Raw genomic sequence first — 288,358 nt, forward strand, 5'->3', positions numbered from 1 at the left:
GTATATATTTGAAAAGGAAAATGTATGTATCTTGATCAATGTGGTTTATGGTGTGAAAAATAAAAAATTTAAAAAAAAGAGACAGCCCTCTGCAACCTTGTGCTTGGTCTAACAGACTTCTGAGCCCCAGGCATGAGGCAGGAGGGAAGGGATCAACTTTGCCCACACGGAGCTGCAAAGCCATCCTAGTTGTGGTCTACGGCGGATGCCATCTCACTGGCTCTACATAAAGCCCTGGAAAACCTTGACAGAAAAGACGCATAACATCAGGATACTCTTTATCGACTACAGTTTGGCATTCAAACCTCACCATCCCCTCAAAACTAATCAGCAAACTCCAAGACCCGGGACTCAAGACCCCACTGCGCAATTGGGTCCTAGATTTTCTTGCCTCCAGACCACAAAAAAATGAGGATTGGTAAGAACATCTCCTCCACAATCTCCATCAGTTCCAGAGCACCACAGGGCCATGTTCTTAGCCCCCAGTTCTACTCACTTTACACCTAAGAATGTGTGGTTCAGTACGACAACAACACCGTCCACAAATTCACTGACAATACCACAGTAGTGGGCTACATAATAAAAGGCAGAGTCTGCATACAGGAGGGAGATTGGAAACTTGGTGGAATGGTGCAGCGACAACAACCTCACACTCAATGTCACCAAAACCAAGGAGCTGATTGTTGACTTCAGGAAGGGAAAGCCAGAGGTATACACAGTCTAGTGATCCTTGGTTGGAGTGGGGGGGGGGGGGGGGGGGGGCGTTGTCAGAAGTGGAGAGGGCGAGCAAATTTAAGTTCTTGTAAGTCACTATCTCAGAGGATCTTTCCTGGACCCAACAGACTAATGGCATCGTGAAGAAAGCACGTCAGCGCCTCTAATTCCTCAGGAGTTTTTGGAGGTTTGGCCTGACATCAGAAATGCTGACAAATTTCTACAGATGTATGGTGGAAAGTTTGCTGCCAAACTTGTAATAAAAATGACACAAATGACATTGTGGGTATCCCCACACCTCAAGGTTCAAGAAGGCAGCTCACTCCCACCTTCTCAAGGATAATTAGGGATGGGCAACTAAATGCTGGCTCAAAACCCACACCTCTTAAAGAGTCAAAAAAGTATGTGCACTAATACATACTTCCTGTACGTACGCAAACATAAAACAATCCATACATGTGGCGACAGAGGGTGGTAAACTACGCCAGCACCATCATGGGCAACAGTCTTCACTCCATTCAGGACATCTTTAAGCGGTAATGCCTCAAGAAAACAGCCGCTATCATGAAGGACCCTCAGCCCCCAGGTCATTCCCTTTTCTCAATGGAGACTGAAGACTCACAGTCAATGTCATTGGGGATTGTGACCCAGCAATTGAGGAGGGACAGGGGTATGGATCTGACTCACTCACTCCAACCTAAAGTAATCTGAAATTTTGGAAGAAGGTCTTCCAATGCAGAGTATGAGAGGATAGTGGATACCATCTCACTGGCCCTGGAACACCTAGACAGGAAAGATGTATATACACATCAGGATGCTCTGTATCGATTGCAGTTCAGCATTTAACACCATCATCTCCTCAGAACTGATCAGAAAACTCCCCTCAGCCATCAGATTTCTGATTGGACACTACCTCACTTTTTTCTCTCTTTGCATTAATTATTTATTTTTAAACATTGTATTTACGGAGCCGTAATTTATTGCAATTTTGCACCTGTAACGCACAATACTGCTGTCACAAAACAACAAATTTCATGGCATGTTCATGACAATAAACCTGACTCTGATTCTTTTTGATACAAATATCATCCATACATACACATGGTCTATATCTACACAACTATATCACCTTTACACACTGCACTGGCCACACTCCTACTGCAGGGGGCAACCACTGTACCTGCAGGTAGGCAACCTGGGAGGCTGGCCTGCTGTCAATCACTGGCCTGTATAAAGACTCGAGCCGACCCCTTTGGGAGCAGACAGGCACGAGGAGACAGGAGGGAACAGAGACCTACTGTGTGCGTTTAAGCTGATTAAAACCTGTTGTACAGTCTGTGGACTTTGTGTTTCAATTCTTCGCACAGCAGTGCTCACAACATACAAGATCTCTAGAGATAGATATGTACACCAAATCTATACATACAAGCATTTATTACCGACGTATACAGCCACCACACAAAACCTATGTGGAGAAATGCACCAGCTATGCATCTAGAGGTTTGCTTGGACCGTGCATCTTGGCGCCTCACAGTTTGGCGGGCAGCAGCCTCCTTTGAAGAAGACCGCAGAGCCCACCTCACTGACAAAAGGCAAAGGAGGAAAAACCCAACACCCAACCCCAACCAACCAATTTTCCCTTGCAACCGCTGCAATCGTGTCTGCCTGTCCCGCATCGGACTGGTCAGCCACAAACGAGCCTGCAGCTGACGTGGACTTTTTACCCCCTCCATAAATCTTCGTCCGCGAAGCCAAGCCAAAGGAAACTCAGATCCAACCTGAATCTGATCCTGGCCCTGTCCTTGTAATGTTTGGATACCTGGCCCAACCCGCATTCAAGACATCAGTCAAGCATTGGATAGCCAGCATCTTAGCAGGAGGATATCTCAAAGAACTATCTTGGAGGATATTTCCTGGACCCAACACACTAATGTCCTTGAGAATAAAGCACATCAATCCCTCTACTTCCTCAGGAGTTTGTGGAGGTTTGGCATAGCATCAGAACCTCTGGCAAATTTCTACAGATGTGCGCGCTGATCGGCTGCATCACAGTCTGGTATGGGGACATCATTACCCCCAAACATAAAGGCCTCCAAAAGGTAGTGGACACAGCCCAGGACATCACACAGGGAATGCTGCCATCAGAGAGCAGCAGCAATCATTGCACCTCCCAGCAGATGCTCTCTGCTACCATCAGGAAAGGGGTATAGGACTTGCACCACCAGGTTCAGGAACAGCTGCTACCACTCCACCATCAGACTCCTCAATGACAAACTCAATCAGGGGCTCGTTTAAGAACTTTGCACTTTATTGTTTGTTTGTTTTGTCCTCTCTGTATCGCACAGTCAGTTAGTTTACATTTATTTGTTTACATGTGCCCATTGTGTATAATTTTTCTTTGCACTAGTCAGTGGTAATTCTGCCTCACGTCACTGATGTCACGTAAATCTAAAATCTCTCAGCTTGGCAGCTTTCACCAGGCTACACCGTGCTAGGTGCCCCAGAACTGATCTACGTGGCTCAGCCCCCATGTGACTAAATGATCTAACACAAGGCTTCAATTTTCTTTAGCAATGGTCCCAGTGTGTGCCACAGCTTATTGGGTGGTTCTGAAACTTCAGGGATATTTCCCTGCAAACTGTTGGAGAAATATCTTCCCTTTCAGATCCCCTATCACTCGTTCTCCCATCAATCAGAACCAGCTGTAAACACCTCCTTATCTCACATCCTTTCCCCTTTATTACAAAGCATTGGAAGTGTAATTACTGCTCTAAACTGATAGGAAACACTGGTAATTGATTTTTAAAAAGTGCCCAATGCCTCTCATACATCCGAGGCACAAATTACTCCAACAGCTTAAAGAGAAGACTGAAGCGGGAAAAGCTACTGGCCACCATTATGTAGGAGCTCTTTCGGGAGAGTCCTGGCCGGCTGCATCACAGTGTGGTATGGTTGCTGCAGAGAAATGGATGGAAGGTCAATCCACAGGACAAGGAAAGTGGTAGAGGATCACTGGAGTCTCCTTAACCCCCCCACCCCCCAAGTTTGGGCACACAACAGCCACTCAGACCACACTCCCCCAGCAGAAAGGAAGTGACGTGGAGCGTTCCAAGTGGGCAGGCCATGGCCGAGGCATCGAGGCCTAGAACAGTTCAATGGTCTAGAAGTGGAAGACGGAGACAACTGGTGAAAACTCTGGCAAATTTCTACAGATGTGTGCGCTGATCGGCTGCATCACGGTCTGGTATGGGGACACTGTTAGCTCCAAACATAAAGACCTCCAAAAGGTAGTGGACACAGCCCAGGACATCAAACAGGGAATGCTGCCGTCGGAGAGCAGCAGCAATCATCGCACCTCCCAGCAGATTTTAATTTGGGCATTTTCCAATGACAGTTGCGAAGAGCATCTGTGACTGTGACTGTAACCTTTAAAGGGGATGATGTTGTCATGACGCCATACGCCCAAGACTCTCTATGATTCCCTTGCATTTAATGGATGGGAGGGGCTCATCATGCTATGGGCTACAAAGAACCTAATGGTTCTGCTCTGACCTCTCATTAATTAGCGTGTACCATTCCAGTCATCACGTTACAAGAATGATGTGGTATCTCTAAAGAGTAGATTTATGACGTGATACCAGAAATGGTGGCATTTAAGACCGAAATTGATAGGTTCTTGATCAGCCAGGGCCTCAAGATTAGAAGGCTGGGCAGTGGGGCCGAGTGGGTTAATGGATCAACTCATGATTGAATGACAGGGCAGACCCGATGGGCTGAATAACCTATTTCTGCTCCTATGTCTTCTGGACTTACACAACATTAATCGGACACCGTAAATGCAACATTTGTTGCCACAAGCCTTTAATTTTTTAATATTTTAATATTTCTGCTCCTATATTTTATGGTCTTAAATGATAGTTATGGAGGGAAACTGGCTTGACTGGATAGGTTTTCTTTGTCAAAACAGTGTTTAATTAAATGATATTACATTTTAAATTTAAACATAGAGTAACAGGCAACCGGAGCACCCGGAGGAAATCCTCACAGACACAACAAGAACGTACAAATTCCTTACAGACCAGTGAATTCGAACCCTGGTGACTGGCGCTGTAATCGTGTGGCACTAACCGAAGCTGGCCTTGTGGAAGTCTGAGGTAAGAAGGATGGAAAATCCACCATCCACTCCATGGTCAGTAACTAGGGCAATAGGTTCAAAGTAACTGGAGGAGAATTAATCTCACCCAAACAGTGGTGGTGTTTCGGAACCCTGACATCACACATGCATGACCAATAGCGTACAGGGCTACAGGCATCATGGGGAATAGTCTGGCTAGATGGCTGTCAGGCACCGTGGGTACAATACACTGATAACTTTAGGATGCAGGTTTCAGATAAATCAGTGGAACACAGGAAGGGAGAGGGTGAAGACACATCGGTGTCTCTAGTAGGGAGGGGCTGCAGTCCGCCCTGGCTCAAACCATCAGAGGGGGTGACACCAAAATGACTGTCTATAAATATTTTTGTGCAGTGTTTCAGCAGAAATGTATTATTTTGTTTCAGAAAAAATATCCCTGTAGTTAGTTATAACAACAAAATCATTTTTACGAAAGCCCAGCTTACAATGTACCTACAATACCTACAAGGCTAAAACTCGATGCTCCTTTACTGTTTGAACCATCTAATGGGCTCTGTTCAGAGCTGTCATTATTACTCCAAATACAATGGTGCTTCAAATTCATATGGTTTCGTCTGCACGCGCTACAAGCACACGCTGTTGTTTTCATTGCTGCTGTGCATATGATATTATATTTTAATTTTGCTGGTTGTTTAACTCACTACTATTGCCGCTACATTCAGTGATCGACGGGAATTACGATTAACGAGTAACATCAGTACAATATGGCCTGGAGGTCAATGAAGGAAGGTGGGGGGTGGCACCATGAGTTACTGCACTAGGTGACACTGACCCTAGTCACATCACTGTGAAGGGATGGGGGAGAAGAAAAAGGGGGGCAGTGAGGGTGAGAGTGTGATGGGGGTGGGAGAACGTGGCCAAAGGTGGGTGGAAATGAGGCAAAGGTAGGGGAAATACAAAAGCTGGGGGAGGGGGTGTGGGAGAACTGCAGGAAAAGTAAGGGTGTGGGAGAATAGAGCTGAAAGTGGGGAGGAAGAAGTATGAGGCAAAAGTAGGGGGCGGGGGAGAATGGGGGCAAAGGCGGGGGCGGGGGAGAATGGGGGCAAAGGCGGGGGCGGGGGAGAATGGGGGCAAAGGCGGGGGCGGGGGAGAATGGGGGCAAAGGCGGGGGCGGGGGAGAATGGGGGCAAAGGCGGGGGCGGGGGAGAATGGGGGCAAAGGCGGGGGCGGGGGAGAATGGGGGCAAAGGCGGGGGCGGGGGAGAATGGGGGCAAAGGCGGGGGAGAATGGGGGCAAAGGCGGGGGAGAATGGGGGCAAAGGCGGGGGAGAATGGGGGCAAAGGCGGGGGAGAATGGGGGCAAAGGCGGGGGCGGGGGAGAATGGGGGCAAAGGCGGGGGCGGGGGAGAATGGGGGCAAAGGCGGGGGCGGGGGAGAATGGGGGCAAAGGCGGGGGCGGGGGAGAATGGGGGCAAAGGCGGGGGCGGGGGAGAATGGGGGCAAAGGCGGGGGCGGGGGAGAATGGGGGCAAAGGCGGGGGCGGGGGAGAATGGGGGCAAAGGCGGGGGCGGGGGAGAATGGGGGCAAAGGCGGGGGCGGGGGAGAATGGGGGCAAAGGCGGGGGCGGGGGAGAATGGGGGCAAAGGCGGGGGCGGGGGAGAATGGGGGCAAAGGCGGGGGCGGGGGAGAATGGGGGCAAAGGCGGGGGCGGGGAGAATGGGGGCAAAGGCGGGGGCGGGGGAGAATGGGGGCAAAGGCGGGGGCGGGGGAGAATGGGGGCAAAGGCGGGGGCGGGGGAGAATGGGGGCAAAGGCGGGGGCGGGGGAGAATGGGGGCAAAGGCGGGGGCGGGGAGAATGGGGGCAAAGGCGGGGGCGGGGGAGAATGGGGGCAAAGGCGGGGGCGGGGGAGAATGGGGGCAAAGGCGGGGGCGGGGGAGAATGGGGGCAAAGGCGGGGGCGGGGGAGAATGGGGGCAAAGGCGGGGGCGGGGGAGAATGGGGGCAAAGGCGGGGGCGGGGGAGAATGGGGGCAAAGGCGGGGGCGGGGGAGAATGGGGGCAAAGGCGGGGGCGGGGGAGAATGGGGGCAAAGGCGGGGGCGGGGGAGAATGGGGGCAAAGGCGGGGGCGGGGGAGAATGGGGGCAAAGGCGGGGGCGGGGGAGAATGGGGGCAAAGGCGGGGGCGGGGGAGAATGGGGGCAAAGGTGGGGGCGGGGGAGAATGGGGGCAAAGGCGGGGGTGGGGGAGAATGGGGGCAAAGGCGGGGGCGGGGGAGAATGGGGGCAAAGGCGGGGGCGGGGGAGAATGGGGTCAAAGGCGGGGGGAGGGAGAATGGGGTCAAAGGCGGGGGGAGGGAGAATGGGGTCAAAGGCGGGGGGAGGGAGAATGGGGTCAAAGGCGGGGGGAGGGAGAATGGGGTCAAAGGCGGGGGGAGGGAGAATGGGGTCAAAGGCGGGGGGAGGGAGAATGGAGTCAAAGGCGGGGGGAGGGAGAATGGGGTCAAAGGCGGGGGGAGGGAGAATGGGGTCAAAGGCGGGGGGAGGGAGAATGGGGTCAAAGGCGGGGGGAGGGAGAATGGGGTCAAAGGCGGGGGGAGGGAGAATGGGGTCAAAGGCGGGGGGAGGGAGAATGGGGTCAAAGGCGGGGGGAGGGAGAATGGGGTCAAAGGCGGGGGGAGGGAGAATGGGGTCAAAGGCGGGGGGAGGGAGAATGGGGTCAAAGGCGGGGGGAGGGAGAATGGGGTCAAAGGCGGGGGGAGGGAGAATGGGGTCAAAGGCGGGGGGAGGGAGAATGGGGTCAAAGTCTGGAATGAGATATTAGGATTTTCCATCGAGCCAGGGGATAATCCTGGTCCTGATTCAGCGGGAACTTTTCAAGTGGGATTGGATTAAAAACATAGGGCACGGGGCTCTGCGGAGAAGGGAGGGAGCTGGTGGGAGGAAGAGCTAGCAGAAGACCGCCGGGTCGAGTCGCCTGCCTTGACTGCCCCCCCCCCCACCAACCAAGGGAACGATGCAATCAGCAAGAACAGGCAGACAACGAGCGGAATATTTGGGGGCCATTGAGGGCTCACCTGAACCCTCCTCCGTCTCACAATGTCAGAGTCGTCCATTCCATCCATCTAGGCTGACGGCATCTCGGAAGGTATCGCCGCTCTCTGGGCCCCCCAACCGGCGACCCCTTCTCTATATCTCTTGTGGCGAGGAGACGTGGCAGCAACTTTTCAAGCCCCCACCCCCCAACTCACATCCCTGATTCGTGAAAGATGCAGCGAAGCCCCGGCAGCGAGAAGAAACCGGGCAGGATGCCAAGTTATCCCAGGTAGGGATCATCTGTTTTGCAAAGGCTCCTCGGCAAGGAAGCAGAGCCCAGAGGACGGGGTCAGTCTCCGAGCTGCGCAAGGTCCCGGGACGGTGGACATGGTCAGGCGGGGCGACTCAATCTCCCGTTCTCTGGGACCGACCGCCCCTGGTCGCCGCCGCCGCATCCGCTGCGGGCGAGGTTGCACCTGGGTTCCATGCAGAGGGCACGGGGTCTTCCTCCCAGGGCAGCCACCAACGGACCGGCGACCCTCGCTAGAGCATGACTCAGGCTTTCGTGTTGTAGCCGCCCCTGACCCGCTCGGGAAGGGATGAAGACATCGATGTATCAGCTGCTTTGCCGGTGGGACCCAATGGGAACAGAGTTCCTTGCTGGATACAGTCTCAAGCCTCCTCGCATTGGTCCCCGGCCGGTGGGTGCACGCCCCCTTCGCCCTCTCCCCGAAGATTAACCATTTCAGCACCGGTGCTGTCTGTGTGGGATCTCCCCTCCACCTCCTCAGAGAGGTCTCCGGGTTTTCCCCCCCTGGATCAGAGATTCTGGAAACATTTTAATTGGGGAAAGTGGGGGGTTGGTCACTTGGTTGCAGGAAAGATGAGGATGCTGGCCAGACTTCAGGAACTGAGTTACAGGGAAAGGTTATTCCCTGGAGTGTAGAAGAATGAGGGGAGATTTGATTTCAAATTCGGAGGGGATTAGACAGAGCGAATGGAGGTCAGCTTTTTCCACTGAGGGTAGGTGAGATTCAAACCAGAGGGCATGGGTCAAGGGGAAGCATTTCGGGGGGCCTTCTTCGCACAGAGAGTGGTGGGGTTGTGGAACGCGTTGCCAGCTGAGGTGGTGAATGTGGGCTCAATGTTAAATTTTAAGTAAAATTTGGGCATGGATGAGAGAGAGGTGTGGAAGGCCATAGACTGGGTGCAGGTCAGTGGGACTAGGCACAGACTGTCATGTTCTATGGTTCTAGCAAGTTACAGGGAACGTTGGCAAAGGAATTAAAATGCATTGAGCTAGCATGGACTTGATGGGCTGAACGAGTCCCTTCCACATCGTATGGAAAAAGCTCCCATTTGATCCACCACTTTCGGTGGATATTTGATTTCCTACCCTATCATTACCTTCTTCGCAACATGGTATTCCTCCGTTTTCTTCCTGATACTGAACCAATTCTTCCACAAACATTGTCCATGAATTTCCCTTAACGATAACCGAGGCACACATTCTAGGCACTCACTACGTTCGAAAATGCAGGTAAGTAAATCCAGAAGTGGTCACAAGGGCTACTCTTGGAGCCCAGCTTGTCAAGTGATGCCTCTCAACAATATAATTCTCAATAACTAAAAACATAACACTGGAGAAACTTGGCACTCTTTAACAAAGATGACCAATGTTTCAGGCTTGAGCCCCGCATCAAGGTATGAACAGGTGCCTGAATAAGATGGGGGGGGGGCAGTGAGGGCAGGGGGAGGAGCACAGTTCAACAGGCAGGAGGTGGATAAGGGAGGGAGGGCACACCAGAAAACGGGGTGGGGGGGGGAAATGGCTCTGTGAATGGAGAGGGAAGGGGGTGGAGACCTGGAGGAAAGAGGTCAGAGGGCTGGAGAAGAAAGAGAAAAAAAATGGTGAGAAGTCAGAGGAATTGATGTTAATGCCAGCTGGCTGGAGAGAGCCAGATGGAAAATTAGGTATTGCTCCTCTGATTTATGCGTGGTCTTGGTCTGACAGATCTTGTCTGTTTATACATTCCCTGATTACTCAAGGAGTTATTGACTTCAGAAGATGGCAATAATGATAAGGGGGTGGAGAGCCGGACAAAAGAGATAGAGGGAAAGGGGAGGAGAGCGGGGAGTGGTCGAGCAGAAACCAATCTTTGTAACCAGTTGACATTACACCAAATATCCTGTCTGGACATTCTCCAACCGGATGTCATTAACCTTGACTTCTCTGGTTTCTGCTAGACCATTCTCCTTCTCCTCTCCCCCTTTCCTGCATCTCCAGTCTCCAAAAGCCCATGTTGGTCTCCTGACCCCGTCACCTACATCTTGTGTGGTACCCTCAACCGCTGAAGACCTTGCTGGTCTGTGACTACTGTCCTGTAGGTTCGTCTCCCAAGCTTCTCCTTCTCAACGGGGTGTGCTACCCCCATTTCTGGTACCCTGTGCCGATTCGCTGCTTCCCCGAGTCTGTAACCCCTCATGGTACACTGCCGAACACAGGTTCCTCCATCGTGGTTGTGGGATTTTCGTTGATAAATACTATCAGCTCCTCGAATGGGCCGTTTAACACCAGCATTGGGGCCGAGCAGTTGAACCCTTTGAAGCTGTGTTGGATCTCTGCTCCTTGCTCTCCTGGGTCCACAGCAGCACTACCGTTAAAGCAGCTCCAGCAGCCATATAACAATTACAGCATGGAAACAGGCCACCTCGGCCCCTCTAGTCCGCACCGATTTAAGTGAACTCCTCTTGTCCCACCGACCCGCTCCCTGTCCATAACCCTCCAACCCCCCACATTCATCCTTCTCTTAAATGACAAAATTGACCCTGCTGCAACCATCTCTTCCGAAAGGTCAGCCCCCTCTCATGTTACTTCTAAACTTTTCCCCCCAAGCCTTAATTTATGACCCCTCATTCCAATCTCACCTACCCTCAAGGGGGAAGAGCCTATTCACATCTACTCTGTCTATCCCCCTCATAATTTTATATACCTCTATCAAATCCCCCCTCAACCTTCCACGCTCCAATGAATAAAGGCCTGCCTTTTTTATTCCCTGTCTGGCGTAAATCGTGCAGAGTTTCCACGAGCCCAGGGCCCCAAACAATAAGAGAAAGAGAAGCAAAAGAGAATCCCTTCAGAGGAACAGGATTCGCCTCCAGTGCTCCCGCACCCCCCCTCCCCCCCTGCAGCCGCACAGGCTCCAATTCGATTTACTGGCAACCCTAGTGAGCCAGGAGCTCGTTCCAAATAGTGGCAGTAAAGGAAAAGTGGCATAATTCTTTGGCAGAATGGTGGGTGACGGAGGGAAACCTGCAGGAAGGCACATCCTATGCGCCTGCTGCCCTTATTCCAGGAGGTACAGGTTAAGTGTTTGTATGATACTGTTGAAGACCTTTAAGCATCAATTTTGGCACTTTCCCAGAGGTTAGTGAGGATTATTTAATGGATTCCGCGAGGTGGAGACACGTTTGTTGCATCAAATTCGATTTGCAGGTGCTCCATTCAGTTTATGGCACTAATGAGTTGGTTCCAGACTACTTTGGGGAAATCACAAGTTAGAGGAGCCATTCAGCCCATCAAGCCCCTGCTGCCATTCCACTATGAGCTGAGCCACTCAGCCCCACTGATAATTCAGTCTCTGCCTTAAATGCACCCGACGACCTGGGCTCTGTGGTGGAAATTCTGGAGGTCCACAACATTCTGACTGAAGAAATTCCTATACTTTTCTGTTTTAAATAGGTACCCTTCAATCTTGTTCTAGAACCACCCCCCCCCCCTTACCACGGGGAACAACTTTGCCACCTCTACCCTGCCAAGGTCTTTAAGATTCATTGTTCTGACATGCCTCTCCTCTACATGGCAAAGGACTAATCTAGACCAATAGATAACATATTTCCAGTCATCCAATGGACTGTATGTCATCGATATTGGGATATTGATTGAATGAGATGTAGCATAAATGCAACACTACCGATAAGAACATTGAGATAAAATTAGTTTCTCTGACACTCAGTAAAACCCAGTAATTAATGAATGCAAAAGAGGTTGTTAATAATTGCACACAAGACAGTTTCAAACAAAGATGGATCCCCCACTCAAAATGAGTAGGAAATCTCCAGGCCATTCTGAAGAGGAAAACAAATCCCCAGTGAAACTTATGACCTAAAAACACATGCAATGAACGGAAAAAAAGTTTCTGGTTTTTTTTTTTGCAGGTTGTAGCAGCTAATTTATGGATAGCAAGTCACTGGTTCAGGTGTGCATATATTTTTGACGACAGACTATTTTGGCCCCTCAAATCCATACTGGTTCACAGTTTCCCTCTCCCCGCCCACCACTACTATTCTTTGTGATCCTTTCTCTCCACATTCCAGTTAATTTTATCACTCAACAACACTCCTAAAAATGAAGCTGAACTTGTGCAAACTGTAAAAAACACAATGCTGGAGAAACTTAGCAGGTGAAATTTGTATAGCAATGAGCAACGTTTAAGGTTGCTCATTCCTTGATGAAGGGCTCAAGGCCGAGATGTTGGATAAATAACTTTATCTTTTTTATTTTCTCTATATTGCACAGTCACTTTGCTTACATTCGTTATCCGTTTACACTTATCTGCTTACATGTTTATACTGTGTACAGTTTTTTCTGCTCTAACAATTAATGATAATTTTGCCATGCCTGCAGGAAAAAGAATCTCAGGGTTGCCTCTGATGCCATGTATGTATTCTGACAATAAATCTGAAATCTTTGCTATATAAAGTATCCTTTTTGACATGCTGAGTTTCCCCAGCATTGTGTTTTGACTTCAACCACAGCGCCTGAAAATACAGTATAATTGGTAACACAGGCTATATATCACCCCTCAAAAATTAAAAGAATGGGATCCAACATTATCAGACAGATGTTCTCGCTGTAGGAAGGAAATTGGAACAACAGTACATGCAATTTGGGCATGTACAAAAGTGAATCCATTTTGGGAAGAACTAAATCAGATATTAAATAAAATTACAAAAAATAACATACCAAAAAATTCAGAGATCTTTCTTTTAAGTAACATAAGAAATAAAGAATTAAGCCTCAAATTGGATAAAGCGCAAAAACGATTCATTATGATAGACTTAGCTGTAGCAAAAAAATGTATAATGTCAACTTGGAAAATGGAAGAGAGCCTGAGAATACAGCAACAGTACATAGAAATGAATAAATGTATTCCATTGGAAAAAAAACATAATTTAAAAATTAAAGTCACATTGTTTGAAAAAATTTGGGAACCATACATGGAACATAACAGAGAGAGCTTGCCTCGGACCTCCATCCCCTAAAATGATAAGAAGACAAAACGATTTGATTTAGTGTGTAAAAGTAGATGACACATTTTTCTTTTTGTTTTTCCTTTGTGTGAAGACATTGTTTTATGGTTTTATTGTATTGTATATGTTGAATATTTATTGGTTTTGGAGGGGGGTGGGAAGGGGGAAGAAAAGGGGGAAAATGCCACTGTGTATATTTAATGAGAAACGTTTGTATTTTGGTTGATATGGTTCACAGTGTGAAAAATAAAAAATTATTTAAAAATTTTTAAAATTACGACGTCTGGACATTTTCATGTTTTCCTCTTGTTAAAAACCGCTTGGCTGAGCCTTGAGGTCGCTCTCGGCGTCGACCTGTTGCTGTTTTATTCACACCACCCATCATCATGCGACATTGTGGAATTTTGGGTTGGCACCATATCTCCTGGGTACTTGGGGCGCTTTCTGCAAATCACCTTCGCTGGCGTTCATCGATCAGACAAGGCAGGTGGAAAGATGGATTTCACTGGGATATCAGGACTGGCAATAGAGAATCAGAATGGCTGAAATGGCGTGTGCTGTATGTCTAAATTAAATTAAAATTTATTTACAAATTCTTTTACAAAGTTCTTTTTTTAAAATTTCAAGCATTTTTTTTTGTATTGAAAATTTTTAGGTTTGCATTTTTGTCAAGTGTTCACTTTATTTCTCTTTGAAACTGCTCATTTTGGTAAATGAAGGGCCCTGCATTTGCTAATGAAGAAATGATCAAGGTTTAACCTGTTCATCTCTTCTCTATTCATTCTTAAATTTGAATTTTAAAAGTACTGCCCAAGAATTCGGATCGACCCAACCCCTGAGTGGTCTGGATTTTAGGACTTTGTATACTGTATATGCAAAAGTTATTGAGGGGGAGTCTATTCTGTAGGTGACACCTGTTGTCTCTTTTCATATTAAAACCATCTGTCAAGGGTAATGCTGACAGACTGTTAAATTCTCAGAGAAGCAAATCACAGCATCTGTTAGGGAACATGCAGTATAACTTTGCCATGTTTTTACTGAGTGTTTTAGTTTGCTTGAATATTTTTAGTTAAACTTTAGTTAAACACCAGTGACATAACTGAGAGAAGGAGCTGGAGGGAGCTTACCAAAAAACCACAGAGTGAAAGACTTAAATTAGCATCAGTGGGAGGTATTAATGAGGTTACTTCAGCCACTGGGTGGGAAAAAATTATATAATTCCTTTTGATGAGAATGACTGAAATAAAGAGGAACTCAATTAATTACAATTCACGCATTTATTTCAAGAAAATCTTAATTATTTACATCTAGTGCATTTCATTAGCTGGAGGTGCCAATGCCTAGGACAGGAAAAAGTTGGCCAGTGACATCACAGGCACTTGTCTTCACCCCATCGAGGACGTCTACCAGAGGTGGAGTCTTAAGAAAGCACCCTCTATCTCCAAGGGCTCCCCACCACCCAGGCTGTGCCTTCTTCACTCTGCTACTATTGGGAAGGAGATCCAGGAGCCTGAAGACGAGTACCCAGCGGCACGGGCTCTTCCCCCTTGGACATCAGATTTTTGAATGGGCAAGTGAACCACAGACACTGCCCACTTTCTCTTCTGATGCACCAATATATTTATTTTGAAGTGTAATTTGTAGCAATATTTTGACTGTGACGCTGCCACAAAATGACAAATTTTGTGATGTTCATGCCAATAAATTTTGATTCAGATTCTTATTCGAGCTAATTTCATTACTAGTATGTATTTTTTTAAAAACTTCCCATTGTTCACGTAATGCTCTATGGTCATCTCACTTTCTTAGTTTTATAATAACAACTCTAAAAAGTAAAAAGGTGGAATTGATTGTTATAGATTCTGGAGTTAAGAACATGAGGCTGTTACTGCCTTTATTAAATTGTGATTCAACTTACCTGCCTCTCCCTCCTATCAGCCTCAACTCTCCAGCAGGGAAGAAGCTGTCCCTGTGCCGCTGAGGGCTCATCTTCAGGCTCTTGTACCTTTCTCCCCCAGAGTGAAGAGGGCACGGCCTGGGGGGGTGGGGTCTTTGAGGATCGAGGCTGTGTTTTTAAGGCACCACCTCGTGTAGACGTCCTCGATGGAATGACGTCTGGTGCCTGTGATGGTGCAGGGTGAGTTAACAACCCTCTGGAGTTTATTCTTGTCCTGAGAGTTGGCGCCTCCATACCAGGCAGTGATGCAACCAGCCAAGTTTACAAGAGTCTTCGGTGACATCTTGAATCTCCTCAAGCATCTCACTTGACGACTAGGTTAAAATGATTCACTCTCCTTTAATTAGATAATCAACCTGATCCCCACTGAATCCTCGTCTGATCTAAGGTCATTGATCTTGACAAGTGGAATCAATACTTGCATATGATTTCCTCGGTCCTGTTGACCCCTAACAATGGAGAGATCATCCTGAGTTCCTGCTTTTCCTGAGACATCGAGCTTCAAACAGGAACTCAGCGAGTCCTAGCGGCATCCATGGCGGAGAAAGATCGGTCAGGTTTTGGTCGAAAGCCTTCACGAGCCTTAGGGAGTAATGAAGAGGGGCGAGAGGTGTCTTTATGAAAGGTTGTCAACTCTTCACTGCACACCCCCCCCCCCACCCCCACCATTTTGTTGGGGCACTTGCCCACATTTTGTTCGTACCCGATGAAGGCCTCCTGTGGTGAGATGTAATTACACCAGGGTGACCTCTGGTGACCTTGTATATAAAGCAGTCCAGAGCTACAGTCTCGCCTTCCAGGTTCGTCTTGCAGAGAGACAAGACCTCTTAGTGTACAGGTTAGTTTATTAAAGCTGTCTTATACTTGCATGGCTGGCGTGGTTATTGTCAGTGCAGCTTCAATCCCAAAACTTTGGTTATGAATCTTTATTTTTGCTACATAAAGTTCACTGTTTGACCTGCTGAGTTTTTACTTCAATCACGACTTCTGCTGACTTTCGCGTTTGACTTGACCTTTCCTTTTCACCCATTGGTGCTGTGACCTGCCGAGTTCCTCCAGATTGTTTTAGTTCTGCTCTCCTACATGTGCAGCCTCTCGTGTGGGCCACTCTGATCAAGCGTCTCGCTTGATGTTGCCTGAGAAGAAAGGTGAGTAATCTCTGCCCAACTAAGTTGCACCAACAATAAACTAGTGCAGAAGGACTGGGCGATGTTTGGAGACAAGTGCGAGTGAAAACCATCAATTTAATTTGCTGACTTTGCTTTCAGTAAAAGGGCAGCGATTTTGGTGATTTAATCAGACAGTGTACCCAGCTCAGGAACGCAAGTCATTGCTTTAATAATAAAATCAATAGATCTGCATCATTTTTCCAGTAAATTGTCTAACGACAAGGGAGCAGTATAATTGCTAAATGAAAAATGTCATTACCATTCTATTTAGGTAGCATTGATCTGTTGGTCACTGAGACAAACAATAACTTGCTCTTTACCTTGGCTGTATAGCGCCTTTGGAAGACTATACAAAAGAGTCTGGAAAAACAACCACCTGAAGAAACACACAAAGATCAGCGTGTACAGAGCCATTGTCATACCCACGCTCATGTTCGGCTCCGAATCACGGGTCCTCTACTGGCATCACCTACGGCTCCTAGAACGCTTCCATCAGCGCTGTCTCTGCTCCATCCTCCACATTCATTGGAGTGACTTCATCACCAACATCGAAGTACTCGAGCTGGCAGAGTCTGCAAGCATCGAATCCACGCTGCTGAAGACCCAACCGCGCTGGGTGGGTCACGTCTCCAGAATGGAGGACCATCGCCTTCCCAAGATCGTGTTATATGGCCAGCTCTCCACTGGCCACCGAGACAGAGGTGCCCCCAAGAAGAGGTACAAGGACTGCTTAAAGAAATCTCTTGGTGCCTGCCAGATTGACCACCGTCAGTGGTCAATCTGATCTTGCCTCCAATCGTGCATCTTGGTGCCTCACAGTTCGGCGGGCAGCAACCTCCTTTGAAGAAGACCGCAGAGCCCACCTCACTGACAAAAGACAAAGGAGGAAAAACCCAACACCCAACCCCAACCAACCAATTTTCCCTTGCAACCGCTGTAACCGTGTCTGCCTGTCCCGCATCGGACTTGTCAGTCACCAACGAGCCTGCAGCAGACGTGGACATTACCCCTCCATAAATCTTCGTCCGCGAGGCCAAGCCAAAGAAGAAAGAAGATAGGTTGCGCTGAAGAGATTAAAACCATAGAGCACTACAGCAGAGAAATGGGTGCCAAACTATTTTTCTGCCTCATCGCACTGACCTGCACCCAGCCCATAGCCCTCCATACCCCTCCCGTCCATGTACCAGTTCAAATTCTTCTTAAATATATGCTACACAGATCTGTGAACTGTATGTCATATGATGAACAATCTGTTCATGTATTTTATGGCTCAATTCATGGCCATTCTCTTTGAAGCCGACTGCCAGCGAGTTAAAAATGTATTGCCCTATTCTCAAGATGCAGGACTCAGCCAGACACCATCCAATCTGGCTACTCCCAAATTGGTGTAGTCAGCAGTGTTATTGTGCAGCATTTACCCACCCCACGGACTGCTAAAATAGAATTTTATAATAAAATAAACTATTATATTTGCCTGGAACTTGGGGCATCGTTTCAGAGTGTAACAGGTCGCTGAAATGAAGGATTTTTAAAAAAAACTTTTACTTTCTATTGGAAAGGGTAAAACAAATTTTTTCAGCAGGTTTTCTTCCTGGAAAAAAAATGGGGATTATAATAGACAACTTCAAGATGAACACAGTAATATTTTCAAATTTGCTGAATAAAGTTCACCATTTCATCTGTTGGAGAAGCATTAAATTAACTTTCATTCAATTCAGCATTAAGCATATTGTTATGGGCTATATTTTACATTATATATTAAAAGGTCTTTAAAAGAGATAGATTGTGGGGTCACTTCACAAACAGATACTTTCAAAACACATCTCATTTAAAATGCCAGAGCTTTACTCAAGCCAGGCTGTGGGGGCCTTTGCAAAGACAATGAAACTAATTTGGAAGGAATTTTAAAAAGCCAGTGCAAATGGACAGGTTCAGAGGATGATAAGATCTTTCAGAGATTGGGTTTGGAGCCCTGCAAGGTGATCTGGTTTTTACACACAGATAGAGAACAAAAACCAAACAGGATTTTCTGAAGAGAGAGAGAGAGAGAGAGAGATCTGGACACTGCAACATGTTAAGCTGGCAGGCTTGTTAAAAACCCCATTTTGAAGATGGGTTGTTAGTTCTGAGTTCACCCTGTTTAAAACTTTTGTAGTCCTTAGAAGAGGAAATGGCTGGCTAGAGTGTTTCTCCTGAAGTAAGAGAAACAAGAGGAACTCTGTGGTGACCTGAAAGAAGAGGTTATCATTTGGAAAACCACTGTTGGGGCACATTTCTTCGGCAAGACACTGAAGTGACTGATTGGAGGAAATCAGTTCATGTGTGTCCAATAAGCAACAAATTTCTCTCTTTGAAACTGACAAAACCTTCCTGAGCGGTAACCGTTTAACTTTACCCACCAGAGCCTGGTGAAAATTCACAAATGTTAAATTCTGTGCACAGTATGAGAATTGCTTAATACCGGTGAACTTGGAGGAGGGAGAAGTGAGATTAGACTGTGAATCAAAGAAGTTCCCTGAACATTACATACATGTGCACTTAGAATTAGAAGGGAATTAAGTTAGGTTACGCTAAGAGTAATAAATTAAAGTTTGATCTTTGATTTAAAAAAATTAAAAGTAACTTTAGTTGAAGTAACCATTTGTCTTGGTGAACTTCTGTTGCTGCTGGGTTTTGGGATCCTCTGGACTTGGAACAATATACTTGTCACAAATGCAACAGAAAGTATGACATTGATGAGACATTTTTGCTATATTGAATCTTCCTGAAGGCAATAAATGCTACTGTTAAGTACACTCACTATGCTATTGCCTGAAGAACATGCGTTCAATCTAAATCAATGTAATGCACATCATCAGTATATATGGGCTGCTTTTATAGCCTGACTACATCAATCGTAAGCATGGCCAGGCCTAAGACAACATTTGCCTAGCACCAGTACATGCCCAGGCATGTTTGGACTGACTAAAGCAGTTTGGTCAATATATTTGTAGACTTAAAACATGACAGAAAATCACAAAATAGATTGTATCTAAAAAAAAACAGTGAGTGGCTGGAAATTTTTAAGGTGATTTTTGTGATCAGTAGCCTAAAATCCATAAAATACACCCAAAAGTCTTTATTGCCCAGTGTAATGAGATGGCATCAGCCAGGATCTTACTGAATGGTCGTTTGGACCAAGGACATGTTCTTCTCACAAAGCCTGAAAAGGTTCTCATGGAGTTCCTCGAATTGAGAGTGGTTCAGCAGCGCCTCCATGTGGCGTCCACGGAGACTGCAGCATCGCCCAGAACTGCAGAAACCGCAGTTCTAATGGTGCCAACGTGAAAATGCTTCACAAAAGCCTTCTGGGGGGAAATGATGGTGTGGTATTGTTTGAGGCTCGCATAGAAATTCAAACCACCTCTGTTCTCTTACATTCAATGCATTTAGTCATAAAAAGTGTCAATTTTTCTATGTGAACTTCCTTGATGCAATCAACATTCAAATATATCGGAGAGAAAATTCCATGGAGAGGAGGGTCCTCAACTTAAAAACATGCAAAAACAAGCAAATAAAGTGAATGAATGGCAAGAGTCAGTCACTCCAGTCCTTAAGCCTGCTGTGCCATTCAAGGAAACCAGACTCATCTCAATCCTAACCACATTACATCTTCTTTCTCAAGTGAACCTTTCTTCACAGTAGCTCCCACCATTTCCACTCATGTTTTCAGATTAATCATTCCAGTAGTGCACTACTTTCCTGTTTTCCCATTTCCGAAATAACGTTGCTTTCAGTAGGAACCGTTAATCAACTTCATTTGAAAGACTTGTCAGTGATTCCAACGAAGGTTGAGTTTACCTAAATGATGGGCTCATCCCAGATAAGTAAAACAACGCTGGAGAAACTCACCAGGTCAAGCAGGGGCTTTAGCGACGTGTCGCTGTTGGGTCGTCGTTTACTAGGGTTGCTAGGGTTCTCTATCAAAGGCAAATTGTTAACAGCCTGTTGAATTGGTTCGGAGTGAAGTGATTAGGAAAGTTGGGTGTCCAATAGTCACCTGCTCAAGGCATGCGGCGGCTCCAGGACCATGGACTTCGCGGCTCCAGGTTCCTCCCGTCCCAAACAGGATGACCACATTGCTCCTGGTTCTTGGTCTGTCACAGGTAGGTAAATCCCTTGCTCCCGTGGCTCCGTTGTGGAAAATGTTTTAAAGAAACGAAGTCAGTACAAGACGGAACAAGACCCTTTAGCCCACCGTGTTCGTTCCGACCATCAATTATCAATTTACACCAGCCATTCTCGCCCTTTTCGGCTGCAGCCCCCACCCCAGGACTCTGCTCGATATGTACTGTGAAGCAGTGGAGTCGGCCATCCGGCTCATTGAGCCTGCTCCGCCATTCAATGAGATCTGATGATGGGCTCATCGCCACCTACCTGCCTTTTCCCCATATCCCTTAATTCCCCTACTATGTAGAAATCTATCCAACCTTGTCTGAAATATATTTACTGAGGTCACCTCCATGCTTCAATGGGCAGCGAATTCCATAGATTCACCGCCCTCTGGGAAAAGCAGTTCCTCCTCATCTCTGTCCTAAAGTGGATCTTGAGGCTATGTCTTTACTTCTCTCCTACCGATTTCATTTAAAAAAAAATGTTAAAAATGTAGGTGAGGTGATCTCTGGGAGGGGGGTGGGGGGCAGAGGACCAATTGAGAATGGCTGATTTACATTAATATTATCCTCACCTATTGTGTTTCATTCTCCCTTCATTCCCATCATGTTCTAACTTTTACCCACACCGTGGTGAAATTTTGGCTGATTAATCCACTAGCTGTATTTGGGAGACATGGAAAGAACTGATGGCAACCCAGAGGAAACACACGCAGACATTGAGAGCATGCAAACTCCACACTGACAGCACCCACAGTAGCTACTCATTTCTAAATGATTTTAAAAGGCAGTTTGTACTTCTAGTTGTGCCATTGTGTGAATGTGAGAGAGAGATTAAGGACTTGTTTTGGGTCTAATGACTCCCACTACGTTGGCGGGCTTGGAACTGCGGGAGTTGTGAGAGACATTTAAACAACCACAGGGATTCCTCTTTGTGCTGAAGATGCACCAAATCTCAACAAAGAGCAGCGACCCTAGCCGTCCATGATGATGTGCCTGAAAGACATCATGTGGTGGGGGGGGGGGGAAATGGGGTGTCTATAGCCCCTTTCACACTTGCAAGTGATCCCAGGGATTTAATGGCTCATCTACCTTTAAAGTGTGAAAGCAAAATCAGCTCAACGCCGGCATCAGATGATGTCATTTCACACCGGGGATTGATGGCCTCGACCTCTAGTACAATCCCTGGTGTCTGCAGATGCTGGCGTTGAAATCACTCGTGTGAAATGGGCAATTGTATTGTGGGATTGAAATGACCCATGCTTTTGCATAAGTGCAGGAACGTGAAGGAAGAAAAGATTAAAGTGTAGGTATAAACTTTGGGAAAGTCACAGTGGGGGAGAGAGAGGGGGGAAATGTATAGCAATAGTGGGCAATTTTTAAACCACGTGGGAAAGTTGGTAGCACTATAGCACTCAATTTATAAAGACTATGGGAGGAAAAGCTACCAACTTTCCCACCCTGTTTAAAAAAAATTGTTCACTATTGCTATTTCTTGCTAGCACTTTCCCATGGTCCCTTATAAAGGTTTATATAGGTCGGCACAACAACAGGAGTTGAAGGCTCATTCTGTGCTGTACATAAATCTTAATTATGTAATAATTAGGCATGATTAATTTTGTTCAAATATAAGATCATAATACATTGATCAGGATTTAGGGCAGGTCCAACGTACCTCAATGCGTCAGGACGTCACCAGTAGAAGGTAGAACAGTCCTAACCTCCGGGGATGGCTCCTTGCAAGTGTGAAAGCATTCAGTGCCCCAGTTAGGAGTGGCCAAGTGTGAAAAGCCAAACCCTCATTCCTATCCCAGGGCACTGAATGACCAATTTAGTGGGACACAAGAGTGAAAGGGGCTTTTACCTCCTAGGGTCGTAGACCGATGGAATTGCAACAGCTCCCACAGACATGCAGTGTAGCACATTGGGCGGTGCATGCAGCTTGAGTGAATCAAAGTTCTACTCCAGTCACCTGAGCCCAAGGAACCTGAGGGAGCACTGCATGATGTCAGATGAAAAATAAATCTGAAGCCCATTCTCCCCCTCCACACTACCACTTCGAATAAAGCAGCATAATTACTATTGGGTTCACATCGGCATAACCTATTAATGGGACAAGTAATGTTTCTGGGGGTGTAGAAATGATTATCTAGTTACTGTCACACTGTGGGATCTTGTGCTCATATTGTGTTGTCACAAATCCTGCTTAAGATGCAAGATTCCAGATTTCTTTTGTCACGTAATAATGCACAAAACGTATTCAATGATACACTTCAACTTTTGCCTGTAATAAAGGCAAACAATGATCATTGCCCAGCGCCCCTAACAGTAGGAGAAAGAGAAGCAAAAGAAAAATCCCTTCAGAGTCACCTCCAGAACTTCTGCAGTCACTCAGTTCGATCCATTGGCAATCTCAGCTCCGACAAGATCAGGAAGCCCTCTCGTATCCCATGCTTTAGACGGGTTCCCAGCAGCCTGCAGCCTGTGTGCATCCATCTACCGCAAGGCGAAAGGACTTGCACAAGGTGAAATGATGTCTAGGAGGAACTCGAGGGAAGTGCCCTTTGTGATATCCCCTCCCCACCCCGCCGTGAAAGACGTAACTCTAATCCCCATCCTCAGTATCAAACTGCCTCCAGATTACCTCTGGATTAATTCATGTTGGTTGCACATTCCATGAACATAGTTAAAAACACACCGACCGGAATGCTGGTCTTTTCGGCACACATAAAAAGCAAAGATATATTGCTAACATTTCGGGCCTGAGGCCGTCTTCAAGGAATAAGCAGAATGAGGAAATCTCAGAATTCAAACAATACTGGCTTGGGGAGGAATCCAGACCTACCAAAGGTGTTCATTGGTTATGGCAAGGGACAGGTAAGAATTTACCACGCTTGTCCAAAAGGAGACGGAAGGGAAAGACAAAGCTGGGGGAAGAAGTGGGGTGGGGTTTTAATGAAAGCCAGAGATTAATGCCATCTGGGTTGGAGGGAGCCCAGTCGGAAGGCGAGATGCTGTTCCTCCAATTTGCAGGTGGTCTCAGTCTGGCAGTGCATGAGACGATGGACAGACAGGTCAGTAAGGGATGGAGAATTGAAACAGGTGGCCACTCAGAGATCCACGCTATTGCAGTGGATAATGCTGAGGTGCTCGACTCCAGGACTGTGAGCTGCAAGTTTCTGAGTGGAGCCTGCAGTGCTCTTCCCTGTCATGCCAGCTACAATGAAGAAAGGAAATTCTGTGATGATGGGATGAATTGCAGTTATCCATATGAGTGCATGATTCCTGTAGAACCCCCTGACACTTTGAGGATCTCCTCCATTAGTCTTCAACCACGAAGAGCACATGATCTTTAAATGGGAACCAACTTCCCTAGAGTTTGTATCCAGCATGTTTAAATTGATGGTTGAGTAAATAAAACTGTGTATTAGCTGCTCTTCCCACCTCATTATCTCTTTTTGTGCAAGGTATTCAGTGACATCCTGTTCCCAGAGTGTGGAAAGCAGGAGAAATGGGGTGATTAACCAGCCCCCTGGATAGGAATAGGCATTGCAGATGGTGACAGAAGGAAACAGCGGCTCCTATTAACACACAAACTCTGGAGAAACTTAGCAGGTCACGCAGCGTCCATCTTGGGGGATGGGGTGGGATGGGGGAGGGGGCAAATGTTTTGCCCCTGAGCCCTTTATCTAGATATGAGCAAAAAGCAGGCACACTTGAATAAAAATGTAAGAGGCGGAGGGAAGAGCACGGGCCACCGGTCAAGAAGCCAGAGGTGGCCATGGATACGAGGGCGGAAGAGGAAAGGTGAGAATTGACTGGGGAGGGTAGCTCTGTGAATGAAGAGCTGGAGGGATAGAACAAGGGATGGGACGTTGGGGCAAAGGGGATGAGGGATCCTTGACATCCGAGAGTCTGGGGTTAGATTGGAAGATCCCTTTGTTGATGACCTTCCTTCTTAATTGCCCTTTAAAATAGGAACTGATTCAAAAGGCAATTAAAAGTCAGCTTCTTTGCTTTGTAATGAGATTTGCTGTAATTGAATAGATCTCCCAGTGGCCACTCACTTAATTTCCCTTACTGACACGTGTGTCCTTCATCTCATGCACTACAAGACTGAACCACCGCAAACTGGAGGAACAGCACCTATCTGGGAACCCTCCAACTAGACGAAAACACCGTCTTCTCTGGTTTCTGTTAAACCCTCCCACCCCCTGTTACTTTTCATCTCGTTTTCTTTCTCTGCCCTTTTTCACCGTCTCCTTTCATAGAGGCAAAATCAATTCTCACCTTTCCTCTTATCCAATTTTACACCATTTGTCTGTTGGTCTGGACCCCTTCCCCTCCCATTCTTCCCCCCCTTTCTCTCCCCAGCCTTTAATTCAGATGCCTCTCTGCTTTTTACCTTTTACTTTGAAGAAGGGCTCCAACCCAAAATGTCGGGAATGCATCTTTACCTCCTATGGAAGCTACAGGACCATCTGAGTTCCTCCAACTTTTCTGTGTGCTTTTACTACAATCAGTGTCCGCAGACTTTCGTGTTGGCACCTCATTCAGCTGCTCCATTGTCACAAAATAATGGAGCTGATTCTTAACTGCCTTTTGAATTGGTTCCTAGTTCAAGGGGCAAATAAGAATGGTCAGGAAATCCAATGAATTAAATTTAAAGGCCAATGGATTTGGTCTATGTGGAGCTATTTGACAATACTAAGTTGTACTGAGTGAGAATGAAAGCCTTGTAATGGTTTAAGCCAATCACGTTTCAATTATAAAAAAGATCATCAACACAATTCTGCAAAATACAACTGTCAGTGCTGTAATTATTGGACATTTAAATAATCTTGAAGACAAGCTTCTGTAAACTTTTATACAGGCTGGATTTTTCCATCCAGAGACTGTTTACATGTACTAGATGTAGTATTGCTGATTAGAATATAGGATAGCACAGATAGAGCACCAGCCATCGGGACTGGGGTTCGAATCCTGCACTGTTTGTATGGAGTTTGTACATTCTCCACACAACTATAGGTTCTACCCACCCACCCCCAGGGGCTCTGGTTTCCTCCCGCCATTCGAAATGTACCGGGGATTGTAGGTCAATTGGGCGGCTCAGACTTGTGGGCCAAAAGGGCCTGTTACCGTGTTGTAGGTCTATATTTTTTGAATTAAAATTTTTAAATTAAAAAAAAAATTCCATCATATTTTCAAGGCAAGTTTATTGTCATCTGATTACACAAGTACAGCCTGACGAAAGTGTTCTCTGGTCCTCAGTGCAAACCGTGCCGACACATAACCAGATATAACATGCAATGCAATTTGGCAGCGAAGAAAATTTAAAAAAAGTTATTAACTTAATATTTAATGTAGCTTTATTGAATATTGTTGATTTCTTTTTAGTAACTTAAACGGTAAGGAATTAAGTTGGGCACCCAAAAAGCTGAAGATTTTCACTAAACTCTTCAAGGCCTTGGCAGAGCTGCCTGTATTTCTGAGTTTGGCATTCCGCTTCATTTGGCCACTTTTCGATCCAAGTGTTTTTTCCAATCAGATATCTTATTCTGAAATTGTGAAACACAAGCATTATGAGGGAAAAGAAAATGCACGAGAGAACTCGTTGCAAGCATTTACCAAATGCATTCTGAATTGACGAGAGGTCTACGCAAGATCTAAGAACTCAGGGCTGAGATGATTTTTCAATCCTGAAGTGAGAAACTATCTATACAAGTGTCCATTGGGGATGGTGGGGAGATGGAACTATTTTCCCACTGAGCAGTCGAAATGAACAATGCTGTAGATTTGAGTGGATGTTGGGGGGAGGGGTGGAAATTATGTTAATAGGTAATGGTGAAGTGGAAATAAGCTCATGTAGACGTTTGGTTCTAGGTTCTTTTAATGACGTAATAAAATAGATGTCATATTACATAAAAATGCATATAATCTGCCATCGGGCAAAGAGTCGCCATCAGCAGAAATTGCCCAGTGCCCTTTGCCATCAAAGAGAAGCAGAAGGAAGTTCTCTCAGAGTTTTCTACACTGTTATTCCCCACAATCCCGCTGAACGTGCAAAATTTGGCTGTAATTGTGTGGAATATTATGTGGAAGAGTGTTCACAATTTTCTGCAATTCCAGATATGATTCGCACATTTGGATTTGCTGTTACTTCACCGGCAGGAAAATATTTTGAGAGCTCACGGCCATGAAAAATGGTGCACATTTATCTATTTGTTATGTAGATTAGGCCAGAGCATTGTTTTAGGTACGCGTTTCTTTTAAAGGTGTGTGCACATATGGCTGGGGTGCCTAGAACTAGAAATCCGTCCTAAAGTAGGATTGGCCATTTGGACAGAGATAGGAAAATAATTTTATTTACCCTGAGGTAAAAAATCTGATTCCACGCCCAAGGCGGCTATGGTTGAGTATGTACTGGATGGAGTCTCAAGGTGATGGCGTCAGTGCAGGAAAGTAGCACTCAGGCAAATTATCAGCCGTGCTCTGGTTGGAAAGTGCTGCAGAGTTCCCAGTTGGTGAATGCAACTCCCTTCCATTTAGTTCAGGGAATGGATCTAAATGAGTAATCTGAGAATTTGATGTCTCTGCAGATTCTAATCTAATAAAAGTGTGTGCAAGTAATGGTCTAATTTTCTGTGAATTTCTTGTATATTCAAAGATTAATTATGCAAGGAAGCTGAGGAATGAACAATGGTAACAATTATTTTGATTTTGCAGCTTACCTCTTCTCACCCTGCCACAGGTCGGAGCTTTGTCCCATTATTAGGTAGTCTTTATTCAGTTCCAGTCTGGAGATGTCTGGACAGTTGGCGTGTATGATTAATTGTCTCACATCCCCTGCCACGATCTGATCGCTTTCTGAAACAAACAAAAATTCCACAGCGTAAGATCCATCCTGTTCCACCATTGTTCAATGACATCATCTTTGGCCATGTGCTAAACTGTGGCTAAAACAGAGATGAGGAGAATTATCTTTAGCCAGAGGGTCGTGGATTTGTGGAATTTGTTGCTTTATGCAGCTGTGAAGGCCTGATCAGTGGGGGGAGTTTAAGAAGCAGATTGATCAGTAACTAATTAGTCAGGGTATCAATGGCCGGAATTTGGAACAAGATGTGAGAACAGTTTAGCTCAGGGCGGAGTTGCGGAAAGACCTGAGGGGCCAAATGGCCTACATCTGTTCCTTTATCTTGTGATCTTATTGTTGGCTAATGTCTCTATTACAAACTATGTATCAAAATGGCCAGGTGAACATTTATGTTGCATTGTGTTGGTTCTGTAGAAGCATAAAAATTATATGAGAGAATAGCGAATTGATCCCCAAAGGCAATGATTGACGACTGTCCAGAGATTGTCCCATTTGGGACATGGAATTAAGAGTCTGAACCTCCTGAAGTGCAAGAGGAGCACATTCTGGTTTAATGATGTGAAAATCTCTTTTTATCTTCCAATTATTATTTAGGGACTGATGTTAAGGAGGCATCTACTATGAGGGTTACATTCTTCCTAGGTCTGGTTCAGTTTCCTCTATCTTTCTCCTTCATTTACCTTTTCATTGTGTTTCTGATTTAATTCTACAGGTGTTTTAAACTTTAAAGGATACCAGCAACGATGAACAACAAAGATTTTGCTTCCCAAACACTTTTGGGTGTATTCTAGGATTTTGGGCTGCTGGTCACGAAAATCGCCTGAAAATGATCCTATCACATACTTTTTTTTTTAAAAGATGTGACACGAAATCACAAAAATAGGTTATATTTTTAACATATTTCAAGCAGACAAAACTATGAGGTGCGACATGTCGTTGAAAGTTCATTTTCTGCATTCGCACTTGGACGTCTTCCCGGCTGATCTTGGTGCCGTCAGCGACGAACACGGTGAAAGGTTTCACGGGGACATTCCGACTGTGGAAAAGCGGTATCGGGGGAACTGGAAGCCACTGATGCTGGGTGACTGTTAATGGAGGGGCATCAGATGCTGAGTACAAATGGAAATCAGCAGCAAAGCATTTTCAGGTCGGTTGAACTAACGCAACGTGTCAGCATCGTTATGCGATTAAACCTGCTAATTTTGATCAAAGTTAATTTAATGTTTCTTCTACTTCCTATGTGTTACAGCAAATCTGAAATTGTCTTTGTGTTTAGCTTGAAGTTGTTTATCATAATCCCTTTTTTTGTTCAGGAAGCAAACCTTATCAAAAAATTTGTTGTCCAGTGTTCCCGAGCTCTGTGCTGCCATTAGTACTGAGGCATAAACATCACTCACCTTCTTTGATACGGACTAGAAGTTTCATGCTGTAGTATATGTAATTGTCTCTCTTGTTTTCTTCCAAAAATGTCACTTTGTAAACTGGAAGAAAAATGTACACATTTCAAAAACAGTGGTTTGGAAACCACGCATGGATCCCTCTGCAAGAAAAATCTGAAATTGGGCCAGCACGGTTGGAGGAACAGTGTTACAGCGCCAGTAACCCGGGATCAAATCCAGCACTGTCTGTGAGGAGTTTGTACTCCAGGTGATCTATATGGGTTTCCTCTGTTTACTCCAGTTTCCACCCACCCTCCAAAAAAACACACCTCGGGTCATTTAGGAGTAAATAACCGGCCCTGACTGGTGGGGTGAAAGGGCCTGTTACCGCACTGCATGTCTAAATTTGAATGGCACCAAGTTCTGAACAGCAATCCTTGTGATTTCTGATGGGATGTGTCCCTCAGATCTCCATAGCCCTTGCACAGAATAATATCTGCAGCGGCTCCCTAGGGGTTGCCAAGAAAGAACAGGAGAGTTCATAAAGGGTAATGCAAGTCCAACTCAACGTGATGCATGAAGGGAGCCATAAGGCCCAGTGTGAAAGCCTGGCAGAGAATCATGCGGGAGCCTCTTGCAAAGCCCGAATCTCACAATAGAGTAACAATGAATGTAATTTCATTCTCTCGGAAGTTATGTCCCCTCTGAAGGGATGACATCTTCCCAAAAAGATGCATTTTGTGCAAAAATCTTCCATATTTTTAATTGAGATGCAGAAACACATGAAAGGTTGTAACAAGCCATCAGTGAGTATGGATTGATCTACTCCATTTACTTTGATCCCAGGTTACTGAGTTATCATCTCTAGCTGGTCACAGATCTGCCACAATGGCCTGGAGAGAGGACAGTATGTATAGAATTATTTTGTTTGTCATTGCCCCCCCCCCCCCCCGACCATCAGTGCCCCCTTCACTCCCCTCTCTTTTTTCTGGGCACCCCCCCATCTTTGAGAAAAATTTACCATAATCTGTTTCTGGGCTACATGTTGTAGCATCACGGTTGGCAGGGTCCACGTTTTCTGGCTTTATTGAAATGCAGCTTCCTGTAGAAAGAGAAGAAAGATGAATAAATCTTCTGAACTATCTCTGTGCACGTGTTAAAGTTCTTCATTCATTTTCTTTTTCTCTCAGTTGGCTAACAATATTGCATCCAAACATTTTTCAGCTTGCACAGTAAAAAAAAATAGATTATTTTATTTTAATCATTTTAATATATATATTTTAATTTGGACAAACAGCACGGTGACAGGTCCTTCCGGTCCACAAGCCCATGCCACTCCATTACAACCAATTAACCTACAACCGCTGGTATGTTTTTGAACATTGGGAGGAAACTGGGGCACTCAGGAAACTCATGCAGACACAGGGAGAACGTGCAGGTTACTGACAGAGCCAGATTCGAACCCCAGTCGCTGGCTTTAGCGTTGCAGTGCAAATTCTTTTTAGGTGCTGGAGCTCACCAAAAATGGCAACAAGAAGGTCTCATGAGACGTTGCCTTGGTGGCTGCTATGTTGAATTTAGCACTGTATAAATGACAGCAAACTTCATGGAAATAGTCAGGAGAGAGAAAAAAGGAAAATGGTGAATATTTCAGCTCCAATACCTGGACCAACCTGATACCAGGTTCTTCCTGGGCGACTAGCTCTCTTACTGTAAGGAGGTTGGGTGGGGGGGGTGGGGGTGGGGGGGAGAGAGAGAGAGTGACACGAATGACAGGCAGAAGGCAATGTTGTGTAATATTACATATTCTAAACTGTCACATGATAATAATGAAATCTCAATGTTGGGAGCTAGCATGGATGCGCAGGCAGATCAAAAATGGTGGGGGTGGGGGTGTCGATGTTTGCACACGATATACGAAAAATCCCAGATTTTGGCACCAAAAAGGGTGATTGACTTTTACACAGTATCAACCATTACATGCGCGTATGTAATGAGGGCAACCGATTCTTCTGATCAGAAGTCGTGGTCAGCAAATAGTGGAAATGATGCAGTAAATAAGGAAAAGAAACCCTCAAAAATGCATTTTACCTTCAGCACATTTGCACACTTCACCTTGACAGATTTTGTTAAGCATACCACTGTTTCCAGGGACATTGTAGAATTTGGTGCAACTCTTTGCTGTAGACAGAGGAGGATAAAGTGTGTGAACACAAGAGTCCATTTATGCAGTCATCAGAATGGTAATATTTGATATAAAAATATCTTCAGAGTAGCATTGGCACAAACTCCTGTGAATAAAATTTCTCTTTACGCGATCAGGTGACAGTCGTTGGCAGGATCTCTGCCATCAGCGAGAAAGCAGCAAGATCGATCAGTGGTGACACAGCAAAAACCTTGCATTCAATGTCAGCAAAACTAAGGAACTGACTGGGAACTTCAGGAAGGGGATATCAGGGGATCGTGAACGTGTCCTCCTCGAGGGTAAAGAAGTCAAAATTCCTGAGCGTCAACATCTCTGAAGATCTGTCCTGAGGGCTCTGTGTCGATGCAATCACGAAGAAGGTTTGTCAGGGGCTATACTTGGTGAGGAGATTTGGTATGTCACCAAAAGACTTTTGCAAATTTCTACAGGTTTACCCTGGAGATTACTCTGGTGGCATCACTGTCTGGTACCGAGGTGCTAATGCAGGAAAAGGCTACAGAGAATTGTGAACTCAGCCTTCATGGGCATCAGACCACTCCATTGAGGACATCTACAAGAGACGGAGTCTTTAGAAAGCAGCCTCTATCCTCAAGGACCCCCACCACCCAGGCCTTGCTCTCTTCACACTGTTATCACCAGGATGGAGCCTGAAAACAAGGACCCAAAGGCACAAAAAGAGCTTCTTCCCCTCTGCCATATGAACCCCAGACCCTACCTCATTTTCTCTTTTTGTTCTAATTCATTTATTTTTAAGCTGTAATTTATAGCAACATTGGCACCTGCAATACTGCCACAAAAGAGACTTTTGTGTCATGTTCTTATCAATAAATTCTGATTCTAGGGGAAAAAAAAATCATTTGCAATCCTTGTCATTTTTTTTAGGTTAACTTGTCATGTGTGGCATTGGAATTTTACAAATCATCTGATTAACCTTTCTATTTCCTTACCATACCTATTTCCAATTTTCTTCTGTTTCCCTCCAACAAAATATCTTTACATTTTTACTTCTACCTCGAAGGAATCGAGCTCGATTAGTAAGACAGGCTTTACGCTACTCACTTGTATTGTAATACTCATAGATCTTGACAGACGCTGGTTGAATAAGTCCAACTCTATAGTACTGGTGCACTTTAAATGCGATGCAAGTGTCCTCATCATTTTCCACCTGTAGGAGACAAAAAGTCAGGGCACAATTGATCACTTTCAGAATAGAAAATCGTGCTCGGGGTATTTGGGGGGGGGGATGGAGAGGTACGGGAGCGAGACTCACACAGGCATTCACATTTCCCTGGTGCTGGCGGAGGGGTTTCAATTGCATGAGGGATTATGGGTAAGGTAGACGGCCATTGATCCACCACTGCCCTGAGCGGGCCAGAGCAGCCCTGAGTTCCGGCAGCACTGCAGGTCAAATTCCCCCTTTTTGGTGCCAACAGGAATTGTTGAGCCTTTCAGATTTATTGTCAGAGAACGTACATGATATCTCAAGATATGGGTGTGGCAGAATTATCCCTAATTGGTCGAGCAAAAAATAAAACCCGTACACAGCGTTAAAAAAGTTAACAAATAAAAGAACTGTAAAAACCTCCACAATCTCCATCAGTACTGGAGCATCACGGGGCTGTGTTCCTATCCCCCTGCTCTACTCACTTTATACTTATGACTGTGTGGCTCGGTACGACAATAACGCCATCTACAAATTTACCAACAATACCACGGTAGTGAGTTGTACAAAGGAAGGGGATGAGTCTGTATACGGGAGGGAGATTGAAAACTTGGCTGAATGGTGCACCAACAACGACCTTGCACTCGATGTCACCAAAATTCAGGAGATGATTGTTGACTTCAGGGTCTTTGATGATCGCTGCTTCCTTCTGATGGCAGCGTGCCCTGTAGATGTACTCAAAAGTGGGGAGGATTTTGCCTGTGATGTCCTGGGCTGTGCCCACTACCTTTTGGAGGGCTTTACGTTCAGGGGAATTGGCGTTCCCTCACCTGACGGTGATGCAGTTGGTCAGTACACTTTCCACCACACCTCTGTAGAAATTGGCCAGGGTTTCCACCATTATACCAAACCTCCGCAAACTCCTGAGGAAGTAGAGGTGCTGACATGCTTTCTGTAAGGAATTTGTACACTCTTCCAGTGTCTGCATGGGCTTCCTCTAGGTGCTCCAGTTTGCTCCCACCCTCCAAAAATGTACTGGAGTTGTATGTTAATTGGTGTATTTGGGTGACATGGACTCGTGGACCCAAGGTTGCCGTCTTATATGTCTTTTTTTAAAAAATAACCTCAATGCAGGCCGGTAGGGTGGGGGGGGGGGGGGCGGGAAATATACAGGACATTTAAGTAAAAGCCTTGCTTTCTTTTCACTTTAAGTAACATTTTTTAATCCAGTTAGTTGAAGTGCAGAAAAAGCCAGAATTTGACTGCTACGCAGTGAAGGGGGCCTATAAACTTGAAGCCCAGTCCTTAGGGGGTCATATCCAAAGCAAAGGTTGAGAACAGCTGATGCCAACATACAATTCAGGGTATGTTTGAGATGTTAGGCCCTTCACTACCACAACTTGAGCTCCATCCTGTGCACCAAAATCTCTCATCAGGTCTTGTTCTGATTCAAGGAAATGCTACAGCCCAATGTCTTTGTGTTTCACTACGACCACTGCACAGTTCTAGGGAGTGCCACCCTGTGGTGTTAAGCCGTCTTGGAAGATCTGTTTGAAGAGACTGGGGGCTACCTCCTGATTCTGGTCAAATTTTCCTTTCAACCCAGCACCACTAAGACTCACCAATACTATTCCTCATGAGGTTTTGGGGAGCTTGCAAAGCACAAAACGGGGCCCAACAGAGTGTTGTTGGTTGATGTCGGGGGGTGGTTGATTTAGGACAGAGATGAGGAGGAACTGCTTTTCCCAGAGCGTGGTGAATCTGTGGAATTCGCTGACCATTAAAGCAGTGGAGACGACCTCAGTAAATATATTTAAGATAAGGTTGGAGAGATTCCTACATAGTAAGACAATTAGGGGATATGGAGAAAAGGCAGGTCGGTGGAGATAAGTCCATCACGATCACATTGAAAGGTCGAGCAGGCTCGATGGGCCAGACGGCCGACTCCTGCTCCTATTTCTTATGTTCCTTATGTTTGTATTTTAAATTAAGCTCTTTGGGACATTCATTCCATCTTTTGTTTCATTGTCAAAATACCAGAATATTCTTACCGAATCTAAATAAATGATCAGTGATCCTCTGGTAGATAAAGCCTTGTGCATTTCAAATCTTGATATATAATTCTCTATTTCAGTTTTAAGCTGGAAACAAGGTAGAAAATTTGTTAATAATGCATTCAATGAGGGAATAGCAACATTCCACCTGTTTTTTTTTCCTGCCAGAAATGTGATATAAACATAATTATGCAATATTTTAAAATGTCTCAATCCCTCTTGGGGGCATGTTTGCACAAGTGGAGTTTAGAGGCAGCCAAACAAGAGGGTCAGAAGAGCAAAGGTCAACCTCCATTGATGTTGGAGTGGTAATGGTGTGGGATTGAAACTTGGCCCAGCAAAGGAACAGGGGAAAAGCTCATGAGAAATATAAGGTAGCCAGGAAGGAGCTTAAGAAAGGACTTGGGAGAGCTCAAAGGGGGCATGAGAAGGCCTTGGCATGTAGGATTAAAGAGAACCCCAAGGCATATGTGAAGAACAGAAGGATGATGAGAATGAAGGTGGGGCCATGTAATGGAGGATTTAAACCATGCTTTTATGCAAGGCTGAGTATCAGTAACCTACTTTGAGAATAATCTATGCATAATCTAAATTCCACCATGAGGCCCAGAGATGCAGTTGTCTTTTGTTGGTCACAGACTGTCAGGAGACCTTGAAGATAACCATTTATTCAGGGTGATGGGCTATGAGTAAACAAATTTCGGGTAATATAAGCCATGGTCCCACTGCTGAAGTTTGACACTCTCTGAGGGGTGGAAACATCTCTTAGCAAGAAAAAGAACTTCTAGAGTCCAACCAGCGTCCCAGTCGGGGGAGGTGGAGAAGCTGCTACCGGCGCCCTGACAACCTACTACAAGTGTGCGGTCGTTGCCTTGCTTTGGCAGTCGGGACCAGTCTAGGCATTGATAAGTATAATTGGGAAGAGCTTGCATATTGTCGTTTGAAATCAGCTTTAGATTTGGTAATAAAGATTTGTATAATCTGAAGTGCTCTCGGCGTGTGTCTCTGTTTTCTTTCGGTAGCTCAAACACTGTGACCAATCTAAAACAAACAAAATGAGAGGTACAAGTTTACCCTGGACAGGGCAATAAAGGAGACAACACGTGCCTGGAGGCAGAGGAAGATGAGGAGGTCATAAATGAATAACTTTGCCTCAATATTCACAAGAGAAAAGGACCTTGATCAGGGTGAGGTTGGAATAGGACAGGACGAAGTATATATTAAGGAAGAGGAAGTGTTGGATCTTCTTAAAAACATCAAAATTGATAAATTCCCAGGGCCAGATGTGATATGTCCCAGGCTGCTGTGGGAAACGAGGGAAGAGATAACTGGGGCAGAAGCTTAGATCTTTGAATCTTCCTTGGCCACAGGGGAGATGCCCGAGGATTGGAGAATGGCAAATGTGGTCCCTTTGTTTTAAAAAAGAGTAATAGAGAGAATCCAGGAAATTATAGACCAGTGAGTCTTACGTCAGTGGTGTGCAAGCTATTATAGAGGATTCTGAAGGATTGGATCTATGAGCATTTGGAGAAGTACAGTCTCGAGGATAGCCAGCATGGCTTAGTGAAGGGAAGGTCATGTCTCACGAGTCTAATTGAGATTTTTTGAGGAGGTAACAAAAGAAATTGATGAGGGTTGGGTGGTAGATGTGGTCTACGTGGATTTTAGCTAGGCATTTTACAAGGTCCCCCACAAGAGATACATCCAGAAAGTCATGAGGCATGGGATCAGTGGAACCTTGGCTGTGTGGATAAAAAATTGGCTTGCAGGAAGAAAGCAGTAATGAAAGGTTTCTGCCTGGAGGTCGGTGACTAGTGAAGTGAGGCAAGGATCTGTCTAGGAGGCCCTGCTCTTTGTGATTTAAAAAAAATGACCTGGATGAAGAAGCGGAGAGATGACATGAAGGTTGTCGAAGGTTACAAGAGAATATAGACAGAATGCAGAGTTGGGTAGAAAAGTGGCAGATGGTGTTCGATCCAGATAATTGTGGGGTGATGCATTTTGGAAGGACAAGCCAGAAGGCTGAGCACAGGGTTAATGGTTAGATACTTAAGAGCGTGGATGAATAGCAGGACCTTTGGGTTCAAATCAAGGTCACTGCACAGGTTGATAGGATGGTTAACAAGGCGTATGGCGATGCTGGGCTTCATTGATTGGGGGATTGAATTCAGGGGTAGAGAGGACATGTTACAACTCTACTGATCCGGTAAGACCACAGTTAAAAACAGTAAGACTGTTCAGTTCTGGTTACCTCATTATAGGAAGGATGAGGGTGCAAAGGAGATTGACTAGGATGTTGCCTGGATTGGAAAACAAGTCTTATGAGGCAAGGTTAGCAGAGCTGGGACTTTTCTCTTTGGAGCGTAGAAGGATGAGAGGAGACTTGATAGAGAACTACAAGATTATGAGAGGAATAGATAGGGTCAACAGCCAGTGCCTGTTTCCCAGGGCAGGATCAGCAAACACCAGAGGACATACGTACAAAGTTGAAGGAGGGAAGTTTAGGGGAGACATCAGGGGTAATTTAAAAAAAAAACAGAGTTGTGGGCACCTGGAATGGATTGCCAGGGATGGTGGTGGAGGCTGAAACATTTGGGGGCATTTAAAAGACTCTTAGACAGGCACATAGATGAAAGTAAAATAGAGGGTTATAGAGTAGGGAGGGTTTAGTAGTTGTTTTTGAAAACATCGTGGGCTGAAGTGTCTGTACTGTGGCATTCGGCAGCTGTGGATCAACGGGTTGGATTAGATTGTGCTCGGAATATTTCTGCCACTGTATATGCTGGTGTATAGAAGGATCCTCAAAGTTTACAAATGTCACCTCAAACTTGGGGTTGTCTTATAGTCCGTGTCTAAAATCTAATCCTTGACGCTGAATTCTCAACACTGCTGCTGTCCTCCCACCAGCTCTGACACAAGCATATCTTATTAGTTATCAACGAAGTTTCACAGCTCATCCACGGAGCCCATCCGATGGCCATTGGCTCCATACAGGCTTTAAATGGGCTGTTACAGGAGCTGATGGTGGTTTGTTTTAAAATATGCCCATAAAATGAAAAACTTTGCAGGGTAATTTGGTACACTGTATTAAAATATTGTGATTTGCTTTTAACAGCATCCACTGGTCAGCAGTAAGTGCCAGGTTTTGGGTCGTCTTATACCAAGGGTTGATATTCCAGGGTCATCCAATACAGAGTCGTCCGATATGCTGGCATATGCGGTAAATTAACACATTACTGACAGGTTCTCTCTTTGCCCAGTGTACATTAACAGAGCTTTGATTTAAATTGAGTTGATTTGGTTCAAAGTACAGTAAATCCCCTGGTATCCAGAGCCTATGGGCATGCCGGTTAAGTGAATTTGGCGGCACGTCTGAAGCCACTGTAGCAGTAGTGCCGCTGCTGGTGTGGACCTGCGGGGAGCGCAAATGCAGTGCTCCCACAGGGCCCATTGCCCAGTTGACTACTGTCGGCTCTGCATGGGATTTGAATGTCCCGTTGAGGGAGCCGACGGTGGTTTTAGTTGAAATCCCACAACCGCGGGGTCTGCACCCAAGATGACGGCGCCTCTTAATCGGCAGCATCCATGAGGGGCCGCAGACTCCGGGGAAACATAGGGAATGAAGCAGGGCCCCAGAGGGCGGGAAGATCACGCACCGTCTGAGAGGGAGAAGTGGAGGAGACGGCCCGTGGGATCGGTGACCACGGTGGAGGGCCAGTGAGGGGGCTCTGTGGCTGAGGGACCAGTGCATGTGACGGGGCTGCTGACGACACGGGGCGAGGAACCCGCGGGAACTGTGGGCTGCTGGAGACCGCTGCCGGGAGTCTCACGTTGGGCTGCGGACTGCTGGAGACTGGCTCGTACAGGCTGGAAGGGTGCCAGATATCAGAATCTGGATGCGAGGGGGTGCTGGAGGGCCCCTGATGATGTCAGAGGTTGGGATATGGAGCTCAGTTCACCAATGGTTTGGACTGGACTCTGTGTGGCTGTGGGGGCTGGGGAAGCGCTGGAGGTGAATCTACGGACACTTGGTGACTCGGAGGGGCTCTCTTTTGCTTCTCTCTGACTGTAAGAGGCGCTTAGGCAATTCCTGCAGGTGGTGAATCTGTCTGTCTTGCAGCAGGCAAAAAAAATTCATGCAAGACAACACTGTTTTATTACTATGACAATAAAAGGAATCTTGAATTTTCTGTCTGAGATTGAGCACGGCGTGGATTGCCGAACTAACAGTGAGGTGAAACAATTTTTAATCCATATTTTTTTACCTATTTATTTTCTGCAATTTTTTTGGCCATTTACTTGAGGCTGCTGGTTGCTTGAATCCCAGATTTTATTGTATATGGGGGAAAATTCCAGTATATTCCGATTCAGTGCTGCTGGGTAATGATTACTGCCCAAGTAAGATTTTGAAAACTGTCAGAACATTTGCTCTACTTCCAGGTTATCTCTGTTGTAATCTTGGTTGTAAATAAGTGAGCTGTTCTGCGAAATAAATTCAAGACATTCTGAATGAATAAAAAAGTGACCTACCTGACCAACATCATTGATATCTGGAGAGAATCCAGTTAGCATGGAAATATCTAAAATGGCCATTGAGGATCGATTGTCACTGAGATATCTGTAGAGGAAAAGCAGAACAGTTTAAAAACAGACTCGTTTGGTAGCTTTTAATAAAAGACAGAGCTGTGAGAGTGCACTCCTGGCAAAGATGTTCTCTGCGAGGGCTCTCCCACTGATGAATATTTCTTCATCAGCAAACCTGATCTCCACATAAAACACCCAATCCTGATTAAACCTTTGCTCGACAAGGTGAAAACAAGTGATGTGCAAATTCCCCTGATGCATCTTATGAAATAATAACCATAGAACATTACAGTACAGAAAACAGGCCCCATTTTTCTGCCTAGTCCCACTGACCTGCACCTGGACCATATCCTTCCATGTCTCTCCTTTCCATGTATCTGTCCAAATTTTTCTTAAATGTTAAAATTGAGTTTGAATTCACCAAAGCTGGCAGCTCGATCCACGCTTCCACCACTCTTGGAGTGAATAAGTTCTCCCTAGACATTTCCCCTTTCACCCTTCACCCATGTCCTCTGGTTTGCATCTTCTCTACCCTCAGTGGAAAAAGCCGACCTACATTTACTCTGTCTGTCCCCCTCATAATTTTAAATACCTCTATCAAATCTCCCCTCATTCTTATACACTCCAGGGAATATAGTCCTAACCTGTAACAGTTCATGAAGTTCGGGCAACTGTAAATCTTCTCAAGTATTTCAATTAGCATTGTTCCATTTTGTGGGGGCTACTCACTACTGGAAGAGCTTGCGTGACAGGGATGTCGAGTCAATGTTTATTCTCATCTGATTGTACAAGTACAACCTGATGAAAGTTGAACACAATGCTGGAGAAACTCAGCTGATCAAACAAAATACTTTATATATTCTACCTCTGTTCTCCCTCCCTTCCCCATCCCTTTGCCTCCCCTACCCCCTTCTCCTCCCCCTGATGTGTCTTCCCCTCCCTCCCCTATCCACCTATTACCTCCTGCTTCTGTGTTGTGTTCAGTTCTGGTTACCTCATTAAAAGAAAGATGCGGAAGCTCTGGAGAGTGTGCAGAGATTTAGTTCTGGTCTCCCCCACCAATGCATCCGCAGAATTTGTTAAACTCCCTGCAGTTTACTGGAATTCACCAGTGGTGTGTTGTGCTGATGCCTGGCCCTGCCTCCCAGCTCCACCACCCCCATCTGCTCATATATAACCCTGGTTTCCCGCCTAAACCCAGAACCCTTCTGAAGACCACTGTAAGACCCTACCCTCAGTTACAAGCTAATAAAAGCAATTGTTCTCCCTCCAGTCATGAGAGCTTTTATTCACGACACAATCCTGGTGTCCTTCTCAGTAATTTTGCCAAAGAATGTCCTGCCTGATGCAAATTACAAATCTATCTCCAAACTCATTGAGATCTGAGCTACTTACCGGACACAGATTTTTATCAGGAGCGTATTGCGAGCACCTTCGGGTCGCTTAGCTACAAATATACAAACCAAGGTTAATTACTGTCATCATAAATACTTTCAATCCCAATTGTCAACTCTCATATGAATAAAAAGTGTAATGTTTAAATATTAATGAAAATTAGTTTCTAAAGTGTTTGCAACAGCTGTTTGGTTACAGCAAAGATTTCAGCCCAGCTGTTAGATGCAAGTTTGTTGGACATGAAAGATTGGACAGGAGGTGGGAAGATGCCAATGTAGGACTCCCTCGAAATTGAACAGCTGGACCATGTCTTCAAACATGTAGCCGAAATCCACTACTTTTCAGGAGGCAATAGTTCTATCTACAAAACCCAACCTGGCCCTTTCTTAAAATGGTAAAAACTGCTGGAGGAACTCAGTAGGTCCTGCAGCGTCCACAGGAGGCAAAGATATGGGGGGTGGGGGGGGGCGCAGGTCGGGCCTGAAACATTGGTTATATATCTTCATCTCCTGTGGACGTGGCGAAACCTCCTGTATTTTTAACGTTTGAAGAAAAAGAGACATAATCAATGTTTTAGGCCTGGGTCCATCTTCATGTGAGGGGAAAAAGATTTCAGGGAGGCATCAGGGGTAAGGTTTTACAGAGTAGTGTGGGTACCTGGGCATTGGCAAGGGATGTGGTGGAGGCTGGTACAATTGGTGTTCAAAATGGTGGCACTGCTGGAGGTGCTGAACCAGCAGCGGTGACGCTGTTGAGGACCCGTGGGGAGCAGAGCCAGAATACTCCCATTGGGTCCGACCACCATGAGTTCTGTTTAAGCTTTAAACAGCCTGGAAATGGACCCGACAATGGTTTTATTGAAAATCCTGTGCCCAAGATGGCGGCACCTGTGATCAGCAAAGGCCATGAGAGGTTGCTGAGGAATGGCACAGGGCACCAGAAAATGGAGAGCCCCTCCATTTAAGAAGGAGGAGGAAACCCATGGAATAGAGACCATGGTAGTGAGGGGTTCAGAGGCTGAAAAACCCACAGTTGGTGGGCTGTTAGCAAGTCGAGGTGAGGAACCCATGCAGGATGTGGGCTGCTGGTGACTGCGGTTGAGGGATTCACACCTGTCTGGATACTGGTTTGTGACTGGATGAAGGGGTACCAGGTGTCAAAACTGGATGTGAGAGGGCGCCGAGGGAACTGGAGAGTTCAGATTTGGAGCTGATGGTTCGGATTGGACCCTGTGTGGCTTCAGGGGCTGTGGGAGGCAAATCCACGGACACTCAGTAACTCTGGGGAAGACTCTCTTTTGCTTCTCTCTTTGACTGTAAGAGGCACTTCAGGCAATTCCTGCCAATGGCAAAAACAAATTTTGTGTAATATTTCACTGTCTTTATTACATGACATTTAACTGGGAATTTACTGGGACAAGGTCTCAAGGACACTGTCTGAACACTGGGGATTAACCACCTCGTATCCCCGGCATCAGCTGACACTGCCGTCCTGATAAAATCAGTGGAAAAGGGACAGCAGAAAGTCACCCAATCCCAATCCCCGGGAATGAGCTGCGTTCAGTGGAAAAGGAATGAGTGCCCCAGTGGAAACGGCACAAAGGGCTTCCTATTCCCGGTGGGGGGGGGGTGGGCGGGGGGCACCGCCCAGCCAATTCACTGGGATGCCAGTGGAAAAGGGGCTTTAGACAGGCACATAGATTCAAGAAAAAATGGAAGGTTATGGATGTGAGGTGGCGAAGGTTTAGATTATTGAGTAGGTTTCTATAGATTGACACAACGTTGAAGGGCCTGAACTGTGCTGTAATGCTTGATGTTCTGTACCCTATGAAAGACGTGGCTGATGGTATCGAAGAGGAATTAAAAACTGGGAAGCCCTATCTTGCTGTTTTATTGGATGGCCCTATGTCCCTTGTTAACTCAGTAAACGTGTACAAGGAGAGAAAAAAGAGACAGAGAATATACGAGGAGTTAGGATGAGAGATGATTTGTAGAGATGTTCAGAGAGTTAAAAAAAAAAGAAACATGCCCTCATGTCTATCCTAAACCACCTTCCCTTCATTCTGGTGTTTGCTACTCCAGCCCTGGGGAAAAAGTGCTGACTGTCTACCTCATATAATCCTTGTTCACTCCTAGGAGAAAAGCCCAAGTCCTACCTCTGCTAACCTGACCTCATGATGCATTATTTTCCAAACCAGGCCACATCCTGGCAAATTTCTTCTCCATCCATTCTCTTGCTTCCATATCCTTCCTGCAATGGTTGGGGGTGGGGGTGACCAGAACTGAACACAATATTGGATAACTGTGGCTTCACGAGAGATTTATAGAGCTGCAACATCACCTCACGACAGCTGAACTCAATCCCCCCCCATTAATGAAGCCCAGCATGCTATAGGCCAACTGAACTGTTCTATCAATACATGCAGCAGCCTTATATCTATGGATTTGGACCCCGAGGCCCCTCTGTTCTTCTACACAGAGGTATTGTCTAACTTTTCTTGACAAGAGCTCCAGAACTGCAACAATTATATTTATTCTTCGGTGTACTTCAGAGTTTGCTGTGATCCAACTGCAGAAAAACACAACACTGGAGAAACTCAGTGTCCTTGACATAGCAAAGATAAAATTACACAGCCAACCTTTTTGGGCTTGAGCCCTTCATCCAGGTTTGGAAAAAGTTGAGGGGAGCTGGACAAAGTGGTGACTCTCTGTCTGCCTTACGGTCGACAAAAGTTAAAGAATTTAATGTATGTTTGTGGTTATATGACCACCAGCCGACTGTAGGGGGCGACCTCTGTACCTGAAGGAAGACCACCTAAGGGGATGACTCCACCTGGCTGGCCTTCAATTAGCCGATCTGAATATAGATCTGAGCCGGCCCCACCTGAGCCAGTCACACGGGAGCCACCAAGGCATAAACTGGTGTTCAGACTTTTACCTGAATAAAGCTGGTTGTTCACTCTTTTGAGTTCTGTGCTTGCTCACTGCTACCTCAGTGCACCACAATGTTACATTCTAAATGTAGTATTATATGACATAATGAAACCTTCACCTTTTAAAAAAAAGTGCCAGCAGGGACTTTAGCAGCAACCATCGTAACATTGAGAAGCTCATTATTAAGAAACAATGTACCCGGAGAACTGCTCACCTGCATCATAGCTTTCAACAGTTATATCCATATTGAAATGCTTGCATTGCTTGTTATCCTTGGGACGCAATGCATAATAAGTTGTCAAAACCTGTATAAAGGAAGCAAAGTTAGAGGTTATCTATCAGAAGTAGAGCCACTAGTGAGAGGAGAAATGTAGGAATATTTTAATAGGAATATCATATTACGATCTAGAGTCCAACACTTGATCTTCCTTCCATAACCATTCTACACGGGCAATGTCTCCGATCTTTCAAGTGTAATTGTCTTTCCCGCACCATTTTTCCAGTTGAATTGAAATCGTTAACAATTCTTCGTATGAATTTTTTACAGTATGGTAACAGATGTTGAAGCACTGAGGGTGTAATAATCATTCACAAGGATGACCAGAGAACTGAGGATGTTCTATATACAGGGGAAATAATGATGTAATGGGGTTGTCAAGCAATTTTGGTTTTAAATAAAGGTACTCCATTTTTTTGTAGACCACATTAAAAGGCCCTTCTGGCTCCTGAGCCTGTACCATCCAATTAACCTGCACACCCCTACATTTTGAAGGGTGGGAGGAAACTGGAGCCCCCAGAAGAAACCCATCCAGACATGAGGAGAACACACAAACTTCTTACAGACAGGGCAGGATTTGAACCTGAATCGCTTGCCCTGCTAACCACTACGCTAACCTTTGTATTTAGTTCATTTCCCTGCCCATCCCCACCCCTTCTTTCTATTTCCTGCTATTCCTAATCTCCTAATACCTGGGTCAGCACAATATCATGGGCTGAAGGGCCTGGACTGTGCTGCAACATTCTATTTTCCTGTCCATATACAGTATGTGTATGTATTGCATTTAAATGTAGACACTCACCATGATAACTGGCTATATTGGCCCACGAGTCCATGCCGCCCAATTTACACCCAATTAACCTAAATTTTGAAGGGTGGGAGGAAACCCACACAGACAAAGGGAGAAAGTATAGCGTTACAGATACTGCAGGATTCGAACTCTGATCCAGATCACTGGTGGTGAAACGGCATTGCGCTCACCGCTATACCAATCGTGCTGCTCATATCTCCCTCCCATCCCAAGCACCAGTTGTGCAGTCACTCCTACTTGTTGAAACCAAGCATCTTGGTTGTTCGTGATTCACAAGCAGGAGGGGGAGGAGGAGGATCTTTGGCTCATACCATCAGCAAATGTCAACAGCCCCAAATGTGAGGGTTGGTGGAGATACCTTTGTTTCACCCCTGCAGGTTGCTTGTGACCAACAAAATTATTGGAAGGTGTTGTACAACAGGGTGCACAATTAATGCTTTAAATTACTGCGTTAATCGTGTTTTAATATGGACTATTAGGCAATTCAAATAATCTCATTACCAATTTCAGAAGCATTTTGCAAATTTAATTATGTTTTCCTGCATTATCACAGTTTCCATCAACTTTGACAGTTTCCTAAATCATATCTGACCACAGACGATAAAATTACCGGCTCCCATTCTGAAATGAAGAGACCACATTCTCTGCCTGCCAGGTACTACAGCACTATATTCTTCTGTAATGAATACCCGTCTCTCCCATCTCCTCCCAAATTCCCCTGTCACCGAGGACCCAACTTATAGAAATTCATCTTTATGCAAATTCTTCCATTAAATATGAACAAAGTCTCCATGAAAGCAAGTTGCCAGTTGCATTTGATCATGGGGTCTTCAAAGTTTAAAACAAAATTGAATAATATATTCCAAAAAGGTCTGTATGCAAATATCCAGCTAATTAAACTGGCCTGATTAAAAATACGTCTTGCTGGAAATTTCCTGCCTCTGCTGGCGCTCTGTATGTTATGAAAAATTATTCACTTCTGATTTGTTGATAAATCAGTTTACAGACAGTTCTCAGGAATGTATTAAAAACAGCCTCTATATGCAAAGACCCCCACCACTCAGGAATGCTGGAGGAACTCAGACGGTCTTGCGGTGTCCATAGGAGGTCAGGATACATTACCAATGTTTCTGGCCTGAGCCTTTCTTCAAGGAATAAGCAGAGAACAGGAAGGCGTAAGAATAAAGACAGGCAGGGGTTGGAATCCAGAGCAACAAAAGGTGTAGTGTTATTTGGAGGAGAGGTGATTTTGGCTCTGAGAGAGAAGAGAGAGGGAAAAGGGAAGAGTAACAGAGAAACAGAGCTTGGGGGAGGGAGGGTGACAAGGGAAGAAGTTGGGGGGGAGGTGTAACGGAAATCGGAGAACTCGATGCCATCTGATCGGAGGGCGCCCAAATGGAAAATGAAGTGTTGTCCCTCCAATTTGCGGGTGGTCTCAGTCTGGTGGTGCACAGGAGCATGGACAGACATGTCAGCAGGGGAATGGGAGGGGGAATGGAAATGGATGGGTACTGGCAGAGCCAAGATGCTCAACTTAACAATCTCCCAGCCTGCATCCAGTCAACAACCTTGTGCTCAACATCAGTAAAACCAAGAAGATGATTGTGGACTTCAGGAGGGAATCAGGGGAAAATGACCCAGTCCTCATCGAGAGCTCAGTAGTGGAGAGGGTCAAAAACTTCAAATTCCTGGATGTCAACATCTCTAAGGATCTGTCCTCAAGCCTCCATTTCAATGCAATCAAGAAGGCTCGCCAGCAACTATATCTTGTGAGTTGTTTGAGGAGATTCGACATGTCATTGAAGACTCTCGAAAACATCTACAGGGTACTGAGGAGGGCATTGCGGCAGGTTGCATCACTGTCTGGTATGGAGGTGCCAACACTCAGGACAAGGTTGTTAACTTGGCCTTGGGACCAGACCAGTCTATCGAGGACATTTACAAGAAGTGGTGTCTGAAAAGAGCAACCTCTATCCTCAAGGACCCCCACCACCCAGGCCATGCCCTCTTCCCACTGCTACCATCGGGGAAGAGGTATAGGACCCTAATGATGGGCACTCAGTGGGACAAGGGCAGCTTCTTCCCTGCTGCCATCAGATTCTTGAATAACTGATGGACTAAAGACCCTGCCTCACTTTTTATGCACTATTTTTATTTATTTTGTACGGTGGTTTATATGAATGTTTGCACCCGTATTGTTTCCACAAAGCAACAAATTGTTGACAACAATAATTTTTGATTCTGTTTCAGTCTCTCCGATGTAGAGGAGCCCACAGCGTGAGTACAGATGGAGTTGATGACCCCTGCAGATATTTTGAGTGAAATAATGCTTCACTTGGAAGGTCTGTTGGGGGCCCCAAAGGGCCTGCCCTTTTTAACATTTAAGGGGGTGAACGAGTATTTGTCCTCTCTCATAATGATTTGTTTTCCATCATTCCCCATGTAATTTGACTTTTTTTTGACCTGTTTTGACCTCTTGTAAGAGACAGTCCTGCTCTGTCTAAACGATCTATTCCAGAAGGAACAATGTGATAGTAATGAGTTCATTGTCAAACACTGAAGTGCAACATACCTGTGCAGTGTAGACAAAGTCTGGTTACATTTAAATGTAGAGGTACAGCCCTTCCAGCCCACGAGCCCGTGCTGCCCAAATATCCCAATTGTCCTACAACCCTCGTACATTTTGAAGGGTGGGAGGAAACCTCCGCTGATATGGGGAGAACTTACAAATGTCTTAGGGACAACGCTGGATTCGAACCTGGGTCACTGGTGCTCTAATAGCATTGTGCTAACCGTGCCATCACTTATTACAGGCGTCTTGACAGTTTGTCACGAGAATTGTCCATCACGATCATTGCAACCCAGAACAGAGATCGCCACAATGCAATCCTCAACCATGTGAAACACAAAAGTCTGCAGATCAGAGATGTCCTCCTTCTTCAAACAACGTGGCTTTCCCGCTACCACCATCAACTCGGCGCTCACCCGTATATTCTCCATTATCTGCACATCTGCCCTGGCCCATCTTCTCCAACGCACAACAAGCACAGGATTCCTCTTGCCCTCGCTTACCACCCCACCAGCCTCCGCATCCAACACATCCTATTCCACCATTTCTGCCGTCTACTATATGACCCCAACACTAAACACTCCTCCCTTCTCTAGGGCTGCTCCTTCCGTGACTCCCTTGTCCACTTCTCCCTCTCCACCAATCGTCCCCTTGGTACCTACCCCTGAGACCGCAGGAGTTGCTCCACTTGCACCCACACCTCCTCCCTCAACACCCTTCAAAGCCCCAAACAGTCCTTCCGAGTAAAGCAACATTTCGCTTGTGAATCTGCATGGGGTCATGTACTGCATCCGGTGCTCCTGCTGTGGTCTCCCCAACAATGGAGAGACTGGATGCAGACTGAGTGATCGCGTTGCTGAACACCTCAGCTCTGTTTGCCACAATAGCATGGATCTCCCAGTGGCCATGCTATTTCAGTTCCTCATCCCCATTCCTTTGCTGTCAGCATCAGAATTTATTGTCATGAGCAAGTCATGAAATTCGGTGCTTTGCAGCAGCGTCACAGAGCAAACATTCATATTATAACCATCTTATAACTTTACTATATAAAAAAATAATAAATGCACGAAAAGTAAGGCAGTGTCGTTGGTTCATTGATCATTCAGGAATCTGGTGGCAGTGGGGAAGAAGCTGTCCTTGTGCCACTGAGTGCTTGTCTTTAGGCTCCTATACCTTTTTCCCAATGGAGGCAGAGTGAAGAGGGCATGGCCTGGGTGGTGGGGGGGTCTTTGAGTATAGAGGCTGCTTCTTAAGACACGGCCTCATGTAAATGTCCTCGATGGAGTGAAATCTGGTGCCTGTGATGTCTGGAGTTTATTCTTGTCCTGAGAGTTGGCACCTCCGTACTAGGCAGTGATGCAACTAGCCAGAATGCTCTCCATGGTGCACCTATACAAGTTTATGAGAGTCTTCGGTGTTATAGCGAATCTCCTCAGACACCTCCCAAAGCCTTCTTTGGGATTGCATCAACGTGGAGGTTCCAGGATAGATCCTCAGAGATGTTCCTGAAGTTCTCCACTACTGAGCCCTCGATGAGGACTGGGTCGTGTTCCCCTGACTTCCTCCTGAAGTTCACAATCATCTCCCTCATTTTATTGATGTTGAGTACAAGGTTGTTGGTATGACACCACTCAATGAGCTGATCTATCTCCCTCCTGTACACTTCCTCATTGATGTTTGTGATTCTGCCGACAACTGTGGTGTCATTGCAACTTTGTAGATGGCATTGGAATTGTGCCTGGCCACAGTCATGGGTGTATAATGAATAGGGGAGTGGGTTAAGCATACATCCTTGGGGCGCGTTGATGTTGGTTCCAATTCGTACTGACTGTGGTCTTCCGTTGAGAAGGTCAATGATCCAGTTGCAGAGGGATGTACAGAGGCCTAGAGTTTGTAGCTTCTTGGCCAGCACTGGGGGGAATAATGGTATTGAAGGCTGAGCTGTAGTCAATGAAGAACAGTTGTGTGTAAGAATTGCTATTTTTGAGGTGATCCAGAGCTGAGTGGAGAGCTAGTGATGTTGCATCCGCCGTGGAGCGATTGTGACGATAGATGATGCACTGCTAGACTGAGACCTCCTGGAAATTGGAGGAACAACAGTTCATTTTCTGACTGGGCATCCTCCAACCGGATGACATTACTGTTTACTTCTCTGGCTTCCATTAACCAGCCACCCCTCTGCGCCCCCCCCCCCCCCAGCTGTGTCTCTCCCTTCTCTGTCTCCTTTTGCACAGACACGATCAATTCTCACCTCTTCCCTTATCATATCCAACTGATACCTTATGTTAGTCTGGACTCCTCCCCCGTTCAGCACTGTCTGTATTCTGACATTTCCTGCTTCCGGGTCATTCTGCTTATTCTTTGGCGGGGGGGGGGGGGGCGCGGTCAGGCCTGAAACGTCGGCAATATAACTTTGCTTTTTATGGACGCTGCAAGACCAGCTGAGTTCCTCCATCATTTCGGTGTGTTTTTCCTACAATCCTCAACCACGTGGCAATCATTCTGGCAGCCAACTTGCATGAATTACATTCACTATTTCAGTGTCCCTAGTTAAAGGCGTGATGCTTAGTAGTTCAATGCAAATTTGTTTTATGTACCTCTCAATGATCATTTCTTTAATGCTAATTTTCATAATTTCTCTTGGTTTTCTTCATTGCAATATTGATATCTTTCCTAACTAACCTTTATATCATCATTTATATTTCTGTGAAGTCTTCTGATTTTATCTTTGGTTCTACATGTTTTACTTTAATCGTCCAGCATCATTATTGACCAGTTTATTTTGCTCCCAGTTAGGCTATACGTTATTTTTTTTTAAATTTAATCATACGGCACGGTAACAGGCTATTTCAGCCCATCGTCCCGTGCTGCCCAATAAACCTACACCCCGAATGGTGGGAGGAAACCAGAGCCCCCCAAAAAAACCCTTGCAGACACGGGGAGACCGTACAAACTCCTTACAGAGAGTATGGGATTTGAACTCTGGTCCTGATCGGTGGCCCTGTAAAGGCGTTGCACTAACCATTGTGCTAATAATGGTCTCCCCTGAATTGTTCAATATTCCTCTCTCAGAACTATTCACTTTTTTAATTTTCCTCACCTAAAATCTGGTATCTTCCACATTGCCTCTGTTCTTCCTCGTATTCAATATATTTTGAAACTAAATAGGTTTAAACTTGGTGCAGAAAGAAGATCAAGTCAGCATGAGTATTCATTGCATCTTATGTAACCATGAGCTGGTTTGAACTGAGATCTGATCTCCAGATGGTTTAAAGGACTGCACAGCATGGAAAATGTTTCCGTTTTGAGGAGGACACGGAGGCTAAAGTTCTCTAAATTGAGGTCGACCTCCCCCCAATAGATTTGATTTGCCAGGATCGTTGTTTAAAGAGAGCTTTCAAAATCTGTAAGGACCCCTTCCACCACCCCCCCCCCCCCCCACCCACACAGCGTCTCTCAGCGACTCCCATCAGGGAAAGAGATACAGGAGGATCACCAACAGGCAAAGGAACAACTTAGTCCCATGGGCAGAGGGACAGCTAAATAACTGCTGAACTGCTAAAAAAAACTCCCTCCTTCCCCACTGTAATAATGATCTTTATTTTGGACAGATGTATATAAAAAGGCATGTAGATAGGCTCTGTGTTTATGCATCATTTGTCTACATCTGTGTATGTCTTTGTGCTTTTGCACTGCGGAGAACCGGAGAACGCCACTTCTTCAGGTTGCAATGCTACAATCAGATGATCCATAAACTTGAACTTAAACACAGGAGCATCATTAATAAATCTGGGGGGATGAGTATTTGCCATGAACTTACTTTTAGTGTTCCTTCTCCTTCTCCTTTTGCAGTCACAGAAAACTTTTGAAAAGAATTAAGCTGAAACAACAGATACATTGATTAACCACTGGTGTCCCACAAGAATGTAATGAAAAAAATCCAATAATCATTTCATGCACAAATAGATTCATGCCACAAATACTGCATGTGGTCACATTTCAGACCAAATGTTGACGATCTCAAGAAGCCATTGAGAGCAGAGATGGGGAGTCCTTCTGCAGCGAACATTACTGCTGCCCTTTGAATAAAGGGATTTGTTTCACCTCGACTCTGTCAGGATCAAAGAGTGAATTTCCGTATTAACTCCTGTGGACAATGCACGCGGCAGCAGTGATTGAGGGACACGGATGTACCTTTGCACTCTGGCTGTTTGACATTGGATCTTTTTTTTAAAATTAATCGGACAGTGAGATATTGTAAAAGATTCCAACAACATGCAAGCGTTTTAGCAGGTCAAATCCATAAGCAATCAAACTTAACCGAACAAGGAAGGCATTGTACGGAAAATACTTTCAAGGGAATTTTGCTTCCTTCCAAAGCGGGGAAGTGAAGTGGTAGCCTATCAGTACTAGATACAGCATCAATGGACAAGCAGGGGTGAAACTGAACAGTCACTTGTTACGAGTTCAGTGACCCCCCCACCCCCCCATATATCAGCAGTAGTAGAAATACACCAAAGCAATGGTTCCTTAAAAAATTAATTTAATTCTCTGAGTATAGAACAAGATCAACACTTAACTTATCAACTCTAAGTTATTTACACAATCCCTCCCCCCCCCCCCCCAACCTAATCTAAGCACAAGAGTGTTTTCAAGAAAGTCTTTTTTACTGGCCAATCTTCCACTGTCCACATTTCCAAGGCTACAGTTTCCAGTAATCTTCAATCGTGTGCACAGAATCAAACAGTCCTTACGTTCAAGAAAACTTCAGTGTTTCACTTAGAATTACTAGGCAGGGAAATGGAGGGTTACAGAGAGATGGTTGTTGCTTGTTGGACACCCCAAATAGGGTGTCTTCCAGAAGAAACTTGTCTTCTTCCAGAAGAAACTTCTCCTCTTCGCCACACCGGGAAGACGAGCTGCCGCTCCTGATTTTCACAGAGAGTGCACTCAGGCTACCATATCAGAACTCTGTCCAGTCTTGAAAAAAGAAGCCTTTTCAACAGTGTCGCTTCGGTCTAGACTGCCCTCTGCTGACTGCCTTCTCTCTCATACTCTTCCGTCCCCTCCTGATGTTCCAGGCACTATTTTTTTTCTCCCAGTTTGGAAATGTGGTAATTTCCAGGCTTGGCAAAAAAAAAACACATGGCCCCAACTCTCTGCAAATGTTTCAGTTTCTGGGGTGGGCTTGTACATGTTGCTAAAGCCCAGAACCTTCTGTTTGCACCTGCCCTCGGAATTTTGCAAGGCATTGTTCTGCCTGTAAAATGCATGCATCCAATGCTAATTCCTTGACTAAGCATATATTTAATTAACTCTCTGGGCGATTATTTCTGAGCCTCTTCTCCACCTCACTCCTTTGTACATCCCAAATTGGTCACGAAGTTTTCTCACCTCGTATGGACTTGGGTTCCATTCACTCTTTTCTTTGACTACTCCAGCATCTATAGGATCTTTATGACAAAGAAATATGGCCGACTTTTTGGGCCTGAGCCTTTCTTCAAGGAAAAATCAGATAAGGCAGAAGCAGGATATGTCAGAATGTGTTCGAGGCCAGCGCCATCCAAGGAGAAAAATCCGAACTTGCCTTTTTATAGAGCAGCCCCAAAAGGCTGTTCCAGCGTCATTTTTATGTGGAGCGGCACCTTGGTGCATCCTCCAGAGCCGATTTGGTGGGGCAACTGTTGGCTTGGCGCCATCCGTCAACATGATGGCATAAATACGCGGCGAGCAATAGCCATCTTCGTTACCCATAATCCCCCATGAAGATGGAACTGGTCTGGGAAACGCAGTGCAGTTCCAGCTGCATGTGGGATTATGGTTAAGGATGTCAGCCATTGATCATTGTTAGAGACCAGGACATCGGGAGAGGGGAACTAGCGACCCCTGACTGTAGAGTTCTCACTTGGGGACGGGGTGACTTGTGGAGGAGGGAGGAAAGCAGTCCCAACAAGATTTAGGCTGGTTGGTTGGGGGGGGGGGCTGGAAGTAGGCTTATTCATGAGTGCGAGGGAAGGCTGTTAACTGCACCTCTAGCTGTGCATCCCCGAGAGGAGCCGAACTCCCCTTGGGGGGTGGAGTGAGGTGGGGGGGGGGAACTAACCCAGGCAGTTGCAAGAGCAACAACCCCAGGGGAGGCTCATTAGAGAAATGTCTGCAGGAACGACCCAGGGCTCTGCCTGACACGCAGGTTCACCTAACAGCTTTGTTAGGTCCTGGGTCGCAGGCTGATCCTGTCGTCGCGATGTCATCAGCCCGTCCCTACCCAGCCTCTTGCAGCGGCTGGACATTTACGATGTCTGGCAGAATGCTCCACCTCACCTTGGAGCCGCTCACAGAGCATTTATGATAGTAAGTTCTGAGACTTAAAGGCAGAGAATCTCCGCCTTCACGGTCGCAGATTTTCCCCTGTATAAAAGGGGCAAGAAATTCTCAGAATTCAAACAAGAGGGAGGAGTCCAAACCAAAAGAAGGTGTTCATTGGATAAAGGTCTCGTGGAACCACTTCTTTTGCACTAATTTATTTCTTTTCAAAAAATGTAATTTACAGCAATTTTTCCACCTGTAATACTACGAATCTCATGGGACAAGTTTGTGACAATGAATTGTGATTCGGAGATAGTTTTAATGCATGAATCCTATGCATTTGAAGGAGGCTCTTAAATGCAAACACTTCAAGACAGACTTGTTCAATGCCCTTAACTTGATTTGCAGCAAAATTAATTCACTTCAATGATCCTGTGGGTGCTAAAAAGAAAGGAGATTCCTTTTGTGTCATGTAGTAATTCATCAACTTTTGCCTGCTCTAAAGGCACACCAAGCACTGCCACCAGCATTGCCTGATGCCACCAAGTACAAACTACAATAATTAACATTGCCTTAGAGAACATTACTGCACACTACAGGCTCTCTAGACCACTGTGTTGTGTTGACCATGCATACTCACCTACTCAACAATCTAAACTTTCCTCACCCAACACCCATAGCTCTCTATTTTTCTTGCATCCATGTTCCTGTTTGTTTTTTTAAATGCCCCTATTGTACCAGCCTCCACCACCACCCCGGCACCCATTGTGTGTTTTTTTTAAAATTAGCCCTGATGAACCATCAATAATTCACAAAAGGCGGAGTAGCAAAACAATCAGGCTTTTAATAGCTAAAGTCTGGAACACTATCAAACCACCATCCGTCATCTTGACTGATCACAGCAAAAGTAAAAGGGTAGCCTGCAAGGGCCTACGGGTAGGATCGGTCTTGGGAGGTGTGTCCAGTCGATAGCAGCCAATTACAGTGTAACCTTCCTCCCCTCTCCATGTCTAGATGTCTATGTGTTTGTGATTCGCATCCCAGGCAAAAGGCACTGGCTGTCCACCCAATCAATGGCTCTGATAATCTTGTAGACCTTTGTTAAGTCCCCTCTCATCCTTCTTCACTCCAAGGAGAAAACCTTGCACCTTCTCCAATCCAGGCCACATCCTGGTAAATCTCCTCTCCACAGGTTCCACATCCTTCCTGTAATGCGATATATATGAATAAACGCAACCACCTTACGAACAAAAATAGGAACAAACCTTCAATGATCTTGCCACATGCGCGTTTCTTGTATCAAATTTCCAAGGAATTTTTGTTTTTCTGGGATGAATGGAGAGAATCACATCCAAGTCGATGTTCTGGTACTGGGGAACGTCAGTCAAATACTTGGCCTGAGCTTGCAAAGCAATTATCGTTGCCTGAGAAGTAAAAAAAAAAAATCCTTGTTGAATATTTGTGGAAATTTCAGGATAAGGTTTTTGCTATTCAAAGTTCAGAGAACATACATGACATCACATACAACCCTGAGATTCATTCTTGTGACCCCCGACAGAATTTCTAATTACCATTATAAACTGTGCTCAAGAAATAAAAAATGTAAGAAAGAAAGAAATGTAAACAAGCTGTGCAATATAGAAACTTAATATTCAGTAATAAATCATGAGCAAAGTTATGAATCCTGAAATGAGTCGGTTGCTCAGGAGTCTAATGGTTGAGGGGCAGTGCCTATTCCTGAGCCTAGAGGTATGAGTCCTGTGACAGGTGCATCTCTTTCTTGATGGCAGGAGCAAGAATAGTCCACGTGCTGGTGGGGCGAGTTTTGACTGTGATGTACTGGGCTGTATCTTTTGCAGGACTTTTCATTCCGAGGGATTGGCGCCCCCATCCCAGGCCATGATGCAGCTGGTTAGGACACCTTCCACTAGAGGTTTGCCAAGGACTTTGACGACATATCGAATGTCCTCAAACTCCTGAGGAGTTCAAGGCACTTTCTTCACGGTGTATCCAGGAAAGGATAGTGACTCCCCGGAATTTACATTTTCTCACCTCCTCCACCTCTGATTCTCATAATGATGATCGATCGTACACCTCTGGCATTGCTTCCATAAGGTCCACAATCTGCAATTTGGTCTTGGTAACATAGAGCGTGTGGTTGGTTGTTGTTAGTAAAACAGTTCAGCCAATTTTTCAATCTTTGCTGGCCTTTATTCAGTCTATTATGGTGGCAAAGTCAGGAAATTTGTATATGGTGTGGTTATCGTACCAAGAGACACGGTCATGGGTGTAGCGCAGGGGCTAAATACGTAACCCTGTGGCGCTCAGGAGCTGATGGGAGGTTGTGGAGGAGATGTTCTTGCCAAATTGTGTGGATTGGGATCTGAAGGTGATGAAATCCAGGATCCAATGTACAGTATTCACTAAACAAGCATGGATTAGGAGAGAACTAAAGATCAGTTCCTTTTCGGTTTCAGCCAGAACACTCATACCACAGAAGTCTTGACAAAGTTCCAGAAATGGCAATGCTGCTACCAAATTGTAGAGAGGGCCAAAGCACTCAAGTGTAAATGTCACAAGAAGCACAAAGCATGCTTTGAAAACATCTGGAAATTGACCAGTCATGCAGTAATCGTTTTGAACCTGAACACTGCTGCAGGGTTTAGCATAGCGGTTAGTGCCATGCTCTCACAGCATCGGCGACCCAGGTTCGAATCTGATGTTGTCTCCAAGGAGTTTGTACGTTCTCCCCGTGTCTGCGTGGGTTTCCTCCGGGTGCTCCAGCTTCCTCCCATTCTCCAAAAGTGTAGGTTAATTGGGCAGCACAAGGCCCGTGGCCAAGAGGCCCTGTTACCATTCTGTAAGCCTAAATTTTTTTTAAAATTAAATGCATAGAATTTTTATTGTATGTGGATAAGCACAGTAAAAGAATACTCCACCATTTGGAATCCCAATAGTCAGGCATCTGGTTACCTGCATTCTCCATCCACTCCCTTGGTCTTGTCTCTTTATGAAGGTCTGGGTTCCTGTGTTCTCTGAAACTTAACAGGTTCACTGGAAAATGTATTTACTACTATTGTCTGAAAATGGTTTATTGGAGCATTAATGGAATTGCATCCGATAGTCCAGAAAAATTCTCAAATCCCAAAGGTGAAGTATTAAAGGAATTTTACTGTATTTCACTATAAAGCCTGAAATTTGTGATAAAATGCATTTCAAATCTGGACCTTCATTTACCAGTTGGTGATTTATCTGGCTAGGTTCAAAGATGTCAACATCTCCGAGGATCAGTCCCAGTGCAATCGCAAAGAAGGCTCGCCAGCGGCTATATTTTGTGAGGTATCTGAGGAGATTTGGCAGGTCACCAAAAAAACTCTCATAAACGTCTACAGGTGTATCGTGGAGAGCATCTTTGTTGGTTGCATTACTGCCTGGTACGGAGGCACCAACTCTCAGGAGGAGAATAAACTCCAGAGGATTGTTAATTCGGCCTGCAATATCACAGGCACCAGACTTCACTCCGTCGAGGATATCCACATGAGGCGGTGTCTTAAAAAAGCAGCCTCTATCCTCAAAGACCACCAGCACATTCTTCGATCTTCTACCATCGGGAAAAAGGTACAGGAATCTAAAGACGAGGACTCCACGGCACTAGGACAGCTTCTTCCCCGTTGCCATCAGATTCCTGAATGATCAATGAACCAAAGATACGGCCTCACTTTTCATGAACAATTATTTTAATTTTTTTATATAGTAATGTTGTAAGATAGTTACAATATGTATGTTTACACTATGACGCTGCCGCCACAAAACACCAAACTTCATGACTTGTTCATGACAATAAATTTTGATTCTGAGTTCCTTTTATAGTCACAAAATTGTACATTAAAATTTAATCTACACAATATGCTTCAACTTTTGTCTGTGGTAAGGGCAACAAAGAGTCACCATGAGCATTTCCTGGTGCCCCTAACAACAGGAGAAAGAGAAGCAAAAGAGAAGTGCCCCCTCCTTGATCTTTGGCATCTTATGATTTGTATTTAAAAAATAAATAAATGTAAAGAGGAGTGTCATTACCTGAGTTGTGGAGTAGCTGTGTCCGTATTCACTCCATTTTGAGAGCCATCTCACTATTTTACCAGCTTCATCAAACTTTTTCAGCTGTAAGAAGAACAGAAGTGCGTACCCGGTGCTTTCAATGGTGTGCAGGGAGTTCTGGTTTCCATCTACTGGCCAGAATGATTTGTCTAGAAGGTGCAAAAGAAAAATACCCGATTAAAGTGAAGAACCTTCAGCTGAACTGCACAGTTTTATCACTCTCTTTCACCACCCAAATGCAAGAAAAATCTTCTCCATCTTTCCGCAGAATATTGCATGTCGATTTGACTCATTGTCTTGCACATTGAACACCTTCAGCACAGAGACGGGCCCATCTAGTCTGTGCCAAATCATTAGTCAAACACAGAAATGCTGGGGGAACTCAGCCGGTCTCGCAGCATCCACAGGAGGTAAAGATATATAACCAACGTTTTGAGCCTGAGCTCTTCCTCAGGGTATGAATGAAAAAGCAGAAGTGCCAAACTAATATTCTGTCTAGACCACTGACCTTCACCCAGACCATAGCCCTACATAACCCTCCCATCCATGTCCTTCTTAAAATTGAGCCAGCGTTTACCACTTCACCTTCACCTCGCTGCACATTCTCTGCGTGAAGAAATTCCCCAAAACATTTCACCTTTCACCCTTAACACCGCAAGTCAATGAACCAATGCAGCTGGGCAGAACCATCAGCCAATATTTGTCACATGCACATAATGTTGGCGGAAGGGAGTACGCTGAAACCTGTACCTGACTAGATTTCCCTCCCAAGTAAATATAGCACAAGAAAATTTTTATACTGGGAAACTTCAAAGGAAGGACTCGCCCTTGTGACTACACTGTAGGAAGTGGTCAATCTTCAACAAGTGCATTTGAGATCTGTTTAGGTCGGGGATTTAGGTTTATAATTCCTGTTTGGTCAAATCTAGGCAGTGGGACTTGTGCGTAAGTACTTAACACAGAGGGATCAAAACTCAGCTTGTGAGTGGAAAGGAAAAAGTTGAGAACCACTAGTCTAGACCCTCTTATCTGTATCAATGAAATGCCATCTCATTGCCTTTTTGGGACAGTGGTTCTCCACCTTTCTTTCCACTCATATATCACCTAAGAGATTACTAACCATCGAACACCTATGCAATAGGTGCTCCGTGGTTAGCAAGGAATTACTCATGATGGTATGTGAATGAAAAAAAAGTTGAGAATCATTGCTTTACACACATCAGAGGATTCCATAACAAACTTCAGATAATGTTTTTGCTGCTCTGTTTACACCTTCAATTAGTTTATTTTATCCTTTCATTGTACAATGGCGACCCCTTTGTATATGCGACATTATTCCTTCTGTTGTCCTCTCATGTCTCTTATCCTATACAAATGTAAGATATTAGCAAGTCAACTCAGGGTAGGACTTGCATGGTAGGAGACTGGAGAGTGTTGTTCAACAGAGAAATCAGGGATTTAGGTTTATAATTCCTTTTTTTTGAAAATTTTATTCTTCATTTGCATCAATGACAAATACATGGTTATCCTTAAGCATAGAGAATAATAAAATGATGGAAAAAGAATACATAATTTATAGTTTCTCTCTCCCTAAAAAAGTACGAAGTTAAAAAAAAAACCTACCTGGATTTATCGTAAATCATTCAAATTTACAAATATAATCTTAAACCTCTAAATTAACTAGGGTGAATTGGAGTGGGAGGAGCACATGCTGTAGATGAACTCTTACCAATTAAATCCATATAAGGTTTCCAAATCTTATAAAATTTTTCTGATTGATTCCATAAAGTATGCGTTATTTTCTCTAACGCTATACAATTTTGTAATTCCATTTGCCATCTATTCAACCCCACATAATTGTCTAATTTCCATGTCAATGCCATACATTTCATTGCTACTGCTATTGCTACACTTAGAAACTTCCTCTGATAAATATCTAATTTCAAATCATGAACATCACCTAACAAAAATATTTTTGGGTCTTTCCCAGTAAAATACTCACATCTTCCCAAAATCTTTCTACTTTTTCACATTGCCAGATTGCATGTAAAAAGGTTTCTACCTCTTTATTACATTTAAAACATTGATCAGAACAATTTGAATGTAATTTATGTCCTTGTAATTTATGTGGTGTAAAAAATTAAATTGTACCATTTGATATCTGACATTGTGTTAGTTATGCGTTCAAAACATAATTTTGATATTTCTTTGTGGATTTGTATATCTAAATCTCTTTCCCATCTCAATTTAGATTTAAATAGAATTTTTTATTACATAGTCTCTTGCAATTTTATATACCTGCTAGTAATAAATCTTTTAATAAATGTATCAGTTATTAAATATTCAAATTGACTTTGTTCAGGTAATCTAAAATTCAATCCTAACTTTCTTTTTAAATATGATTTAAGTTGATCCTTATCTTTCGATTGGTCAAAAGTTTAAAAAAAAACAATCCTTTATCCTTTTATGCCAAGTATCAAAAAATGAATTATTAACTGTAAAAGGAATTAAAGGATTTTGTTTTAATAACATTTTGGCTTTTTGGTAATTCTTCATTCCTCTTTCTACATGGATTCCATTTCATACTTTATATGTTTCATAATTCATGTATATCTTTTCCCTTTCAACAGTTCTTCATGCCATTTATACAAAATACGGTCAGACTTATTTTCTCCTATTTTACTCATTTCAATTTGTACCCGTGCTGTATTTTCACCAATCTGATAACGGGAAGACAAGAAACTAAGTTGATCTGCTTTGTAAGAATTTTTTAAATTAGGCATTCATAGTCCCCCTGGTCATATTTCCACGTTAATTTTTCCAATGCTATCCTAGGCATTTTATCTCACCAAATAATTATCTTACATTTTTATTTAAATCTTGAAAAAACATTGTCGGCACAGACTCTGGTAATGATTAGAATAGGTATTATATTCTCGGAAAAATATTCATCTTTACACAAATTATCCTTTCTATTAAAGAAATTGGTAAATCCTTCCATCTTATTAAGTCTTCTTTAATTTTATTCAATAAAGGTATATAATTTAATTTAAATAAATTATTCAAATTCTTATCAATATTGATTCCTAAATATTTAACCACCTCCTTCTGCCATTTAAATTTTGTAATTTTCTTAATTTGCATATAATCAATCTCAATCGTTGGCATCACTTCACTTTTATCAATATTTACCTTATAACCTGATATTAACCCATACTATGCCTATCGTACGTTTATTTATTCAATGAAAAAGGTGCAAAGAAGAAAGTGAAAAAAAACCCCAGAGGTTTGTGATGGGAAAACATCTCTAATGTCCTGATCTATAAGGGATGTGAAAAATTTTACATTTGTGCCCACGATTCTGCAATGGTCCCCACCAACTCACTCGATACACCAAACCATCCCTTACTATAGTTTTTCCAACAAGTCTAATAATCCATTGATCTTATCAAAATAGAATAGATCACGTGCATTATAGATTAAACCTTCCTCCCCCTTTAAACTCTCTCTAAACACAATGTAATTTTAGTGACAGTAAAATTCTTTCAGTTTGTAATGAATTCAGGTATCAGCAATCACCTGTTGTTCTTTAGCAGGCAATGAATTGGCATATACTTTTGCTTCATTAGGTTCTGTAAAAAAATCTATTCTTCCCACCCTGGACAAATATTTTCAGTACAGCAGGATATCTCAAAACAAAGGCATAGGCTTTTTCCATAGCACATATTTAACTGGATTAAACTCTTTTAACAAATCAAAACTTTTACCTGGATAAAAGAAAATCTTATTTCCATTATAGATCAAAGGTGATTATCTTTCTTTAGTTTGTTTTGCTGCCAATTCTAATATCTTCTCCCTTACTTCATATCGAAGGAATCTGACAAATTTTGGACGGGATCTTTGGTCAAGCTGAGGATTAGGCCTCAAATGCCCTATGGGCTTGTTCTAGCTCCAAATCTCTGTGAAATTTGGCTTGACCCAAAGATTCTGGTATCCATCGTTGCAAAGATTTTTTCATATCTTGACCTTCATCACCTTCTTTAAGTCCAACAATCTTGATGTTATTCTATTGTGACAGATTATGTTGTGTTTGTATATATATGTTTTTAGGAGAAAAATTGGGGCAGGTTTTTTTCTTAGTGCAGGTCACATACAAACACTTCAAAACAGATCTCATTTAAAATACTGGAGCTCTGCTCAAGACAGACAGGGCGGCTCCTGGGGGCCTTTGCAAAAACTTTGGGGAGTATCCAAGAGACTTCACTAATGGATTTTTGTTTTGAAAAGCGACAGATGAAAGAGATCGGAGGAGTAGTTTGAAGCCGCAGAATGTCTGGAGTGCAGCTTGCTGTTCTAAGTGGGTCATGTGGTTTTCAAGCAGAGAGAGCCAAACAGGCTTTTTCTCTGAGAGAGAGAGAGAGAGAGAGAGAGAGAGAGAGAGATCAGTTCTGCTGTTTTACAGTTAGCAGCAGCAGCAACTGGGACTGGAACAGGACAAACTGGAAAGCTTGTGGAAGAATCCCCCATTTGAAAGATTGGTTGTGAGTGCTTAGTTCAGCCTGGTCAAGGCCCTTGTGGTTCATACAAGAGGAGAGAACTGGCTGCCTAATGTTTCACATGAAATAAGAGAAACAAAAAGGAACTCTGTGGTGACCTGAAAGAAAGAGGTTATCATCTGGAAAATCCCGACACTGAAGTGGCTGATCGGAAGGAATCAGTTTGTGAGTGCCCAACGAGCAACAAATCTCTCTGAAAACCAACAAGAACCTTCCTGAGCGGTAACCATTTACCTTTCAAGCACCAAAGCCTGGTCAACTTCATAAATGTTAAATTCTGTTAATGGTATAAGAATTGCCTGCAACCAGTAAACTTGGAGGAGTGAGAAGTGAGATTGGACTGTGAATCAAACAACTTTTCTAAACTTACACACACACACATTACATACACATGCGCTTAGAATTAGAAGGGGGTTAAGTTAGGTTAGTTAAGTCAGTAGTGATAAGTTAGGCAGGCCCCTCCAGCCCGGGTAAGAAACCTGCATAGGAGAAGGCCACTCCGATATAAAACCTACGACTAAAGGACCTCGCTGCCACGTCCCAGCTTGCTTGGCCACGGCACATGAACCATGGTGTAAAGGGTGGGGCTAGTACTGCGCACACTGCACTCCACCTAAAAGCTCCTTTGCGCAGGCCCGAGGACAGGTCCATGTCCTCCCCCTCCACGTCCTCCCCCTCAAAAGATGCTCACAAACTCAAGCTAGCATGCTGGAACATCAGAACCATGCTAGACAAGGCGGACAGCCACTGACCTGAATGTCGGTCTGCCCTCATCGCACATGAACTCCTCAGACTTGACATCAACATAGCCGCTCTCAGTGAAGTTCGCCTTGCAGATGTAGGCACCCTCCAAAAACGCGGCGCGGGCTACACACTCTACTGGTCTGGCAAGCCTATGGATGAACGACGCCTATCTGGTGTAGGCTTCATGGTCAAGAACTCCATTGCCTCCAAACTCGAAAACCTCCCGACAGGCCACTCGGACCGGATCATGTCCATGCGACTCCCCCTTCAAAACAAGCGTCGCATCACCCTCATCAGTGTCTATGCTCCAACCCTCCAGACGGAACCAGCAGAAAAAAACAAGTTCTACACTGATCTGCGCAACCTCATTCAACGCACCCCTACAGCCGACAAGGTTGTCATCCTTGGCGACTTCAACGCTCGCGTCGGCAAAGACTCAGAAACCTGGCCAGGAATCCTTGGCAAGCATGGTGTCGGCAAGTGCAACGACAATGGGTGCCTCCTGTTGGAGCTCTGCGCAGAACAGCGGCTTGTCATTACAAACACCCTTTTTCAGCAGAGGGAGAACCTGAAGACTACCTGGATGCATCCCCGATCCAAACACTGGCACCTCCTGGACTATGTCCTGGTGCGAAAAAGAGACAAACGAGATGTGCTCCACACCAGGGTCATGCTCAGCGCGGAATGCCACACTGACCACCGGCTGATTCGCTGCAAGCTCAACCTTCACTTCAAGCCAAAGTCCAGGAAAGTAAAGCCCCCAGAAAGAGGTTCAATGTTGGAAACTTGCAGTCAGACGAAGTGAGAGGAAATTTCCAGGAAACCTCAAAGCAAAGATCGAGGATGCAATCCGCCTCACTGACTCGTCTCCTGAAACCTTCTGGGATCAGCTGAAGACTGCCATACTGCAATCCACTGAAGAGGTACTGGGCTTCTCCTCCAGGAAAAACAAGGACTGGTTCGACGAAAACAACAAGGAAATCCAGGAGCTGCTGCCAAAGAAGTGAGCTGCTCACCAGGCTCGCCTTTCTTTTTGTACAGGGTGATGATGATGGCATCACGAAGGTCCTGAGGCAGCTTTCCTTGGTCCCAGCAGAGCTTGAAAAACTCATGCAGTTTGGCATGCAGAGTTTTTCCGCCAGCCTTCCAGACTTCTGGGGGGGATTCCATCCATACCTGCTACTTTGCCACTTTTCAGTTGTTCAATTGCCTTATATGTCTCTTCCCGGGTGAGGACCTCATCCAGCTCTAGCCTTAGGGGCTGTTGAGGGAGCTGGAGCAGGGCGGATTCTTGGACTGAGCGGTTGGCACTGAAAAGAGATTGGAAGTGTTCTGACCATCGGTTGAGGATGGAGATCTTGTCGCTGAGGAGAACTTTGCCGTCTGAGCTGCGCAGCGGGCTTTGGACTTGGGGTGAGGGGCCGTACACAGCCTTTAGAGCCTTGTAAAAACCCCTGAAGTCGCCAATGTCCGCGCTGAGCTGGGTTCGTTTGGCAAGGCTCGTCCACCACTCATTTTGGATCTCCCGGAGTTTGCGCTGAAGATGGCTGCATGCGCGATGGAAGTCTTGTTTCTTCTATGGCCAGGACAGCTTTGCAAAGTGAGCCTGGTGGGCAGCTCGCTTCTTTGCCAGCAGCTCCTGGATTTCCTGGTTGTTTTCGTCGAACCAGTCCTTGTTTTTCCTGGAGGAGAAGCCTCACCAAAGCCTTCGACATCGTGAGCAGGAAAGGGCTTTGGCAAATACTAGAGCGTCTCGGATGCCCCCCAAAGTTCCTCAACATGGTTATCCAACTGCATGAAAACCAACAAGGTTGGGTCAGATACAGCAATGAGCTCTCTGAACCCTTCTCCATTAACAATGGCATGAAGCAAGGCTGCGTTCTCGCACCAACTCTCTTTTCAATCTTCTTCAGCATGGTGCTGAAACAAGCCATGAAAGACCTCAACAATGAAGACGCTGTTTACATCCGGTACCACACGGATGGCAGTCTCTTCAATCTGAGGCGCCTGCAAGCTCACACCAAGACACAAGAGCAACTTGTCCGTGAACTACTCTTTGCAGACGATGCCGCTTTAGTTGCCCATTCAGAGCCAGCTCTTCAGCGCTTGACGTCCTGTTTTGTGGAAACTGCCAAAATGTTTGGCCTGGAAGACAGCCTGAAGAAAACTGAGGTCCTCCATCAGCCAGCTCCCCACCACGACTACCAGCCCCCCCACATCTCCATCGGGCACACAAAACTCAAAACGGTCAACCAGTTTACCTATCTCGGCTGCACCATTTCATCGGATGCAAGGATCGACAACAAGATAGACAACAGATTCGCCAAGGCAAATAGCGCCTTTGGAAGACTACACAAAAGAGTCTGGAAAAACAACCAACTGAAAAACCTCACAAAGATAAGCGTATACAGAGCCGTTGTCATACCCACACTCCTGTTCAGCTCCGAATCATGGGTCCTTTACCGGCATCACCTACAGCTCCTAGAACGCTTCCACCAGCGCTGTCTCCGCTCCATCCTCAACATTCATTGGAGCGACTTCATCTCCAACATTGAAGTACTTGAGATGGCAGAGGCCGACAGCATCGAATCCATGCTGCTGAAGATCCAACTAAGCTGGGTAGGTCACGTCTCCAGAATGGAGGACCATCGCCTTCCGAAGATCGTGTTATATGGCGAGCTCTCCACTGGCCACCGAGACAGAGGTGCACCAAAGAAGAGGTACAAGGACTGCCTAAAGAAATCTCTTGGTGCCTGCCACATTGACCACCGCCAGTGGGCTGATATCGCCTCAAACCGTACATCTCGGCGCCTCACAGTTCGGCGGGCAGCAACCTCCTTTGAAGAAGACTGCAGAGCCCACCTCACCGACAAAAGACAAAGGAGGAAAAACCCAACACCCAACCCCAACCAACCAATTTTCCCCTGCAACCGCTGCAACCGTGTCTGCCTGTCCCGCATCGGACTTTTCAGCCACAAACGAGCCTGCAGCTGACGTGGACATTTTACCCCCTCCATAAATCTTCGTTCGCGAAGCCAAGCCAAAGAAAGATAAGTTAGGTTTGATCCTGTTTTCATATTTAAAGATAATTAAAAGCATCTTTTGTTTAAGTCACCATTTGTCTTGGTCAATATCTATTGCTGCTAGGTTTTGGGGTCCTCTGGGCTCGTAACACCATTTACTAAAATTTTCCAAAATGTCAATTTTTTTGCAGGAAGTGATCATTCTTGGCAGCAGCTTCTGTTTGTAGTTACTTCATTTGATCTTTAACATTTTGAATCTTGAGTTCATTCCTTTTAATTTACCCATCTACTATTTCAAATCTTGTGTCAACTTGTTGCATTAATCTTTCAATCTTGTTATTATTCTTCCTTATTTAATCAGTTAACACTTGCATAGATTGTCGAAAAGAATCTAAAAATTGCTTCATTTCCCCAGAAGGTAAAGAAGTTTCTGTACCTTTCTCTGCTTTTTTTTCTTGATTGTAGATTTTTCTTGGTCTTTTCTTTGCTTTTCCAGGTCCTGGTCTTGATTGCGGGACCTGTGAGTGTTTTGTACCTTTTTAAAAAAAAATTCCTCCATTTTTTGTGCGCTCTCGTGATTGTGCAGAGTCACTTCTTCACTCGATGTCTGTGGCAATTGTCGGAGGAGACCTTGTGCATCAGTGTCCAGGCCTCCCCAGCTTCTCTCTCGTTTAGATGTTACCTTGCGGACAGCTTCAGGATCCTTTCTCAGGGAAGGCCCCTAGAAAGACTTCTCTTATTTTTTTCTTGCCCCATTTCTTGTATTGCAATAAGGCCTTTATCTTTCTTTGGTGGCATGTTGATATTTTCTCTATGTCTTTAGACAGTTCTTTCTTATACCTTTTTGTAACTTTTATAGTCTTTTTTGTCATTTTTTCTCAATTTTTTGAGGCGTGCAGGGATTACCAGTCTAACGCCATGTCATCACGTGGCACTCCCCAGGTTTATAATTCCTTGGAAGTGGCAACTTGGACAAACAAGGTGGTGCTTGGCATGGTGGTCTTCATTGGGGGCAGCCATTCTCAACAAGGACCCTACCCTGGAGGCCAGAGCACATTTATGAAAAAGCCTTGTTTTCTTTTCACCTCGTGTAACATTATTTTTTGTTTTTATGTAGTCAATAGGAGAAAGGTGTGGAAGAAACCAAAAAGTAACTGCTTCGCAGGGAAGGAGAAATATAAACTTTAAGCAGGTCCTAAGAGGGGCATAGCTGATAGAAGGTTGAGAATGGCTGCTCTAGAGAACAAGGGTCAGGACCTCATGATTGAGTTGTACAAGGCATTGCTGAGGCCACAGCACTGTGTGCAGTTCTGGTCACCCAACCTCAGGAAAGAAGATGAAGATGGTGGCGCGCATAGACGGAGTGGCTTATGGGGCTTCTTTGCTCTGTTTGTGTGACTGCGTGTGTGTTTGTTACCGCCTGTACCGGTGTGTGTGTGTGTGTGTGTGTGTGTGTGTGTGTGTGTGTGTGTGTGTGTGTGTGTGTGTGTGTGTAACTGTGTGTGTTTGTTACCACCTGTACCAGCGTGTGTGACTGGGTGTGTGTTACTGCGTGTGCATTTGTTACTGTGTGTGTTACTGCATGTGTGTTTGTTACTGCCTGTACCGGCATGTGTTTGTTACCACCTGTACCAGTTTGTGTGTGTGTGTGTGCGTGACTGCATGTGTTTGTTACTGCCTGTAATGCTGTGTGTTTGCGTGCATCTTACTGCCTGTACCTGTGTGTGTGTGTATGTGAATGATACTGTGTGTGCATTTGTTACTGTGTGCGTGTGTTTGTTACCGCCTGTACCAGGGTCTGTATTTGTGCTTGTTGCTGCCTGTACCTGTGTGTGTGTGTGTGTGTGTGTGTGTGTGTGTGTGTGTGAGTGCTTGTTACTGCTTGTACTAGTGTGTGTGTGTGCTTGTTACTGCTTGTACTAGTGTGTGTGTGTGTGTGCTTGTTACTGCTTGTACTAGTGTGTGTGTGCTTGTTACTGCTTGTACTAGTGTGTGTGTGTGCTTGTTACTGCTTGTACTAGTGTGTGTGTGCTTGTTACTGCTTGTACTAGTGTGTGTGTGCTTGTTACTGCTTGTACTAGTGTGTGTGTGTGTGTGTTTGTTACAGGCAATAAGACACACGTAACAAACATACACACACACACACACTGGTACAGGCAGTAACAAACATACACAGACACAGACACAGACACAGACACACACACACACACACACACACACACACACACACACACACACACACACACACACACACACACACACACACCAGTACAGGCAGTAACAAACACACACAATCACACACACACAGGTACAGGCAGTAACAAGCACACCCAGTCACACAAGTGCGCGCACCAGTACAGGCAGTAATACACATGCAGTCACACTCACACAATGGTACAAAGAGTAACAAACACACACACCCTGGTACAGGCAGTAACACACAGACACCCTGGTACAGGCAGTAACACACACACAGACACAGACACGCACACACAGACACACACACACTGGTACAGGCAGTAACAAACACACACACACACACACACACACACACACACACACACACACACACACACACACACACACACACACACACAGCAGTACAGGAAGTAACAAGCATACCCACACACACACCGGTACAGGCAGTAACAAACACACACGCAGTAACAAACACACACACAGCAACAAACACACACAGTAACAAACACACACAGTAACAGTTTGTTACTGTGTGTGTTTGTTGCTGTATGTGTGTTTGTTACTGCCTGTACTGGTGTGTGTGTGTGTATGTTTGTTACTGCCTGTACCAGTGTGTGTGTGTGTGTGTGTGTATGTTTGTTACTGCCTGTACCAGTGTGTGTGTTTGTTACTGCTTGTTCTGACGTGTGTGTGCTTGTTACTGCCTGTAGCAGTGTGTGTGTGTGTGCCTGTACCTATCTTCTGCTTGTCTTTCTCTGGCTGTAAGGGACACTGGGCAATATCTGCTGACAGAGAATCTTTGATTACAGTAGACTATGGAGATGTTGTTTAAGATCACATTTTTTGTTGCAATACATGACAATAAAATAATCTTGAATACATAGCTAGCAATCTTCATGAAAAAAAGTCATCATCGACTCTCTTTCTCTCCCTCTGAAGATGCTGTAGGAGTGAAGGAACATTTTAACCAGTTTCTGCTTTGATTTCAGACTTTTCCCCCCTTTTATTTTTGAATGTGGATCTCGCATAGTTGATCAGCCGTAATATTTCACTCCCACACTCTTGTGCCTTTCGCCTAATGTGTTAACATGGCAGAAAGGGCTTGATGACACGCAAAAGGCTGTAGGTGCAACAACTCAGAATTACCTGGTGAAGCGAATTTCATCACAATATTCTCCTTGTTTCTCCCCATGAGTGAAAGTGCATACGCTGAAATTACTGCACTGTAGGTCCTTTGAATGTTGTTGATGTGCGCCTCCAGGTAATCTGCCGCTTTCGTCATAACGTTCGCATAATTCTGCAATATGTAAATGATACTTTCATTGAAAGGCTCTGGAACTGGAGGGGGACCAATGTGCTGGCAAGCAGATTTGCTAGAGCTGTGGGGGAAGGTTTAAACTAGTTTGGCAGGGGTGTGGGGAACAGAGTGTGAGTGCAATGTCAAGGGAGCATGGCCACCTAGATAGGAATAATAACGATAACAAAGGTAGGATGAAGATTAGGGTAAAAGGTAGAAAAGAGAATATAGGTGAGGGTCATTCTCTGAAATGCATATATTTTAATGCAAGAAGCATAGTGAACAAGGTAGATGAGCTTACAGCATGGACAGATACTTGGGGTCATGATATTGTGGCAATTAGTGAGACCTGGCTACAGGAGGCGCAGGACTGGCAACTTAATATTCCAGGATACATTTGTTTTAGATGTGATAGAGCAGGGGGCAAAAAAAGGGGAGGAGTTGCTCTGCTTGTTAAGGAGGGCATTACTGCCGTGAGGTGGCAGGATGGACTGGAGGGATCGTCCAGTGAGGCTGTTTGGGTGGAATTGTGGGGTGAAGGAGGCATGAAGGAGCTAATAGGGGTGTATTACAGACCACCAAATGGGCCAAGAAAATTAGAGGAACAAATTTGTAGGGAGATCACGTATATGTGTGAGAATCATAAGGTAATGATCATGGGAGATTTTAACTTCCCTCACATTGATTGGGATACCCATACAGTTAGAGTGCTGGATGGGCTAGAGTTCATTAAACGTGTTCAAGATTGTTTTCTAAATCAATTAGTAGAAGAACCGACTCGGGACGGTGTAATACTAGATCTCCTGTTAGGGAATGAGCTAGGTCAGGTATCGGACATTAATGTTGGAGAACAAATTGATTCTAGTGATCATAACTCTGTTAGTTTTCGGGTAGTTTTAGGGAAGAGGAAGGAGGGGCCTAAAGTTGAGGTTCTGGATCGGAGAAGAGCAAATTTCGAAGGAAGAAAGGATTTGGGGAGTATTGAGTGGGACAGGATATTTTCAGGTAAGGATGTAAATGAAAAATGGAGGATATTCAAAAAAGAAATTTTGCGGGTACAGAGTAGATATGTCCCAGTGAGGATCAAAGGAAAGGCTGGAAGTCATAGGGGGGGCTTGGTTTCTGAGGAATATTGAAAATTTGGTTAGGAGAAAAAGGGAGGTGTACAAGAGGTATAAAGAGCAGGGAGCTGAGAATTTGAAGGAGGACTACAAGGAGTGTAGAAGGAATCTTAAGAAAGAAATTAGAAAGGCCAAAAAAAGGCACGAAGAGGCTTTGGCAGACAGAGTAAAAATAAATCCAAAGGGTTTCTATAGGTACATTAAAAGTAAAAGATTAGTGAGGGATAAAATTGGACCCCTTGTAGATAGTGAGGGTAGGCTGAGTGAGAAGTCAGAGGAAATGGGGGAAATTTTGAATGATTTCTTTGCCTCGGTATTCACTAGGGAAAAAAATATTGAACCAGATGAAGTAAAGAAAAATAGTGGGGAGATCATGAAGCATATAAGGATAACTGAGGAGGCTTAAATTGATTTGCTGTGTTGATGGCTGTGTTGAAAAAGATAAAGGTGGATAAATCACTGGGACTGGACAAAATATTCCCAAGGACACTCAGGGAGGCTTGTGGACCTTTAACAGAGATATTTAGGATGTCACTGGTCACGGGGGTAGTGCCAAAGGATTGGAGGGTGGCGCATGTGGTTCCGCTGTTTAAGAAAGGGTCCAAATGTAAACCTGGGAATTATAGACCCGTGAGTCTGACGTCTGTGGTGGGTAAGTTGATGGAAAGTGTTCTGAGGGATGGTATTTACAAATATTTGGAGGTACAGGAATTGATAGGGAGTAATCAGCATGGTTTTGTCAGGGGTAGATCATGCTTGACAAACCTGATTGAGTTTTTTGAGGGGGTTACAAAAATGGTTGATGAAAGGAAAGCTGTGGATGTTGTCTATTTAGACTTTAGTAAAGCTTTTGACAAAGTTCCCCACAGGAGGTTAGGAAAAAAGGTGGAGGCATTAGGTATAAATAAGGAGGTAGTGCAATGGATTCAGCAATGGTTGGATGGGAGGTGTCAGAGAGTAGTGGTGGAAAATTGTTTGTCCATTTGGAGGCCAGTGACTAGTGGAGTTCCTCAGGGATCGGTCCTGGGTCCACTATTGTTTGTTATATATATTAACGATCGAAGTAGGGGTGGAGAATTGGATAAGCAAGTTTGCGGATGATACAAAGATTGGTGGTGTTGTGGACAGTGAGGAAGATTACCGTAGATTAAAAGGTGATTTAGGAAGGCTGGAGGTGTGGGCTGAGAAATGGCTGATGGAATTTAATACAGATAAGTGTGAGGTATTACATTTTGGAAAGGCAAATCTAAATAGGTCATATGCATTAAATGGTAGGCTATTGAGATGTGCAGAGCAACAAAGGGATTTAGGAGTGATGATAAATAGTACCATCAAGGCTGATACTCAGGTAGATGGTGTGGTGAAGAAGGCATTTGGAATGTTGGCCTTCATAAATCGGAGTATTGAATTCAAGAGTAGGGAGGTTATGATGAAATTGTACAAATTTGGAGTACTGTGTACAGTTTTGGTCACCAAATTCTAGGAAAGATATAAACAAAATAGAGAGATTGCAGAGAAGGTTCACAAGAATGTTGACAGGATTTCAGGGTCTGAGTTACAGGGAAAGGTTGTGCAGATTGGGGCTTTTTTCTCTGGAGCATAGAAGATTGAGAGGGGACTTGATAGAGGTGTTTAAGATTTTAAAAGGGACAGACAGAGTAAATGTGGATAGGCTTTTTCAATTAAGAGTGGGGGAGATTCAAACTAGAGGGCATGGTTTAAGATTGAAGGGGGAAAATTATAAAGGGAACATGAGGGGAAATTTCTTTACGCAAAGGGCGGTAGGGATGTGGAATGAGCTTCCAGCAGACGTTGAGGCGGGATCATTGGTTACATTTAGGATAGACTGGATAGTTACATGGAGAGGAGAGGACTGGAGGGGTATGGACCGGGTGCTGGTCAGTGGGACTAGGAGGGTGGGAATTTGTTACGGCATGGACTAGTAGGGCCAAACTGGCCTGTTCTGTGCTGTAAGTGGTTATATGGTTATATGGAGACATTAAGTGCAAGTGACCAGTTTGTTAAATATGCATTCACAACAATAAAGCCTGCATGCAAAAAATCAGTGATTTTGTCTGTGTTGGTCTCTGTACAAATACTGAGGTTGAACAGTGGAGCAAATCAATTTATGTCATGTGATATTTAAGGACGTTCTAACACGAAGTAAAGGAAATGAAAGTCCCCATATAATATATAATCACGCTCAGTGACCAACCCAAGCTGCAGTCCTTGACACTCTCATCTTAATGCAGCCTCCAATTGCAGCTGTTCAAATGTTCATTCATTTCACATTGGTGGAGGATTGGAGGATTAGTTGATCATTGTTTCTATGTGAATTCATACTCTGTCCCCTTAAAGTTTCAGCTATCTGTTATTTCTTGATTGTACTGTACTTGCTGTAGAACAAAATAAATAATCCAAAGGAATTTGGGGGAAAAAAAACAAGTCTCCCAAAAGGCTTTGATATTAAATTTTAATTAACAAAACTTTACTGCACGGTCAAAGCCATTTCTGGCCATTGAGACCCAATTAACCTACAACCCCTATATGTTTATGGAGGGTGGGAGGAAACCAGAGCACCCGGACAAAACCCACGCAGGTCACAGAGAGAACATACAAACTCCTTACAGACAGCACCGGATTCGAGGCCGGGTCACTGGTGCTGTAATAGCGTCACACCAATTGTACCACCCAAAGGATGTGCCTTTCATAGACTGGTCATTTTACACCTTTGAAGTGAAATCAGCATTTAAGTTGATACAGGTTTTGGTGACGTTGATTAAGTGTAAATGTTGGCAGCGCTCTCCTGTACTTGAAATAACTCATCCACCAAATAAATTACAAAATGAAAATAATTTACCATAACATAAGGTGAGCAAATACTTTGGGCTTCATGCATTGCTATGAGCACAAATGCAGTCAATGCCGACTGGTCTGATGATTTATCGATTCCTCCCTAAAGGAAATTAGCACTCAGATGAACACAATATTGAAATAAAGTCAAATATCATGTAATTAAATTGGCCAAGTTGTTGGAGGAACTCACCAGGTTTCACAGCACCTATAGGAGGGAAAGATGTATAACCAACGTTTCAGGCTTGAGCCTTACCTTGATGAGGGGCTCAAGCCCAAAACGTTGGTGTGGTGATATGACTGTTTGTACTGGCTGGCCCGCCCTCTGGGGTCTTCCTACCTTAGCTCCTCCCTTGATCCTTTCCATGTGTCCCCTGGCCATAAAGGTCGAGTCACCTCTCCTTCCCTCTCATTTTCCTAGCCTAGACTTGGGCCAGCAGTCTCTTGCTCAATAAAGCCTATCGTTCCTCTTAGTCTTTTGCCTGTGTAATTATTGGGCTACCGATATCGCCCAACAGTTGGTTATACATCTTCACCTCTGTGTGACCTGCTGAGTTCCTCCCGCATTTACATAGCAACTGCACACTTTCATGTTTCATTTTAATTAAACGTGATTTCATTGTTGTTTAATGTCAATGGCTTCAATAAATCGCAAAGAAAAACAGAAATTGTCCCACCATCTCTGTCGATGAAGATGTATGGAAAGAGTGAACCAACATATTACTGCAAAAACTGTCATGGATAATAGCATTCAATTAAAACACAATTTTGGATGAGCATTAAATATTTGCATCCTACAAGATTATGGGTGAAGACATTTCCTTTTGCAGTTCCTCCAAATTTTGATTTTACAATGTCTTCATCACTGATTCACCTCCTCAGATCCACTCTTCCTTATCCCATCTATTGCTTTGCCTCTTCTAATGTTGGATGCCATTTCTATGTTCATGTCCCTGCCCTTAAAACCCTAGTCGTACCTTTCCCTTAATATCCCCTCCTCATTTCCAAACTCCATCGACACTTTCTTTACTGGATGTGCTTCAGTTCTATGTTGCTTCCTGCCTCAAATCATTCTGTTAACCAGAAAGAAGGCCAAAAGGTCACGTTCAGTGCATAATTTAGACAAAAGCTATAGATGAAATTTCCATTTTTCAAGCCACAATTAAATTTGGTTGTCAATGTATCTGTAAATGGTGGAGCTGACTCGATGGGCCAAGCAGCCTCTTTCGGCTCCATGGTCTTGAGACAGATTATATATATTATATACTATATTGTGTTTTATATTGTGTATAAATATGTTTTTGGAGGAGATAGATTGTGGGGCTTTTAGTTAGGTCACAAACAGATACAAACACTTCAAAACAGATTCCATTTAAAATGCAAGAGCTTGGCTCAATGTTTACTGGATATTTTCACAATGAGGTGCAAATGGATGTGCCCATCTCAAACTGATAAGATCTCTTATGAATTGAGTTTTGGACACAACAATCTGCTATAGGAAGGTCATGTGGTTTTGTAAGGAGAGAGAGAGAGAGAGAGAGAGAGAGAGAGAGAGAGAGAGAGAGAGAGAGAGAGATAGAGAGAGGAGACCAAGCAGGCTTTCTCAAAGAGAGGGAGAGAGAATTGGTTGATGTAGTCAAGGCAAGCTGGCAGCTTGTTGAAACCCCATTGTGAAGAGGGGTTGTGAGTTCTGAGTTCAGCCTGTTTAAAAGCCCTTGCGGTCCATACAAAAGAGATGGCTGGCTGTATGATGTTTCTCCTGAGATAAGGGAACCAGAAAAGAAACTCTGTGGTGTCCTGAAAGAAAGAGTTTATCATCTGGAAAACCCAGATGGGGCAAGTTTCTTTGGCAAGACACTGAAGTGGCTGATGGGAAGGAATCAGTTTGTGAGTGCCCAACGAGCAACAAATCTCTCTGAAAACCAACAAGAACCTTTTACCTTTCAAGCACCAAGGCTTGGTGAAGATTCATAAACATTAAATTCTGTGCAAAGTATAAGAATTGCCTGATACCGATGAACTTGGAGAAGTGATATTGAACTGTGAATCAAAGAACTTTTCTGAACTTGTACACACATAACATACACGTGCGCTTAGAATTAGAAGGGGCTTAAGTTGATAGTAATAAGTTAAGATTTGATTCTGTTTTTAGGATTAAAGAAAAAGTAACTTTTGTTTAAGTAACCATTTGTCTTGGTGGATTTCCATTGCTGCTGGGTTTTGGGGTCCTCTGAACCTGTAACAGTCTAAATCCAAAATGGTCATTTCATTGCCTCAAATCTTACTTTATTCATTCATGGGATGTCGGTGTCTATGCGTTCATTGCTAATCTAATTATCCGTAAAGTTGAGTATCTTGGTGGGTAGTTAAAAGTTGATATACCGCTGAGTCTGGAGTCAAATGTGGGGCAGACCTGTCACAGCAGATTTCTTTCTCCGGAGACAGGATTTCCTGACCTTCTGTGGTTCGCAGTAACTATTGTTCAAACTAGCATTTTATTCCAAGTTCATAAATAAAATCTAGAATTTAAAAAATAGAAATATTGGCTGGCCATTTAACAACTTCAGAAATGGGCAGGAGTAGGCTACCCAGCCCATCGGGCCAGCTCCGTGAATGAAAGAATGTAAACATCCTCCTTTTCAATGAGATCATGGCTGATCTGATGATGGGCTCATCTCCACCAACCTGTCTGCCTTTTCCCCATATCCCTTAATTCCCTGACTATGTAAAAAATCTATCCAACCTTGTCTAAAATATATTTCTTCTTCTGGGTGTCCATGCCATAGGATGATGAAGGTTCCTTTCAGCCAGTTTGTGGGGTTTGATATGTGCGTTCCGGCTGTACAGGCCGATCCTTGACAGGCCCTGCTTGCCACGTACTTGGCAGGTGAGGCCTAGAGGGGCAGCAGGGGCAGAAGCTCTGCTGTGGTGCTTCCTCTTTTGCCTCTTTGAGCTTGTTCTCAGCGGCGTCCACACCTTTTCTGCTGGCGTCCCGCTACTGCCAGCGATCTTGAGCCAGATCCTCCCCTGTTGATGGGGCAATGTCAGCTTTCTTGAAGCTCCTGTGCAGAACATCCCTGTACCGTAGTGGCCTCCTCATTTTTGGGAACCACTGGACAGTTGGCCGTATAAGATGTCCTTGGGCAGTCTTCCATCAGGCCTTCTGACAACATGTCCTGCCCAGTGCAGTTGGGCTGACGTCACCAAGGTTGAAACTGCTGACATTCTGACTCGAGAAAAAACCGTGATATTGGAGACCTTGTCTCGCAAGGTAGATGGTGGGGCAGTTGGTCAAGCTAACCTAAGTGACCACAACCTACATCAATATAGCAAGGCTGAAATGACAACGACCCTGTACATCTTGTGCTTTGTGGCCAACCTGATGTTCTGTGACCCAACCCGATCTTTCAGCTGACCAAAGGCAAAGCAGGCCTTTCTGGTTCTTGACTCAATCTCTATATCTAGAGAAGCTGAGGAGGTTATTATGCTGCCCAGTAGCAAAACATGTTGGCAGCACTGAGACGAGTGTCATGAATGAGGACAGTTGGTTCTTCGTAGCTTGAGCCAGGGGTCGATTGGTACAAAGCTTCCGTCTTTTTCAGGCTGATTGTCAATCCGTAGCTCTAGCAAAGCCACTGGTGATCTCCTGCAAGTCTTCAAGAGAGTGTGCAACCAGTCCACAGTCATCGGCAAACTGTCGCTCATGCCACCATGCCCTTGACGTTTGATTTTGCTCTCAGTCTTGCAAGGTTAAGGAGCCCTCATTTGTAGGAAGACCCCTAACTTCAGGTCTGATGTGGCATCCTGAAGAACAGTCCAAAACACAACCCTGTCTTACGCCACTGCTGATTGGAAATGGGTCTGACAACTCACCGCATGTACTGATGTGGCCTTCATACAGGAACTGACAGAGCTATCACTATAGTAGCCTCCACTGATTCAATGAGCAGCAAATTCCAGATAAACCATCCTCTGAGAAAAGTAGTTCCTCCTCATCTCTGTGCTAATCCTGCTCTCCTGGATCTAGAGTCAATGTCCCCTAGTAATGATCTCCCCTATCAATGGAAACAAGTTACCTATCTCTATCTTGCCTGTCTTTCTATAAGATCTCCTCTCATTCTTCTAAATTCCAGTGAGTACAGTCCCAGATGACTCAATCCCTGCTCATGGGCCAACCCCCTCATCTCCGGAATCAACCTGGTGAATGTCCTCTGCACCGCCTCCTCAAGTAAGGTGATCAGAACTGACACAGTACTCTGGATGCAGCCTCACCAGTACTTTTTAGGATTGCAGCATAATCTCCCTGCCCTCAAATTCCATCCCTCCAGCAATGAAGGCCAACATTCCATTTGCCTTCTCAACAACCCACTGCACCTGCCAACTAACGTTTTGCGATTTATTTACAAGCACAAACAAGTCCTGCTGCATGGCAACGCACTGCAATCGCTTGCCATTTATCCTTCCAAAGCGGATAACCTCACATTTTCCAACATTGTGTTCCATCTGCCAGACCCTTGCTCAGGCATTTCACCTATCTCTCTGCATTCATTAAATCCATCAAATGCCTCAAGCACTTCCAAACCAGGGCCACGCATAAACTGGAGGAACAACACCTAACCTTCCATCTGGGTGCTCGCCAACTGGATGGCATTAACATTGCCTTCTCTAGATTCTGCTAGCCCACTCCCTTATCTCCCTTTCTTTCCCCAGCCCTCTGACTTCTTTCCTTCAGCTCTCCACCAACTTCCCTCTTCATTCACAGAGCCAACCCCCCCTCCCCCTGCTTGCTGGTGTGTCCTCCCTCCCTTATCCACCTATTTTCTCCTCACTGTGGGACAACACTCCCCCTCCTGCCCCTTCATCCTCCACCCATCATTTTGTTCAGGCGCCTGCCTACATTTTGCTCATACCTTGAGGAAGAGCTCCAGCCCGAAACATTGGTTATGTGCCTTTATCTTTGCTTAATAAAGTACACTGCTCAACTTGCTAGGTTTCTCCAGCATTAGGTTTTTAATAAATCCATCCAATGTTCTCCAGGAAGGAAAAAAACTGGCTCTTTTTCCTAAATGTCCTAAATAGTATCTCGGGTCACTGAAATGAGCCAGCAACTTAGTTCGAGGGCTATTAACAATGAACAACAAAGGCAAGTTATCTGCCTACTTCCTGTGGATGAATGAATGTAAACATCCTGCTTTTTTCAGTGAGTAATGCTGGTCTGAAGATCCTCCTTTTCCATTACATTATCTTATAGCTCCATTTTCTACACAGACTAAAGTGGTCAAAAGGAACTTTACTTACCTTTATCATCCACTGAAATACTACACCTTCTTCTATGAAGTGACCGTCAGATTTTTGTTTGTGTAATACCAGCCACTTCACAGCTCCACAGAGTGAATTTTTATCAATTGCAATCAATTTGTGTGCCATTGCAAAGACTTTAACCACAGAGGCAGTCAACCTGCATTTAAAGAAATGAAACAAATTTGTTCTATGCAAAAACCTGGGTAGAAATTTATCCTGCATTGCACATCCTAATATCCTCATGTGCGCTTTGAAACCAAAACCCTCACCATCCCCAACCTGTATTGTGGTGATATGTAATTACACCACTAGGTCACCAGGGGTCATCCCGGTGGCCTTATATATAAAGCAGTCCAGAACTACAGTCTAGCCTTCCAGGTTCGTCTTGCAGAGAGACAAGACCTCTTAGTGTACATATTAGTTTATTAAAGCTGTCTTATACTCACACTGGTGATGTGGTTATTGTCAGTACAATTTAATAAACTAATATCATAGCTACTAGGATGGAAGCTGCTTCTGCTCCAACACGCATTCCCGACCACCTGGAGACTCTTCCTGAGGAATGGAATCCAGGGATGACCAGCACGCATGTGCATCCGAAGACAGAGACGGCGAGGGACCGCTGTACTGGAATCGTGGTGGAATGCGGGGAAGACCACAGAAGTATGATAGGGCAGGTAAGAAACAGCCAAGAGCCCTGCCTGCCCATGGATTCGCCAGTACAGGCGCCACCGACCCTAAACCCCGGTCCGATCAGAAAGGGGCGGGTAGAAGGATCTCCACAAGTCATACTCCCGATTGCCACGTATATGCAGTATTCCCGACCACTTCAGAGCCAGGGAAAGCAGACTCCGCTACCTTCACTCCCCCAGCAGCAGTTTCCCCAGTACCACAGAGACCTGATGCTACCGCTGGGATCCCCCCTAAGCCCGCTGCAAACGACCCAAATCCAGAGACTCAGCCAACAGCCCCAAGCACCCAGGTTACTCCTCCAGCAGACACAAACCCCACAGAGGCTCTACCAGCAGCTCACAGTACCCCAGGGTCTGCCCTTGCTACACCTAGACCCAGAGACCACGTGGAGACCAGCAACGACCCCTGGGGTTCCCCCACATTATGTAATGGACCAGAGACTAAGGCTTAGGCATGTGCTGCGATCAGACAGGCTGGAGCTTGACCCCAGAAATCCTGGAGCCGGCACACAATTCGACCGCTGGGAGAGATGCTTTCTGAATTACGTGGAGGGTGCTGAGGCATTGGATAAAGAGCTATTAATGCTGCTGTTAGCCCAGCTGGGAGACCACCCTTACTCCTTTATACAGGATGCCAGGTCCTACCAAGAGGCAATGAGCATTACAGAGGCATTACAGTAAGCGGCATAGTGAACTCCACTCCCGGTACAGGCTCATGACCAGGTCACAACAAGTAGGGGAGTCTGCCAGAGACTTTATAGTCTCTCTGAAAGACCTGGCGAGAGGCTGAAACTTTAAAGCAGTATCAGCTCAGGTATGCGGAGGACCTTATTAGGGACAGAATTGTTGCAGGCATACGATCCACTGAGACAAAACATCGATTGCTGGAGAAAGGAATGGTGGGGCTAGATGAGGTAGAGACTATTGCAGAAGCTTTAGAAAGCACCAGGAAAGAATTGGAGGAGTACTCACAGGACCCTGGGGCTGTGACAAATGTCACACTGCTGGACTCTCTAGCCCCACAAAGAAAGGTATGCTGCCTCACAGGAATTCACAGCAGTAGTAGCACACCTTGAGGGTCCCAAGTGCTTTTTCTGTGGACAAAGAAAGCACTCCAGAGCCCTCTGCCCTGCCAGAGAAAATGTCTGTTCCAACTGTGGAAAACGTGGGAGTCACATTTTTGGCTCGAAATGTGAAATTAATAACACCATCACCACATGCTTTACCAGTTGAACATCTCAGTGTCTTTATTTTCCTGCTTCCCTTATTTCCTCATCCTGCACCTTCCACCTCCAGTGCATACCATCTGACTTCCGGTCAGGTTAATAGATATCATGCATATTCATTATCATGACATCCCTCCTTTCACCAGAAATAAACTTTATATCTTTACGTTTAACTGTAAACACTTTAACACTATCAATAGCATTTTTCTGCCTTCTGAACCAACAAAACAACTTCAAATTCAAAACAAAAACAACTTCAAATTCCCTCTTCACAAAATGTAACATAAACATGTTATAACCAAATGTAACATAATAGCTCAACTGTTCTTCTGTAATTATACTAATACAATGCTCACCTCATATGCAAAATGTAAACATTTAAATTTATGCTCCTCACATGTTTAAATTCCAATACTTTTGTTTTTTTTTTCATTTAATACCAAATAGTCGACTAAACAAAAATGCACTTGATACAGCACTCATACATGTACTTTATGATGTATTGATCAAATCACTGTCCAAATGTTCCCATTATCACTTCTCTTCCTTGGTGAGTAACATTACTGCGCTTCATTGAAACTCATTCCAACTATCACAAACTTTCACTTTCGTGATAATGTGGGCACGATTAGAAATATGGCACAAAATCTTCATATTGCTTAGGTGGTTTCCTGTCCCGTCTCGGCCTTCCTGCAATGCTACTGTCACAACTTGGTTGTTCACCCTCAGCACCGGAAACACTGCTCACTGCGGCCTCTGGTGTTTCTGGTACTCTGGCCACTTCATCGGGAATGCTGGTAACTACCTCTGGAACATCATCTGGTCCCTCAGGTTGAGCATCTCGTATTGGACTTCCAACCACTTCACTCGGTGTCGCTCTGGATTGGTACTTTTTGACATCAGACACGTTTCTATTGTACAGGTCTCCAGCTGGAGACTTGACTGTCACCATACTGCCACTTCTGGATACAACAGTGTAGGGTTGATGGTAATAAGGTGAGTCTAGCTTACCACCACTCTCTTGCCTCACCAGAACATTATCTCCAGGCATGATGTCTGAGTACCTGGCCCCACGCCTCAAGTCTGCATACAGCTTTGCTGCTCCCTTCTTTTCAGCATCGTGGTCCCTCATCTTCTGGTCGTCCCTGATTTCCTTTATTTCGGGCATTTTTGTGCGGATTTTCCTCCCAAAAAGTACTTCGGCTGGACTTTTTCCTGTGGTTGCATGAGGCGTTGCCCGATAGACAGCTACATAGGATAGCAATGCTTCTCTCCAGTTCTGTCCTTCTGCATGAGCAATCCGTAATCGTTTTTCGATGGACTGATCTTGTCTCTCAACTTCCCCATTGGCTTGCGGCCATTTAAGAGTTACTTTATGATGGTGGATACCTGTGGTCCTCATGTATTCAGCAAATGCCTCTGAAATGAACTGTGGACCATTGTCAGAGTATAGCGTAACAGGCAATCCATGTCTCGCGAAGATCTCTGCCAATGCTTGTATTGTTTTTTCAGTGGTCGTTGACCTCATCACAGAGTGCTCATAGTATCTGCTGTAGAAATCTACCACTACCATGATGGATTCACCAGTTGGTAAAGGTCCGAGAAAATCAACAGCTACATCGATCCATGGTCCTGTCGGGAGTTGCGTACTCCGGATCGGCTCTGGAGGATTACTCCTACTTGTGAGTTGACACCCATGGCAGGTTTTGACGAATTTCTCTGCGTCTTTATCACAACCTGGCCACCATACTTTACTCCTGAGGTTTTGCTTGGTACCAACAATACCTAGGTGTCCTTCATGAGCTAATGATACGATCTTTGGTCTCAACCTCTGTGGTATCACCAATCTACACCCCCTCAATACACACTGCCCGATGCAACAAAGTTCGTCTCTAATGGGAATATAGGCCTTGTGAATGCACTTATCCCATTGTCCACTTTGGATACATTCTCTAACTTCCATGAGTTCTGGGTCATGTTCAGACTCTCTCTCGACTTCCCTCGTTGTCACAGCTTCCGGTGTCGACTGAATAGCTACTAAGCGTACAAAGCTCTCTGCTTCTGTCCCCAATTCTGACTTGGATTGTGGGCATCCATCTTTCAAGAATCTGGACAGCGGATCAGCAATGTTTGCTTTCCTGGCAATGTGAACTACTCTGTACTTGTACGGTTGGAGTCTGAGCACCCATCGTTCTATCCTGGCACACGGTTTGGACCTGGTGGCATAGATCACCTCCAATGGTTTATGATCCGTGATGAGTTCAAATTCAATGCCATACAAATATGCATGGAATCTCTCGCAGCCCCATAAAGACTGAGTGCTTCTTTCTCTGTCTGAGAATATCTCCTTTCCACATCTGTCAAAGATCTGCTGGCATAGGCAATGATTCTTGGTCCCACATCACGCATCTGGACCAACACGACTACTAAACCAACAGGACTAGCATCCGCTATGACTTTGGTTGTTGCAGCCGGATCATAATACCCATGAGTATCGGCATTCATTAGACTTTGTTTCAGCGCTGTGAATGCTTCCTTCTGCTCAGAGCCAAAATGGAATTTTACACCTTTCCTGGTTAGTTTCCTCAGTGGTTCTGCCAGTGTAGCAAAGTTAGGGATGAACTTTGCACAATAATTAACCAATCCCAAGAAGCTCCTTATCTCCGTTGCATTCTGGGGTTCACGTGCATCTGCAATAGCTTTCACCTTGGCCTCTGCAGGGTTTAGTCCTTCCCGTGTAAGCCTGTGTCCCATGAAGTCCATCTCTGAGACACCAAACTGGCACTTGTCTCTATTCACGGTAAGGCCTGCCCCCTGTAGTCTGGATAGCACATACCTCAAACGTCTGTCATGCTCTTCCTTTGTAGCCGCATGGACTATGATGTCATCAGAAATGTTGGCAACTCCAGGAATGCCTTGAGTCACTTGATGGATTTCGTACTGGTAGATCTCAGGAGTTGCATTGATGCAACTTGTTTTGTTTTGTGAAACAAATGACGTTGAAATGTAGCATTCGGTGTCACCACATAGTGTGCATTCAATGCATCTACGGCTTTCTGGTATTCCTCCTTCCTTCCAGTATTCGAAAGCGTCTTAAAAGTTTCCCGAACTGTGGGTCCTGCAGTGAAGAGAAGTAACGCCCTCCGCTGCGCTTTCTGTTCCGCCGTACTGCTATCGAGAAATAGGCCACGACTGTCGGCGTAGGCTTCAAATTCTTCCAGCCATGCCTTCCACTTCACACTCACAGTGCTTGCATCACCCGTCGGGTCAAAATGAGGAACACCTCAAAGTGCTAGAAATTCAGCCCTGTGACTGCCATGAAGAAAATCTTCCAGCTCAAAGCCACCGATTCAAAATCCAAAATGTTTATCACATTTAAAATTCAAAATGTTTATCCTCGTCGCCAATGTCACATTTGTGGCCCGAAATGTGAAATTAATAACACCATCACCACATGCTTTACCAGTTGAACATCTCAGTGTCTTTATTTTCCTGCTTCCTTTATTTCATCATCCTGCACCTTCCACCTCCAGTGCATACCATCTGACTTCCTGTCAGGTTAATACATATCTGCCAAAGTGTTTGGTCTGGAAGTCAGCCTGAAGAAAACTGAGGTCCTCCATCAGCCAGCTCCCCACCATGACTACCAGCCCCCCCACATCTCCATCGGGCACACAAAACTCAAAACGGTCAACCAGTTTACCTATCTCGGCTGCACCATTTCATCAGATGCAAGGATCGACAATGAGATAGACAACAGACTCGCCAAGGCAAATAGCGCCTTTGGAAGACTGCACAAAAGAGTCTGGAAAAACAACCAACTGAAAAACCTCACAAAGATAAGCGTATACAGAGCCGTTGTCATACCCACACTCCTGTTCGGCTCCGAATCATGGGTCCTCTACCGGCATCACCTACGGCTTCTAGAACGCTTCCACCAGAGTTGTCTCCGCTCCATCCTCAACATCCATTGGAGCGCTTTCATCCCTAACGTCGAAGTACTCGAGATGGCAGAGGTCGACAGCATCGAGTCCACGCTGCTGAAGATCCAGCTGCGCTGGGTGGGTCACGTCTCCAGAATGGAGGACCATCGCCTTCCCAAGATCGTGTTATATGGCGAGCTCTCCACTGGCCACCATGACAGAGGTGCACCAAAGAAAAGGTACAAGGACTGCCTAAAGAAATCTCTTGGTGCCTGCCACATTGACTACCGCCAGTGGGCTGATATCACCTCAAACCGTGCATCTTGGCGCCTCACAGTTTGGCGGGCAGCAACCTCCTTTGAAGAAGACCGCAGAGCCCACCTCACTGACAAAAGGCAAAGGAGGAAAAACCCAACACCCAACCCCAACCAACCATTTTTCCCCTGCAGCCGCTGCAACCGTGTCTGCCTGTCCCGCATCGGACTTGTCAGCCACAAACGAGCCTGCAGCTGACGTGGACTTTTACCCCCTCCATAAATCTTCGTCCGCGAAGCCAAGCCAAAGAATACATATCATGCATATTCATTATCATGGTCATTATGCAAAAGTCTGCAGAAGCCCCAAGTCCACAGCCAAGGCCCATTCTCATGCTAATGAGAGGTGGGAAAGCTCTTTTTCCACAGACAAACAGAAGGAGAAGAATGCCATGTGCAGCCGGCCATCTTGGACAAATGCTACAAAGCAGAGGACACAGTCTTCAGGAGATGAATATGACACCGAGTACTATCGGATGGAAGGACACGAAGGACACGCCAGACTTGCTTCCCTACGCATGAATCAGGCGAGTCCACACAATTGATCTGACGCCACTGTGTGCATCAAAATTAATGATGTGAGGGTAAATTGCTTAATAGATAGTGGAAGCACTGAAAGTTTTATTGACCAGGGGTTAGTCAACAGCCTTGCCCTCTCCAGACGCCCGAGTGAGCACCAGATCCTGTTAGCAGCCAGCAGCCTTGCGGCTGAGGTAAAACAGTTTTGCAGGGTTACTCTAGAAATCCAGGGCACAAAATATGAAGGGTTCAAATTACTAGTACTCCCTCACTTCTGTGCCCCGGTACTATTGGGGTTAGATTTTCAGTGCCAGTTAGAAAACATTACAATAGTCCTCAACGGGTCTCACCCCCCACTACGCCTTATAAAGAAACAACACTGCAGTCTGTCTGTCCTGAACATAGTACCCCCTCCACTGTTCACACACCTGACCCAGAATGCACACCAAGAGCCACAAAGAGCAGGAGGTACAGAGCCTTCATTAGGACAGAGGTCCGCAGGCTACTACAGGAGGCCATCATCGACCAGAGCACCAGCCCGTGGAGAGCCCAGGTGGCTGTAGTAAAGTCAGGAGTGTGGTGAATGTCTGCCAAGCTGCCTGTCTCCCCTCTGGCGAACCTTGCTGTACTAACATTGGCTGTGCATTATCTCTACTGTTCAGGACACTCCCCTTGGATATAACTGTATATGTATCTATTGTCCTTCATTATTGTACCGTGAGTTTCTGCTAATAAAAGCCATGATTATTGTTTGACCACATCGTCTTTGTCTACTTCATCAACTGGCACTTCAAGGAGAAAAACTGGGCACGGTAGTGGATTACAGCCAGACAACCAACAAATTTACACAACTAGATGCCAGGTATAGCAGACATGGTCAACAACATTGTGCAGTATAAGGTGTTCTCCACCATAGACCTGAAGGCAGCATACCACCAACTGCCCATTAGAAACAGCAATAGCATTTACACGGCATTTGAGGCAGACGGCAGGCTGTATCAATTTCTGCAACTCCCCTTCGGTGTAACCAATGGAGTGTCCCTGTTTCAGAGAGAAATGGTCCGAATAGTAGATGAGTTCCAACTGAAAGTGGTGTTCCCCTACTTAGACAATGTGACAATCTGTGGCCACACTCAGGGGGGTCATGGCACAAATTTAAAATGCTTCTTCCAGGCAGCCGAGGAAAGGAACCTGTCATGATAATGAATATGTATGAGATGTACCGGAAGTCACGTGGTATGAGAGAGAGAGATAAGAACACAAGCAGGAGAACAAAGGAAACAGGAAAATAAAGCCACTGAGAAGTTCACCTGATAAAACTTGTGTTTAATGTTTCCTTAACTTCACATTTCGGGCCACAAATGTGACATTGGCGACGAGGATGGGATAAGCTTGAAGAAAATTAAAGACTAAACAAGATTACAGAGGATTACAGACAACTTCAAGGTGATAAGAATTTTCTCTGTGACTCAGTACTTTTGGGGCTGGAATATTTCCTCATGGCTGGTACAGACGGTGACTTACTAACACATAGTGGAATTGCTCATTTTGACCCGACTGGTGATGCAAGCACTTTAAGTGTGAAGTGGAAGGCATGGCTGAAAGAATTTGAATCCTACGCCGACAGTCGTGGCCTATTTCTAGATACCGGTACAGTTGAACAAAAAGCGTAGAGAAGGGCATTACTTCTTTTCACTGCTGGACCTGCAGTTCGGGAAACATTTAAGACACTTTTGAATACTGGAAGAAAGGATGAGTACCAGAAAGCGGTAGATGCATTAAATGCACATTATGTAGTGACACCGAATGCTACATTTCAACGCCATTTGTTTCGAAGAACGAGACAAGATGGCCAGACAATTGCTCAGTACGTGACGAAACTACGCCAGCTAGCTGTTGGATGCAATTACATGCCAGCTGATTTGGACAACCAATTATTGGATCAAGTTGTACAGCACTGCAGATCAGATAAACTCAGAAGACGTCTACTGGAAAGAGGGAGTGAGTTGGAACTCACCGATGCTTTAACCATTGCTGCTGCATTAGAGGCTGTTGAAGGGCAATTTCATACCATGACCCTGAAAGACAACTCAAGCCAGCAAATTAAGAGGCTCTCACATCGCCATAATCAGCCAAGATATACGTCGACACAGGACGTGGAGTGTTATCGATGTGGAAACCGAGGTCACTTTGGAAAAGACCCATATTGCCCGGCCAAAGGCAAAGTTTGCAGAAAGTGTGGAGGTAAGGACCACTTTGCAAAGAAGTGCAAAAGCAAGTCCAATGCAGACCAGAAGAGGAAGAGTACAACTTCCAAAGGTAAAGCCTGGGGGAAAGGAAAGTATCCTGGAAAGAAAGATACCATTCGCCAGATAGACGGTGACAATGATGATACCCAGGAGCGACAGAGTTGTTACCAATTTACGTTGAATGAAGTACATCATGAGAAGGTCCCAGTGATCATTGGTGGAGTGACAGTTCAGGTCATTGTAGACTCAGCCAGTGACAGTAATGTGATTGATCGACATTTATGGGAGAAGTTGAAAAGGAAAAAGATCATCTGTACCTCAAAGAAGTGTTTCAAGAAACTGTATGGGACACAGACTTACACGGGAAGGACTAAACCCTGCAGAGGCCAAGGTGAAAGCTATTGCAGATGCACGTGCACCTCAGAACGCAACAGAGGTGAGGAGTTTCCTGGGATTGGTCAATTTTTGTGCAAAGTTCATTCCTAATTTCGCGACAGTGGCAGAACCACTAAGGAAACTAACCAGGAAAGGTGTACCATTTCATTTTGGATCTGAGCAGAAGAAAGCGTTCACAGCGCTGAACCAAAGCCTGACAGATGCAAAAACTCTTGGATATTACGATCCGGCGGCATCAACCAAAGTCATAGCGGATGCCAGCCCGGTTGGTTTAGGAGCCGTGTTGGTCCAGATGCATGATGGAGGACCAAGAATCATTGCCTATGCAAGCAGATCGTTATCAAATGTGGAAAGAAGATACTCTCAGACAGAGAAAGAAGCACTCGGACTTGTATGGGCCTGTGAGAGGTTCCATGCATATTTATACGGCATTGAATTTGAACTCATCACAGATCATAAGCCATTAGAGGTGATCTGTCAAAACCGAAAGCTGTGACTACGAAGGAAGTCGAGAGAGAATCCGAACGTGATCCAGAACTCATGGAAGTAAGAGAATGCATACAGAGTGGACAATGGGACAAGTGTACTCACAAGGCTTACATTCCCATTAGAGACGAACTTTGTTGCATCAGACAGTGTGTATTGAGAGGTTGCAGATTGGTGATACCGCAAAGATTGAGACCGAAGATCGTATCCTTAGCGCATGAAGGACACCTAGGCATTGTTGGTACCAAGCAAAACCTCAGGACCAAGGTATGGTGGCCAAATTGTGATAAAGAGGCCAAGAGATTTGTTAAAACTTGTCACGGATGTCAAATCACAAATAGGAGTAATCCGCCAGAACCGATCCGGAGTACGCAACTTCCGACAGGACCATGGATCGACGTAGCTGTTGATTTTCTTGGACCTTTACCAACGGGTGAATCAATTATGGTAGTGATAGATTACTACAGCAAATACTATGAGTACGTGGTGTTGAAGTCCACAACCACTGAAAAAACAATACAAGCGTTAGCAGAGATATTGTCAAGATATGGATTACCTGTTACATTATACTCTGACAATGGTCCACAATTCATTTCAGAGACATTTGCGGAATACATGAGGACCACAGGTATCCATCATCATAAAGTAACTCCGAAATGGCCGCAAGCCAACGGGGAAGTAGAGAGACAAAATCAGTCCATTGAAAAACGATTAAGGATTGCACATGCAGAAGGACAAAATTGGCGAGAAGCATTGCTATCTTATGTGGCTGTCTATCAAGCAACGCCTCATGCAACCACTGGAAAAAGTCCTGCAGAAGCATATTTTGGGAGAAAAATCCGCACAAAAATGCCAGAAATAAAGGAAATCCGAGATGACCAGGAGATGGGGGACCACGATGCTGAAAAGAAAGGTGCAGCAAAGCTGTACACAGATTCGAAACGTGGAGCCAAGTACTCAGACATCATGCCAGGAGATAATGTTCTAGTGAGGCATGAAACTGGTGGTAAACTAGACACACCTTATTACCATCAACCCTATACTGTCGTATCCAGAAGTGACAGTATGGTGACAGTCAAGTCTCCGACTGGAGTCCTGTATAAGAGAAATGTATCAGGTGTAAAAAGGTACCAGTCCAGAGATACATCGAGCGAAGAGGTTGAAAGGCCAATACGAGATGCTGAAACTGAGAGACCTGATGATGTTTCAGAGGCAGTTACCAGCACTCCTGATGAAGTGACTAGAGCGCCAGAAACACTCGAAGCCGTGGCGAGCAGTATTTCCGACGCTGAGAGTGAACAACCGAGAAGCGACGACAATATCGCAGGCAGGCCGAAACAAAACCGGAAAGTGCCCAAACGATACGAAGACTTTGTGCCATAGTTTTAATAAGAACTTTGGGACAGTATTTTAATCTTATATCATAAAGTGCATGTATGAGTGGTGTAGGAAGTAAATTTTATGTAGTTGAGTTATAGTATTACCATTAGTTACGATGTTTGTAGGTTTCCGAGGGATATTGGTAAGTGAAGGTAAAGTTTATTTCTGATTAAAGGAGGGATGTCATGATAATGAATATGTATGAGATGTACCGGAAGTCACGTGGTATGAGAGAGAGATAAGAACACAAGCAGGAGAACAAAGGAAACGGGAAAATAAAGCCACTGAGAAGTTTACCTGATAAAACTTGTGTTTAATGTTTCATTAACTTCACATTTAGGGCCACAAATGTGACAGAACCTAACATACAACAGGGACAAATGCGTCTTTAGCACCAGGAATTTGCCAATCCTGAGCTACTTAGTGCAGAATGGGGATATCAGCCCAGACCCTGGCCATATGCACCCTCTCCTAGACCTCCCAGTGCCACACATGCTGAAAGCACTAAAAAGGTGTTTGGGACTGTTCGCTTACTACGCCCAATGGGTCCACAACTACGCCGACAGGGCCTGCCCACTTATAAAAGTCTCAGTTTTCCCACTGTGCCCAGCAGCCACCAGAGCATTCAGGGACATTAGGGACCATGTCGCTAAAGCTACCATGCGGTCCATAGATGAATCGATCCCGTTTCAAGTAGAAACCTGGATTTCTAGTTACATCCGATGTGGCTCTGGCAGCCATCCTAGACCAAGACGGACGACCGGTGGCCTTTTTCTCGCAAACCTTACAGGGGTCAGAGGTAAGACACTCAGCAGTAGAGAAGGAGGGCCCTAGCCATTGTGGAAGCAGTAAGGCACTGGCAACATTATCTGGCATGCAAACACTTCACCCTCATCACGGACTAACAGTCTGTGGCTTTTATGTTCGATAACCAGAACAAGGGGAGAATTAGGAACGACAAAATCCTGCACTTGCGGATAGAAATGTCTACATTTAACTACGACTTTCTATACCGCCCCGGGAGACTTAACGAGCCCCCGGACACGCTGTCCAGAGGCACTTGTGCCATCCTTAACCCCACGTCCCAGTTGCTGAGGTTGCACAATGAGCTAGGCACCCGAAGGTCGCTAGACTGTTTCACTTCATTAAAACCTAAAACCTCCCATTTTCGGTAGAGGAAGTGAGGTCAGTGAACAAGAGCTGCCCCATCTGGGCAGAATGCAAACCGCAATTTTACCGGCCAGACAAAGCCACCCTGATAAAAGCTACCAAATCTTTCGAGCGCCTTAGCCTCGATTTTAAAGGCCCGCTCCCGTCCAATAATAGAAATGTCTATTTCCTAAACGTTTTCTCTTCACAATCCCGTGTTCTGATGTATCTGCAGCCACTGTTATAAAATGCCTCCAACCCATCTTCAGCATATTTGGGTACCTGAACTACATACACACAGACAGAGGTGCTGCATTGATGAGCGCAGATGTATAGTAGTACTTGCACAAGTTAAGGATTGCTACCAGCCGCCTTACAAGTTACAATCCCAGGGGGAATGGACAAGTCGAAAGGGAAAATGCCACTATCTGGAAAACGGTCCTCTTGACTTTAAATGCAAAAGACCTACCTGTTACTAGATGGCAAGGTGTTGCCAGAGGCCCTACACTCCATATGTTCTTTGTTGTGTACTGCCACTAACATGACCCCACATGACCGTATATTTTCTTTCACAAGGAAAGCCACGACGGGCACAGTGCTGCCAAAATGGATGATGACACCGGGACCTGTTCTCCTCCGGAAACACTGCAGACCCCACAAAGTGGACCTGCTGGTGGATCAAGTGGAGTTGGGGCATGCGAACCCTCAGTACTCCTTCGTCACATTCCCAGATGGAAGAGAAGACTTGGTGGCCACCAGGGATCTTGCGCCGGCTGGATGTGTGAACAACGTGGAGGAAACACAGATGTCTACGGATCAACAAGGAGCACAGCAGCAGTCATTAGAACAGTTGTCCATCGAGTCACCCCAGCGGACTATACCACCCACCCTGGAAATCAGGACCCTGGATAGGCCCGCCCCACAAAATACCACCACCCTAGACTTGGCAAGACCTAATCCCATACAAGAGGATCCCCAGCCCACACGGCTACATGGCCATCTAGTACTTCCCACTCCCACACCACCAAGAAAGGCCTAAAAGGCAGACCGCACTTCCCACCTCTATACCACTACCGAAGAGGTCCAGAAGACAACGGAAGCCACAAAAAATTTTGGACATGAACTTACAAACAAGGGAAGGAGGACGGGGGATGGGGGAGGAATACCGATCTTTTTAAGGGGGGGGGGTGAATGTGGTGATATGTAATTACACCACTAGGCCACCAAGGGTCATCCCGGTGACCTTGTATATAAAGCAGTCCAGAGCTACAGTCTAGACTTCCAGGTTTGTCTTGCAGAGAGACAAGACCTCTTAGTGTACATATTAGTTTATTAAAGCTGTCTTATACTCGCACAGCTGGTGTGGTTATTGTCAGTATACGTATAGAAATGGAACAGCATTCCTTACTGGATCATCGATTTTGCACATGTGAGAGATAACAAATTCAATGCATGAAAGAAGATAGATATACTGAATGTTAACATACTAAAAATATTCAAATGAAATAAACCTTTTTAACAACTATATACCATATAGGCCAGCATATAAGACAACTTGGGTATAAGACTACCCTTTGAATTCCACCTAAATTGAAGGTTTTGAGCTATACCCAATGTACAAAACTATCCCAAGTCTGGCACTTACCACTGACCTGTGGAGTAACATTTAATAAACTAATTCACAATATTTTTAAAAGCAAATTGCCCAGTAAAGGTTTAAATTTTATCAGCATATTTTAAAATAAACCACACTAAGTTCCTTTAACAGGTCATTTAAAGCCTGGTACAGAGCCGACTGCATTCGGACTGGGAGATCGATCCTGCGGGGGAGCGCTGAGATTTAAGGTTCGGATTTTGTACGGCACAGAGGAGCACTGAGATTTCATTGTTAAGGTTCGGATTTTATATGGCGCAGAGGAGCACTGAGACTTCGTTGTTAAGGTTCGGATTTTATACTTGTCATACAAGACGACCTCTGGTTTTGGGGTGACATTTTTAAGCTTCAATGTCTTTAATGCCAGCATTTTCACTACTTTTTTTTACTCAATCTTGCTTCCAGTTCCTAAAACTATTTTATTTTCAAAAACAAAATCTGTTACTTCAACTGTGGAAATAATTACAGTAGTGGAGACAAATTTCTCAAATTATTCATTTTTAATTTTTGTGTGGGATATTTTTGGACTAATTTTGTACATTAAATACAACCTCATTTGCAGGGGTAGAAAATATAATGTCCCCAGTGTTTATATGGCACCTGTAATTCACCAAGGTACTCCTGCCACCCCGCACACAGCATCTTTCAGCTGCTCCCGTCAGGGAAGGAGATACAGGAGTATCAGAGTCAGGACCTCCAAGCTGAGAAACAGCTTCTCCCTACTGGCAGTGAGAACGTAGAACAGGCAGTGAGAATGTTGAATGATGAAATGAACTCCTCACACTGACCCACTATTTATTTCTAGGTATGATTATTCTGCCTATATAAGCTTGTCTGTATGTGGGTTATGTCTGGTTGTGTGTCTGCAGTGTGTTTGTACCAAGGACTGGAGAAAGCGGTTTCGTCAGGTTGTACTTGAGAAAGCGGATGATAAATGAACGAACTTCAGTGAGCAGCTCTCTGGAAATCGAGTGAATGTGCTGGTAGGGAAGGGAGCATCAAAAAGTCACATGTAATGTACCATGTGCTGGATGGTCGGCTTATAAAAATTGCATAAGAATTATCGATCTTGCGAAATATCAGTTGCTGGGCATGACCTGTGTGAAGAAAGAAAAAGAATAAAATGTATAATCCAACAAACTCTCGTAACCCCAAACAGAGAAACAAATTTCTGGAATGCATTGCCAGGGTGGTGGTGGAGTTGCAATAGGGACATTTAAGAGACTCTTAGAAAACTTGGGAGTAAAGTAGAGAAGATTTAGCTCGTTGAGTAGGTTTATAGTGGTCGGAATATGATTATGGGAAAAAGGGCCTGTACTATGGTGTAATGTTCTATTTTCTAGAAACAAAATGCTGGAAAAAGTCAGGTCTACATATTTAGGCATGCACTCCTGCTTTTTAAAATACTTAAATATATCTATTTTCAATGTTTGTTTTACAGCAAGGTAGAAGCCAATTCCGGACATTTAAACGTGAGTTGCCCAATTACCCAAATTAACCTACAACCTTGTATGATTTTAGAGGGTGGGAGGAAACCGGAGCACCCAAAGGAAACCAGGACAGATGCAGGGAGAACGTACAAACTCCGAACAGATAGCGCCGGATTTGTTCTCATGCTGCCGCCATTTTCTCACCATGATGATGAAAATTGGCTTTTTTTCCCCTAAAGCATAATTTTTAAAATTTAGAATTTATAAGAAAAATTTAGACATACTGCACGATAACAGGCCATTCAGACCACGAGTCCATGCTGCCCAATTTACAGCCAAATGACCTAGCATCCCCCGGTATGTTTTGAATGGTAGGAGAAAACCAGAGCACTCGGGGGAAACCCACGCAGGCACGAGGAGAAAGCACAAACTCCAGACAGACAGTGCGGGATTCAAACCATGGTCCAATCGCTGGCACTGTTACAGTGTGGTGCTAACCATGCCACCCTAGAGTAATCAAATTCCACCATACTGAAATTGTGACCTTTCATTTCTTGTCTCAGATTAAGTTTGTATTGAAATCTGCCCTGAGCAATTTTTTTTGAGCCTCTTCATTATTTTACACACTCCCACAATCGTTGCTATGGCAGGAAGTGTGAATGATTAAAAAAATTGTACCTCTCTCTCTGTCTTGGCCTCCGTCAGTCATACTGTATCTCTGCTAGTCTCTGGTTTGCTTAGCCGTGTCGACTGTGGGTATGGAGGCCAATCATAGGATTGCACTGTTGCAGCAGAATTAGGGCATTGTTGAACTGTTGTCCTCTGTGGTTTTCACTCAGTTCTCCGCTCCTCAAACTGGCTCAAGACCACTCTTTCGCCTCGCTCTAGGTGTTGATGAAGAGTACCTTGCTATTTGTTGTGGCCATCTGCTATATCCACCCAGCACTCTTGATTTTTAAGGCTTTCATGTTGCGCTTCCATAGGTCCCTGAAGTAAAGTGTTCCTCCTGCCAGTTCTCCATAGAGGATGGCCATCTACCATCCTTCATGTGATGGACATGGCCCAACCGGTGCAGTCTGCGTTGTCCGAAAAGCATGAACATTGTGGGAAGACCAGCACAGGAGAGGACCTCAGAGTTTGGGACTTTGTCTCTCCAGACGATGCCAAGGATGCAGCCAAGGCTGTACAGGTGAAAACTGTTGTGTTTCCTTTCCGCCTTGAAGTAGGTGGTCCACGGCTCACTACCATACAGGAGTGTTGATAATGCAGGCATTGCACACAGCATTCTTGGGCTTTGTAGCAAGTTTCTGATTCTCCCAGATCCACGAGGAGAGTTGAGCAAGGGTCACTGCGGCTCTGCCAATACGCCTATTGATTTCAGCATCAAGGGAGAGAGTGTCACTAATGGTTGACCCCAAGTATGTAATCCTATGGCCCATTTCTGGATGATAGTTGTCGATGGTAATCACTGGTGTCTTCAGTATGTTCTGGGCAGGGAGATATGTTTTCTTTAGGCTGATGATAAGTCCGAAGTCTTTGCATATTGTTAAAATGTGTAGTCGGGGTTTGGAAACTGCATGAAGAGCAAGTACTTCCAGGACTTCTAACAGGGCCATTTGTGATTTATTTTCTAAGGTCGAAGGGATTTCTACAGCCCACAGAAAGTCGTCCTTTTTTTTAAGCAGGAAAATGAATTTCAGGGTGATGTCATCGACGTTCAGATGTGACAGAGAATTTAGAGGTGGCTTGGGAGGAATTGCTATAGGAGCTTGTGCACACACACATTTCAAAACACAGAATATTTGCAGGACTTTTGCAGAGTGCTTTTTGCAGAAGGAGCAATAAAGCTGCAGAATACAGCTGGCCTGGGGGAGCATGTGATCTTTGCAGGCCGAGACAGAAGAGTTTTTCTCTCAGAGAGGGAGGGTGTGAAACAGAGAGGAGAGACACAGAAATCAGTTCCAGAGGGACAAGCTGGCAAACTTTGGAAGGCTGCCTGGTCAATGGAGAAGACTGGCGGCCTGAAAGGTGACCTAAAAGAAAGAGGATCATCTGGAGAACCCTGAAGGGGGCAAGTTTCGTCAGCAAGACTGATTGAGAAGGAATCAGTTGCGGATGTCCTGGAAGAGGAATCAGTCTCTGAAAACCAGCAAGAACCCTCCTGAGTGGTAACCATCTGCCTGTTAAGTGCTAAAGACTGGTGAACTTTGTCAATGCTAACTTCTGTGCACAGTACAAAAATTGGCTGCAACCAGTGAGATTGGTCTGTGATCCAAAGAACTTTTCTAATCTTAAATATACATTACACACACCTGCACTTAGTGTTAGAGGGGGGATTAAGTGGGTTAGGTAGGTTAACTAAGTAGGTTAAGTAATGTTAAATTTAATTCTGTTTTCTTGTTCAAATAAAATGAAAAACTACTTTTGTTAAAGTGTTGTGGTGCACATCTATTGCTGTTGGTTTTTGGGGTCCTCTGAACTCCGTAACACAGACTTCTCAGTATTTTCATTCAAGTAAGGTTCTGTTTCGGTCTTATTGACGTAGGTCAAGAGAAATTGCTTCGGAGGTTCAAAAATTCTCTATCCTGCAGCTGTGATTCCTGTTACTGAGTGTGTTTGTCACTTGCCAGCATAAAAGACAAAAGTAGAATTTGTTGAAACTTCAAAAACGTCTCAGAAGGAAGATCAGAGCAGCCTTGAGTCCAAAAATCTCTCAAGCCAACTCTGCCTAATTATTAAGAATAGTCGTAAATTAAAAAAGTAGCAGGTAGTCTTGTTCCTCTGATTGGTAGAAAAGAACTTTCCAATTTTTATGGGATGTTAGTATAGTTATGGATAAAATATGTCTTTCAAAGAGATAAATTTAGGGGTTTAGTTTACAAGTAAACATCTCAGTAACTTCACAAAAGTCATCTCATTTAAAATGCAAGAGATGTGCCTAAGGTAGAGCCTACAAGTCTTCAGAGACAGTGGAACTGGTTTGGAAAGGTTTTCACAAGGAAGTGCAAATGGAATAAAGTCCAGGCTCAGAGATTGATAAAATCTTCTTGGAATATTGGGTTTGGAGCCTGATTATAGGTCATGTAGTTTTTACAAACAGAGAGAGGAAAGACAGACAAGAGATTCTCCTTTGGGGGAAGGAGGGGGGGGGGGGGGGGAGGGAAGAGAGAGAGAGAGAGAGAGAGAGAGAGAGAGAGAGAGAGAGAGAGAGAGAGAGAAGTCAGTTCTACAGCAGCAGTTGAGACTGCAAAATGGCAAGCTGGCACGTTTGTTTAAAAACCCCATTTTGAAGATAGGTTGCGAGTTGAGTTCAGCCGTTCAAAACCCTTGTTGTCCTCACCAGAGGAAATGGCTGGCTAGAGTATTTCTCCTGAAATAAGGAAAACAAGAGGAACTCTGTGGTGACTTGGAAGAAGAGGTTATCATTTGGAAAACCCATGATGGGGCAAGTTTCTTTGGCAAGAGACTGAAGTGACTGATTGGAGGAAATCAGTTTGTAAGTGTCCAATGAGCACCAATTCTCTCTCTCCAAGACCAACAAGAACCTTCCTGAGCAATAAACAATTTAAATTTAAACGACAGAGCCTGGTGAAAATTATACATGTTGAATTCTGTGCACAGAATTCTGATACTGGTGAACTTGGAGAAGTGAGAAGTGAATGACTGGACAGTGAAACCAAGAATTTTATTGAACACATACACATTACGTATATGTGTGCTTAGAATTAGAAGGGGGTTAACTTAGATTAAGTTGAGTTAATCTTTGAGTTAAAGATTGATCTTGTTATTATGTTTAAAGAAAATTAAAAGTAACTTTTGTTTAAGTAACCAATTTCTATTGCTGCTGTGTTTTGGAGTCCTCTGGGCTCATAACACCAACCAAGTCCTACCTTCCAGCACTTGGAACTTAACCCTGCTGGTTAGAGATCTTTATGTACTGTCTAGATATGTTTAAAAGTTTCAGCTGGCATTGCAGTTTTCAGGTGTGAAATTAAAAAAAAATGTCAACTTCTCTCCAACACTCAACCCCCCCCCCCCACATTTTTAATTCATATAATCATATAACCATATAACCATTTACAGAGCGGAAACAGGACATGTTGGCCTTTCAAGTCCGCACCGGTTCACTGATTTTGTGCGCCTTCTTCAGGCATTGGTCCCAGTAGATCTTCATTCAATAACGATGGGCGAATTCAATGCAGGTGGAATCTTATTGAAATTGAAAGCAAGGTTGTTGTCCTGGCACCACACAACCAGATTCTTGATCTCCATCCTGCTTTCTGACTCATGGTCATTAACTTGGATCTCCGAAAATCTTATCGACTAAAACTTACCTTTATAAACATTAAGCAGTCTCAAAGGATTGCAGCTCTGCTGGGAAAATTAGTCCTTTCTTATAACTTATTGGTTCCTCATAATATTATATACCTCTTGCCTTCCAACCTTTCTCATTGGCTATAGGTTAACCAATCATTCTTAATGGCTATATTTTTTAGTTATCCAAAATCTGTGAAATCTCTGCAGAGCAGTTACATATTTTATGGAATGCAGTGAGTGTGTCTGTAAGCAAATATTTAAACCAAGGTACAATTACTGTTCTATTTCGACCTTGTGCAACCTCTAGAACCATAGAACATCACAGCATAGAAACACGCCCTATGGCCCATCTAGTCTGTGCCAAACTGTTATTCTGCCAAGTGCCAATGACCTGTACCATAGCCCTATATACCCCTCTGATTCATGCATCTATACATTTTTTTTCTGTTCTTATATCCTGTGCTTTGCTTCATAAAGACAGCATTTCATATATTAGTGCATCCAGATACTCTTCAACTGGATGCCATTAACTTCAACCTCCATTTTCTGTTAGGTCCCTCCCTCTCTATGTCTCCCTCCACCTGTCACCTTTCCTCTATCCCCCCTCCCCCCCCATTCAGAGAGCTACCATGCTTCCCCAATCACTTCTCAGCTTTTTTTCTTTTCTGACCCACTCCCCCCACACCCCCTCACCCTATCAACCTCTTGCCTGTTAACCTGTGTTCCTCCCCTGGCCCCCTCCTCTCCTCCCAACTTTTTAATTCAGGTGTCTGTCTACTTTTTGCTCATACCTTGATGAAGAGCTCAGGCCCAAAACTGGATTCCCTTTGTAGAGAAACTAGCAGGCTTTTATTCACTTGAGATCTTAGCATATCCCTTCTGTTCAGTTGCCCTGTACTGAATAATAGGGGGCTGTGGAACAGTCATCTTTATACAGAAGCTAGTGGGGAGGGGCCACAGCTACAAATGGCCAATAGGTGTGCATGACCAGATAATTATATATAACAATGGTTTGCCACGCTTTGCTTCCTATAGATGCTGCATGGCCTGCTGAGTTTCTTTGGTGCAATGCACCATGTTTATTTGTCCATCCATTTCCCTTCAAATCATTATTGGAAACACAAGGATCTGGGTGCTCTGGAATCCAAATGGCAACGGCCTGCTCGACTTAAATATTCCCAACACTGAAGCAATTTGTGATCCTCTCCTGTTTTCAACCAGTCTTCCATGTGCAAACGTGGCTGATCCTAAGCCTTGTCACCTACCCACCCCACCATTACATCCCTTTAAAGCTTAAATATCTATATTCTACAACTGGGCGTCCACATTGCCACATCAGTTTCATCAACATTTCAAGATGAAGCACTGCTGTCATTATACATAACATAACCTCCTCTGTGAACCTTGACATAAACATCAGTGATCACACTTAAACTTTCAAACTGTTTATGTGCTATTTCTTCCAAAAGTGCTCTTCATATTTTTTTCAAATTCACAACATGGTAGAAGTCAATTCCAGGCATTTAAACCCATGCTGACCAATTGCAACCCCCATACTTTTGGAGGATGGGAGGAAACCCACACAAATCACTGGGAAAGCACTAGGACACAAGAAATAGGAGTTGGAGTCTGATTTGATGATGGGCTCATCTCCACCACCCATATCCCTTAATTCCCCTCCCCTGTAAAAATCTATCCACCTTGTCTTAAATATATTCACTGATGTCACCTCCACTGCTTCAATGGGCAGAGAATTCCATAGATTTACCTCCCTCTGGGAAGAACAGTTCGTCCACATCTCCAACCTAAATCTACTCCCCTGAATCGTGAGGCTACGTTCTCTCATTCTGGTCTCCCCCTCAATGAAAACAATTTACCTTCCTCTGTTTTATCTATAATTGCATCCGGTTGGAGAGTATCTGCCTTCCATAATTTTGTGTTTTTCTCTCATTCTTCTAAATTCCAGCAAGCAGTCCTAGTCAATGCCATCTCTCCTCATGGGCGACCCCCCCCCCCCCACCCCATCTCTGGAAAGAACTGCCTCTGCACTTCCTCCAAAGCCAGTACATCCTTTCTCAAGTAAATTTTTTTATAATTTAATTTTTGAAAATTTAAATTATTTTTATTTTTAAAATTTGACATATAGCACAGCAGCATGCCCTTTCAGCCCACGAGTCCATGTCACCCAATTTACACCCCATTAACTTACACCCCCAGTACATTTTGAATGGTGGGAGGAAGCCGGAGTCAGTGGAGAAAACACACCAGCTCATTACAGACAGCGCGGGATTCAAACCCCAGCCCCAATCGCTGGCGCCATAAAGGTGTTGCGCTAACTATGCCATCCAAATAAGGAGTCCAGAACATATAAACTCCTTGCAGACAATGCCAGATTCGAAGTCCAGAGGCTGATACTGTAATAGAGTTGCACGAACCACAAAGCTAACAGGATTGCCAACAAATTTTGATTTAATAATTTCAAATATGTAATACAAAAGGTTTTTTTTACCAGTCTGAATCATGTTTATTGCGAGGCTTCTTTTGTTCGTTCCCAATTTTATCCACTGATTAGCTTTGTCCAGGTATATCACAATTATTACCACTGGAGTCAATGAAGCCACAATCCCTTCACCGGATCCATATGGAACTCTGATGAGATTTTTCAGTTTTGTTCCGTCGATCGTTTTTTCAATAGTTTCACTTAAGAGGCTTCCTGTTTCATCAATAAAATAAATATAAGAGTATTCTGTCAATTTCCAAACCTGGCCATGCTGCAGTGGAATATTATCAGTTTCATACATTTACACACAGAAGTCTAACTTCTTTCACAGTATGTTCTTGGAAATATATTTTTGATGAAACAATTTAAAAGTTACTCAGATTTTATGCAAGAGAACTGGTTAAATGTCTGAAATGGGAAAAGATGTTGAGATTGTGAGTAAAAGCTAGGGAGAGCACGTCTAATTGGTTCGCTCTAACTTGGGAGACAGCTCTAAGGCTTTGGCCCAGTTATCTCCATTTGCCTTTCCAGCACAAAGACGTGTTGAAAGACCATTCTTACTTCGAAGCAGTGGCGTAGACTTTGTCATTGCCTTTCATCGCACTGGGCATAGACAATGAAGTGGAGACAAAATGCTTAACATCACATGCAGTGAACTGGAATTCACTGGAAGGGTGTTGTGCTGATGGCTGGCTTCATCCCCATCTGCCCACATATAACCCTGGTTTCCCGCCTAAATCAGAACCCTTCTGAAGACCACTGTTGAACCCTACCCTTAGTTATTAGCTAATAAAAGAGTCTGATAGGTTCTTGAACCTGGTGGTGCAAGGCTTGTAGCACTGAAACCTCTTTCCTGATGGCAGCAGTGAGAACAGAGAGAGTGCTGGGCGATGAGGATCTTTGATGATTGCTGCTCCCCTCTGACAACAGCGTTCCCTGTAGATGTACTCAATAGTTGGGAGGGTTTTTCCTGTGATGTCCTGGCCCATGTCCACTCCCTTTTGGAGGGCTTTACACTCGGGGCAGCTGGTCAGCACACCTTCCTTCACACCTCTGTAGAAATTTTTCAGGGTTTCTAGTGTCATAGCAAACCTCCACAAAGTCCTGAGGAAGTAGAGATGTTGATGTGCTTTCTTCACGATGTCATTGGTGTGTTGGGTCCAGGTAAGATCCTACAAGATAGTGACTCCAAAGAACCTCAATTTACTTACCCTCTCTTCACCTCTGATCCCCCAATAATCGCTGGATGGTATATCTCTAGCTTTTCTTTCCTTAAGTCAACATTCAGGTCCTAGATTTGGTGACAATGAGTGCAAGATTGTTGTTGATTCACCATTCAGCCAAGTTTTCAATCTCCATCCTGTATGCCGACTTTATACAACCCACTGTCATGGTATCGTCAGCAAATTTGTAGATGGTGTTATTGTTGTACCGAGCCACACAGTCGTAGGTGTAAATTGAGTAGAGAAGGAGGCTAAGAACAAAGCCCTGTGGTGATCTGGCACTGATAGAGATTGTGGAGGAGAAATTCTTACCAATCTTCACTGATTGTGGTCTGGAAGTGAGGAAATCCATGATCCAATTGCATAGTTGGGTGTTAACTTCCAGGTCTTGGACTTTGCTGATCAGTTTTGAGGTCTTAGATGGTGAACTGTAGTTGATGAAGAGCATCCTGATGTATGCACCTTTGCTGTCCAGGTGTTCCAGGGCTTTGTGCAGAGCCAGTGAAATGGCATCCGCTGTAGACCTGTTTCTACTACAGGCAAACTGGAACGTATCCATGTCACCACTCAGACAGGAGCTGATCTCCTTCATCACCAGGCTTTCAAAACACTTCATCACTGTTGATGTAAGTGCAATTGGTCGATAATCATTACGGCAGGTTACTGCATTCTTCCTGGGCACCAGCGTGATTGGCGCCGGTTTGAAACAGGTGGGTACCACGCCCTGCTGGAGTTATACCAGAAGAACATTCTTCAACCCCCTTCATTCCATTGTGAATAAATCCAGCCTTTCCAATCGCTCCTTATAACTACAGTTCTCCTTTCCAGCCCACACCCTGCTGAATCTCTTCTGCACTCTCTTTCTCTCTCTATGCTGACCACATCTGTGGTGACCAGAACTGTACACAATGCACTGAGTGCAGTCTAAACAAGATGTGGTTCAACTTCAGCATGACTGCTCAACTTTTATACTGGATGCCTTGATTACAAAAGCGAGTATACCAAATGCCATTTGATCCTCCCCATCAACCTGTATCACCTCTTTCAGGGACAAGGAATGGTATCCTGATTTCTCTCAGTCACCAGAACTCCTGGCCAGTTGATTTAAAGCCATTGAAAGTAGTCTTCACCGCCCACCATGAAGCAGGCCATTCATTCTTTAAATTCAGTGAATATTGTTTTCTGAGGTACATACCTGGAATGTATTCTAGGAACTTGTGTATATTGAGTGATTTTATTTCATCCCGTGACAATTGATCTTCCCGTGTCCAAGTTCAATACATGACAGATTTCCGGCCTCTAACAGGTTTTTAGTAAAGCACTTAAATATCCTAATTTAAATTGTATAAATAAGTAAACAGGAGTAACTGGAAGGAGGAAAGAGTGAAGCAAGAAGCTGTCCCACATCCATATTCCAAGCAGGATGAAATGAAAGTTGGAGTTTGATTGCATGTTTTTTTGGAAGGAAATCTTGTAACGTTCTGATGTTGTGTTTGAGGTGGAAAGCAAACGTCCAATTCTAATGCTCTGACAAGTACAAGTCAGTTAAGATGCAGAAATATATTGGTCTCTTTTAATCATGAACAACCTACCTTGAGCACTGATCAATGTCAATGGTTCTGTATTTGGAACCATGTCTTCTGGGGCCTTGAGACTAACATTAAACTTTTGCTCTTTACCTAAGTTAAAGGAAGAATAGATTTATTTATTCATAACATCTTCTCGATATTCCACTATATCCTCTCCAACTCCAAAACAGCTTTTCCCCACCGCCATCAGATTTTGAAATCGATACTGAACCACAGACATAACCTCACTTTTTTCTCTTCTTTTTCACTCATTTACTTTTCTGGACAGAAATGTAATTTGTACCACTATTGGCACATGAGATGCACAAAGATGCAGCTGCAATACGACAAATTTTGTGACACGTTCGTGACAATAATTGTGATTCTGACTTGCACACCATCCTCATTTGAAATATATCCATGTTCTTCCATTATTACTGAACTTGGATCTCCCACCGAATTTCATTTTATTGTTAATGTAGAGATACAGCCTGGAAACAGGCCCTTCCAGTCCATGAGCTCACACTGCCTAAATACACCCAGGTGACCAATTAACCGACCAACCCCGTACGCCTTTGGAATGTGGGAGGAAACCGGAGCACCCGGAGGGAACCCACACGGACACAGGGAGAACGTACAAACTCCTAATAGACAGCAGCATTAAAACACGAGAGTCTGCAGACACCATGACTCAAATCTAAACACAATGCTGGAGAAATTCGGTTGGTCAAACAGTAGAGTAAAGATACATGACCAAAATTTCAGCCCTTAGCCCTTCTTCAAGGTATGAACAAAATATAGACAGGCATTTTGAATAAAATGGTGGGGAGGGAGGGGCAGGGAGAGAAGCACATGCCCCCAGACAAGAGGTCAATGGTGGATAAGGGAGGAAGGCAAATAGGGAGAGGAGGGATGGCTCTGTGATTGGGAAGGAAAAGGGGTGGAGAACTGGAGGAAAGGAGACGGGGATAGGGAAGAGTGGGACAATGGCGAGTGGTCTAGTAGAAACCAGACAAGTTGATGTTATTGCCATCTGGTTGGAGAGAACCCAGATGAAATACTAGGTCTTGCTTCTCCTATTTACAGGTGACTTCAATTCGGTAGTGCATGAAGCCATGGCCAGCCATGTCAGTGCGGGAATGGGGAGCAGAATTGAAATTGTTGGCCACTGAGAGATCCCGGTCATTGATGTGGACAGAATGAAGGTGGTCGGCCAATCAATTTCCAAGTTTGCATCATTACAGACAGTGCTGGATTCAAACCCATGTCACTGGCACTGTATTAGCGTTTCAGTAACCAGTCATAAAGATATTTCCAAATGGCATGCGAACCATGACCAGTCATGAAGATACTTGCCATTTGGAAGTACCTGTATAACTAGTTCTGTGGCAGTTCAAGATCAGTTACCATTGTTTGTCAAGGGCAAATAATGGGCTTAGACAATGACGTCCCTGTTTGTAAATTAGATTTTTAAAAAACTCCATCTCACAAAGGGTGGCACATTTCCAGAATTCTCAACGTTGTGTAAATTAGGTCTTTGTGATTATTAAAAGAGGAAGTAAGTTTTTGAATGATCAGGTAATTGAGGTCTGCTGGGAGTCACAACAGGGGATGAAGCCTGGGGCACATCAATCAGAATTCAATGAAAGGTGGGGCAGGTTTGACAGGGTTGGGTGACCACCTCCAGCTTCAATTTTATCATGTTCTTTGCTTGATATTGGTATCTTTTTAAATCATGTTTGTTGCCTTACTGTAGGATAGCCATCAACTACCTTCAATCTATTGTACCTTTTCCTCATTCCTTTCAAAGTTTATTGACAAACATTGACTCCATTTCTTTCTCCACAGATGATGCCTGAACATTTACGTCAACTCCTTATGGAATATTTTTGGTTAAATTCTTGGGTTATTTGCCCCATAATCCTCTCTGAATATCAGCCTCTCAGCGTTAAATTTGGTAAAACATTTTTAAGGCACAATTTAAATAGAAAATGCAGTGTCCAAGAACTGTTTATTACGAGGGTTTATGATCCATTAGAATCTTACCTCTGGGGTCCAAAATATGAGTATCCACTGGTATTTCAACTTTTACTCCCTCTGGCTGCAGAAAGAAAGAGATATTCAGTGTTCATTGGTCTTTTTGCCCCGCGTTTTTGAGTTTCTGCTTAAGTTATTATTGTTATTAGTTATTTGTGTTATTCTCTAAGTGATCCTTCCTCACTCTAAGCCAACTTCCATCCCCTATTATATGTGTAGAAGAACTCACACATCACTTCTGATGAGAGACTTCCCTCATCCACTTCAAAACCCATCACTGCAACCATCGGACCACAAAGGCAGCGAACACATGGGTGCACACTTTCCCGCAGGATCTTTCAAGTCCATCCTGCCTTCATTCCTCAATCGTTGCAGATTGGAAATAAATGCTGGCATTGCCAGTCATTTAAGCAGGAGCCTTGGGAAACAGCCCGATTATCCCTCTGTCCAATTCTTTGATTTTCCCAAAAAAAATATTCCCAGGAATATTATCAAATGATCACATTTGCATCTTACTGAACTATGGGACATTCATTCTGCTTCAGAAATTCCGTCCCATTTTAGGGAAAGAGAAGGGAAAGAGGAGAAATGGGGCCAGAGGGATTAGAAGGGAAAGGATATGGGAAACAAGGGGGGGGGGGGGAGTCCATTTTAGTCACTGACATTCCTGAATCTTGGAAGTGTAATTATATTGAGCTCACCACCACCAGAAGGGGCTTTCCCACTCCATCACTGATAAATACATTCGCAACTGCGGCCTTGACTTTGATTATTATTTCTCCAGTTCTCAATGGGGCTATTATATAAGGCACCACAGTGGACGATTTTGCAGGAACATTGGTTTTAATCATGAATCTCTCTGTTGGTTTTGCACTGCTGCACAGGTACTCGTTGAAAGGAAACTCCACATGTACCTAGAATTTAAAGAGCAATCAAACTGCGTTAGACAAACAGCGTGGCTCTTCCAGCTCACGAACGCATGCCCCCAAAATACATCAAATAACCTACAACCAAATTTTTGGAGGATGGGAAGAACCCAGAGAAAACTCAAGCAAGTCACAGGGAGAACATTAAAACTTCATACAGGCTGCGCCAGATTCCAACCTAGGCCCCTGGCATGGTGAAACATTCACAGAACAAGGAAGAAACAAATGCAATTGGAGTCGAGTGATGAGGGAGTGCTGCATTGTCCAAGAAGCCATCCTGTCAGATGAATAGAAGTATTGTCTGCCCTTGGTAGAGGATTCCCCTTCCATTCATTCTGCTTCCCATTCCCGTACTGACACGTCTCGTTATGGGCTACTTTACTGCCATGTTGAGAAAAACAGCACCTTGGATTTCCACTTGGCATTCTCCAACCAGTTGGTATGAATAATACTCTACAATTTCTGTGTTTGTTTCCTATAACCCTCTCGCTTAATCTTCCTCATCCCTTTGGCTTCATTGTTTCTGCTCTTTTCTCTTTCCCCTCCCCTCCCTCTTGACCTGCCCATCACCCACACCCTTCCTCGACCTCCCCACCTCCATTCCATGATCTACTGTCCTCTCCCATCTAGTGCATCAGCCGTGCGCTTCTTCCTCCTCTCACCAAGCTTATTCCCTTGCCCATTCCCTCCCCTCACTCCTCTATTCATCTATCACTTGCCGCCTGGTGCTTCTCCCCACCTGCCCCCCACCACTGTGAACCTGGCAGTGAAACCACTATTGTATCATTATATGTAAAGGACATAATCTTTCCTGGTTGATCCCGCTCTCACTGGCTGGATTGTGACTCCTCCCCTTTCTGCCCCATAAAGGCTGTCGTGCCACAAGCCAGCCCCCAGTTTGAATCCGGGGTCAGCGTGAGCAAACAGCAGAGGGATGCTGCCCATCGCTTGTAAATAAAAGTCTTCGGTTTCAGCATCTTCAGTCTTTGTGCATCACCCACCTCTCTTTGATTCTGGCTTATGCCACTCCTGATGAAGGGTTTTGGCCTGAAATGTCATGACTGTTGACTTCCAGGGATGCTGCCTGACCCGTTGAGTTCTTCCAGCATTTTGTATATTGAATTCAATGTGGAGTCATTGGAATTTAATTGGTGTAATCACAGCAAAACCTCTTCCGCTCATTGCCCTGTGGTGGCTCCCAATCGGACATTGATTCCAATTTAGATTTTCTTGTTCAATTCCCTCCATGGCCTTCACCCTCTCGTCTACTCTCTCCACAGCCTGATAAACTTCCAGAAAAATATCCACCACGAGGCTTCACTCTATTGTGCATCCTTTATTCCTTTCTCGACACCAAGTGTCAACAAACTTTTGCCACTGATAGCTCTTTTTGTCTCTTCACTTTCTATCTGATCTTTATTCGATTCTAATTCCATGGTTGACCTTGCACCATGATGCACCACCAGTAACTCCAAAGGACCGAACTTGAACGAACCGATAAGCTTTTATTAGCTTAAGAACAAAAGCACATCCACGCTGCTTGATTGTTCTGCATTGGGCAGGGAGCTGTGGAACATTCTGGAGCCCATGGAAAGAGCCACAGGCACAGATTGCCCAGACAGGCAAACATATGCATACAGTGGTTTAGCACACATTATTGTTGCAGATGAAACACAAATTCAGTTAAGTTCTTGAACACCTAATTGTACAATTCTATTACAGTCACAGCAGAAATGCCTGACAAAAATGTGACTTGCCTAATTAATTATAAGAGTTGCACTGATCTCCTTGAGATTAAAACTTGCTCGTCTAATTCAATGGTGTCAATAGAAATTAATATAGCGTTGGAGAGTGAGGGGAATGTGTAGATCAGTGCTTCTCAACCTTTTTCTTTCCACCTTAAGTAATCCCTATGCCATAGATGTTCTATGATTAGTAAGGGATTGCTTAAGTTGGTACGTGATAACAAAGAAAAAGGCTGAGAACCATTGGTATAGATACTGAACTAAAGAAAATGGTTGCCAGTTTGTAAATCATTTATTGTGAGAAAAGACTATTTGTGGTTACAAAGTCTCATCAAATGTTAAAAAAATATCAGTAGGTTACTCTGCTCTCCATTCACAGGGCCACCCTCTCCGCCGATTAATTCTTACCTTTCCTCTCCTCGTCCAAAGATGACCTTTTGCCTGTTGGTCTGTGCTTCTCCCCCTGCTGTTTCTTCCCTCCTCCCCCCAATCTTTCCATTCTGGCAGCCTGCACGCCCCCTGCCCCCCGCTTTTTGCTCAAACCTTGAAGAAGAGCTCAGGTAATATCCCTTTATCTCCGAGGAATGCAGGGTGACCTGCTGAGTCCCTCTGGCCTTGTGGTGCTTTTACTACAACTGCAGCGCCTACAGAAATCCGCGATTCACCTTCATTGCCAAACGTACCTCAATTTCTTTGTCATGATAATTGTAGAGGACTGCTCTAATTTCCACTTGTTCATTGCGGACAGCTGAATAAGGAAGTTGGAGATCAATGAAAAAGTCTTTCAGTACTGTGATTTCGTAGGGTTGAGCGATGCACAATCCTGCATGAAGAAAATAGTCAAAACTCAGTTCAGATGCCCAATGATGTTTGTAATAGTCTAACCCATTGATGGTATACTTCACAGAGAAATGAAATTACTTCCAAAGCTGTAAATGACCTCATTATAAAAAGTACAAGAAAGTCCTATAAGACCACGGCATAGGAACAGAAATAGGCCATTCAGCCCATTGAGCCTGCCTTTCTATTTAATCATGAGCTGATCCATTTTCCCCATTCAGCCCACTGCCTGGCATTCTCCCCATAATCTGGCTAATCAGGAGCGTATCAATGTCTGCCTTAAGTACATCCAAAACTGCCTGTGGCAATAAATTTCAGATTTACCATCCTCTGGTTAAAGAAATCCCTCCGCATCACTGTTCTAAACAGACTCCCTTCATTATTGAAGTTGGGCCTAGACTCTCCCACCAGGAGAAGCAAGCTTTCTCCATCAAAATGTTTCAATAAGATCCTCCCTCCTTCTCCTAAATTCCAGCGAGAATAGGGCAAGAACTGACAAACTGACCTATCACCATTTGGATTGGATTCCAAAATAATTATTCCTCCATTGCTTTTATCCTTCAGCCATCATTCTCTTTGTGATTTAATCTTTCCTGTCTTTCATTATATCAAATCTTCTATTTTTTGTCTACTTTACTCTACACCTTAATAAGACACTTTGTGCGATGCCATTACAGCACCAGTGACCTGGGTTCAAATCCCGTGCTGTTTGTACATTATCCCCAAGACCTGCTTGGGTTTTCCCCGTATGCTCTGGTTTCCTCCCACCCTTCCAAAGGTATCGGGTCGTAGGTTAATTGGGCGTAATTGAGCAGCATCTGTTTCAAAGGCTTCTATCATGTTGTAAATAAAAAATTGTTTTAAACTATAACTTTTCCCAGCTCTGTTGAAAGGTGTTTATCCCAAAGTATATATTGATTTCTCTTTCCAAGGGTATTTCCTGGTTCAATATTTTCAGAATTTTATGCTTTAATGACATATTTTCAGCCTCTGATTTATTATTTTCTGCCCCTTATGTATCCTTTGATTTTTCCAGGTTACCTTCTACAATGGCCCGCAGTATTTTTGCAATGATCATTAATTTGCACACTCCACTTAAGATTAGCCTATTGAGACAACATCTTATTTTGTCAGGTTGTTCCACACCACCACACTCCAAGCTTCCAGGTATCAAAATAAATAAATAACTCTTTTTTTTGATCAAAGTCTTGCCTATTGTTGCTTAATAATGTGTCATGGAGTTATTGATCTCAACATTGTTAGATTCCATAAGAAAATCTTACCTTCATTTGGAGACACACTGACAGCCTGTATTTCCCAAGTAGTGATCGAATCTTCAAGGTAATCACTTAACTCTTGTGATACAGGGCTGTTTAAAAAAATGTATTAAAATAATTTGATACGTGCAGATCAAATATTGCTTTTTGTGGTTAATATCCACTTACCAGTATATTTGTTGTGAAAATTGTAAAAGAGATCTTACTAAGTTGAAACTTTGAACCGATTACACTAAACAACTTTTAATTTTTTTTTCAAAATTGCTCATTCAGCTCTCAACAAAGCAAAAACTAGAATTCTCTTCTCGGAGGAGGACAGAGATAGTTCGCCTTCTAGAGAAAGAAACAAATGAAGCCATCAAAGGGCATGGTTCTAATCTAGTCTTAAGAATCATTGATAAAGTTTGGAAAATATCTTTCCAAAAAATGTTCAAAGTTCAGACACTCCCAAAACACATGAATCAATGAAGCTTCAAAAATGTTACACTTATCACCTAATGGATCCATATCAAGATTCACAATAATTGAAGATGCTTAGGCTTTGTTGGAGGGCAACAGCTAAAGGATCCAGTGTGGTATCAAAAACCAATGGACTTAAAGAGAATTTAAAGGAATAATTGGAAGTGGAGTTGAATGTAAAGTATCTCTTCACACAGAAGATCTGTTGCTCTTTATTTCAAATCCTGAGGTTTCTATACCAAATTAACTTTCCCTTTGCCCATTTTGGCCAATTTTTGGTTATAAATTAAATTTGCTCAAGAGTGAACTGTTACCCTTACAAAGGATTCCACAAACTTTGGGAGTGACTCAATTTCAAGGAGATATTGAGACCAAAGCCACAGCCAGACCAGAAGCCACGTCCGATACTAGTCAGATTTCTTTGATATGAAGTATGAGAGAAGATTTTACAGCTGACGGTGAAGTAAGCAAAAAAACAACAGTCACCCGGGATTTATAATGGGAATGAGATTTTTAAAAAATCTTGATATAAGTTTTGAGTTGTTGAAAAAGAGGAAAGAATTCAATGCAGTTAAAAATGTGTTATGGAAGAAAGGTAATGCCTTTGTCTTAAGGTATACGGCAGTTTTGAAGGTCTTTGTTCCAGAAGGGAGAAATAGGTTTTTCATGGAACCTAATGAGGCAAAGGTGTATGCCGATTCATTGACTGAAAAAGCAAGACAGGCTGATGCTGATACTTGAATGTATTATCAGATGGGAAAAGTTTTGCTGTAACTGGGGGAAAAAAGTAAATGGCAGGAGGGTTTATCTACATATATTTTAAAAGATCTATGAGAGAATTAGAATTTATGATAAAAAAAAAACATATATCGAGTGAGTTAGTGGGGACCATGAGCCTAATCACTGTGAAGTCATGTGCATTAATGTGATTTGGATTACATCCTGAATAGATCATGGGGATTGAGATGTAACAATATCATGTACCTTTGGGGGGGAGGGGGGGTTCTTCTTTAGTTCTTATTTCTATCTTTTCTAATTTTATGCCTGGATTGACTAAGATTATTGTAATATATGCTGTTATTTTAGTGGGAAAGGGATGATCGATTGACAGAAGATTTAATATTGGTACTTAATGGCAGGAAAATTGAATTTTATTAGTATTAATAGTAATGGAATTTGGAATCCAATAAAATGAAAAAAAATTATATGAAAAAGATGAAAGTAGATATAGTTTTTTTTTGCAGGAAATTAATTTGACTGAAATAGAAAATGGTAAGTTAAAAAGAGATTGGGTTTGATCAATATTGGCATCTTCATTTAATTCTAAGGTCAGAGAAGTAGCTATATTAATCAATAAACATTTGATAATTAGATTATTGGATATAACTATAGATAAAGCAGGGAGATATGTAATGATTAATTGTCAAATTTATTCAGAATATTGGACATTATTGAATATATATGCACCAAATATAGATGACGGGAAATTTATACAAGTTGTTTTTATGCAATTATCAAGTGCGCAGGGGAAAATAATAATGGGTGGAAATTTTAATTTTTCTTTTGATTCAAAACTAGATAGATCTGGTGCAACTATTTTTAAAAATAAAGTAGTTAAAATCAAGACAGATTTAATGAAGGAGGAGAATACATCCTAATGATAGGGACTATTCTTTTTAATTCTTTTACACAGAAGGCATATTCATGTATTGATGTGTTTTTAGTGTCTACACTAAGCTAGAGTTCAGAAGATTATCGAGCAAGAATATTATCAGATAATTCACCTTTAGTGATGTCAATTGTGTTGGAAGAAGAACAAAATGTAGGCTATCGATGGAGATTTAATACAGTACTTTTAAAGAGAAAGGATTTTTGTGAATTTATGAGACAACAGATAAAGTTTTTTTCTAGAAATTAATGAACACTCAGTAGCAAGTAAATTTATTATATGGGACTCTATTTGAGAGGACAAATAATAAGTTGCATATCTAAAATAAAGAAGGAATACATGAAAGACTAATTTCAATACTTAATAATTACAATTATGAAAAGTTATAAAAAATTATTGAAAGAAAATTTCTTGGTATTACTTTAATCAAATTAAAGTGCTATTTTATCAGGATAGTCACCATTATCTATTTAATGATTGGATGTATCAATTTGATTAAAATGAACCATTTACCTAAACTTCTGTACTTTTTTCAAACCACTTTTCATTCATCAACCTTTCTTTAACTTGGTTATTTCTTCATATTTAAGTCAGGGTTACCCCCTCCATAAATCTTTGTCCGCGAAGCCAAGCCAAAGAAGAAAGAAGTCAGGGAAACCAACTACAAATAAACAAAGGTTCTAGCTAATAGATTGGCAAGGTATTTACCATCTTTGATTTATATAGATCAAGCTGGATTTATTAAAGATCATTATTCTGCTGATAATAGTACAAAGTTAATTAGTCAGATATTTCACAAGAGGAATCCAACTTACCAATGGTCTTATCATTAGATGCTGAAAAAGCATTTGTTAGAGTAGAATGGGGATTTTTTTTAAAGTATTGAAAACATTTAAATTTGGACCAATATTTATTAGTTGGATTAAGGCAATTTATTAAAATCCTATGGCTAGATTAGTGATGAATGGGCAGATATCATTACTGTTTACATTGGAGCGATTACTAGACAGGGTTGTCCCTTGTCACTGGTGTTGTTTGCATTGGCTATTGAACCTTTGGCTCAATCAATAAGACAAGATAGTAATATCAAAGGTACTAAAGTGAAATTTAGTGTATTTAAAATTATTTGCAGATGATGTTTTAATTTATTTAACAGAACCAAAAGAATCCTTGAGATTCTTATATCTGTCATGGAACGATATGGAGAAATAACTGGTTATAAAATTAATTGGGAAAAAGTGAAATTATGTCATTGATTGAGGCAGATTATACTTCTTGTAAGAATATTGTTCAATTTAAATGGTCCGATCATATTAAATATTTAGGTATTAAGGTTTATATAAATCTCAATCATTTATATGAATTAAATTATCTAGCTTTATTTTATAAAATAAAAAAATGATTTGAATTGATGAAAAGATTTACTGATAACATTAATAGGTAGAGTTAACTATATTAAAATGAATATTTTCCCCCAGATTACAGAAAATTGGATGCTCCAGTGATTCTCAGTTTAGTTTTTGAAGGTCACTGTTTGATCCATCTCTTTACATTCTTTTCTACAAGGCAACCTCAATGAGAGGAAGGGGATAGATTAGATTAGTTTCAGATTTCTTATTTTTTTCTTTTTATTTCTTTTTATTCCTTTTTTTGGATTAACTGGTTATATACGGGTTTAATTATGGTTGTCTTCAATCATATCATCAAGTTAGATAGAATTTACACTGTGTCTGGACCAAGGGATGAATTGTTTAATGCATCTTACTTGCTTTCAATCCTGAATTAATTTGTGATATGTATATGATATGCCATGCTATTTATTATCTTAGCATGATTTATATGTTAAACTCAATAGAAATATTTTTGAAAGAAAAACAAGACAATTTAACTTTAGACATGTGCATTCTGTGCACCCCCTTAAATTGCAACAATGTCGGGCACAAAATGAGGACTCATTGATCAAATTGAGAGATGTGTCCCAATCCTCATCCAAGAATGCTCTATTAGATTTTGAAAAAAATCCAAAGATTGGAACCACTTCTGGTCCCATGCGTTTCGGATAAGTGTACTCGGCCTGTAATTAGATCTAATATTAAAGGTGCAAAGTCTGGATGCATTAAGATGTGGGGCCCATTCATGGATTATTATCTTCATCTGAGGACTGAAGTGGTCTGGATGCTCGAGGGATTCCCTGCCTGGTGTCTGGGGGCGGCTATTCAATTCATATTTACAATAAATACTGATAACCTTGTTTAGAGGGAGGGAGTAGATTAGAAGGGATAAAAAATAGCCTTTTTGTTTTCTTTTAATTATCAAGACAAATAAGTAAAGGAACATTTCACGGATCATCTCACAGGACAACATGACCATATCAGAGCATAAAATATCTTATTTTATGTGTATAGTTTTTGTATTCAGTATTATTTTTGGGCATAGTATAAGTTATGATTCAATTGTTTAATTATTATAATTATAGAATGTGATATCCTGAATTAAATAAGTTCTGTAATAATTATGGTTGTTTCCAATTTACAATTGATACGTGATGTGTATATGATATGATTTGATTTATCATTAGTTTACCTTGTGTAAAGGTTTTTGTTAAACTCAATAAAAATATTTTAAAACGATAGAACGTCACGGGATCAAGTTCTGCACCAGAAAAGTTGGTGTATCTACTGTCACGGTACGATTTTAAAGAATGGAGCATTCCCACAGCCCATACAAATCATTTGCTCGATGTCACGGAGCCACTTTGTTGCAGCCTGCAATGGAGAAAGTGATTTCTGGCTCTCCTAAAATTGAAAATTTAATTCTTTGCTCCACTTCAGTCAGATGCGACCATAGACAAACTGCCGTTGGGTATCTGTGCAGCTGCGGTGGTCGGGGGGGGGGGGGGGGGGGTGCGGGCTGGAGGTGAATCCATGGACACAGTATCTCTGAAGGGGATCTTCTTTGCTTCTCGTTCTCGTATTGTTAGGGGCGCCGGGCGAGGCTCATGGCAACTCTTTGTTTGCCTTATGGCAGGCAAAGGTTGGTAGGCATATTAGATTTTTAATGAAATATTATGTGGCAATAGACAGAACCTTTGAACTCCTGAAAGAATTTTGCAGAGTACCGTGCAGTATAAACGGCAGGCATTCAGTGAAATCTCAGGACAAATACCGATTTTTGTTTTGAGCTGTTCCAAGGGTAAACAGTCGCCATAGCCAGCTTTCTGGGAACACAGTCCTCGCTGTGATGTCTTCATAAGGAGTGTAATAATCATCTTCTGCACCTGGGGGAAGAGTCATTTCAGGATTTAGATGTTGTAACGACATTGATTTCATCAGTTTACAGACAATTAAAAAACACACTCACTCATTTCTTTCCTCACAGTAATGATCCAGAGGGCTGACGGTTTGACCGGACCTCGCATGATAGTTCAACAGAGGTGATGCCTGGTCCGAATGGCCATGGACCAGTCTGGACCAGTCTTAGACCGTCGATAGATGTTGGTTTCAGCTTGTCGATGGAAAATGTGTCAGCTTTCCCATTCCTGTCGATCACCAAAGTCTTCGGGTGGCATTGCACGTCCTAAAAAGGACAACCGTAAACGGTGGAAGTGGTTTGCGAACAGCATCATGCTGAAGGGACACATGCATAGAGCGTTGCAAAACATTTGGCACATACACTACGAGTGACGCTTGCCACGTAGGAGTAGGTTGGAGTAATCTCATGTTTCCCGAAGAAAATCTATATATATCACCAGATCGTATAGTAATGACCGTGGACTCCGATTCACAAACTCGCTAAGCAAAGTCAGCTCTGCCACTGAACATCCAAGATCCCTGTTTATGCCAGTATGCACGCCAAGGAGAACCATAGGCAAACATTCGCTCCATGAAGATCCTTCGCCAACCGCTGCTTTTAATTGTTGATGGAAACGCACAATGAGGCCATTGGCCAAAGGATGGTAAAGCCGTAGCGAGAATATGGGTTGTGCCCAAAAAATCAGCGAGAGCTCAGAACAACACTGACTGGAACTGAGACCCTCGGTCCATTGTAATACTGCCCAGAACACTAAAAGATGGATTTTTACAATCCACAAAAGCCCTAGCGACCATCTCCGCAGAGCTTTCAGTGACAGGAATAGCCTCCTGCCACCTCAGGTCCCTGTTCTTCACGCGTGAGTAGATTCGAATATACCCAGGAAGGCAGAAGTGGGCCTACCAAGTCCAGATGCACGTTCTGGAAATGGAAATCCAGAACAACAAAATCCCCCAGCTTGGATCTTATGTATCTGGAGACTTTAGAGCATTGACACGGCAAGCAGGTCCTTGAACAAGTCGAGGTAAACATTGGAGGAACCATTGTTTCCAGAAAGCACATTCCAGTTAGCCTGCGCCACCTCAACATCTGTAACAGTTGCCTATGGCCCAGGCTGTCACCAGCTAGTAATCGGGTAATATGAATCTCCCTGGATGACTGAGTACACTGCAGAATAGCAGCCTTAAGGATGTCGTATGGGAGATTATCATCCCCATCCACTAAGACACACATGTCAAACTCTGGCCCACGGGCCAAATATCATATTAAATATATATTAGAGTTGGCCCGCTGGCCGCCGCGCAAGTATAGCACATGCACAGCAGCAAGCACTACCATAATAGATTTTAGCACTTCCACAGCAGGCACAGCAGTCCACCGATATAGTTAACGGGAACGTTAATTAGATATTCACAGCGGCGCCGATACAACGGACCCGCCGCCTAGCTCCAACGGGCCCGCCGCCTAGCTCCAACGGGCCCGCCGCCTAGCTCCAAGGGGCCCACCGCCTAGCTCCAAGGGGCCCGCCGCCTAGCTCCAACGGGCCCGCCGCCTAGCTCCAACGGGCCCGCCGCCTAGCTCCAACGGGCCCGCCGCCTAGCTCCAACGGGCCCGCCGCCTAGCTCCAACGGGCCCGCCGCCTAGCTCCAACGGACCCGCCGCCTAGCTCCAATGTCTCCTTGAGCTTCATCTGTGGGCGGGTGCTGCTGGGCATCGGACTTTCCGCTGGGGTGGAGGTCGCGGACGAGTTCCACCGCTCTCACGGTATTCCCTGTGAGATGGCGAGACCAGCGGGGACTCCTTGGGTTGTTGGCAGCGGTTGCGGCAGGCGGGGGCGGAGGAGGGAGAGGGGGTGGGGGGGATGCCGCTCGGGTTTGCTGGCTGGGCTGGGGAGGGCTCCCTGCAGACCTCTGCTCCCTGGTATGCTTCTCGGCAATGTGCGATCCTTGGCTTAAAGGCTAAAGAGAAATATTATTTATTGAATATTTTATTTCTTATTTGTTAATGCTTCTTATGGAAAGAGTTTAACCAAAACTATTATTAAACATTTATTTTAATAAGAAAAAGTTTAACATTACATATGTTGAGAGAAAACATGCAGATATTGTTGAAAATTTTCAATAAATATTTAGTTCGGCCTTTGACTTAGTCCAAGTTTTTAATTTTGGCCCTCGGTGAATTTGAGTTTGACACCCCTGCACTAAGACATCCTCCACCTCTCAGGCAATCTGCTCTGGAAGACAAGTAAACCGTATTTTGTCTTCTGACTTGTCTCACTGAGGACCCAGCCTCCACAACCACCTGTGGCAACAAATTCCATAGATTTACCACCTTCTGGCTGAAGAAATTCGTCCGCCTTTCTGTTCTAAGCAGATGCCCTTCAACCCTGAGGTTATGCCCTCTTGTCCTAGACTCTCCCACCATGGGAAACAATCTTTCTGAGCCTTTCATCATTGATATATTTCAATGAGATCCCTCTTGTTCTCCTAAATTCCAATGAATACAGGACAAGAGCTGTCAAGTGTTCCTCATATGATAACCTTTTCATTTCTGGGATCATCTGAGTGAACTTTCTTTGAACTCTCTCCAACTTAAGCACATCTTTTCTTAAATGAGCCCAAACTGCTCACAATGCTGCAAATGAGGTCTCCCCAGTGCCTTATAAAGACTCAACATCACATCCCTGATCTTGTATTCTATTCCTCTTGAAATTAATGCCAATATTGCATTCCCCTTCTTCACCACTGTCTCAACATACAAGTTTACTTTCTAGCTACGGGGTGCCAGTAACACCATCTGTTTTATCCTGGATGGTTTCAAACTTTAAATGAAGCCTTGGCATCAATGCTGAGCTTCCATTCACCCATCGCTTTTTCTCACTGGACCACTCTCCGTTAACATCCGTCTTCTATCGACTACATTTCTCTAACACGACCCAACGTAAGCACGAGAAACCGCTTTTATCTGGGTTCATTTCAATCCTTCAGATTCATTGTTAGAGTACATACATGGCATCACATTCAACCCTGAGAGTGAGGCAGAATTACCACTAATTGGTCATGCAAAAACTGTACACAACAAACATGTAAACAAATAAAAGAACTGTAAATAGGTAATGAATGTAAACAAACTGACTGTGCAATGCAGAGAAAACAAAGAAAATGAAGCAATAAAGTGCACAGATAAGAGTCCTTAAATGAGTCCCTGATTGAGTTTGTCATTAAGGAGTCTGATGGTGGAGGGGTAACAGCTGTTCCTGAACCTGGTGGTGTGAGTCTTATACCCCTTTCCTGATGGCAGCAGTGAGAACAGAGCGTGTGCTGGGTGGTGAGGGTCTTTGATGATTGCTGCTACCTTCCGTTTCCTGTAGATGTTCTCGATAGTGGGGAGGGTTTTGCCTGTGATGTCTACCTTTTGGAGGGCTTTACACTCAGGGGAATTGGTGTTCCCATACCAGACCGTGATGGAGGCGGTTAGCACACCTCTGTAGAAATTTTCCAGTGTTTCTGGTGTCGTACCAAACCTTCACAGACTCCTGATGTGCTTTCTTTATGATCCCATTAGTGGGTCCAGGAAAGATCCTCCAAGATAGTGACTCCCAAGAACTTAAAGTTGCTCTCCCTCTCCACCTCTGATCCCCCAATGATTACTGGATCGTACGCCTCTGGCTTCCCTTTCCTGAAGTCAACAATAAGCTCCTAAGTTTTGGTAACATTGAGGTTGTTGGTGCACCATTCACGACTGCATGCTGAACAATTTCAGGACTCCCCCTTTAATTTACCTCCCTGGTTTGTGTACCTTTTCCCTGGAGTGTCAGGCTGCCAATTTTTAAAGTAATCACACCTTTCGCATCTTGCACTCCAGAACAAACATTCCCTCTGTTCTCACCATCCTCTCCCCAGTAAACAGCTTAATCATGGATTAATTTTACAGTGGGCATCAATTGTCGATGAGACTCTCTTTCACACATTATTATTAATCGAAGCTCACTTCTATAGAATAACATATTGATAGAATTACCATCAATTAAAAAAAAGCAACCACCAAAACAGTTCTTCTTGCAGAGTGTGCTGGGAGTGCGGAACGAGCTGCCTGCTAAATTAGTGAACACAGACTCAATTTTGACCATTAAGAAAAATTTTGACAGGAGCAAGGATGGGAAGAACATGGAACAGATGCACATCAGTGGGTCTAAGCAGACTAATAGAGTGTGGTAGTCTGTTTCTGTGTGGTAGTCTTCTATGGTTCTAAATGTGATTCATATCAGAGAACTATTTATTAAAGTGTTACGAGCCCAGAGGACCACAAAACCCAGCAGCAATAAATAATCACCAAGACAAAAGTTGTTTTTAATTATCTTTAAACACGAAAACAGGATCTCACTTTAACTTATCACTATTAATTTAACTAAACTAACTTAACCTCCCTCTAAATCTATCCGCAAGTGTGTGTTAAGTTCAGAAATGTTCTTTGGTTCACAGTCCAATCCCACTTCTCATTCCTCCAAGTTCATTGGTTGCAGGCAATTCTTAGACTGTGCACAGAATTTAACATTTATGGCTTTGGTGCTTGAAAGCTAAATGGTTACCACTCAGGAAGGTTCTTGTCAGTTTTCAGAGAGAGATTTGTTGTTCTTGGACACAAGCTGATCCCTTTTAATCAGCCACGTCAGTGTCTTGCCGAAAAAAACTTGCCCCATCAGGGTTTTCCAGATGATAACCTCTTTCTTTCAAGTCACCAGAGAGTTCCTTTTGGTTTCCCTTATTTCAAGTAAAACATTAGGCAGCCAGTTCTCTCCTCTTGCATGAACCACAAGGACTTTGACCAGGCTGACTAAGCACTCACAACCCATCTTCCAAATGGGGTTTCTACAAGCTTTCTAGCTTGTCCTGTTCCAGTCCCAGCTGGTGCTGCTGCTGACTGTAAAACAGCAGAACTGATCTCTCTCAGAGAAAAAGTTGTTTAACTCTCTCAGCTTGCAAAAACCACATGACCTTCTGAACCTGTGGCTCTGAACTACTTCTCTGTTCTCTTTCATCTGTGGCTTTTCAAAACAACAAGTAAGTGAAGTCACTTGGGCACTTCTCAAAGCTTTTGCAAAGGCCCCCAGGAGCCGTCCTGTCTGCCTCGAGCAGAGCTCCAGTATTTTAAATGAGATCTGTTTTGAAGTGTTTGTATGTGACCTGCACTAAAAACCTTGCTCCAATTTATCTCCAAAAAACTTATCTATATACAATACAAACACAACATATTCTGTTACAAAAGGTACATACTTTCTGTTGTCAATTCTGTATCACGACGTTTGCGTTGTCTTGGCTGTTTACACTTAAGCTCTGTAATAAATATTTAAAATGTATATATGTCAATATGAATTTGCACCCCTGCTGTTTCATGTGTCTAGTTGAATTGAATTTTACAAACAGAAATGCACATAATAAATATACTAATTTTCCAAATAGCCCATATAGGGTCCAAAGGTAAAAGTAACCAACAAGTCCTGGTCATTATGGTGTCATTATTGGTACAGGTCTCCACCCAGCGATCAAAGAATGTGACGCAGACTTAAAATTCACAAAGTGAAGAGTGAAACAGTGGGACTGAGGATGGAACTGTGCTTCGGCAAACCTCCACCAACAGCACCTGATGATTTTCATTGTATAATAAGTATGGTCCAGGAAAACAGGGAGAACTCCCAAGGTACTCCTCAAATGAGTTCAGTGGGAACTTTTACCTGCAGCTGAGGGAGATGTCAGAACTTGATAACTCATTCAAAATATGATCTATCTAACTTCAACATTGGAGTGGAAAATTAATTTTTACTTTTAAACATCTGCTTGACCTGTACCTCAATGGTAAGTGCAATAGCCACTTGAAAATGAATGGAAGAAATATTGTGAGGACCTTGTAACCATCACTACAAGAGGAGGTGAACTAAACGCGTAGCGAGAAAATATACGGTAAATGATGGACACGGGGACATGGGCACCACATCTGAGGACCAGAATCTAGAGTTGAAGGACAAATCACGTCAGTTAAAGATGCAATATTGAGGGGTATTAAAGATAGATGAAGAACTAGAATCTTTTTCCTTGTACCTAAATTACTTTTTAATATAAAACCTTACTTTCACCTCCTGGCCTACTAGTAGGCTTCATTATTTTTAGAGACCTCCTATTATACCTCATTCCAAAGCTTTTTCATAGAATCAAGGATGACTAAAGTAAGCCAATTATTGTATCAACCTGTCATTGAAGCAACTAACCTTTGGTCTGAATGATCACTAAAGATTTCAAATTATTAATAGTAAAAACACACGCTGGAGAAACTCAGCAGGTCAAACAGCGTACTTAATATAACAAAGAACAAGATGTATAACCAATGTTTCAGGATGGAGCCCTTCATCAATGAAGGCAGGTGCCTCAATAAAATGGTGGGGGCGGGGAAGAGGAGCACAGTCCCACATGGGAGAGGTCATAGGTAGATAAGGGTGAGAAGGACAACAGCAAATGGGGGACTGGGGATGGCTCTGTGAATGAACAGGGAAGGGGATGGAGGAAAGGAGAGGAATAGAGAAGAGATATTAATATTAATTTATCCTCCCTGCCCCTCCAATATCCATAAATTGTCACTTACCTTGATGAAGGGCTCAAGCCTAAAGCATAGGTTGTCCTTTGCTCCCTTGAGATGCTGCATAACCTGCTGTTTCTCCAGCACGGTTGTGTATTGCACTATAATCAGATCGTCTGCAAACTTCCCTGATTAACTCTGCAAAGTTTTACCCATTTACCCAACACTTGGCACGGCGTGAGCAGAGATGTTCTTCAAGAGGGTAAAAGAGAAATTAATATTCGATTGAGCTAATTAGAGTGTAATAATTTTTGGTGACAATTATTTTATTGAGAACCTCACCTCCCCTCTCATCCCTATCACTGCTCTTTCGCACGCTGGACATGTCTTCCACTGTGAAGACTGACACAAAATATTTGTTCAATGCATCAGCCATTTCCTCATTACTCAATATCAATCTCCCTTGCTCATCTTCCAAGGGACCTATGTTGACTCCAGCCGCCATCTTCCATTTTATATATTTATAATTTTCTTTTGCTATCTCTTTAATATTTTGTGCTTCCCTTATTTCTCGCTTAGTTGTCCTTTGGCCAATCATCAAACAAAATACCATTTGCAAGTAGCCAATGGCAACTTTTAATTGATGTCTCTGTTCACGCCGTGTTAAGTGTGTGTTGGGTAAATGTGAAAATCTACAGATGCTCTGATTGTAGGGCAATTCACAAAACTGCTGGAGAAACCCAGCAGGTCACGCAGCATCTACAGGGAGATGTAGAAAGGTTGATTCCCATGGCGGGAGAGTCTTGGACAAGAGGGCGCAACTTCAAGAGTGGAGGGCTTAAAACAGACATTGTGGAGGAATTTCTTTAGACAGATTGATAGGATTAGTCAGGGCATCAAAGGTTAAGGGGAGAAGGCCAGGCAATGGGGCTGAGTGGGATAATGGATCAGCTCATGGTTAAATGGTGGGGAAAGACTCGATGGGCTGAATGGCCTATTTCTGCTCCTATGTCTTATGTTTGAGGCCTTCATCAAGGTTAAGTGACAATTTATGGACATTGGAGGGGATCAGGTGGGGGAGTGGGGGGGGTTAAAGCTATTGATGTGCTTGGGGAAAACCAAATGCACTTTACAATTGCATTGCAGAAGGGCAGATAATGGATCAGAACTAAGAAAACTCTAAAAATAGATCATTGGAAATATGCTATAAATAATAATTAAACCATTAGCTCCTCTGATCTATAAACAATCATTATAGTTAGAAAATTAGCAACATGCTCTTTATGAAAAGTTTATTCAAAACGAAATGTTTCTGGAAACCAGTACCTGTTCTTATTTCAGTGTTGATGTCACCATTTGTTGCAAAAGTTAATCCTGCATCTGAGAAAACACCGAGGACATTTTTACCACTTCCGGGGGTACAGCCAATGTCATTTTTCTCCACCACACTCCAGATCTGTACAAAACACACAAAGCGTGAAGTTAAACATGCAAGCCTGCAGATGTTGGGATTGTAGTGCAACACACAAAGGCGCTGGAGAAACCCAGCAGGTCATGCAGCATCGATAGGAATTAAAAGGTCATCTATATTACGGGTGTGAGGCCTTTGTCAAGGTATGGGTAAAGAGCAGGCAGGTGTCTGAATAAACAAGTGTGGGGAGGAAGAGGGATGACAAGATCTGAACATTGAAGGATACATGACATTTAGGAGAGAAAGGGAATTAGGAAGGTCTGAAGACATGCTTCTTTCGATGAATGATTCTCAGCCCTATCGAGACTCAAATCCAGGAAGGCAAGATGTTGAAGCAGTCTGGGAGGCAGGACAAGAAGGAGGTGGTGCACAATCCCAGATAATAACCACGTAACGGGACACAGAATGACAGATGATGTAGATTGATACCTCGCCCACACTGCTTTGCTGTTGAACCTTCAGTTTAAACACCACACATCACAAAAGACATTGGTTCAGGCTGGACGGTGTTATGGCAGGAATCATTGCCCTCCCTGCTCCTGCAGCCAGATGCATCAAGAGTCTGAGGTGCATGACCCTTTTATACTCTGAGGGTTTGATGTTTCTGGAACACCCTTCCTCAAAGAGCAGTGGGAGAGATTTTGAGTATTTTGGAGGCACTGGGAGGTAGGTAGGCAGGTCGATAATAAGGTTACAAAGGGCACGTGGCAACAAGGCATTAAGGCTACAAACAACTCAGCAAGGTTTCACCCTCTTGAATGATGTTCTGACGTCACGCTCAGAGACAGATACCCTGGGGTCCTCAGCTTCCATGAGGCCTTGTTGCTTTGCTTACCCAGTTGTCAATTTAACCAGTCGAGACATGCTTAATAAAAACACAGTAAATGCTGGAGGAGCTCATCCAACCATGCAGTGTCCGTAGGAGGTACTGATGTTTCGGGCTTGAGCCCTTCTTCAAGGTGTAGACAAAAAACAGGCAGGCGTCCGAAATGAAGACTGGGGAGAGAAAGGGGGAAGAATGGGGGGGGGGGGAGTTCAGACCCACAGACAAAAAGGTGTTAATTAGACATGATGAGGAAAGGTGAGAATTGATTTTGACTCCATGAAAGGAGATGGAGGGAAAAGGGAAAAGAAAGAGCGACAGAACTAGAGGAAAGGAGACGGGGTACGAAGATGGGTGGGGGATGGTTAATGTAAACTGAAGGCCTACGTTAATGCTATCCGGTTGAAGGGTGCCCAGACGAGAGATGAGCTATGGTTACTTCAATCTGCGGGTGGTTTCAGTCGAGCATGAACATGAACAGACATGTTACAAGGGAATGGGACGGGGAAGTAAAATGGACGGCCACTGGGAGATCCACACTATTGCGGTGGACAGAGCCCAGGTGCTCAATGAAGTGATCTCCCGGTCTCAAGTCATGCATAATGGCTTGCTTCAACCAACTCGCATTCCCCCCCAAAAAAACTCTCGCCTCTACATCTCCCATTCCCCATTGTACCAATCCATCTCCAGCCTTGCTCTGGAAGCTCTCCATTCTGATGCTCGATGCACCTGTGTCCCACTGATGCTGCTCATATAAATTAACTCGGAGACTTCAAGATTCGCTAAGAGTTTATTGACATGATCTCATGGGGAGTCTACAGCATCCTTCACTACCCCCAGAACACTAAAATCTACCTCTACGTACAATTAGTTTTATACAGAGAGACAAACAAGATTTCACAGAAATTCTGATTGTATAAATTCATCGAAAACTTTGCAAACTTCTTCTAGACCTTATTAAAACTTAACTTTTGCCTAATTGTAAGAAGAACTCATCACAGCCTTCAGTGAGACCATCTGTAAATTGGAGGAACAACAGCTCATCTCTCTGGGTACCCTACAACTGAATAGCATCAACATGGACTTCTCTGTTTCTGTTAAAATCCCATCTTCATCCACCTATCTCCACTCATCTAGTTTGTTTTCTCTCTCCCTCCCCCCCTCCTTCTTCACCCCTCTCCCCTCCATTGGAACAGAGAATATAGAATTTAGGCCCTTCAGCCCTCAATGTTGGGCAAAACTATAAATCCCTTTAAAAAAGTTTAAAACCTTCCCTACTCCAAGCTTCCTAACAACATGTTCTGCTGAACACAACCAGCTATGTTAGAGTCAACGTCTCTGCATGAAATTTCTTCCATAATGTTTCAATCTATTGAACCCCTTTCTTAGTTAATTCAAAAGTTAAATCACTGACAATTAATTTCAAGCCTTTATTTTTCTTCCATCCATGTGCGTGTCTAAGATTCCTTAAATGTCACTAATGCTTCAACCTCCACCACAACCCCCTGGCAAGACGTTCCAGGCGCCCACAACCCTCTGTGTGAAAATCTTAGCCCTGATGTCTCCCTTAAACCCAAAGAGAAAACTCCTAGCTCTACTAACCTTGCCTCATAAGACTTAGTTCCAATCCAGGCAATCCAGCCTCGTAAATCTCTTCTGCACCCTCTCCGTTACTTCCACATCCTTGCTTTAATGAGATGACCAGAGCTGAACACAATACTCTGCGTGGTCTCACCAGAGATTTGTAGAGTTGTAGCATGAACTCTTGGTTCTCGAACTCAATCTCCTTATAAATGTCTCCTTTCCCAGAGGCAAAGCCAATTCTCACCTTTCCTCTTACCATATCCAATTAACATCATTTGTCTCTTCATCTGGACTCTTACCCCTCTAATTCTTTCCCCTTTCTCTGCCCAGTCTTGTCTGGCTACTATTTGCTCTTACTTTGAAGAAGGGCTCAGGGCCAAGACATTGCTAATATATCTTGACCAGCTTAGTTTCTCCAGCATTTCTGAGTGTATTACCCCCAAGCCATCATGATTCTCAATTCCTAGAACACATGTGGACTTTTACTTTATTGTGTTTTAATAAATAACTCTTATTTAATGTCAATTTGTCCTTGGTCCTGGAAAAACCAGCTAGTTCCAGGTGCTGCTCCAACTATGTTAAAGTCAACATCTCTGCATGAAATTTCTTCCACAATGCTTCAATCTCTCAAACCCCTTCCAAATGTTAATTCAAAAGTTAAATCAATGACAATTAATTTCTAACAGTATGTTGGGAATGGTCATATAAGTTATTCAAATATTTTCCTGATCTAATTGTCATTGCTGACTGTACGTTTAGAAAAAGATGGACATTTTCTTACCTTACTCTGTGTTATTTTATTTTTCTTACTCAGGGCAAAAACTGCTTTATCCACAGCAACAAGACCGACCCTTGCTCCTGAATCTCCTGTTATTTTCAGTTTAAACCTTTGTCCAGGTTTGTATAATCTATTCTCATCATTATGATTTGTGGCAGAAACCTTCAGCTGGGAACAAATGTTAATTTACATATTGTCACAAATATCAGGTACCGCTGAAGCGACCAATAGCTGCCGACTGCTCTCAAATTGGGCTGTGTTATGACAGTTACATCCCTTGAAACTGGGGCAAAGTGGCCACACGCAGTAAATGCTGAGTTCACAGCTACTGCCAAAAAGGCAACATTATTTGTTGCATGGACTTCCCCTCCCTCTTCTTGCTATTCAGTCGACGGGTATTCAACAGCCACAAAGATTGCAGCCCTCCCCTTCAGAGTTCTTGCCAACGACAGCTTGGAAAGCAAAATGTCATTTTTAATGGCATTTTCCAATATTTTACAAAGTTTCAAACTTGAGAAGTAACTATCATAAACATGAAAAAAATGATTTGTTTAAAAGCACCATATTGTTTGAAATATTCACAAAGAATCATCCAACGTACACAATCCTTTATCCGGAACCCTTGGCGGACGGTACGTTCTGAATTTCAGAATTTTCTGGATTTCAGAACAAAAGCCAGCTGCCCCAGATTTAAGCCCACCCGAATTGTGCTGCCCCCCCACCCCCTTCCAGTCGCGTTGCCGTCTCCCCCCCCTCGCCTGACCGAGTCACGCTGCCATCTCTCCCCTTCGCTTGCCTGAGTCGTGCTGCTATCTCTTCCCTCACCCCCCCCGCCTGTTTTTGGAACTTTCCGTATTTTAGATGTCCGGATAAAAGCTTGTGTACCTGTACTGGTAGTCTCCAACTTACAACCATAATAGGGTCTGGAGCATTGGTCACAAGTCGGGGACTACTTGGAGCGGGGACCCCGCCCTGCCACTGTATTCAGTACTTTTAATACAAAAAATGTACATGTTTTGATAAAGTGTATTTTTAAAATTTTGGTCGTATGTGCGGGTGGTCGGAAGACGAGGTCTACCTGTACAATTAACTAATTTTAGAGGGTGACAGCTTTATAAGTAAACAGTTGTGTGTGACAGTACAGATCTATCACCAATGTATATAGTGTAAATATAGTGTACATGATGCTGAACCAAGCCATGAAAGACCCCAACAATGAAGACGCTGTTTACATCCGGTACCGCACGGATGGCAGTCTCTTCAATCTGAGGCGCCTGCAAGCTCACACCAAGACACAAGAGAAACTTGTCCGTGAACTACTCTTTGCAGATGATGCCGCTTTAGTTGCCCATTCAGAGCCAGCTCTTCAGCGCTTGACGTCCTGCTTTGCGGAAACTGCCAAAATGTTTGGCCTGGAAGTCAGCCTGAAGAAAACTGAGGTCCTCCATCAGCCAGCTCCCCACCATGACTACCAGCCCCCCCACATCTCCATCGGGCACACAAAACTCAAAACGGTCAACCAGTTTACCTATCTCGGCTGCACCATTTCATCAGATGCAAGGATCGACAATGAGATAGACAACAGACTCGCCAAGGCAAATAGCGCCTTTGGAAGACTACACAAAAGAGTCTGGAAAAACAACCAACTGAAAAACCTCACAAAGATAAGCGTATACAGAGCCGTTGTCATACCCACACTCCTGTTCGGCTCCGAATCATGGGTCCTCTACCGGCACCACCTACGGCTCCTAGAACGCTTCCACCAGCGTTGTCTCCGCTCCATCCTCAACATCCATTGGAGCGCTCACACCCCTAACGTCGAGGTACTCGAGATGGCAGAGGTCGACAGCATCGAGTCCACGCTGCTGAAGATCCAGCTGCGCTGGATGGGTCACGTCTCCAGAATGGAGGACCATCGCCTTCCCAAGATTGTATTATATGGCGAGCTCTCCACTGGCCACCGTGACAGAGGTGCACCAAAGAAAAGGTACAAGGACTGCCTAAAGAAATCTCTTGGTGCCTGCCACATTGACCACCGCCAGTGGGCTGATAACGCCTCAAACCGTGCATCTTGGCGCCTCACAGTTTGGCGGGCAGCAGCCTCCTTTGAAGAAGACCGCAGAGCCCACCTCACTGACAAAAGGCAAAGGAGGAAAAACCCAACACCCAACCCCAACCAACCAATTTTCCCTTGCAACCGCTGCAATCGTGTCTGCCTGTCCCGCATCGGACTGGTCAGCCACAAACGAGCCTGCAGCTGACGTGGACTTTTTACCCCCTCCATAAATCTTCGTCCGCGAAGCCAAGCCAAAGACAAGAGTGTATATAGTTACTGTATCTAGACTGTGCTTACAGCAATTGGCTGAGAGCTAAGCCACACCTATTGTCTGGGCCTTAAAGGGTTGAGTCCCTAGCCACTAATGCATTATCTTCAGATTATTTTGGATTACACACTAAATAAACGTAATGGTTTTCAAATGACCAATTTCATTTCATGTGCTTGTTTAAAAAGTTTGCACATTCATTAGTTGACCTTCAAAATGACATACTCATGTAAAAGTTGATCTCATATATAAAAGTTTGCCCTTTATTCTTGGACAAAACATCTGGTATTTTCCATACATCTTATGTAAATTTAACCCTACACAGATCAACAGTTGCAAGTACTTGTACATAAATGCTCCCCTGAAGAAATGAATGGGTCAGAATGATCGAATTCTTAACAATTTTTATCATCATCTTTCTTCTTCCAAAGCGTTCACGGTTTCAAAATATAAATAAAAAAATGTAATGAAACAGTAGTTCCTGCCATTTTAGTTAGCAGGCGCACATAATCGTGTAAACCAAAGTTTTTTGGACTTAATTTTTCAGGTCAAATTTGGCTTCTACTTCCTCTGGAGTTTGCAGAGGTTTGGCGTGACATCAGAAACGCTGGCTAATTTCTACAGGTGTGCGGTGAAAAGTGTGCTGACCGTTGCATCATGGTCTGGTTCGGGGACACCAATATCCCTGGGCGTAAAGTCCTCCAAATGTAGTGGACACTGCCCAGGACATTGCAGGTAAAACCCTCCCCACCATCGAGAGCATCTACGGGGAGCGCTGCCATCAGAGAGCAGCAGCCATCGTCAAGGATCCACACTACCCAGTACATGCTCTGTTCTCACTGCTGCTGTCAGGAAAGAGGCGTAGGTGCCACAAGACTCACACCACCAGGTTCAGGAACAACTGCTCCCCCTCCACCGTCAGACTCCTCAACGACAAACTCAGACTCGTTTAAGGACTCTTACTTCTGCATTTTATTCTTTTTTTAAAAATCTCCTCTCATTAGAAAAATGCGATAATTCTACCTTGCCCACAGGAAAAAGGATCTTTGAGTTGTATATGATGTCATGTATATTCTCTGACAATAAATCTGTCTTGCTACCTAGTTACAGCAGTAAACAGAAATGGTGAATTGAAGGAAGTATTTGTTGAGTGTCCACACTTTTTACCTCTAACAATGTGATGCTTCTGCTGTTAAAACAGCTATAACGTGAAGTGCAATCAATAATCACAAGCAAACAGGAAGCACGTGGTCAAAGGCTTTAATATCCTGAAACATCCAGCACATGCATACTTCTGGCCCAGATCCAAGGCTGGTATGGAGGGAGGAGATTAGGACTCTCAGCCTTTATTGGAAAACTATGGCAAGGAGTTAAGAGGTTGGGACAGCCTGAGCGGTCCAGTGTTCCACCACAGCTTGGTATATGACTAATGACAGCAAACCAAGCCAACACTCTGTCTTAGTTAGGCAGCAATTCCCTCGCTGACAATAAGTTGGAGGTGAGCGAAGGACTGGGAGATGAAATGAAGACAAGACAAAGTCTTCTCTAACCCTGGCTGTGCTGAGATGGGATCTGTGTTGGACCAACTGGTGAGAATTGGAGCTCACGTTATAAATCTTATTCTCTGCCAGTGGTTCTGAATGCTGAATCTTAGCCTTCGACCCCTGCCCCCCTCCTCCACCCCGTCACCACTGTCACTGTCAGAGAGTCCACTCCAGAGAAAATAGAAATACTTACTGTTCCTATGCATGTGTCCTCCATATCAATCCAAAGAGAGTCTGCAACAATTTCTACCTGTGCTCCCTTCGTAACATAATAATAAGCCACCATTCTGAACGACGGAATTAAATCCCTGGTGATTGGAATTTGCATGGTCACCAAGAGTTGATTCTTTCCTCTCGCTTGTCTCCCAAACTTGACTATCTTGCCTTTGTTAATCAACTGGCAAAAGAAAGCACAACAAAGTGAGTTTAAAACTGTAGAACAAACAATTGTGAAGACACAATGCCGGAGAAGTTCAGAGGTGTACTTTAGAGGTAAAGATTCCATTATTGTCACGTAATAATGTAACATGTAGCAAAGATAAAGATGCATAACTGTTTTGGACTTGAGCCCTTCATCAATGTATGGAAAGGCATCAAGCCCAAAACATTGGTTGTGTATCTTTTGCTACAGAAGAACACTGTTTCTCCAGCGTTTTGTGTTTTTTTTTTACTTCAACCACAGTGTCTGCAGACTTCCGTCTTTGACTTCAAACAAACGTGAAGAGATTGGTTAGAACTTTAGTTTGGGTGAGGCCACAGAGAGGACAATAATAGACTGGCTTCTGGTAAAAGTTAGCGGCTGATATTTAATCCCATTCATTTAAATTTCAAATGCTTTTGTGACACTTTATAAAATGTTCCCTTTGATAATACAGAGGGAAATAAAAATGTGCCTGAAGGAAACACTGATCCCCAAATGTGAATGAGATCCATTAAAGTGATAATTTTCATGGTTGACTCAATAAAGACAATCTTTGCTTTATTCATGAAGTTATCAACTGGATATTAAATTGTAAAATTATACAGATGAGTGAAGTAGTAAGAGATCATTTGGTCCACAACAATCAATGGTGGCCAACAAAGAACAATTTAAAGCTCATCTTATTCCCTCTGCCTACATGCCTGAATACATGCTGTTTCATCAGGCAAATCAGCAAATATGTAGTCAATAATAATTGATTAGGAGCAAAGGGAGTCCAAGCTCCATGATGACCAATGTTGTTAACATCCATTCCCATCAGCAAATCTGAGCGAAAAAGGCTGCCAAAGAGAGTAAGGGTAAAACACTGGACAACAATTTTTTTTTCCCAAAAGGTTCGCTTCCTGAAAAGAAATTGGAGATTATGATAGACAACTTCAAGCTGAACACAAAGATAATTTCTGATTTGGTGTATCAAGTAGTGGGCAGGAGAAACATTAAATGGACTTTTATTGAATTTAACCTGTTCAATGGCATAATAATGCTGACCCAAGCTCTCAGGTTGACTGCATACGTTGCACAACAAATGTTAAGAGTTGCAACATTGATGAGACATTTCTGCTGTATTAAATACTCCTGAAGACAATAAATGCTATCGTTACGTACACTCACTATGCTATTGCCTGATGAGAATGTGTAACAACGTGCATTCAATTTATCTCAATGTAATGCACAACATCTGTATATGTGACCTGCTTTTATAACCTTTCTGCTTCTATCTTGACTAAGTATGCCCAGGCCTATGATATTTGCATAAGTGCATGCCCAGGAATGCTTGGATGAACTAAAACAGCTTTCTTTGTGGGCAAAATACTTAGTAGTAGACTTAAAATATGACAGGAAATCTCAAAATAGATAATATCTAAAAAAAAGGTATGTGATAGAAAAATATTAGTGATTTTCATGATCAGCAGCTCAAAATCCATAAAACACATCCAAAAAGTATTCAGCAAGCAAAGACTTTGATGTCCAGTGTAATCAAGGAACCATAAAAGTCCCTTTCATTTACTGGAATTTAGGTACAGTTCATATCCTGAGTTCCATGGTATCCAGCCAGGACAAAAGGGTAGGCTGCATCATCTCATCAAAGGAAACCCCAACTCCTAAAACCACTCACGTCATTTGATGTCATAAACTAGAGGGATATGATCTAGTGATCATTGGGTGAAATTAGAGGCGGAGAGAATGAGCAAAATTAAATTCCTGGGAGTCACTATCTTGGAGCCAACATGCTAACGTCATCTTGAAGAAAGCATGTCAGCACCTCTGCTTCTTCACGAATTTGTGGAGGCTTGGTATGACATCAAGAACCTTGCAAACTGGCTGTGGAGTGGCAAGTGTGCTGACCGGCTGCATCATGGACTGGTATGGGGGCACCAATATCTCGGAGTGGAAAGTCCTGCCATAGGTAGTGGGACACAGCCTAGTACATGACAAGCAGAACTCTCCCTACCATTGAAAAAGACGACATAGAACACTATCGTTGGAAACATTTCAAATATTGAAAGGCATGGACAGAGTAGATGCAGAAAGGATCCACTCCACCCAGGACATGCTCTGTTTTCACTGCTACCATCTGGAAAGAGGTATGTTTGCCACATCCCTCCAGGTTCAGGAACAACTGTTACCTCTCCACCATCAGACTCCTCAACAACAGACTCGTTCAGAGCCTCAGTTAAGGACTGAGGTGCCTTGTCGTTCAGTGTGAACCTCTTGCTTTGCTCATTATTTACGCCCCCTCCCTCCAACCATATACATGGTCAGTATTTTTTTTTAAATGTTTCCTCGTTTCTATTTCTCCCTTTTGTGTATGTATCTTTTTCATGATTACCGTTTGCACTATGGATGAGCAGAAATATTGCCTGGCCGGCAGATAAAATAGAATCTCAGGGTTGTATGTGATGTTATCCAATAAATTTGAACTATTATATTTCTTAGTACATTACTTGTACAATGAAACTACAGCTCAGTATAGTAACAGCCTTATCCCTTGACTCAAAGCACTTTGCTTGGTAAATATTACACTGATGCTTGTGGGAGATTATTGTTCCAAAGTGAAAAGACTTTTTTACAATATCAACTGTGGTGATATGTTTTCTCCATTGTTTTCTCCATTGTATATAGTTATCATTGTTAGTTGTATATATGGAGCTGGCCCACCCATGGATGTCTCATATCCTATGATTACTCCCCCGTGGTCCTGAGCCATAAAGGTCGAGTTGCCTTTCCCTTGCCGCCATTCCTATCCTGGGATCTGGGCCAGCAAGGTTCTTTTGTGTATTAAAGCCTATCATTTCCTCAGCTTGTCTCTGTGGTTACTGGAAGTGCCCTACACCAACTTTGTTACAAAGCGAGTTCAGTGGAATATTTTAGGAAAGGGGCTTTAGAATTCATTAATATTTCCCCAGTAGCACTCATGTGAAGCCAACTGATTTTGACCCATAGCATGCAGCCATGACAAAGTGCTGGTATAATATAGAATATGGGAAAGAACCTTTCTGCATCTACTCTGTCCATGCCTTTCAATATTTGCTATTCAATATATCTTTCTCAAATGAGGAGCCCAAAAACTGCTCACAATCCTCCATGTGAGGGCTCACCGGTGCCTTATGAAGCCTCCACATCACATCCCTGCTCTTATGTTCTAGAAATGAACGCCAGAATTGCATTTGCCTCCACCACCACGAACTCAAATTGCAAGTTAACCTTCAGGCTCTGCCCTTGGTTATCCATCCCCTACCCTTGATCCTCTCTGGATTACCATGGTATTCCCCATCAATCAACTCTTGTCTCTCGCATTTACTGCTCCCTGGATATGTACGGTATCAGGAAGATTAAAAGTGGTACACAATTGTTCATGTGGACATTAGTCTACCGTACAGAAAACCTAGGTCCGAGATGGTGAGAATATCTTTATCTTATTCCATAATTAATTAATTACAATCTTTATCCTTGCTTTAGTGAACTACAGTCTTCATTGAGTAACCCCAGGCAGTATTTATCCCCCAATCAACAATGATGGAATGGATAATTTTCTCAGATCTCATGGTATTTTTTAGTGATGTTACCAACCACACGGCAACATCTTACCTGTTTTGATTGACATTTCATAATCTTGAGTTTATCCAAAGCACATCAATGAACTCATGTCAGGACCCGTCACCCCAATGTGTGCAAACATCCGCAGTTAAACAAAGCCTTGATGTTGACATTTTTTTTAATCCTTGTTTTCTGACCTCTCCATGGTCTCACCCATCATAATTGAAAACTCAACGCTGGAGAATCTCAGCAGGTCAAACAGTGAACTTATGTAGCAAAGATAAAGATACATCACCAATGTTTCGGACTTGAGGCCTTCATCATCAAGGTATGGAGAAAATGTTGGCAGGTGTGCAAACAAAATGGTGTGGGGGGAGGAGTATGGAGTGGAGAAAGTATCTTGTGTGTCTTTATCTTTGCTCTATAAAGTCCACTGTTCAACCTGCTGAGTTTCTCCAGCATCGTGTTTTTACTTCAACCACGGAGTCTGCAGACTTTCATGTTTTACCACAAGCATCACAATTTACTTACATTCTATGACCCCCTCCCCCCTCAAAGACCCCTTCCCTCTCCCAATTCTGGCTTTCATCGTCCATAATGTGATCGTCCTTAAACTAAACCACTTTGAACCATTATCTCTAGAATTTCTTCCAATAAACTCTCGGTCTCTTTGCTCCAACCAGAAGATTTAGTTTGTAAAACGATTTTTCCCCCAAAATATCTCCTTGACTCAATGTCAATTCTCATCTATTAAGGTCTCAGCATTTTTATCATGTTACATTAGCTATATAAATGCACGAGAGTTGACATATTCAAAATGAATGTCATTACAAGATTGCAATAGAGATTTAGAGAAAAACATACCATGTAGGTGAAGTATTTTATTTGTTCCTGGATGTTTTTATTGTCATTTTGTGGGATCAAATAAATCAAAAAGTTTCTAGATTCTTTTTGAACGCTGATATGCAAGTAGTTTCTGGAACCACCTTGTGTAGTGTAGGGCTCTGCAACCATATTTGCAGATGCCTGTTGATTTCTGGCAACATTGGGATCGTCTGTTGTAACCTGCACACAGAATTAACAAGAAAGAAAGTTAAATGCCAAAAGCTAATCTCCTGCCAACTTCAAAAAAAATTTGCAGTGCAAAAGCAACGCACAATCATAAGGAAGTGGGAGAATTTGCAGCCATTAGTATCCCTGTCCTAGTTCATCACCATGCTTTCAGCCACTGAATTCCACTTGTAATCACACTTCTACTGAAAAAAAATCTTTCCATAGCTCCATTAGCATCCTGGGCACTCCACTGAGGCATTATGCACTATCTGGCCATCTTATAATGCGATATATTACAACTAAATTTCTTCCTGGACTCGTTTGTTCGAAAGAAAACAACCCCAAACTACACAATCTTGCCTCACACAAGGGCTGGCAAGATCATTGCTTATCCCCTCTCCCCCCTCTCTAGTGATGTCATCTTTTCCTGGCAACATGTTCCGAGCTAGTACCAGCTCAGTAAATTAACAGTGGGGATCATTTTGCCAAGTCATTTAAATAAGGAGATTTTCCACCGTGATGCCTTACCACGACATGGCACTATCCACATGTGCGGCAGCTAAAAAGTGTTTTTTTTAATCAAATCATTTTTAAGAAACATTATAGATAGCCATTTAATGTCCTTGATGAGATAATGTTCCGTGTTTATTTTAAATCATTCTGAATCGTCAGAGTTATCTCTGTCTGAAGAGGAAAATCAGCAGGAGATGAGATCAGGTTTTTCTAAATTAGGTGAGGTTTGACAGATTAAGAAGGGGCAATGATAGAAGTGGCAGTAACCAGAGAAACGAGCGAGCAGAAGATCTTGTCGAGCAGCCATTCTCAACCATTTTCTGGCTGTGGCCCCCTTAAGGTTTATGGGTCAAGGTTTATGGGCGCCCTTCCCTGTGAAGCAGACAAGTTTTGGTATCTTCCCTCCTCCTCTCCCACCGACTACATTTTTTTAAAAATCATGAAAAATACGAGGGGTGAAAAGAAAACCAGGCTTTTACATAAATGTGCCCCCCAGGAGTGCAAGGAAACCCCCCCCACCCTACCCATTGAGAAGAATACGGTTGCTATGGTCTGGAATGTGCTGCCTGCAAGAGATTCAACACCAACTACCAAATGGGCATTGTCTGGATATTTGAAAGAAAATAATTTGCATCCAAAGTCCAAAAATCCAAGTGCCAGAAATCCGGACCCACCCGAGAATCCGGACTTTCCTAAAATTCTCAATCTGTTCAAATTTAGTGGGTTTCTTTGTGTGTACACGAGTGCCACAGATGCACAAGCAAAAAAAAAGTTAGGATTACATTTTTGTCAAGAGTTGACTTTATTTTTCTTTAAAACTGCTCATTTGGATAAATGAAGTGTGTGGTATTTGCTAATGAAGAAACTATCAAAATTGACCTGTCATCTCTCTTTAGTCCTCCTTAACTTTGAATTTTAAAAGTCTCAGAATCCTGAAAATCTGAAAACCCCAACTGGCCCAACCCCCGAGCCGTCTGGATTTTCGGACTTCTACTGAACAAAGTACTGCTTAACAGAGTGGGAGTAATAAAAATTCAGAGCAAGAATATTCAGAAAGAGCCCTCCACTTTGTGAAGATTTCAAATTTACTGGCAGAGAACATACATCACATCACAATCAACCCTGAGATTCCCTTTTTGTTCTTTCATTCCAGGAGTTAATATTGAATGGACAAGTTCTTACTGATATCTGAAAGCTTTTTGACTCTCCAGGTGTATTTATTGTAAATTTGGCAATTCCATCCTTGTTGGTTTTCGACCTGACTTCAGTATTGACGACCTTCACGGGAACTCCATTGGCAGGGGATCTGTCTGGGTTTGTTATATAGACCTCAAGTAACAAAGAACAAGAGATTAAATATCTTTGTCCAAAATTAGCAAAGATGTACCGTGAAGCAACAGAAATAAGAGAGAAAGCTGAGTACCATTAAGTCAAAAGGCATCCCAGGCTTGAAATATTTGGAAGTTTTAGTGAACAAGATTGTATATGGGATGACAACTATTTTTATGTCCGATTTTTCTGCTTCCACGAGATCTCTGCCTGCATTGAACAAAGGAAAAAAAACAGAAAAATGTAAATGATTTCTGTTCTAGATTGCCAAAATTACAATATTGGCATCATTGCATTTTGATAGACTTTCTGCAACCATTGACAAAATAATGTGGCGATTCAATATGGAGAATCTTGCATGACTAACGTCTGCCATTTTGAGGTATTCAAGTCTGTACCGAAGCTGATCGACACCAAAAATCCAGATACAATCTGTGTAAGGTCATGAGGTACACCAAGAGACTATACAAGACCAAGCTAGAGTTCCAGACAATCCTCACAGATACCTACTGTTTGCGGCAAGGCACAGAGCAGATTACATCAATGCATCCTGTCCAAACCAAGTCAATGTATTTCATGCTTGCTTTGAACAACAGAGGTGCCGGACTGTGTCCAGATGTATAGAACACTCTGTGCTCCCGCTATTGAACAAGCAACTTGTCATGTGGCTGTTTATCTTGATGTCCATCATCGACCTGGCGAGTTGGTGTGGACTATCTTGATCGAAGCAAGGGTCGGGTCACAGCACATCACTACTGTAGAAGATGGGAGCATCCAAGATGGCAGCCCCCAGGGCCCATGCTGGTGTTGCTGGATTTGCAAGATGGCTGCCTCCATGGCCCGCACGCGGCGCAGCTGGGTCCCGAAGATGGTATCCAAGATGGTGACCCCCATGGATTGTACATGGTGCTGCTGGCCCCTGGGTGATGGGAGTGTTGCGGAAGGCGGCCCCCCATGATCTGCGTGCAGCACTCCTAGGAAGAGGTTTGGACTTCACGTTTTGGCGTAGTAGTTTTCTTCCTGCAGCTGGAGCAGATTGAATCCTCAATGGGCAGCATTTCCTCTGATGCTTGCCTAGTCTGCAAAAGCAGTACTTTGAGGGTTCCCGGAGTAATGCAGCTGTGGGCGGATCATTGCTAGAGCTGGTTGAGAGCATCATCAGGCTTTCGCTGTAGTGGGGTCGGGGGGGGGAGGGGGCAACGCATCCCAGGGTGGCTGCGACCAAGGTAACCATGAGGCGGCTGCGTTGTCAGTCGAGTAGGCCTCATGTTCTGAAGGTCCACCACCAGCGTACCCGCCAACTCGACTCCTCTCTGCAGACCAAGTTCCCCTTGCTCCAAAATACAGCCTGATGTAGTTCGACCTGATCCCCACGACGTAGGCATCCAGAATCAGGTTCTCTGTATACTCCGCAGCAGACACAGCTTTTCATTCACAGGCCCTGCCAAATGCTAGCAGGGCCCGAAGATATTCAGCGTTTGACTCACTGGGTCGTAGCTTTTGAGTCACTAGGAGTTGATTTTGTGTAGGTATTGTCCTTTCAGGATGTCCATGGCCTCCTGGTACGTCATGGCTTCCCTGATCATTGATTACACCAGGGTGCAGACCAGGGAGTGCAGTACTTGCAGGTTGTCAGTCTCTGATCGCACAATGGTAGAGGAGGAATGCCTCAAAACAGTGCAGCCAGAATTTGAAGCTGGTACACACCTCAGGCAATTCAGGGTGGATTTCCAGCTTTTCTGGATTGAGGATCTGCTCCATTGTTGAAACTTCAACAATTGCTGCACCATTAAATTACTCGGAAGACTATTGTAGAGAAACCAATAGGTTTTTATTCACTTGAGGACCTTGCATAACCCTACTGTTCAGTTGTCCTGTACTGAGTAACATGGAGGCTACTTTATACAGGAGCCTGTCGGGAGGAGACACAAGTACAACCAGCCAATAGGTGTGCCTGACCAGATAATTATACACAACAGAGGTCCTTACGTGAATACACAAGCATAGAATTAAGAGCAATGGCAAGATGGACTGTGGCCTTGCATCAGTTTCTCTGCATTCTTCTCTGTATTGAGCTGCAAACTCACCTGTATGTGTGATGACACTTGCAGACACGTAGATGGTGTAGCCGACCAATGAGTTAACGTTGTCGAAGGTGGCAGTCAAATGTTCCTTTTTTAGGACGGCTTGTCCATGGCCATTTGTAATCTGTAGACAGAGTTTGGAGAGTTCTCAACTTTCCGGGTGATGTTTCGAAGCAAACCTAACGGTAAAATAATTTTCAGGAAACATTCCTGTTCCCTTCTCAGATACTGATTAATTGTTACTCATCCTGTGTTCCCTTCCTCTTACTGTGTATTTTCAGTTTTCTCACTTTACTCATCTTTTGATGAAATATGGAATTTTTTTGTTGTTTTTTTAAAATAAATTAAGAACCTACCCCTAAAACGCACACAAAATATTCAGCTTTTTAAAAAATATAACACCTAAGACATAGGAGCAGAAAGAGGCCATTCAGCCCATCAAGTCTGCCCTGCCATTCAATCATAAGCTGATCCATTTTCCCACTCAGCCCCACTGCCCAGTTTTCTCCCCATAACCTTTGATGCCCTGGCACACCAAGAACATATCCATCTTCGCCTTAAACACACCCAATGGCCCAGCCTCTAGAACTGCCTGTGGCATCAAATTCCATAGATTCACCACCCTCTGGCTGAAAGATTTCTCCTCATTTCTGTTCTAAGCGCATGCCCTTCATTTCTAAAGTTGTCCCCTCTTGTCCTGGACTCTCCCACAATGGGAAACAACCTTTCGATATCCACTCTGTCCATGCCTTTCAACATTCAAAATGTTTCAATGAGATCCCTCCTCAATCTCCTAAATTCCAACATGTACAGGCAAAGAGCTGTCAAACATTTATTTCCTTCTTCTTCAATCTTTTTATTGGTTTTAGTATATGCAAATTGCAAAGGTACATATGGTAGTAATAAAAAAGTAAGTTAATATCAAGTTACAAGTATCAAATAACGATAAACAAGATACATATGAACCCATTTTTATTAAATAGAAAACAGTGAAAGAGAAAAAAAACACCATATATTCCTAAACTAGGTGTCTCCAAAGTGGTTAATATTGACCCCTGGTGGGGGGGGGGTCGATGAGACTATCCAAGGGGTCAAAAATGCCAGGGGTGGGGGGGCAAGACTGTCGATAATGCAGGGGGTTTAATTGAACTTCTGGGGCCGAAAGAATTGTAGACCCCGACATCCCCACTCCTGCTCGGCGTCCCCGCTCGAGGCGACCTCTTTGATGCACTGCACCCGATGTTGAGTATGGAGTTGCCGTCACTGAAGACTTGACCCAGCTCCATTTGGCATCTTCCAACCAGAAGCAAAGAATTTTTTTTTAGACTGTTACTGTAATCGCTTGGTTACCGTAATATACAGATTTGCTACTTGGTGAATGGGGGGGTGGGGGGGGGGGTGGTGTAACAAAGTTTGGGTTGCTACTGGGAGGCCCAAACACCATGCATTTGGTATGCAGTTTCACCTCACTAATGCATATGGAAACTGAACATTCATTTATTTATTTTTGTACCTGCCTGGAAGATCAATGAGGGATCAAGGATTCCAGAAAGGGATCAATGGTCTAAAAAGTTTGGGGATCGCTGTCCTAAACTAAACCCACCCTATGAGGTCAAGTTAAGGAGAGCACCACTAACAATAATAATTATGGGTTTGTTAAAAAATGCAGAAATGATTAATCTACAAAATATGAAAGTTATTGAGAAAAGGACCTCAAAGCAGAGATATAAATCAGACGACATGAGTTAAGAATAGTTTAGGGGAACATTTGGTGGGGGGGGGGGGGAGGATTTCTTCATCCAGAGATTGGTGAGAGCGTGGAACGAGCTGCCAGATGAAGTAGTGAATGTGGGCTCAATTTCAACATCTAAAAAAACATTGGGCAGGTACGTGGATGGGAGGGGTATGGAGGGCTATGGACTGGGTGCAGAACAATTGGACAAGGCAGAATAATAGTTCAGCAGAAACTAGAAAGGCTGAAGTGCCTGCTTTCTCTCTGTAATGTCCTATGGTTTGAAAGAGTCTATACCAAAGAAACCTCTGCCGAATTCTAACTGAGAACCTGTTTTCCTGCACAGACCAAGCTGGGCATTGCTCTAAATCTGACTCATTGATAATGGAGCCAACTCTTTTTGAAAACTTTTCCCTGTAAATGTCACAACCCAGAATTTTTTTAAAAGTGCATCTATCTCAGTTTTATCACACAGAACAACTAATTGCCAAATTATTTGGGGAAATAGCTTTTTCCTGCAGGCAGTGAGATTGAGGAAATGTATCCTGTAAACCTTGGGTATCTTTTAAATTAAATTGAGTAAATTATTTCAGAATATTTATGCATATTTCATATTTGTACATGATTATTAAGTGAGAAATGTTTGTGCACTGTTGACCAGATAAATGCTCTTTAGTCCAATTCAGTCAATTTAGTCCAATTCATAAAATATTCAATAATCAGATGTCTTCTCATGAAGAAATCAATTAGTTTTGTCAGCTGAATAACCCTGACCAATTTCTCTAAGACCTCAGGAACTTTGGATAAAGCAATGCATTTGTCGGGACGTCTTGAGGACAGCAAGATTAGAACTTCTCCTGGATTCCTAAAGCTTTGTAGTTTCTACTTACAGGCACTGTTTGAAGTGACTTTGGAAGGCTCAACTTTTCACCATCTTTCATTACGCTGAACAGAACAAAGGCTCGACCTTCGACAGATTTTCCATAGGTGTATCTAAGCAATGAATAAAACCCTGATAAACATCTCCAAAACAATCAAGTGTATCAGCAAAGGTGGAGGTCTTTGCTCTCGTCAGGCCCACATTGCTTCCGCAGTACAGAAATATTGTTCCCATTTCCCATAGCCCTACTCTATCTCAATTATTCAATATTCTTTTGATTGCCTGCAAGATTACCCTCTGCATTTTTCTCCTCTCATCCCCCTGATATCATTTACCCAGGGTTTTTGATTTCCCTACTCTTGACCCATCTACTGATGGGAACTAGTCCCTCTAACCCAAGCTAATTTTAGACATACACCATATGAACAGGCCCTTCTGGCCCATGAGCCCATGCCACCCAAATATCCCAATCAACCTATGACCCCCGGTACGTTTTGAAGGGTTCAAGGAAACCAGAGAACCCAGCAAAGATGGGGAGAACGTACAAACTCCTTACAGACAGAATTCGAAACGGAGTCACTGGTGCTGTAATAATGTGGTGCTATCTACTAACCGTGCCAACTCTCTACGCTAACCGCGCTGCCAGTGTGGATTTTGTACACATTTCCCCCTCAAAAAACAATTGACATTGTGGTCAGTACAACATTGTTACAGCAATTGGGACTGGGGTTCAAATCCCACGCTGTCTGTAAGGAGATTGTATGTTCTCCCTTTGTCTGTGTGGATTTTTCCCTGGGGGCTCCGGTTTCCTCCCACCTTTCAAAGCATACTGGGGATGTCGACCAATTGGGTGTAAATTGGCCATCATGGATTTGTGGGCTGAAATGTATGTCTAAATTAAATTCTTTTTAAAAATAAACCCTTTTGCTTGAAGAGAACAAGTCATCAGCTGAAATATTTCTCTAAGGCCAGGACCTTTAAGATATATCATTCTGCCCCTGGTATATGGATAGGAATGGTGGAAGGATATAGACCAAATGCAGGCATATGGGACTCACCAAGAATGCTAATGTGGTTAGCATGGATGAGTTGGGCCAAAGGGCCTCTTCCATGCTGTATAATACTACGACTCTTCCTTCAGACTTGCATAACCTTCCAAGGTGTGGTGACCATATTCAAAGTCAATATTCCATTTTGGGGCTGAACCAATGGTGTAAGCTACACCAGCCAACACAAACTGAATAGGAATTGCCAGATGGCCTTGAATTCAAGGCAGAAGCGGGATTAACTCGACATCCAATTTAACCACTTATTTAATGCCACCAAAAAGAGCCAAATTTGTTTGTCCTATTTTCAGAGAGAAGTGAAGACCAACCTTGCTGTGATCGTAATATGCAATTCTGTGTCATCCACAAAGAAAAAATGCTTCTCTGAATCCAAGGTAACTTCAAAACTTGGCAAAACTAGAAAAGGGACACCAAGAGAAAGAACATTTACTCCAGTGGACAAACTCGCGCATCTCCAGCTGACTGAGCAGCGGAACGGACATGCACGTCGACATCTTATCAAGTCATCAGCTTTCACCCAACATCTTTACAATAAATAGGGCAAAAATAGCAACTACCCCTATTTACATCAGCCTTTAACCTGCCAAAATGCCTCCTTTGAATCACAAGAATATAATCAAGCAAATATTGGTGTTGAGCCAGGTAAGGTCAGAATAAACAAAATACTAGAGATGCTCAGTAAATTAGGGACCTTTCCCCTTGCTCCAGTTTGAGTGAAAGATTATACTGGACAATGCAGATTTTACTTCCTGAACACTTTTGGTTGTACTCTATGGAATTTGGGCTCATGAAAATTACCTGAAAACTTTCCTATTACGTTCTGTTATTTAGATATAACCCATCTTTGTGAATTCCTGTCATATTTTAAGTCTACTTCAAGCATACAAAACCATGAAGTGAAACTCAATTTTCAGCATTCGAACTTGGACTTCTTGGTGCAGTCAATGACGAACATGGTGAAAGGTTTCACCAGGACATTGCAACCATGGAAAAGCGTGATCAGGGCAACTGGAATCCATCGCTGCTGGTCGACAATTGTTGGACACTAACATGAGAGACATTGGATGTAGAAAATTATTTTTAGGTCAGTTGAACTAATGCAATGTGTCAATATCATTATGCGATTAAACATGCTAAATTCAATAAAAGTCAATTTAATGTTTCTCCAACTTCCTATGTGATGCAGCAGATCTGAACTCATCTTCATATTCAGCTTGAAGTAATTATCATAATCCCCAATTATTTTTCAGGAGGCAAACCTTTTTAAAACATATGTTGTCTAGTGTTATCAACCTGAAATATTGTTTATTTCTCCATAATTGCTGCCTGATCTGATGTGCATTTGGGTTATATTTCAGATTTCCAGCATCAAGTGATAGATTGTAAAAGGTGAATTGAAGCTTCGTCAAAGAGTTGGATGTAAAGGGTGCCCCAGACGATAACATTGAAAGGATTATGGAAGGAAGTCCAGAGCCTAGAGTTTTTTTGATTTGAAGAACTGACCATGAATGGTGGGGCAATTCTATTCAACAAACCTTAAGAAACCAGTACTGGAGGAATGTGGCGATCTCAAAGGTGGTCAGAACTGGAGATGATTACAGAGCAAAGAAGGGATGAAACCAAGGTGATATTTCAAATTAAAATTTTTAAATTTAGGTTTAGACAAATACAGCATGGTAACGGGTGAGTTTGTGCCACCCAATTAACCTACACCCCCCCCAGTATGTTTTAAAAGGCTCCCGGGCAAAACCCACGCAGACAGAGGGAGAACGTACAAGCTCCTTATAAACAGCTTGGGATTCGAACCCCAGTCAGATCACTGGTGCATAATAGTCTTGCGCTGACCATTACATCAACCCAGTGAGTCATGTGATGGCATATCAAAATTACACAATAGATTGGGAACAGCGGGTTGATGTGTGAATGGAATAATGCAATTTGAGGTACTTGCCCCAAAGGCTAGATCTCCTGCTATCAAGAATGTAGAGTCTAAATTGTCCTTAAAGGTATGCCAAAATATTGTTGGTTAGGGCTATGTTTCTGTCATGGGAATAACTGGGAAATTCAGTTGTGTCCCAGGGCCACATTGGAAAATACACACTGAATCCAAGGCCACATTAGTGAAGGAAGAGAACTCCTGGTATTGAGCCCTTGTGAGAAATGATGGGTGACGAGATCTGGGCCATGGTGTAAGAGAAGGTTACTGTCTGGAAATCAGGATCTATGGAGGGTTTGTGGTGAGGGATTGCCATCTGCGCACGTATAACTTTTTGGTGCTTGAACCCAGCTGTGTGGAAAGAAGGGAGTGAAACATAGAAGTCTGCAGATGCTGAGATTGGAGTAAAAACACAGAAATGCTGGAGGAACCCAGCAGGTCTCGTGGCATCCATAGGAGGTAAAGATATACTACTGACATTTCAGGCCTAGGCATAAGCAAAAAGCAGGCAGGCATCTTAGTTAAAGTTGAGGGAGAGAAAGGGGGAAGAATGGGTGGGGAGGGGGGTGCTGTCCAGACCAACAGGAACAAAGGTGTCAACTGGATATGATGAGAAAAGGTGAGAATAGATTTTGGATTTCAAAGGTGAAAAGAGAGAGGGGGAGTGGGAGGGGGGGGAAGAGGGGGGGAGAGGGGGGAGAGAGGGGAGAGAGGGGGGAGAGAGGGGGAGAGAGGGGGAGAGAGGGGGGGAGAGGAGGGGAGAGGGTGGGAGAGGGGGGAGAGGGGGGGAGAGGGGGGGAGAGGGGGGGAGAGGAGGGGAGAGGGTGGGAGAGGGGGGAGAGGGGGGAGAGGGGGGGAGAGGGGGGGAGGGGGGGGAGAGGAGGGGAGAGGGGGGGAGAGGGGGGGGAGAAGGGGGAGAGGGGGGGAGAGGGGTGGAGAGGGGGGGAGAGGGGGGGAGAGGAGGGGAGAAGGGGGGAGAGGGGGAGAGGGGGGAGAGGGAAAACAGGCAAATACCTTCAACCAAAATACTTGCTTTGGGATCCAATTGACAATGGACAAATCAAGATGGAAGCAAGATATCTTGTTATAGCTTTCATGTCAGTTATAATATTTCTATCAGAAGAAGCAATTCTTTTGCTTTAATTTCGTTCACGATAGTTTACAACAAAGATCAACTTTTCTTACCATATTCCTTCACCTCAAATTGAGAAGTAAAATTTACATCAGGAGCATTGTTATAACTTGCAATAATCTTCCACATTCCAATACTGAAAAATATATCCAATAAATTACTTAGCATTATAAAAAGAAATATTGCACATAAAACAGGTAACATTCTTTTTTTTTAAAATATTATTTGTTAGTTTAAAGGCACATAAAGATAATTCAAAACAATACAAATACATGTGGCATATAAAAAGAAAAATAAGAAATCCCCCCATATACCACCCCCTCCCCCTTCAAAGAAGTAAAAAGAAAAAGAGTAAGAACGGGGAAAGAGACCTTCAACAGGGGCACCTATTACATTAAAAGCCTCTTATAATCTGCTGAAAGCATAAGAAGGAAAAGTCAGAGCTTCATTTTAATATTAACACCCATATTTTGTAATTAAGGGCTCTGTATTTTCCAAAATATATAATATTTGTACCTTCAATTAATTTTCTCAAGAGCTATACAACTCTGCACTTCAGCAAACCATCTTTCTATACCCAAATCTTTATCAGACTTCCAAGTTATGGCAATACATTTTCTTGCTATTGCTAAAGCTATGTGAATGAACTTCTTTTGGTACATATTAAATTTCAACTTAGTTCAGTATTCTTAATATCACCCAATAAAAATAACATTGGATCCTGTGAGAATTTAATCCCTAATATTAATTCCACTAATTTTCCCATTTCTAAACAAAAAGGTTTAACCTTGGGACAGTGCCAAGTAGAATGCAACCAGGAAATAATCTTGATGGATTTCTCTCTCCTCATTATTATACCCAATTACTGTGGGATATTCTTAATGGTGCAAGTTAATTGGATCATACAAGTCTGAAACATACTGGGATTATTGGACACAGTAACTTCATGTTACAGAGTGCAACTCAGCTTTAGAATTAAAGCACAGGGTTATTTTAACTAAGGGTATCACTTCGACCTGAAATGCACTGGAAATGGGCAAATCTTAACTAGCTTCTTGGAAAACAAATTAGCTATTGGAACCAAGTTTAGTGTGAATTCTTACATTCCAGAAGATGGTGTGGTGGTGGAAGAGGCAGAACCATGTCGAGCCGGGGGGTGGGGGCACTTTAATCTTCACAGTAGATCGCACTTATGCTTCATCTAGTTTGCTTTGATCGAATGCCCGAGGGAGGGCAGGCAGGGATCAGGCTGTGGCCTGACTGAGTAAAGATACCCAAATATTGGCTTGACGATCAGTGTTACAGATGGCAGCAATTTCGTCTAGATTGCCTCCATCAACTGCATAGGATTACAACTCTTATCCCATCCTTTGGACGTTTCACACCCCTACGACCCCCCCCCCCCCCACCTACTCTGAATCTCAAAGCAATCAGATCTCCTGTCATTCTTTCAAATTCCAATAAACACAAGCCCAAGTTGTCCAACCATAATCTCTAATAAAAATTGATACATACTTTACAATCACTGGTATTTTAAAGATATTTCTAGAAATTCCGGTAGCATGTTTGATAAAGATTTCTCTCCGTTCAATTACAATATCTTGTGGATTCTGAAAGTAGAATTAGTTATATCAAAGTATTAATTATACCATGCCTGAAATCACAGCATAGGGAGGCTGTCAAAGTCAATATATTGTGAAGCCCTTTGGAAGCAGGGGTCAGTGGCCCTCAAGGTCCAAGGTTTTGTCATCTTAAACATGCACCCAGTTACCTACAAGCTTCTGCCTTTACAAATCTTAAAAAGAAAATCAGCTGTGAAGGGCGAGGAGGGAAGACAGGAATGAAGCAGCAGAGACCATCTCCAACACTCATGTTAGCGTTCAAGATACTGATGTACGGACATACGGAATACAAGCAGGAACTGAGCATGCGGAAATGTTACACTCACTCACACCACCTCACTCACCACCATTCAGGGCCAAAAACAGTCCTTCCACGTGAAACAACGCTCCACTTGTGAAACTGCAGGGGTCATCTACTACATTCGCTGCTCCCATTGTGGTCTCCTCTGCATTGGACAGACTGGATGCAGAAAGGGAGGTTGCTTCTTTGAGAACCTTCAGTGCATCAGGTGAAACTCATTTCAATTCCCTGCTCCATTTCTATATGTTTGTCCATGGTCTCATGAACACCCAAAGATTGGAGGAACAACACCTCATATATTTTTCTGGACACCCTCCAACCAGTTGGCATTGACATCAACTCGTCTGGTTTCCATTAGATGCCCCCTCAGTCTCTCTCTGTCCCTATCACTTTTTCTCTCTCTCTCCCTCCCTCCCTTTTCCCTCCATCTCCTTTCCTCCAGTTCTGCCTTCCCAAAGCCACCGCTCCCTTAATCAATTACCACCTTTTCTCTCCTGCCCCCTACCCATGTCCAATTATGGTCTTGCCTGTTGGTCCTCCCCAACCTTTTAATTCAGGCTGTCTGCTTTTTTACCTCATGCCTTGATGAAAGGCTCAGGCCCCACACATTGGTTTTATATTTTTACTTCCTATGAAACCTGCTGGGTTCCTCCATCATTTTGGTATTTTACTGCCATCATGGCATCTGTAGACTTTTACGTTTCTTTCATGTGACCTATTGAGCCTGATGTGTCCATCAATAAGATTGTGGTTGACTTCAATTTGCTTTCTTTACCAATCACTGAACCCTGTATTCAAAATATCTCTCTACTTTAGTCTTGAATATACTTTGTGGTAGAAAACTCCTAGGATTACAGTCCACTGGGAAAACCTCAATCCTACATAGCTAACTTTTACCTGGAGATCATGTGCTTCATTTTAATTGATTCCAAAATCTTGAAAGTATCATAAAGTTAAGCTCTGTTGGAATATTGTATTCTTTGATGACATCACTTCTTAATCTTCTGATGTTCACCCTAATCTACTCAATATTCCATCATAAGAACATAAATAGGAGCAGGAGTCAGCCATCCAGCCCGTCCAGCCTTCTACGCCATTCAATGAGATCATACGTAAAACACAGGAGTCTGTGGACACCGTGGTTAAGTGAAAAAAACACACAAATGCTAGGCAAATTTAGCAGGTCAAACAGGGCCTTGATGTAGCAAAGGTAAAGGTACATCACCAGCGTTTTGGGCTTGAGCCTTCATCAAGGTGTGGGGGAACATGAGAGATACAGATGGGGAGTAGTGAGAGAGAATCCCACAGAACTCCTTGCAGAGAGCAAAAGCAAATTTCTTCAAGGTAGGCATCCCTTGGAAGCCTTTCACAGAAATGTTGTGGTAATCAGAGGTAAAACTCTGGCTGGCTCATTTCCAGCTACCTGCCTTTTCCCTGTGTCCCTCAACTTCCCCTGACTATGCACAAACCTGTCCAATCTTGTAATGAATACGTTTACTGAAGTCGCCTTCACTGTTTCCATGAGCAGAGAATTCCACCCTTTGGGAAAAGCAGTTCCTTCCTCCTTAGCTCCGTCCTAATCTTGAGGCTAGTGCTCATCTCACCTACCAGGGGTAACATATCGGCGCTAAGGTGGCGCTACAACTCCCAGGAAGTATCCAACCGGCCATGTGACATCAGTGCGTGATGACATAGCACGTGTTGAGCACATGATTCTGGCTTTTAAAAGGTTGTGCGGGTGATGAAGAGTAAATCCGTTTGATTCACTCTAGAAATGCCTTGTGTGATTATTTTGTCGTGTCCCACTGCGCTTCCAGTGGCCACAATAAAACTTACTTACCTCTATCTTATCTATTCCCTTCATAATTCTGGACGTTTCCACAAGATACCCTCTCATTCTTCCGAATTCCAGTGAGTTGAGTCCCAAATGATTCAATCTCTCCTCATAGGCTCATCTCTGGAATCGATCTAGTGAACCTCCTCTATATTACCTCCAAGGCCAGAATATACTTCCTCAAGTAAGGAGACCAGAACTGCAACAGGATCCAGATGCAGCCTTACCAGTACCTTGTACGGTTACTGCATATCCTCCCTGCTCCTCAGTTCAATCTATCTAGCAGTGAAGGCCAGCATTCCATTCGCATTCCCAATAGCCTGAAGCACCTGCTTTTGTGGTTCATGCGCTCAGCACTCCCAAATAATCATTTGATCTACAATTTTTCCTTCCAAAGTAAATAATGTCACATTTTCTGATATTCTACTCCATTTGCCAGCTCCTTGCCCATTCACTTAACCTATATCTATTACTGTTGGGTGTTCACCAGCCACCAACTATAGTGAATTAAATTTACCTGTTTATTCATCGCTGTTATCTCTTTTGGTGGGAGCGGTCAGTGCCTGTAAATGCCCCCCCTTGGTGCTGACCCTGTTCTGGCTTCCTGCTCTATCCAGATTTATTGCTGACTCCTGAAATCTATCTGTTCTTTATCTCCTCTCCTTCAACCTTCTGCATTAAACCCTTCCCATCCCCCATCCTGATATCTCCATGCACTTCTGGGCCATATTTTGTTTGATATCTCTGCCTTAAAGACTCCAGGGTTGTTGTGATCCTTTTGAAAATCTGGCATTGAGTGACTGGAAATGTCTCCTTTCATTTTTCATTCCTCCAACTCCAGCCTGAACAATTCCTTTATGGAGTCATGACACACATTTTCCCTCAAATGGATGCTACCTGGCCAGGTGAGATCCACCCCCCACCCACCCACCACCCCAAATTCTCTTTGTTCATTGAAATTTTCTGCAGGTTTTGTGTTTCTCCTTGACAAATGGTGAGAAACTGCAAATCTCGAAGCACTTTAGTGGTGGAAAGATGTTATTTTTCTCTGTGTTACGGAACAAGCATCTTACCACGAACTCAACGACGGTTGATCCTTTGCTTGGCTTCAGGTCATTGTCCACTGAGAGCAAGCGATAGAGCACTAGGGTAAAAGAAAAGAACAACATAGTAATGAATTTGCATCCCTCAAGAAGACAGCCAACATCATAAAGAACTCCCATCGCCCACTTCTCGCTGCTAATTCCAGGCAAAAGGTACAGAAGCCTGAAAACCAGCACCTTGAGACTTTCTATCCACTGTCTCCAGAGTATCTTGTTTAACACTTCTAGGTTCAAGAACAGTTTCTTTCCATCAGCTATCAGGCTCTTGAACCTCCCCCTTGTTGCACTAAAAAGAACCTGCTCTGACACCTGAAAAGGACTGCGTCAGTTTTATTGCTCCAGAATAATTATCTATTTATTGTCTCTTTTTAATCAATTAGAATCATCAAACCATCAAACAGAGGCGTGGTTAGTACAATGCTATTACAGCGCCAGAAACCCAGCTTCGAATCTGACGCTGTCTGTGAGGAGTTTGTACGTACTCCCACCCTTTAAAACAATATGAAGCATTGAGCAGCACAGTTTCATGGGCCGCAAGAGGCTGTTACTAATGCTGTATGCCTAAAATTTATAAATTTTAAATTTTTAAAAAAATAATTTAAAAGCCCTTTTAATCTGTGCTGAACTATTATTCTGTCTATTTTCACTTACCTGCACTGGATTATATACTTCCATACCCCTCCCATCCATGTACCTGCCTAAATTTTTCTTTAACATCAAATTGGAGCCGGCATTTACCAATTCACCTGGCAGCCCATTCCACACTCCCACCAGCCTCTGCGTGAGGAAGTTCCCCTTTAAACATTTGCCTTAAAAGCCTGGTTGTATTTATTCAATCTATAACCATCATCATTTTACTGCAGCAACTATTTTTTTTAAAGGAGCACCTCTTATGTGGAAATGTGTCTGATGAAAACTGGGGGATGCAGTAGGTTAGAGAGCCTCTTGTCTCTACAAACATAGTCCAGAATGAAGAAATGAACATTTATTCCTGAAGTAGAGTGTTCATCTCCATGAGTTTGGGATCTCGCAAACCTCGTGATAATTTATTCAGGGTCTGGTTTAATCTTTCGATTTATTTTCAACTTCACTTGGGAAACAGTCTCCCAATGTCCAATGCTGACCTAGATATTCCTCACGATGCCTGCTGTCCTTCCGATGGGAAGTTGAAGCCATTTGAGAAAGCTAAACAGACGATTCTCCACAGCCCCTTATACATCTCTTCCAAGGATCTCTGACAGAATTAACAGCCAGTTAATAGTTTTTCCTTCTCATTATAAACACTGTTAAAATGCGTCCAATTTCATAAACTCTCATAACGTGAAAATGAAAAGATCATCATAAAAAGTTAAAGAGGGACATATATTAGCTGGAAGATCAGGCTGAATTCTCCTCAATTCCTCTGATCTTCTGCAAAACAGTGTCACGGAACCTGTAAAGATCCATGAATGCACTTCTACAAGTTGAGGTCTCCTTATGACTGCCTAGTTTTATTCTTTTAGACATGTTTCTTATTCAAGTGCTATTAGAAGGAAGACAACCCCGGCTCAATACAAAGCTAAAATAATTTCTGATCAATCACCTCTTTTGATTTCTTCATAAAAAGAAAGAATGGTATATAGATGGAGATTTAATTCATTGTTATTTTTAAAAAGAAAATTTCTGTAATTATATGAGAAATTCATGAATTTTTACAAATTAATTCTAAATTGACCAATAATAAATTCATATGGGAGGCTTTAAAAGCTTATTTAATAGGTCAAATAATAAGTTATTCAGGAAAAATTAAAAAGGAATGTTATGGAATTAGATAATTTGGAAAAAGATTTACAAAAAATGTTTGTGAGGAAAAAAGGAAAAATTTAATTAAGAGATTATATTGGAATTCAATAAAAACAATGGAGAAATTAATTGAAAAATCTAAACAGAAATATTATGAATTGGGAGAAAGATCTCGAAGTTTTAGCATGGCAATTAAAGACAGAACAAACTTCAAGAACTATAAATGTTATTAAAAAAAGATAAATATAAACCCTAAAAAATAAATGATTCTTTTAAGAATTTTCATTGAAATTTGTATACATCTCCAGTTGATAAAGATGAAGCTAAAATTAATTTTTTAATCTAAAATTAAAGTGACTAGATGAAATAATCAGAGTTGGAAAAATGTAGATGCATCTTTTATGATGAGGGAAGTTAATAATGCTCTTACTTCATTAACAAATGGAAAATCACCAGGGGAGGATGGTGGAGAAAATCACCAGAATTTTATAAGTAACAGAATCCCATTCTCTACTGGAAACTTTTTCAAATGCAATAATAATTGTAATACCTACAAAAGATAGAGATTTATTGAAAACAGAATCATATAGACCAATTTCATTGTTGAACGTTGACTATAAGATAATGGCAAGAATGGCGAGATACTTACCGGATTTAATAAATTCAGATCAATCAGGTTTTATTAAAAACTGACATTCAGCAGATTATATTGCTAGATTGATTCATTTAATAAATGTAGCTCAAAACAGAGGAATTGGCATTAGTATTAACTTTAGATGCTATAAAAGCTTTTGATAGATTAGAATGGAATTTTTTTTAACGTTTTAGAAAAATGTGGCTTTGGATCTATATTTATTGATGGTATTAAAACTTTTTATAAAAAGCCTTCTGCTAAGGTGGTAACTAATGGACAAATTTCTTCAACATTTTCATTGACTATGACAATGGTACATAGAAATGAATAAATGTTTTCCATTGGAAAAAATAACATATAATTTAAGAAATAACATCATAGTATTCGAAAAAATTTGGGAACCATACATGGAACACAACAGAGAAGTCCTACCACAGACCTCCACCGCCTAAATGACAGAAGGAGAAGAAGACAAAATGAACTAACCCAGTTAGAAGACACAAATTTCTTGTTTATTTTCATTGTGTGATGACATTGTTTAATGGGTTTAATGTATCATATAGGTTGAAAGTTGAGTGGGTGGGGAGGGGGGTGAAGGAGGGAGGGAAGGGAGGGGGGAAAAGGGGAAAAAATGACACTGTGTATATTCAAGAGGAAAATGTTTGTGTGTATTTTGGTTAGTATGGTTCATAGTGTGAAAAATAAAAAATAAAAAAAACATTTTCATTGACTAGATCAAGACAAGAATGTCTCCATCTCCTTTGTTGTTTATTTTAGCAACTGAACCTTCAGCAGAATTAATTAAATAAGATACTCATATTGAAGGTATTAAAGCTGGAAAAGAACATAAAATTATTTATTTTCAGATGATGTACTAATTAACATGACAAATCCAATAAATTCTTTAAGGCATTTATTGGTAAGATTGAAGAAATATGGTGAAATATCAGTTTATAAGATTAATTCTGATAAAAGTGAAATTTTGTCTTTAACAAATGGAGATTATACTAAATTTAAATGTTACTGTGATGACGCACATGTTTGCAGCTGAGAACTGGCCCCACTTATCATGTGCAATCGGCAGGGCAGCCATGGCAAGGATGGCATCATGGGACCATCTCTTCTGGTCCAGACCAGAAGGTCGCATACGCACTTGCATCATCAGGAGGCAAACGCTGGCACATTGGGGAGGGACTGAGGACAGACTTAAAGACTGAAGCATGGAATTCAAAATAATGCAGTTGCGATACTCGAGCTCAGAGCCTGTTGTCTCAGTCTCTCCATTGCGCTCGCTCACAACACACATTACAAAATTTAAATAGTCAGATGGTGTAATTAAATATTTAGGAATAAATATAGATAACAATCTAAATAATTTGTACGAATTAAATTATTTATCTTTATTTAGTAAATGATTTAGAAAGATGGAAAGATTTATCCATTACTTTAATAGGAAGAGTAACCTGTATTAAAATGAATATCTTTCCAAAAATTCAATATCTTTTTCAATGAATTCTATATGGGATTCCTCAAAAAATGTTTAAAGACTTAAATTTGATTGTTATTAAATTTTTATGGGAAGGTAAGTTGGCTCAAGTTAGTGTGGAAAAGTTTACATGGAAATATGAATTAGGAGGTTTACAATTAACTAATTTTCAAAATTATTATAAGACAGCTTGTAGTGGGGTTACTACTGTTATAGCTCGAGATATAATGGGTTATAGTTCGAGGTTGAAAGAAGAAGACTCGCACACCAAGGGAGTGTAATCGACACAGGTTTTATTGGGCTGCAGTTCTGCCTTTTATAGGAAACCAATCATGTCACCACTGAGGCATGGCTTGAGCGAGGCTGGCTGCTGATTGGCTATCCTGGATGCGCAGGCCCAGATATGGACATTCCTGTAATCCGTTGGCGGTGACTGATTGATTCGACCGCTATTCCTGTGGCCTATGGGAGCAGGCGTCTCATCCCACATGCTGTCTTCCTGACCATTGTGTTTGATGTCTGTTCGCTGTGTCTGCCCATGGAGTGGGCCGCTACACACTCGACTGAAACTTATGAATGGAATGTTTGATTCAGAAAAATCTTCAGCTTGGATTAGAGTCGAATTACATAATATAGGAGAAGATTCAAAGGAAGAGGTTATTTATAAATGGAATCCTAAATTATTAATGGGAACTAAAGGTTCATTTATTTTAAAGTAGTTCCTCTGTTTGCGCGAAAGCCGCACTGTGATTCTGGGAGAACATTCTTGGCGACACTAGGTATTATTCTACTTAGGAGAATCCTAGCGAAGATTTTGCCTGCAATGGAGAGCAGCGTGATTCCCCTGTAGTTTGAGCAGTCTGATTTCTCGCCTTTGTTTTTGTACAGGGTGATGAAGATGGCATCACGAAGGTCCTGAGGCAGCTTTCCCTGGTCCCAGCAGAGCTTGAAAAACTCATGCAGTTTGGCATGCAGAGTTTTGCCGCCAGCCTTCCAGACCGCTGGGGGGGCTTCCATCCATACCTGATTCTTTGCCACTTTTCAGTTGTTCAATTGCCTTATATGTCTCTTCCTGGGTGAGGACCTCATCCAGCTCTAGCCTTAGGGGCTGTTGAGGGAGCTGGAGCAGGGCGGATTCTTGGACTGAGCGGTTGGCACTGAAAAGAGATTGGAAGTGTTCTGACCATCGGTTGAGGATGGAGATCTTGTCGCTGAGGAGGACTTTGCCATCTGAGCTGTGCAGCGGGCTTTGGACTTGGGGTGAGGGGCCGTACACAGCCTTTAGAGCCTCGTAAAAACCCCTGAAGTCGCCAATGTCCGCGCTGAGTTGGGTTCGTTTGGCGAGGCTCGTCCACCACTCATTTTGGATCTCCCGGAGTTTGCGCTGAAGATGGCTGCATGCGCGACGGAAGGCTTGTTTCTTCTCTGGCCAGGACAGCTTTGCAAGGTGAGCCTGGTGGGCAGCTCGCTTCTGTGCCAGCAGCTCCTGGATTTCCTGGTTGTTTTCGTCGAACCAGTCCTTGTTTTTCCTGGAGGAGAAGCCTCACCAAAGCCTTCGACATCGTGAGCAGGTTAGGGCTTTGGCAAATAATAGAGCGCCTCTGATGCCCCCCAAAGTTCCTCAACATGGTTATCCAACTGCAGGAAAACCAACAAGGTCGGGTCAGATACAGCAATATCTCTGAACCCTTCTCCATTAACAATGGCGTGAAGCAAGGCTGCGTTCTCGCACCAACCCTCTTTTCAATCTTCTTCAGCATGGTGCTGAAACAAGCCATGAAAGACCTCAACAATGAAGACGCTGTTTACATCTGGTACCGCACGGATGGCAGTCTCTTCAATCTGAGGCGCCTGCAAGCTCACACCAAGACACAAGAGCAACTTGTCCGTGAACTACTCTTTGCAGACGATGCCGCTTTAGTTGCCCATTCAGAGCCAGCTCTTCAGCGCTTGACGTCCTGTTTTGCGGAAACTGCCAAAATGTTTGGCCTGGAAGACAGCCTGAAGAAAACTGAGGTCCTCCATCAGCCAGCTCCCCACCACGACTATCAGCCCCCCCACATCTCCATCGGGCACACAAAACTCAAAACGGTCAACCAGTTTACCTATCTCGGCTGCACCATTTCATCGGATGCAAGGATCGATAACGAGATAGACAACAGACTCGCCAAGGCAAATAGCGCCTTTGGAAGACTACACAAAAGAGTCTGGAAAAACAACCAACTGAAAAACCTCACCAAGATTAGCGTATACAGAACCGTTGTCATACCCACATTCCTGTTCGGCTCCGAATCATGGGTCCTCTACTGGCATCACCTACGGCTCCTAGAACGCTTCCACCAGCGTTGTCTCTGCTCCATCCTCAACATTCATTGGAGCGACTTCATCCCTAACATCGAAGTACTCGAGATGGCAGAGGCTGACAGCATCGAATCCACACTGCTGAAGATCCAACTGCGCTGGGTAGGTCACGTCTCCAGAATGGAGGACCATCGCCTTCCCAAGATCGTGTTCTATGGCGAGCTCTCCACTTGCCACCGAGACAGAGGTGCACCAAAGAAGAGGTACAAGGACTGCCTAAAGAAATCTCTTGGTGCCTGCCACACTGACCACTGCCAGTGGGCTGATCTCGCCTCAAACCGTGCATCTTGGCGCCTCACAGTTGGGCGAGCAGCAACCTCCTTTGAAGAAGACCGCAGAGCCCACCTCACTGACAAAAGACAAAGGAGGAAAAACCCAACATCCAACCCCAACCAACCAATTTTCCCTTGCAACCGCTGCAACCGTGTCTGCCTGTCCCGCATCGGACTTGTCAGCCACAAACGAGCCTGCAGCTGACATGGACATTTACCCCTCCATAAATCTTCGTCCGCGAAGCCAAGCCAAAGAAGATTTTAAAACATTTGCTAGAAACTTTGAATAAAGATGATTATGAAATAGGAAAAGGTTTAATTTCTCGTAAAATGCCTTTGTATCAAAATCAACTTGTTCCATTTTCTATGAATTATGAACATAAAAATTGGTTTCAAAGAGGAATTAAAATAGTAGTTGATTGCTTTGGTTAGTAAATTTGTTACTTTTCAAAGAATTAAAGAGAAGTTTAACATCCCAAATAATACACTTTTTACTTATTATCAAGTAAAATCATTTTTAATTTTAAAAAGTCAATTTAATTTTACCAAGATGGAATAAATTGGAAGTATTAATAACTATTGGAGATGTTAATAATTTTATTTCAAAAATGTATAGATTACTTCAGAAAAACACTCTGAAATTGGGAATTCAAAAATCAAGACTAAAATGAGAATCTGATTTGAACATTAAAATAGATGAAAATCATTGGAAATAGATATTTAAACAGAGTATTTATTAAAATTATTAATGTTAGGTATAGGTGTGTACAATACAATTTTTTTTACATCAATTATATTTAATATCTAAGAAGTTAATAAATTTAATTCAACATTATCAGATCTATGTTTTAGATGTAATAAAGAAGTAGGTTCTTGGATTTGTCCAAATGTATATACGTTTTGGTCTGAAAGTAAAACATTTTTGAATAAAGTATTAGGAGTTACACTCCCAATGGTATTTTTGTTAGAAGATATTAAAAATACTTTATTAAATTGGGATTAACCTTGTACCATATGGAATTCTTACAAATTGCTTTAGCGGTTTCAAAGAAATGTATTGCCACTACATGAAAGTTTAATGTAGATTTAGGGTTAGCGAGATGGCATGTAGAACTGTGTTCATGTATTCCACTTGAAAAAAATTACTTATAATTTACGCAAAAAATATCATTTCTTTTTGAAAATATGGAGCCCGTATACAAAAAGTGTTGGTTTAAAAATTTAAAGATCTCTCAATATCTGGTCTGTGTGGTGAACTTGTAGTCCACAATTAAATAAATTTATATTCAGAATTATATTTTTAGATTGACCTATTCCTATATTATCTACATATATATTCTCTCTTTTTATCTATCCTTTATTTTTTATTATTATTAGATTCGAAAGGGGAGGGTTAGAGAGGGAAGTTGGGAGGGTGGAAAATATTCACATAAATTGATATTTAGAGTACTTTTCGATGGGATTTAAAATTTTAAATAAAATATTTAAAGGAAAATGTCATCCTAAAGTTTTATTCTTAAATTGCTGCATTCATGCTTGAACTCATAAACATTTGTCGAAAAAAAGGAAGCGTGGTCCATGGCCGATACTGAAAGATAATCTCGAGATAAATCTTCAACATGACGTTCTTCACTTTGAAAGAACCTAACTTTATATATGGCACACCCAGTGAGTGTTTGTGAAGATCAGCATAGACTAGACTAGATCCTACATTAGTACAACAACACAAGCTCTACTAGAGGTTGAAGTGTGGTGCTGGGATATCACAGAGATATCAGCATTGTAAATGAATTGGATGTATATTGGTGGAGAATAACCCACTCCTAATGCCTGAGCACAAAAATCCACTCCGAAAATCTAATGCTTGCTGGAAAGATATTATCTATTGAGGCACTGTCATTAAAGGTCTCTTTTGGATGCAATGCTAATTTAACCGCAGTCTCTACTCTTGTAGATGGAAAAGATCCTTTTTTATTCTTTTATGGAAAGGCGATACTTTGTTAGATTTGAGATGTCGCCAAAGACTCTTGCAAATTTCTACAGGTGGAGACATCATTCTGACTAGTTGTGTAACTGATTGGTAACAAAACATAGAAACATAGAAGATAGGAGCAGGAGTAGGTCATTCGACCCTTCGAGCCTGCTCCGCCATTCAACGAGATCATGGCTGATCTTAAAGTTCAGTACCCCGTCCCCGCCTTCTCTCCGTAACCTTTAATACCCTTATACTGAAGAAATAGATCTAATTCCCTCTTAAATATATTTAATGAACCTGCCTCTACTGCCCTCTGTGGCAATGAATTCCACAGATTCACCACACTCTGGGTATAGAAATTCCTCCTCATCTCGGTCCTAAATGGTTTGCCTATTATCCTCAAACCATGGCCCCGGGTTCTGGATTTTCCCATCCTTGGAAACATCCCATCTGCATCCATTCTGTCCAGTCCTGCCAGAATTTTATATGTCTCTATGAGATCCCCTCTCAATCTTCTAAACTCCAGCGAGTACAATCCCAATTTGCGCAATCTTTCCTCATCAGTCATTCCTGCCATTCCAGGTATCAGCCTGGTGAATCGCCTCTGCACTCCCTCCATTGCAAGAACATCCTTCCTTAGATAAGGTGACCAAAACTGCACACAATACTCTAGGTGGGGTCTCACCAAGGCCCTGTACAGCTGCAGTAAGGTATCCTTGTTCCTATACTCAAACCCTCTTGATATGAAGGCCAACATACCATTTGCCTTTTTAACCGCCTGCTGTACCTGCATGCTTGCCTTCAGAGACTGGTGTACAAGTACCCCTAGGTCTCTCTGCACTTCCCCATCTCTTAATCTATTGCCATTCAAATAGTAATCTGCCCTCTGGTTTGTATTACCAAAGTGGATAACCTCACATTTATCCACATTGTAGTGCATTTGCCATGTATCTGCCCAGTCCCTCAATTTATCCAAATCACACTGGAGCTTCCTGACCCCCTCTTCCGTGCACACAACCCCTCCTAGCTTAGTGTCATCTGCATATTTGGAGATATTACATCCAATCCCCTCATCCAGATCATTAATGTAAATTGTGAACAGCTGGGGTCCCAGTACAGATCCCTGTGGCACCCCACTGGTTACCGCCTGCCACTCAGAAAACGAGCCATTTATCCCAACTCTCTGTCTTCTACCTACGGAGGTGCCAATGCACAGGAGAGGAAAGAACTGCAAAGGGTTGTGAACACGGTCAGCGCCAGTCTTCCCTCCATTAAGGACATCTACAAAGGGTGCTAGGAAGTCCTAATCAGAGTGACCCACAGTCACCAGGAGTGGGTGTTGCCATGGGAGCCATCCATTAACTAAAGGATTCACAAGATTGCCTTGTGACTTGAAGTCACCAGCTTGTGTAAATAGATTACGCCATTTTGTGTAAATGGTCTATGTCTTGAGAATCGGAGTAAAGAGCCCGGTGTTAAGGGAAACCTCGTGTCTGTCGTTTCATTACTCTGGGTAACCAAGAGTGGGAGTTCGGTTCCTCATTTAACATTTCTGGCCACGGTTACAACAAAGGGTTGTGAACTCGGTCAGCGCTAGTCTTCCCTCCATTAAGGACATCTACAAGAGATGTTGCCTTAAGAAATCAGTGCAACATGAAAGTCTGCAGACGCTGTGATTGTAGTTTAAAATACCCCACAGAAATGACGGGGGAGCTTAGTAGGTCATGCACCTCAATGATCTTAGTGTTTCTCCCAGCCCAATCACAAGCAATCTTATACACGGACAGTAGAGATATAGTCAGACTTGCCACTTTGTGCTGGGGTGTAGATCGGTTTGTCAGTCTGGATAAAAATGTGTCCTGTTTGTTGTGAAATAAGGATAACGCTCTCCAGAGTAAAAGAGTTTGACATTACTCTCAAAGTTGCAAAGAGCTTTCCTTTGGATTTCCATGGAAGTTCCTCTGCAGGTATCTGGCAATCAAAAATAAAGAAACAGTCAGAAACTCAATGGGTGTGATTACTATATTATTCCCCCCTCCCCCCCATATATCTCACCTCAAAATTCAGGCCATTAATTATCCAGAAGGCACAAAGATTCATCCTTGGATGAGTTGTGTTAAATCCACCAAGGAGGTCCACTGCGCTTCATTATATATTTCAATGCAATTGATTTTTGGAAACCTGGCCCCAGTTCTGGAGCGGAGTCTTTAACACATGATCTGAAATATTTAAATTTGCTACCCTGCCCCTTGACTGGAATCTCCGGCCAGTCACTAAATTCCCCTCTGAAAGACGCGATTAGCCAAACATCAAATCTTGTTACACTGGAAGTCTGATTGGGGTGCTGCATACACATAAGAGGGTCCACCAGAAAATCTGTCCATAAGTAGCAAACCTTTATGCGTTATTTCTCTGAAGAGGCATCACAGTGGAGCAAATGAATGGAGTTAACCAAGAAAGTCTGCTGCATTAAACTACAATCACAGCATTTGTAAAGTGCTGAGAAACTCAGCAGGTCATGATGTCTGTGCCGAACATAATGCTCTACATTGGAGATTGGAGATTGCTTTGTTGAGCACCTCAGCTCTGTCCGCTACTAGTAGCATGGCCACGTGTTACATGTGGAGGAACATTGGCCCCCTTGCCTAGAGCATTGTAGAGTGCGGAGGATCACGTGACCCCCCCCCCCCACCGCCCCGGTCTGAAACTTGGTCAGAAATTGCATGACCTGCCAATCAAGGTTGGACTCCAGCTACCTATTAGTGCATATTTAAATGATTCAGCACCAGACACCGAGCTCAGAACAGTACAAATAAAAATCAACACCTGCCACATTTGTCTCTCTCTGCTCCTTGGTCTTGATGACGAAAGTCAGGTCGCTTAACTGTGGACATTGCTGGAGGAGTCGTCGGTAAGGTGTGCCCTACACTTAGAGCGGGAACGTAGTATCGTTTGGCAGCGATTAGCACAGAGCCGCACCCAAGGCACAGGGATCAGGAGTGTCTGCTGAAGTCCCTGTCTGTACATGTGCGGGAGAGTGTGGTTGGGTAAACAGCCATTGATATCGAGGACCGTTGTAAGCCTGCTTACACCGTAATAGTTTGTTTCTCATATCGTGTAGAAGATAGGCAGCCACTGGTACGGAGTCCAACCTGGGTCTGGTGTGAATGTCTATACAGCTATTAAGCAGTAATCATGTATCATTTGACGTCTTCCCTGTTTGTTTCCCCAATGTTTAATAAAGTTACCTTTGATTATAACATGTGTCCAGACTCATCTCTCTGTGAACCCACCAAACCTCATACTTTCCCCAAACACAACACCAACCATTTCATGCCCCCATCCCATTCCCTTGCTGACATATCCGTCCAAGGTCTGCAAACCCTGCCAGAATGAGACCACCCATAAATTGGAGGAACAACACCTCATCTTCCGACTGGGCGCCCTCTAACCTGAAGACATTAGATTCGACTTCTCCGGTTTCTGTTAAACCATCCCCACCACTTCTTTCCCCCAGTTCGCTCGCTCTCCCTTTTCCTTCTGTATCCTTACAGTGCCAGCGATTGGAACCGGACCTTGGTTCGAATCCTACGCTGTCTGTAAGAAGTTTGTACTCCCCATGTCTGTGTGGGTTTCCTCCAGGGGCTCCAGTTTCATCCCGTCCTTCAAAATGTACCGGGGTTGTAGATTGAACAGCACAGACTCATTGGGCCGAATTGGCCTGTTTACAGTGCTGTATGTATAATTAAATTTTTTAAAATTTAAATAACCAATCAACACCTTTTGTCAGTCTGAACTCCTCCCCCGGCTAGTCTTCATTCAGATGCCTTCCTCTTTTTTTCTCTCTTACCTTGAAGAAGGGGTCAGGCCCAAAACATCAGTAATTTATCTTTACCTCCTGTGGATGCTCCGAGACCGGCTGAGTTCCTTGAGTACCTGTATTTCTGTGTGTTTTTAACCACAATACCAAAATAAACTGAATCCCCTGCCTGTACATGATCCAATTTTCAACTGCACCCCCCCCCCCCCCCACATATTCATGTGTCTATCTAACAAGCATCCACAACTACACTGACAGACTGTTCCAGGCCCCCACCACACTCTATGTGAAAAAGAATAGTGCATAATATCTCTTTTAAAGTTTCCCCCTTTCACCTTAAATGTATGTTCTCTGCTATTTGACATTTTTAACCTTGGGATAAGGGTTCCTCTTCATGTCTGATCCCATCAAGTTTTAACAAGCCTTATGGTTGGCACAAAACATTTATTGGATGCTACTGAACACACAAGGCACTACCTGTGCAAGTACGATGCTGTTAGATCCAAGTTTAATAGTGACCCAATGATGAGAAATTCAGTGGTGGTGGAGGTGGGGGGGGGGGGGGGGGGGGGGCGGGGGGTCAAGGCATTGAAAATGTTAGAAAATACAGTAAAACCCCTGGCATCTGGCCCCTATGGGGATTTATAGATGCCAGATAAATGGGATTGCCAGATGCTTGAGATTGAGTGTTGCATAGATTAGCAAACTGACTGCCAATTTAAAATTTTGGTATTTTTTACCAATTTATTTTCCGCGATTCTTCTTTTGCTTGAATTCTGGATAACGGGGATTTTACTGTAATTATGCAATTTCTCATTTGAATCGTGACCTGGCAGACGTCTTCGCAACTCTTAACCCTGCTCCAGAATGGCCCCTATTTGCACAGTGTGAACAGTGCCTGGTACGAGGAAAATTGTCCACTTCCAACCACACAATAAGTTTTAAACTTTTTTAAAATTTTGATTCAGAGGTGCAACATGGTAGCAGGCATGTCTGGCCCATCCACGAGCCCATGCCACAATTAACCTACAAATCCGTACGATTTTTGAGAGTGAGAGGAAACTGGAGCACCTGGAAGAAACCCACACAGACACAGAGAGAATGTTCAAATGCCTTACAGGCAGCCCTGGATTCGAACCCCGGTCACTGACGCTGTCATAGCGTTGCGCTGACCGCAACACTAACTGTGCCGGGCAATAGCCAAGTTCTCATTCTGGTTGCTAAATTGACACATGCACCCTGACCATCGAGCCCAAGCCTCCGCAGCAAGTTGCACTCGCAATCAGCACAAAGTTAGTGATTCTATCAAGAATTAGCAGAGTGAAAACGTCCTGCCTTTCTTGGGAGGCTATACAGTAAAGTTCCTGGCGTCTGGCACCCATGGGGATTGGTAGGTGCCGGTTAAGTGAATTTGCCAGTGGCTTGAGATTGTGTGGATTGGCAAACTGACCCTAGGGGCACCAATGTTCAACTTTTATATTTTTACCTAATTATTTTCCTCTATCAGTTTCTTGAATTCTGGATAACGGGAATTTTATTATATTTGGTGTGATCTGTAATTTATCACGGATATCTTCTGTGCTACACGTTTTTAAATAGATTACAGGTAGAAACATAGAAAAATAGGTGCAGGAGGAGGCTATTTGGCCCTTCAAGCCTACACCACCATTCAGTATGATCATGGGTGATCAGTATCCAGTTCCTGCCTTCTCCCCATACCCCCTGATCCCCTTAGCCAAAAGGGCTAAATCTAACCTACTCTTAAATATTGACAAGAAACCAGCCTCAACTACTTCCTGTGGCATCCACAGATTCGCCACTCTCTGAGAGAAGAAAATTTTCCTCATCTCAGTCTTAAAAACATCCCCCTTATCCTTAAACTGTGACCCCTGGTTCTCTGGTTTTTCCCAGCATTAGAAACAACCTACCTGCGTCTAGTCTGTCTAAACCCTTAAGAATTTTATAGTTTCTACAAGATTCCCCCTCAATCTTCTAAATTCCAGAGAATACAACCCTAGTCTATCTAGCCTTTCTTCATATCCAAGTCCTTCCACCCTGGTATCAGTCTAGTGAATCTTCTCTGCACCCCCTCCATGGTGAGGATGTCCTTCCTCAGATACGGAGACCAAAACTGCATGCAATACTCCAGGTGTGGCCTCACCAAGGCCCTGTATAGCTGCAGTAGGGGCTCTGTACTCCTGGACTCAAATCCTCTTGCTATGAATGCCAACATAGCATTCGCCTTCCTCACCGCCCACTGTGCCTGCACGCCCACTTTCAATGACTGACGTACAGCAACACCCAAGTCTCTTTGCATCTTCTCTTTTCCTAAACAGATACCATTTAGATAATAGTCCACTTTCCTGTTCTTACCTCCAAAGTGGATAACCTCGTATTTATCCACATTATATTGCATCTGCCACGTCTTGGCCCACTCGCCTAACTTGTCCAAATCATACTTCACCCTCCTAGCATCCTCATGCTTTACTTGAAGTAAAAAAATATTATTGAGGTTTGAGAGCTATTGAAAGTCCAAGGAAGTTTAATACAGGTGTCCATTTACCTTAACAGTGGCAGAAGCTATGTAGTTATTTACTGATGTCAAATAGGTTTTGTTCTGACATAATAAATCAAGATTTTGAGGGAAGAGAAGCAAACGAATGTCCACTTCAAGATCAGTCTGGAGATTGTGAGCTTCCACAATCACAGTCTCTTCATTTTCAATTCTCAAAACATTGGGCGCAGTCAGCGTATATCTGCAGGATAAACAAAGAAAAGGAATAATATTTCACCACTGGGGAGTCAGGTATCCAGAAAACATTTTTATTTCATTTACAGAATGTGCGTTTCACTGTAAAGAAAGCTTGTTTGGATATCCCTCAATGCCCTTATAAAATAATTGAAAGCCAATCAATTGTGACCATTCCCCTTTATAATTGCTTGCAGAAGACGTAGGGATCATTATTTTTGATTTGTTACAAATGAGAAGTCCGTTCCAAATTAGCATTGAGTTTTTCATTATTTATTTGAACTTTGAAAACAGTAAACTATATTTAAAACAATTAATAAACATACAATAACATATTAATACATTCTTAAGAATATGGTCAAAAAAAATCTGAATGAGCTCACGTTCTGGATTCTAACAGCACAAAAACAAATTCAAAACTGAAACTTTGTTTATATTATACATGCAGAAAAGGGACTTGGCCACATGTCGTCACTATAGAAGCTTTCACAATAATGTTAGCAATCTTCTGCAGACTGCGAGAACCTGGCAAAAGATGTTTGCAAGTCATTTTAACCTTTACAATACCAGGCCCTAATTATTCTATCTAAAAAATTAATAGTTACTTCTACAACAAAAATTGAATATAATAATACATCGGGAAAATATTCAAAAGAAAGTGAAAGTCAATTATTAAAGCTTTCTGCTTCTTGTAAAAGACAAATTTTAGTAATCGGTCTGTTTAGAAAGTCATTTTTATTTTCCAAGGTATTCACTTTCTTGAGGGCACCGGCCCCAGTGGGACCACTTGTTAATACTGAAGTTTCAGCACAGTTTTCATCTGCTTCTTTCAACGTTTGTTCCTTTTCTGCATTCTCTTCCTTGAAAACGTGAAGCATTTTGGGATGCTTTGGATTACATATATCGCAGCGGAGTCACTTTTTGCTGATGTGTCCTCTCCACAGACAGCTTTGCAGTCTCCATTTTCCTTCAAAAAGGTGATTTTATCACTATGCGTCTTCTTTTCCCATTTATGCACACCTCTCCAAATCGTGTTTATAATTACATAACAAACATTTCTTTCTCAACAGGTGAGCTTTCATTTTCCTTAATTTATTTATCCACCACTATCAGGGAGGAAGTGAATGTACTATTCTTTAATTTTGGTTGAGGATACAATTTGGACCTTTCAACTTCTTTACTCACTGTTTGAGTACCTTTAATTCCAATCACTGGATCTGTGACAACATCCACATCCTTCAATGAACTCCACTAAATCCTTAAAGGTAGCTGTCACATGGTTTCTTTATTGGTATTCAACAATTGGTCTTCTCCACAATTCTCTCATCCGGTTGGTAATTTATCCACAATGTTTACCATATTCTGAGGTATGTCAAGCTCTCCAAGATGGCCAATCTCTGTCTGGACCTTGCAGCATCCTCTCAGAAAGAAGGCAACAACGGCACAAATTTGTAAACCATTCACGTCCTCTGGTCTTAATGATAACCATGAAAGAACCTTCTCTATATAAGCTCTAGAAATTCTAAATGTTGTAGCAGGCTGGGTCAACCCTACACAGGACAGGCCGAACCGCTGTACTGAACGGCACAGGGGCTTTCCCTCCGCCGCACAGAAGTTCCAGCCTGCAGAAGTACATTGCTAGGGGAATGGCCAGGCCTCACAGCAGCATTCCCATGAGCCTGAGGCCTTCCCTTAAAAGGAACACTTGTGGTTTGAATAAACGACAGTTACTGGTTTACTTGCTTGGTGTGGACACCATTTATTTCAGCCGCTCCGCCTTTAGCAGTCCTACAGTGTCACCAAAATGCTTCTATAGTTACCACTTAGCCTTTTTGAATCCTACATCAGGATTCATACATTGTCAATTCTTTATGCGTTTATGTTCATAAAAAACTGGGATCTTTATCTTGGGCAAAGAGAGTGTCTGCAACTGAATTAACAATATGCAATCATTGTAACTTGTCTTGGCATGCCCAGGTGTACGTTACTTTGTCCACGTGGATTTCTGATACTTGCCAGGTGCCTGGTATGACCTTATAAGAGAAGGCATTTGGCTCCCATCTTTGTCCAATGTGGCCATCATTGAAGTTTGATCTCTGGCTCCTTGGATCAACCTGGTTAATTTGGGATCTTGCACATCTCGTCTCCATGGCACTGGCTCAGACCACTTTCTGCCTGGTTCAGAACCAAGCCCATATTGTGGATGTATCACTGGCTCAGCTCCAAATCTTAATCTGCTTAGTCCTTGACCAAGCGCTTCTTGTTGATCTATCACTGGCTCAGTCCAGTACCTAGACTAGGGGCAAGCCAATATTGGCTCAGCTTTGGTATTTAATAGGTTCTTTTCCCTCTTATCAAAATTTGATGCTTTCAATAAAATTTACTTTGAGCACCAGATACCACTGAACTTTCTAGTGCCTGTGACCTGGCCTCATTAGGCAGCAATTATTTTTTGTCCAGTTCCAGTTGTTGCTTTTGCTTTTTTAGCTCCATTTCCAAATTAGCATCGAGTTTTTCCACTATTTATTTGAACTCTGAAAACAGTAAACTATACTTGAAACAATTACTAAATGGACAATATTAATATATTCAAAAGAACACGGTTAAAGAATTTACCTGAATGAGCTCCATGTTCTTGATACTTACAGTGCAAAAACGAATTCAAAACTAAAACTTTATCTATATTATGCACGCAGAAAATGGCCTTGCCTACTAGCCATTACTACAGAAACACTCAAAAGGATGTCAACAATCTTCTGCAGAATGCTAGAAACTGCAAGTCATTTTAACCCTTACACAATCTATTAAACTGATGCTATCCAGAAACGTGAAATTAGCAAAAGGTGCAAGGCACTTAAGTGGAAAGCAATTTAAATAGTTAAGTCCTTGCACCAGGGCATTTAAAGAACGAGGGATACGGTGTTTAAATTCTTGATCAGCCTTCCACGTGCTCAGAAAAATATCAACTACTGCACAGAACACCCCATCACCCTGGTCACAACCACTTCTTGCTGTTACCATCGCACACAAGGTCTGAGTTAAGGCATCTCTAAGTTCAAGAACAGTTTCTCACCCCTCAAACAGGGCTCAGGTCCTTGAATGTCTCATATTATCCTAACCGTAACCATAAACTACTCCAGAATCACTAGATGATTTGTCTACAGTGCCTTTACCTTCAGAATCAGAATTTATTGTCATGAGCATGTCACAAAACTTATTGTTTTGCAGCATCAACCTGTTGGAATGTATAATTGGTTTTTAAAGTGTTCTTGAACAAAACATGCAGCTTAAAAATATTATTTGCTAGAATACCTCCCATAGACCAAAAATATCAGACTTCCCCTTAAATCTTTCCTGCTATAAGAACAACCCCAGCTTCTTGTTACGGAGTCCAGAGGACCCCAAAAACCAGCAGCCATAAATATGCACCACAACACAGGGTTACTTAAACAAAAGTAGTTTTAATTATATTTGAACAAGAAAACAGAATTCAACTTTAACTTATTACTTAACCTACCTAACTACTTAATCCCCCTTCTAATACTAAGTGCAGGTGTGTGTAATGTGTATTTAAGATTAGAAAAGTTCTTTGGATCATAGTCCAATCTCACTGGTTGCAAGCAATTCTTGTACTGAGCACAGAAGTTAGCATTAACAAAGTTCACCAGGCTTTGCTGCTTAACAGGCAAAGGGTTACCACTCAGGAGGGTTCTTGCTGGTTTTCAGAGAGAGATCCCTCTTCCAGGACATCCGCAACTGATTCCTTTTCAATCAGTCTTGCTGACGAAACTTGCCCCCTTCAGGGTTCTCCAGATGATCCTCCTCCTTTCAGGTCACCTTTCAGACAGACCGCCTTCTCCTTTGACCAGACAGTCTTCCAAAAGTTTGCAAGCTTTGTCCTTCTGGAACTCATTTCTGCCTCCTCTGTTTTCAGCAAAACTGTTCTCTCTGCCTGCAAAGATCACATGCTCTCCCAAGCAAGCTGTATGCTGATACTTTGTTGCTCTTTTGCAAAAAGCACTCTGCAAAAGTTCTGTTTTAAAATGTGTGTGTGTGTGTGTGTGTGTGTGTGTGTGTGTGTGTGTGTGTGTGTGTGTGTGTGTGTGTGCGCGTGTGTGTGTGCGCGCGCGCACACAAGCTGCTCTCGCAATTCCTCCCAAGCCACCTCTAAATATTCCGTCACACTCTGAATAACTGAAGTACCTCACACCTAGAAATAAATCTAATCCATCTCCTCTGCAAACTCTCTTGACATTGACTTAAAATATTTCTTTTTGACTAAACAACATCTGCATTTCCAAAAAGAGCAACAGAATTGAGAAACAACGGGAATTCAAGAAGAAATCAATCAAGATGCTTCTGACAAGGTTGGATAACTTTTTTACCAAGTAGGGGAATTGTGAGGGATTTGGGGAAAGGACAGGTAGGTAGAGATAAGCCGATCAGCCGTGATCTCATTGAATGGTGGAGCAGGCTCGACAGGTCGGATGTTCTTCAACCCGAGATAAAATCCCACCTAATTTTCAGCAGAGGGTCCCCTCAATATGCTGAAGAACAGGAGAGTCTCAGGGTGCTAGGAATCAATATACTTAAGTACTTACAAAGGAGAACACAGGCTCAGCGCAGGAAGAGACAGCAAGAGACCAAATAACAGTGGCTTCATCCCCATGTTGGCAGACCACTCGACTGGGGCAAAGTTTTACAAATTGGGTCAAGTTTATATAAAAAATCATCACTTACTTATTAATATTTAACAAATTAGGCATTTATTCTGCTATGTACATTAATAAAAGCAAATATTGATCATACTTGTTTACTCAAGAGTTTATTTAAACTGAGAAATCAGGTTAAAATCCAGGAACAATCATGGTTTCCCTCATTTGAAATTAAAATTTGACCGTGAACTACCCAGTAAAGAACTGCAAACACATCTTGCAAAATGTTATGTCCAAAGTTTCAAGCTTGAACTGTAAATCGAACAGACGGTTAGATATTATTCGAAGAGGTGAGTGAAAATCTAACTGAAGCACAATAGGACAATCTCGGGTCAGCCTCGGTTGGAGATATTGCAGATATGGGAAAGAACATCATTACGGCAACTTGCAGGAGATGGCGAAGTTTGAGTAAATTTGAGTACAACACGATAACAGACCATTTTGCACCACAACTCCATGCTGCCCAATTTACACTCAATTCACCTGCACCCTGGTACACTTTGAACAATGCGAGAAAAACATTGCCCCTGGAAAAAAAACCCATGCAGACATGGGGAGAACATTTAAACTCCTTACAGACAGCATGGGATTCGAACCCCAGTCCCAATCACTGGTGCTGTAAAGGCGTGGCGCTAATTGCCACCCCTAGTTGTACAGAGCTTTGTTGACTAACCTACTTCTTGCATATTTACCATACATAGTTGTGTAAAAGTCTAAAATTAATTGTTTTTTTTAAGGTTGAATTTATAGGGTCGACTATTACATGGATACTACATTTAACCATCTGTGCTGTGGGAGGTGTCTGGTGTTCTGATGGCCAGGACTGGGTGGGAAGTCCACATTCGAGCATCGGGAGTTTGGCCCATGGGTGGCCGTGACTGAGGTGTGAGACAAGCATCAACTTTTACTTGAGTATATGTGGTACATACTGAAGGCCAGGTACATGTTCCAATGTTTACAATTCATTGCAGACTTTGAGTACTGGAGCCTTGACCAAATATGTTTTATACTCTGCAGCAAGATTGCTCCAACACAATTTTACATGCAACACAATTTCTAGACCAAAGAAATACGAATTTTGCAGGAAAAAGAGGAAAGACAGGGAGGCTGACTTCTAAAAGTCAATTGGAACTGAAGATCCTGCGTGCATAGATGCACAAGTCTTTGAAAATGGCAAGGTATCAAATTTATTCAGGATCTTGGATTTTTATGAATATTTTTATGCCCCAAATGTTGATGATGATAAATGTTTATCTGATGTATTTTTTCATTTGGCACAAATTTGGAATATATAGGTACACTATCCCTTATCCGGAACCCTTGGGGGACAGTGTGTTTCGTATTTCAAATTTTTCCTTATTTTGGAAAGCTAGATTGTGCTGCCGTATCCACCCCATCCCATTCCAGTCGCGCTGCCGGTCTCTCGCCCTCTCCCGCCCGACTCGCGCTGCCGGTCTCTCTCCCCACTTGCTGGATTTTGGAGCTTTCAGGATAAAGGATTGTGTATCTGTATTAGTTGGTAGAGATTTTAATTGCTGTTTAGATCCAATTTTAGATAAATCTACAAAATTTGTTACTAAAACGAAAATGGCAAAAAAAAATTAATACTGATGCAGGAACTGAACTTGGTTGATATTTGGAGATGAATGAATCTTAAAGAAAGAGATCATTCATTTTATTCTTAACAATTTGATTCATTTTCTCAAATCAATTTTTTCTTAATTTCAGTCCATTTGTAAGAAAGGATTGAAAATGTATAATATAAACCTAGAATTATATCTGACCATTCTCCATTATTGATGTCATGTTCAAATTTGGAAAAAAATTGATTCTATGTATAGATGGAGATTTAATTCATCTTTGTTAAGGAATCCAGAATTTTGTGATTTTATACAAGATCAAATACAGATATATTAGGGACCAATATTAATTCGGTTGATAATAAGTTTGTTATATGGGATGCATTAAAAGCTTATTTAGGAAAACAAATTAGAAGTTTTCAGCTAAGATTAAAAAGAAGTATTTACAGGAAGTAGAAGATTTAGAGAAGGAAATTGCTCAAATGGAAAAAAAAACCATCAGGGAGAGAGAGAGAAAATAAAATTGGAAAATAGAAAGATGTAGTGTAACTCAATTCAGACTTGTAGAATGGAAAGATTGATTGATAGAACTAAACAAAAGTATTACGAGTTGGGAGAGAGGACCCATAAAGTGTTAGCCTGGCAGTTAAAAGCAGAACAAACATCGAAGAAAAAAAGAGAAAGAAAATGGCAAAGTATGAAAGTGTTGGGGGGAGCATATGGGGATTCAAGAATTAATAAATTGTAAAACCAGGGAAGTTAGATTGCTTCATATGAGATATATCTGCTCAACCCACTGGGCTATTCCATTCATTTATGGGCCCCACGCTTGAGGGGAGATATGAAAATTCTGTAGAAGGTGCAGAAAATATCTTTTTTATTTTTTTTAAAAATGACAAGCAGCATGTAAGCAAGCCCTTTTGGCCAACAAGCCCGTTCAACCCAATTACGTCCAATTAAATTACAACCCTGGTAGGTTTTGAACAGTGGGAAGAAACCGAAACCTCCAGAGGAAACCCACACCAACAGAGAGAGACAACGTGCAAACCCCTTACAGACAGCATACAATTAGAACCCCAGTTGTGGGTGCTGTAACAGCCTCATGCTAACCCCTATCCTCACCATGTCTCCCCCATTTGTTTGAAAAATGAGAATTTTCGGATTCACGTTTATATTGAATAAACTGAAATTCTTCTCTCAGGAACAAAGATAAAACAATGAGAGAACTGATTAAGTTCTACAAAATTGCTTTTCCTTTAGTTGCAGCAGAAGGAAGTTGTTCTGATTAGATAAATAGAGTTCTCACTCATTCAGTTTTAAACATTGGACAAGCAATTCAGAATTTTGGTCCGCATTTGGTTGACCAAATGGTGAAAATAGGGTCCACCTGAGAGTTGGGTTGGCACCAGAAAATATAAAATTAAAAAAGGCCCCTTCTGCATGATAGTAATTTATAATCATTTTGTTTTATGCATAGAAAAGAAAAATTGTAATCACTTTGTAACCCTGGTTCTTCCAGGATCATCTTTGCTGGTTGAATGCCTCTTTTTTACAGTGGGATCTAATAATGTCCTTCAGCAAAGGTTGAGACACCCCAAGTAAAATGATGGAGGTTTTTTCAGATAATTACAAAGGCAACATATCTTCAAAGCATTTCCTTTCAAAATGTTAGTGTTTACCAAATGGCTTAATTCCCCTAAACAGGCATTGCAGTGGCCCACAACCCTGTATGCAAAATGGCCAACGAATGCGGTGACAACGCAGGTCCAGCGGGGGCCAATGACCACCGCCCCAGGTGACCTCCCTCCCCCCCTCGCACGGCGGGAAGCAAGGACGGGAACACTGCCCGGTCTCATTCCTGTCGTCAGCAATGGGGAGAGGCTATAAGCAGAGATGCCAGTGCAAGGAATCAGTCTTCGACTCCTTGCGTGTGTGTCTTCTTTCCACTTTGCGGCAGCGCACCCGCTACAGAATTAGATTTTGCACAATGTGCAAACATTGAATGAAACTGCTCGCTTCATCCACTGATTAAAAACCAGAGGGATTTGAGCAGTTGGATTTATCTATATCTGAGCTAGATTTCATGACCCCTCAATCAATGATTAGGGACTTTACAGATAAACACTTTAGCAAAACTTTCCACAAATACTCTCATTACCAATTACAGTAAAATCCCCATTGTCGGGCATTCAATCTGCAGCTGTACTGCTTTAGAACAGCTTACAAACAGATAAAGAACACATTCACTCAGTCTTTTATTCCACTGATCAACAACTCCCCAAACACCATCCGGCCACACCCTCTGGTCACCGCCACATGAGTGATCTCCTTTTCCTGCAGATTAACTGGACTTTCAAACAACCAGCCAAAAAAAAACTTTTAAAAAGTTTTAACTAAAAGTCAAATAAAAGTTTAAAACCGTAAAAGTAACTGTTCTCCGAAGCAACACACAACCCCACTGGGAGCAAACATTTAGCCAGTGGAGCGCCCTGGTTGTGCCCCGCCCGCATCAGCTGTTTGAATAACATTGCGTTGGAATGACATGGCGGCGCCCAGGATGAAGAGCCGGCCGACGGCACTGGGGTGACTCTCCCAATAGTGTCTCCCTATCCCTGCCTTGTAAGAGTCTTTATTAGAATTCTAGCAGGATCCCCGACATTGCCCAGAAAATAAAACTGTTGTTAACTACATGGTTGAAACAAAAGAAGTTTCCTGCTGCCTGATCCTTGTTTGTCTGGAGGCATGATCATTGAGATGGGTGTTTCGCCGCTGTTCTGTTTCCTGCTGCCTGCTTCTTGCATGTCTGGAAGCATCAAGAGTGAGGCAAACTGATGTTCTCTCCTTTGTCTAACTCTGCAGGCTTGTGAAGAGCTTCTGCCCAAGTTCATTCACTTTTTTTGGGCCCATATGGAACTGGGTTTGGCCACTTGTTTTTATTTTGAATGTACATTGATGCCCAGCACTATAACTAATTGAGGTGTCCCTGGTGCAAGTTCAAATTTGTTTCGAGCTTCATATGACTTTAAAGGTTAAATTCAATGTGGTCATGACATTCAGGAACGAATGTTATCCCAACTGAACCTCCTTGGACATTTCTAGAATGCTCCATATTGATTTGCACAGTGAACAGACAATAAAACAGACATACATGCACAAATGTATATTAGATTACTAAGTACATTACCAAGTCCACGCTGCTGAAGATCCAGCTGCGCTGGATGGGTCACGTCTCCAGAATGGAGGACCATCGCCTTCCCAAGATCGTGTTATATGGTGAGCTCTCCACTGGCCACCGTGACAGAGGTGCACCAAAGAAAAGGTACAAGGACTGCCTAAAGAAATCTCTTGGTGCCTGCCACATTGACCACCGCCAGTGGGCTGATAACGCCTCAAACCGTGCATCTTGGCGCCTCACAGTTTGGCGGGAAGCAACCTCCTTTGAAGAAGACCGCAGAGCCCACCTCACTGACAAAAGGCAAAGGAGGAAAAACCCAACACCCAACCCCAACCAACCAATTTTCCCCTGCAACCGCTGCAACCATGTCTGCCTGTCCCGCATCGGACTTGTCAGCCACAAACGAGCCTGCAGCTGACGTGGACTTTTTACCCCCTCCATAAATCTTCGTCCGCGAAGCCAAGCCAAAGACTGAAGACATTACCAAGGATTTATCTGTAAACTTGGGGGGAGTGGGGTTAATTATGATGGCAGCATGCTTAGCTTAGTGCAACACTGCAACAGAGCCAGCGACACCAGGTTGATGCCGCTCACCGTTGGGCGACTCTCCCAAAGTGTCTCCCTATCCCTACAGAGTAAGAGTCTATATCTTTATTAGCATTAAGTATATTGGTAAGGCTTTATCTGTAAATTTGGGGGGGGGGGGGGTGGTCAACTATGACGGCGACACGGTTAATGTAGTGGCTGGAGCAACACTCTTATAGCATTAGTGTCCAAAGATCAAATTTAAATTTTATAAGTTACGGGAATTAGTTGATAGAAGTGAACTTTACAAAATTAAAGACGACAATACTGATTTTTTTTCCCCCAAATTACTTTAAATTTTACACTCTCTTTTGTCTTTTAAATTGTGAATTATTAATGCAGTTAGGTATTTAGTTAGGTATTGGAAGAGCGTCAACTGGAAAATTTGCATTTCCGGCATCTGTGATCCCCTCCTATTGCGCTGTAAATTTCAATTTTTTTTAGTATTTCATTTAAAATTTTTAAAACTACAATTACATTCCAATCAATAGTAAAGAAAGAAGAAAAATACACGTAGTATTATAAACCTAATCTCTCCACCACCCTCCTCCCTAAAAGAAAGAAAAGGAGATTATCAAAATAGAAATATAAATTCAAACCAACCGCTGTGAAACTGAGAACCAGCAGCAGGACGAGCTATTTTCTCCAAAAATACTTTCATTTGTATCCAGAAAGGCTTAGAAAGTACATTGCAAAGTTGAATTTAAAAAATGAACCCGTCTCTTTACCACATCTAAAACATAACCCTGAAGGTATTAAATGTTTTTAATTTTTGAGGAGTTAAATATAATTGATGCAAAAAATTGTATTAATTGTAATAAAATTAATTACATAACATTCTCCAATCACCTAAATCAGTTTCCCACTTTAATCTTGATTTATAAATATCGATTTGGACATTTTCCTTTGAAGTAACTTGTACATTTCAGAAATGTAACTGTCTAGGTAATCTTAAACTTTGACCTAATTTATCAATTTAAAAAAAATTTAACTTGATAATAACAAAAAATGATATTATCTGGGGAATTATATTTTTTCTTTCATTCATTGAAAAGAAATAAAATTACCAGTTTCAAAATAGTCTTCTATTGTTATAGATTATTATGTAGCTACTCAATTGAAATTTATTAACGGAACGTTTGATTTAGATAAATCTTTAACATGGCCTAAGATAGAATTAACTGAAATAGATGAAAAATTTATTCAAGGATTTATTTATAAATGAAATACAAAATTATTAATTGGTAATAAAGACCCACTTATATTGAAACATTCAATTGAATTGTGAAATAAAATAGATCATGAGATAGGTGGGAAAGGGATTATCTCATGTAAAACACCTTTATATCAAAACAAAGTTATTTTAATAATTGATTTTTAAAGATATGGAATCAAATGAAGATTGAAACAATTTCAATATTTCTATACTATGGTGGAAGGAAGCCTCTGTTAAATTAATATTTAACAATTGGTCAACTAAATTCCCACAATAAAAAACAGTCTACATCTATGTAGAAATATCTCCAATATTTTAATTTCCAGAATCTGATGTTATTGTGTTTTGATTATATTATTCCCAAATCAATGTTTCCATTGATAATCCAAAAATAATCAATGAATCTTTAAAGTAAATATCCAATTATTTAACTCCTTCTGGATGGGGTTAATACTTGCCCATTCCAGGAAGTTAGCAGTCGTCATCTTGCATTATCACATAGTGCACAGCAGAGGACAGGAGTGCTCCACAAACAACCAGGTCATTTTAATCTGGATCACACCATCAGCCAAGTGAAGCATCACTTCACTGATGAATCTGCAAGGGGGTCAGTTACTGCATCCGAGGGGCTCTACATCGGGGAGATTGTGAAATTGCTTTGTTGAGCACCTTCACACTGCCCACTGCAACAGCAAAGACCTCCCAATGACCAACCCCTTTAATTCCACACCCATTTGCCACATTGACATGTCTGTCCCTGGCCTCGTCCACTGTCAATTTGCACATGAATTGGAGGAAGAGCGTCTTGTAATCCATCTGGGCACGCTCCATTAACTGACCTCTCTAGTTTCCATGAGGTGCTGCCCCTCCCTTCCCACCACACCCACCTTCCACCCCTAATCTTGGTCTCCAGCCTTCCCGTATCCCTATTTAAATTTAGATTTTTTTAAATTTAGACAGACAGCAGGGTAATGACCATTTCTGCCCACTAGTCTGTGCTACCCAATTCACCTACATTCATGATATGTTTCGAATGGTGAGAGGAAACCGGAGCCCCTGGGGGGAAAAACCCACTCAGACACAGGGAGAACATACAAACTCCTTACAGACAGCCGCAGGGTTCGAACCCTGGTTCGGACCGCTGGCGTTGTAAAGTCGATGCACTAACCGCTATGTCAACCCTGCCACCCTTTCATCTAGCTCGGTCTCCCTCTCCTTTTCCCTTCGCCTCCTTCTCTGCATTCGCAGATCAATTCCCCCAGATCAATTCTCACATCTCCCCGTCGGGTCCTCCCATCCACGTCCAATTGTGGCCTTTTGCCAGTGGGACTGGGCTCCTCCCCCTCAGCCTTTTTATTCAGGTGAAACACAAGAGGCTGCAGATGCTGTGATTGCAGTAAAAACACAGAGACGCTGGAGGAGCCCAGCTGGTCTTGCAGCGTCCACAGGAGGTAAAGATATATTACCATCAGGTCAGGCCTCGGCCCTTCTTCAAGGTAACTCAAGGTTATTCTGGTGCCTACCTTGAGAAAGGCTGTAGGCCGAAAAGTTGGTTGTGTTCATTTACCTTCTGCGTGACCTGCTGAAATTTCTGTCTTTTAACCTGCCAGCCCGCGCTCCTCCCCCACCCACCTGACTTGGGTGCTCTGCGTGGTTTTACTGTTCAAATATAAGCAAATTCAACTACTGCCAAGCTCAGCACAGATCACTCTTAGAAACCTGGGACCTTATGATCTGGAAATGCAGTCACAAGGGATTTGCTTTGCGATGAAGCTTTTACATCAGAGTAACAGATGATAAGAGCCTTTGTCAGCCTTCCCTAAAGTATTCACTTGATAATTCCGCACGCGTAATCCCTGCAACTGGGGAGCCCTCCACCAATCCCATTCCAGGTCCCATTTTAGTCTTAAAATCCTTCATTTCAGCATTTCTCAACATTCAAGGTTCCTTTTATTGTCATAAAAATGTAATATACAGGACGTTAATTGAATCTTTGCCAGCAGCTCCTGGATTTCCTGGTTGTTTTCGTCAAACCAGTCCTTGTTTTTCCTGGAGGAGAAGCCCAGTACCTCTTCAGTGGATTGCAGTATGGCCGTTTTCAGCTGATCCCAGAGGGTTTCAGGGGACGAGTCTGTGAGGCAGTTTGCATCCTCGAGCTTTGCCTGGAAGTTTCCTCTCACTTCGTCTAACTGCAAGTTTCCAACATTGAACCTCTTTCGGGGGGCTCCACTGTTCTTGAACTTTGGCTTGAAGTGAAGATTGAGCTTGCAGCGAACAAGACGGTGGTCAGTGTGGCATTCCGCGCTGTGCATGACCCTGTTTTGCGGGAACTGCCAAAATGTTTGGCCTGGAAGTCAGCCTGAAGAAAACTGAGGTCCTCCATCAGCCAGCTCCCCACCATGACCACCAGCCCCCCCCCACATCTCCATCGGGCACACAGAACTCAAAACGGTCAACCAGTTTACCTACCTCAGCTGCACCATTTCATCTGATGCAAGGATCGACAAAGAGATAGACAACAGACTCACCAAAGCAGATAGCGTCTTTGGAAGACTACACAAAAGAGTCTGGAAAAACATCCACCTGAAGAAACACACAAAGATCAGCGTGTTCAGAGCCGTTGTCATACCTACGCTCTTGTTTGGCTCCGAATCATGGGTCCTCTACTGGCATCACCTACGGCTCCTAGAACGCTTCCATCAGTGCTGTCTCCACTCCATCCTCAACATTCATTGGAGTGACTTCATCACCAACATCGAAGTACTTGAGGTGGCTGAGTCCGCAAGCATCGAATCCATGCTGCTGAAGACCCAACTGCGCTGGGTGGGTCACGTCTCCAGAATGGAGGACCATCGCCTTCCCAAGATCGTGTTCTATGGCGAGCTCTCCCCTGGTCACCGAGACAGAGGTGCACCAAAGAAGAGGTACAAGGACTGCTTAAAGAAATCTCTTGGTGCCTGCCACATTGACCACCGCCAGTAAGCTGATCTCGCCTCCAACCATGCATCTTGGCGCCTCACAGTTCGGCGGGCAGCAACCTCCTTTGAAGAAGACTGCAGAGCCCACCTCACTGACAAAAGACAAAGGAGGAAAAACCCAACACCCAATCCCAACCAACCAATTTTCCCTTGCAACCGCTGCAACCGTGCCTGCCTGTCCCGCATCGGACTTGTCAGTCACCAACAAGCCTGCAGCAGACGTGGACATACCCCTCCATAAATCTTCGTACGCGAAGCCAAGCCAAAGAAGAATTGAACTTTTAATTTTAGACATACACCACCCTCTGACCAAACAAATTCCTCCACATCTCTGTTCTGAGAAGATACCCTTCAATCCTGAAGTTGCATCCTCTTGTCCTAGACTCTCCCACCAGGGGAAGCAACCTTTCTATGTCTACTCTGTCCATGCCTTTCAACATGCAAAATATTTCAATGAGATCCCCCCCACTCATTTTTCTAAATTCCATCAAGTACAGGCTAGATCCTTCCAGCCCATGCCACCCAAGTACCCTAATTAGTCTACAACCCCCATACTTTCTGAAGGGTAGAGGACACCCACGCAGGTTGTGGAGAGAACATACAAAAGTCCTCACAGACCAGGGCCGGATTCAAACTCAGAATTGCTGGTGCTGTAACAGCATGGCGCGAGATCGGCAACGTTTATCTGCCGTAAGGCAAATAGAGCTGCCCCGAGCGTTGCCCAGAGCCCCTAACGAGAAAGAGAAGCAAAAGGGAGTCCCTTCAGAGACACTGAGTGCCCATGGATGCGCTCCCAGCCTCATCGATTCCTGTTCGATCCGTCAGCCAGCTGAGCTCCAGATCTGAACCCCCGAGTCAATCAGGAAGCCCTCAGCGCCCAAGGCCCCTTCTTGCCCTCAGCACCCTCTTGAATTCCAGTTCCACTCCTGGTTCCCATGAGCCAGTTGCTGGCAGCGAGCAGCCCTATGGGGGTCCCTCAGCTGCCGATCTTAACCTGAGTGGTGGTCCAGAGGGTTTGCTGTTGCTTAGTGAGGCCGCCAAGATTATGAAACTGATGTATTAAGCAAGTGCTGTGTGAAACAAGTTGGCAAAATTAACAACAAAAAAAAGAAAATTCTCCAAAGAAATTATCCCACCAAACAACTACAGAAATCCCCTCCAGAATCGAGCTCGCCAAACACCCCTCTCCACTGCCAACTACTGGAGATATAAGAGTTTAATAAGGCTGAGCCGTGGTAAGCAATGTGGATATAAAAAAAGGGCGAGGACCACTGATATCTCCAATTGCTCACTATTTCGGGAATGATAACTCGCCCGTTCCAGATAACCCTTCCATGGATCGAGACCCTGAGCAAGGGCTGCATTTTCAGAGGGGATCGTGTCAGTCAGTGGAGATGTAAAAAAAAACAAGGTCACCTCTCAGCTCTCACAGGGGTAGTTGTGCCCCCCCTCGACCATCATACTCCTCAACGACAAACTCAATCAGGGACTCATTTAAAGACCCTCACTTAGGCACCTTATTGACTTTCTATTTGTTCTCTCTGTATTCCCTTTGTTATCTGTTCACAGTTATTTATTTGTTTACATTATTTGTTTATTATCTAAATGTCATGTGTTTAGGAAAAGGGGAGATGCAGAGAGATTTTGGTGTTGCTATGCATCAGTCATTGAAAGTGGGCGTGCAGGCACAGCAGGTGGTGAGGAAAGTGAATGCTCTGTTGGTATTCATAGCAAGAGGATTTGAGTCCAGGAGTAGGGAGATCCTGCTGCAGCTGTACAGGGCCTTGGTGAGACCACACCTGGAGTACTGCGTGCAGTTTTGGTCTCCTTATCGGAGGAAGGACATCCTCACCATGGAGGGGATGCAGAGAAGATTCACTAGACTGATACCAAGGATGGAAGGACTTGCATATGAAGAAAGGTTGGATTGACAAGGCTTGTATTCTCTGGAATTTAGAAGATTGAGGGGGGGGGATCTTAGAGAAACATTTAAAACTAGACTAGACACAGAAAGGTTTTTGGGAAAAACCAGAAACAGTGGTCACAGTTTAAGGATAAGGGGGAAATTTTTTAGGACTGAGATGAGGAAAAATTTCTTCTCTCAGAGGGTGGTAGATCTGTGGAATTCTTTGCCACAGGAAGTAGTTGAGGCTGGTTAACCATATAACCACTTACAGCACAGAACAGGCCAGTTCGGCCCTACTAGTCCATGCCGTAGCAAATCCCCACCCTCCTAGTCCCACTGACCAGCACCCGGTCCATACCCCTCTAGTCCCCTCCTATCCATGTAACGATCCAGTCTTTCCTTAAATGTAACCAATGATCCCGCCTTGACCACGTCTGCAGGAAGCTCATTCCACATCCCCACCACCCTCTGCGTAAAGAAATTTCCCCTCATGTTCCCTTTATAATTTTCCCCCTTCAATCTTAAACCATGTCCTCTAGTTTGAATCTCCGCCTTTCTTAATTGAAAAAGCCTATCCACATTTACTCTGTCTGTCCCTTTTAAAATCTTAAACACCTCTATCAAGTCCCCTCTCAATCTTCTACGCTCCAGAGAAAAAAGCCCCAGTCTGCACAACCTTTCCCTGTAACTCAGACCCTGTCTCCTTGTCAATTTTTAAGAGTAGGTTAGAATTGACCCTTGTGGCTCAGGGGATCAGGGGGTATGGGGAGAAGGCAGGAACCGGGTACTGATCAGTCATGTTCATATTGAATGGCAGTGTAGGCTTGAAGGGCCAAATGGCCTCCTCCTGCACCTCTTTTCCTGTTTCTATGATTTGTGCCGTGTTGAGTTTATTTTTTACACTACCGATCAGTGGTAGTTCTGCCATGCCCACAGGAAAAAGGAACCTCAGGGATGCATTTGATGTCACGTATGTACTCTTGACAATAAATCTGAATCTAGTGTAAAGTATAGCACAACTTCAAGGTCATTGTCAGATGCACCAGTGATAAATTCATGAGCAGTGCAGCTCATACATAGTTCAACATGTATGAGGGAGAGCAGTTGGAGCAAAGGCAACATAATTTTACTGTTCAGGTCTCTGCAACACTGGATAACGAAGATTTTGCTTCCTGGACATGTTTGGGTGTATTTTATGGATTTTGGGCTGCAGATCACAAAAGTCATCTTAAAATTTTCATATCACGTACTTTTTTTTTAAAAATGACCAATTTTTGTGATTTCCTGTCATATTTTAAGTTGACTTCAACCACACAAAACCATGAAGTACAACATGTCGTTGAAAATCAATTTTCTGCATTCTCACTTGGACGTCTTCCCTGCTGGTCTTGCGCAGTGATGAACACGTCAAAAGTTTTCACCAGGAAATTGCGATTATGGACCGCAGTGTCAAGGCGACTGGAATCCATCAGTGCTGCGGACTATTCTTGGACACTAACACAAGAGTCATCAGATGCTGAGTGCGAACAAAAATCCGCGGCAAAAGACTTTCAGGTCAGTTGAACTGATTCAATGAGTCAGCATTACGCTAAATCAATGTTTCTCCAACTTCCTACTTGATACAGCAAATCAGAAATTATCTTCGTATTCAGCTTGAACTTGTCTATCATAATCCCCAATTTGTTTTCAGGAAGCAAACTTTTTCAAAAAATGTGTTGCCCAGTGTAAACAGCAAGAAAGAAACCGTCCTTGACCCAACTGGTGAGTGATGAATATGTGTGACAGGATTGTGGCCTGTATTCAATATCTTCCCAAAGCAGTGGGAAGAGTAGATCAAGTCGATGGAGGAGAGGAGGAGTTTGTGCGGCAGCCAGAGATTTGTTCACAACCCCCAGCAATTTCTTTGGGTGTTGGGTGGAGCTGCCCCCATACTGAGCAGTGATTATAGATTCTTTTAATGTCGTGAAATAAATCAGAAAATGTGATATTAGATGAAATTTCCTTTAGTCTATTGTAAGGCAGACAAAGACTTGCCATCAGCAGAAATTACCTGGCAGCCCTTACAAGAGAAAGAGAACCAAAAGAGCGTCTTCCCCCCCCCACCCCCGAGAGTCATGGAGTGTCCGTGGATTCACTTCCAGCACTCCCATAGCCTCTGCAGCCACAAATGGCTTCAGTTCAAACCTGAGCTCTTTGTGCAAATCTCCAGCACACTCAGGAAGCCTCCTTGGCACATTCTCGAATCCCGGTTCCAATACATTCTCGAGCCAGTCTCCAGCCTCGTGCGAGTCCTTTGACCGGAGTCCACAGCCTGTCTGCGTTCCTCTCCTTGAATTGCTTGTGTGCTCTTCAGCCTCAGAGCCCCTTGCTAGTCCGCCGCTGTGGTCACTGTCCTGTGGGTTGTCTCCTTCTCAAATGGGGGGGGAGTGGGGAGTGGAGTGGACACCCCATTTCTTGGTGACCTGTGCTAGCCCTCTGTAATCCCTGGAGGTCACTGCTGAACATGGGCACCGCCATCTTGGGCCCAGATCTGAGGTCATGTGATTTTAAAATAAACCACCATCGACTCCTTTAACAGGCCATTTAAAGCCTGTACGTGCCAATGGTGGTTGGACCCAATGGGGGAAGGCTGTGTCTCTGCTCCCTGCAGGTCCTCACCAGTGCTACATTTTTTTGTTTAGAAGTTGTAACGTCAAATGTCCTCAGGCTTCTGAAGAAGTAGAGGCACTGGTGCAATTTCTTAGCCCTTGTGTTAACATCAGGATAGGCCATTGGAGACATTTACTAAAACCATTACAGCCCTCTTCAGCCTTTCTAGTTTGTCCCAAACTATTTTTCTGCTTAGTCCCACTGACCTTCACCCAGCCCATAGCCCTCCATACCTCTCCCATCCATGTACCTATCCAAATTCTTCTTCAATGTTCAATTTGAGCCCACTCTTCAGCTGGAAGCTTATTCCATACTCCCTACGTGAAGAAGTTTCCCTCTCCCCTCCCCCACCCCTTTCACCCTTAACCCATGTCCTCTGGTTTGTATCTCACCTACCCTCAGTGGAATAACCCGACCTCCATTTATTCTATCTATTCCCCTCATAATTTTAAATCCCTCTATCATATCTCCCTTATGGTCCAGGGAATAACCTGTTTAACTCAGTTCCTGAAGTCCAGACAACATCCTAGTAAATCTTCTCTGCACTCTTTCCATCCTATTGATCTCTTTCCTGTAGTTAGATAACTATAACTGCACACAATACTCCATTTATTAATGCAGTGGTACTGCACGGTAACAGGCCCTTCCTGTCCTTGAACACCCCCTGCCCAAATACACCCATGTCACTAATTAACCACATACATCTTTGAAATGTGGTACTCTCTGAAGTTATTTTCTCCACCTTATCACCATCGTATCTGCTCCCAGGATGAAGTCTTCCATACCAGATCATTAGTGATGTCCTCCTTCTAAAAACACATGGCTTTCCCATTACCACCATCTACTCACCCGCACATTGGCCCTGGCCCCCTGCGGCCCCATGCGCAATAAGGACAGGATTCCCTTTGTTCTCACCTACCACCACACCAGCCTCTGCATCCAACACATCCGCCTTTATTTCTGCCACCTCCACACACATATTCTACTCTCCTCCCCTCTTCACTTTCCCCTCAGTGACTCCCTACCAATCACCCCCTTGGCACCTACTCCTGTTTCCACAGGAGATGCTGCACTTGCACCCACACATCCTCCCTCACTACCCTTCGGGACCCCAAACAGTCCTTCTGAGTGAAGCAACGTTTCACGTGCGAATCTACAGGAGTCACCTACTGCAGCGGGTGCTCCCTCTGTGGTCTCCTCTACATCGAGAGACTGGGACACAGGCCAGGATGTCACTTCATTGAGCACCTCGGTTCTGTCTGCCACAGTAGCGTGGACCTCCCAGTGGCCACCCATTTCAATTCCCCATCCCATTCCCTTGCTGGCATGTCTGTCCATGGTCTCAGACTGAGACCACCTGAAAATTGGAAGAACAACACATCCTCCAACCAGATGGCATTAACATTGACTTGACTTCTCAGGTTTCCGATAGAAACTCCACATCTTTCCCCAGGTCTCATTTCCTCTAGTGTTCTCTTCCCCCCTCTCTCTTTTTTCTCTGTCACAGAGCTAAAATCAATTCTTACCTTTCCCCTTATCATATCCAATTTACACCTTTTGTCTGTTGGTGTGGACCCCTTCCCCCTCCCATTCTTCCCTTTTTCCCCAACATTCCAATAGAGACGCCTGTCTCTTTTAAAACTCACATCTTGAGGAAGGGCTCAGGCCTGTAACATTGGTAATATATATTTACCTCTTAAGGACGCTGCAAGACCGGCTGAGTCCCTCCAGCATCTCTCTGTTTTTACAATGACTGTGTCTACAGACTTTCATCTTTCACTTCATTTCGCCAAAGATATTTTGGAGTTTATGGGAGCTTGCTGTGTACAAATGGACTCATATCCTATACAACAACCTTACAAAAAATACTCCACTCTCTGTACAATGTTTCCAAGGCAGTGGGAGTTATGGACAGAGTTGATGCGTGTGTAACCCACAATGGACCATTAGACATCGAATCAGAAATAGGTTATTCTGCCCATTTTAGTCTGCCCCACCATTTAATCGTGAGCTGATCCATTTTCCCCACTCGGTCCAACTGACCGGCCTTCTCCCCTTAGTCTTTGATGCCCTGGCTAATCAAGAACCTGTCAATCTCGGTCTTAAATGCACCCAAATGGCTTGGCCTGCACAATTGTCTGTGGCAAAAAAAAATTCGACAGAATCCTCTGGCCAAAGAAATTCCTCCACATCTCTGTTCTGAGAGGATACCCTTCAATCCTGAAGTGGTGCCCTCTTATCCTAGACTCTCCCACCAGGGGGAACAACCTTTCTATGTCTACTCTGTCCATGCCTTTCAACATGCAAAATATTTCAATGAGATTCCCCCCCCCATTCTTCTAAATCCCAACGAGTCCAGGCCAAGAGCTGTCAAACCCTCCTCATATGATAACCCTTTCATTCCCAGAATCATCCTTGTGAACCTCCAGAAGCAGAATTTATCGTAATGATCCAGTTACGAAATTTGTTGTTTTGCATCAGCGTCACAGGTGCATTTATATAAACCACCTTACAGCAATAAATAAAAATAGTGCCCAAAAAAGTCAAAGTGAGACAGTGTCTGTGGTTTATTGATTATTCAGGAATCTGATGCAGAGGGGAAGAAGCCGTCCTTGTGCTCATCTTCAGGTGATCCTAGAGGATAGAGGCTGCTTTCTTAACACACTGCCTCTTGTAGATGCCCTTGATAGAGTAAAGTCTGGTGCCTGTGATGTCACAGGCCACGTTAACAACTCTCTGGAGTTTTTTCTTGTCCGAACAAGTCAGTAGTACACCTGTAGAAATTTTTAGCAGTTTTCAGTGACGTACCGAATCTCCTCAAACACCTCACAAAGTACGGCCGCTGGCGAGCCTTCTTCATGATCACATCGACATGGAGGCTCCAGGACAGATCGTCGGAGATGTTTGACACCCAGGAATTTGAGGTTCTTGACTCTCTGTACCGGTTTGTGTTGCCCTGACTTGCTCCTGAAGCCCACAATCATCTTCTTGGTTTTGCTAACGTTGAGGGCAAGGTTGTTGGTGATCATCTCCCTCCTGAATGTTTCCTCGAGGAGCAACATGAGATGCATCACCAAGGCACAACACTATTATGGGGCCTGCGGCCCGGACTCGAATCCGCCACTATTACGAGTTGGTACGTTATCCCCGTGAACTGTGAGGTAATTCTCAGGGTGCTCCCACCTTCCAAAATGTAGGGGGTTGGCAAGTTAGTTGGGTATAATTGGAAGGTACATATATCATGGACCAGAAAGGCCTTCTACTGTACTATATCATTAAAAAAAAAACCCAGTAAGTCACAGGAGCCCAAACAAGCTGTCAAAATGAAAGAGAGAACGGTATAGGTGCCATTGGAACAATTAAACTGTGGATTAGTGGAGAGTTGGGGGGGGGAGGTTGGTGGGGAGTAATCAGTGGAAATTACCCACTTGAAACAGAATGTTTCTTACTTATCATTGGGACTGACTGGTCAGGAATTTTCTGTCTCCGTACTTTCACTCAATGGAAGGCTTCAGAGAATGCAACATGCTGCGATGTGGTTACATTGTCATCCTGCTGAGGAGATTACAGAAAGTTGTTTTTTTTAAAAATTCTCTTCCGACAGAACACGGTCGCGTGTCGCCTGGGCTGAGCCTGCGATAGGATTATCTGAGGAGAAAAAGGACCTCTGGCACGACACCAGAAACTGCACCATAGGGCCTGAGAGCTCACTGCACCATGGACGCTGCCCTGACTGATGTGGTCAGGTCAGGAATGAGAGGCTCCCCTCAAGGCATGGTTAGCGGGACACTATTACAGTGGCAGTTAGTGGTCTCGAATCCGGCGCTATCTGTAAGGAGTTTGTACGTTCTCACTTCATGGACTTCCTTCAGGTGCTCCAGATTCCACCCACCCTCCAAACACATACAGGGTTTGTAGGTTAATTGGTCACATGGGCTGGAAGGGCCCGTAAATTTAAAAAAAACCCTTTGTTCCTTCATCAGTAACCCTGCCTTTGCTAATCTCGATCGCCACTTCTGGCATTCATCTCATGGAAATCATACAGCCCAGTTCCCACCCTTCTCCCCTTCGTCTCTTTCCACGCAAAAAACATGCAGGAGAAACTCAGCAGGTCGCGCGGGGTTCGTGGGAAGTAAAGGATAACCAACGGCTCGGGCCTGGACCCTTTTGCCGAGGTACAAGGAAAAAGCAGGCAGGTGTCTGAATAAATAGGTAGGGGGGGGGACGGGGGACAGGAGGGAGGAAGGGCAGTGGGGAGGGGCACAGCCTTACAGGGGAAAAGTGAGACAGTTTCTCCAGCATGCTTGCATATTGGTCTCCACCCCAGCATCTGCAGAGTTTCCTGTTTTACCCTCGAAGAAGGGCTCCAGCCCTCTTTATCTTTGAGACAAAAAATAAACTGTCTGACCTGTGGAGTTTCTCCAGCATCATGTTTTTATTTCCATCCCGCTGTCGTGTTTTATTCCTGTTGAACGCCACTGATCACTTCCTTTGATTATCCATAAAGTTTATTCTTTGATCAAATGTTCTCATCTTCATACCTCTTTCATGGCTTAAATGTCAAAATTTAGATATTTTCGATTGAGACATACAGCATGACAACAGGCCCTGTTGGCCCACAAGCCCCTATTGCTCAATTAAACCCCTTAAGTTTTGACGGGTAGGAGGAAACTGGAGCCCCTGAGGAAAACCCACGCAGACATGGGGAGAACGTACAAACTCCTTACAGACAGCGTGGGATTCAAATCCAGGTCACTGGCGCAGTAACAGCGTTGCATTGACCGTTACGCTAACAGTGCCGCCCGATTATAAGGTTACAAACTTCCTGTAACATAAGACTCGGTTAAAGTTTCTATCTAACTAAACACCTGTTCTTCCACCGGGATCACAGAAATTGACTGCAGCAACTCCAAATAACACAGTGGTTGCAGCCCGCTAACCGGGACACAACCTGGCATGCAAAATGGCTGCGCAGAACCAACGATGTTCGTGCCAGGTGGCCACATGCACAGCAGGAAACAGCAAGCAATGGTGGGAACACCACTCAGTCGAAGACTGGCACTGCCGTGGTATCAGCAGCGAGGACTGAATATAAGCAGAGCTACCGGTGCAACCAGAGTGTGTGTGTGTTTCCATATTTTGCGGTAGCGCACACACTACATGGTCAATGTTCTCCAGACTCCTACTGAAAGATTTTGTTGCCAAAAGATCAGAATTAAAAATTCTCAATGTGGTGCACATTGACGCTAGTCAATAAAGCCAATTACCATCTTAATGTAAAGGGAAACATCCCACTGCTCATGTTAAATGACTGCTTCTTTGCCACCAGTTACCGCGTAAAGCAATTTCTCCTGTATCGACCATTATCACCGCAAAATTAGATTCCTGACAGACACCAGCTTATGGTGATAAGATTGGGTTGAATGACACGATTTGATCTCTATGCACAAACGTGCAGATTAATATATGTATTTTCCCATCCAAATTATGCTTCCATGCAAGTATTGTGTCTTGCTGAGGCATCGTGGCAGGCACACAACCTTGTTGTTAAGCCTTCATTTGGAAGGAAAGAACAGAGACTACAGACTCGATGCTCCCACATCTCTGGAGTAGACCACCAACCCATGAGCTTCTGAAGGAGTGGAATCAAAGAGATTACCACAGAGATATAGATGAATGATTGAGGGAGATGGGATGTGGGTAGAAGAGGGAAATGGGCATAGTTTAAAGGTGTGAGTAGATGGGTAGGCTTTGGAAACAGGCCCTTCAGGGCAACAGGGGAAGGGGCTTGTGGCCGTACAAATAAAAACAAACACACAATGCTGGAGAAACTCAGCTTCTCTACATCGGAGAGACAAAACACAGACTGGGAGATCGCTTCGCTGAGCACCTTCACTCTGTCCGTATCAATGACAGGGATCTCCCAGCGGCCAGCCATTTCAATTCCACGAGCCACTCCCTCACTGTCCATGGCATCACTGCTGACAAACCAAGGTCTCTGGTAAATTGGAGGAGCAACACCAAATATTCTATCTGGGCACTCTCCCACCGGGTGACATCGACTTCCCCGATTTCTGCTAGACCACTCCCCATTCTTCCCCATCCCACTCTTCTTTCCTCCAGCTCTCCAAACCCCCCTCTCCATTCAGAGTCTTCCCCCCTCCCCTTGTTTGCTGGTGTGTCCTCCCTTGCCCACCCATCACCACCCATCATGTGCAGGGTTAGGGCCAGAACAAGTCTTACCTGGGAGGCATTAGGGTAATCACAGTGAGGAGGAGGGTGCACAATCTCACCCTTGGAAGCTCACTCAGTGGCGGGGGTGGTGGGTTTGCATACCTGTGAGCTGCCCACACATGATAATCAAACAAATAGAAAAAATATAAGGTAAAAAAAAGAGCTACCAGCTGCTGACCACGATGAACCTCCTCTGAGCGGCTCCCTGACAGGCAGCAGGCTAGAAGGCAGCTCAGGGGAACAGCTTCCATCAGCACAGGGACCAAGGCCGGTTCAACAGGCTCTCGGCCACCCTTCCCACCCCGTGCTCCTCACCCATGAGGATTTCTCCTGCTTTGTATCTTGCCGTGATGCATCGCAGGCGACAGGCGTGCACTTCGCCCCCCCCTCCCAAACCAGGCGCCTGCCTACATTTTGCTCATACTTTGATGAAGGGCTGAAACCCAGAACATTGGTTATGATTCTTTACTGTTTGACCTGCTGAGTTTCTCTCGAATTGTGTGTTTTTACTTCAATCACGGTGACTACAGACTGTCATTTTACTCTTGTGTTGTTTCCAATTGGATACTTGCCCACAATGCAGGACAAACAGCCTCCTTTGGTACAGGAATTATTTGCCTAAACATTCCCTGCGAGTTCATTGAGAAAACACCCCAATGATATCAAACAGCATTGGTTATTCCTTGTAAAGATAGATTGCTTGTGCCTGGCTGCACAAGACTGCAGCCATGTTATGTCTTGGTGTTGTTGTGACTTCTGCAGGTGAGATTCAGTCAATTCTCCTCGAGCTGCCCAGCACCTTCATTGCTAGAGGGGAGGTTATGAGCAGGGAGGTTATGCTGCATCCGGAGAAACTTGCGGGTCATCCTTTCTTGAGGAAGAATGTACTGGCCTTGGAGGCAGTGGAGAGGAGGTTCATCCCAGAGGTTGGAGAGATTGAGTCATCTGGGACTGTACTCACTGGAATTTAGAAGAATGAGAGGGAATCTTATGAAAGCATATCAAATTATAAAAGGCAGAGATAAGATTGAGGTAGGTAGGTTGCTTACATTGGTAGGTGAGACCAGAACTAGGGGACACAGTCTCAAGATTCAGGGTAGTAGATTTAGGACAGAGATGAGGAGGAACTGCTTTTCCCAGAGAATTCGCTCCCCATTGAAACAGTGGAGTCAACCTCAGTAAATATATTTAAGACAAGGTTGGATAAATTATTTATTTTTAAACAAAGTAGGGGAATTAAGGGATATGGGGAAAAGGCAGAGAGGTGGAGATGGGCCCATCATCAGATCAGCCAAGAATGGTAGAGCAGGCTCGATGGGCCAGATGGCCAACTCCTGATCCTTGTGTCTAATAACTGACCATAAATCAGTTATTTAAATATTATCCATTGCAAAAATTCAGAGAGCACACCAAATTTCATCACATGGAATGTAATCAAAGTCTGTGACCGACTTGTACAGACTATTGAAGGTCATTATAAAAAAGGCTCACACAGCATAGCATCAACTTTCTTGCCAACGTTTCTCTCTGAGATATGGTTCACAGAGCTGGTTCGGTCTGTCCTCCTGCCTCCTGTCCACGAAGAAGTCGGCAAACTTGAGACCGTTTCACTCTCAAACTGAGAGGTTGCTTGGGACTGGGGGTGGGGAGGGGAGCGGGGAGGTGAATTGCAATGGGGAGGGTGATCCTCCCTGCCTTTCTGAGGGAAGACACCAAGAATTCCTTCAGAGAAAGGAGGCACATGGAGTTAAATCATTCTGACCATTCGAGAGTAATCTGCAGGAATTAGAATTAACTTCACATTCACCACCCCCCCCCCCCACCCATAAATTGGGAGAAAATTTATCTGTTCATTTGTAAGATAGGAGAAGAGTTTTACTGCTTGGAAAACAGCCCTTTTGGGCCAAAGTGTCTATGCCGGCTACCCTCTCAGGAAAGAGACATGCAATTTTTGTTAGTAATTGATGAGCTTGTTACAACCCATCTAAATAGAAGGTCCAAAGCTTTGTGATGTGTTATACTCAATGAATGATTGAAGAGAGAGCTGTGAGCCATTTTCTTCAATTGAAATATGGTCTATGAAAGAAGCAATTCATTTGTGAAGCTGCAAGCAAAAGATTCCAAGGTGGCGAGGGTGGAGAGGTGGTGGGGGGGGTGGGGTCAGAGCGAGGGAAAGAGGCAAGGCGAGGGAAAGAGAGAAGGATGAGACAGTGAGAGAGAGGGTGGGAGAAGGTGGGAGAGGGAAAGAGAATGAGGGAGGGAGGGAGAGAGAGCAGCAATAGGCCCTTCAGCCCTTCAAAACTGCCCTGAACATCAACCTATTTACACTAATCCTTTGACACCACTTCTAATTCATTTCACCTTCTTAACCCAGTTTCCATTCGCAGTTTCAAGAAATTCAAGATTGCTTTATCGTCGTGTAAAGGGTGTAATATTGCACAAAATTTCCTTTTGTCTACCACAATTCAGACAAAGATTCATCATCACCATAAATTGCCCCCCCCCTTTCTGTCAGAGAAGGAGAAATAACAGAGAGTTCCCCCCCACAACCCAGAGACCCTGAGTATCCGTGGATTTGTCTCCAGCCACACAGACTCTAATCCAAGCCCAAGCTCCAGATCCGAAACGATCGACTAACCTATCAACCCATCAACTAACCTACCAACCCACCCATCTTTTAGGAGGGAGGGAACCCAGCATAGATTTTTTTTTCGCCTCGCAGGGGACGAAGGGTTCAGGGGATTGGGCAGAATTATGTGGAGTTTGAAGGGCAAATGAGCCGTGATCTTTTTGAATGGTGGAGCAGGATTGAGAAGCAAAATGCCTACTCCCTTTCATGTTCTCAAGGATTGTGTTTGAGAGCATCAGGATAAAATGGAAAGCACCTTTCACCTTCACCTCAGTTTTTTAAAGATGCAAGTCTGACAAAAATGCTAGGAATAGACTTCCCACATTCCGAGTCTCCACATGCATCAGGAATTCTGTGAAAACCCTGCTTAATTCACATCAGGCATTTAGAGATTTAGCAGCAATCTCAGAGGCCAGGCATTTGGAAAGGACAAACAAGTGAAAGGAGTACAGAGTATATGAAAGTGTGGAGGAATGTTAGGCACATGACTGAGTAGCGGGGTAGCTAGACCAAGTTAACACACCAGAGAAACTCAGCGGGTCACCGAAGTAAAAGGCAGTCAACCTTTTTTTGGGTCTGAGCCCTTCGTCAGGGCTCAGGTTTCCTGACGAAGGGGCTCAGGCCTGAAACGTTGATTACTTCCTCCCTGAACAGCCGAGTTCCTCCGGCAATTTTGGGTGTTGCAATGGACACCAGAATTTCGTTTAGCTTCAGTTGGGACAAGGTTGGAGCTTGGTTCCCTGTCAGGCCATAAGCCACAGAAGCAGAAATAAGCCATTCAGCCCATCGAGTCTGCCCCACCATTTAATAATGAGCTGATCCATTTTACCACTCAGCCCCACTGCCCAGCCTCTCCCCTAACCTTTGATACCCTGGCTAATCAAAAACCTGTCAATCTCAGTCTTAAATACACCCAATGACTTGGTCTCCACACCCATCCGAGGCAACAAATTCCACAGATTTGCCACCCTCTGGCTGAAAAAAATTCTTACACATTTCTGTTCTAAGTGGATGCCCTTCGATCCTCAAGTTTGACCTCTTGTCCGAGACACTCCCACCTTGGGAAACAACCTTTCTACATCAACTCTGTCCATGCCTGTCAACATTCAAAATGTTTTAATGAGATTTCCCCCCCATCCTACTAAATTCCAACGAGTACAGGCCAAGAGCTGACAACCTCATGTGATAACCCTTTCATTTCCAGAATCATTCTCGTGAACTTCCTTTGAACCCTCTCTAACGTCAGTGCATCCTTTCTCAAATGAAGAGCCCCAAACTGCTCACAATCCTCCATGTGAGCTGTCGCCAGTGCCTTATGAAGCCTCAACATCACATCCCTGCTCTTATGTTCTATTCCTCTTGATATGTATGCCAGCATTTACCACCATCTCAACCTGAAAGTTTACCTTTAAGTGATTCTGCACAAGGACTTCCAGGTCCCTTTGCATCTGGGCATTTTCAATTTTCTCCCCATTTAAAAAAAGTTTGCCCATTTATTTTTTCTACCAAAATGCATGACCATACACTTTCAGACATTCGCCACTTCTCTGCCCATTCTCCAAATCAGTCTACATACTAAGTGTTTCCTCTACACTACCTGCTCCTCCACTTATCGTCTGCAAACTTGACCACAAAGCCATTCAGGCCAATGTACGCCATAGAAAGAAGTGGCCCAAACATCGGCCCCTGTTGAACACCACTAGCAACTGGCAGCCGACCAGAATATAATCCTTTGTATTCCAACTCTCTGCTTCCTACCAATCAGCTAGTCCTCTACCCATGCTAGTTCATTTCCTGTTATACCATGGGCTCTTGTTAAATGGCTCCATGTGCAGCACCTTGTCAAATGCCGTCTGAAAATCCAAATGCACAACATCTACTGCAGTTCCCTTATCCAACCTGCTGGTCACGTCCTCAAAGAATTCCAATAAAAAGCAGGATTTTCCCTGAAGGAAACCATGCTGGCTTTGAATGGTCCTGTCATGTGTGGCAAGTACTCAGTAACCTCATCCCTTACAATCGACTCCAACCACTGGCATCAGGCTAACTGGCCTATAATTTGCAATTTTCCAGTCCTTCTGGACCAGGCTAGAATATCTACCACTACCTCTATCAGGACCCGAGGGTACAATCCATCTGGTCTGGGAGACTTATCCACCCCTAGACCATTCAGCTTTCTGAACACCATCTCCCTTGAAATAATAGCTGCACTCACTTCCCTTCCCTGATACCTTTTGGCATCTGGCTAGTGCCTTCCACAGTGAAGACTGATACAAGATATTCATTTAATTCCTTGTCTCTGGCATCAATTTCAAGTGATCCTACATCTACTCTCACCTCTCTTTTATATACAATACTTTAAGAAGTATCTGATATTATTTGTTATCTTACTTTCATACCATCTTTTTCCTTCCTTATGGGTATTTTTAAGTCATTTTCTGCAAGTTTTTCAAAACTTCCAATTCCTCCATCTTCCCACTAATTTTTGCTTCCTTGCACACCGTCTCTTTTGCTTTTACATTGGCCTACACTTTCCCTAGTCAACCACAGTTGTGACATTTCTCCATTCGAGTATTTCCTCTCTTTTTGCTCTGCATTCAACTTGCACCTTCCTCATTTCTTGTAGACACATTCAATTACTTCTCTGCCCTCTTCCTTACTACTGGGTCCTTCCAATCTACTTTGGCCAGTTCCTCTCTCATGCCACTGTAATTCCCTTTACATCATTGAAATAATGACACATCCGACTTTATTTTTCTTCTTGCAAAATCTCAAATCGAACTCAATCATGTTTGAGATCACTGCCCCCTAACCCTAACCCCTAATGGTTCCTTTACTCTAAGCTCTCAAATCACCTTGGGTGCATTACTCAACACCCATTCCAGTACAACCGATCATGAACAAGTTGTTCTAAAAAGCCATTTCATCAGCTTTCTGCAAAATCTATCTCTTGAGATCCAGTCCCAAACTGGTTTTCCCAATCTACTTGCATATTAAAATCCCCTATGACACACATGTCAAACTCTGGCCCGCGGGCCAAATTTGGCCCGCGATATAATTATATTTGGCCCGCAAGATCATTTCAAAAATGTATTAGAGGTGGCAGCGAGAGCCGATGCTGTTTTTTGGTAATGTCACCCCCACCATCCTCCCCCTTCATTGCACATCCTTCCCCACCCCCTAACTATCCCTTCCCCCCTAAAACCACCCCCCTTAAAAGATGGCCAGAATATTCTCAAAAAGGAATCCAGAATGGTAAAGTTCCACAAACCTTCTGCTGGGAATCCTAACAACACCCGGGCATCAGATCCACGGGACGCGGAGGGAGCAAGAGTGTTGCAGGTTGACCATGCAAAGTTTGAGAACGGGGAAAACAAAATTGTAACACGAGAAGTCTGTCGATGTCATCAGCCGGCAAGCCAGTTGGAAGGCTCCCCACACAACCAGTCACTTCTCCCACCTGTCGAGCGGTGCGGCGGATTGGCAAGCGCCTGTGATTTCCTGTCGGCGCGACAGACATAGCAGGCTGGGCACGGCCCCCCCTGTTCCGCAAAGGCTGATTGGCAGTGTGCTGGGCCTGAGTGGGTGGGTAAGCAGGGGTGGGCAGAGGGTGTAGGTGAGGAGCAATGGGCAGGGGAAGTTATGGTGGTGCGAGGGGCAGTTAGAGGGAGGGATGAGTAGAAGGAAGGGTGGATAGGGAAGAGGTAAAAGGGGAGGGGCAGGGCAAGTAGGGGAGGGGTGATTAGAGGGTGAGAGATGGGTAGAGGGAGGAACAGGTTGAGGGGAGAGGCAGTAGAGGGGCGTGTATAGGATGGGGTGGGTAGAGGCAGAGCGAGTGGAGTGAGGGGTGAGTAGAGGTTGGGTAAAGGACTGGTCAGGTAGAGGGATGGTGGGTCGAGGGTGAATAGAGGCCTAGAGCCTGAGGAGTGAGCAGGAAATGCTGAGTCCTGATGCAGGCCAAAATGGACACAGCCTGTGAATGCTGACTACATCTCCACAGGGACTAAATATGTTTCCCTCAGGTCAAGCAAAGGGTGAACTTGAGCTACCTACTCCTGACCTGTAACATTATCCTCCTAAAGTTATATCCTAAAGTTTAACATTACATATGTTGAAAGAAGAGAAAACATGCAGATGTTGTTGAAAATTTTCAATAAATATTTAGTTCGGCCCTCGACTTAGTCCAAGTTTTTAATTTTGGCCCTCCGTGAATTTGAGTTTGACACCCCTGCCCTATGACCACCATAACATTACCCTACTGTCACACCTTTTCTAACTATCTGATGTTGCAATCCAGATACTGTTTGGAGGTATGTATCTAACAACCAACGGTCTTTTAAAAAAAAAACTATTTAAAATTTTGAATATACAATGAATAACACCCCACCTCCCCAAAAATCCACCCCCAAAGAAGGGAAAAGAAAAAGAAATGGAGATTTACATCAAAAATACAATAAACCACCATGGATCAAAGCAACACCACCACAATGAGCTTCAGGGAATTCAACATTTTAATCCCATATAGTCCAAATAAGGGACCATACTTTAAAAAGATAATCATCATGTAAATTATACTTTTTTTTCGCCAATGGAATACATGACCTCAATTCCAGATGCCATCTCTGCAACCCCAAATCAGTCTAATTTTTCCAAGTAACAGCTATACATTTCCTTGCTACAGCAATCGCCAACCTTAGAAACGCAATTTGATACAGTCACCCTCAAAGTCAAACTCAACCTTTTGACATTACCTAATAAGAACAATGTCTTTTCATCCTTGCCATTTCTTAGCTCAACCTACAAGGATTCTATATCTTCTGATCCCATGTCACCTCTTTCTAATGATTTAATGTTGTTTCTGACTAACGGAGCCACACTATCTGCTTACCTTTGTCTTCTTGAGCCCAATGACATCCATCCTTTAGCTATGATTGCCATTTCATCCCTGCCCATGTGTAACTGTACTACAAGGGCCATCCACTTTATTCCTTATGCTGCGTGCATTTAAATACAAACCCTCCAGCCCTGTGTTTGTTACATTAAGACCCCATGTCCCTGTTGCATTGCAATGCACTCACATGGCTGCAATCTGCTGCCCTTCCACACAAACTTCCTACATGTACGGCAACTGCCTCTTCCTCTGCTTCACTTTGACTCCCACCCCCCTGCGAATCTAGTTTAACCACCATCTCCCCCCCCCCCCCCCCCATAGCAGTAGCAAACCTCCCTGCCAGGATATTGGTTCCCCTTGAGTTCAGGTACAACCTGTCTCACTTGTACAGGTCACCCCTTCCCCAGAAAAGGTTCCCAAGATCCAAGAATTTGAAACCCTGCACCATCTCCTCAGCCACTCATTTGTCTGCACTACCTTCTTGGTCTGGCCTTCCCTAGCCTGTGGCACTAGCAGTAATCCAGACATCAGCACCTCGGAGGTCCTCTTTCCTAACTCCTGAAACTTGTTTTGCAGGACCTCTACCCCACTCCTGTCTATGTCATTGGTACCATGACCTCTGGCTGGTCACCCTCCCCCTTAAGCATATTCTGCACTCGCTCTGAGTATCCTGGACCTGAGCATCCCAGGAGGCAAAGGGGGAATGGCCACAGGGGCACCCTGCACTGCCTGTCTCCTTGTCCTCCCCTGACCGTCACCAAGCATCATCCTCCTATCCAAGGTGTGATTGCTTCCCTGCAACTCCTGTCAATCACCCCCTCTGCCTCCTGCAGGATCCGGAGTTCCAACTCCAGCTCCCTAACACAAACTGTCAGGAGCTGCAGTTGGGGGCCCTTCTCGCAGAGGAAGTAATCTCAGTCAAGTCAGTTAGGCACTGATAAAACAGCCAAGGGCAAGTGAAGACAATTACACGTCCTCTAGAACATCTCTCTTTTTGGCTATTCCACCTTCCCCCCTGCCCCCCCAGGATTCTGCTCAAGGTTAATGAGCCCCCTGCCTTGTGAAGCCATCAAGTTTAGCTGGTGTCATCCGAACGTCTCTCCTACAGGCTACTTAAAAAAAAGGTAATGGACCTGTGGTGTCGCTCAAAGTTGTAGCGACAAACTGGCCCTGCTTGTCACGTATGGTCAGCATGGCAAAAATGGCACCACGGACCTTCTCTTCCGGCCCAGACCAGAAGAACTCATGCGAGCTTGCATCAGCGTGACACAAGCTTTGGAAGGGGTGGGTCAGACACAGCCTTAAAGGCTGCAGCGTGGAATTCAAAGTAAACCAGTTGTGTTTGTCAGCCTGTTGTCTGTCTTTTTGCTGCACTCTTACGCATCCCGCTATGCCCCCTTAAATGTGCTGTGGTCCCCGGGGAATGCCCCCATTGAGAATGGTTGCTCTGGAACATAGAACAGTACAACTTGGGGACAAACACTTCTGCTGACAAGTCTGTACTGATCAGGATTCCCAAATTAAGCTAACACTCTACTCCTCGTCTGTGCATCAACATGTAGTCCTCATGGGTTTTTTTTCTTTTGCTAGTCATCTTCTTTGATGTGCTCACATCACGTACGCATGCAGCCTTTCTTTTTTAGTCATCTGTACGGATGGTCGTAAGTCGGGGACTACCTAGATCTATCAAGAAGCCTCTTAAAGACTACTGTTGTATCTGCTTCCACCGCTATCTCTAGCGAACCATTCCAGTCATCTATGGGTCAAATATTCACCCCATACATCTCCTTTAAACTCCTAACCTTCCTTTAAATGTTAAGTCCTCCCGTATTTAACATTTTTATCTTGTGGAAAAAGACTCTGACAAGCTATGCTTCTCATAATTTTCTAAAGTCCTACCTGGTCCCAATACCTCAGAGGAAGCGGCTCACATTTGTCCCACCTCTCCCCCACCATAGGTCAAGCCCTCTGATCCAGGAAACATCCTGGTGAATCTCTTCTACATCCTTTCCAAAGTCTTTCCTGAAGTGGTGCAACCAGAATGATGCACAATACTCCAAATCCGACCTAGTCAAAGTTTTAGACTAGAGATCTCCCACGTGACTGCTGTACTCTTACACGCCACATCCCACCCCACGAAGGCAAGTTTATTGTCATCTGATTGCACAAGTACACCCTGACAAAACACACAGACACACAAACAGATGTAACACACATAGAAACAATACACATGCAGGACAAGTCTTCAGATGTACAAATAAATAAGTAAATATTGTTTCATGAACAATGGGAGGAGGGATCCTCTCTGCCACTCTTATGTTCCTGTGGATTAACCTCCAATCCATTTCTCTACAGTATCCATACCATAAGCAAGATCCCATGTGCCTTCTTATCAGCTTTCAAGGAGCTATGATTTTGAGCCCCGAGAACCAGCCCCAGGCCCCTATATTCTCAATAACAGAAATTAAATGGCATCGAACTTTTTTTTGCAAAACCTTGCAAAAAATTCACCAACGTGTAATAGTCAATACCATGTGTGTATATATATATATATATATAGATAAAAAATTTTATTTATTTATTTTTTTAAATCGATCCCCCTCTTTTGGGCCCAGCCGCCTGCCCATCCAAGACTCCGACACCCCGACTGCCGTCTCTCACCCAGGCCCCAGCCATCTGAGCGCCCGACGCCCTGACCCTTCGCTGCCCGTCCACCGGAGCTCCGAACTGCAGATCTTCGCCTCGGCCACCTGCCCACCAGAGCTCCCAATGCCCCAACTGTGGACCTCGCCTTGGCCACCCGTCCATTCCAGCTCCTGACGCCTTGAATGGCGCAGGTACTTACAGTGGTCAAAAGTAGTAGTATGCATGTAATAGTCGACCCCCTAAATTTTACCCTAAAAACTGGTCCCTGAACTGGACTGTAACATCCATATATGCAGTTTCAGGGCAGATTTGGAGTTGGTCGGGTCAGGATTTAATTTTACACCTGAGCAGACATTAAATGAGATGGTGCTGAAATCAGCTGGCACGCACCACTGATCAATACACAGAAGTTATGGGGGTCATGGCCAGACCACATAAAACATGAGTGGGACTGCAACTGAAGCGATTTGTGGTCATCGCATTACAGGATGTCTGAGTGCATGTGAAAGTGACTTACAAGGACAACATCGGGATTGCAGACATCCAGAGAGGGAGGTTGGGTCAGCTTGGGTTGCATTCAGTGAAAAGAACAGAAGCAGAGGGAAGATTTTACCAATGCATTTAAATTGCAAGAAGCCCAGATCCAGAGATGAGGATAACAAAACACCAAGAGACAGAGATTTAAGGCAATTGTTTGAAAGATTTGAAGAGAAGTAGGGCAAACTGGTCTGTTGATGCAGAGCTGGCATGGATTCAATGGACCCAATGGCCTCCTTCCAAGCTGAAATAATAGCTCAATAGTTTCTCAAACTTATTTTGCTGCACCCACATCATTTCTATCTCCCAGAATTCTTCACTTTAAATGAGAAACAATGGATGCAATTAGATTTATATTTCCAGCCTATTTCCCCCCTACCCTCATCTCCCAACTTTTCCATTCCTGTTGGCAAAACTGGGAACCAGCTTTTAAAACCATGTGCCAGTTGGAGGTGTGGCATTGCTGGACGAAACTAACTAGACCTCACACAAAAGACATGCATGTGGCAGTGAACAACTTTCACTCCTTTCATGATTTATTTTTCTTTAGTCTTGAGAATTGCCCACGCAGATGGTTTTGCCTTGATACAATAGAAGAGAACAGCTCCTACTTGAGAGATGAAAAGTTTTTTTTTAAATCCCATGTGCATCACTCAATTCCTCCTGAAAACTTGCATATTATGCAATAGAGCTCACCGAGGCAATCTGAAAGAGGTGGGGGGGAGCCCGAGGAGGGGGGAGCCCGAGAGGGGGTGAGCCCGAGGGGGGGGGGAGCCCGAGGGGAGGGAGCCTGAGGGGGGGGAGCCCGAGAGGTGGGGGAGCCCGAGAGGGGGGGGAGCCCGAGGGGGTGGGGAGCTCGAGGAGGTGGGGAGCTCGAGGGGGGGGGGGAGCTCGAGGGGGGGGGGAGCTCGAGGGGGGGGGAGCTCGAGGGGGGGGAGCCCGAGAGGGGGGGGGAGCCCGAGAGGGGGAGGGAGCCCGAGAGGGGGGAGCCCGAGAGGGGGGGGAGCCCAAGGGAGTGGAGCCCGAGGGGGGGGAGCCCGAGGGGGGGGGAGCGAGGGGGGGTAGCGAGGGTGGGGGTAGTGAGGGGGGGGTAGCGAGGGGGGTGGTAGCGAGGGGGGGGAAGTGAGGGGGGGAAGCGAGGGCGGGGGGAGGCGAGGGGGGAAGCGAGGGGGGGAAGCGAGGGGGGGGAAGCGAGGGGGGAAGAGAGGGGGAAGCGAGGGGGGAAGCGAGGGGGGGAAGCGAGGGGGGGAGCGAGGGGGGAAGCGAGGGGGGGAAGCGAGGGAGGGGAGCGAGGGGGGGGAGCGAAGGGGGGAGCGAGGGGGGGGAGCGAGGGGGGGAGCGGGGGGGGAGCGGGGGGCGGGGGGGAGCGAGGGGGGGAGCGAGGGGGGAGCGAGAGCAAAATAAAAATGAAGCTCAAACTTGTCCTCTTTCAGGAAAAATAATCTAATCTCTTTCAAAACATTGTATCTTCAGGAGGCAGTGAGGAACATTTGAGGAAAAATAAAAGCTGTCATATTTGTTTTTTCAACAAATAAAAGTTTCCAATTTAATCTGCAAGGTTAACATGATTTTTTGAAGAACAATGGGGGCTTTAATATGCTGTATATCTTCATTTTTCTGATGACACAGTGTTTTCCCAGGAAACAATAAGTGCAATGACTGTTCGACCAACTGTTGCATCGGACATGTTCTTGTAGAAGTGGGTCTTTTTTTTAGACAGTCATTTGTTAACTATTCTTTGGCGATGATCCCGCGGAATCCTAATGGTCATTTGTCGGTCAGTTGTATAAAGGATTCGCATTCTTTTTCCCCTTTAACTGTTCGAGCGTAGCGGTTAGTGTGACACGGTTACACAGCCAGCGACCTAGTGTTCAAATCCAACGCTGACTATGAAGAGTTTGTACACTCTCCCTGTGTCTGCGTGGGCTCCTTCTGGGTGTTCTGGTTTCCTATCGCCCTTCAAAATATACTGGGTTATAGGTCAATCTGGTGTAATTGGGCGTCACGGGCTCATGGACTGGGAGGGCCTGTTACCATGTTGTATGTCTAAATTTAAATTTGAACTGCACCAGAAACTTTCTCCAGACAGAATCAATGGCAGTCTATCTGTGTATCAGCTGTGGCACAGTAGGAAGAATGCTAGCCTCCAGGTAAGACAGTCATCAATTCAAATTGCACTTTAACACTTCTGAGTGGAACTAAGAGAATGCCAGGGGCATGGTCTGTCAGAAGAAGCATTAAGCTGCCTTCTAAACAGGTGAAAGTTGGCTGGAAAACGTTATAACACAGAAATGGGCCTTTTGGCCTAACTCATTTATGCTGACCACATTGTCTACCTAACCACCTGTGGCAACAAATTCCACAGATTCACCACCCTCTGGCTGAAGAAGTTCCTCTGCATCTCTGTTCTAGCAGATGCCCTTCAGTCCTGGAATTGTGCCCTCTTGGGAACCATGGGAAACGACGACTCTATCCATGCCTTTCAACATTCAAAATGTTTCATTCTCCCAAATTCTAACGAGGGCAGGCCAAACCCATCAAATGTTCTCCGTGTGATGACCCTTTCATTCCCAGATCCAAGTGAACTTTCTTTGAACCCCCTCCAACATCACTGTCATCTTTCCTTAAATGAGTATGGTTGGAGAAGCAGTTAGTGCAACGCCTTTACAGCACCAATGATCGGGATCAGAACTGGGTTCGCATCCTGCGCTGTTTTTGATGAGTTTGTACGTTCTCCCTGTGTCTGCGTGGGTTTCTTCCCATCCTTCAAAACCTTCTGGGGTGTAGGCTAATTGGGTGTAATTTGGGTTGCATGGACTTGTAGAGCTGAATTGGCCTGTTACAGTGCTGTATGTCTAATTTAAAACTGCTCACAATACTCCAAGTGCCTCAAAAGCCTCAACATCACATTCCTACTCTTGCACTCTATTCCTCTTGAAATTATGTGGGGCATCACCTCTGGAGACATAGCTTTAGAAACAAAGTTTTATGGTACTTTGCAGGGTTATGATTGAGAGGTGAAGCAATGGGCATAAAAGGAGTGCTGTATAATGAACCAGCATAGTCTTCAGGAGCTGAATGATCTTTTGCTGTGCTGTATCTGGTCTGTGATTCTCTGATAGGCGGTGGTCAGACCAGAGGCGTTTAAGGCAGATGGGCGATAGATGGGCTGCCGAGGCCAAAAATTGGGGGTCGACTTTCACATGCAATATATGGAAAAGGCCAAAAGTAATGGGGGTCGGCTTTTACATGGTATCAGCTGTTAAATGAGTATATATGGTACATGATGTACTGGAGTGGCATGGTTGGCTTAGCAGTTGTCGCAAAGCCTTTACTGCACCAGTGATTGGGACAGGGGTTTGAATCCTGCACTGTCTGTAAGGAGTTGGTACATTCTCCCATGTCTGCAAGGGTTTTTTTTCCCCAGGGGCTCCGGTTTCCTCCCACCCTCCAAAACGTACAGAGAGTCTAAGTTAATTGCTTGAAATTGGATGGGAGGACTTGTGGGCTGAAATGGCCTGCTACTGTGCTGTATGTCTAATTTAATACAAGCACGAGATTATTTTTCCCTTGTGGGCCAGGCAGAATTTTTAATTACAAGCAACTCTAAACTACACACAAGAAGAAAAATGTAAACAAAAGGAACTGTAAACAAACTGACTGTGGAAATGTAAAAATATACATATTCAGTAATAAATATTTAGGCAAATGACGAGTTCTTAAATGGAGTCTTTGTTGAGGAGTCTGATGGTGGAGGGTAGCAGGTACTCCTGAACCTGATGGTGCCAGTCTTGTTGCACCGATACCTTTTCCTGATGGCAGCAGCAAGAACAGAGTGTGTGGATCCTTGGCGATTGCTGCTGCTCTCGGACGGCAGCATTCCATGCAAATGTTCTCGACGGTGGGGAGAGTTCTACACTAACCGTGCTGCCTTTGACACCACCGTGCCCCCTTGTCGCCACCCGCCCCTGTTGTTTTGAGGGGCTTTCCCTCTGCCTCAATACCCAGGGACGGAAGGACTCTGGTCCTTTCCCACAGCGCCCTCGTGCTGGCTGCACCGAGCCTTGGTGCGCCCCTAGCACGCACTCCTACAACCTGAAATTTGTTCCACAGGGGAAACTCTCTGTCATGCAAAAATCCTCTGTGCGATAAGGATTCCCATTAGACTGACAGAGCTAACCCTTTCTTAGGTAGACTATCTGGATGTGAAGCCTGAACTAATTTAATTACAGATGACATTATTTAAATTTGATGAAAATCACAATGGGAGTGGACACAAAGGGATTTTAATCAAGATCATATTAGAAAGGACTGCACTGGGAGAAATGATAATTACCACCTTCTGCTCATTTCATTTGAACAGTGACCCATTGGGGAATGTGCAAATTAGAAAATATCAGTGACCCACGTCACTGCTCAGATATCCTGAGCGAATTACTCATTTAATGCTGAATTAAATCCAATTTGGAGTCTTGGTTGAGGCTTGATTGAGAGATCAATTCGCATCAGATGTTTCTATCCGCAGGTTGTTAGAGCACATCAGTCCCAGGTTGCGGTGATGAAGGACCATTGATTAGCTGATATTTCACTGGGATCCCCTCCGTCTCAGTCAGAACAGTTTCTTTCATTTCACTTCATCTCTTTGCATTTCCTTCCATCACATTCTCTCAAGTACAAATGGTAAAAGCAATGCACTGGAGATCGCCCTGGCCGTCTACATCACAGTGTGGTGTGGTTGCTGTAGAGTATCGGATCTACAGGACAAAAAAGCTGGCAGAGGATCACTGGGGTCTCCCTCCATTTCCACCACACCTCCCCCCACCCCATCGATGCGATCGACCAGGATTGTTGTCTGAAGAGAATGTGCAAATATCACCAAGGGACCCCTTTTACCCCACACCCACAGCATCTTTCAGCTGCTCCTGTCAGGAAAGAGATACAGGAGGATCAGAGCCAGCACCACCAGGCTGATGAAGAGATCTTTCCCATGGGCAGCGAGAACCCTGAATGAACAAAAGGAACTTCTCAGACTGACCCTTCGAGTCTCTCATATTCGCGAACAATATCTATTTTTATATATGTTTGCCTTTATGCGTGTTATGTCTGGTTTGCATGTTTTGCACTGAGGACCGGAGAACGCTGTTTCATCGGGTTGAAGTTGTACAATCATAAGATAATAAACTTGAACTTGAATGAAAGCGGGTGCAAATTGTATTGATATTTCATTCTCACTTACTCTCATTGTGGTGGGTGTCCCAGGACAGCTTATTAGAGATACATCTATTCAATCATTGCCCTTTGGAAATGGTCAACACCTGACTCAAGCCTGCACACCACTTTCTGGGCTGTAGAAAGTTAATGGTTAGTGAGCTGCATGGGTGGGCAAAGCTGACATGGTGGAAGGGGCATAATTCACTCCACAGTATTATGGGGAGAGTGGGGAGTGGAGACCCAGCATTCCCCGCAGGGTCCTACTGCCCAGGCCAAGTGGTGACGGCTCTGTACAGGCTTTAATAGTCTTTTAAAGGAGCGCTGGTGTTTTATTTCAATCCTGCAACCGTGGGGTGTCAGGACCCCAGATGGCAGGGCCTGTATAAGACAACTGCCGCAAGGAGTTGCAGTGGACTGGCGCAGAGCACTAGTTATGGGGAGAATCCCCCATTGTGAAGGAGAAGCAGAGGAGACAACCCCAAGTCAGTGACCATAGTGGTGGACCATTGAGGGGTTCTGCAGCTGTAGGATACACACACATGCGATGAGTTGTTGCTGACTTGCAGGCAAGAAGTGAACATGGGCTGCGGGCTACTGGAAACTTGAAATCAAAGGACCAGTGGAGGCTGGCTCATGAAAAACCAGGATCTGATAGAGTACTGAGGGCAAGAAGGGATCCCAAGGGTGCTGAAGGCTTCTTCATCATGTCAGAGGTCTGAACTTAGTGGAATGATCACCAATTGAACTTCCCCATTCAATGTCAGCTCAAAAACTTGGTGGGTTAGAAGGAGATAAACCAGACATGGACCAAATGGTTTTTGGGGAGGAGTGTGTTCTGGAGCCCTTGGTGTTGGCAATTAAGTGTCACTGGTGGAACTATGAAATTAGGGTAAACAAGAGGAAAGGAATGAGTGGATCACCGAAGGTCAGTTGGACATTGGGATGGAAGAGGTTGCAGAGAAGTCAAACATGAAAGTCTGTCTGTAGACACCATGGTTGAAGCAAAAACACAATGTTGGAGAAACCAATGTTTCAAGCTTGAGCCCTTCATCAAAGTGTAGAAAATTGTCAGCAGGCGTCTGAACCAAAAGGTAAGGGGCCGTGAGGGATGCATGACCGTGAAGGAGGTAATAGGTGGAGAAGGGAGGGACAGCAGGAAGCAGGGGAGAGGAGGGATGGCTCAGTGAATAGGGAGCACAGGTTGTTGGACTGGAAGAGTATAGAGATGGAGGAAAAAAACTGCTGGAGAAACTTAGCAGGTCAGACAGTGTACTTTATATAGCAAAGATAAATAACCAACATTTCGGGCCTGCTCCCTTCATCAAGGGGCCCTGCTCAAGTCCCCCCAAAAAATTGGTCATGCATCTTGATCTTTGCTGTATAACGTGCACTGAGTTTCTCCAGCAGTGTGTGTTCTTTTTACTTCAACCAGTGTCTGCAGGCTTTACCTGGCTTGAGCACACCCCCCCCCTCCCCCACCACCACCTCACAGAACTGCTGACAGCAAACTAAAACCCCGCAGAAGACCCCCAGGACTCTCTCCAGCCAAACCATCCCTGCATTCTGCGCCAATGGATAGATTACGCGCCCTGTCTCGCTTCTCCAAAAAGGATGTGCACGAGATTCCCAAATCTGCAAGGATTTTAAATCAAAACCCCACGCAATGTCATGGTCTTCTAGTGCACTCCTCCTGTGGGGTTTCATCTCTCCGCCACCGTGCCAGCTCGCACCGGCATCTCTATTTATGGGCTTGAATGTGTGAACTGCCCTCCCCTCCCTCCCTACCTACCACCTTAAGAGCCGCGCTCCTCCCTCAGCCCCGGTCCATTGCTGCGCCGGGAGGTAGGTGGCTGGGAAATGCTGGCGAGGCTTTCTTGCTGCAGAGACGGGCTTTCCCATTAACCGACGGGGCGCAGACGCGGCAGCCGAACTTCCACGGGAGAGCCTTGGACTCGCAGGAAAGCCGGCGTCTTCTCTCCCCCAAGCAGCGAACAGAAAAGCAAGCCATTCCGTAACAGGTATCATTTCAGAAATGTTATAACGGGGGGGGGGGGGGGGGGGGGGTCCGGTTAAATGCAACATTTCTCAAACAGCCCTGGTGTTAAATCTCCTCACATCACCAAAATCAGGTTCATTCTCTCTGGCTAAAATATCTAAATATTGGTCTCCTTGCAACTGGGACTTAACTGATGCCAATGGGGTTGCGAAGATTTTAAGAAAGTTTTATACCCAAGGAACGCAATTTGGAACAAAGAAACACACAGGCTGGAGAAAGTCAAACAGTGCCTTAATGTAGCAAAGGTGTTTGACCTGCCGAGTTTCTCCAGCTTGTTCCCCCTCCCCACTGTACCTTGCATTTGGAACCATGCTGCTTCTGATCTATTTGCAATATAAGGGGTTGAGAAACGACAGATGCGAAAAGGAACCACCAAGTCGTCTTTAAATTCGATGGTTTTCACAACGCCTGTCAGTCCAAAGTAGCATTTTTTGCTCTAATCGTTGAAGGTCCCGGGGATCCATGTCCGGCGTTCAGGCTGGAAGGAAGATTAAATCCTCTTTCAAACGACAAATTAGAAAGGATTTATTCTGGGCGAGATTTGTAGTCACTAAGGATTAGGAACACCGGTCGAAACCAAACTGGGTTTAACCAGTCAAACTCCTAGGGAAAGAGTATTTTGGGGGAGAAACTCAGCAGGTCAAGGTACCTTGGAAAAAGGATGCTTCGAATAAAAAAAATACTTCCTTTAAACTGCTATTAAAAGTAGGGTCAGTCTCGATAAATTTATCTGTGATATTGGTTATTTAGGGGAAAGTGTTCTAAATTTATGTCTCAAGCAGCGAGAGAAACTAACTGTCTGAGGAAGATGATGATGGATTTGAATGCAGTCGAAAATATGGGATTAGTGGGGGGGGGGGGGGTAAAAGTGTCTAAACCTGTTGGACTTTAATAAAGCAGACCTTGAAATCCCAGACTGTGGAAAATTAAAGAATAATCAGTTCTGTAAACAGGCTTAGCTGGTGTTTAAAATCTAACCTCCCAGTCGTTAGACTGGGATCGCCGCAACTACATGTCCTTTAATATGTGACCTGACCATCAATTTCAGTATTAACATAAGAATTGATGGCACAACTCTATTTTTCTCTACTCCTCTCCCCACCCCCACCCCCCAAGAGAGGGCGTGTTCAACATTATTAGAGGAAAATGAGTAGATGGATAAAATTAGTGGGGTTGTCCGGACTTCAGGAACTGAGTTACAGGGAAAGGCTAAACAGGGTTAGGACTTTGATAGAGGAGGGGAGATTTGATAGAGGTATTTAAAATTATGAGTGGGCTAGACAGAGTAAATGCAAGTTGGCTTTTTCCACTGAGGTACAAACCAGAGGATATGGGTTAAGGGTAAAAGGGGAAAGGTTTAGGACCTTTTTCTTTCTTTCCACTCAGATACCACTTTAATCTCTATGCCATTGGTGCTCTGTGATTAGTAAGGGATTGCTCAAGATGGTATGTGGGTAGAAAGAAAAAGTTTGAAAACCACTGTTTTAATCGTACCCAATTATGTGCACGGTTTCAGAACAAAGGAAATGGGCCAATGACAATTTTTCTCAAGCAAAATATTTCAGTAACAATGGGGTTGAGAGCAGAGGTTCTCAACCTTCCCTTCCCACTCACATCCCACCTTAAGAAAAAGGTTGAGAACCACTGGTTTAGGGGGAAACCATGCAGAGAGAGTGGTGGGGAGGGGGGTGGTGTGTGGAACGAGCTGCCAGCTGAAGTGGTGAATGCAGGCTCAATTTTAGCATTTAAGGGGAATTTGGACAGGAGAGGTAGGGAGGGCTGTGGGCTGGGTGAAGGGTTAGTAGGATGAGGAAAAAAGATGGTCCAGCACGGGCTAGAGGGGCCGAAGTGGCCCATTTCTGTGCTGTAATCATTCCATGAAGAGTAGTGAAGAGAGATGGCACAGATTTAACTTCCCTTCTCTGGTGCCCGTGGATGCAGGTTGGCCAGGACTCGATATTTCAAGAATTGGCGGCAAGGGAAAGGAGTGTGAGTAGGCCTCCTAATCAGGAAGGCATCAGTAGGAGATAGAATTACAGATGAAAGTTTGAGATGAGAGTAAAACACAAAAATCTGCAGGCACAGTGATTGAAGTAAAACACTACGCTGGAGAAACTCAGCAGGGTGAAACAATGTCCTTTACACAGCAAAGATAAAGATACATCACTAACGTTTTCAGCACGAGCCCTTCAAGTTTATGATGAGAGTTTATTGTCATGCACATAAATTGAATGTACAGATACACAGGAGCAAGAAACAAGAGTAGAACGTCTGGCCATTTGCTCATGCTCCATTGTTTAATAAGATCACAGCTGATTGACTATTGACTTGCCATTTCCCGATGCAAAAATGTGTCTTCAATATATTGAATGGAGCAGAGAATTCTACAGAAACACACTATTCTCTTGGAAGGTTGGGTTGGGGGGGGGGGGTGGATAGGGAAATCAAATTCTCCTTGCAGCTGCAGCAGGGCGTGTGGCCAGAGGGTGATATAAATGTGGAGGATAGTGATGTGGAATTGGGTTGAGATAATGAACATCAGGGCAGAGAATGATAGAACGGAACATTTCAAAGTACTATTTGTGGGCATTTTCATATTTTTTGACCCAGTCACACTCATGGAATTATAAAACAATGACATTGCTCATTATTAAGTTTCGAAACATTTTTAAAAATATCATGATAGATCAATGGTTGATGGAAGGCAGCTAAATGATGTTAAACCAGAGAAAGATGCCTTTTTAAAAACAGACAACTCCCCAAGGGCAGGGAATAAAAGGAACGAGGGCTTGTGTCATATAGAGAAGGGTGATTTTTTTTTTAAACCTGAGTAAACAGTAAGATAACTACAGCTCGCAAAACAAGAGGAGGTTAAGGTTTCACAAGATCCTGAAGCCTTGACCATCGGTCTTCCCACCACTGTTGTTGACCAGCTGTGTGTTTCAACAGGATAATGATTCCCTTTCATTTCTGGAACCCACCTGAAAATACTCATCCTAGCTTGGTACCCAATCTACTTTACCTCTGTTCCTCAACCATGAGATAAGTTAAAAGAGTGTCGGCTTAAAAGGATTTGCTTCCCTGTCTTTAACAGAGGGATTATCTCTCCTTTTGAACATAGCAGCAGGCAGACACATTCCTCAAGAATTAATCTGCATGGATGGTAAAAATGCACACAATTTGGGTGCATAAAAGCATCCTTTTTAGCATTTACTGTTAAACATCATATGCCACTGGGAACCTGCAGCTTCAGCATGGAGTCTGGCAGACTCTTTTGGATGAAGTTCGAAATATTCTCTCTTCTCTGGCGAGAATTAGGATTACAGCCCTGTGCCAACAACAATGCCATTACTGAAATAAACAAGATCTTCTCTTAATATAACAGTGCCAGATTTCCCCCCCCCCCCCCCAGAAGGAGGGAAATATTAAAGTGAATGGAAACTGGTTCTAATGCGAGAGGGAAGGGGTTGTTGTACCTCTCCCTTCCCACACATCATCCCAGCCCACCTCTCCACCCTAGCACCCACCCATCGAGCCTGCTTTGCCAGTCAATGATATCATGGCTGATCGGATGATAGGCTCATCTCCATCTACCTGCCTTCTTCCCCTCCCCCCTCCATAATTCCTTTAAAAACATCTATCCAACCTCATCTTAAATATATTTACTGAGGTCACCTCCACCACTTTAAAGGGCAGTGAATTCCAGATTTACCACCCTCTGGGACAAGCAGTTCCTCCTCATCTTGGTTTTAAATCTGCTACCCTGAATCTTGAGGCTATGTCCTCTGGTTCTGGTCTCCCCCACGATTAGAAACCACTTGTTTGTCTCTTCTTATCTGTGCCTTTCATAATTTTAAGTTTCTATAAGATCCCCTCCCATTCTTCAAAATTCCAGCGAGTACAGTCCCAGATGATGCAATCTCTCCTCAAACTAAACCACCACCCTCATCTCAGGAATCAACCTGGTGAACCTCCTCTGCACCACCTCCAAAGCCAGTCCATCCTTCCTCAAGTACAGGGACCAGAATTGCAAGCAGTGCTCCAGGTGCGGCCTCACCAGTACCTTGTACAGTTGTAGCAAATTCAATCCCTCCAGCAACAAAGGCCAACATTCCATTTGCTGCCTTGATAGCCTGCTGCACCTGCAAACCAACCTTTTGTGATTCATGCACAAGCCCTCCCAAGTCCTTCTGCATGGCAGCACACTTTCCATTTTAATAATAATCTGATCTTCTATTTTTCCTTCCAAAGTGGATAATATTTGTGCAACTCTATGCCGTGACTATCCAAACATTGCATTTCTATATCCACCTCAGCAACCTTTAAAGATGCACAACTTCTTAGACAGTTAAGTGCCCTTAAATATTGCCAGAGGATTGTGAATCTGTGGAATTTGTTGCCACAGGCAGTTATGGAGGCCAAGTCATTGGCTCTATTCAAGGCAGAGATCGATAGGCTCTTGATTAGTTAAGGCATCAAAGATTAAGGGAAAAATGCCGGGCAGTGGGTCTGTGGGAAAATGGATCTGCTCTTGATTGAATGGCAAGATAGTCTCAATGGGCTGAATGGCCTATTTTCCTTTTGAATCTTAGAGCTTTTATGGAATGATTTCTTCATGCGTACAATATGGTTGGTGTAGCGGTTAGTGCAATACCTTTACAGCGCTAGTGGGGTTTGAATCCCGCGCTGTCTGGAAGGAGTTTGTACATTCTCCCCATCTGCATGGGGTTTCCCCACGGCCTCCGGTTTCCTACAACCATTCAAAACATACTGGGAGTTGTAGGTTAATTGGGTGGCAAGGGCTCATGGGCAGAAAGGGCCTGTTACCATTCTGAATGTCTAAATCTTTAAACATTTAATAGAATTGAGTACATTGGAAAACCACACTCTCCCACTTCCTTGTTCTTCCATCACACAGTGGTCAATTCCTCCTCCAGTTTTCCTTTTGAAAGTTACTGGTGAATCTGATGTCCCCTTTTTAGAGATAGTCTTTTAGATTGCAGCAACTGGCCGTTTGAAAGAAAATGTTATTTTTTTTAAAAATCAGTACGAGTATGTCCTCTGCTTCTTGACCTAGTTACTCAATTCTGCTGTCTCTGACTCTCAATATTTCCTTTAGGGTGCAGAAAAGATTCACAGGAAAGTTACTAGGACTTGAATTTCAGGAGAAATTCATGAGCACAAGACAACAAGATCAGAAATAGGCCACAAGTCTTCCCCACCATTCAATGATCCATTTTCCCACTCAGCTCCTCTCCCCATAACCTTTGATGCCCTGGCTATTCAAGATCCTATTAATCTCTGCCTTAAGTTCACCCAATCACCAGGCATCCACAACCACCTGTGGCAACAATTTCCCCAGATCTACCACCCTCTGGCTAAAGATATTCTCTGCATCTCTGTTCTAAGTGGACCCCTTCAATCATGAAGTTGTGCCCTCTTGTCCTAGACCAGTGATTCTCAACCTTTTTTCTTTCCACTCACATACCACTTTAAGTATTCCCTATGTCATAGGTGCTCTGTGATTAGTAAGGGATTGGTTAAGGTGGTATGTGGGTGGAAAGAAAAAGTTTGAAAACCACTGTGTTAATCATACCACAGACTTGTTATGTACATTGTTTCAGAACTACAAAGGAAGTGGGTTAATGGCAATTTTTCTCAAGTGAAATATTTCGAATACAATTGGGTCTAGAGCAGTGGTTCTCAACTTTTCCTTCCCATTCACATACCACCTTAAGCAATCCCTTACTAATCACCGAGCACCGATGGCATAGGGATTACATAAAGCTATATGCGAGTGGAAAGAAAAAGGTTGAGAACCATTGTCCTAGACTCTCCCACCTGGGGTACAATCCTTCTCAGGCCACACCTTTCAACATTTGAAAGGTTTCAAGAAGATCACCCTCATTCTCCTAAATTGCAAATGTTGGGGCTTTTCTCCCTGGAGCACAAGAGGCAGGGGGAGAGGGGTGGCTAATCAAGGTTTATAAAAGCATGAGGGCATAGACAAGGTAAGAATAAATGGTCATTTTTTTCCCTCAGAGTTGGGAAATCTAAAACTAGATTTAAGGCAAGAGGGAAAAGATTTAAAAGGGAGTTGATGGGGCTCCATTTTCACATAGAGTGGTGCATACATGGAATGAGTTTCAAGAGAAAGAGCAAGGTGCCCTGGTAATAGGCATAAGACATTTAGGCAGGTACATGAGTAGAAAAGGTCTCAACCAGTGGTTCTCAACTTTTTTCTTTCCACTCACCTACCACTTAAGTATTCCCTATGACATCGATGCTCTGTGATTAGTTAAGGATTGTTCAAGGTGGTAGGTGGGTGGAAAGAAAAAGTTTGAAAACCACTGGTCTGGGGCCAGGGGGTGGGGAGGGGAAGACCAGAACCAGGGGATGTAGCTTCAAGATTCAGGTAGTAGATTTAGGACAGAGATGAAAAGGAACCGCTTTCCTCCGCCAGAGGGTGGTGAATCTGTGGAATTCGCTGCCCATTGAAGCAGTGGAGGGGACCTCAGTAAAGCTATTTAAGCCAAGGTCAGATAAATTTTTACAAAGGGATATGGGGGGAAAAGGCAGGTAGGTGGAGATTGAGCCCATCATCAGATCAGCCATGATCTCATTGAATGGTGGAGCAGACTTGATGGGCCAGATCCCCTACTCCTATTACTTATATTCTTGTGTTATTTACGTGCTGTAAAACTCGGACATCAAATACGAACCAAAAAAAGCTTTCCTGAGGAAAGTGACTCAGGCTACAGTACAAACAGTTGCCTGCCCCATCAATACCATTAGCGGGCAGGCGGAATCATTTAGTTCACCCAAGGTCAATTTAAATGGAACAATTTTCATGAAAGTTTCATTGATTAGGACGTGCAGAAGAAGTAGACCGCTTGTTATAATGGAAATCGCATCCTGCATTCCCACAAAATATAGCTGCATTCTTAGCTTGCAAAATATAGAACTGGCTAAAAGATTTGGAAAAGTTTGCAGAATATGTTGCAACAGTAGTTTCTGTAGGAGAAAGACATTTTGGAAAGAATTCACCAGCCTGAGATCCTGGGCAGAATTTAACTCCGTCATCTGTTTCTAAATGGTCATTTTGTGACAATGTGCAAACAACAATTGTATTGATCAGATACTAAACCAGAATAATTAACATAAATGCTAAAAACTACAGAAGAATTGTTTGCACACTGTCTGTGGATGGAACACTGCACAACTCAAGGCTTATTCAACTACTGCCTCTGTGGTACTGACACCTGTTTGGAGATTTCCAGCTTTCTTTGGAAAGAATGCCAAGTCTTCACCTTCTGATGTCAAGGAGTGACCTTGCTATAATATCTCAGCTGAAGAATGTTGTGCAACCCTTCATTCTTCTAAATTCAAAGTTGAAAGGTTCCTTTTATTGCTTCACAATAATATATTCCAAATGTGAGATACACGATAAATTTCAGCCTTTTTGTTAGAAGGCAGTCACCATGAGCATTGCCCTGAACAAGCAGAAAAAGAGAAGCAAGGGATTCCCTTCAGAGACACCGAGTGCCCGTGGATTCACCTCCAGCACTCCCGCAGCCTCTGTGGCCACACAGACCACGGTTCGAGCCACTGGCAACCCAAGCTCCAGATTCAAACATCTGACACAGTCAGGAAGCCTCCAGTGCCAGTGGCCCTTTGGCAATGCTTTTTGCCCTCAGCAACCTAGCAGTGTATAAAAATTCCAATGTCTATCCAGCCTTTCTTTTCACATCCCAGGCCAGTCTGGTGAAACTTCGCTGCACTCCATCAGTAGCAAGAATCTCCATAGGAAACCAAAACTCAATACTCAAGGCCCTATATGATTGTAGTATGATCTCCATTATTCGATATTCAAAATCTCTCACTGGAATACATCCTCAGAGGGGACGAAAGCATGGATTCAACAGCTGAATGATCTGAGGGATTGATGTGGGTGACAGGCAGGATATAGGGTTAGGCCATAATCCCTTCCCCAGCTACTGATGAACCTAAACCACTCAAGCAGTAATATTGCAAATCATGATATCATTGAAACTCAATTAGATTATCACCCATCCAGCATAAAGCTCTAACAGATCCTTGCACCAGTTAGTCAGGAAAATGCTGGCCTTCCAAAATTCATAAACTGTTCAAAGAGAAAATGGGCTGATTAAAACCACCAAGATTTAAAAAAAAAGAAATTGTTAAATTGCTTTAAAAATTTAATTCCATTTCTATTTTACCCCTTTTCCTCAAAAAAAGGATTTTGAAATTAGTTCTATGGGAAAGTTGTAATAAACAATTATCTAATCCTTCACACAGAAGCCCCTTTTCCACTGGCACAGTGTCTCGGGAACTGACAGCCAATTTTCTGGTTAAGGGTCCAGTGGGAAAGCGAATCAATCAGCATGCCGGCATCAATTCACTCGACCCCTACTCGCATCCCTGATTAACCCAGAAAAGGACATTTCTGGTTGAAGGTTGACCCTCCTATTGCCTGGGATGACTTGTGGTCAGTGTGAAACCAGGTAGTGTCCTGGTTAAAAGTAGCCCAGTGGGAACAGCAAAAACAGCTTCTTTAACCAGGACACTGAACAGCCAATTAACTGGGATGCCAGTGGAAACAAGGGCTAGTGATGTGTCTTTATCTGCTCAAAACAAAGCCTGGCTCATGGCCAGTGAAAATGTGGACATTTGTTCATTTTTGGTTGTAACATCAGGACAGAATAATTCTTCTTTACAGCCTCAATTTTTTTGTATAAGAGCAACTTTCCACTTTATGATCACACCAAATTTTTTTTTTGTCTTCTTAAATTTTCCTCCTTTCTCTTCCAGGCTCAACAGGAGTGCCAATATGCTGTGGTGGATCGCTGTTGTTTTGTTAGGTGGGGCTGTGAAACAGCTAGACGCAATCTGCCAGGCAACTGAGAACCACAAAGCTTTCCCAAGCCCTGAACCAGAGCTGTACGACTGTCCATTATATTCGAAGAGTAAGTGTTTACAGATGTGCCTGTGGGCCTGGATTAACCATCAAGCAAAATAAGTGCTTCTTAGGGCAGTTTTTGCCAGTGCTGGATTTACCATGGTGCAGCTGAACTAGGGAGCCCCACAATAAATTTAAAAAAATCATACAGGTTATATTTAATATAGGGGGTAGGCAAGTTCTGGGCCTGATGTCCCACTCACCCAGAGAAAGTGTATCACCTCTTCTTTCTTGGTGTAGTGATCACTGCGTGGCCTCTCGTACATTTCGGTGTCCATAGCAACACCTTGATATCCTGTTTTCATTGATTTTACTATGTCGTGGTGTGACCGGTGGTATAACTGGATGGGTGGGCTGGGCTTATTAGCCTTGGTTGGCAGCCAGCCTAAGAGAAAGACAACTTTGATTTCAAACCCAGGCAGCAGGGGCTTGTTAGCCTTGTCAGGCCATCCATCTAGGAGAAGGACACTCCGACATAACACCTACGGCCTGAGGACTTGGCTGTCACCGTCCCAGCAGATAAACCCCGGGTGTAAAGGGTGGGGCCAGTACTGCACTCCACCCAAAATATTGGACTGGTACATGGATGAGAGGGGTCTGGAAGGATATATACTGGGAGCAGGTCAGTGGGACTAGGCAGAATAATATCTCAGCACAGACCCGAAGGACAAAAGCCTAATTGCCTGAGTATGCACGAGATGGTCTGATCTCAGAAGCTCAGTAGAGACAGGGCTGTCCAGTACTTCGAGGGGAAGACTGCCAGGGAACACCAGGTGCTGTAGGTTTCTAATGAGGTGCGCTGGACAAAGTGGCAACTCTCTGACTGCCTTACGGTAGCTAAAAGTTACATTTCATGCATTTACATTCTAAATGTAGTATTGCCTTTACATGGTTATCTGTGCTGTAATGTTCTGTGGTTCCTCCCATTGCAGGAGACAATATATCAGCTTAAATACATAATCCTTTCCTTTGCCACTATTCCATTAGGATCATGAAAGTTTCCCCAAAGAATAACTGATAATTCAATCTTGTTTTGGCTTGAGGAATCATGTTTGCTGTGTGATCTTGCACTAGAAAATAACCCACTGGTTTTGAAACAATTTAGGACGACCTACCAATACAAATCACTATTGCATTAATATAGGGATTCTGAATTCCTCAAGCATTTCCCATTAGACTCCAAAAGAATAGACTCAAACAACAACTCATACTTTGCACATTATTTATTACAGAATATTTATTATTACTGAACAGTACTTGCACCGTTTATAATGATCTCATATCCATTTCTTTCTTCAAGTTCAGCTTGTAGTCACCGATAATCAGAAATTCTGCCTGGCCCGCAGCAGAAAGAATCTCAGGGCTGTACATGATGTCATGGGTACACACCGACAATGAATTCGAACTGATGGCCAACAAACTGCTGTCAGCAGTGGAGCTGCTGCTCCAGTGCCCCCCCCCCCCCCCCAGTTCATTCCCTAGCCCCATGCTTTCGGTGTGGAGTTTGCACTTTCTTCCCTGTGACTGGTTCCTCACATGTCCCAAAGACACACAGGTCAGTAGGTTGATTGGCCACGGTAAATTATGGGTCTGTAGGTGAGTGGTGAATTTAAGGATGAGTTGGCAACACAGTCACAGATTGTTTAGATCAGATGTTCTCTCACAAAGGGAACAGAAAGAAGACTCTTTGGTGGCAGAGAGACTACCATAACCACCACTCACTATTCCCACATGCTATATTAAAACAGAACACAAAGCACAGCACAGGCCATTCAGCCCACAGATCTACACTAAACATGATATCTCAATCAAATTAAATACAATAAAATCCCTGTCATCTGGAATTCAAGCAAACAGCAATAGATAAATAACAGAAAATACATAGGTTAAAAAAAAATCTGCAATTTTAAAATTGGCACTCCTGGCAGTCAGTTGGCCAATCCACACAACAGTCTCAAGCAACTGGAAAATTCACTTATCCAGTATCTACAAATCCCCAAAGGTACCAGGTTGCACTGTATCTGCTGCTTACACCTGATAGACTGATTAATATGAAGGGGATGGAGAGATGTCTATCTAGAAGCCTCTTCAATGCTACCATTGTGTCTGCTTTCACCACTACAGGCAGCTAATTTGAGGCACCCACCACTCTCTGCGCACATCTCCCTCAAACTTCCTTCCCTCCCTCCCTCTCACCTCGAGCATGACAGACTAAAGGCAATTTTGTGTAATATTACAGTATTACATGACAATAACTGGTATTGGTGTTATCTACTGTGTGATGGTAAAGATTCCAACTGCCGACCCTATCAAAGCCTCTCGTGATTTTGGGTCACTGCTCAGCCTCCTAGATTTAGCATTTAATTCAGATCATGTTCCATTGTAGCAGCTCACTGTGGATGTAAACTCTGGCCCAGTGGTTCTCAACCCTTTTCTTTCCACTCACATACCATTAAGTAATCCCTATGCCACAAGTGCTCTGTGATTAGTAAGGGATTGCTTAAAGTGGTATGTGAGCAGGAAGAAAGAGGTTTGAAAGCCACTGTTTTAATCGTACCTCATGGACTCATTATGTGCACGATTTCAGAACTCCAAAGGAAATGGGCCAATGACAATTTTTCTCAAGCAAAATATTTCAGTGACAATTGGGTCTGGAGCAGTGATACTCAGCCTTCCCTTTCCACCCACATACCACCTTAAGCAATCCCTTACTAATCACAGAGCACTGATGGCATCAAGATTACTTAAAGTGGGATGGGAGTGGAAAGAGCAAGGTTGAGAATCACTGCTGTAGCCCCTTGCGAGTGCACCCAGGAATTAACAGCCAATCTGCCTTTTAAAATGTCTAGTGTGAAAGGAAAATGTTATCACTGGTGTCAGAGGATATCAGCTCACACTGGGAATTGATGACCTCATCCCCTAGTACAATCCCCAGCATCTTCAGACACCGGTGTTGCAATCAGGCAAGTGTAGAGCGGGCAATTGGATTGTGGGATTGAAATGACCCAAGTTTTTGTACAAGTCCAGGAACGAGAAGGAAGATTAAAAAGGTGTAAACTTTGCCATGGGAAAGTCACAGTAGTAGAGGTAATAAATAGCAATAGTGGACAACTTTTAAACAGTGTGGGAAAGCTGATAGCACACAATTTATAAAGACAATGGGAAAAAGCTACAGTATTACCAACTTACCCACGGTTTATAAATTGTCCACTATTGCTATTTATTGCTAGCACTTTTCCACAGTCCCTTATAAATACCATCACAACATGAGCTGAAGGGCTCATACCTGTGCATAAGCCTTAATTATTTTATAATGAGGTATGATTAATTTTTAAAAGATAATAAGCTCATAATACATTGATCAGGATTTAGGACAGGTTCACAATCACTCAAAGCGTCATGACATCACCGGTAGAAGGTAGAACAGTCCTAACCCCCGGATATGGCTCCTTGCAAGTGTGAAAGCGTTCAGTGCCCCAGTTTGGAGCGGTCAGGTGTGAAAAGCCAAACCCCCAATTCCTAGCCCAAAACACTGAACGGCCAATTTAGTGGGATGCAAGTGTGAAAGGCGCTCGCGTTTCTTGTATCTGCCACACTTCAGAAGTACTGCACCTCACTGGCTTTTAATCGACTCATCCAAAGGTGTGAAAGCCACTTTGGAAATTGGTGGCAGCTATTTTGTGCAGCTAACTGTGATTTGATAGAGAAAATTTTTTTTAAAAAAAGATAGAATTTGCATGATTTTACTGGTCTGAAGAATGTCAGACATCTTGGCATTGGTCGTTCACACAGGAATGACCAAAACACAAAGTCTACGCCTCCTTGCGCAGGTTTAGGCAGCAAACCGGAAGTGCGGAATTAAGAGGCAGGATTTGCAATGTGCGTCATTGATACATGCTGTTCACTAACCAGTTGTTCATGGAATATCTGCAGTTCACTTTAGACTGCAGGCATTCTGGGAAAGTTATTAGGAGTCTGGGAGGTAAAATATCGGAATGGGAATGAGTCATTATTCCCATTCAGATCTTTTTACACAGACTGCATTCCAGGAAATTGGGAATAATTTCCTGGAACGCAGTGGCTGCATGAAAAAAAACACACAAGACTGCAGATCCTTGAATCTTGAAGAACAAGGAACTCAGCAGGTCAGGCAGCATCCATGGGTAGAAATGGTCGGTCAACATTTCAGGCTGGAACTCTATCGAGACTGAACTGGGCAAGGATCATCCTCGGTTGACCTTTCTCGTGGTGTCCTCTGAATACGCCAGTAATAACTGCAAAGCATGATTGAGGGGGAGCACATAGGTGATCTGCTTTGCATGTCTTTATATGCATTGCTCACATCAGCCCTCTTCCAATACAGTCATGAGTCGCTTAATGTTGTGAAATAGGACATTATATAGCAAAGCCCACCTCACTGACAAAAGACAAAGGAGGAAAAACCCAACACCCAACCCCAACCAACCAATTTTCCCTGCAGCCGCTGCAACCGTGTCTGCCTGTCCCCCATCGGACTTGTCAGCCACAAACGAGCCTGCAGCTGACATGGACATTTTACCCCCTCCATAAATCTTTGTCCGTGAAGCCAAGCCAAAGAAAGAAAAGAAGAATGGAAGGAATATTGTAGTGTACCTGTATTGACCAAATAGCAAGATAGTGTAGATAGAGTATGTATTTCAGCTAATGGCTAATGCATATGGCAAGGTAATATATGGGTTAAATAGGTTAACACCAACTAGAATACATTGTAGTCCAATACATATGCTAATATGTAATCTGTATTTACTACAATTGGAGCTTGGAGGGCGAATGTAGTGTTGGGTGAATCTGGAAGTTGTTGCTGGTACAGTTTTGTGACGTCCGGTTACATCTGCTACATCCCATTCTCTGATTGGGACTTTTGAACTCTATAACCTTATGGGATATGCAGTCAGGCATTGGCCGAACAGACATTATGAAGCACATGGCTGGATTGTTCTTTGGGTGCCCATTATGAAAATTTCCATCAATAGTGCCGAGTTCCAGAGGTGAAAAGGGATTCATTCACAGATGGGTAGAATTTGCAACATTCGGACAATGAGAATGAAGGCAGAGGTTGTCTCCTGGCAGGAGAGTGTGTTCAGGAAGGGAATCAGCGTAGATATTCTGTCCTGTTCGACAGAAAAGAATGAAAGGAGAATTTTGCTATCAGTTTGGAACAATGTGAAAGGAGGGTGCTGAAATTCTTCCAGAAATGAGAAATCTTAGTTCCAGGGAGAAACATTAGGGTTGTTCTCCTTGGAGCAGCTGAGGTGGAGAGGGAACACGATGGGGATGTTTTAAACCATTATGGGGGTGCAGACTTCCATAGGATAATCACATCACACGATCAACAGAAGGCTGCCGCAGTGAGAGAATTACCTGGCAGGAGTGGTGTTAAATAACTGGAATTAAGGGACTATTTTTATTTAAATCTCCCCATTGACCTCTGCAAGAATCTAATATTAGGCCACAAGGCTTCTGAGGTCTAAGCACATTAACATGCATAAGCTGCTTTCTTCTCTGTTCAGAGTCATCCGACAGGTACAGAGTTGGAATTAAAATGTCTGTTTGTATTTAACACATTCAACTTGTTGCCTTTCTGTTTGTGGTACGTTATTAGTCCCTTTTAAACCGAAGCACCTGGGTAGCCCTCCCAGGACCCAGGTGTTATTACCGGGGCTGGAAGCACCTTTCAAATCGGGGGGGGGGGGGGGGGGGGTGGGGGGAGGGAGAAAATAGACCCATTAAATTGCCAACCCGGCGATTTAACGGGGATCCTGCCTCTGCAATGACATGTCATGCACTCACCGGAAGTACTGCCGGGTTCAGATGCTGGCTGCCTGGTGATGCACGCATGCAAGTGCTGATGTCACCAGAATAAGTAGGTCAGCCATTTTCCTGTTCAAATAGCCTGTGGATAGGACCTGGGTAAGTTCAGCTGGGTTCCCTGACTACCTCGGAGGTAGGTCAGGGACCAGTTTGGGTTCTGACGGGATTGACCCTTTCTAACTGCCGCGTAACTGGTTAATTGTCTGGTTAACCTCATTTTACACAAAGTTTGAAAGGGCCCTAGTGAAGCAGACAAAATTAAAAGATGTATGGGCTATGAAAGAAAGAACCTGTCTGATTTTTTAGCAAGGCAACAGAGGTTTAAGTTAATTGTTAGAATCATTCCTGGGGTGTTTAAGAGTGATTTTCTTCCCCAGAGTTTGGCATTCACTGTCTGAAAGGACAATGGGGGTGGACATCCTTTGGCATTCCTCCCACCCCAGAAAACTTAGGAATTATTCCCAAAAAAATTGGCATATTTACTTCCTGAGTTGTGGAGTTTGTCAGAGGGAGAACAAATATTCATTAGGCCTGTGTCTTACAGAATGGCTATGGTCATTTTACACTGCAGCCACTCCGTAAAAATGTGTAGGGGTCCCAGTGGAAAAATTACAATTTTTTTTTTAAACCACTGCCACCGGAGCAGAACATTTCTTGGAGTTTTCTGCTCTTCAGCGGCCGTGTAAAAGTATCTCGACTCATTTAATTGGGAATTGGATGGGCACTGGAAAGGCTACAACCTCCAAGACACCTCATTTCTTCCATTTCTGAACAACATGCCCACAACGAGATCCTTCTGTACTACGAATTTCCATGATTCAAGTGCAGGCACCAGACCTGGCAGTGGAAGCAGTTTCTTCCCTATTCACTCTATTAAAACACCTCATGTTTACATTATTTTTAAATTTGATTTTTTTTTTTAATTTTTAAAATTTAAATTGAGACATGTAGCACGGTAACAGGCCCTTTTGGCCCACGAGCCCATGTTGCCTGATTAGCCAACAACTCTGTACATTTTTGGATGGTGAAATGAAACCCACAAACATGAGGAGAACATGCAAACTCCTTACAGACAACACCAGATTTGAACCTGGGTCACTGGCACTGTAATAGCGTTATGCTAACCATGCTGCCATCAGTTTGCCATTGCAACTCATCAAATCTTGCTGCAGTCATCTCCGTTCCCTTGCCTCAGAAATGTTGAGAGAAAGGGACCAAACATAGGCAAATGGGGCCAGCTCAGATTGGTTAGCATGAAGATCTTGGGCCAAAGGGCCTGTTTCCTTCCTGTATGCCTCTGTACCTCCACGTGAAAGAGGCAAGTTTTACATCCATCATCTCCACCCATCCTCTATACACATCTCTGGATCCCCAGTCACATTGGCTTATTGGGTTAAAATAAATTTCAAATTTATTAATAATTTTATTCAGTAATTATTTATTAAATAATAAAATTTTTAAAGTTCTAAAGGGATAGCACGGTTGGCATAGCAATTAGTGCAGCACCTTTACAACTCCAGCAGTCGGGACCAGACCCGAGTTCAAATCCCATGCTGCAAAAAGTTTGCACCTTCTCCCTTTGTCTGCATGGGTTTCCTACCACCATTCAAAACGTACTTGGGGAGGGGGGGAGGTTCATGGGGTGTAAATTGGGCAGCACGGACATATGGGCCGAAATAGCCTGTTGCCATGCTATATGCCTCAATTTAAATATTTTGTTCTGAGCCAGTGGATGCATTTAAAGCAGTAAAATCAATGTACTGCTTATGGACATCAATTGCTCAAGCAATTCCATTAACTCTAACCCATGATTTATAATCCAATGGCCTGATACAAATTCTGTATAAATGATCTGCATTTAAGATTTTGCTTTTGCTCTTATTCCTCAAACTTGCTTGTCAGGCTGGCCCTCTCCTTGAGACAAGGGAGAGGCTAGATTGTGGGGGTTGGGTAGCTTCTGGTTAGAGTATTTGAATTGCAATATACTGTAGTCCAATGGATAAGAGGGGAGAATGCTGCCAATAGCCACTAAACCTTAAATTTTATTTACAACACGGCAGAAGCCAATTCCAGCCATTTAAATCCATGCTGCCCAATTACAGCCAAATCAACCCCCATACATTTTGGAGGGTGGAAGGGAACCAAAGAAACTCATGTAGGTCACAGGGAGAACATACAAAGTCCTGACAGACATCACCAGGTTCGAACCTGGGTCGCTGGTGTTGTAAGACCATCATGCTAACTGTACTGCCCAATCAATCTGAAAGTCAAGGGAAAACCCATCATATCAGTAGATCGCCTCCATTTCCAGTCCACTCTGGGCAGCTTTTAGCCAAAAGAATTGCCTTCAGTGATATCATAACGAGGAATAGCACAGTGGATAGTGCCACTGCCACGCAGCTCCAGGGATCTGGGTTCGATCCTGATTTCCGGAATTGTCTATATGGAGTTTGCCTGTTCTCCCTTTGACTTGCATGGGAATCCTCCTGGACCTTGGACAGAGCCCGCTCGAGTTTTGGTCACCTTACTACAGGAAGGATGTGGATGCTTTGGAGAGGGTGCAGAGGAGATTCACAAGGATGTTGCTTGGATTGGAAAGTATGCCCTGAGGATAGGTCGAGTTAATTTGGTCTTTGCACAAGATGAGAGGTGTTAGTCCTTTTCTCCCTGGCTAACCTGTAAATTGGCTGTTCAATAAACCAGTTAAAGAACCCTTTTTTGGCATTCCCACTGGACCACTATTAACCGGTTCTCTGCATCCTTTCATTCCCACCACCAGGCATCCCTGGGGAGAGGGACACCTCTCCTCCACTGGTGACATCTGAGGGAATGCATCTGCTAATTATCTTGTATTTAAAGAAAATTAATCATGCCTAATCATTATGTACAGCCCAGTATGAGCCCTCCAGTCCCTGTTGTTGGGCCGACCTACAGAAAAAGGTAAATTTATAAAGGATTGAAGAAATGGTAGCAACAATGAGAACGTGCAAGAGAGAGTGTGCACGAGAGCATGCGAGAACAATGGCGTACCTGCCCTCCCAGAATCCTGTGTGGCAGACAAACCCCCTCCATGAGTGCATCGTGCATACAGCCCTTTAAGCCTTTGGTATCTGTCTGAATGGCTTTTAAATGCTGTAATTTCCCCCACTTCCACAGCTTCCTATGGCAGCTCCTCCCATTTCCCTACCACCTTCTGGTCCCTTTGAAACCTTAAATCTCACCTCAAATCTATGGCCTCTGATTTAGAGTCCCTTGCCTTGGGGAAAAAGACTATTGAAGCCTCTATGATTTAAAAAAAACCTCTACAAGAACACCCCCCCCCCCCCCCCCCACCATTATCTACCAACACACCAGAGCCAAAATTCTCAGTCTATCCAGCCTCTCCATATAATTCAAGCCTACCAGTCCACTAACGTTCTCGTGAATCTGTGGTTGATTTTTAACTGAACAGACCAACAGGTCGCTCAGTTCAAGAGTGATCCATTTCTGTGTCCCCATGAATAAATATAGAAATTATCCAGAGAAGGAAAGCACTTTGAAAATTAGAAGCAGATCAATAGTGACTTTCACTAAAAGACATTAGAGCAGAGAAACATTTGCTGTAGCGCTAGGATATAAATTCAAATAATTAAATACATCGAGCTGAGAATAAAACAGTGGGATTGTCATAAAGACTCATTGGGTTCATTAGCGTCCTTCAAGGAAGGGAAATCTTGTTCACGCTCATCTGTGGGTGATTTGAGACCCACAGCAAAGCAGAAGATTCTCAATGGTCTCCCAAATTCAAGGGGTCATTAAGAGGTGGACAATAAAGGCAGGAGTAGCCAGTCATTTCCACACTCCATGAACAATTAAGAGGAACCGTAGGGATGGATAAAACAGGCTAGTGGGTCTGGTCAGATAGCCCTTTCAAGAGTAGGTCTACTGAGCTAGCATTCTCTGCTCTCATTTCAATGCAGTAACCCAAACCAACAACAAATATCAGTTCCCCCATCATCGGGAGAATTGGTTTTATTAAACCAGGATCTGTTGTTCTGAGAAGTGCTCGGATCTCTTTAAACAGAGATTAGCCAGCAAAAAAGGTTTAAGCCTATGATTTGGCCCAGCAACGAGTTTAAAAATTCAGATCCCAGCTAGGGAAGAAACAGTTTGTAAGAAAAGCTGTTGAAGATTACACTGGTGAATTATAATGATAGTACAACTCAAGCAAAATACCTTTCAAAGTTGTCCAGCTGTGACTGACAGGAACCAGAGGTCGATGTTAACGCCATCTGGTTGGAGAGTGCACAGACTCTACAAAGGCTCCCCTACTTACAATGGTTCAGCTTACAGCTCTCCCCCCGCCCCGAAGTTGCAATGGATCAAATCCGTACTTTCAGTTTGGAATTTCATTCTGTTCCTGTGCATGCTCTCTCATGATGTTGGACAATGGCAGCGTTGTACGAGAATATCATACAGCATACTCTCGCGCATTATTTTTTTTCCCCCAGAGTGGAAACAAAGGCATTCAAAAATTTTCTGTATTAAAATGGTAGGTGTGGTGTTCTTTATCGACTTACGATTTTTTCGGACTGATGATGGGTGTGCCAAAACGTAACCCCATTGCAAGTTGAGGGGCACCTGTATTCCAAACTTGGTCACAGAAAATGATTACTGAACAGACCAGATCTAGTCCACTGGGTCACATTTTCCTTGGGTGGGGAGAAAAATTGCACCTGATCTTTTAGGAATCTCTGGGGCAAAACAGAATTTGGGGTGGCATTGAGAACCTAGAGCACAAACAACAGAAGCAAGAGAACCCCCCCCCCCCCCCCACACCTTGTGAATGACAGAAATGCCACACCACCCATTCACTCCTTCAGGCACTTTAATGATCCATCTGTATGCTTCCCCCAGCGGCCTCAGGAACCTTAGAAGAGATTGTGCCAAGGGGGGAAAAAAAGCACCAAATATATTTCAAGACATAATTGATAAGAGTTTTCAGAATATCAAAGCAAGTTTCAAAGAATTTTGAGAAATGTCCATTTCATTCTTGCATAACCAAGATTTAAGATGATTAAAGTTATTGTAATGTAAGAAAGAGGGTAATATTACACAGAATTTGCTTTCATCTCTCCTAAGGCAGACAGATTTGCCATTGGCAGAAGTTGACTGAATCACCTCTTGCAGTCAAAGAGAAGCAAAAGAGAGATCCCTCAGAGTCACTGAGGGCCCGTGGATTTGCCTGCAGGGTTTCTGCAGCCACACAGGGTTCAGTCCAAACCACTTAGCAGCCAGAGTTCCAGCTCCGAACCTCCGACACGATTAGGAACCCTTCAGTGCCCTCGGCACCCTCTCGCATCCCAGATCTGATCCCTTGGTGAATTTGCAAGTCCACCACACCAAGTTGGCAATGGCTCGATCCATTGCCAGCAGGTGGCAGCACTTTGAAGTATCCAGCAATCAGGACACACAATGACCACCAGGTTTGCATGTCTATCTTGGGGTGTTTCTGTGGCACTGCACAGCTGAACTTGCCAAGGATTGTCAGCACAAATTCAAGATCTGTCCCTCAGCTCTGGGTGTACTGCATTCTCATTGGCCGTTATGAAACTGCTAGAAAACAGACTGGAGGCTTTGATCAGAGTCAAAAGCCTCCCTATCCCAAGGAGCTTCCTTGGTAGTGTACTGAAGCATCAACACTGTGGCACGGCTGGTAGAGTGACTACATTACAGTGCCGGTGACCTAGGTTCAACCCAAAACTTGGCTGCTCTCCGTGTGGAGTTTGCACAATTCTCCCTGTGACTGCTTAGGTTTCCTCCAAATGACATACATACAGCACAGTAACAGGCCCCCAAGCCACCCAATTCTCAAGAGGCCTACAACTCCTGGTAGATTTTGAAAGTTGGGAGGAAACCCCACGTAGACATGAGAGAACGTACAAACTCCATACAGACAGCGTGGGATTCAAACCTGGTCCTAACAGCATCACACTAACTGCAACACCAACTGTGCAGTGGGATCGGGGCAGCTAGCGGGGGCCAGCCCAATGCTATTACAGGACCAATGAGCCCAGGTTCGAATCTGGCTCTGTCTACAAAAAGTTCATACAGTCTCCCCGTGTCTGTGTGGGTTTTCGCTGGGAGTTCGGTTTCCTCCACCTGCCAAAGTCTATGGAGTTTTATTTATTTAATTTTACATTTTTTAAATTTAGACATACAGCACAGTATTAGGCCCTTCCGGCCCACAAGGGGGCCGTGCTGCCCAATTACACCCATTTGACCTATAACCCCTGGTATGTTTTTGAAAGGGGTTATAGATTAATTGGTGTCTAATTGGGTGAACCTTCACTTAAAACAGTGGTTTTCAATTTTTCCCCCACTCACATACCATCTTAAGTAATCCCTGTGCCATCGGCGCTCTGTGAATAGTAAGGGATTGCTTAAGATGGTCTGTGGGTGGAAAAAAAATGTTTGAAACCCACTATTTTAATCATCCCTAATGGACTCGTTATGTGCATGGTTTCATAACTCCAAAGGAAATGGGCCAATGACCATTTTTCTCAAGCCAAATATTTCAGTAACAATTGGGCCTGGAGCAGTGGTTCTCAACCTTCCCTTCCCACCCACACCCCACCTTAAGCAATCCTTTACTAATCACAGTGCGCCGATGGCATAGGGATTACTTAAAGTGGGATGTGAGCGGAAAAAGAAATGCTGAGAACCACTGCTCTAGACCCAATTGTTAAAATTGACATTGGCCCATTTCCTTTGGAGTTATGAAACCATGCACATAACAAGTCCATGGGGTACATCAGATGCAAAAGCTTAAAATATTCAGAACAAAGCAAACTTTAAGGATGATCTTTTAAAAACCCAACTTTTGAAAGACTGTGGCATAAAACGTTGTAGTTTTAATGAAGCCATGTATCTACAACCAGAAAATACAGTTGGCAACAGCAAAAGATGGAGAGGGGACAACACTGACATTTTGTGATTTGTAACCAATGATTACTGTAATTAGAAATAATGAGAGACGACACTGCACAGGAAAACTACCCAAGCAGCATTAACCAAAGAAACTTCATGGCAAATAGGATGTCAGTGTGGATTATTACTGAAAAATGTCCAAGGATAGTAACCTGAGGCCCTGCAGACATGATCATGTTGAACCATCTATCATGTTGTTTATTACTCCATTTCTAAGCCATGGGGAATGAGGTGTAAAACTTCCAATTCAGACTGAAGTGATGAGATGGTTTAGCCCAGCCATTCGCAGCCTTTTTTGCAACTCTGCTGAAGGTTTACGAGTCCCCTTCCCTTTGAAGCAGTCGAATTTGGTTGGTTTCTTTTCTCCTTCCAACTACACAAAACACGTTTCAAAAAAAAAATTATGATTTCAGTCAGTGTCCTGCCCTACTTATATGTGCTGTGAACCCCACCCCTGGGAAGTGTAACCCCCATTGAGAATGGCTGATGTAGAATGTACCACCATTCAGTGGGTGGATTTGAACTTCCAGAATCTTGGCAGGTAGTGACAAAAGCCCATCTCACTCTCAAAGGGCAGAAAACTAGGACTTGGAACACAACAGCATAGTACAGGCCCTTCAGCCCTCGTTGTTGTGGTGACCCATATGCACAAAAGAACAAGTCAATTTACTAGTTTAAAAAAAAAACTAGAGCAGATGAAATAAAAATGGAGGCAAATTTTTCCAATAAAAATGTCATTAGAACATTACAGCACAGTGTACGCCCTTCGGCCATCAATGTTGCGCTGACCTATATATTCCTACAAAACCAAAGCTAAACCTTTCCTACTTAGTAACCCTCCATTTTTTCTTTCTTCCATGTGCCGGTTTAAAAATCCCATAAATTCCCCTAATGTTTCATCATCCACTACCATAAGTACCTCTATTGCCTCCCCCAAGCTTTCCTCCCCCCCAAGCTTTCCTCCCCCCAAGCTTTCCTCCCCCCAAGCTTTCCTCCCCCCAAGCTTTCCTCCCCCCAAGCTTTCCTCCCCCCAAGCTTTCCTCCCCCAAGCTTTCCTCCCCCCAAGCTTTCCTCCCCCCAAGCTTTCCTCCCCCCAAGCTTTCCTCCCCCCAAGCTTTCCTCCCCCCAAGCTTTCCTCCCCCCAAGCTTTCCTCCCCCCAAGCTTTCCTCCCCCCAAGCTTTCCTCCCCCCAAGCTTTCCTCCCCCCAAGCTTTCCTCCCCCCAAGCTTTCCTCCCCCCAAGCTTTCCTCCCCCAAGCTTTCCTCCCCCAAGCTTTGTACAGATGTCCTCTGGTGTTCACTCCTCCACCTTGGGAAACCAGCACTGGCTCTAGGCCTCTCATAACCTCTATTGAGACACCCCTCCTCCTTCTTCGCTTCAAAGAGAAATGACGGGTTGCAATGTTCTTGCCATCAGTAGCTCAGAAGGCGGATGGATCTTTCTGTGCCCTTGGAATCCTGAAATTCGATTCGTGAATGAGATTGAATTTTCCAAGTGACTATGTCTCTTCACACCATTTAATATGAAAATATAGTAAAACCCTGTTATCCAGAATTCAAGCAACTGCTTAAAAAAAATTGTAGAAAATAAATAGGTAAAAAACATGGTGAAGTTTAAAATTGGCATGCCTCACCATTAGTTCACCAATCACACAATAAGATCTCAAACAACTGGAAAGTTCACTTATCTGGCATCACCAACCCCTCTCCCCCCCCACAGGTGCTGGATATCAGGGGTTTTACTGCAGTATTTTCCAGTATTAATAATGCTTTGGCTGTGCACAAACAACTGCCAGGTTTATTGCACTCAAGAGTAATGATAGATCATTTGGAAGTCACTTTAAAATTGCAAGAATTTATTTTGTTCCATAATGGAATCTGAGAATTAACCCAACCATTAAACTCGACACCTGCATTTTGAGTGCAGTCTCCTCCACATTCCTGGAAATAAGTTTGAGCATTCTTAATCTAGTTCTTGCTCGCGATCAAGCCATGTTACAAAATGTTCCTTCCTTCTGGTATCAGCCTGCTTGGTAATTCAAAGAAACAACTGTTGGCCCTGATCCATTTCCCATGCCAACCTGACACAGAGTATCTTTATTATGTTGGACAGTGTGGGAATTTTGGTTGTTAGTCAACCATCTTAACTATTTCAGTTTCAGCAGGGATGGCCTGGCTGGCTGAACTGCACCAATGCACCTACATCCCCAGGTGGTTAATTTGAACTTGGGTTCCTGGAAATTTGGGAGGAAGAATATCTTGGAACTGGGCAAGGCCCAAACCCCACTGCAGGACTACATTTACTAATGTGGTGAACAAGTCAAACCTGACATATCATTTGAGACTTTGTGAATTTTAGTTCCAGATTTATTATTAGAGTACATACATGATATCACATACAACCCCAAGATTCTTTATCCTGCAGGTGAGGCAGTATTACCACTAATTGTTAGTGTAAAAAATCTGTACACATTGTTTACATTTCTTTATTTGTTAGCACGTGTACAAACTGTGTAATTCCGAGAGGAAAAAACAAATGGCAAAAGTAAAAGTCCTTAAATGAGTCCCTGATTGAGTTTGTTGTTGAGGAGTCTGATGGTGGAGGGGGAGCAGCTGTTCCTGATCCTGGTAGCACGAGTCTTGTGGCATCTACACCTCTTTCCTGATGGCAGCGGTGAGAATCGAGCGCGTGCTGGGTGGTGTGTGTCTTTGAGGATTGCTGCTGCCCTTCGACGGCAGCGTTTCCCCGTAGATGTTCTCGACAGTGGGGAGGGCTTTGCCTGTGCTGGCCAGAGTTGCATCCACTGCCTTTTGAAGGGCTTTACGCTCAGGGGTATTGGGTGTCCCCATAACAGACCAGTGATGCAGCGGCCAGCACACTTTCCACCGCACATCCGTAGAAATTTGCCAGGGTTTCCGATGTCATACTCCTGAGGGAGTAGAGGTGCTGAAGTGCTTTCATCGTGATGCCATTAGTGCATTAAATCAGCTGTTTGTTTGAATTATAGATGCTTGCTGCTCAGTGGATTCCAGTAACAAGATGACTACCTCACCCGAGATCGCATCCTGGAACACATGTGGACTCTTAAGTGAAACGTGAGTGCATTTAAAAGCAGGAAATTGCTTTAAAGGGAACTTTTCAATGGGTTGGCAGAGGTGAATTGGATGAGTTTCTCTTTCAGTTGGCAGAGGTGAAGAATGTTTACAGAGAATGGACCCATTTTATTGTAGAAAACGATACAAAATTGGATGGATGCATGGATAGGATAACATTTATTGGCAAAAAAAGTTGAATCAAGGCAACATACAGCAATATGCACAAAACTGAAAGTCCATTTAGTGGCTTAAAAACATTCTGTTTAGAGGGGAAGAAATTAAAATTGAGAATATTTTCCAATAAAAACAGGCATTCCATCACAATACACCCCCCCCCCCTTCAATATTCGATGTTGTGCGGACTTGTAGATTCCTACTAAAAAAGGTATTAAATCCTCCCTACCTCATAGCCCTGTTTTTCTGTCATCCATGTGCCTGTCTAAGAGCCTCTTAAATGCCCATAATGTTTCAGCCTCCCACCACCATTCCAGGAGAGACATCAGGACCCCTGATCTCTCCCCTCCCTTCATTTTGTACAGATGTCCTCTGGTGTTTGCTTCTCCTGCCCTTAGAAAAGGGTGCCAACTCTCAACCTCACCTCTGCCTCTCAGAATCCTGTAGACCTCTATTAGGTCACCTCTCCACCCTTCTTCGCTCAAAAGGGAAAAAGTCCTAGCTCTGCTAAACTTGCCTCATAAGACAAGGTGGATATCCTCTGCATCCTCTCCTACAATGAGATGGCCAGAACTGAACACAATACTCCAAGTGTGGTCTTACCAGAGATTTATAGAGTTGCAACATGTCCTCTCAATCTCAATTCCCCGACTAATAAAGCCCAGCATCCCATAAGCCTCTTTAATTAATGGATTTGGAGCCCAACATACCTCTGTTCTTCCACAACAAGTATCAGGTTAGACCTTCCAAAATGCATCACCTCACATTTTATTGGATTGAACGCCATCTGCACTTTTCTGCCTAACTCTGTGTCCTATATCCTTTTGTAACCTACAAAAACCTTCAACATTATAAACAACTCCTCTAACCTTATTGACCCATCCGTCCGCTTCTAGGTTATTTATAAAACTCCTCACGAGCAGGGGTCCCAGGACAGATCCCTGAGGAACTCTAGTAGATACTAGTCACTCCAGAAAAGTGCAGTGAAAGGACTGCTGCACAAGAATCAGATACAGGAACAGCCCATCAGCCCCTGCCCTTCAATAAGATCATGGCTAATTAGTTTTCTTTGTACTGCTGTCTCATGTGCCTTAATAGCTTAAAGTCTTTCAGTCAATAATCCCTGCAGCACAACCTTTCAACAAGATAAGGTCCCATTTGGTCCCACATCCAGAATTTAAATTCACTAGCTGACAGGAAATCAATGCTTTTTCAGTCATCTATTACCGTGGATCGATGGTCCGGAGTCAATACATGCTCCTGAATACTTTCATCTAGATAGAGCCATCTCATCTTCGTGCAGACAGGACAAAACTTGGCTCCCAGGCCAACTGCGGTTCATTGCCCAGTAGAACATAGTCTCTAACAATAAATTGCAATGTACATTACTCTAGATGTCTTTGCCATTTTAAACAACTACTAGACTGAATGATGCAATGTTTTTCATTGATGAAAACATTCACCTCAGTTGATTAAACTGAAGGGCTTTACGCTCGGGGGTTCAGTTGGCAGAACCAATAAGACAGAAAATAGCATTAAGGTGGACACTTGGGCCATGAACTGAATTGACTGAGAGTTGTGGAGGAAAGTTAGAGACTGCCTTGTCCCTTTCTTGATCTTTTCTCCTATTCGGCGTGGCACAGTTGGAGTAGTGGTTAGCCCAACGCCTTTACAGTGCCAGCGATTGGGACCAGACCTGGGTCCAAATCCCATGCTATCTGCAAGAAATTTGTACATTCTTCCAGAGTCTGTGTGGGTTTCCTCCGGGTGCTCTGGTTTCCTCCCATCCTTCAAAACATACCAGGGTTAATAGGGTATAAATTGGGCAGGACAGACACATTGAGCTGAAATGGCCTGTTACCATGCTGTGTGTCTAAATTTAAAAACAAATTCTTATTTTGCACTGCTTTTTGAATGAGAGTTTTATTGTATTCATTTAAATTAATATTGAAGAGCAACAGAAATATAAATGCTGACTGTAATATACAAGCCCATCAATAAACTACTGTAATGTCAACAGTTAAATTGTTCAATAGTGTCAAGAGTAATTTTGATAGAAAATGAATTTTTAATGTCACAGGGTTTTTCTGGTCTTAAAAACTCCATTTTTCTTGCAGTGCGCCTGGTTGAAAACTGCCGGGCTTAATATAGTTTGTTCCGTAACTAATATTTTTCTGTTCCGCAACCAAAATAGTTTGGCCATCCAATCTTAGTGAGATCGCTCTAACCTCTTAGAGGTGTATTGCTGGGTGGAACATAGACTGGAGGTATTGTTGATATCCAATTACTTCTTCAGCAGAAGTGTTGCAAGATGGAACATTTAATGGGTATATGTGGGAAAATTGTGATAAAGTGCCCGGTAGTTGCTACATTATGCAAATTAATTTTCTCCCCCTCCAGATGTGAGCAGTTCTTCAAACAGCTATCATGTTTCTACCACTGCTCTCCGGATGCTGCAGGCTGGGCAGATCCCAGCGTTCCTGATCGCCTTTTGAATGTACCCCTCTGTCGCAGCTTCTGCAATCAGTGGTAAGTAGTTCAAAGCTCAGAGGCTGACCACTTTTAAAAGTGGAGCCGTTCAACAGTGCCCTGTGACCAGCAACTCAATGCACCTACTGTAAATACTGTAAATCTGAGAACTGATCAAAAGGAGAGTTATCCGCAGAATCCCCAAGTCCTGACATCCCACCATCAACAAGACACAATTAGAGGTATAGTGGAACACCCTCCATTTGCTTGGAAGAGTTCATGGAAGCATTGAACATTGCAGTAGAAACAGGCCTGATGGCCCTTCTCGTCTGTGCCGAAATATTATTCTGCCCAGGGCCACTGACCAACACCCAGTTCATACCCCCTCCATGTACCTGTCCAAATTCTTAAATGTTAAAATTGAGCCCACATTCACCACTTCAGATGGCAGCTTGTTCCACACTCCCACCACTCTCTGTGTGAAGTTCCCCACAATGATTCCCCTTTCACTCTTAACCCATGTCCTCTGGTTTGTATCTCACTGAACCTCAGTGGAAAAAGTCAACCCACATTTACTTCGTCTATAGCTCTCAATTTTAAATACCTCTATCAAATCTCCCCTCATTCTTCTATGCTCCAGGAAATAAAGTCCTAATCTATTAAACTTTCCCTGGAACTCAGTTCCTGAAGTTCAGGAAACATCCAAGTAAATCTTCTCTACATTATTTCAAACTTATTGATATCTTTCCTGCAGTTAGGTGACCAAAACTGCACACAATACTCCAAATTTGGCATGACCAATGTCTTGTACAACTTTATCATAACATCCCAACTCCTGTATTCAATACTTTGATTTATGATGGCCAATATGCCAAAAAATCTCTTTATAACCCTATCCACCTGACACCACTTTCAGGGAATTGTGTATCTGTATTCCCAGACCCCTCTGTCCTACTGCACTCTTCTTCTCCAAAAAAAATACTCATGAAATTTCACACCATCCAGGACAAAGCAGGCCAATTCATTGGCAATATATCCGCTGCCCTAAGCATTCACCCCCTCTACCACTGTACATGACGACCATGTACCCTCAGCAAATTATTCAGCATGAAATGTATGAATGCAGAACCCCCTATCGACAAGTTCAAAGGAAGAAAGTGCACAAGGATTCCATTGCCCCCACCGCGGCGCCGGACCCCACCGCGGCGCCGGACCCCACCGCGGCGCCGGACCCCACCGCGGCGCCGTCATCGTTGCTGAACCTTATTCTTGGAACTTACTCCCAAAGAGCCCTCTGCAAAACCACACCCCCCCCCCCAACAAGAAGGACTGCAGCAGAAGTCTCCGGCCAAAACAAGTTATACATTTTCCCCTCCCGTTGACGCTGCAGGACCTGTCAAGTTCCTCCAGCATTTGTGTTTTTACTATTTATAAAAAAGGTCCCTTTACATTCCAATAAAATGCTGAGCGATGGGATCACCTGTAGGATTCTCCAAAAGCCGCATAGTTAGCGTGACACGTTTACACCCCAGTGGCTGGTGCTTGGAATCCCACGCTGTCTGGAAGGAGTCTGTATATTCTCCGTGTCTGTATGGGTTTCCTCCCAGCCTCATGAACATACCAGGTCAAGGTCATCTATCTGCACAAGGTTTTCTCCCAAAAGTCGAGGGATCACTTAGCCAAGTTTCAGAAAGGGAAAATGGATCCAAGCCACCCAATTACTGAACGACGGCAGGAAAGACAGACAACCACCTTCAACGATCCCCACAAGTTTAACAGGAGTGTTGCTGATGGTGTGGCTTTGCTAAAGTAATTGGTTTCGTCTTTCTAGGTACAAGGCCTGCAAAAACGATCTGACCTGCACGAGGAGCTGGAATATTGGTTTAAAGTCAAACACCTCTCAGACCAACTGTACATCTGAATGTATTCCTTATAGTAAGGTAGGAATAATGGAACATGTACATTTTGACAATCATTCTCAAAGTAAATGGGATTTGATTAGTGGGATGGCTAAATCAATTTACTTGGAATTAGAGCAGTTAGTACAACGCCTTATACAGTGCCAGTGATAGCAGTTCAAATTCAGCACTGTCTGTAAAGGATTTGTACGTTCTCCCTGTGACCTATGTGTGTTCTCTCTGGGTGCTCCAGTTTCCTTCCAACCTTCAAAAAAAACGTCTGGGTTGGTAGGTTGACTGAGCTGCACGGGTTTCATGGGCCAGAAAGGCCTTCCACCCTGCTGTATTGTAAATTTTCCAACAAATTTCCCTCATTTAGTCATCCAGTGTACAACTGCATTGTCAGAGCTAACCTGATGCACCACCTTCCGCCAACTGAAGAGAACCAGTCAAAGCGCTCTATAGTCTTGTATGAGGTGGCCCCATAATGATGAACCCACACTCAGAAGTTCTTCGCAGGTGAAATATTTTGTGTGACATTTTCTTCCCACTGTGCTGGGAAAGGCTTGCTAAGTGGGGACTGAGGCCAAGTGATCACAGCACGAGGTAATGGCCATGGGTTCCTATACTGAAAGTATTTAGTAAATTCACTATAATGGTGTAACTAGACTAAAAATTATACATCGAAGAAGGTCTTAGACCTGAAACAAATACATCTTCACCTCCTCTGGGCACTGCGAGACTGGGCTGAGTTCCTCTAGCATTTCTGTGTGATTTTACTACCATCACAGCTTCTGCAGATTTTCACGGTTCACTAAAAATTCAGACACTAATTCAAATTCACCCATGCTGTTTAATTAAATTCTGTTAATAATCTAGGTTTTTTTAAAAAAAAATCTAGTAATTAGTTTGGAGATCACAAAGTGACCAAATTGTCACAAGAGCATCTGGTTCTCCATTGTCCTGAAGGGAGGAAATCTGCCATCCATCCTCGCTATGCCTATGCGTCACTCCATATCTATCTAAGTGGACATCTTAAGTAGCTCAGCAAGCCCTTGAAGAACAAGCTACTTCGCAAAACTTTCCTTGGGCTGCACTTGTTATTGGCAGATTTGGTGGTAATTACGTTGGAGAAAGCGTGAAGCAGATTCTCCAGAATGTTGCCTGGATTGGAGGACAGCATTGTAACAAAGATTGGATAAATTTGTATTAGACGCAACAGGCCCATCCTGCGCCACTCGATTACACCCCATTAACCTACAAACCCATTTTGAAGGTTGAGAGTAAACTGGAATACCCAGATGAAACCCATGAAGACACAAGAGGAATGTTGCATACATTCCTTGCAGGTACCACACATTCTTTGCCAGCACTGCACTAACCGTGCTGCCCCCAAAGTTGTACTTCACCACCCCCACCTCCCCTCCCCACAAAAACCCTTGGAACAAGGCAGGCTGAAGGTTGAGCCGATAGCAGCATGAATGATTATGAGAGGCACAAATAAAGCAGTTCGTCAAATTTTTTTTCCAGTGGTAGTTGTATGGGGGGGGGGGGTGGAAGGAGAGTGGGGAACAGAAAGTGGCTGTAGGTTTCAAGATGAGAGGAAAGAACTTTAAAGGGGAACACAGTAGTTGATACCTGGAGCTGTCCTAGTAGTGGAATCAGATACAATTACAGACCAAGCTGGTTAGCCTAGGAGAGGAGATTGAATTGTCTGGGACTGTACACTGTGAAACTTAGAAGAACAGTAGGGGATATAGAAATGCATAAAATTATAAGATAAGAGGGGTAGTCAAGACTTTTCAATTGGTTTGGGGAGACTAGAACCAGGGGACATTAGCCTTAAGATTGAGGATGGAGATGAGGAGGATGTTGAATCTGTGCAATTCATTGAAACAGTGGAGGCCACCACAGTAAATATATTCAAGGCTGGATAGATTTTTTTTTAATTTAAAAAATTTTTTTTTTTTTTAACATAATAACGGAATTGAAGGATTATGGGGAAAAAGGCAGGTAAGTGGAGATGAGCCCATCATCAGATCAGCCATGATTTCATTGAATGGCAGATCATGGGTTGATGGGCCTAGTTCCTGCTCCTATGTTCTCAAGAGGCATTTAGATAAATGCTTAAATGCAAGACCTGGAGGGGATGAGTATAAATGGGTTAGTATGAACATGGTGGGCCAAAAGACCCATTACTGTGCTCTACAACTGTCTTCTCCGTGATGCAGCAGTGAATCCATAAAAAGATTAACCAGTAAAGTGGTCAGAACCATGTCTGCCTTGGGTTCTTTCAGGTAGCCCACGAGATGAAAGACTACAACCAGCCCTGCTCTTTACTTGCAAAAGTGGAATGCCTGACACAGAGACCCAATGTGCAAGAAGCAATGAAAAATAATTACCACAATGTTCCTTCAGGAGTCCTTGATCCGTAGCACACGACTAAAATCCCCATTTGTCTGCAAAGACCTGTCAGATCATATTACCTAGTGAGAGAACGTGACCTGAAATTTACCCCCTGGCTTACATCTCATGAATGCTAATTGCTGCTTTATCTGGGCACGATACCATGCGAGAAGCAAAATGCTAGCTATCCACAGGCAAGGCCGCATCCGTGGCCTCTCACAACAGCAGGAGGGAAATTGTGCAGAGAAAAGGGAATGGGTGATAGTCTAGAGGACAGGAGAGATTTAATGGTAAAAGATGATGGAACCAGCTAGATTTTTTTGGAGTTATTTCATTGCTATCCAACATCAACCTTCTCTTGGGTTCTCTTTCATGCCAAAAAAAATTCCTCAATTTTTCCACAGAATAGTCATCAATACGAAATGTCATCTCCCCACAGACGGCCTGATGTGCTGAGTATTCCCAGTGTTTTCAGAGCTAGTCAACGCGACAGGTTTTTAAGAATCAGAATCGATGGTCATAAACAAAATTCATTGTTTCCCGGCAGTATTACAGCTGCAAATATTTCTGCAAATTATTTTTCAAAATTAAGTAAATAGTACAAGAAAAAGAGGAGAAAGTGAGGTTGTGTCTGTGGTTCAGAAATCTGATGGCAGAGGGGTAGAAGCTCTCCTTGTACCATTGGGTGTTGGCCCAGAGTGGTGTTGAAGTGAGTCAAATTAAAACCCCAAGTGGCTCAAACATCTTGCATGAACATAGATTTTAGAGCAAGTAGAGGCCATTCAGCCCTTCAACATGATCATGACCCATCTGGTTATATAACAAGATCATGGCTATTCTGATAGGGACCTCATTTCCACTTTATTGCTCACCTCCATTATCTTTCACCATCTTGTTTACAAGAACCTAGCTCCACTGCTTAAAGAAGATTGAGACTCTGCTCCCCATGCACTGAGAGAAGTTGAAATCCAAAAACTTAGGCAAAAAATATTCTCCGTCTTAAATATAAAACTCTAAAATTGTGGTTGAAATAAAAACACAAAGCTGGAGAAAGTCACCAGGTCAAGGAATGTCCTGAATAAAACAAAGGACAAAAATAATAATTGACGTTTTGGGCTTGAGCCCTTCATCAAGATGTCTTAAATGTAACTGCTTATTTTTAAACAGTGACCCCCCCCCCCACACCTACGAGAAAAAAATCCCACCTCCTTCATATCCGTCCTGTTAAAAAACACGCAAGTTTCAATAATAACCTCATGCTTCTAAACTCCAGTAGATACAAAGGTAGCATGTCCAGCCTTTCCTCATAAGGCAACCTGCCCACTCCATTTATTAGTCCCAGAAATGTTTTATGAAGTGAATCTACATCATTTGCATCTGTCACTAAGGAAGCCAATACTCGCCACAGTTCTTCACCTGATATCTCATCAAATAAGTGATGATAGTTTTAATTTTGACACACAACACAGTAGCAGGCCCTTCCAGTCCAAATACCCCAAAAACCCCCAAGACTCCTCGGGGGTTTTGAGGAGTGAGAGGAAACCAGACTGCCCTCCAAACCGTACACAGGGAGCATGTACAAACTCCTTACCTACAGCACCAGATTCAACCCCAGGTCGCTGGCACTGTTACTGCATTGTGCTAACCACTTCTGTCATCAACTACGTTAACTATCAAATTCTTGTTGTATCTGCATCTCATTAGTTTTCAAACCACCTAGACGTCTGCGATTATCTCATAAGCTTCCTATCATCTTTGGGGAGAAAACAGAAGGCACATTTCCAGATCTTCTCCCCTCTTGCCATAGCTTTATCCTGCAATAGATTTTTTTTTTCTTCTTTGGCTTGGCTTCGCGGACGAAGATTTATGGAGAGGGTAAATGTCCACGTCAGCTGCAGGCTCGTTTGTGGCTGACAAGTCCGATGCGGGACAGGCAGACACGGTTGCAAGGGAAAATTGGTTGGTTGGGGTTGGGTGTTGGATTTTTCCTCCTTTGTCTTTTGTCAGTGAGGTGGGCTCTGCGGTCTTCTTCAAAGGAGGTTGCTGCCCGCCGAACTGTGAGGCGCCAAGATGCACGGTTTGAGGCGATATCAGCCCACTGGCGGTAGATTTTAACATCTATAAAATCTCACAGGTGTAATGGAACTGCAGGAACAAGACTTATGTTTAAGCTGACCTTTTGATCTTCTTTCAGAACACATTAGGCATGACAGAACCAAACATTCTGAAGCACAGTAACTATTGTATCCTATACAATGCAATCCAACATAACCAAATAATGCCTTGTCTGTAGTTGATCAATACTCACCAGGATAGTTGGCATAACTCACCTGGTTTCATTCAAAGTCAATCACAAGAAAGAATCTCATCTTAATGACAACAGCGAATTCCCCCAGCACTGCATTTGAAATCCTCACGGTCTTGGAACCGAGTTTTAACCCACAAGCTTCTAAGCAATAAAGAGAAGAGGGAGTGATAAGATTTGGGTAATGAAGAAAGGACAATCTGTTCATAATTCAGATTAACTGATCACCGATTAGCTTTTACAATTAGATCCCCATTTTGCACTGTTACTTTATTAAATTGCAATTAATACTCTGTTCTGAATTCCACCTGCTCATGAGGGTGCCAGAGCTTGGAGTTTTGAGAGAATTAGTGGTTCTCAACCTTTTTCTTTCCACTCACATCCCACTTTAAGTAATCCCTCTGCCATCAGTGATCTGTGATTACTTAAGGTGGTATGCGGGTGGAAAGAAAAAGTTTGAAAACCACTGTTTTAATCATTCCTAATTGACTCGTTATGTGCACGGTTTCATAACTCCAGAGGAAATGGGCCAATGACAATTTTTCTCAAGCAAAATATTTCAGTAACAATTGGGTCTGGAGCAGTGATTCTCAACCTTCCCTTCCCACTCACATCCCATCTTAAGCAATCCCTTACTAATCACAGAGCACCGATTGCATAAGGAATACTTAAAGTGGGATGTGAGTGGAAAGAAAAAGATTGAGAACCACTAACATTTAGAACATTACAGCACCGTACAGGCCCTTTGGCCCATAGTCTTGTGCTGACCTTCTAATATACTCCAACAACTGCCTAGAATTTCCTGATTTCATTGGCCTCTAATTTTTCTTATTTACAGCACAGAAGCTGATTCTGGCCATTTAAACCAATGCCGCCCAAATTAACCTTACAGTCCCTTATATTTTGAAGGAAACTGGAGCACCCGGAGAAAATCCACGCAGACATGGGGAGAACGTACAAACTCCTTTCAGACAATGCCGGATTAGAACTCGGGTCAATGGTGCTATAATAGCATCACCCTCACCATGCCTCCCTTCTCTGTTCCATGTGCCTATCTAACAGTCTCTTCAAAGATCCTATTGCACCTGGCTCCATTAACCCACCACACGCTGTGTGAAAAACCTACCTCTTACATCCTCCCTGTACTTACTCCCAAACTCCTTCAAAATATGCCCCCTTGGGTTTCATTCCAGCTCTGGGAAAAAGCGTCTGGCCATCCACACAATCAACAACTCTCATCACCTTGCACCTCTTGTCCTCTGTCACTTCTGGGAGGAAAGACCAAGTTCACTTGACCCATCTTCATAAGGCATGCTCTCCAATCCAGGCAGTATAAATCTCCTCTGCACCATCTCTCTTGATAGACACAAAGGGAAAATAACTTGCAGAGCTTTGGGGGGGGGGGGTGTTGTGGGTTGGGAGGCCCCCAGTGATCCTCTCTGCCACACTTATGGTCCTATGGATTGACCTCCGATCCATTTCTCTGCAGCAACTCTACCACACTGTGATGCAGCGAGCCTGGATGCTCTAGATAGAGCTCCTGTAGAAAATTGACAGGATAATGTCTGATTGTACCACTACAGCCCTACAAAATAGCATTTATTCAGTCTAAGAGGCTCTGATAGCTCAGTGGTTAGAGCACTGGCCTTGTAAACCAGGGGTTTTGTTTTGTTTGGGACCTTATCCCTGTGAGAGACGCTGGACAAAAGTGCCAATTCTCTGTCTTCCTTATGGTAGACAAAGTTAAAGAATTTCATTTAGGTTACATTTTAAATGATAATAATGGAACCTTTACAGTCAGATGCAGCATACAGGCAGACCAGTACAGTTCATGAAAACATAAATTTAAAATAAATTTTATTAGTAAATCGTGGAGCATTGGAGACTCTCCTTTTCCACTTGCAGAGTTTTCACCCCGTGTTACCCACCAACCCTCATTCCCACACTCCCTTTAAACTCAGGAAGTTGTAATCCTTATAAACTTACTGGATTTACTGTAATGTAAGTGTGTAATCTATCTGTCTATCTATCAACCATATATATGCATGTAATAGTCAATACCATGTAAAACTTGACCACCCCCCCCCACCTATTTATGGCCCCAAAATCTGGTATCTCATGTGTAAAAGTCGACCCAAATATTTTTGGCCCTGGCTCCCCACCCATCCGAGCTCCCGACACCCCGACCAGCATCTCTTGGCTGCCTGCCCTTCAGAACACCCACATCCCTGATTGCGGACTCTCGCCTAGGCACCGGCCGCCTGCCTATCCGAGCTCCTGACACCACGACTGCGGACTTACCACCCGGTCCCTGCTGCCCGCCTGTCTGTGCTACCAATGCCCCAAACGATACAGGTACTCACCGCAGTCGAAGATAGTATGTGTGTAAAAGTCAATCCATTAAATTTTACCTTAAAAATTCCACAAAATTCACTATTACATGCATATGTATGGTATCTATCTATCTATCCATCATCTATGTATTATTTTAATATTTGTAGACAAGTATGTGCATAAATATTGTTTATAGATGTTCTATGTCTGGATGTGTGTTTACAGTGTTTTTCATCAAGGATTGGAGAACACTGTTTAATTGGGTTATAATTGAGCAATCGAATGATAAATAAACATTTTTTAAAATAAACTAGATCTTTTTAAAAAAGTAATATGAAAGTGTGTTGGAGCAACATCCAATCAACCAGAATGGGCAGGATTAGCAGAAGTTTGCTGCACTAACAGGTACCAGTTTGCACTTAATTTCTCATCATTATTTGCTGAGGTGTCGTTCTTGTTTACCTGATGCATGAAATGGAAGAGAACTGAAAGAGCACTGCCATTACTGGAGGCAGAAGTATATTCTGATCTATTCAAGAGGCCTAAAAGTTCCCATGACATGATTCACAGCAGAATTGGGATATTCTCCCAGCATTTTCCCCTTCATTGCTCCTGCAAAACAACTTAATTCGCCATTCATCTCTCTTCCCTTCCCAGCATATATTGGCTGCTGTTCTTGCTCACTTGACAACATCGACGGCTCCACAAAAATAATTCATTTGCTATGAAGGACATCGGGGGCAGCTTGGGGGGGGGGAGGGGGGGTCATCCAAGTTCTTTCTTTGAAATGGCTGATTCGCTGCCAGCAAGCTGGGATGAGAGACGAGAAAAGGACTGTGACGAGCCGAACTGGATAACAAACAAACTGACACTGTCAGGAAGTAGGGTTCCTACAAATGATCTGCATTGAGCAAGAACTGAGACTGCTGGGTTTGAAAGTTGAACGTTCATAGAAATAAGAGTAAATTATGCTTTCTTTGTCTTGGAAAAGCACCATTACATAGTTTTATAAGCACAGAAATAGGCCCTTCAGCCCAGCATTTCTATTTCCCCTGTTGTACTTGCCTAGAGCAAGCCCACTTACCTATATTGGAACTGTAGCTTTCTATAGATCTAACACTGGTAAACTTCGCTGAGTCCACGGCCAGATCAGACCTGATATTGAATAGTTCGATGGGCCAAACTTTTTTTACTCCAATTAGTTTTCATATTTCAAGAGGGCACAACTTCAGGATTGAAGGATGTCTGCTTAGTCAAGAAGTGCGCAGGAATTCCTTCAGCCAGAGGATGGTAAATCTGTGGAATTTGTTGCCACAGGCAGATGTGGGTGTCCAGGCAGTACCCATGTTCCAAACAAGATCTGTTCCTAAATCTGCCTTTAAGTTGAATTTGTAGATAGGTCGGGGCAGGTACTTGTGATTCTTATTTAGCGTCACTAGTCAAATGTTTGTCTGTGTATATATTTTACCTTCCTCGAGCCAACAAACCACTGAAGCTGTGCATAGTCCATTCGTAACTACGAGTTGTACATAAGTCGGGTGTTCATAACCCAGGGACTGCCTGTACGTATTTAAAGCAGAGATTGATAGGTTCTTGATGAGCCATCAAAGATTATGAGGAGAAGGGCTGAGTGGGGAAATGGATCAACTCATGATTAAATGGAAGGGCAGACTCAATGGGCTGAATACCCTATTTCTGCTCCTGGTCTCACTTGTTCAGCAATCACAGGGAGGTTCAGGGGCTTCATTGCTCCTTGATACCTGTGGTCCAGCTTCTAATTATTACAGTGCTCTGTTCCCTCACAGTCACGGGCCCAGTTCTTGGCTGAGCGGCCACTGTGCGATGGCTATGCCGGAAGATTGTGGCATGCATGACAAACAATCGCAGATGTCTGTGAGTTCTGTCGCAGCGGTAAGCTTCAGCTTTCTGAGGACGCTGGTCCTCGGGGAGAATTCTCCAGTCAGCTGGAAACTTATGGGTACATGGCTTCTGATGCTGAGTAGTTGTCAAGTCGGATGAACTCCTCACTGTGATCTGTTGGACAGGCTGTCCTGGTTACAAAATCAAAGACCATCACATCTTCTTGCTGGTCAACACTTTTGCTGCCTTTATCCTGTTCATATTTCCTCTGCTTCAAGTCTACGCACCCACAAAGCCATAAAAGTTCAAGGTTCAGATTTATTGTCCGAGTACATACATAACATCACATAAAACCCTGAGATTCTTTTTCCTGCGGGCCAGGCAGAATGACCAATAGTACTAGTGAATGGTACTGGTGGCAAAAAAAGCTGACATTGCCCCATCAACAGGGGAGGATCTGGCTCAAGATCGCTGGCAGTGGAGGGACGCCAGCAGACAAGGTGTGGGCGCTGCTCAGAACAAACTCAAAGAGGCAAGAGAGGAAGCGCCACAATGGAGCTTCTGCTCCTGCTGCCCCTCTAGGCCTCACCTGTCAAGTACATGGCAAGCAGGGCCTGTCAAAGATCGGCCTGTACAGCTACTCCAAGACGCACATATCAAAACCCCACAAACTGCCTGACAGGAACCATCATCATCCTATGGGATGGATCACCAGAAGAATACCTCTAGTGAGTGGTTACTTAACCAGTCCAAGGCATCGCATCCATGCATGCTTGTCTGACAGGGATTAATAACTATCTGCCACTCTGAACCGGCCTCAAGGGCAGGGAGAGTAGACCACAGTGAAAGAGAGACCAATGTCATTGGCAGTTGATCTAACCAGTCCTTTCATTCCCTTCAACGATTATCTGAGGGGCTGGGAAGCTCAAGGAGGTAGGTCGGGTAGTGAGAATTGAGTGAAACATGAAAGCCTGTAGACTCTAATTGTAGTAAAAACACATAAAAACAAATAAAAAGATTGAGAACCCATCGCTCTAATGCCTGTGCATAATACCTCCAAATTCAAAAAGCAAAAGTAAATACTATCGAATTTACTTTCAACACCACTCCTAGCTTCCCATTCCAGGTACCTTCCATTCTGTATATCAAAATCTTGCCCAGAACATCTTCTTTAAAATCCCAAAGCCTCCAACTCCTTCCTGTAATGGTTAAAGTTCAGATTTATTGCCAGACATCACCTAAAACACTGAGATTCTTTTCTCTGTGGGCCAGGTAGAATTTCTACTTATCGGCATTACAAAAAAAAACTGTACAAAAAACTGTACAAAAAAAAACAAGATACAAAAGAGAGAAATGTAAGCAAGAAGGCAGTGTAAACAAACTGCAACGCAGAAAATAAATAACATTGAAAGTAAGTCCTTAAATGAGTCTCTGATTGGGTTTCTCATTGAGGAGTCTGATGGTGACAGGATAGCAACTATTTCCTGAACCTGGTGATATAGTTGAGTGCCCCTTATCCGAAATCCTTCACAATCCAAAACATTTTTTGTCCGTGGTACATAAGAAATAGGAGCAGGAGTTGGCCGTCCGGCCCATCGAGCCTGCTCCGCCATTCAATAAATATGGCTGATCTGATCTTTGACTCAACTCCACCGACCGTCCTTTTCTCCATTTCCCTTAATTCCATTTTTACGTAAAAATCTATCTAACTGAACCTTAAATGTGTTTAATGAAGTCACCTCAACTGCTTCCCTGGACAAAGAATCCCACAGATTCACTACTCTCTGGGAAAAACAGTTTTTCATCATCTCCATCTTTAATCTACTTCATAAGGTCCCATGAGGCAATACGTAATAGAGTTCAGAAATCCCATTCAGAGAACGGGACATAGCGGATGCAAGTCGTGCATTATTTAGGGTAAATTTTTCAGTAGATGTCTACTTCAGTTAATTTGTGCATATGCAAATATTAGTATTGTAATGTGAATGTATTTGTCTTTAAGTCTAAGTAAATGAGTGTATTTTTTAAATGCACTTAAAAAATCCAAAACACTTCTGGCCCCATGCATTTCGGATAAGGAGTACTCGACCGTACAAGTCTCACCAAAATTGTCTCTCACTGCAACATTCTTCTGTTGCCATATTTTTCTCTTGTCCCTCCAGATGTACAAGAATGGAAAGGATTTGTGCGAGAGCGCAGATGGGGACTCCTTCAAGGTCAGATCCTGCATCTGCCTGAACATGGACAAGAGCGACGAACGAGTGATGAAAACGCTGACGCAGGACGACAGCACCAAGGCCGACGTTAATGGGAAGGTTATGTGCAGAGAGAAACGCAGCGTCGTGAGCAAGGCCAGGCTCCCTCCTCGCAAGCGCTCCCTCTTCGTGGAGGACATCGACGGCAGTGGAAGTGGGTTCCCAACAACCGAATAGTTAAACCACAGTCCTTAACTCTCTATTCGCATAGTTGCTGTTCTTGCTAAACAAAACCTCCCCTTGGCTCTGTGGGTGCTGATAACAAAAGCTCCAAAGCTTTTGATCACCGCTGTGCTGGCAATCGCCTTCCCCTTCCCAAAACTCAATCACGTTCACTCCCGCACATAACCCACTCACATGTCCACGAACACCTACTAAGCAAAGAATGTTCAGGAAAGGAAAATACATGTCGTTTCTGCTCCTGGATCATTTTTACCTCTCACAATTTAGCTGGGGCATTGATTAATTTTAAAAAATCTAAACCAACTGCCCTGAGAGGTTCCGGGAGATGCAATGCCCTTTCCAGTTATTCCAGTGCCCTCGGGTGAGAGACGGTTAGAATTTTAAAAAATTCTGTTGTTTACTTCTGACCTCTACCTGTTCCTGTATTAAACTTTATTTCCAATGTTCTAACAGAAGAAATTGACTTTGGGAAAAAGAGCATGGTATTTATGTAATGATGGATTAAATAAACCCTTTTCCATGATCAATTTCTTCCTTTTCATTCAATTTTCCTGAACAAATTTGTAGTGTAATCTATGTAGTGACTTGGTGTGGATAAACTAAGAACCATATTAAATTCTGAAACTTCCCCCCCCCGCCCCCCTCCGCCCACACAAGATCTGAAATCCAACTGTCTCACAATTGCAACGCGAAGATCTGCGGATGCTGTGATTGTTAAAAGCACAGAAATGCTGGAGAGCTCAGCAGGCCTCGTAGCGTCCACGGGAGGTAAAGATACATAACTGATGTTTTGGGCCTGAGCCCTTCCTCAGGGTATTCAGCCCCATAGCGTCAGTAATATATATATCTGTACCTCCTGTGGACGCTGCGAGACCTGCTGAGTTCCTCCAGCATTTCTGTGTTTTACAATTGACGGTGACCGACATAAATATATCCTGAATGAGCCATTGTTTTTTGCAGAGTATTTATTTTTAAAATACCTTTATTGAGTTAAAAAAATACACACATATCAATCCAATACATAGATTGAGAAACTAGATAACTTGAACTTAACCAATAATACTCAAACAATACATATGAAAATTGTGTGTAGTCCCCTCGATCAAAACCCTTTTACAAAATATCTCAAAAAGAAAACGAAAAGGAACCCTCCCCCCATTAATCAAACCCCTCCCTCTAAACAAGGTCTGCTTGTATATAAATGAAAGACGACATTCGGAAGCCAGACATTGCTGTTCGGTAGCATGCAAACTCCCTAAGGCAAAGTATTTTAAACAACTATTCCTAATCTTAACTGTTAAACTCACAAGAAATAATTGTGTAGTAAAATCACCCCATTCTAAATCGCTGCCAGGCTTTTCTGTTGTGTGTTGAAAGTTTTTCCCAGTGTCTTTAAACAGTGGCCATGTTCTCTTGTATTTGATTCCACTAAAATTATACAGCCACCTCACACCTAGAGTTATCAAAAGCTTAAAATTGCACCTACCCCACAGGGATATTTATCAAGTTAAAATCCACAATTCAGCTGGTAGCCGACTCTCGTCTCTTTTAACTTCAGTTAGCATCCTTATTGAACCCTGGCACCAGGGTCGTTGGGTCAGATCTCAAAGCAACATGCTAACCAATATCTGAAAATGAAATGTAAACCATATGGACTTTATGCTCCATTCTTTAACCTACTTTTAAAGAAGAAAGTATGAGACCAGGCACCTTCTGTCATCATAAGGCTTGGGTTATAGAGACAATGCAAAGGCTGAATTTCCCACTGTTTTGGGAATGAAAAGGAAATTCTAAGTCGTATCCGAAAGCATTAAACGACGTGCAGCAAAGATGGTTTCGATCGCTATCAACCATTGACTTTGAAATGCAGAAAATATTTCAAAATATAAAATTTAGGGGAGACATCCAGAATATTTTTTCTTTTACACACAGAGAGTGCCTGGGATGCATTGCCAGGGGTTGGTGGTGGAGGCTGGAACAACAGGGGCATTTAAGAGACTCTTAGACAGGCACAGGGATGAAAATGAAATGGAGAGTTACGAGGTAGGGATGGTCTAGTTTCTTTTTAGGTATATATGGGTCGGTACAACATCATGGGTTGAAGGGCCTGTACTGTAATGTTCTGTGTTCCAAAATAAACTGATGGGTATTTTGCTTTTCTGAACTATTACTTTTGACAAGATAGGAAGGGATGCAATAGCTAAGGAGCATTGAATTAGTTTTCAGAAGAGATCTGAGGTCTAGCAGGGCAGGCAATGAAACGTTATTCATTTTTCAACACATTTGGTACCATTTGCTTTGAATGGAAGACTTTTTTCCTCAACTGTGGGGATTTCAAGAGATGACTGTAGATCTCTATGCACAAGTCGTTCAGTTGTTGGAATATTCTCACATTATTCCTTCCTCTATTTTGCTCTGAATGCAGTTATGATTATCAAAATCTGTCCTAAGTGATATCATTTACTCAAGTCTGCAGGTGGGTGGCTACCTGATTAAGCAAATCTGAGCAGATTTCCCTCTCTTCGTCCTTGGATAACCAGTGCCAAACAAAGCCATTCTTTTTTTTAAAGAAACTGAATCCTTCGAACCATTTCATCCAGCACTAACATCAGGACTGGGAAAAAGTTATCTATATGAAACTGCATTATAACTATAGCCTTCAATCAATTCTAGAACAAATGCGTCAGCTGAAGACATACCAATTTGTTTGATGTTACCAAGCAACTTTGATGTCCCACTGACACCCAGGGGTTTAACTTTGAGAAAAATGATAAAAAGACAATGTAAGACTAAACTGTTAAAATGCATGGAAATAAAACACATGAGTCTCCTTTTACTTTATGATCTCTATAAAGTTTATCTTTTAACTTAAATCTGGGCCCTTGGGTTACTGTAACACAATTACGTACCCCATACCACAAATGGTGTAGTGGCTAATAACTTGAAGTTGAGCCTATTACCACTTCAGTCATCAGGCAAAGAGCTATTTGACTTTGCAAGTGGCAGACAGCGCGCCGTTAAGTTTGCATTTTTGTGGCTTGAGAGAATGTGCAGAAACATTTTTTTTCGTTCAGAAGTTATCAAATCAGTAGCTGGATAATAGAACGATTGGCATTGAACAGAGACAAGCCAATAAATCAATAGAATTTTGTCCTTGCTGAGATGAACTAATATTGCAGTGGGTTTCCTTTTTTTTCCACAGCAGGTTGTTTACCCAAACTCTTGGGAAGTATTAACCACCTCTTTTGACCATTTACCCTATTTCTTCTTGGAAGGTAAAACAACTGGAGATATAGTCAAATGCAGTAACACTCCACCGTTTGTGAGTTCTGAATACCTCGGCTTAAACAGTGCTTTTCCCAGTTAAGTTTCCGGCTCGATTTAGCAGTGATGCAGCCATCAGGAAACCAAGCTAGAGCTTTCTTTTTGTCAACTTCCCCTTTTGTACAAAATTCCTAACTAGAAATGGGAAGTCTGGACGTGGAATGGGTTGCTAACTAATCCAAGCCTGCTTGCACACAATGATTATTCCCCATCTTTAATGTACAAAATACCTTTTTTTTGTCTGTGTTTAATTCCTTCAGCTGCAGTTCAATTCTAGTCTCCTGCCAGTGATTCTTGTGTTGCAGCGATTTGCTTTGGACCAGATTAACAGCATCCTCCTGTTCACACAACACACTAGGGAACGAGCCCCAATCTAGTGCTTTCAACATTAGGAAATGAAAGTTTTCTTGAAACCTTTTGTAATTCAGATAAAAAAATGTCTAGTGATTGTTGGTTACAAAGTCTCTTTGCCTATTTGGGCCACCTGCTGTGGACACTGTAGACAAGCATGTTAAGAAATAGCTGCCCTGGTGTAAATGGATAATGTACTTTGTTTCTGCTTCTGCTATAGTTTTATCTATCCCTATACTACTGATGTTGTGCAATTCTACAGTACTGTGAGATTTACTAATAAAAATGGGAAACATGGTGATTAAAAAAACTCAATGTCACAGTTTTATTGAAGAGATAATTTGAAATTCCTCTCCTCAGACTTGCATTTAGAGATTTGCTTAAGACACCGTCTCTGCTGAATAGAATCGCACAAATCCATACGGAGATTGCATTGAGGGGGAAACAAATACTTTCTGCACAGCTATTTTACCCTCTTGAATCTTTGGGCATGTCTGTCCCCATTACACTGTGGACTGGAAATTAAAGGAATCAACTCTGATCCAGACTGAGGCATTAACAAGGCAACAATTCCATTTTAATTCCCCGTGCCATTCCCTTGCCTGTCTCATGCACTGCTGGAATGAGACCACCTGTAAAGTGGAGGAACACCTCATATTCTGACTGGGCACCCTTCACCTGGGTGGCATTAACATTGATTTCTCTGATGACCCTCTCCCTATCTAACCCATTTCTCCTCTCCTCTAGCCCCGTCCCTGTCTCTTTTCACAGAGCCACCTCCTCCCCCGATCAATTCTCACCTTTCCTCTCCTGTCTGTTGGCCTGTGTTCCTCCCCCTGCCCCCTTCTTCTCTCCAGCCTTTTAATTCAGGTGCCAGCTTGCATTTTACTTACATCTTGAAGAAAGGGCTTAGGCGTGAAATGTCGGTTTTATATCTTTACCTTCTATGGATGCCGAGTTCCTCCCACATTTCTCAAATCAAAGAACTATCACAGCTTTAAATATAGTTAATGTGTCTGCATCCACAGCCTTCGTCGATCGAAAACATCGCAGTTGAAACTGAATGACCGTGGTCACTATATTCCCCCCAGATGCAGGTCAAAGGCACAAGAGACCATTAACCCATAGGGTTCCCAAAATGGGAATCAAAATTAAGCACAAAACAAAGTCCAAAGGTCAGTGATTCAAGATGTGGCACGGGGAAAGTTATCCTATAAATAACTGTTCCACACCTGGTTTATGGGTGTTCAAAAAGGGAGAATCTGCAGTCTATATAAATTTTATTTACAGCACGTTCTGGCCATTTAAACCCACGTCCCCCAATTACACCCAAATGACCTACCTTGGGTACATTTTGAATGGTAGGAGGAAACCCATGCAGAGATGGGGAGAACATACAAACTCCTTACAGACAGTGCTGGATTCAAACCAGGGTTCCTGTCACAGCGTCTGCACTACCTGCTTCTCTAACCGTGCCGCCCAAGTATCTAGCAAACGGAATTGTAAAGTCCAACTGAAGAATTTATAAACTCGTGGCTAAAATAATATGAACGGTCACGCTGCCACTGAACCCCTGCCTGCTTCACCAATGTCCTTTGGGAATCTATACAGGGACTGTACTCACTGGAGTTTAGAAGGCTGTGGGGCGGATCCTGAAGAGATATACAATTATGAAAGGAATAGATAAGATAGAATCAAGGAGGTGGTTTGCACTGGTTATTGAGTCTCAGGAGAGGCAGATGAGGCACGGCTTCTCCCAAAAAAGCAGTGAAATTGTGGAATTGTCTGCCTAATGAAGCAGTAAAGTCTGCCTCATTAAGTTTATTTTAAAACTTTTGTTTTGAATAGTAGGGGAATTAAGAGTTATAGAGAACTGGCAGGTAAATGGACCCAAGTCCACGGCTAGATCAGCCCGAAGTGGAGCAGGGTCAATGGGTTAATGACCGACTGATTCCTTATGGACCAATCATATCTTGCGTGGCCTACATGGATCCAGATACATCGACATGGTTGATTTAATGATCTTCTCAGTTTATGGAACTTAGGCATTGTCATTTGAATGTCACCATTGTCTGTAATGCCCACATATATTTTTGGGAATAAAAACCAAAAAGACGCCCTTTGTGAGGCAGCTCCATCAACGGACACATGCGGTCAGGATCGGGGATCAATGATGCCGTTCTTGACAACACAGCCAAGGATGGCCAGTCGTGCTGTCGGTAACACATTTGTCATCGCTGTAAGTCAAGTTCATGCATTTCACTGCTCGAAGGAACTTGTTGAGATCAGCATTGTGGTCCTGCAGATCGTGGCTGCAAATGGTAACATTGGCCTGTAGATTGTAGAAGGCTATTTCCCTTTGGAAAGTGGAGACCCCGCTTGTGACGCCGAAAGGGACTCGTAAGAAGTGATAGAGATGGCCATCTGCCTCAAAAGCTGTTTACTGGTAGTCCTCCAGGTGGATCGGGGACTGGTGTAGGCCAACTTCAGGTCGATTGTGGAAAACACCCGGCTGACCATATAGGATATGCGGGGAAGGGGGTACACATCGAGCTGCAAATGCCAGTTGATAGTCAATGACCATCCTATTCTTTTGCACATTCTTGACCACGACAATCTGGGCCTCGATGATGCCATCGCCCAATAACCACTCGACCTCCTTGATAAATGGCCTGTCAACAGCACAGTACCATCTATTCTTGGTGGCTACCGGCTTGCAATCAAGATGAAGTTGGAGTAGTGATGGGGGGGGGGGGGGAGAGCAGGGTTTGACCTTGAGGGTTGAGAAGCCACACATCACCTACAGAGGTCATCCGAGTACTGTTCATCGCAGACTGTAAGCGGGGCAGGGGAAGTCCTGTCAATTGCAAGCAGCCTGAAGCATGCATTCACTATGCCTCTAACATTTAGGGACACCACACAGGACCGATGGATGGCTGTGGAGTATGACTCAGACGCAAGAGATATCCTGTGTTTGGTGAGCCTTACTTTAAGGGTCAAACTTTTAGCCATATCAGGGTGGATAAAACTACTCCCACTATTGAATAAACATTTGATGATGTGCCTGTTGACCTGGACGTCCATCATGTATCTGGCGAGGTCATGTGGTGCCTCCAGATTTAGTGTGATGGATCCCAGCATGGATTCAGTTTACAAGTGTGCTGGGTGCTCCCGCTCCCAAAATGGCCAACCTCATCCCCAAGATGGCCAGCCTTGACCAACCCCCCCCCCTGCCCCCCGCAGTTTCGTATGCCTGGGAAGAGTTGGCGTCACCGATCATGGAAAAAACATGGAGCCCGACACGTGAGAGTAGTGTAGCTGAGCTGCGTCCGTGGTGATGGGCACCCGCGGCTGCCGCCAAAATGTTTTTGAAGATCGTAGCCACAGCTTGAAGGTGTTTGGGGCATCCGCCGACCGGGGCTCAATGCTAAGTTTCTCTGAGTTTAGGTACTGTTCCATACTCCTTTTGAAAAATTTACCTATTAAAATTACATACCATCAATAATTCACAAAAGGCTGAGTAGTGAAACGATCAGGCTTTTAATAACTAAAGACCGGAACACTATCAAACAACCATTCACCTCGACTGATCAGAGGAAAAGGGAGAAGCCTGCAAGGGGCTATGGGTTGGAACGGTCTCAGGAGGCACATCCAGTTGATAGCAGCCAATCACTGAGTAACAGTGGTTTACCACAAGGACAATGACTAGCAAAACTGGCTTGAATGCTAGATTTGCACTCAACTTTGGATGAAAGATCGCTACAAGATCAGCATAGCCTGAACTTTTAAGGCAAATCCCACTGTTTTGCATTTGATGTCAAAGACAATTTCTCTCTATTCCTTCCAGTCATTTTAAATGAACGTGCAGTCAAGGATATGAAAAGTTCATGTAAAGCATCAGTCAGATCCAATTATGCAGGGGAAGAGAAACGAATTATAGGGCGATACTGCATGGAAACAGGACATTCTGCGCAGAGTTTACTTCAACCAACATGCACCAATATTTACACAAATCTTCCAATAAGACTGGACAATTTTCTCCAAAAGGTTTTCTTCCTGAAAAAAATTGAGTATTATAACTGAACACAAATATGATTTCAGAATTTCTATATCATGTAGGAAGTTGGAGAAACATTAACCTTTATTGGATTTAGCATGTTTAACTGCAATGCTGACTCAGCATCCGATGCCTTTCGTGTCAGTGTCCAACAATTGTCGGCCAGCATTGATGGATTCATTTCCCTGATACCACTTTTCCATGGTCACAATGTCCCAGTGAAACTTTTCACTGTGTTTGTCGCTGACTGCACCAAGATCAGCAGGGAAGAAGTCCAAGCGTGAATGCATAAAATGAATTTTCAATAACATGTTGCACTTTGTGGTTTTGTATGCTTGAAGTAGACTTAAAATGTCAGGAAATCACAAAAGTAGGTTATATCTAAAAATTTGTACATGATAGGAAAATTACAAGGCAATTTTTGTTATCATAGAACATTACAGCATAGAATCAGTTCCCTTCGCCCCTTCTAGTCTGTGCCACACTATTTTTTTTGCCTAGTCCCACTGACCTGCACCCAGTCCAACATCCTCTAACTCTCCCATTCATGTACCTGCCCAAATTCTTTAATGTTAAATTTGAGCCCGCATTCACCACTTCAGCTGGTAGGTCAATCCAAATTCCTACCATTCTCTGTGTGAAGTTCCCCCTAAACTTTTTCTCTTTCACTCTTAACCCACGTCCTCTGGTGTATCTCACCTACCCCCAGCAGCCCCCAAACCACTAACTACACCCAAATTTGTTCAGGAAGCAAAATTTTAATTGTTCAGTGTAACCTATTTTATTCACCCCACCATTCCACGAATTCCCTTCATCCCCACTGAATCAACCCTTGGAAATATTTAGTGGCCGGTAAACCTGAAACCTGCAATCAGATCACCTAAAGGATCACCTAAATGCAAATAAAGCCCTCATGCTGTGAGAAAGCAGCTCCACTAACCACTTGCTGTCCAAGTTGCACAGGTAACAAACCAAAGGCAGCATTTTGAAGGCTCAGCATAATGTTGACAAGAGTTTGCAATGTTGTGACAGTATTGTCACCCAAAGTTGGATTAGGGTCAGCCTACCTGTCTGAAGCTTCAGGCACAGTTAAAGAACCATCTGTTTGCTAGTAACATCCATTAATCGTAATTAACTGGGTAACAAAATGTCCCACCCCTCCACAGGGACATAGCCAAGAATGAAGTCCACAGACAAAGCAATGATCAGAATTTATTGCTATAATTTTTTAAGTACATAAATTAGTGCAAAATTTAGAGAAAATGAGGTAGTGTCTGTGGCTCATTGTCCATCCAGAAATCTGACAGCAGAGGGGAAGCTGATTTTGTTGTGTAGGGTGTTCTCTTCTTCAGGCTCCTGTCCCTCCTTCCTGATGGTAGCGGAGTGAAGAGGGCACGGCCTTGGTGGTGGGGGTCCTTGAGGATTGAGGCTGCTTTCTTAAGACACCGTCTCCTTTTAGATGGAGTGCATGTGGTACTAAATGCAATAACCAGTTAAATTGTCTCTGATTTTTTTTAATGGAACATGGAAGCTCCCACGAGAAGTGTAGACATTCATTTCATGAATTTCTAGTGTTTACTTTCTGTAACATGAGCTTTCATCATTTTTATCTTGGAGCTTGCCAATTGTTTAAACATATTTGAGCCAAATTCTGGCATACACAATTGAGCCAAATGTTATTTGCCCATACTGAGATTCTTCAGTCAACAGGAGGAAATGACTGGCTCATTGAATACCATTCAGTGTTAAATACTCTCAATCTACCCATGTTTAAACTCAGTGAGCAGCAGAGTGCCAAGTTGTAATGGGGGCATGTCTAGCAATAACTTGTCCGCCAAAGTGCTAAGGGATGAGATTAAAGGCCTTTATATACCCACTATTATGCAGTTTAATGTGACAGAAAACAGCCAATTCATCACATCACCACCTCAGCGCAAGTTGTGAATTGCAGTGCTAGTTTGGCATAAGTGGTCTCACCTCAGAAGCAGATGCAGTTGAAACTCTGACCTCACACTTTCTGCAATTGACCAGCCTCAGTTCTCTAGTGCAGGACTGAAAAAATTTGCATTGATGTTTCAGATTCACTGCCAGTCCTTTTTCTTTCTTCCACCAACCTTGACACCATTCTTTGTGCTCAACACAAAATATTGACAGCCAGTTAAATCTACATCAATTGGTTATTCACAATATATACTTCAGTTTGAACAATTAATCATGGACCATGGTTGATTGTAAAATAATTTATTTACACATGGCCAATAATACAAAACATACCAAGATGGGCTAGGAACAGTAATGAAAAAGCAAGTGTAGCCAGCACTGAGTGAGAACACAATATGATAACACTGAGTGATTTATTACTTGATGAGCAGTTGCTGCAGTGACTTTCAAGGTTCAAACACCCACCTCTCAGTTGGAGGCACCAACTGAAGCAGAGGAGCATCTTTGTTCAGTCTGCTTGAGAGCAATGCAAAAAGGTGATTGGGAGCAAGGTTGAATCTTAATTAAGGAAGTCAGTGATAAAGCAACACTCTGTATTCAGCAATCTAGTGCAATGCACATCTTGGGATAATCCCCAACTTCAAACACCTCCACATCCTAATGGATCTGCATGAAGCAGACAGTCCAGAGTTAATATGACTATCTACACATCTCCATTGCATCACTGCTCACTCACAGATCCACAGGACACAATACACTGCATTTTGGAAGAGCCCAATTCTCCTCTTCGTCCCACCAGTTCTTTGGACTCTGCAGAGTTGTTTTTATGTGCTCTGCACAAATATAGGAAGAACAAAATGGTCAGTTCAGAGATTTTCAAGAGAGACCAGCTTCCTCTCAGTGAAGAAACGATGAGGCTGAATTTTTGTGTCATCAGCCTTTCTTTGAAAGTAGGTCAGCACAGAGGGAGTATCCTTCTTGCCCTTCTCCTCCTCCTCCTCCTCCTCATCATCCCTGTAAAAATAAAGCAGGCATCAGATCCACACACTGGAGAACAGGAAGAAAACTTGGGATGGAAGACTTCAATAACTGACAAAGAGCAGGATTGAGCATCACTCAAAAGATGTTAGCTCTGCAATGAAGAACAATGCTCATGAGAGGCTATTGAGCCAACCCAATTTGAAATGTGGCAAATGCTACCACAGCCAAGATGATGCATACTACTACTGTAAAGTAATCCTGGTTCCTCTGCTTTTTGATCCACTTTTCTCATCATTGAAAAGTTCAAAATGCAGACATTTGCTTTAAAGTCCTAACACAAGCCCCTTTCACACTTGCGATTCCAGGAATTAACCTCCAATCGGCCTTTAAAGAGTCTAGTGTGAAAGCAAAATCAGCTCAACGCTGGAGTCAGGTGACGTCATCTCACGCCTGGGATTGAAGGCCTCAATCCCTAGTACAATCCCTGGCGTCTGCAGACACTGGCGTTGTAATCAGCCAAGTGTGAAAAGGGTAATTGCATTGTGGGATTGAAATGACCAGTTTTTGCTTGAGTGCAAGAACATGAAGGAAGAAAAGATTAAAATGAAAGTATAAACTTTGCCATGAGAAAGTCTAAGTGGTGGGGGGGGGGGGGAAGAGAGAGGCAATAAATAGCAATAGCTGTCAATTTTTAAACAGCGTGGGAAAATTGGTAGCACTATAGTGCACAATTTATAGACCATGGGAAAAAGTAATGGTTAACCTGACTTCCTAGAATGCCACGTGGCAGAGAGACCCCTCCATGAATGATCCATGCATGCAACCGAGCATACAGCCCCTTCTCTGCCGCACAGAATTCTGGGAGGGTATTTATAAGTTATGCACGATAGTGCTACCAACTTTCCCAAGCTATACAAATTGAGTGCTATAGCACTATCAACTTTCCCATGCTGTTTAAAAATTGTCCGCCATTGCTATTTATAGCTAGCACTTTCCCACAGTCACTTATAAATGTTTATCTAGGTCAGCACAACAACAGGGGTTGAAGAGCTCATACTGTGCTGTACATAAAGCTTAATTATGTAATAATTAGGCATGATTAATTTTGTTCAAAGATCAGGATCTAGGGCAGGTTCACAATCACTCGATGCGTCAGGACGTCACCGGTAGAAGGTAGAACAGTCCTAACCTCGGGGGTGGCTCCTTGCAAGTGTGATAGAGTTCAGTGCCCCAGTTAGGAGCAGTCAAGTGTGAAAAGGGTTAAAGAAGCTAAAGAATTCATAGAGAGTAGTGATGGGATTATGTCAATCAGCTTAGAACCTCCAGCAGAATTTAAAACAAAAACAAGGGTAGTTCACCATCCACATCTGGAGGAGATGGTGCTTACATGCCACTCTGATGGAAGAATTATCTGTGATTCAAAGCCACTCAATATTCAAACCTAGGCTGTATGGAGGAAGATTGTTGTCAGATCTCAGGAGCCCAAAAATTACAGTGTTGGGTCTGATAATAGGTACAATCTACAGGGTTATGTGCAGTATTTGCAAGTTAGGTGAACAAAAAGAAATCAACATAGCCCATTTTCAATGCATTAAAAATGCGTTTTTAGATCTAGATTAGGAATAAAGGAATTTGAATATTAGAATTCAATCGGTTAATATTTGCAGAGATGCGGTTGCAGCTGGCTTTGTTTACCTTTTCACACCATTTGTCACAAATGATTTAAAAGCAATTGAAAAAATGGAATGCAGATTTATCACACTAACTTGGGATCAGCACTTGAGTTACACACGAACATTAGAAACTTGTTGGTTTTTGCACCATGGGTACAAAGCTAATGAAATCATTATAAAGGATGATGAGAATGCAGATTTTGTTGGAAACTTTATGCAAACTTCACTTGCATCAGTTTAATTTACTAAAAACCCCAAAATTCTGGAGGAACTCAACAGGTCTCGCAGCGTCCATAGGGGGTAAAGAGAAGTAACCAACTCTTCAGGCCTCAGCCCTCCTCTGCATGCCGAGAGAGACCTGCTGGGTTTCATCACAATCACAGCATCTGCTGACTTTCGTGTTTCACTCCACTCTGGTCCTGTAATCACAAGTTCTTGACTATTAATCCAGAGTAACAAGTTTGACTCCCAAGTCAGCCAGTGAATTTAGAATCAAATAAACCTGCAATTTTAAAAAGGGATAGTTTTCTTGAAAGAAACAATAAAACACCCATTTTGTCCTTGGAAGCCCATCAGTATCACTGATGTCCTTCGGGGAAGGAAATCTACTGTTTTACCATGTTTCGTCTAGATGTTAACACAGACCCAACAACATGAAGAACAGACTTCTCAGTTCAGAGGCAATCAGAAGTAAATGGCGCCACTGCCAAAAACAGTCGTCCTCTGAACAAGGCCAAGGGGGAGAGGACACCTTCAGAAATTCATTCGGCTACAGCGTGGATTTATACTACATAAGCTTCAATGTCTTTCAATGCTGTAAGAAAGCAGCAGCAGAAATCAAAAATGAAAGGTGGCAGTAATTTCATTCACTCCAACCAGGGCCAACACAAACTGCCTCTGAAGAGCTGGGAAAAGTGGACACCAAAAATAAATAAAATCAATGTAAATTATTTAGCAAATCCATCATCAACTCGAGGTGAAAAAAAGAACAGATGATTTATCGACCAGCTCAGTGGTATTAAGTCAAATCAGATCACCGATTTTTGTTTATGTAGTTCAGGGAAACTCAAGTTTAATTTCAACATCCTATCCACAAATAATAAACCCACCCTCTGTTGATCATTTCAGCCTGCAACATTCCTCCACCCCTCAACCATTTTTTACCTGCCTGTACTGTATCCTGTGACAATCAACATTAGAGTCAACTACAATTCAAGCACTAGTTTGGAAAATTTAAATTCTTTTTGGCACTGATGATACCATTTCATCGAAGGGTGGTAAATTTATGGAATTTATTGCCACGGGTGGTTGTAAAGGCCAAGTCATTGGGTGTACACAAGGCAGAGATTGAAAGATTTTTGATTAGCCAGGGCTGTGGGGAGAGAGCCAGGGAGTGAAGCTGAGTGGGAAAATAGATCAGCTCATGATTGAATGGCAGGGTAGATTTGATGGGCTGAACAGCCTATTTCTGCTCCTACATCTTATAGTCTTAACATCCACTCTATTTGTAAAAACACCTTTCCTTTTATCCCGCTGTATTATATTCTGCATTCCTCTTCTCCTCACTCTCCACTAATGAAATCAATGTCTCTGTTTACTCTAAATTCACCATGTCCTAATACATCTCTTAAGATTTGCTCTGCTTGAATCATTTAATATCATTCTTTTAGTCATTATTTGAAGGATGAATGTTAGTCAGAGCACAGAAAATGCTACTGTGCTGGAAAAGATGTGATAAAGATTCACAAGGACGCTGACAGGACTAGAGAGCTCGAGTTACAAGGAGAAATCAAATCAACTGGAACATTTTTCCTGAGAGGCTGTATAGGATTTCATATTCATAATTATTGTCAGGGTACATACAGGACATCACATACAACCAAGATTCCTTTTCCTGTGGGCGAGGCAGAATTAGTGCAAAAAAATGTTCTCATCGCACACATGTAAACAAATTATAAATGAACTGACAGTGCAATGCAGAGAGGAAAGAAAATTCAATAAAATGCAAAAGCACGAGTCCTTAAATGAGTCCCTGATTGAGTTTGTTGTTGAGGAGTCTGATGGTAGAGGGGTAGCAGCTATTCCTGAACCTGGTGGTATGATTCCTGTGGCACCTGTACCTCTTTCCTGATGGCAGCAGCGAGAAGAGAGCGTGTGCTGGGAGGTGCAGATCCTTGAGGAATACTGCTACTCCCCAACAGCAAAGATAAGATGAATGGTCACCATCTTTTTCCCAGGGTAAGAGAATTCAAGACTAGGGGACACAGACTTAAAGTGAGAGGGGAAAGGTCAAGAGGGATGTGAGGGGCAACATTTTCAGAGGATGGGAGGTATACTGAATGAGGAAGATTTAGGCAGACGTACAGCCATTCTCAATGGGGCCATACAAACTGCCCTACCCCAGCCTGATGGGCCACCGCACATTTAAGGAAGGCCACGGAATGAAATCACTTTTTATGGATCAGTTCATGATTAAATAATGGGGCAGACTTGATGGGCTGAATGGCCCATTTCTGCTCCTATGCCTCATGGTCTTTTCAGAATGCATTAGACAGGAGCACCAACAATTGGAACTCAATAAAATAACATGCCTGGGAAAATTTAACTGAATTACAGAAATGGAGTCAACTGCTTTAATTTGGTTGTGTATTTACTGAGAACTAAGATCTAATGCACAATCTAAACCAGCCTCTTGGAGAAATTCTGGAAAGAACATCATTAACCAATTTTCCTTCAGGCTTTGGATATGAAAAGGTCTCATGATAATACATTTATGATCCACACGGAGTTTAACGATGAAGATGTGCTTGTGCATCTCATTGTGTCCGACAGCATCTTATTTATGCAAATAGCCATTCTTGTCCACCCAAGCCTGACTCCAATGCAAAAGCAATTCTTTGTATTCGAGGTTTCAATGATGCAATTGATCAGCTGCCACAAGTATTTATCTAAAATACATGATAAAAATAACATGTATTCCAACGAGAGTTTGTCTGTGCCACTTTATTGGCTTCATATGACAGTGAGCAAAATGTTCCATAATACTTGACAGCACAGCTCCTGACTACCCAGAGAAACAGAGCCTCCTGCTGACATTTTGGAATTACTGCAGTTTAGAAAGGAGCAAAACAAAAAAAAACATTATAATTTAGACATGCAGCATGGTAATAGGCCATTCTGGCCCACGAGCTCATGCCGCCCAATTAACCTACAACCCCCATATGATTTGAAGGTTGGGAGGTGACCAGAGCCCCCGACGAAAACCCTTGGAGACACAGGAAGAAGGTACAAACTCCACTTGTTATTTTCATCACATGGAAAAATGAAATGCATTACCTACACAAAGAAAGAAGTCTCAGGCTTGACTTCAGGTTGTTCCCAACATGCTGCAACCACCCAAAACAAAATCTGGGACACTAACATTTAAAATAAAATTGTAGATGATAGAAATCCAAGAGGAAAACATAAAATGCTAAAAATAAACAGGTCAAGCTGTAATTGTAGGAAGGGAAACAGAGTGGATGTTTCTGGTTGAAGACAGATGATTAAGTCAGGACATCAACGATTACGGGAGGCCAGGTTGTGGAGCCGAGTGGGAAGATGGATCAGCTCATGATAGAATGGCAGAGCAGACTCGATGGGCCTACTTCTGCTCCAACATCTTGTGAGTCAAAAGCACCTTGGAAAGCTGCAAGGAAGGGGGTGGAGATTGGGTAAAACCAGGGTGACCAGAGGGATAAGCAGTAAACAGTTATCTGGTCACTGAGTGAATGGAAGCAGTTAGAGGGCAAGAACATAGACAAAAGGATGCAACCTGAAATGTTGAACTGCATCCTAGTATTTCCAACATTTTGTCTGTAACATTAAAACTAGTAGTTCTGGAAGAGAATGCAGGGGTAGTGAAATAAAGCAGCAGCTCAATGTCCACTCCCATGTCTATCCATGGCCCAATGCACTATCCCACCTGTAAATTGGAGGAAAAACACTTGATTTTCCATCTGGGCACTCTCCAGATGGCATTAACATCAACCTCTCTGGTTTCTGCCAGCCTATCTTCATTTCTCCTCCCCTTTCCCTTCTCTCCTCCAGCTCTCCACTCCCTTCCCCTGCTTGCTGCTGTGGCATTCCTCCATAACTCAACTATTACCTCCTAATTTTGGGACTGTGCCCCACTCCCACCACCATTTTGTTTGGGTGCCTGCCCACATTTTTCCATACCTGATGAAGCGCTCAAGCCCAAAATATTGGTTATCTATCTTTATCTTTGCTACAAAAAGTACACTGCTTGACCTGCTGGCATCATTACTTCTTCATCCATGGTGTCAGCAGACTTTTGTGTTTTACTTCTTGCGAAGACATTGTCCTCAGACTGGGCACACACCAATAAACTTTGCACAAATGACATCAAGATATGCCTGAAATTTTCTAGCATAAGCTTCCCATGTCTAGGAAAACGATTAGTGTTTTAAATGACAAGCACCAATAAATCCATGTGATTATACAATAGGCTTTTTCCTAACATTACTTTGAACAAAAATGAGTGGTGTGGATCATCGAGTTGGAATCCACCAACACAGCTGAGGGATTTACATAAAACTGGAATTAAAATTTACCATTAGTAAAAGCAACCAGCCAGATTGGTGTGTAAATCCTCCAACACACTTCTTTCAGAGATGGGAATCTGTCAGGCATAGCTTTGCGCTGAATTCTTCAATGGCCTCTAACATTGCTAATGTTCAAGGTAATAATGCAGTCGTCCACTACCCCGCTTCCCAGCTACACCTCAAAAATAGAACGGCTCATTATGGAACCACATTCGAGCTCAAGACAGCACATTAAAGAAGAATACCACCAAAACAGTCCATTTTTATTTGGGATTATCATCGGCAAGTCCGATTGGATACTGCTGAGATTCATGTGTGCAGAAAGCACTGCTCACAACATGGTTCACTCCTTAAACAGAACACTTTAATTATGGGCCCGGCAAGTCATTCATTACATACCAGTGGACAGGTACGGCTTGACTATCCAAAATAGTCTGGGCAGTGCTCCAACTAAAACGCACGAATCCCGGCAAGTCATTCATTACATACCAGTGGACAGGTACGGCTTGACTATCCAAAATAGTCTGGGCAGTGCTCCAACTGAAACGCACGAATTGTGGGTAACCAAAAATAGGGTCGACGTGTCTCTCCATCCATTCCTTTGTTTTAGGATCTGTACAAAACAAAGCCAATTAAATCTTCAAAATCAGTAACAAAAATGTAGGAGCTCTTCATTAACAGTTGCTGTTATGCAAGGTGCAACTGATTCAACAGTGGTTTGTAGTATTGATCTAATTCTATTTGCATTATATATTTTAAATTAGATTGCAGCTACGCTTTGCCAATTTTTACCCACATTAACAATGACTATGTTTTAAAAGCAATTAACTATTTGTGTTGCTCTTTACAGGATGAATTCATGATACTAGATATAGCTAATTTGTAAATATTTAGTGAAAAAGCACTTTATTTTGAGAATAAGAGAAACACTAGTGGATTAAACAGTTATATTTGAAGCCACTTTTCCATTCCCAATCTGCCTATTCTGGTCAAACATTGCAGAGATACAAGCAAACAGAAGTACAAATAAAAACTGCTGGAGGAGCTCAGTGAGGAGGAGGAGTAGGAATTTACTCACATTGAGGCCCTGCATCAGGACTAAATGGAGAAGGGAAGATAACAAGTATAGAGACAGGTCAATAAGTGATCGGAGGACTGCGGAAGGTTGGAGAATGATAGGCAGAAGGAGTGAAACATGAAAGTCCGCAAATGCTGTAATTGTAGTAAATACACAAAAGGGCTTATAGGAGGCAAAGATAATATAACCAATGTTCCTGGCTTTTGATGAAGTGTTCAGGGATGAAACGTTGGTTGGCTGCGGGACCTGCTGTTTTTCCAGCACTTTCGTGTATTTATTTCAGGCAGAAGGAGCCAGGTGAGAAAAAGGGAGGAGCTGGAAGGCATAGGTAGGTGGTGGAAGCTGACAAGAAAAAAGGCAGATGGAGCCAATTTGGGGGAGGGGGCAAAGGTGAACATGGAGACAGAGGCTGAAGGGTGATAAACAGAGACAAAATTGACAAGTACTAGAATCTGATGGGAGGAAAGTGATAATGAGAACCATCAAGGGTGAGATGAAGGTCAAAACAATCGACTGGAGGAATTTATCAGATCCAGTAGCAGAGAGAGAAAAGGACTGTCAGAAATAGATTACTTTTATTTTCCATCACAAGTAAAATTAAACTTCATATTCTCATCTGATATTTTAAGTTTCTACAACTGTTTCAATTTCCACAGAATATTGTGAATTAATAGTTGGGATTGCTGTCTTGACGTGTCAAATAGCATCCCTAGATCAGCCACTCTCTGTGTTCACAAGCTTTTTCAAAAATTTCTTATGAAAGTGACATCAGGGTATAAAAATGAACAGGGCCAAAATGAAAGCAATGTGTTTATAGAGTGTGAAAGGAAAGGTCACAGAAAAACAAACACCAGATATTAACAAGTAAACAGGAGTCAATAAACTGGTATCAACAAAACAGAAGCAAAAACATATTGAGAAGTGAAAAATATCCGTAAAATGTGACATGTTCAACTGGATTCTATTGTTATCCCTTAGTTTACTTGGCATAGTACTAAACAAACAACTTTACATTTTACCCATGACCTCCACAGATTCTCACCATTGGGATATCCTGAACCATAATCCGTATTTATGTCTTCTAGATCTTCCACAAACTTCCATGACTGAATGGCATGATCTCTTGCAACCTGAAGAGATGCAAGTTAAAGATCATTCTAAGGATTGTAGTCAATTTCCAATGTTGGAATCAAAAGTATAATCCAGGATAATTAATAGCACAGAGGATGTACTTCTGAATCACTCTTTGAATTGCATTTTAAATCTTTTATTTATTGAAATCTTACAAAATGGCAAATCCATACCCTTCAATTTCTACATTTGTTTTGCAGCAAAATACACACGAAGAATGTCACAGTATTGTGTCAACTCACAACATCCAGTCGCAAATTTAAACATTTTTAATTTGAAGAGGACAATCCACACTGATCCCCAATGGTCACACTTTGCACAATAGGAATGATTTGTATTCGGACTCAACAAGATGAGGATTTGCTATCAGAGATAGATTATCACACCCCAAGCAAGTGAAAACATGTTGGTAAAATTCCTGTTCACCCTGCAGTTTGGGTGGTAACGTTCAATTTTCTGTTCTGATGCGTCTCCACAATGCAGTAATTTTTAAAAAAATAATTGCTCCATCTTTGAGTGCTCAACCAATATATTCAAAAACACAATGCATCCATTAACATGGGCCAGTTACAAGCAATTCAAGTTTCCCCTTGTGTATCTGCACTCTACCCAATAGGAATTACATTTTGATAATGGGAAAGTACAAAACAGCACAACAGCTCAAAATGCCCACAGTCCTAAAGCTGCAGCCAAGGCCCCAAGGTATGCACCACTATATTAATAGGACACTGGAAAGCCAAATTATTAGATATTATTGCATTTCTCCTCCCACAATTTTTTCCTTTGAGTTGCAGAGATTAATGTAAAACTATCAAAAGGGAAAAACAAACAGGAGTTCAAGTGTAAAAAGAAACAACACACAATTTACTTGGAGGTTTTTTTAAAAAAAATGTTAGTTCTGGAGTACAGAGGCATCAAGAGAATTGAAATTAAAAAGTGCTGAACAGTTAGCGAACATGTTATCATGTTTGTTTCTCAGAGTTTAGGGTGGCTGGGAAAAATTGCTCCAAACTGCTTTGGAGAAGATTGTAGCAAGACATTCCTCTTGAGCCATAAGATTGAGCTGGCCAAAAACAGTTCAGGATGCACATTTTCACCACTCACCTTAGCACAAATACTGGCTGCACTGACAATTGGGAATAAGGAATCAGCCTTGGCTCTGACCGTAACCTCAAGTTCTGGGAAACGTTCCTTCAACTTTACTTCATATTTTTCAGCAGGTCCAACAGTATCCACATAAACCTAAGAAGAAAAAACATTACTGTACTACTCTTTGAAAAACCGAGAACAACCTCTAAGAATAAAGTTCCAGTGACCACAGGAAAATACAACACAAGAGAGGGTCCAGAGGAAATCTGTGAAGGTTTTTCTCAGGATTGGTGTATTTTGGTTAAGAATAAAGGGATTATTTTCCTCAGAATGGAACAGCCTGAAGTGACAGAAGATTAACTTACAAAAATGATAAAAGACCCAAGGCAATGCAAATATGATGGACCTGGTTCCATTGAAGGAAGGTCAACAAAGTAGAATAAAAGCGAACTTTAAACAATTTCACAGCAACAGAAATATGTGCTGCATCATGGGTTTCCAGTAAAAGCATAGATGTTAATTTATTATTGATATTTGTGGAAAAAATGAGAAACAAATTCATTAATGAAAGTGCTCCTGGCTAATCTTTCCTATCGATTTAGAGACAAAGGAACCACATAATCTTGCTGGTGTGACACACAAAAACTCATACCATTTCCAAAATTTAAACAGCAGAGACCTGATAATTTGTCCTACCCAGGAATCTTTAGTTGTCCAAATGCACTCAAATACATCAGAGTGGTAATTCATCAGAAGTGCACAAGATGGCATTGAAAATTGATAAGACAGCACTGGAAATTGAAACGGTCTTAAAAGATTAAAATAAATCCCCGATTGCTGTGAAAAAAAAGTTGCTGTTGCCATGTTAATTTTGCTGAATTTCTTCAGAGATGAGCAATTATTCCAGGTGGAAATTTTAGGGACATTATCTTGTCTAGACACCACAAATATAACTCTGTCATAACTTAAGAGAAAAGGAAATTAAACCTGCTGAATCTCAACAATACAATTTTATGAATAGCAGATCAGGATATTGCACAAAATGAAACAGAGGACGCAACACTAAACAGACAGCTGGTGATCCAGTGACAGTAATAATGAAGATAATTTTGTCATACTATCCCTGTCTTTTGATATCCACTGCAGTTAATTAATGAAAGCAAGCACAACTTCCTTCGTTAGAGATTCCTTGTTGTCCTTCATGCAATTTTCTCAATTCCCCGTTCTTCAAACTCTTATACTCTTTACATTAGGGAAGGCATTACATGAAAATAGAAATAAAACACTACATCCTAGAAATTTCACATCAAAATAAAACAGATAAAGCTGGAAATACTCAGCAGGTTCGGCAAGATTCATGTGGGGGAGGCCAAGAGCTATCATTTCAAGTTGGTAACTTTTCCCGAGTTGAAGATTAAATCTATTTCAACCCCAATGAGCCAAAACTAAAAAATAAGCACTTTAAATAATCCCCCCCACCACCCAAATTCTAAACAATGATAATGTCACCCGATCATGCAGGTTAACATACAATTATCCAAACCATCTGTTTAAATTTTCACCTCTCTGCAGACATTGCATCACCTATTTTGGACTCTCGAGTACCCTTGACAATAGATTTTGTGTGCAAACATTTCATTCTCTGTTGATTTTAAAAATTCCAGCATTGGGATTTTAAGCAGATCAAGGAAAGATCACAAATTCCCAAGGAACTAGTAAACCTGAAGGTCAATAATGGAGGATATAAAGCAATGGCTTACCAGGCAGTTAAGTTTCTACATTTTTAATTGAACAGGAGTCACTAAACAGTAGTGAATTGAGTGAGCAAAATGTTGGAGAAATTCTAGAACTTATGCATTGCACTACCATCACTGCATCTGCAGACTATCCTGTTTAACTCAACAGTGAACAGACCATCTTTTTACAATCCATTAATCTTACAAACACTATTTAAAAGCCTCAATCCTCCACATCAGATTGTTCAACTAAATTTGAATTCACATTGTGGTATCTGAACAGAGACCGTCAGACCAATTATCTATACCTTAACATTGCTACTCTACTATTTTAAATTTAGATATACAGCACATTAAAAGGTCATATATACACCCAATTAATCAGGAACCCCTGCATGATTTGGAGGGCGAGAAAAATCAGTTCTCCTGGCGAAAACTCACACAGACACAGAGAGAATATACAAACCCCTTACAAACAGCAACGGATTTGAACCTATGTCACTGTATCAACATTGCGCTAACCATGCACCCTTGTTTCCCAACATAAAGTGTAATAGATACAGACAGAATATCAATATTCATAGGACAAGTTGTAAAATAATAACAAGGCAACAGATGAAGATCAACATGCTTAATACAGTTTCTATACCTGCTTGCCAGCAAGAAATGTACACCCATTATTTTCTGGTTTTATTGGAGATTTCCATTTGATGTACGCACAGAGGATTTCAGGAGTAATGTTCCCCTACTCACCTCTTTCACTTGAACACCACTATCCAATGCATACTGGATAAGCCCAATGGCAGCATCATGAGACAAGGTATTCAGGTTGCATTTGGTTCTGTTTCAGAAACAAGAATGAAGTATGGTCAGTAAATGGCACAGAACCTGTTCGTCTGAAATCATGTGACAGAATTTTGGGCTTTGGAATAAATGAAAGTGAACACTGCCACAGCAAACAATGCAGGGGAGGCAAAGAGCTATCATTTCAAGTTGGTAACTTGAGTATCCAAATAAGCAACTTAAAACAACTCATCTCATCTTGGAGGCCATAAATCATAAAATGACCTTGACAACAACGCTCCGAAACACTGCCCCAATGAACAATTCAGACAACTCTTAAAAACTGTGGAGTTTCAAAGTAAACTAGCTCTTGGCACATTGAATGTGCATGGGGTACTTTCTCAATAAATAGTTAATAAATTCAATTGACTTTATTCCACACTTACTGCTGCTTTTGCTTCCCCCCACCCCCCACAAGAACAGTTCTAATTTGTCCACTGTATAATTGTCTAGGCACGTGAAAATTGGGCAATACAGCTGTGCAGCAGTTATTGCTGCTACTGGACAGTTGGAATCCGTTGTTGTGGAGGTTGATTGCTTGGTGACTTACAGGGTTTCATTCAGGTGCTTAAATTTCCTCTAATATCCCAAAAAACATGCTGGTTGGAAGGTTAACTGGCTATTGTAAATCACCCCCCAGAGTAGGTGGATGGGTGCAGAATCAGGGGAGGGGTGGTGTTGATAGGCAGCTAAGACAGACCAGGTCTCAGGGAAACATGAGGGAACAGGATTTATTTTTAAGACTTGATAGGCCTACTGGATGCACATACATTAAGTGTATGAATTTTTTTTAAAAAGTGCAAATTAAAAAAAAGCAAGAGTAGCTTCAATTCAATACACAGGATATAAAATCACATCCATCAATTCCTTTAAGAGCACACACCCATTGACTTTCAAGTCATTAAAAAAAACAGAATATTGTGACTGCTCTCATGCCCGCAGTTGATTCATGGTTCCACTGTAAGTTACCAGATTTAGATTTTTCAAGCTATTGCAAAATCATTTTAAAAGACATGGCTTCAAACATGATTCAATTGATGGTTCAAAAGCAAGTGGCAAAAGAATCAAGGACCACATTTAAAAACTACTCAGATGTTCTCTTGATCTGTAGAACAGTGCTGGAAAGTGGATTAAATAGGGTAGGACATTTTTTCAAATTTTCCACAGCCCAAATGTCATAAATTTTCTATGATTTCTATAACCAGGTCAAGAACACTAAATTGCAGAACACCTACACTGATGCCCCGAGGCCAAGGTGTGACCTCCAAAAGTACGACTCATCAAGAGCACATCCCGTGCCTTTGTTACATTAAATTATTCTAATGGTATTCAATGTGGGTGTTCAATCATTATTAGACAGATATATATGTAGAACATTACAGCACAGTACAGGCCTTTCAGCACTCAATGTTGTGCTGACCTACAGGTTGTATATATTCCTACCCCATAACCCTCCATTTTTCTTTTATCTAGGTGGCTGTCAAAGCCTCCACTACCATCCCTGGCAAGACATTCCAGGCACCCACTACTCCTGATGACTCCCCTAAACTTCCCTCCCTTCACTTTGTAGAGATGTCACCTGGTTTTCTATTCCTACCCTAGAAAAAATTTATTGTCTGTCCACCTTATCTAAACCTCTCAGAATGGAGTACATCTCTGATAACCTTGCTTCACAAGACTTACTTTCCAATCAAATCTCTGCACCTTCTCCATAGCTTTCACATCCTTCCTATAATAAGATGACCAGAAGTGAACACAATATCACCAGAGATTTGTAGAGTTGCAACATGACCTCTCAACTTTTGAACTCAATTCCCCGTGAATGAAGCTCAACATCAAATAGACCTTCACTATTCTATCAACCTGCATGACAACCTTGGAGAGATGTATGGATTTGGACCCTAAGGTCCTTCTGTTCATCCACACTGTTAAGTATCTGATCATTAACCCTGTACTCAGCATTCTGGCTTGACTTCCAAAATGCATCACCTGACACTTATCCCGATTGAACTACAAATGCCACTTTCCTACCCAACTCTTCATCCTGTCTATAGCCTAAGACAACCTTCAGCTCTATTCACCACTCCTCCAATGAATGCGTCATCTGCAAACTTAAGGACTTATCCTTCCACTTCTTCATCTAGGTCACATTAAAAATCTCAGAGTGGGGATTCCAGAACAGATCCTTGTGGAACTCCACTAGTCACTGACCTACAGGCAGAATACATTCTGCCCACTACAACTCTCTGGTTTCTACATGCAAGTCCATTTTTAATCCACACACCGTCCTCGTGGATCCCGTGGCTCATGAAGTTCTGAACAAATCTCTCCGAGGGAACAGGTAGGTTTATTGTTTACAATTGATAAAATGCCATGAGAATTACAACCAGATACCAACTTGCCACTGGGACAGATAAAGCCAAGGATCATAGTTATCTATGAGAAGCTTTGTGTAACTAGAATGTGAGGAAACACTCCCAATTTAGATATAACCCCAGATGTGGAGTGAGAAGGTCAACATGATTATGTTGAAACCTTGCCACATACAAATTCAGTGGTAAACCCAGACATTAATTTTGATTTCTATATGGAAGTTTACACAACTAAATGGTTTGATTAGTCATTATCAAAAGGTGGATAAAGAGTTCATTACTTCAGCACAGAAAGAGGCCCTTCTAGTCTGTGCCAAACTATTATTCTGCCTCGTCCCACTGACCTGCACCCAGTCCATAGCCCTCCATACCCCTCCCATCCATGTACCTGTCCAAATTCTTCTTAAATGTTAAAACTGATCCTGGATTCACCACTTCAGGTGGCAGCTCACTCCACACTTCCACTACTCTCTGTGGGAAGAAGTTTCCTCTAATGTTCCCCTTTCACCCTTAACCCACGTCTTCTGGTTTTCATCTTACCTACTCTCAATGGAAAAAGCCTACCTACATTTACTGTCTTTACCCTTCAATTTTAAATACCTCGATCAAATCTCCCCTCATTCTTCTGTGCTCCAAGGAATAAAGTTCTAATCTGTTTAACCTTCCCCTGTAACTCAGTTCCTGAAGTCTGGATAGCATCCTAGTAAATCTTCTCTGCATTCTTTTAATCTTATGGATATATTTTCTGTAGTTAGGTGACCAAAACTACACGCAACATTGCAGGAGGTTAGGAGTTACCTCTGGTTGACAAGGAGAGATTTAATCCCTTAAATAATTTAGAAAATCAAATGGGTTTTAAAGAAAATCCAATCATTTCACAGGTTGATTAGCATCACTGTATTATCTTTTTTCCTGAGTTAACCAATTAAATTCCCCAAATACTATAAAATTAAAGCATTTTTTTTCTCAATTGCTAGTCAAGGAAATAACAACTGTGAATCTTTTATGTTAATGTTAAGTACCTTTGTTGCATACTTGTGGAAATTACATTAGGCGAGATGACCTCTAGAGCCCAACCAATAAAATCTTTTGCTTCATCTAATTTGGCAAACAAGTTCTCTCTCTCCTTCTCTGTTAGCGTCTTGGAGTCTGTAAAAAGCAAATAAAGAAGGGACATTTCACCAACGTCAGCATTAAGCTTAACAGAGGAACTGGTACGCGATGGAGCACAAGTGATTAATAAAATCAAAACCGGATACACAACTGAGCAGAAAAATGCAATATACAACAAATCTCAAGCATAAAAACATTGCTACAAATGCCAATATTTATCTCTCAATCAACAGCATGAAACATTATCAATCAAGCTGCTGCTGCTATATTATGATATCCTCAAGACACCATATTAAGGGAAGTAAAACAACAAAAGCCTGCAGCCATCGTGGTTTTTTTTTAAAAAGTCACTGCATTCCAGGAAATTATTCCCAATTTCCTGGAATGCCATCTGTGTTAATATATATATATATATATATATATATATAAATATATATTTATATATGTACACACACACACACACACACACACACACACACATATATATATAAATAAATATATATTTATTTATTTATTATAAATAATTGGAACAGGAACAAGGACTCATTCCAGTTCCAATACTTTACCTCCTCAATCCCTAGTTATTTTCATGGATCACCTGCAGCCTAAACTAAATTACAGGTGATCTGTGAACAACAGGCTAATGACTACGATGTTCAGCCTCCTTAAATACCGCACTTCCGGTATTCTGTTTAAACTCACGGTGAGATACGGATATTTGGAGTTTTGATTGTTCCTGTGTGAACAGCCACTCCTGGAAGGTAGGGAGACACCTCGGAACTAAAAAAATTCAAGCAAGTTTTATGTAAAAATAATAAATGCTAGAGAAACTCAGCAGGTCAAACAGTGTACTTTATTTCTTCTTTGGCTTGGCTTCGAGGACAAAGATTTATGGAGGGGTAAATGTCCACGTCAGCTGCAGGCTCGTTTGTGGCTGACAAGTCCAATGCGGGACAGGCAGACACGGTTGCAGCGGTTGCAGGGGAAAATTGGTTGGTTGGGGTTGGGTGTTGGGTTTTTCCTCCTTTGTCTTTTATCAGTGAGGTGGGCTCTGCAGTCTTCTTCAAAGGAGGTTGCTGCCCGCCGAGCTGTGAGGCTCCAAGATGCACGGTTTGAGGCGAGATCAGCCTACTGGCGGTGGTCAATGGGGCAGGCACCAAGAGATTTCTTTAGGCAGTCCTTGTTCCTCTTCTTTGGTGCACCTCTGTCACGGTGGCCAGTGGAGAGCTCGCCATATAACACGATCTTGTGAAGGCGATGGTCCTCCATTCTGGAGATGTGACCTACCCAGTGCAGTTGGATCTTCAGCAGCGTGGATTCGATGCTGTCGGCCTCTGCCATCTCGAGTACTTCGATGTTAGGGATGAAGTCGCTCCAATGAATGTTGAGGATTATATAGCAAAGATAAAGATATAACCAACATTTTGGGCTTGAGGCAATCCTTGATGAATATCTTTACAATATAAAGAACACCGTTTGACCTACTGAATTTCTCCAGCATTGTGTTTTTACATATTACAAGGGAAACTTTTCTTGGTCTTTGCTATTGGGCATTTTCCAAGGCAGTAAGGATTTCTACTTCACCCTTTTTAAAAAAAAGTAGGCAAGCAGAGTAGTTAATTCTAAGGATATTCTTAACTCTAGTAAAAGTAGCATTTAATGCTCACTGCTCATGAACTTTCCTTAGTGAACTATTTGAGAAGCCATGGTGAGAACACAGAATCAATAAAAGACCCAACAACAATAATAAATGAAATCTATACAAGATTTATGCTGCTTTTGCATGACTTCCATATGCAGAACTCAAATACATTCATACAATTTGAAATTGCCACCTAAGATTTTGGTCTAAATTCAATATTTATTAGAACTTCTTTGTATAACCAGTAACACCAATAATATTGACAACATAATGGCAGAAACATGGGACAACAGTGAAATCTATTATCAATTCCATGAAACTTAGCAAAGATTTAATTGTTCATTTGCATGCTGGACTTTTTTTATATTTGGGTTTTGGCATTGTTAACAATTGACTGCATTATCAGACGTGTTTGATGTTTAGACTTCAATACCTGCAACCTTCAGTTCTTCAAGCTGTTGTTGCTTGGAAAGTGGACAGAAGCAGATTGCATACACCATTGGCCCTGAAAAAAAACCAAAAGATTGTGATGCATGAGGCACAACTGTTGTTAAAATCGAACACAGGTGCAAAATGTCTACATGCATCATTTAGGACTCCTTTGGAGATATTAAACTGAAGCACATTTCAAATTATAGCCCTTAACCTTGAATAGTACCATTAAACTGCCATTTAAAATTTAACATTTCAGAAACATGAGGACAGAACCCAAATTTAATTCTACTCAAATCTATTGTTTCAAAATCCATACTTGATTAAATCTCAAATAGAACTATTTAAAACTCTTAATTTGTCCAGCACACAATCACTTAGGAAAGCATCTTGCAGGAAAAAAAATATTATTTATCTATTCATTACTATCTATTGTGACTTGATATTGTTCTGGAAGTCTAGTAATTAGTTTAGCTCAGGAAATACTTTTAAAAAAAGTAGGTTTTGTGTTTATACTGTATTACAAGTCATGCAACATTTAATACAGTTATTTAACACCACATTAAGTTTCAACAGAACCATTTTTCCAGTCAACAGGAATATATAGATGGATTCGCAGGTTTCTATCAATCATAATCTATCAAATATTTCACAGTGGAATCTCAATACCAATTTCCATCAGAGAGCAATATGTCACCTGTTGCCAAATCTTTGGGGCAAAGCATTGAAAGTAACTACACAATATACAACTCGCTGGCAATGACTTTCTTTCCTGCCCTGTACAAATCATAATTAACAGAAAACAATGTGTTCAATCCAGTTAGTACTGCATGATACATTATTCTTTCCCCATAATATTTATTCTTTATCCAATTCCTTTTTGTACATTATTACTAAATCTTGACACACTACCTTTTCACACCAAAAAGCACACTGAAAATACATTTCTCCTCAGATCATTTGTTTCCCTTTCCCACGAATTTCATTCGTCTGACAGTGTTTGTAAAATAAATGGGTTAACTCCATGTGTTGTGGATTCAGCAAAGTCTCATAGGACAAGTTCAGTTTTAGTGCCAAATAATAAACAATACTGTAAAGTGGGACGAATGCCATTAATTTAGACATACATACAGCAGGCTCTTCTAGCCCATGCCGCCCAATTACAGTACAACTCCGATGATCTGAAATCTGGTTCTCCAAAATCCTCAGTTATCCAAAATATTTTTTAAATTTCAGGCTCCCGGCGGCGGCAGCAGCGAACCTCAGGCTCCCGGCGGCAACAGTGGGGACCTTGGGGTCCCGGGCAGGAGCGGGATCCTTGGGCTCCCAGCACAAGCGAGGCCTCGGTGGGTAAGTGTCAGTGAGTGGTGATGGCCAGCATTGGTTTTTTTGGTGAGAATTAAACATTTCAAAGCTTAAAAAGCCATATCTTATTGTTTGTTGTTGTTTAAATACGGTTACAAGTGATTTGCTGTTGCTACTGGGTTGTTTTTAAAAATTGACCAGTTCTCCGAAAAAAGTGTTTATCCAAAATAGGCCCAGTCCCGACCATTTCAGATGATCTGAGTTGTACCGTACATCCAATTGACCTACAACCCTGGAACTTATTTTGAAGGGTGAGAGGAAACTGGAGCACCTGCAGGAAACCCATGCAGACATGGGGAGAACATATAAACTCCTTACATTTAGTGGTGGATTCAAACCCAGGTCACTGGAGCTGCAACAGTGTACCGCTGACCACTACGCTAACTGCGCTGCGCAATTTATGCAGCATTTTCTGTTATTATTCAACATAAATCTTCTTGAAATCAGGAAAATACACTTTTTTAGTTTTGTGCCTAATAGGACATTTGCCTCAGTGATTCCAATTTCAAAGGAGATGAGTATCCAAACCCAATCCTGGTTAGAGTCCAAAAAGCATTTGGCAAGTTGAGATTAATTGCAGGCAGCATTCAAAGAAAATCAATTTTTCTGTTATCTTAGACAATTATAACCATCAATTAAGATCTAATTTGTACAAAAAAATCTGAGTATGCACTTAATAGTAAATTTAATGCAGAACACATTTAATTATTTTAGCAAAATAACAAAGGACAATGAAAGCTCTGCTTTTAGTTTGTACTATGCACAGATGGACATAGAGGGTGCTACACTCTTTTACAAAGGCATGATTTTTTTTACTCCATAGAGTATGCAAAAGGAAATAAGACATCAAGAAATAAAGACTTACTAGCCGTTTTCACTCTGCAGGGGAGTGGTGACACTTTGTCCCAGTGAAATTTCTGGGAATTCAGGATCTCTCAGTTCTTTCACAATGCGGTCCCAATTCCTGGGAATTTGCCCACCTGACAATTTAGGTTCGCACCCAACTGATGACGTTACACATGTTCACCACCCCCCCCCCCCCCCCACTATCCATCCATCAGTCATTTGCCAGTCCACCCATCACTTGCTCCCACCCTTGCCCCGCAGCCACCATCCCCCACAGTGCTTCAGCACATCGTGATGGTGACACAATGCAGGATGAATGGCTGATTTAATTTCCCCATAATCCCTCACGCAGCTGGAAATGCTCTGGAAAATACAGGTGCTTGAGGGATTATGGTTAATGAGTTATGGCCATTCATCTGAATTGTGCTGCTGTTGCGACGTGCCAAAGTAGGCCACTGTTATCAGGCAGTAATAGCTTTTAATTTTAATCGCCTACATGAAGCAGCACACAAGCGCAGAAGTCACAAGGCTTCCCTGTTTGGCTATTTGGCTCTTCACACCGCAGGGAGAGTGGGGTCTGGGAAAATTTCCTGGGCCATGGCCCTGACTATGAGGTAGGGCCAAGGACCTGCTTAAAATTCCCGGGCCGACCTTTCCACTCTGCAGGTTCAAAGGAGGGTTTCTGGTAAAATTTCCAGGGAATCTCCATTTTAAAATGTGGTGTGAAAATGAAAGGAGGTGGGATGTGTGGAAACATTACCAGAGGTCTGCCCTGGAGGTTCAGAAAGGGAACTTATTCTGTGACTCCTGGGTGACTGAATATGCAGATCTCCACACTTGAGTCTCATACACCCTGTCCCCAATGCAATGCCTCACAGTCCACACCACCAGCCAATCCCTTCTTCCAATTCAAACAATCCAACTCCTCCCAAGGCTCAGGAAACACAAGACCATCCACAGACCCCCTCGACGGTCCAGCGTCGGCCTCCGCCCACCACGTCACCATGGGGATCCTGTCCCAACCAAATCCCTAGGGCTCAGGGTCTAGCCCCAAAACCCCCCTTCCCCAGGTACTCCAACCCTCAGTGAGTACCCCTACTCCCCCCCAGGACAGCCATCCCCACTCCTCCCCCTCAGGATAGCCCTCTCCCCTCCCTCCCCCCTTTGACCCTCCTCCGCCTGGGGCCACCTTTTCTATCCCCCCCCCCCTCGGGGCCACCTTTTCTATCCCCCCCCCCCTCGGGACCCCCCTCCTCCCCCCCCCCTCGGGACCCCCCCCCCCCCCTCGGGACCCCCCCTCCCCCCTCGGGACCCCCCTCCCCCCTCGGGACCCCCCTCCCCCCTCGGGACCCCCCTCCCCCCTCGGGACCCCCCTCCCCCCTCGGGACCCCCCTCCCCCCTCGGGACCCCCCTCCCCCCTCGGGACCCCCCTCCCCCCTCGGGACCCCCCTCCCCCCTCGGGACCCCCCTCCCCCCTCGGGACCCCCCTCCCCCCTCGGGACCCCCCTCCCCCCTCGGGACCCCCCTCCCCCCTCGGGACCCCCCTCCCCCCTCGGGACCCCCCTCCCCCCTCGGGACCCCCCTCCCCCCTCGGGACCCCCCTCCCCCCTCGGGACCCCCCTCCCCCCTCGGGACCCCCCTCCCCCCTCGGGACCCCCCTCCCCCCTCGGGACCCCCCTCCCCCCTCGGGACCCCCCTCCCCCCTCGGGACCCCCCTCCCCCCTCGGGACCCCCCTCCCCCCTCGGGACCCCCCTCCCCCCTCGGGACCCCCCTCCCCCCTCGGGACCCCCCTCCCCCCTCGGGACCCCCCTCCCCCCTCGGGACCCCCCTCCCCCCTCGGGACCCCCCTCCCCCCTCGGGACCCCCCTCCCCCCTCGGGACCCCCCTCCCCCCTCGGGACCCCCCCCTCCCACCTCCTCCTCCCCGGATAGACCCACCCTCAGCCCGGGCCGCCCCACCGGATCCTCACCGAGCACCGGGCCCCGGCCCGCCTCGTCCACCCCCAGGCTGCAGGGCTGGCTCCGACAGGCCGGGGCCACCGTCGAGCTGAGGCGGCAGCTGCCGCTGGTATCCCGCTGCCACTCGCTCAGATCCATGGGCGCGCGGACACTGGCTTCCCGCCTCGGCTGCAACCCCGCCCTGACCCTCGCACGTCATCACGGCTAGAATCTATTCCTTCTTCAAATTCCCGATCCCAAACACTTATAATTCAACAGAAACATTTTATAACATGATCTATCTTCTCTAAGTAATGATTAATATTAGTTATTAATATAAGTGATCAGAGACCATGGAGCGCAAAGTCTTCTGGGAGTTGTAGTTCCTCATCAGTGCTGAGACTTGTGGAGAGATTTTTTTGATGAATAAGGCTTATCTTTATGCTTCAGAAAAATTAGTCAGTTGTTCTTTTTGTGTCAAAAATATACTTTATTGCATCTGATGGGTTTATACGTATCTGTTTATTGTACCATAACTTTCAGAATCAGAATTTATTGTCATGAACACGCCACGAGATTCGTTGTTTTGCGGCAAAATAAATAAAATTAGTGCAAGGTAAAGTCTAAGTGACGCAGTGTCCTCCGTTCATTCCGGAATCTGATGGCGGAGGGGAAGGTGCTGTCCTTGTGCCGCTGGGTGCCCATCTTTGGGCTCCCCGATCGTAGCAGAGTGAAAAGGGTGGTTCGTTTGGGTCTTTGAGGATAGAGGCTCCTTTCTTAAGACACCGCCTCTTGTAGGTGTCCTCGATGGAGCCCACGATGTTGCTGAGTGACTTAACAACTTTCTGTGGCCTTTTCCTGTAGCCGTATCAGACTGTGATGCATCCAGCTAGGATGTTCTCCACAGTATACCCGTAGAAATTTGTAAGAGTCTTTGGTGACGTACCAAATCTCCTCAAAAATGTATAGCCACTGGTGAGCCTCCTTTGTGAATGCATCGACATGATGACCCCAGGACAACTCTTCAGAGACGTCTTCCAGGAACTTGAAGTTTCTTACTCTCTCCACTGCTGACCTCTCAGTGAGGACTGGTTTGTGTTCTCCTGGTTTCCCCTTCCTGAAGTCCAGAATCAGTGGAAAGGTCATTCTGAATGAGCTGGCAGTGAGAGAGTGAAGTGGAACGTCCCAGGTCAGCAATTTCTTCAGAGGGTAGGAATCGTGGAATCAATCCCCCAGGAATCTCTACCTCCTTGATTGTGAAGTACATTTAGTGCTGTTATTAATAGAATCAGAATTTATTGTCATGAACACTTGTCATAAAATGAGTTGGTTTGCGGCAGCAACATTTGTGCTTTACATGTGAAAAAATTGTGACAGATTGCATATGGACTATTTTTTAAAAATATAGTGCAAAAGAAGTGAAAAAATTGAGGTAGTGTCCATGATTCATTGTCCTGATGGCGGAGGGGAAGAAGATGTTTTGTAACATTGGGTGTTTGTCTTCAGACTCCTGTACCTCCTTCCTCCTGGTAGCAGTGAGAAGAGCGCACGGTTTGGGAGATGAGGGTCTTTGATGATAGAGACAGAGTGAGGAGGAGATCCCAATCCGAACTGACTGGTTTCCTCAAGACCAGAGCACCTTCCTCGAGGTTTTCTGATCATGACACTGGATTTGGAGTCGAGGTAAGTGCTGGCAGCAAATACTCTTCAGGACTTGAGTGAACCAAATTGTTTTTTTAATAACAAGCAACTAGTTTTATGCGCATAAAGCTGTTTTTTTTTTGCTTTTAAATTCCACATTATGATGAAATTAAATCACACTGGTGTAATGGTTTGAATTCTAGTGCCTGGATTAATAATCCAGGCCTCTGTATTGCTAATGCAGTATTGAATGATTTAGTTATGTGGATAGACTGGATAAGCTGGTTGTTGTCCTTGGAACATTAACTATTCCCATTGACAAACAGGTCAAAAATAGTTTTAAAAACACAGAATGAAGTTGCTTCATGTCAATGCAATCACGAAGAAGACTCGCCAATGGCTGTATTTTGTGAGGAGTTTGAGAGACTCTTGCAAATTTTGACAGGTGTACCGTGGATAGAATTCTGAGCGGTTGCATCACTTTCTGGTATGGAGGTGGCAATTCACAGGACAGGAAGAGTCAACAGAGAGTTGTGAACTCGGCCAGCACCATCATGGGCATCAGTCTCCGTTCCATCGACGTCTACAAGAGGCGGTGTCATAAGGAAGCAGCCTCTATCCTCAAGGACCCTCACCATCCAGGCTAATTCCTCTTCACACTGCTACCATCAGGAAGGCGGTACAGGAACCTGAAGACAAACACCCAGTGGCACAAGGACAGCTTCTTCTCCACCGCCATCAGATTCCTGAATGGACATTGAGCCCCAGACTCGACCTCACTTTCTCTTCTCTTCCATTCATTTTTTTAAATGTACTTTATACCAATATTTGTACCTGTAATGCTGCCACAAAATTCGTCACACGCTCATGACTATAAGCTTTGATTCTGGCTAAAGAATGAAAAGTGACTCAAGGAAAAAAGAATTACAGAGAGAATGAACAGATTATTCAATGCACTGGGTAGTTGAGGAAGTAGATTTATTTGTAATGTTCTGGAGTGAGCTCGCATTGATTTTTTAAGAAGTTATTTCTCAGCCTGTGTGCCTTTGAGAAAGTGGCAGTGAAATGAAGGCAACAGGGCAGAGAGGGTTAATGCAATTGGTTGGATGCTTTTACACGAAACTTGTTTGGACTCACGGAGCTGAATGGTTTCATGTTATAACTATTTTACGATTTTCTAATGTCACAATAAATAATTACCTTGATGTTGAGCTCCCTTTCCTTTTGAATTATTCTTGCTGAAATAGATTGTCCGGCTTTCCCTTTCAAATGCAGATACAGGTAGCTGGCTCTGTTTCTCTGTTTCAAGCTTAGCACTTGCTTCCCTTTTATCTTGACTGTGAGATCAGTTACCTCATGAGTTGCCATGGGAGAACTAGGTCTGCATGTTGCAGCAATTATGAAAGCTTTATGACCATGTTCAAATAAGAGCATGAATTTAATCTGTGAGTGGCAGAACCAATATTCAGTCGTAACCGTGATCACTGTAAAACTGACTGTGGTGCAATTTATATTTGTAATCTATACCTTACTACTCGGCGGATGATTTCCTATCTTTTACATTAGCATATTGAGCAGAAACTGTAGTCTGAATCTTAACCCACTCAAAATTCTGCTCAAAATCTGCTGATCTATGGTGCACACCCCATCTTGACATAGTATGGAGGGTCATGTGACCCTTCCGACAGGAACCTGGTCAGAAGCCACCACTTCCGTCAATCAAGGTCAAGCCCACCCACAGCGATTACACACCTTCCCCTTGGCCCCTTCGAAGGAATACACACCTCACTACTGGCTCCATTAATCGCCTGCCCTATTTTGGGCATACCTGAGCCAGCCCCCACTGGCCATCTGGGGTTATAAAGCCCAACCCGTGGACGAAACTAAACTCCACTCCAGGTCACAAGCCAGATGCTGGAGAGTCAGTTACAAGGTGTATGCCAGTAAAGGGTTGAGGGGCTTATGGTGGTGTACACATGCAAATGGATCACTGTGACTTCTTCCTTTCTAAATAATATAGGTACAGTACCTGCATCGGTTTGAGGGGTACTGCTGTGGCATCTTTCTGCTATATTATATAGAGCGTGGTGCATAGTGATTGCTGGTACTATTGTTGCATCTGATGTGAATGTATTCCTTGTATCTTTCTGAGCGTTGGTGTATGTGATCCCTGTTGCCAATTTCCTCCGTGGTCAAATAAAAATCTTTTGCCACCATCAACTTGATGTCAGACTCGTTGCTTCTTGGACCCACCAAACTTGTTTCTCCCATCACCCCTGCCATCTTACTGCTGAATCAACACTCTTTTGCCATGCTCTTCCCTCCCAACCATGTAACATGTCTATGATAGTATAGATTCTGTCACCAATGTGTATATGTACAGATTGTAGTGTAGGATGACTGTGATTGGCTGAAAGCGTAGTCACACCTACTGGCAGGTCTTAATCGACCAGGTCATTCTGGACTGGTCGACCTCCATGTGATACGCTCCAGTCTTTTTGATTAACAAGCCTTTGATTCTTTCGACGCGCTTTACAATGTCTTAGTGCTATATGCTTCTTCTATCCAGCTCCCTCCTCTGAACCTTCAAAGACCCGAAGACAGACAATGTAGCTGTGATGCCTTCCAAAGGTGTTGTGTCCATTAGTGTTGTTGAACTTCTGCAACAGTGGGCCTGCAAACCTTCCAGACTGTGTGTTACAGGCTTCAAGTGGTGTTTACATGTCAGGCATTAGAGGGTGGGAAGTTGGGTGTGGACAATGGGTCTGACTAGTACAGGGTGACTGCCTAGGGCCAACGTCATTGCCCTACAGAATGAATATATGCCGGCGTATAGCACAATCCTCGAAACTTAAAAATGTCACTCCAAAATAAGGGGTTGTCTTACATGCTGGGTCTAAAATCCAATCCTTGGTAGCAAAGACTCAACACCGCTGCCATCTTCCCGCCAATCTCGAGCATGTTTATTAGTTGTCAACAAAGTCTCAGCACTCTCCCACAGGGTCCATCTGCCCAGTCCGACTGCCGTCAGCTCTGTACGGGTTTAAATGGCCTGTTACAGAAGCCAAAAGTGGTTTATTTTAAAATATGCTAATAAAACCATTACAGGGTAATTTGGAATTAAAATATTGTGATTTACTTTTAACAGCATCCACTAGTCAACGGTAAGTGCCAGATTTATTTTTTTTGGAGGGGAGTGTTGTCTTACACAAAGGGTATCACTCAAAACCTATATTTTAGGTGGATATTCGGGTCGTCCTATACATGGGCATATAGAGTATATTTTTTTTGCAATCTTCTTTAAGCTTCCCAAGGTGGTAAAATACTTTGCTCTTTAATTGCATCTAATTTTTAAAAAAAATCTTTGCAGCCCTTGTGACTCACTTGGAAATGGAATCAGAAATGTTGCTTTTGCAAAATTACGACAGAAACATAGCACATCGTTTGGGCACCTGAATCTGGTCCAAATTAAAGAAATGATACTGCTTTTAAGAACAACTAATGACATGAGAATAGATTTGAGGAAGGTAATTGCTAGTTTGGGACACCCCTGATCAAGGCAAGGTAGCGGTTAGCACAATGCAATTACAGTGCCAGCAACCCAGGTGAGAATCCGCCGCTGTCTGTTAGGAGTTTGTATGTTCTTCCCGTGTCTGCTTGGATTTCCTCCGGATGCTCCAGTTTCACCCACCCTAAATTTACGGGGGTTCTAGGTTAATTGAGGTATTTGGGTGGCATGGGCTCATGGGCCAAAGGGACCTGGTACCATGCTGTCTACATTTAAATTTAAATAAAGGGTCATGAAACATCACCTTTAAATCTCCTCAATTAAAATGACCATCATGCTTAACAACATCATCCCATCAGAACTGATCACAAACTCCAAGACCTGGGACTCAACACCCCACTGTGTAATTGGATCCTGGATTTCCTCACCTCCAGACACCAATCAATGAGGATTGGTAAGAACATCTCCTCCACATTCTCCATCAGTACCAGAGCCCCACAGGGCTGTGTTCTTAGTCCCCTGCTCTATTCACTTTACTCCTGTGACTGTGGCTCGGTAGGACAACAACACTACCTACAAATTCGCTGATGATACCACGGTAAAGGGCTGTATAAAAAGGGGCAATGAGACACCA

General features: G+C 43.5%; 3 protein-coding genes and 1 long non-coding RNA gene across 4 annotated transcripts; 2 read left to right on the plus strand and 2 right to left on the minus strand.

The window, feature by feature from the left end:
• Window positions 1–25,668: 25,668 nt before the first annotated feature.
• LOC138758431 (complement C3-like) lies at window positions 25,669–170,974 on the minus strand. The gene is made up of 40 exons (XM_069927340.1): window positions 170,875–170,974; window positions 166,088–166,280; window positions 161,513–161,675; window positions 151,165–151,235; window positions 147,850–147,944; window positions 146,388–146,470; window positions 143,575–143,662; window positions 142,210–142,312; window positions 139,591–139,711; window positions 137,598–137,713; window positions 137,357–137,503; window positions 135,473–135,673; window positions 130,784–130,987; window positions 126,726–126,890; window positions 123,393–123,522; window positions 120,773–120,832; window positions 115,356–115,467; window positions 110,069–110,154; window positions 108,629–108,768; window positions 105,976–106,188; window positions 105,284–105,338; window positions 103,262–103,348; window positions 100,456–100,659; window positions 93,221–93,296; window positions 78,209–78,368; window positions 72,918–73,013; window positions 68,786–68,936; window positions 57,097–57,266; window positions 54,285–54,443; window positions 50,534–50,593; window positions 43,271–43,361; window positions 40,124–40,175; window positions 38,675–38,762; window positions 34,142–34,231; window positions 31,988–32,093; window positions 30,814–30,903; window positions 29,744–29,824; window positions 28,741–28,824; window positions 27,201–27,336; window positions 25,669–26,027 (listed from the first exon to the last, which is right to left on the minus strand). Exons 1-40 carry the CDS (start codon window positions 170,940–170,942, stop codon window positions 25,886–25,888), a joined length of 4,737 nt encoding a protein of 1,578 aa, XP_069783441.1. The 5' UTR covers window positions 170,943–170,974; the 3' UTR covers window positions 25,669–25,885.
• Window positions 170,975–183,207: 12,233 nt separating this feature from the next.
• LOC138756433 (uncharacterized) lies at window positions 183,208–189,262 on the plus strand. The gene is made up of 3 exons (XR_011353066.1): window positions 183,208–183,982; window positions 184,119–184,189; window positions 188,682–189,262. It is a non-coding gene; the product is annotated as an uncharacterized lncRNA (long non-coding RNA).
• Window positions 189,263–209,021: 19,759 nt separating this feature from the next.
• On the plus strand, window positions 209,022–254,044 carry LOC138758432 (riboflavin-binding protein-like). The gene is made up of 6 exons (XM_069927341.1): window positions 209,022–209,243; window positions 218,114–218,268; window positions 234,088–234,175; window positions 236,750–236,878; window positions 238,650–238,758; window positions 249,784–254,044. Exons 2-6 carry the CDS (start codon window positions 218,133–218,135, stop codon window positions 250,051–250,053), a joined length of 732 nt encoding a protein of 243 aa, XP_069783442.1. The 5' UTR covers window positions 209,022–209,243; window positions 218,114–218,132; the 3' UTR covers window positions 250,054–254,044.
• A 5,972-nt stretch (window positions 254,045–260,016) lies between these two features.
• Window positions 260,017–282,766, minus strand: rnaseh2a (ribonuclease H2, subunit A). Its single transcript, XM_069927342.1, has 8 exons — window positions 282,608–282,766; window positions 278,428–278,499; window positions 276,262–276,388; window positions 272,778–272,865; window positions 270,304–270,441; window positions 269,111–269,198; window positions 267,390–267,603; window positions 260,017–260,746 (listed from the first exon to the last, which is right to left on the minus strand). The coding sequence occupies exons 1-8, from the start codon at window positions 282,732–282,734 to the stop codon at window positions 260,599–260,601; spliced, it is 1,002 nt and encodes a 333-aa protein (XP_069783443.1). The 5' UTR covers window positions 282,735–282,766; the 3' UTR covers window positions 260,017–260,598.
• Window positions 282,767–288,358: the final 5,592 nt, after the last annotated feature.

This window comes from Narcine bancroftii, chromosome 3 (assembly GCF_036971445.1).
Source record: "Narcine bancroftii isolate sNarBan1 chromosome 3, sNarBan1.hap1, whole genome shotgun sequence".
NCBI classification, from domain to species: Eukaryota; Metazoa; Chordata; class Chondrichthyes; order Torpediniformes; family Narcinidae; genus Narcine; species Narcine bancroftii.

Bases quoted from the DNA above. Each gene is read 5' to 3' on its own strand.
- LOC138758432 (XM_069927341.1), top strand. From the start codon at position 218,133: ATGCTGTGGTGGATCGCTGTTGTTTTGTTAGGTGGGGCTGTGAAACAG. The intron at 236,879-238,649 runs GTAAGTAGTTCA...TCGTCTTTCTAG, and splicing joins CGCAGCTTCTGCAATCAGTG to GTACAAGGCCTGCAAAAACG. The intron at 238,759-249,783 runs GTAGGAATAATG...TTGTCCCTCCAG, and splicing joins AATGTATTCCTTATAGTAAG to ATGTACAAGAATGGAAAGGA.
- rnaseh2a (XM_069927342.1), bottom strand. From the start codon at position 282,734: ATGGATCTGAGCGAGTGGCAGCGGGATACCAGCGGCAGCTGCCGCCTC. The intron at 276,389-278,427 runs GTATTGAAGTCT...TGCTTTTTACAG, and splicing joins TGAAGAACTGAAGGTTGCAG to ACTCCAAGACGCTAACAGAG. The intron at 269,199-270,303 runs GTGAGTGGTGAA...GCATCTCTTCAG, and splicing joins CAGCCAGTATTTGTGCTAAG to GTTGCAAGAGATCATGCCAT.
- LOC138758431 (XM_069927340.1), bottom strand. From the start codon at position 170,942: ATGGGGATGAAGCCACTGTTATTTGGTCTCTTGCTGTCTCTTCCTGCG. The intron at 137,504-137,597 runs GTACTCAGCTTT...TTGTTACTTGAG, and splicing joins GGATGCCTTTTGACTTAATG to GTCTATATAACAAACCCAGA. The intron at 32,094-34,141 runs GTAAGAATATTC...TGTCTCCTACAG, and splicing joins TGATCATTTATTTAGATTCG to GTGGAAAATGATGAGGACAC.